Genomic DNA, 288,358 nt, shown 5'->3' with positions numbered 1-288,358 from the left:
CACCTCTAATTCCCAGTTTGCATTAACAGAAGTTGAAATACCGGCATTAACCAAACTCTCTGCTGTTAGAGGCTGGGTATTGGTAGGGGTAAGAATACACCTACCACTTTCAATACACCCCCAACACAGGGTTGTGCCCAGTCAAGGTCCCACAAAGTTGCCCCTTTCTCAGTCCCTGGTAGCTTGGCAATGAGCAGTCAAGCTTAACTCAGGAGACAGGTATGTAAAGCATTTTTATACACCAAAACAGTAAATAAGTAAGACACAACACACAATAAAAATCCCATACCAATTTGTAAAAATAATAAACATTTTTATCTTTAAAAGGACACCAAAATGACAAAACTCTAATATAGAGAACCAAGGATATGTAATTTTGAAGATGGAAAGTAACTACTGCCAATAGCACTTAGAGGAAAAGTTGCACTGGACTGGGACTCAGTAAAGAGTTCCAGCCGCCTGCTATGTAACACTTTACGCTTACTTCCAGAAGTGTTTCTTGATGCAGGAAAGTGGTCCACAATCCCAGTCCAAGGTTCCAGAATCTCTGAGTTTCTCCTTGGGACATTGGGGCTACAATTCCCACAATGCACCTGGCCAAATCCTTGAAAGTCCACTGGATGCACTCCAGGCTGGGGACTTTTGTGGAGTTGGTGCCGGGAAGCTCTTTTAACCTGTTTCTTCAGGGAGTCTACTCCTGAGTCCTTTTTGATGCAAGGCAAAGTCCTTTGGGCTGTGGTTCCAGTGTACAACAGGCAGTCCTTAATTGTGCAGGGCTCAGGGTTGCAAACCAGTGTTTCAGCAGGGCAGTCCTTCTTCTTCTTCTTGTGGTTTCACACAGAGGCTCTAAATTCCATTGCAGATCAGCCACCTTTATTCCATTGCCACATAATTACAGACTTAATTGACAAACCAAATTCACCTTGTAGAGCTCAAAGGACTTGAGTTCACCATCAGAGATCAAGTGTGTAAGATTCAGAATCCCAACTCTGCGCCAGGTGCCCCAGTGAAGCATGATCCCCCCTATGTGAATGCCTGCATTATTCCATTTAGGAGCTTTGTCATGGAGATGCGGAACCACCAAAAAGAGTTTGTTGGCTGGCATCCAGGCAGCATACATGGCTATCAGCATGGAATTGTGGGAGTAGGCAGCAGCGGGGCCAGGTAGATAGAGGACAAGACCTGGCTAAACCAACCCCCAGGTGTAGCTCAATGCCATCAACTCCTCCTCTGGACATCTGCCAATTCTTTTCTTAAGCCTACCATCTATCTGTGAAGTACAGGGGTGAGAAGACAGGCATTGTTACATTACATTCTGACATGTATTATATTGAAGCCTTAGCTTGCTTCACCCAGCCCCCTGCCTTCCCTGGTTCACCATCTGCCTACAACCCCCCCATCAGATAACCTCTGCTCAGAACAGGCTACTTATCACCTAATCACAGCAGCCTGGCTAATCCTGTTAGGGCTGACCAATCAACAGAGATCCCTAGCAGGCTGGAATTTGGCTTACAGAAAAGTAAGTCTTATAACCTCTTTTCTGTAAAAGTTATGATAAATTCAACAATGGCAAATTGTTGCATTTATTATTACCAGTCATTTGAGTCCACATATGAAATGTTTATGTTTTTCCTCATCATAATTAGGCTTATGAAACATATTTCCATTATAGCCTATGGAGCTGACTTTCTACAATGGGGGGAAATGAAAAGGTGCAGTTTGTTCCCTCACCAGGGCATATAAAACATATTGTATAATGCCTCTGCCTATAGTTACATGGCATCCCACCCCTGGGGCGCCTAGGGGAGACCTTGGGGGTGACAGATGTGAAAAATAAGACAGGTTAATACTTTGGAAGTACCTTTCATTTCAAAGTAGAAATACATACATTTTACTTTTTAAAGACAGTCTGCAAAGCAGGGATGCCTTTAAAAGGGACAGCAGGCACACAGCAGTGCACTCTCCAGTGCAGGGAATCTACTTGGCCATTTAAAATATACTAGGGATGTATAGGTAGTTAGAATCCCCCTTGCCCTTACATCTACTAAGGACTTACAGGGTCTGTCATTGCGAATTGGTATTAGAACATTATCATTTGACCATATACTTTTTATTCAGAGCACTGGCGTTGGGCCTGTTAAGCAGAGTCCAGGGCATATTTAGGGTCGGTTACGATCAGTAGCAGTCAGAAATATTGGGATGAACATGCTAAAAGGGTGATGTAGGAAGTTGGCTCTGTATGTGCTATTTCAAAGTAAGGAATAGCATGCACAGAGTCCAAGGGTTCCCCTTAGAGGTAAAATAGTGGTAAAAATAGATAATACTAATGCTCTATTTTGTGGTAGTGTGGTCGAGCAGTAGGCTTATCCAAGGAGTAGTGTTAAGCATTTGTTGTACATACACATAGACAATAAATGAGGTACACACACTCAGAGACAAATCCAGCCAATAGGTTTTGTTATAGAAAAATATATTTTCTTAGTTTATTTTAAGAACCACAGGTTCAAATTTAACATGTAATATCTTGTTTGAAAGGTATTGCAGGTAAGTACATTAGGAACTTTGAATAATTTCAATTGCATGTATACTTTTCAAGTTATTGACAAATAGCTATTTCAAAAGTGGACACAGTGCAATTTTCACAGTTCCTGGGGGAGGTAAGTTTTTGTTAGTTTTACCAGGTAAGTAAGACACTTACAGGGTTCAGTTCTTGGTCCAAGGTAGCCCACCGTTGGGGGTTCAGAGCAACCCCAAAGTCACCACACCAGCAGCTCAGGGCCGGTCAGGTGCAGAGTTCAAAGTGGTGCCCAAAACGCATAGGCTAGAATGGAGAGAAGGGGGTGCCCCGGTTCCGGTCTGCTTGCAGGTAAGTACCCGCGTCTTCGGAGGGCAGACCAGGGGGGTTTTGTAGGGCACCGGGGGGGACACAAGCCCACACAGAAATTTCACCCTCAGCAGCGCGGGGGCGGCCGGGTGCAGTGTAGAAACAAGCGTCGGGTTTGCAATGTTAGTCTATGAGAGATCAACGGATCTCTTCAGCGCTGCAGGCAGGCAAGGGGGGGCTTCCTCGGGGAAACCTCCACTTGGGCAAGGGAGAGGGACTCCTGGGGGTCACTTCTCCAGTGAAAGTCCGGTCCTTCAGGTCCTGGGGGCTGCGGGTGCAGGGTCTTTTCCAGGCGTCGGGACTTAGGTTTCAGAGAGTCGCGGTCAGGGGAAGCCTCGGGATTCCCTCTGCAGGCGGCGCTGTGGGGGATCAGGGGGGACAGGTTTTGGTACTCACAGTCGTAGAGTAGTCCGGGGGTCCTCCCTGAGGTGTTGGTTCTCCACCAGCCGAGTCGGGGTCGCCGGGTGCAGTGTTGCAAGTCTCACGCTTCTTGCGGGGAGTTGCAGGGTTCTTTAAAGCTGCTTCTTGAGACAAAGTTGCAGTCTTTTTGGAGCAGGTCCGCTGTCCTCGGGAGTTTCTTGTCGTCGTCGAAGCAGGGCAGTCCTCAGAGGATTCAGAGGTCGCTGGTCCCTTTTGGAAGGCGTCGCTGGAGCAGAGTTCCTTGGAAGGCAGGAGACAGGCCGGTGAGTTTCTGGAGCCAAGGCAGTTGTTGTCTTCTGGTCTTCCTCTGCAGGGGTTTTCAGCTGGGCAGTCCTTCTTCTTGTCGTTGCAGGAATCTATTTTTCTAGGGTTCAGGGTAGCCCTTAAATACTAAATTTAAGGGCGTGTTTAGGTCTGGGGGGTTAGTAGCCAATGGCTACTAGCCCTGAGGGTGGGTACACCCTCTTTGTGCCTCCTCCCAAGGGGAGGGGGTCACAATCCTAACCCTATTGGGGGAATCCTCCATCTGCAAGATGGAGGATTTCTAAAAGTTAGAGTCACCTCAGCTCAGGACACCTTAGGGGCTGTCCTGACTGGCCAGTGACTCCTCCTTGTTGCTTTCTTTGTTCCCTCCAGCCTTGCCGCCAAAAGTGGGGGCCGTGGCCGGAGGGGGCGGGCAACTCCACTAAGCTGGAGTGCCCTGCTGGGCTGTGACAAAGGGGTGAGCCTTTGAGGCTCACCGCCAGGTGTCACAGCTCCTGCCTGGGGGAGGTGTTAGCATCTCCACCCAGTGCAGGCTTTGTTACTGGCCTCAGAGTGACAAAGGCACTCTCCCCATGGGGCCAGCAACATGTCTCTAGTGTGGCAGGCTGCTGGAACTAGTCAGCCTACACAGACAGTCGGTTAAGTTTCAGGGGGCACCTCTAAGGTGCCCTCTGGGGTGTATTTTGCAATAAAATGTACACTGGCATCAGTGTGCATTTATTGTGCTGAGAAGTTTGATACCAAACTTCCCAATTTTCAGTGTAGCCATTATGGTGCTGTGGAGTTCGTGTTGGACAGACTCCCAGACCATATACTCCTATGGCTACCCTGCACTTACAATGTCTAAGGTTTTGTTTAGACACTGTAGGGGTACCATGCTCATGCACTGGTACCCTCACCTATGGTATAGTGCACCCTGCCTTAGGGCTGTAAGGCCTGCTAGAGGAGTGTCTTACCTATACTGCATAGGCAGTGAGAGGCTGGCATGGCACCCTGAGGGGAGTGCCATGTCGACTTACTCGTTTTGTCCTCACTAGCACACACAAGCTGGCAAGCAGTGTGTCTGTGCTGAGTGAGAGGTCTCCAGGGTGGCATAAGACATGCTGCAGCCCTTAGAGACCTTCCTTGGCATCAGGGCCCTTGGTACTAGGAGTACCAGTTACAAGGGACTTATCTGGATGCCAGGGTCTGCCAATTGTGGATACAAAAGTACAGGTTAGGGAAAGAACACTGGTGCTGGGGCCTGGTTAGCAGGCCTCAGCACACTTTCAATTGTAAACATAGCATCAGCAAAGGCAAAAAGTCAGGGGGCAACCATGCCAAGGAGGCATTTCCTTACACCCCCCCCCCCAAACGAAAGAGGATGAGACTAACCTTTCCCAAGAGAGTCTTCATTTTCTAAGTGGAAGAACCTGGAAAGGCCATCTGCATTGGCATGGGCAGTCCCAGGTCTGTGTTCCACTATAAAGTCCATTCCCTGTAGGGAGATGGACCACCTCAACAGTTTAGGATTTTCACCTTTCATTTGCATCAGCCATTTGAGAGGTCTGTGGTCAGTTTGAACTAGGAAGTGAGTCCCAAAGAGGTATGGTCTCAGCTTCTTCAGGGACCAAACCACAGCAAAGGCCTCCCTCTCAATGGCACTCCAACGCTGCTCCCTGGGGAGTAACCTCCTGCTAATGAAAGCAACAGGCTGGTCAAGGCCATCATCATTTGTTTGGGACAAAACTGCCCCTATCCCATGTTCAGAGGCATCTGTCTGCACAATGAACTGCTTAGAATAATCTGGAGCTTTTAGAACTGGTGCTGAGCACATTGCTTGTTTCAGGGAGTCAAAGGCCTGTTGGCATTCCACAGTCCAGTTCACTTTCTTGGGCATTTTCTTGGAGGTGAGTTCAGTGAGGGCTGTCACAATGGATCCATATCCCTTCACAAACCTCCTGTAATACCCAGTCAAGCCAAGGAATGCCCTGACTTGAGTCTGGGTTTTTGGAGCTACCCAGTCCAGAATAGTCTGGATCTTGGGTTGGAGTGGCTGAACTTGGCCTCCACCTACAAGGTGGCCCAAGTAAACCACAGTTCCCTGCCCTATCTGGCATTTGGATGCCTTGATAGAGAGGCCTGCAGATTGCAGAGCCTTCAAAACCTTCTTCAGGTGGACCAGGTGATCCTGCCAGGTGGAGCTAAAGACAGCAATATCATCAAGATAAGCTGTGCTAAAGGACTCCAAACCAGCAAGGACTTGATTCACCAACCTTTGGAAGGTGGCAGGGGCATTCTTTAAACCAAAGGGCATAACAGTAAACTGGTAATGCCCATCAGGTGTGGAGAATGCTGTTTTCTCTTTTGCTCCAGGTGCCATTTTTATTTGCCAGTACCCTGCTGTCAAGTCAAAGGTACTTAAGAATTTGGCAGCACCTAATTTATCTATGAGCTCATCAGCTCTAGGAATTGGATGAGCATCTGTCTTGGTGACAGAATTGAGCCCTCTGTAGTCCACACAAAACCTCATCTCTTTCTTTCCATCTTTGGTGTGAGGTTTGGGGACTAAGACCACTGGGCTAGCCCAGGGGCTGTCAGAGCGCTCAATTACTCCCAATTCCAGCATCTTGTGGACTTCCACCTTGATGCTTTCCTTAACATGGTCAGACTGTCTAAAGATTGTGTTCTTGACAGGCATGCTGTCTCCTGTGTCCACATCATGGGTACACAGGTGTGTCTGACCAGGGGTTAAGGAGAAGAGTTCAGGAAACTGTTGTAGGACTCTCCTACAATCAGCTTGCTGTTGGCCAGAGAGGGTGTCTGAGTAGATCACTCCATCTACTGAGCCATCTTTTGGGTCTGATGATAGAAGATCAGGGAGAGGTTCACTCTCTGCCTCCTGATCCTCATCTGTTACCATCAACAGATTCACATCAGCCCTGTCATGGAAGAGCTTAAGGCGGTTCACATGGATCACCCTCTTGGGGCTCCTGCTTGTGCCCAGGTCCACCAGGTAGGTGACCTGACTCTTCCTTTCTAGCACTGGGTAAGGGCCACTCCATTTGTCCTGGAGTGCCCTGGGAGCCACAGGCTCCAGAACCCAGACTTTCTGCCCTGGTTGGAACTCAACCAGTGCAGCCTTTTGGTCATACCAAAACTTCTGGAGCTGTTGGCTGGCCTCAAGGTTTTTGGTTGCCTTTTCCATGTACTTTGCCATTCTAGAGCGAAGGCCAAGTACATAGTCCACTATGTCTTGTTTAGGCTCATGAAGAGGTCTCTCCCAGCCTTCTTTAACAAGAGCAAGTGGTCCCCTTACAGGGTGACCAAACAGAAGTTCAAAGGGTGAGAATCCTACTCCCTTCTGTGGCACCTCTCTGTAAGCAAAAAGCAGACATGGCAAGAGGACATCCCATCTCCTTTTGAGTTTTTCTGGGAGCCCCATGATCATGCCTTTTAATGTCTTGTTGAATCTCTCAACTAAGCCATTAGTTTGTGGATGGTATGGTGTAGTGAATTTGTAAGTCACTCCACACTCATTCCACATGTGTTTTAGGTATGCTGACATGAAGTTGGTACCTCTGTCAGACACCACCTCCTTAGGGAAACCCACTCTGGTAAAGATACCAATGAGGGCCTTGGCTACTGCAGGGGCAGTAGTCGACCTAAGGGGAATAGCTTCAGGATACCTAGTAGCATGATCCACTACTACTAGGATGTACATATTTCCTGAGGCTGTGGGAGGTTCCAGTGGACCAACTATGTCCACACCCACTCTTTCAAAGGGGACCCCCACCACTGGAAGTGGAATGAGGGGGGCCTTTGGGTGCCCACCTGTCTTACCACTGGATTGACAGGTGGGGCAGGAGAGGCAAAACTCCTTAACCTTCTGGGACATATTGGGCCAGTAGAAGTGGTTGACTAACCTCTCCCACGTCTTGGTTTGTCCCAAATGCCCAGCAAGGGGAATATCATGGGCTAAGGTCAGAATAAACTCTCTGAACGACTGAGGCACTACCACTTTCCTAGTGGCACCAGGTTTGGGGTCTCTGGCCTCAGTGTACAGGAGTCCATCTTCCCAATAGACCCTATGTGTTCCATTTTTCTTGCCCTTGGACTCTTCAGCAGCTTGCTGCCTAAGGCCTTCAAGAGAGGGACAGGTTTCTTGTCCCTTACACAGCTCTTCCCTTGAGGGTCCCCCTGGGCCTAAGAGCTCAACCTGATAAGGTTCAAGCTCCAAAGGCTCAGTTCCCTCAGAGGGCAGAACTTCTTCCTGAGAAGAGAGGTTCTCTTTTTCTGACTGTGTTGCAGTTGGTTTCCCAACTGACTTTCCTTTTCTCTTGGTAGGCTGGGCCATTTTTCCAGACTCCAGCTCTACTTTTTCACCCTGTGCCTTGCATTGTGCTCTTGTTTTTACACACACCAGTTCAGGGATACCCAGCATGGCTGCATGGGTTTTTAGTTCTACCTCAGCCCATGCTGAGGACTCCAGGTAATTTCCAAGCAGACAGTCTACTGGGATGTTTGAGGAGACCACCACCTGTTTCAGGCCATTGACCCCTCCCCACTCTAAAGTTACCATTGCCATGGGATGTGCTTTAGTTTGATTGTCAGCATTGGTGACTGTATAAGTTTTTCCAGTCAGGTATTGGCCAGGGGAAACCAGTTTCTCTGTCACCATGGTGACACTGGCACCTGTATCCCTCAGGCCCTCTACACTTGTCCCATTAATAAAGAGCTGCTGCCTGTATTTTTGCATGTTAGGCGGCCAGGCAGCTAGTGTGGCTAAATCCACCCCACCCTCAGAGACTAGAGTAGCTTCAGTGTGGACCCTGATTTGCTCTGGGCACACTGTTGATCCCACTTGGAGACTAGCCATTCCAGTGTTACCTGGATTGGAGTTTGGAGTGGAACCTTTCTTGGGACAGGCCTTGTCTCCAGTTTGCTGTCCAGACTGACTACAGTTTCGACACCAGGCCTTTTTGGGATCAAAGTTCTTACCCTTGTACCCAGGATTGTTTTGTGAAGAGGCTCTGGGCCCACCCTCCTGTGCAGGTTTTTGGGGGCCTGTAGAAGACTCTTTACTATTTTTATTTTTGGCTGTCTCACCACCTTTCCCCTGGGGAGGTTTTGTGACCCCTTTCTTTTGGTCACCCCCTGTGGAAGTTTTGGACACCCTAGTCTTGACCCAATGGTCCGCCTTCTTTCCCAATTCTTGGGGAGAAATTGGTCCTAGGTCTACCAGATGCTGATGCAGTTTATCATTGAAACAATTACTTAACAGGTGTTCTTTCACAAATAAATTGTACAGCCCATCATAATTACTTACACCACTGCCTTGAATCCAACCATCTAGTGTTTTTACTGAGTAGTCTACAAAGTCAACCCAGGTCTGGCTCGAGGATTTTTGAGCCCCCCTGAATCTAATCCTATACTCCTCAATGGAGAATCCAGAGCCCTCAATCAGGGTACCCTTCATGAGGTCATAAGATTCTGCATCTTTTCCAGAGAGTGTGAGGAGTCTATCCCTACACTTTCCTGTGAACATTTCCCAAAGGAGAGCACCCCAGTGAGATCTGTTCACTTTTCTGGTTACACAAGCCCTCTCAAAAGCTGTGAACCATTTGGTGATGTCATCACCATCTTCATATTTAGTTACAATCCCTTTAGGGATTTTCAACATGTCAGGAGAATCTCTGACCCTATTTATGTTGCTGCCACCATTGATGGGTCCTAGGCCCATCTCTTGTCTTTCCCTCTCTATGGCTAGGATCTGTCTTTCCAAAGCCAATCTTTTGGCCATCCTGGCTAACTGGATGTCCTCTTCACTGGAGTTATCCTCAGTGATTTCAGAGGTGCTGGTCCCTCCTGTGAGGGAGCCAGCATCTCTGACTAGTATTTTTGGAGTCAGGGCTTGAGAGGCCCTGTCCTCCCTAGATAGGACTGGTAGGGGGGAATCTTCCTCCAATTCACTATCCTCTTCCTCTGAGTTGCCACCCTCAGAGGGGTTGGCCTTTTCAAACTCTGCCAAAAGCTCCAGGAGCTGTATTTTGGTAGGTTTGGGGCCTATGGTTATTTTCTTTAGTTTACAGAGTGACCTTAGCTCTCTCATCTGTAGATGGAGGTAAGGTGTGGTGTCGAGTTCCACCACAGTCACATCTGTGCTAGACATTTTGCTTCTAAAAGTTGGAATGCTTTTTAAGAATCTAAAACTGGTTCTAGAATCTAATTTCAAACTTTTACAAACTTTTAAACTCTAAAAGAAATGCTAAACAGGATCTAACACAAGGCCCTAGCAGGTCTTTTAAGAATTTAGAAAACTTTTCAAATTGCAAAAATCAATTTCTAATGACAATTTTGGAATTTGTCGTGTGATCAGGTATTGGCTGAGTAGTCCAGCAAATGCAAAGTCTTGTACCCCACAGCTGATCCACCAATGTAGGAAGTTGGCTCTGCATGTGCTATTTCAAAGTAAGGAATAGCATGCACAGAGTCCAAGGGTTCCCCTTAGAGGTAAAATAGTGGTAAAAATAGATAATACTAATGCTCTATTTTGTGGTAGTGTGGTCGAGCAGTAGGCTTATCCAAGGAGTAGTGTTAAGCATTTGTTGTACATACACATAGACAATAAATAAGGTACACACACTCAGAGACAAATCCAGCCAATAGGTTTTGTTATAGAAAAATATATTTTCTTAGTTTATTTTAAGAACCACAGGTTCAAATTTAACATGTAATATCTTGTTTGAAAGGTATTGCAGGTAAGTACATTAGGAACTTTGAATAATTTCAATTGCATGTATACTTTTCAAGTTATTGACAAATAGCTATTTCAAAAGTGGACACAGTGTAATTTTCACAGTTCCTGGGGGAGGTAAGTTTTTGTTAGTTTTACCAGGTAAGTAAGACACTTACAGGGTTCAGTTCTTGGTCCAAGGTAGCCCACCGTTGGGGGTTCAGAGCAACCCCAAAGTCACCACACCAGCAGCTCAGGGCCGGTCAGGTGCAGAGTTCAAAGTGGTGCCCAAAACGCATAGGCTAGAATGGAGAGAAGGGGGTGCCCCGGTTCCGGTCTGCTTGCAGGTAAGTACCCGCGTCTTCGGAGGGCAGACCAGGGGGGTTTTGTAGGGCACCGGGGGGGACACAAGCCCACACAGAAATTTCACCCTCAGCAGCGCGGGGGCGGCCGGGTGCAGTGTAGAAACAAGCGTCGGGTTTGCAATGTTAGTCTATGAGAGATCAACGGATCTCTTCAGCGCTGCAGGCAGGCAAGGGGGGGCTTCCTCGGGGAAACCTCCACTTGGGCAAGGGAGAGGGACTCCTGGGGGTCACTTCTCCAGTGAAAGTCCGGTCCTTCAGGTCCTGGGGGCTGCGGGTGCAGGGTCTTTTCCAGGCGTCGGGACTTAGGTTTCAGAGAGTCGCGGTCAGGGGAAGCCTCGGGATTCCCTCTGCAGGCGGCGCTGTGGGGGCTCAGGGGGGACAGGTTTTGGTACTCACAGTCGTAGAGTAGTCCGGGGGTCCTCCCTGAGATGTTGGTTCTCCACCAGCCGAGTCGGGGTCGCCGGGTGCAGTGTTGCAAGTCTCACGCTTCTTGCGGGGAGTTGCAGGGTTCTTTAAAGCTGCTTCTTGAGACAAAGTTGCAGTCTTTTTGGAGCAGGTCCGCTGTCCTCGGGAGTTTCTTGTCGTCGTCGAAGCAGGGCAGTCCTCAGAGGATTCAGAGGTCGCTGGTCCCTTTTGGAAGGCGTCGCTGGAGCAGAGTTCCTTGGAAGGCAGGAGACAGGCCGGTGAGTTTCTGGAGCCAAGGCAGTTGTTGTCTTCTGGTCTTCCTCTGCAGGGGTTTTCAGCTGGGCAGTCCTTCTTCTTGTCGTTGCAGGAATCTAATTTTCTAGGGTTCAGGGTAGCCCTTAAATACTAAATTTAAGGGCGTGTTTAGGTCTGGGGGGTTAGTAGCCAATGGCTATTAGCCCTGAGGGTGGGTACACCCTCTTTGTGCCTCCTCCCAAGGGGAGGGGGTCACAATCCTAACCTTATTGGGGGAATCCTCCATCTGCAAGATGGAGGATTTCTAAAAGTTAGAGTCACCTCAGCTCAGGACACCTTAGGGGCTGTCCTGACTGGCCAGTGACTCCTCCTTGTTGCTTTCTTTGTTCCCTCCAGCCTTGCCGCCAAAAGTGGGGGCCGTGGCCGGAGGGGGCGGGCAACTCCACTAAGCTGGAGTGCCCTGCTGGGCTGTGACAAAGGGGTGAGCCTTTGAGGCTCACCGCCAGGTGTCACAGCTCCTGCCTGGGGGAGGTGTTAGCATCTCCACCCAGTGCAGGCTTTGTTACTGGCCTCAGAGTGACAAAGGCACTCTCCCCATGGGGCCAGCAACATGTCTCTAGTGTGGCAGGCTGCTGGAACTAGTCAGCCTACACAGACAGTCGGTTAAGTTTCAGGGGGCACCTCTAAGGTGCCCTCTGGGGTGTATTTTGCAATAAAATGTACACTGGCATCAGTGTGCATTTATTGTGCTGAGAAGTTTGATACCAAACTTCCCAGTTTTCAGTGTAGCCATTATGGTGCTGTGGAGTTCGTGTTTGACAGACTCCCAGACCATATACTCTTATGGCTACCCTGCACTTACAATGTCTAAGGTTTTGTTTAGACACTGTAGGGGTACCATGCTCATGCACTGGTACCCTCACCTATGGTATAGTGCACCCTGCCTTAGGGCTGTAAGGCCTGCTAGAGGGGTGTCTTACCTATACTGCATAGGCAGTGAGAGGCTGGCATGGCACCCTGAGGGGAGTGCCATGTCGACTTACTCGTTTTGTCCTCACTAGCACACCCAAGCTGGCAAGCAGTGTGTCTGTGCTGAGTGAGAGGTCTCCAGGGTGGCATAAGACATGCTGCAGCCCTTAGAGACCTTCCTTGGCATCAGGGCCCTTGGTACTAGGAGTACCAGTTACAAGGGACTTATCTGGATGCCAGGGTCTGCCAATTGTGGATACAAAAGTACAGGTTAGGGAAAGAACACTGGTGCTGGGGCCTGGTTAGCAGGCCTCAGCACACTTTCAATTGTAAACATAGCATCAGCAAAGGCAAAAAGTCAGGGGGCAACCATGCCAAGGAGGCATTTCCTTACAGGTGACTTCCTTACATCCGCTTATTCTCCCCTCCTCATTACGTAAACATATCCAGGCGAAATTGTTGGCTTTTGTACGGGGAGGTAAGTCACCTAGAATAGCGGTTGCAACACTGAGCAAGACAGTTTCAGAGGGTGGTTTAGGATTCCCAGACGTTTCCACTTAGGTTCTGGAATTATGAGCCTGACAAGAATCCCTAGGTCCGGGTGGAGCATGCCTTTTCCCCTTCCCCTCTGACGGGGCTATTATGCCTACTGATGTCTTTCTCAGCACAGTCAACCCACTTGTTGTCTTTAATATTGCTGCTCTTGTCTTACTGGAGAGCGCTACGCTAACATAGGGCATTCCTGACCTATCCCTTCCGACTGATGCCTCTAATGCACAATCCTGACTTCATCCTGGGCATGACTCACCCCAGCTCCTTTAGCTGGAATCAGGGACACTCCCCTATCCTTGGGGATTTCTTTGATGATGGTGATTTGCAGTTGAGGGATGACTGAATTGCCAAATTTACCCCCACCAGACGACATGGCTTCAAGTTGACTCGCAGCTCTGATGATATCTTCTACAGTTGACCCTCCCCCAAGAACTACACTTATGTGTTACAGTGGGAAAGGGAATTGGCCACAAAAATATCTTATGATACTTGGTGGACTATTTGGCAGAGAGCGGCTCGATCTGTGTCCATTATAAAGATAATGCTTATAAAAAAAAACACTTGTTGGTACCTAACACCTGTTAGTTTGGCCCAGATCTTCGGGGGTTCTGATTTATGTTGGAAGGATACAGCGAGAGGGAGACCTTTTTACATACATGGTAGTCATGCCCAGTGATTCAGACTTTCTGGGTGGAAATACAGAGCATAATGCAAGCCATCACCAATATCCATCTCCCACTCAAACCCCAAATGATTCTGTTGGGCGATATATATTTTCTCCTCAGTGAGCCCTCAAGGCCACCTTATATCCCAACTAATCTTGGCAGGGCAACATTGTGTGGCGCAATTCTGGAAACAGACTCTCTCTCCTTCTATAAATATGTGGTAGGGAAAGGTTTTGATCGATTTATGCTATGAAAAAATTGACTGCTATCATCCGTGACAGGGTGGCCAAATTTGATGCTTCTCGAAGCCCCTTCACCAGCTGTGTCAAGCAATTGCACAGGGCAGGAGGTCACCATATATGAATGTCCAAAACACTGCATGCTTCAGAGATCCATATCACGTCTTCCTTCAAACCGAATAATGGTTCTGTCGAACTGTGAACAATGTGTGTGGGGCTTGGGTGGATTTTGTCTCAGCTAATGAGTCCTTTTGTATACGGATGTATGTGATTTGTTCCACCCGCTATGTACGAGTCTGATTTATTATCTCTGATGACTCTCTGTGATGTGTCATGTTCACCTGAAATGCAAAATAAAATTGTCAAAAAAAAGAAATACTCACATTACGAACAGGGAGAGAATGCAAGACGCCTTCTGGCGGTGCAGCTCAAGCAGAGGGAAGTGGAACTGGGCATTCCTGCTATCATCACCAATTCAGGGGCACTGGTCACCAAGCTGCAGGAAACTGCAGATGTGTTTGCATCCTATTATAAGACTCTCTACTTCACGGAAATTGTCAAGAAACAGATCAGATAAACATCTTCCTGGAAGATATTCACTTACCTTGCATCTCAGAGAGCAGCAGGCAGTTGCTCCTAGGTGAAATATCCAAAAAGGAAATATAGCAGGCCATTTCAGATCACCTTATCACAAAGCCCTGGGTGAGGAAGTCCTTCCTGCTCTTATTCATCATTCGCAAGTGGGGTTTGTACAAGGCCCTTCATTGTGTAATCATCTCTGCAATTTAGCTTATACGGTCTGGTTAACAGTCAACCTCCTGGATGAAGCCCGGGCACTGTTATTAGACACAGAAACGATAGAATGTGACCTTTTGTTTGCCCAGCTCTGGAAATTTGGCCTTGGAGAGGATTTAGGGGTCATTCTGACCCTGGCGGGCCAACGACCGCGGAAGCACCGCCAACAGGCTGGCGGTGCTTCCTGGCCAATTCTTCCGCGGTCAGAAAAGGGAAACCGGCGGATTCCCTCCGGTTTTCCCCTGGCCATAGGAATCCTCCATGGCGGCGTTGCAAGCAGCGCCGCCATGGGGATTCCGACCCCCTTCCCGCCATCCTGTTCCTGGCGGTTCTTACCGCCAGGAACAGGATGACGGGAACGGGTGTCATGGGGCCCCTGGGGGCCCCTGCACTGCCCATGCCACTGGCATGGGCAGTGCAGGGGCCCCCTAACAGGGCCCCATAAAGATTTTCAGTGTCTGCTTTGCAGACACTGAAAATCGCGACGGGTGCAACTGCACCCGTCGCACCCCTGCAAATCCGCCGGCTCCATTCGGAGCCGGCTTCCTCTTTGCAGGGACTTTCCCGCTGGGCCGGCAGGCGATCTTCTTGAGATCGCCCGCCGGCCCAGCAAGAAAGTTGGAACCACCGGCGCGGTCATTTGACCGCGGTGTGGTGTTTGGGCGGTGCCCGCCGCCCGCCGGGGTTGGAATGACCCCCTTAATCTCCAGTGTGAGATGTCTTTACGATTCTCCCTTGGTGCAGGTCAATTGTGGTGGCTTTCTGTCTGACCCCTTCCTAGTCAGAAGGGGAACCCGTCCAGGTTGGCCACTCTCCCCGATTTTATTTCTCCTTGCATTGGAACCTTTAGTGGTGTCTATGCACCAATTGGGTCGGATAATAGGTATTCCAACACCTGGAGGTCCTTTGACATTGTATCTGCAGATGATATTTTGCTTACCTTATCGGCCTTATCCTACTCCATCCCTGCGGTGTTGGAGACTATTGATGGGTTTGCAGCAGTATTTTGCAACAAAGCGAATTGGGGAAAGAGCGATGCTGAGTAACCATTTCAGTAGAAGAATTTGTATCTTAAATAGCTAATCATGCTCGTAAATAGGGGCCTGGAATGCATAGTTGCAGATAATATGGAGCTATTAATGAAACAAATGCAACTGGACTTCACAAAGTGGCCCCATATAAATCTCCCTCTCTGGGGATGCACTTGGTCAGTGAAAATGATTACCCTTCCCCAAATTACATACGTGTTAGGCATGTTTCCCCAATGAATACCCCTCTCGCCCCTCAGTTGGTTAGATAGGACCATTAAGGCCTTCATTTGTGGCTCATCAAGACCTGATCTGGCAACTCAGAAGCTTATTGCCCATAGATCAGCAGGGGGACTAGGCCATCCTTCTGTGGAACATTACTGTTTAGCCCTACATTTAGCACAAATAGCATACAGGCACCCTCAAATCCAGGACCCTCTGCTGTGGGTTATGATTGAGTGCAGACTCCAGGAGACATTGTTGAGTTTACAGGCCCTCTGTCTTCCTGACCCCGCTGTCACTAACTCCCCCAATTCCACGCTGATAGCCATGTATGCTGCCTGGATGCAGGCCAAAAAACTATTTTTACGCATCTCCATGACAAAGCTCCTATCTGGAACAATGAAGGCATTTACATAGGAGAGAACATGCTTGACTGGGGCACCTGGCACATAGTGGGGATTCTGAATCTCACACACTTGATCTCTGATGGTGAACTCAAGTCCTTTGAGATGCTACAAGGTGAATTTGGTTTGTTGCATACTCAACAGTGGGGACATGTATACAATTACATCATTGTCTGCTGAGTAAATTAGTTCCTGAACTTTGGACCATTCCCTGCTTTCCAGTGCTCTCTTATCTCAACACCTGTGGTCAGTTTAAGGGCGTGCTGTCCAGATTATATAATCTCTTGATTTGTCATCTAAATTGTCAGCCACAACTGGGTAGCCTCAGGATGACTTGACAGGCTTGTCTATAGGTGGAATATGATGAGCAAGAATGGGCAGATTTTTGGAGGCTCTAGAACGGGCAGTCCGTGAGGCACGGATGAAACTCAGGCTTTTCAGGATCCTTCAGGGCTGTCACTGGACCCAGCGAGGCTTCAAGCCGTAGGATTGCGCTCTCATTCTGCCTGTTGGTGATGTGATTATGCACCCTGTGATATTGCCCATATTTTGCTGGACTGTCCTACCATACAGTCCTTTTGGATGACAGTAGAGTCATCACCACTTCCAGGTCCCCTAATTCTCCTCCATGACTTATGGGACATTCCTGAATTGACCCGCCATGCTTGTCGGTTACTTCTCACTGCTCTCACAGCTGCCAAAATCTGTATTTTGTGACATTGGCGCTCTCCACAACTGCCATCACTTGAGGAATGTCTTGCGGAGATGTACAAGACCGCATCATATGAAAGGATGATTTAAAATTTAATGGACAAAGCAGATATTTTTCTTCTTACATGGTCCACTTTGTTCCAGAATGCCCCTGTCCCTCCCCCATACTAAGCTAAGATTTTTGCCTCTTTCTTATTTGTACTCACTACCCCTCTCCCTCCCCCTTGTTAAAAATGGGGTCACTAGTTGGAAGTGGTTTGCACCCCGTCCAATTAGGGACCCTTACTCTAGTCAGGGTAAGGGAGTCACACAGCTAAGATAAGCCCTGCTCACCTCCTTGGTAGCTTGGCACGAGCCATCAGGCGTATCTCAGAGGCAATGTGTAAAGTATTTGTACACACACACACAGAGTAACAGAGTGAAAACACTACAAAAGTACTCCACACCAGTTTAGAAAAATAGCCAATATTTCTCTGAGTAAAGCAAGATCAAACAACAAAAATCCAACATACACAAACAAAGATACAAATTTTTAAGGATTAAATCTCAGGAAAGTGCTTAGAAACACATTAGCTCCAACTGGGGATATCACAACGTCTTGATGTAGTCGTTCCCAACAGTCCGACACCACTCGCAGGGAGTTCGAGCTGGTCATGGGTCACTGACCTCAGGCACAGTACCTTTGAAAACGATGTGGAAACAAATACATTGCATGGAGTCAGAGAAGTGAGGTGTCGCTGGAGCTGGTGCGGCATCGCTTCATTACTGCTACCGGGGAGGTGAGGCATCAGCTTCTTACTGCAAGGCAAGGGAGATGAGGCACCAGTTCCTTACAGTTGCAGGGGAGGGGATGCGATGTCGGTGGCGAGGCGTCCGTTCCTTATGATCCAGCGGGCCGATGAATCCAGCAGGTCAAGACGCGAGGCGTCAACTTCAAGGTGTTGCGATCATACCACAGGGCCACAAGTACTGCGGCAGAGTCGGGTGTCACGTATGTCGGTGACATGGCACTCAGGACTCATGATGTGGCGGGACTTCGGAGGTGTTGCAGCGGCATCAGGCTTGCATTGTTGGTCACAGTCGCTGCACTCAGCAGGGACCACGCTCCAGTGCAGGCAGTGGCACGGAATCAGACAGCGGCGCCAGTTCCGAAGTCCCTCTGGAGTAGATGTATTTGGTTTCTTCTTGGTAACAGCAGAACTCTCTCTCAAGGGCCCAGAGACTGGATTTGGCACCACTTGGCAAGTCAGGACTCTTAGCAAGAGCGCCCAAGTTGTGGCAGGTGAAATCTTTGATGTCCTTGTGTCTTTTAACAGGAGGCAAGCTCAGTCCAAGCCCTTGGAGAATCTTTGGAAGCAGGGTGTAGAAAGCAAAGTCCAGTCTTTTTACTCCAAAGATAGAAGCAGCAGACCAGCACAGCAAGGAAGCAGGCAGAGTGGCAGTCCATTCTACAGCATCTAGCTCTTCTCCCTGGCAGAATGTCCTCAGTTCAAAAGGATTCTAAAGTTGTGGTCTCAAAGGTTCAATACTTATACTCATGTCTGCCTTTGAAGTAGGAAAGTCTTTGTAGTCCTGGTCCCCGATACAGTCCAGGGGTTGGAGGCTGCTTTGTTTAAGGACAGGCACAGCCCTATTCAGGTGCAAGTGTTAGCTCCTGCCACCATTCTAGACCAGGAAGACCCATCAGGATATGCAGAGCACACTTCAGCTTCCTTTGTGTGACTGTCTAGAGTGAATTCTCAAACAGCCCAACTGTCATCCTAACCCAGACGTATATTCCACAGACAGGTAGAGGCACAGAATGGTTAAGCAAGAAAATGCCCACTTTCTAAAAGTGGCATTTTCAAACTTACAACTTAAAAACCAGCTTCACCAAAATATGTATTTTTAAATTGTGAGTTCAGAGAACCCAAACTACATCTCTCTATCTGCTGCCAATAGGAAATTACACGTAAAAGATATTTCAAGGCAATCCCCATGTTACCCTGTGGGAGCGATAGGCCTTGCAATAGTGAAAACAGAATTTAGCAGTTTTTCACTATCAGGACATGTAAAACACACCAGTACATGTCCTACCATTTAAATACACTGTGCCCTGCCCATGAGGCTGCCTTGGGCCTATTTAAGGGGTGCCTTACATGTAGTAAAAAGGGAAGGTTTGGGCCTGGCAAGTGGATGTGCTTGCCAGGCCGAACTGTCAGTTAAAACTGCACACACAGACCCTGCAGTGGCAAGACTAATACATGTTTACAGGGCTACCCATGTGGGTGGCTCAATCAGTGCTGCAGGGCCACTAGTAGCATTTGATTTACAGGCCCTGGGCATACATAGTGCACATTACTAGGGACTCACTAGTAAATCAAGTTTATCAATAATGGCTAAATCAATGACCAATACCATTAAGACAGAGAGCACTTACACTTTAGCACTGGTCAGCAATGGTAAAGTGCCCAGAGTCCTAAAGCCAGCAAAAACGAAGTTCAGCACAGGATCAAAAACAGAAGGTCAGAAGCCAAAATGATTGGGGATAACCCTGCAAAAAGGGCCATTTCCAGCACCCCCTTTTTCCTCTCTGTCCCTCTTACCTTTCTTTCTTTACATTCTTCATTCTGTAGCTTACTCTCTCACCCCTTTCTTCCTCTCTTAAATATTAAACGTAAGTATTGTTTATTATCGGTACATACATCTGATAGAGACTTCTAGTTGCAGATTCTTTACCTTTGATTTTGCCCTAGGTGTCAGCTTGATCTGGAGAATTTTCTGAGCAGTATCCCTTCACGCCGTTAGGTGGCGTTGATCGACTCCACATCTGTCAGCAGCGGCGTCCGCACCTGAAATGATGTTGTGGGTCCTATATAGGTGCCACTCCAGCGCGGTGATGTCAGTTCTTTTCTTTTCTGATCAGCTAGTGCCCATCCACAGAAATTTATCCCTCAGCCACTTTTTGACTGGCCATTTTTCCATGCAAGTCGAGATCCGGGTCCAGAGGAAGGTCCCGGAGCGGTCACGGAGTCCTCCATTGTCGTCCCCACATTCCAAGTCCTCGGGATGGTCGGGTAAGGCGAGGCACAAGAAGAAGAGCGTACTGCGACTTCTCCTCATCCGTTGGCTGACGAGACAGAGGAGCGTCAGCGCTCTAGGCCTCGTCCCGAGGAACGTGGGATGAATCAGCGTCTCCTTGAGTTTCCGGGAGCTGGAGCAAACCCTGCCCAACTTCCAGAGTTCTGCACCAATGTCTTCAGCTCGGCATAGGGGGGCACTCATGGATCCGGTCCTGGATCCGAACCAGCATCAGTAGTACCACACTGACTTTCCTCAACGACACTCCAGGTGCTGCTGCTCCTGCCACTGCCTGGGCCCAGGGGCAGCGCCATCCCCATTTTCATTGCTGTCATGGACCCAGATGGATGTTGTACAATGCCAACTCCAACGCCGGCAGGAGCATTGCCTCCTATGTCAGATCCTGAAGTCCTTGCTTATGGGCTAGGTTATGGTGAGAAATGGGAGGGGTCGCTGGACCCTTTAGAATATCAGCTCCAAGACTTCTCCAGATACTGGCATGCTTTCTCCTCCTATCCTGGCTATGGAGGAGGGGGCTTCCTACTCAACGGTGGTGAGAGGAGCAACTGAGGTCTTGGACCTTGAGTTGCTTTCGGTGGCAGTCAGGACTAACCTTGTGACAGAGGTGCTTCAGCGTGGGGTTTCCTCTTCTGAACCCATGCTGTCCTTAATTGAAGCCCATACAGATGTCCTACTGGGTACCTGGTCCAACCCCAGAACAGGGGCTCATGCGATCAGTACAATTGCCCTTTGCCATCGCCCTGCTCCGGGGGGCCCAAGCTTTTTGACACAACACCCCACCCCTGAGAGCTTGTTCATCCAAGCCTCCACTTCCCAGTGAGCGTTCCCTTCCCCACGCCCCGGATAGGGCATCCAAAAAGTTGGATACACATGTGAAGAAGATTTTGTTATTCCTCCATCCGAGCATTGTGGTCTGTGAACACCACAAGTCTTTTGGGCCATTATTCCCACACGCTGTGGGATACGGTTGCACAAGTGCTGACACAGGACCCGGAGGAGGTCCGGGTTGTACTCTCTCAGGTAGTTGCCGATGGGAGAGACACAGCAAAGTTCACTGTCTGTTGTGGACTGGACACGACCAAGGCACTGGGCAGAGCAGTTTCATCAACAGAGGACCAGAGGCGCCACCCTGGTTGAGGAAGTCTGGCTTTTCAGGGGATTTCCAGGTGACTTTGAAGGACATACCCTTTGATGGCATCTGTATTTTCGGAGACAAGAGAGACTCGGTGCTCAAACTCTTCAAGTATTCTCATGCTGCAGTCAGGTCCTTGGGCCTCCCAGCAGCCTATCAACCCTCCTAGTCTGCCTTTTGCCCCTTTCATGGCAACAGTAGGGGCCTCCAACCGTGCCCATTCCCACCCAGCCACTGTGCCGAGCATGCTGCCATGCCTCTGGTGGCCAAGGGTGTGGGATCCACCAATCTGTGGTTCAGGGAGCCAGCAGTCTGGCCAGTCCCCTCCTCTGCAGCAGCCTCTAAGCCTTCCTAGTCTGACTCCCCACCAAGGGCCAGTTGGAGGCAGGATTCACCATCACTTGGTCCATTGGCAATCCGTCATGTCAGACGGGTAGGATTTGTAAATAGTCTGAAGGAGCTACTTACTCCCCTTTGAGACTACCCCTCCATCCATGCCACCATCATACGATCGCATGATGGAGGATCACTTATCCTTTCTCTGCAAGAAGTTACGACTCTTTTAGCCAAGGAAGCCATAAAGAGGGTTGCCATTCCCGCTACTATCTGGTGCCGAAAAAGGACAAGGGCCTCTGCCCTTTCCTAGACCATTGATTCCTCATTCTCTTCCTCATGAAGGAGAAGTTCAAAATGCTCATTCTGGCTCAGGATTTATCTGCTCTGGACCCAGGAGACTGGGTCCAGAGCAGATAAATGGTAGCGCTGGACTTGCAGGATGCTTATTTTCATATTACCATCCTGCCTGCCCACAGACATTACTTGAAGTTCACGGTAGGCCACAAGCACTTTCAATTCACCCTTGCCCCCCTTTGGCTTTTCCAGCATCTCTCGGGTGTTCACCAAGGTGTTGCCGGTGGTCACTGCTCATCTGCGCAGATCATTGGTTTCAGTTTTCCCCTATCTCGATGACTGGCTTTTGAAGGCGGGCTTGCCCTAGGCTGTCACTCCCATCTCCAGGTTACAGCTGACCTCCTGCATTTGCTGGTGTTCACTGTAAATGTGCTAAAGTCATACCTGACTCCCTCTCAGATGCCCCCTTTCATCAGAGCTGTACTCAACACAGCGCACTTTCGGGCTCATCCTCCCGAGCGGCGAGTTCTGGATATTCAGCCTCTATCCTGGATTTTGGTGAGAATGACTCTCAGTCTGCTGGGCCTCATGGCCTCCTGCATTCTGCTGGTGACACATGCCAGATGGCATATGCAGGCTCTGCATTGGGACGTGAAGTTTTACTGGGGGCAGCATCAGGGGAATCTCTCTGGCAAGGGCCAAATCTCAGAGGGAACTGCACAAGATCTGCAGTGGTGGTTAACAAACTGTGATTGAGTCAGAAGCAGATCCTTCTCCCTTTCCCAACCAGAACTGACAGTAGTGAAAGATACGGCACTCCAGGGATCGGCACAACCATCTGAGAGAGGTGGAGATGAGAGGCATTTTGTCTCCGGCAGATTCAACCATGCGATCCGGTTGGCATTGTCAGGTGGAAGATTGTTCAGGTTTTCACGAACAACACCACCATCCTGTGGTACTGCAACAAGCAGGGCAGGGTGGTGTCGTGGACCTTTTGTCAAGAGGCAGTGCACATCTAGATGTGGGTGGAACAGGAGGGCATATCCATGGTGATTCAACATCTGGCACTCTCTAAGCGCCATATCAGAAAAATGTCTACCGCATTACAATGGTATCTCCCACGGGAGGTGGCACAAGGTCTGTTTGCCTCCGCAAAGAACACACAATGTCAGCAGTTCTGCGCGATGGACTTTCCAATGCGGCAATCTCTCAGAGAAGCTTTTCGTCCTGAGTTGTCTCTGACCTCCTATACGCCTTACCACCTATTTCACTTCTGCTCAGAGTTCTCAAGTAGGTCAAGAATGACCGGGCCCAAGTAATCCTTATGGCTCTGGACTGGACATAGAGAGTCTAGTATCCCGAGCTGTTGAGCATGTCCATCAATCCTCCGATCAGACTGCCCCTTCGGGAGGATCTTCTGTCACAGCAGCAGGGAAGGGTTCTGCAGCCAAACCTGTCCACTCTCCACCTTCTTGCAAGGAGATTGAGCAGTGGCAGTTGATAGCTTGTGACATTCCACATGTTATCTTTGCAGCCAGTCATCCCCCCACCAAAACAGTATACGCCTGTCATTGGAAGAAATTTGTGGCATGGTGCACAGACAGGTCTGTTAATCCCTTTTCTGCCCCTATCTCTGAGGGTCTTTTGTTTATACTTTCTTTTGCCCAGCCTATGGGCCCTCTCAAAGTTTAATTGTCTACAGTGTCTGGTTTTTTTAGGTTGCCTGATCAACCTTCTTTGTTTAAGTTCCTTATTGTACATAGGTTCCTTAAATGTCTTACAGATATGTTTCCTCCATTGGTATTCGTTATGCCCTAGTGGGATTTGAATTTGGTTTTGACCTTTCTGATGTGCGCTCCATTCAAGCACTCCACAATTGTCCTCTCAGGCATCTCACTTTAAAAACAGCCTTCCTTGTGGCCATTACATCTGCCCGCAGGATGAGTGAGCTGCAGGCATTGTTATCTAAGACGCCCTACGTTTCCATCTACCCTGACAAAGTGGTGCTTCGCATTATCATCTAAGGATGAAGAGAGACTCCACACCTTGGACCCAAAGGCCTCGTTAGCATTCTACCTTAATTGTACAAAAGAGGTCCAGGTGGATGATCAACTCGTTTTCGGTTATGAGGGTGCGAAGAAAGGTAGGGCAATGCAGAAGCGGACCATCTCCAGATGGGCCGTACTCTGCATTCAAGATCTGCTATGCACTGGCCAAAAAGCAGCCACCTGAAGGTTTGCATGCTCATTCTACATGAGTTACAGCTGTAACCACTGCATTAGCATGTGGATTACAGTCCTTGACATCTGTCAGTTGGCAACATGGGCTTCTATGCACATGTTTACCAAACACTACTGCCTAGACAGTCAGGTCTGTAAGGACGGGTACTTTGCCTGTTCGGTCCTGCAGGACTTTTTAATATGATCTTGGCCCACAGACCCACTTGGGGGGTGGCATTGCTTGGTATCTATTTAAAGGTAAAGAATATAAAACTAGAAGTCTCTAAAGGGTGAACAAGTTCTAGTAAAGACATTGGGGGTCATTCTGACTTTGGCGGGCGGCGGAGGCTGCTCGCCAAAGTCCCGCCGTCAGAATACCGCTGCGCGGTCAAAAGACCGCCGCAGTAATTCTAAGTTTCCCGCTGGGCTGGCGGGCGACCGCCAGAAGGCCTCCCGCCAGCCCAGCGGGAAACCCCCTTCCATGAGGATGCCGACTCCGAATGGAGCCGGCAGAGTGGAAGGGGTGCGACGGGTGCAGTTGCACCCGTCGCGATTTTCAGTGTCTGCTTGGCAGACACTGAAAATCTTGGTGGGGCCCTGTTAGGGGGCCCCTGCAGTGCCCATGCCATTGGCCCCACGACACCCGTTACCGCCAGCCAGGTTCTGGCGGTCAAAACCGCCAGAACCAGGCTGGCGGTAAGGGGGCCGGAATCCCCATGGCGGCGTTGCCTGCAGCGCCGCCATGGAGGATTCCCTAGGGCAGCGGGAAACCGGCGGGACACCGCCGGTTTCCCGTTTCTAACCGCGGCTGTACCGCCGCGGTCAGAATGCCCATGGATGCACCGCCAGCCTGTTGGCGGTGCATCCGCGGTCCCCGGCCCTGGCGGTAGTCAACCGCCAGGGTCGGAATGACCCCCATATTCTAGTTGCAGACTCCTTACCCACCCACCTGTCCTCCCTGCTTTGCGAACAGATGTCTAGGGACAGGAACTTCCTTTTAAGGACCATAGTTTTGATGCACCAGTAGTCCGTGTTCTTCCTGGCTCTGCACTTCTGGTGTGGAAAGTCATGAAAAGAAACTGACGTCAGCTCCCAGGGGTGGTGCCTAAAAGGACATGTGATGTCATTTCCAGCGCAGGCGATGCCGACAACAGAAGCGGAGCCGATCAACGCCACCTAACGACTCCCAGGGGTACTGCTCAGAAAATTCACCGGATCAAGCTGACGCCTAGGGGCAAATTCAAAGGTAAGGGATCTGCAACTTTAATGTGTCTCTACCCCATAAGGTGTTACCGAAGGTAAGTAACTTGTTCATCACAGTCAATATTTGTATCCCTACATGGGTATAAGCTGATCTTGCATTTCACTACTTGCAGTTATTTCTCAATTCATAACTTATCCAATAAAATAATTGAAAGCCAAAAAAAGAGTTTGTCAGAAATGTAAGTTTGATTTGCTACATCCTGTTGCATCAAAGAAAATTCTCAGTCAGAGCATTGACCGAGAATTTATCTGGAATCGGCACGATGTAAAAATTAAAGGACGTGGAGTGCAGAATTGAAGACACATGCCATGCATTTTGTATACGATAGGCTATATACAATTGTATGCTCGGATGTATTTATTTATTTGATCTGCCTTTATCATCTGTAGCTTGTTCCACATCTTTTAGAAACATTCTGGAAAATTGCTGTTTTACTACTATTGCTCAGTTTTTCTTGAGAATAATAAACGTCCATAAAACGTAGGAAGGTCAGTCTTGCTTTGTACCATGAAAGTATTGTAATATTTTTCGTATCCCCTGTCCACCAAAGCAAAACTTTATAGCAAAATTTTGTCAGAAATCTGTTTTGAAAAGCACCATTTGACTCTATGATTTTTTCAAAATGCTCCTTTGGAAAACCCTCACTAGATCTTGAACAGGAGATCTGGCTTGCTCATTTTTCTCGCTTGTTTGTTGCAATTAGAGGCAGGCATTTTCACCCCATCGTAGTCAACATTCCACAGACTCCAGTGATGTAATTTTCAAAACAGATGATACTCTTGTGTCCTCGATTTTTGGAATCAACAAAATGTCGGCTACCCTGTCACCTACTGGTAAGGGGGTTTACTACTTACATAGATGTTCAAATATGGAACTTTGCCCGCTGGTACCATGTAAGGTAAGCATTTGTCTGTTTTTCACTGCACAAGCCCATTCCTGCTCGCTCGTTGCTGGTAGTCTTTTATGCACATCGGTGTGGATAAGAATCTGCTTTTTTCACCTCAGAAAATTCCCCTGTCATGGTCTAGCCACTATTCTAAGGTCCCGTTTAGGTCTATAGATTTGCTGTTTCTTTACCTCTATTTTATTTATGCAATCTACAGAACAATGACTTCAAGCCATGCATGTCATGTCATCACTTGCTTACAGCTGCTTACACTTATGATGTCGGCTGTTGAGAGGATGAGTGCTAGCCAGCTAGCAAGCTTTGAGCTTCAACGCAGGAAGGCAGCTGCCCCCTCCCTTGCAGCTTGGATACACCTAGGGTCTGATCGAAAGTGTAGTGTCTTGTGAGTCAGAGATAACCGGACCCTTTTGGTTCCTGATGGACTCTGGAGAACTGTAACGTAAGTGTTCTGGTGTGGTGAATGGATTTCATGTTTAGGATGTTGATTTCACAGTTACACACAGAGCAATAAAGACATGTAAAACCAAACTCTGTGTGTGGTCTAGTCATTTACTAGTACTCCAGTTGGGGAGAACGCTACAACTACTGATGAGATACGGGACATGTAACCAGAAGATCGTCAGTGCTCTCCCAGAAAGTTTGCTGTGGTCCAGTAAACTGCTTGTGTATGCCACACGTGCCTTGGTCAAAGTGAAGATCGACATCTGGTGTATTTGGAGTCAAAGCGCCAGTCCAGCCAGTGTGAAGCTTTTGAAGATAACAATGGTCTCATTGAGAAGTATATTCATCGTTGGCCTGAAACATGCTAGTAAACCTGTGAAAGAGGTACTGCACTACTATGCAACACTGAGCTATAAATCATACAGTACGGCTATGCTAAAGGAAGTAACAACGAGGTATGGAAAATACAACGAGCAACGACAGCCAGGTGCAAGAGAATGCTGTGAGTGAAAGCAGAAACCACTTCCTCCCTTCGATATCACCAGAAAGCAATAAATGGTGACAGGTGGAATGCCTGGATAGAAATGTTTGATGATTTCATTGATACACTGGAAGAAACAGACAACAAAAAAGACTGGCAAATACCTTAAACATCTTGCTGGTGAAGGAGTAAAAGAGGTAATAAGAAACGACTGTAAACTTAAGTCACATTGGCCCTCATTATGACATTGGCAGTAAATCCCGCTTACGGTGACAGCCACCACACCATCGTGGAGGCAAACATCCATTTGCCATATTATGACACACACACACACTAACCCAACAGAATACTGCCACAAACACATTTCTGCCAGACCAAAGGTATGTGTTAAACTGTCGGTACGAACACCCATCCAGTCACGCCAACAAAAGAACGTCCTCCACATCATGACCCATGAATCACCACGGTGGACATACAACAGCGGTAAACCATTGGCAATAGACACTGGTGCGGTCAGAATGGCCACCCAAATACAAAACAACACAACATTGGCCAAAACTAAAATCACACACCTGACACTGATACACACACTACACCCACCCACCCACAGCACTATAAAACACACACCCATATTACCCACAACCCTTTACGAACACGAAAAATAGCCAAGATAGTCACGTGAATCATAGACACAACTACACACACACCACAAACACCCATTCATCCGTCACGCACCCCACACCCCACCACTTTACTCAACACCAACTAAACAACACACACCGCACAACACCCATGTCCCCACAAAGGCACCCCCATTTCACTGATGAGGAGTTGCGGGTCATGGTGGAGGAAATAGTCAGGGTAGAGCCACAGTTGTTTGGAGCACAGGTACAGCAAATCTACATTGCAAGGAAGATGGAGCTATAGCAGATACTCGTGGACCGGGTGAACGCCATGGGACAGCATCCAAGAACAAGGGACGCCATCAGGAAGAGGTGGATTGACCTACGGGGGAAGGTACGTTCCATGGCAGCAAGGCACCAGCTTACCATCCAGAGGACTGGCAGTGGACCCCCACAGCTGACAGCATGGGAGGAGCAAGTCTTGGCAATACTGCATCCTGAGGGACTCACTTGAGTTTCCGGAGGACTGGACACTGGTGAGTCAATATTTACTATCTATCCCCCCACACACCTGCATGCCACCACCACCCCTCACCCTGACACCCATCACTCCACTCAATTCCCCCCCACAGTGCACCACCACAATATACTAACCTGAATGCCAAGCCCTGCATGCATACCCACTGCATGAACATCCCTCACAGCCCTGCATGTACACCTACCACCAATGCATGCACTGCATGGAGAACTAACAATCCCACAACACATTACCATACACAGACAAAGGTTGCAGGGCAACAGCAAAGATATAGTGGAAGCTAGGGATGTAGAATAAGTCACAGACATGTAGCATAATGCACCACTTACATCCCCACAGGTGCCCCAGCCAGTCCCAGTGGCGAGGCGGTGCCACGGCTACCCAGTCCCCCACCAGAAGATGCCCCCAGTGATGACAGTAACTCTGGACTTCTGGATCTGGATGAACTCCCTGGCCCATCAGGGACCACTGATCAGTCGGATACCCCAGCCCACACCCATACCACCCCAGAGCCTCCCCCATCAGTATCCAACACCACAGCAGCCACCCAATGTCCCCACACCTCTGTCCCCGGGACACGACAATCAGCAGTGTGCCCACCTGTACAGGGGCCCCAGTCCACACTTCACAGCCAAGACAATCAGGGTTATGGAGTGAGTGTCAGTGGGCACACTGTTCAGGGGACACAGGGGGCCAGGGACACTCAGAGGACAGCTGTGCGCCAGGGGGAGGACAGGCCCAGGGAACTGACTGTCCAGGAGGCACTCACTAATGTCCTGGGGGCTTACCAACAATCCCAGGACAAGAAGGGTCAGATGTTAAACATCTTGCAGGAGAACCAGTGGCTGTAGGAGAAACATCACCAGTAGATCAGGAAAGAATTGCATGCCCTCAACACCACCATGGTCTCCATAGCAGGGGTGCTAGGTTATATGGCCAACATCATGAGGGACTACACAGCACACCAGCAGGCCCCTTCCACTAGCCACTCAACTGAACAACCCTCCACATCTGCTGCAGCTAGTGGACAAGTGGCCCTGCCACAGGACCCACTGGCCACCAGCACCCCTCCCCTGCAGAAGGTGAAGCACCCCGCAGATGTTCCCTGTGACCCAGACAGACGCCAGAGACACTTGCCAAGACCAAGACCACTGCCAGGAAATGAATGTCCCGCTTGTGTTTCACTCTGTCACCTTGTCCACTTTGAACTGCCATTGCTCCTTTTCCTATGGCCCCTTGGACATTGGACCTGTGCTACAAACAAACTGGACCAATTCACTGGACTTTTCTCTACCATCACCCCATTCCACTGCACTATTCCTCCTATATTTTTCTCTTCAATAAACACCCTTGAACACAACTTGAGTGATAGTTCTTTATGTGACAAAAATGTGTAATAATTTTAACAGTTTCATCTTGTGGAATTGTCCAGAACTTTGTGATTCCATCCAAAAAATGGCCTGTAGCTGTCTGTAGTCATCGCATCAGTGCACAGTTGTAACCACACCAACATCTGCAAAATGGGAAGGCATAGGTGACAGTCAGTTGGGATGCTAAGGAAGTGAGGGCCATCATGCTACAGCCACACAGAAAAGATAAATAATCAGATGAATGGTCAGTTCCACTGTCTTACCTGTGTGTCATTGGAAGTACTGCCATATGACTAATGTCCTGTTGTCCACATCCTCATCCACTGCCTCGTCATCCTCACTGTCCTGAGGGTCCACTGCTGCCACAAGAGCATTTCCATCCTCCTCCTCCTGCAGGTAGGGCACATGTCGTCTGATGGCCAGGTTGTGCAACATGCAGCATACAACAACTATCTGGCAGACCTTCTCAGGGGAGTAGCAGAGGGATTCACCTGTCAGATGGAGGCATCTGAATCTGGCCTTCTGGAGGCCGAAGGTTCTCTCAGTTATTCTCCTGGTTCACCCATGGGCATCATTATACCTATTCTGAGCCCCTGTGCTGGCATTCCTTACAGGGGTCAAGAGACACGATTGGGTAGCCAGAGTCACCTGCAAGAAGTGACGGTCAAACATTAGCCTTGTGCAATGGTATGGAGGATGACTCCTGAAGCCATACTCTGACATGCATTGGGTGGGGGCTCAGGCTCACCTATTCGCCACACCCTGTGCCATCACATATGGGATGCTGCTATTCCTCAAAACGAAGGCGCCATGCACCGACCCAGGATACTTGCCAGCGACGTGGGAGATGCACTGGTCAGCCAGGTACACCATTTGCACATTGAGTGAGTGGAAACTCTTCTGATTCCTGAACACGTGTTCATTGTGCCGGCAAGGGGGGGGGGGAAATGCTATATGTCTTCCATCAATGGCCACAATTACATTTGGAATATGTCCCATTGCATACAAACCAGTGTTCACATTGGCCAAATCATCCACTTGGGGGAAAGCGATGTAGCTGCACATGTGTTTGAGCAGGGCAGACAAAAACCTTGCCAGCACTATTGAGAACATTGGCTGTGACTTTCCTGCAACCAAGCCCACTGTCACTTGGAAAGAGCAAGTTGCCTGGAAATGGAGCACTGATAGGACCTGCACAAGAGGGGGGATCCCAGTGGGATGACGGATATCAGATATCAGATTAGGCTGCAATTGAGCACACAACTCTGTGATTGTGGCCCTATCCAGTCTATAGGTTAGTATTATGTGCCTGTCCTCTAGTATAGTCAAGTCCACAAGGGGTCTGTACATGGGGGCTTGCCTCCTCCTCCTCCTATTCCTCCGCAGTGGTAGGTACCTAAGCGACACAAGAGTGAGAAGGGAGTGAAAAACTGAACAATGCAACCACCACTTCAGTGTACATTGACCATGTATGTTACTGGACTATGTAAATGGCAATGTATGTACAACTGACAGTAATGACGAAGTTTTCAATTTAATAATGCTGACCAGCAACATAAAATGACAAACGCCTGTCCTGTAAGTAGGGACAGGTGGAAGTGATGTAACTCTGCTGGCGCTGGGCATCATGGCAGAAGGCGGTCTTGCACCGCCATGCTATTCCTCATTGGCCTACATGGGGCTCTATGGAGTACGGTGTCCAATAAGGATCACCGGCGGCGGTGACGGTGTACGCCGCCGCGGACGTGATCACCATTTGCTGACTATAACCTCACTTGATTCCTGACTTTCCACAGGACTACACCTCCACTACGTGTGCTACTGTGACCTGAGTCTGGAACCTGCCATGGTCCGTGTGACAAGGGAAAGGGCCCCTTCCTTCACTTCAGAGGAGTTGGAGCGCCTGGTGTATGGGGTCCTACCCCTGTATGGACAGCTGGTTGGACCTCCAGACCAACAGGTGAGTACACCATGGGGACGATGCATGCAACAAGGTTGAATGGATATCAGTGTGTGCTGGCAGTGTGTCATTTGGGTGGGTGGTATGGCTGGTGGTAGTGTACATGCAGGGCTCAGGATGATGTGCTTACCCTTTGAGGGGAAATGCTATTTGAGGGCCATATTTGTGACAGGCTGGATTGTATGGTTAATGGTGTCCTCCTGTCTGTGTTTCCTCTGCAGGTCAGCGCCCATTAGAAGACGGGATTGTGGCGTGCCATTACCAAGGACATGCAGACCCTGTGGGTCTTTCGCAGGCGGAGCACCCACTGCAGGAAATGGTGGGAGGACCTGAGATGCTGTGCCTTGAAGACCTCAGAGGCTCAGCTGGGGATGACCTCCCAACGAGGCAGGGGTGCCCGTCGGAACCTGACCCCCCTGATGACCTGCATACTGGCGGTGGCCTACCCAGAGCTAGATGGGCGCTTGAGGGCAGCACAGCAGCCACAAGGGGGTGAGTACAGTGTGTGTAACACCCATCTTTGTTGCCTGGCATAGGCTGCTGGTAGTGGGTTTCTGTAAGTGGGTGCCCCTTCATGCCAGCTTGTACATTGCTGCGTGGTCCAGCTCATTGTAAATGGGTGAATGGCAAAATCTTGTTAGCTAGCTAGGTGGCATTCCATGTCAGTCAGGGCTTAGTAGGTCCCAGGAAGGATACAGATGGAGGTGGTTGGCTCTCATCTTGCTGTGGTACCTAGCCAATGGAATGCCAGTTCGGTGCCTAGTGCTCAATCTTGATCCCTGAGTGTGATGGTAATGTGTATGCCATCTGTGGCGTTGGTGCTGTAATTGGCCTAGTGCTCCCTTTCTCCCCCCGCCCTATTTTCTTCTGTCATCCTGTCCATGTGTACATTAGCATCATCTGGCGGAGGAGCAGGGGCACCGGCGACTGAGGGAGCTGCAGCCCACGGGACCCAGGAGGCAGAGTCCACTGACACCGAGGGGACCAGTGGGATGGAGGGCGAGGGGAGCACCACAGCGGGGACAGGAGTTGACAACACTGACTCTGATCCCTCCTCCGATGGGAGCTCCCTGGTGGTGGCGGACACCTCTAGTCCCACCCCAGCAACAGGTACAGCCTCCACCCCTGTACCAGCACCGCCCTCCCAGTAGCCCCCACCGAGTTACCTGTGCCCACTCACCCAGGAGGGTGGACATCTCCTTCGCCCCGGGCATCTCAGGCCCTGCCCCAGTGAGCCCTGCTGCCTTCAGTGAGGAGGCTATTGATCTCCTGAGATCCATCTCTGTAGGGCAGTCAACCATAGTGAATGCCATCCATGCCATCCAGGGGCTGGTCTCCAAAAAGCAGCTATGCAGTGCCTACCTGGAGGGCATCCACAGTGGGTTGGTGGCCCTACAGAGATCATTTTAAGCTCTGGCCTCCTCTCTGATGGCAGCCAGTGTCCCTGGTCCTACCATCCCCCCTCCAACTACCACTTCCCAGTCTCCTCAACCCCAACCCATCTCATGCACACATACAGACAAGCATGCACACAAAACATCACACAAGAGTGGCACAGACAAACACAGGCAGCAAACTTCAAGCCACAAGCACTCACGCAAACAGCAGACAGTTGCACACACAACAACATCCACTGCCTCCACTGTCTCCCCCACCTCCTTCTCCTCCTCCTCCCTCACAGTCACATCCGCACTCACGCCTGCATGCACTGCATCAACAGCGATCACCACATCATGCAGCACAACCATCTCACTTGCAGACACCTCCACAACCTACATCCACACGTCCTGTTTGTCCTCTCCCACCCTGTCTGCCCCCCTCCTAAGAGACACAAACGCTCGCACTCAGACACCCAACAACCATCCACCTCACACACGTACACTGTCCATGCACCTGCACCCAAGTCCAGCAGACGTACAACTCCTACCTCTCCCTCTACCTCCACTCCCATCCCTCCTCCCACATGCCGCCCCAACGTCCCTAAGAAGCTTTTCCTTGCCCAACTTGACCTCTTCCTTCCCCTTTGACCCCCGTCCTTCCCGTAAGAGCAGGGTCCCAACGACCGAGCCCAGCACCTCAGCCAAATAGTCTGCCACTGCTCCCACCAAAAAAATCAGCTGCTGGCACAAAGGGGCCCCTGAGTGTAATAGCAGCCACTCCTAGTAAGTCCACACCTCCGCCTCAGAAAGTTAGGGCTGGGGTGGTGAAACCTAAGGGACAGACGACTGGTCAGTGGACGCACCTCCTAGACCTAGAGGCAAGGACACAAGTTACATGACAAAGGCCATGGGGGCCCATCACAAGAGGGAACACAAGGATCCCCCTCCACCACCAAAGAAAGCCAAGGATAGCCCACCGCCACCAAAGAAAGCCAAGGAGCCCCCTCCACCAGCAGAGGGCAAGGAGCCCCCACAACCAGCAGTGGAACTCAAAGAACCCCGTCCACCAGCTGAGGGCAAGGAGCCCTCACAACCAGCAGAGGAACCCATAGAGTCCCCACAACCAGCAATGGGACCCAAAGAACCCCCTCCACCAGCTGAGGGCAAGGAGCCCTCACAACCAGCAATGAAACCCAAAGAACCCCCACAACCAGCAGTGGAACCCAATGAACCCCCGTTAACCAGCTGAGAGCAAGGAGCACCCACAACCAGCAGTGAAACCCAAAGAACCCCCTCCACCAGCTGAGGGCAAGGAGCCCCCACAACCAGCAGTGGAACCCAAAGAACCCCCTCAACCAGCTGAGGGCATGTAGTCCGCCCTCCAGAGACTGTTGGGCAAGGAGCCCCCTCCAGAACCGGTGGGCATGTTACCCACTCCAGAGACTGTGGCCTTTCACTCCCCTCCAGTGACAATTGGGCATGGAGCCCCCCCCAGAATCAATGGGTATGACTTCCTCTCCAGAGACTGTGGCCTTTAACTCCCCTCAAGAGACTGTTGGGCAAGGAGCCCCTTCCAGAACCAGTGGGCATGTTACCCACTCCAGAGACTGTGGCCTTTCACTCCACTTCAGTCACAATTGGGCAAGAAGCCTCCCTCCAGAACAAGTGGGCATGATACCCACTCCAGAGACTGTGGCCTTTCACTCCCCTCCAGTGACAATTGGGCAAGGAGCCCCCTCCAGAACCAGTGGGCATGTTACCCACTCAAGCTGAGGTGCCTCCACACCCCTCTTGCCCCTGAAGTGGCTGCCAATTTCCAACATGATGCCCCTGAACAGTGGAGTCAGGAAGTTGTCAGGAGTCAAGTTTGGCCTTGGACTATGCCCTGTGGCCATGTGGCCCTTTGGAACGTTGGACTGGCCATGGACCAATCTGGACATTGACGCCTGCATTTTCAGTTCCTTTTTCTTTATGGTGGCTGTTGGCAGTAAATGACAGTGTTCGTACTTCAGAATTGTAGTCCTTGCATTATTTGCTCGTGGGTCCTGTGACAGTCGTTTTATTCTGCAGCTGGTTCTGTATATGTGTGTGTTGTGCGTGTGTGTGTCACTCTCCTTTTCCTCCCTCCCTTGTGTGCTAGGTGGCTGTACTCATCGTCGTCGTCGTCATCTTCGTTGATGCTCCAGGACGACCATGGCGTGGTAGAGCATTAGGAAGACTTGGAGTTCCTGTTCCATGGCGGCTGTGGAATCCTCTGTGTCTCTGATGATTAATCTTTTGTTTTCTGTGAAGTGTTTCCGCCAGGCTTTTGATGGCGTTGGTACGGCCCCGGAAATCCTGGCGGTTTGCTATGTCATAATATGGTGGGCGGTACCTTGACTTCCACCTGGCTGTAGGTGGCTACCGCCGTGGTCAGTGGTGTTAACGCCCTGGCGGTTGGTGTGGTACATTGGCTGTCTATGGGAGGTATCACCACCATGGTCATAATTTGGTGGTAATTACTGCCACTTTAACAATCACCGCCAATGTCATAATGACCACCATATTGTAAAATCAAAGAAACTTTAAATCTCAAGTTCAATCCAATGACCATTGTCAGTTCCGAAAGATATATTTTCAGTCAGAAACAACAGAAAGTTGGTGAAACAATCAACAAATTTGTTGAGAGACTTGATACGATCGTCAAACACTGTAAGTTCAATTAATTCAATGAGAAAGAAGCCATACAGTGATGTCTCTAAAGAAAAAGAAACTGTGCTTTAGATGTGGATTTTCATTTCCATGTGAAGGCAAATATCCCACCATTGGACAAGTATGCAAAGACTGTGGGAAGGAGAACCATGGTGTAATGGTTTGCAAGGTGAAGTAAAAGCTAAGGCCCATATTTATGGAACCTTAGCGTCGCCTTAGCACCATTTATTTAGGAGCTAAGGCAGCGGTAACCTAACTCAATATTTATATTTTGATGCTAGACCCATCTAGCGTCAAAATATTGGAGTTGGCAACATGTTTAGGATGCGGAAACCCACCTTGTGCCTATGAGATGCAAGGTAAATGTTCCCGCCCTAAACATGACGCTAGCCCCCCAGCTACATATTTACCTCCCGGCGCAGAAGCGATGCGCAGGTGGGAGGCTGACCTAAATAATGGCGCTAAGCCCGCTTAGCACCATTATTTAACGCCTGGGTAAGACCAAGTGTTAGAGTGCTGGTAGGCCTATTTCTACGATAAATGGGTACACAAACGGCCACCCCAAGCCCCAGAAACACCATCACCCACTCCACAGGGACACTACAGGAGGAGGGAGCCTAATCCAGGTAGGTTGCAGGTAAGTGTTAGTGTGTGTGTGTGTGTGTGAGTGTGATGTGCCATTGGGGGCACCTTACATGGGACCCCCTGTCTGGCACTGGGTATGTAGGGCTTGCCAAGGGACACATGTCCCCTGTGGTGGGCATTGGGATGGTGGGCATGACTCCTGTCTAAACTTAGACAGGAGTAATTTTTGGGCTGCTTGTGCGTCAGAAAATGAAGCTAGGCTGACTAGTGGCAGAATTTGTGCCTCTAACCAGCCCCACTAGCACCATTCCCCCTAATGCCATCCCCCTGGCTAGCATGTTTTTTTTATGCTAGCCATTTCTTAGCGCCATCGTGCATCATTTTATAAATATGGCGCACGGATGGAGTTAGAGAATGGCATTAGCTCATGTTAAGAAAAATGGCGTTAGTGAAGTTGCACGGCATTTTTCATAAATATGGACCTAAGTGCGTCAAGACGAGAAAACAAAATGGATGCCCTTGCCTTTGGGCATGCGTAGAACGTTGCTTGTGGAACATCGGCGACATTCCAGAAGCAACATTCTACGCATGCCCACAAGGCCAAGCGGCAATACCAGCTGAGGCGAATCGACACTAAACAAAGTCGATCATCATCTAAATCTTTGTCCAATAGTTCCTCAGTTTCATTGTCAAGTGACAGAGAGGAAAACAAATGTGTTATGTCGATGTTTACCTCAGAAAAAGTGTGCAGCATGCAAGGAAGAATTCAAGTCAAAGAAGAGTCGACAAATAAAATCAGAAAAGTCATTTAAACATTGTCCAAAGATTACACTAAAAGTAAACAGTTGTTCTATACCTTTTATTACTGTCAGTGGTGCGTCAATAAATATTATGCCTGAGGAGAAATACAATGAACTTTCTCCATTGCCTCCTCTTACAACGTCAGAGACTTAGGTGTATACAATGAGCTGCATCAACACCATTAGAGAGTCAAGGTTTACTCGTAGCAACCATGAGACACAAAAGTACAAGCCTCCATTCACGTACTTCAAGGTACTGCGTCAAGTGTCTGTTTACTCAATTTCAAAACTGCTGCTGATATGGAACTGAGATCTGTGAACTACATCATAAATGCTCATCACGAAATAATAAGTCAGTTCTGTTGTTGTTTCATGAATTGGGAAAACTTAAAACCGTGAGGACGTTCGTCCTGTTGCCATAAAAAATTGTGTTTTATCTCTAAGAAGCTGTTGAGAAAGAGCTTGAGACATTACTAAAGCATAGTATCATTGAGCCATCTACCGGTCCAGCTCTGTGGGTTTTGGCCACAGTGGTAGTGCTCAAAAAGGACAGTGAAGGAGCTGTATGCATCAAGCTAACAAGGCAATTGAAAGAGAACAACATCCCGGTCTGCACATTGCCAACATGATCACACAGCTAAATGGTACTGAAGTCTTCTCTCACGTTGGTCTGAACAAAGGATATCATCAATAGGAACTCAAAGAAAATTGCAGGTACATTACCACCTTTTCGACCCATATTGGTTTCTTCAGATATAAATGCGTAGGTTTTGGTGTGTCATCAGCTATAGCACATTTTCAAGATGTAATTCGACGTATCATACAACCTGTCATGAATGCTTTCAATCATAGTGATGACATTGGTTTTCGAAGCTACCCAAAAGGAACATGATAAAGCACTTACACGAGTGTGTTGTTTATTTGCTGATGCAGGGTTAACTCTGAATGCTGAGAAATGTGAATATCACAAAATAAAATTCAAATTCTTTGGCCATATCTATTCTGATGGGGGTATGACACCAAATCTAGCTAAAGTAGAAGCTTTGTTAGCCACTGATCCCCCACAAGATGTTACCATGTTACATTCATTCCTTGTCATGGCCAGTTACTGTTCCAGATACATGCATGACTTTGTCACAGTACGTGGTCCCTTAATAGATGTAACCAAAAGAAATACTTCATTTAACTGGTCACATGCATATGAACAAAGTTTTAAGAAAATCAAGCATATCATAGAGAACACCACTGAAATGGTCTACTTTGTTCCAAGGTTTCATACAGAGGTTGTTGTTGACACAAACCGGACATGCCTATTCACAACCTGCGAAAGAAAGTTTAGCATTGCTTTGGGCTTGTGAAAATTCCCATGTTCCTATATAGAAAAATGTTTGCTTTTCTAACTGATCATCAAGCATTGCTTACCATCTTTGGCAATCCAAGATGCAGCCTAGAATTGAACGTTTGGATTTGTGGCTACAGGAATATGACTGCGTTATCATACACGGACCAGGGAAAGATCATAACCTTGCTGACTACTTTTCACGAGTGCCAGTAAGGTGTCATGGTACCCCTTCCAAACCTGCTGAAGCCTATATTAACTTATTTTTAAAGTCCACTACTCTGCCGCTATTTCTTTGGAACAAATTATCACCACAATGAGTAAAGTTAGTGACATGTTAATACTGAAAGACATTATTGCACATCAATCCTGGAAACAGCGCACTTGCCCTCATACACTTGACAGTGAATATCAGAAGTTCAAAAATATGAAAGACTAACTATCCGTTACTCAAGAAGGTATTGTCTTATGAGGTTGGAGAATTGTCATACTAGAGAGTCTGTGACAAGAAGTAATTGAAGTTGCCCATAAAGGACATCATGGAATTGTTGCCACTAAATAAGCTCTACAAGACTGAGTTTGGTTTCCTCATCTTGACGAGAGAGTTGAAAGAGTTAAAGGCCTGTCATTTGTTTTAATTGCTTATCTCCCAAAATTACTCAACATACTTTGAACATGTTGGATTTTTCAAAACATGTTTGGGAGAGAATCACTGTTGACTTCTTTGGTCCTCTTGACAGTGACCTGATGGTGATTATTGATCAATATTCCCATTTTCCACTAGTAGAAGACCTCTCATCCATTACTCCAGAAAGAGTCATTGAGAGGTTAGATGGCATTTTTGCAATATGGGATGTTCCTTCAGTTCTGAAGTCTGACAATGGCTCACCTTGCAATAGTTGAGAATTTAGGGACTTTCTTGATCATCTCAATGTGAAGCATCAGAAAAGCCCACCTCTTTGGCCACTAGCAAATGGCGCTGTTGAACACCTTATGAGCACATTAAAAAAAGACTGTTCAGCATGCTAATTTGGAGTAGCTGGACTGAAGTCAGTTCTCCATGTTACTCTTCGAGCTTATCGGTCGACACCTCATTTAACGACAGGTTAAAGTCCTACTACCCTGATGTTCAGGAGAGCCATGATGACCGAGTTACCACAGTGAACCAGCAGAAGGTCTACAACAGATAATGAACCTCGTCAAACAGACTTGTGTCATAAACAAAAGATTAAAGTATATGCTGACAAGTGTCGATGTGTCAAGAACATTACTTTCAATGAAGGAGATCAAGTATTGGTGCGACAACAGAGAAAATGCAAATCTGATGCTCCCTTTGATGCTGAACCTTTCGAAATTGTAACTAGCATAGGACACATGGTGACTGCTCACCATCCTGAAGAGTACTTTACGTGAGATTCTTCGCACTTAAGGCATGTGCCTTATCATTCGCCAATTCCTGATGTCAGATGAGACTGCAGAAAGCCACTTGACTGCATCTATCCCTACATCCCTGGCGCCAGGCATAGAGACTTCTCTTCTCTCTTCACAGCCTCACAGGACACGATCTGGTCAGAGCTCCACAACAACTTATAGAGGACTAGAGAAGTTATATATATATATATACATATATATATATATATATATATATATATATACATATACATATATATATATACACACCTATATATATATCTATATATATACACACACATATATATATATATATATATATATATATATATATATATATATATATATATATATATACACATATATATTTAAAAAAGGAGACCTGACACATCCAGGTGTTTGTCAATATGTAAAAACTTTTTGACTCATATCTTCAGAATTCATTTAAAATGAAACGTTCCACAATTCAATTTGGTGAAATCACTGTATTTTATTGATCCATTTAAAAGTTACAAGATCCATAGCCAACATGTTTCGTCCAAACGGACGTCTTCAGGGATATAAATATAAAATACAAAATATCAATATGAAAAATATGAAGAATATACCTAAATCCTAAAGTGCTATACAATTAAAATGCTGTGAGAATTCTGGGGATACAAAAAACATAATCGTCAAAATTAATGTGAACCAAATTCGATGTACATATTGCAATTATTTTGGAATGCCATGTCTTTATCTACATTCATATATTCATATATGGCTATTTTTATCTGGAGGATTCGTCACAAGATTCACTCCCGGCCATAGATCCATGGCTTCCATTTTATAATGGTATTTGTTGGCAAACAGTCTAACATATTGTCGTATAAATGTTTTATGTGAAGATGGGATGATTCGCCCTCATGCGGAGGCTGCCCTGCAAGGGTCTGTGGCCCCTTAACGGAGCATGTTGTACAGAAATTTCATTGAAGAGGCCCGACCCGCTTTCCTCAGTGAGAACCACAGCATTTATCCGAGACAGAAGGTTAAACGGAGGTGAGCAAGGGATGGGAGAGTGGTATTTACCTCTTTTCTAGCTATTTGGGACCTCCTTGCAATGAGAGGAATATGGGCAACAACTTTAAACAAGGACACTGTTCCAGTATAAATTGTAACTTTGGTGCCCATAATGCTATTTTACGCAGTACAATGATTCAGTACCAGAGTTTAAGAACATGGAATGGTGCACCTTGGGACATGGAGTTTGTGATTATCAGGTCACATGATCAGCAATTCAAAAAGCACTGGCTTTGTGATCACTTGCATTGCCTCACCTGTGATCAAGGCAGTTGGAGCCGAAACGCGTCAGGAAAAGGAGAGCTGTTGTTCACTCTTGAATAAAGCGCTTGGATGGATCCCAAACCGGTGCCTTCGCTTTTTTGTTTTATATATATATATATGCCTTGCGCCACACTTCCACTTATGGGACAATCTCATCGCGAAAAATGGTGAGCAAGTGCCCCTTTGTTTTTCACAATACCGATGCGGCCCTTGAATTGGATGAGGGCCTGGAGGCGATGTGGAATTTAAATCAATATATTTAATGGTTCTCTAGGAACGTGAGAAGAGAAAACGGAAAGGAAATAATCACTGTGACATTGAGATGATTTATAAATAGACACGACTTGTAAATACTGTTTAAAATAGCGGCATGAAAGTTAAATGTGCAGATGCACGGAGATAAAGGCAATGAGGCAATTAAACTACTTCATGGGAGCCGTTTTGAAAGTGAAAATGTATCAAGCCGTCCTGATTACCAAAATGGAAATAATGATGTCACAATTTACTAACAAGTCCCAGGTGGAACACATCAGAGAACTATAAATCCCAGAATGCACCAGCAATAATAAATATGTCCCAGAATGCTTCGCGCATATATAAGCTGTGATTGCGCTAATAATGTGAATGCAGACGAGATACCACTTGAGGAAGACGATAGTCGAAACGCGTTGTGGGGTCTGATTTCATGCTCTCTGGAAGAAATAAATGGTTACCACAAAGAGAAACCTCCGGGAGTGCAGCGCCTTTCTTGCGTTTGAATTTAACAAGGGTGGTGGTCTTCACCCTCACGTGTGCACCAGCAGCCAGAGTGCTCCACTTTGAAGACCGATTGTTGTGGATAGAATTTAGAGTGGTAGCACCCGGTACTGTGGATTCTTGAAACATCAATTGTGAAAGAGGAGGCGAGGGGACACTGTGCCTCTGCGTTTGTACTTTACAATGGAAGACTAAGGACGGGATGTCGAACTTCCAATGCGCCTTGCGCCACACTTCCACTTATGGGACAATCTCATCGCGAAAAATGGTGAGCAAGTGCCCCTTTGTTTTTCACAATACCGATGCGGCCCTTGAATTGGATGAGGGCCTGGAGGCGATGTGGAATTTAAATCAATATATTTAATGGTTCTCTAGGAACGTGAGAAGAGAAAACGGAAAGGAAATAATCACTGTGACATTGAGATGATTTATAAATAGACACGACTTGTAAATACTGTTTAAAATAGCGGCATGAAAGTTAAATGTGCAGATGCACGGAGATAAAGGCAATGAGGCAATTAAACTACTTCATGGGAGCCGTTTTGAAAGTGAAAATGTATCAAGCCGTCCTGATTACCAAAATGGAAATAATGATGTCACAATTTACTAACAAGTCCCAGGTGGAACACATCAGAGAACTATAAATCCCAGAATGCACCAGCAATAATAAATATGTCCCAGAATGCTTCGCGCATATATAAGCTGTGATTGCGCTAATAATGTGAATGCAGACGAGATACCACTTGAGGAAGACGATAGTCGAAACGCGTTGTGGGGTCTGATTTCATGCTCCCTGGAAGAAATAAATGGTTACCACAAAGAGAAACCTCCGGGAGTGCAGCGCCTTTCTTGCGTTTGAATTTAACAAGGGTGGTGGTCTTCACCCTCACATGTGCACCAGCAGCCAGAGTGCTCCACTTTGAAGACCGATTGTTGTGGATATATATATATATATAAGCACTCGAACTCGGCGTTTCCTTTCTGCACCAAACCGTCAAAGGTGCTAGTCTCGATACGCGCGCCACCGCGTATTACATCAACACATTTCTCCCACACTTGCGAAGAAATACAGCACTCCACGAGCACAGCAAGTTAATTATTTAATCGCACTTTAGTTGGTTGAATTGAGGAAAAGCATCAGTTTGCATATTTATTTTGTAGGGCACAACATGTCAACAGTCAAAAATGTAAAAAATTTAGTTTCAATATATTTAACCAAGAAAGATCTATAATTTGATAATGTTTTTTTTAAAATGCACGTTGGTTGTTGAAAACATCACTATGAGAGTATTTAAACTGAGCCAATATGGCGATCGACAGGTTGAAGAAGGCGGTAACGCCGAAACGCGTCCCTGTTGGCGATTAAATAATTAACTTGCTGTGCTCGTGGAGTGCTGTCTTTCTTCGCAAGTGTGGGAGAAATGTGTCGATATATATATATATATATAAGTATTTATTTATTTTTTATTATTTTACTAGGGGTGGAGATGTAGTGTCTTGTGACTTAGCAATGGTGGAACCTTTTTGGTTCCTGATGGACTTCGTAGAACTGTTGTAGAACTGTGATGTTAAGTGTTCGGTGTGGTAAATAGATTTCATGTTTAGAATGTTGAGTTTGCAGTTGCATGCAGAGCAATAAAGATGTGTAAGACCAAGGTCTGTGTATGGCATAGTCATGTACGAGTACCCCAGCGGGGGAAACCGCTACAAAAAGCAAAAGAGGCACAAAAAGAAGCAGAAATGTTGAGAAGCACCTGTTCCAATCCAGTCCTGTTGGGAGGTCAACCAGGTTCTGCTCATGAAATCCTCCTTTTCAGGAGAGGAGCTTTGTGCTAGTCTTTTTGCTCTGGCAGTTGGGCTATCAGGAGTTAAACCTAGTATTGGTGATCCATTGCTTTATGAAATGCTCTCTAGCAGATTCTTCCACTGCTATTGTCCCCTCCTCCCCTTCCCCCCAGGGAGGTAGAATCATCTAATATCTTAGACGCACTGGAGAGTCATTTGCTTCCATGCTGTTATTTAACCTTTTCTCAGACACCTTACAGGTTCACTAAGTGCAAATTTGAAGGCGAGAGAGATCCCTGTGAGCCTGTGTGCCTAGCCATGAGCAGCTGCAGCCTCCTCTGGTCCAGCTCTTGGCTCCTCTGTTGCAGCTCCTTCAGTCCCCAGTGCAGCTGCCAAGCCCCAGGCTTTCATGGCTCTAGTCTTACTGATCCATCTGGCACCATTGAGTCTGGTCCTGGTACAGGTCCTGACTTTTGACATGGTCATACCTGCTGGCTGTTTGGGCATGGACGTTTCCTTTTTTCGATCCACCTAGTAGGCAGCCCTCCACAGGAGAAGCCCTACCTTGAAGAGAAAGACACCAATTGAAACACAAATGCAGTAGGTAGAGCCTGATGACCATTAGGATTGTCATCCAACTATTTTCTATCATAGCATTGTTAAAGTTTTTTTAAATGCACAATTTTGGGTGACAAATTATTTTGAGTACTAATGGTTTTTACAATTAATTTTGGTTGTAAATGCTGAATTAATGGCATTGCACTTAAAGCAATTTTAATTAGAAATTTAGAAGTGTGTTTATTAATGTGATTTAGTTGTGCCACATTTTTGCGGTCTCCATTGGGATTAATATGGTTGCTGTTCTGATTTACTGTTCATTTCACTCCTGCTCATTCTTCCTCACAATCAATGTTCCCCTGCGTGTCTTCTTTCCCCACAATCTTTGCAGAGCATAGCACACTGTGACATAACTAGTTATTTTCCTGACCATGCATGTATTTTGAATGAAACTTTCTAGTTCTAATACTGTTGCAACAACTCAAGGTCTCTTCCACTGTAAAACCTTTGCTGGGTTAGCACTTTTATACTTGTTTATGGCCCCTTCTTTGAAATGTTGTATATTAGCTAAACATGCTATGAAGTTGTGACACAAAAGCTGTTTGATGCTTTCCTCAAAAATGGGCATTATTGTGATGCTGCTATTTCTGATTGTCCAGTATGTGTTAACACTTGTCATGGCATTCTGAACTTGCAGTTTCTGCTCATTATTAATGCTAGAAATGTGTAAAAAAAAAAAAGTGTTTTGGGGATGAGCCAGATGACTTTCCTCTTCTACTGGGGATGCTCTCCATTTTATTTAGGATCCTTTTTCTATTCTATTAGAGAGGCTATTGGGTTGGGTCTGACACCCGAACTCCCACCTGAGAATGGGGTAATCTGTGCATTGGCCTTAAAACTCTCTTTATAAGACCAGCTCATGTTACAGAACTACAGTTTCTCACAATCATAGCCATTCACCAATTTCCTAATTTCAACATCTTTGGACCCTAAGAACCAGGCCATCACAGACTGTCCAGTCATTTCACCAATACATCTGCAAGTTCATACTGTTGTGATGTGGCAGCTTCCCCACATCCTGTTTATCAACCCGTGCCTGTCATGTTAAGGACATTTCCACCATCTGTCTGATCAGACTGTAGTATAGCATGCTAGGGCCTGTTTAGAGCCTTCATTTTTAAATGCACATTTTCTGACGGTAACCTTTTACATGGCTTTTCGTTTATATGATAATGTACTGAGATATCATTCTACATGTTTCTTCTTCCTAGTAAGCATTGATGCCTTCTAGTCTGTACACTTGGTTGAAGGCTGAGAACACAGAACACAATGACTAAACCTTCTGATTGTCCATGGAGACAGCTTTGCATCTGTAGACATATCACAGCGTTGTGCTTGTATCTCTGACACAGTGTGACAAGGAAGGTGCTGGTATTATAAAAACTGCCTCTTCTCCATATGCGATAGAGGAGCACTTCTGCGAACTTATCCTGCAGTGCCAAATATGACACAGATGCAGCTTGGCTGACTCTGATGCAGATCCTGAATCCGATATATGATATGATTTGGATTTAGGTCTTGTCCTTCTCCTCCCTGAGGCTGCCACAATGATTTTCAAAGGCAAAGTGGTCCTAAGGGGATCCCTTCCCCTTGGAAATTAGTTACCTTCTCAACTGAGAGGTTGGTATCTTATCTATTGTTTGCAGCCATAAATGAAGTTGTAAACTGTCAACAAATTCCTTTCCAAATTGGAAATAGGAGGGAAACTCCATTCATGACACCTCCTATTTGCCGTTTACAAACTATTGCAAAAGTCCCTTTATGAGTGGAAAGAATTTTCTAACTCATAAATGGGCTTTTGTGCATAATAGTAAGCACTTTTGTTGTTACAAGTGATTTTGCAACATGAGACCCAAATGGTCGATTGTTTCTAAGTTACTTTGACAGACATGGCACCGATTGCCACTATATTACAGGGTGAGCCAAGACACAGCGACTTAGGAGGCCATTTATAGAGCTGTTATACTTCACAAATTCTCATGCTCCTTTAAGTTTACCTACAGTGCTGGCCAATGATAAAGATGATTATAACCTTTGCTAGACTGAGTGAAGCTCTTATTCAGGAAGACATGGCAATGTACCAGGGACAGACACAGGATTACCAAAACTGTCATGTTACTGGAATACCTCTTTTTCTGGAGCAAATCAGTGCACTCTGGGATTATTTATTCCAGATTCAATTCAGTTAAATAAATCAGACTAATCTAACTGAAAACAATGATTTACAAACACAAAGGGCACAACTGGAAATGTTGTATCCCTATGGCATGGTGCCATCTGATACTTGGAGTGATCCTGTCAAAATAGAAAATGTTTCACAAGAATCCTTAAGAAGTCACTCGCATAGTATAATTGAGAGGCTTCTATCCAATCTCAGAAGAAAAGAAAAGGGTGGCCCTTATTTAGATTCTGGTGGAGGGAGCTAAATCCATCTTAATGGCCAGCCAGCAAACTTTTCAAACCTTTTTTTGTTTTTTTCAAAAACAATCCGCTAAAGCAAGAGTTTATTTTTGAAAACCAAAAAGGCTACTGGCTCCCACACACTGGTTTTCTCCCAGGGATGAGGTGTAATTATTGTTTTCATCTGTAATTTGCAACCAGGTTTTACCGTCAGTAAGACAGATGGTGTAAGGTCCTCCCTTTCACGTCCCTAATTCGTCATCAAGCAAAGGATTGGGACTATAATCTATTATACTGAATGCCAATGTTCCCTGTATATCAGAGAAAGGAATATAGGCATTAAAGGCACAAAAAAATAATGATATCTTATATTAATTGACTTTACAAATGCCATTATCCAGCTGTCACTCAGACATAGCTTTTGTGCTAGGTGATGGCTCTCACAGCACTAGCAATAATGCTGGTTTCAATCCGGAGTAACATGACCAACAAAAGCCCATCGCAACGCAAGAGACCCTCCACAGGAGATTTAAGGAAAAACTATAGATTTCCTTAAATAAACTGTTACCCACCAGCGTTACCCCTTGGTGGCATGCTTCATCATTGAGTCCATTTAATTCCACTGTAGAATGAGGCATGCTGCAACCAACAAATTACATGGGAGCACTTTTTGTTTAGCCTAATTCGCTATGGTGGAAGGAAATAGGAGTGGGGACGGTTGAAAAGTTTAAAATACCTGTCTACCAGGAAAATCAATATTTTAATATTTGCTCTAGTGGTGGTATGTTTAAAAATGGGGTAAGTGGAAGCGCTGTATATTATGTACCTGCCTTCCTGGTCTACATGTTTCAAAGCCTTTTTGAGATGCTGTGCCCGTTGGACCTTTATCCACCTGGTCCTAGTCCTTTTAGTGTGAGTTCTCCTAGGCCTTGTTCTCCTTCACCTGTTCATCTGCCACCCTAGTCTTGGTTTCCTTGGTCCTGGCCATCATGGATATTCTTGTCTTATTCTCCTGATTATCATAAACCTTGTCTTTGGCTACCTTAGCCCTTATTGGTTCCCCCACTCTCGGCTCATCTGGCCCCTTTCCATTCTGGTCTTTTTGACCCTGGTCACATTGTTGTGGCTCTCCTCACCCTGAATCTGCTCTTCCTGATAACACAGCTCCTGGACCTGCTGGTCCCCTTTGTACATCTGGCTTCCCGAGACCTGGCCCTCTTTGTCTTTGTCCTCCTGATTTGGGTTATCCTGGCCCTATTGGAAACGTTCCTTGTTCTTAGTTCTAGTGGTACTGCAGCCACTGGTCCTGGCCCGCTTGATTCAGATTTACTTGTTTGGATCCTCCTGTGTCTTGTCATTTTGGCCCTGGTACTCCTGGCCACCATTGCCCTGTACCCTTGGTCTTCCAGACTTAGGTTGACCTCATTACATTCGATCCTCATCACCCTCATCCTGCAACCTGAGATGATTTCTCTGCCACACTTGGTAGTCTGAGCAATTACCCCCTAGGTCCTGATCTTCATGGCCCTCTTATCCCTGTTTCCACTTCTGACCCCTTTAGTTAACTTATCCCTTCATGTCCTGGTCTACTGGGTGCTCTTGTTACTTATCTCCTTCCTAGTGCTTCTCCCTCTTATCCTGGTCTCCTGATACTGGCCATTGTCCTCCTGATCATCATAGTCCTTGAAACTTTGGCCCTGGTTTTCCTGTCCCTGGGCTTTGTGCTTCTTGTGCTCATGGTTCTGCAATAACTTGTCCTGGCCTTTCCTAGTTCTGATGTGCCTTGACCTCTGGTTCATGCTAGCCTTAGATTGTCATGGCCCTGTACTCCCTGTTCCTGGTCTGCCTGGTCAACATTTCTATTTACTCCTGCACCCACTCCAGTGTGTGTGGTCTCCTGTTTCGCAAACTCCTGGTCTTGGACTGTTTTATCCTCCTCAACATAATTCTTAGCCATCAGTCCTCCTAGTCCTGCTCCCCTAGTTTATTTAGTCCTCTGCTTTGCTTGTTCCTAATCTCTCTTCTCCTTGTCCCCCTTGTCCATGTAGTCCTGGTCTTAGTACTGGTACTCCTTTGTAGGACCGTCCTGTATCAGATCATCTGGTGCTGGTCTCACTGCCATTGGTTTCCTTAGCCCTCCTAGTTACCTGGTTCTCCTGCACCATCCTAGTCTTACTAGCCCTTCTGTTTGCCTGTTTCACCTTGTTCTTGTCCATTTGACGCTGGTCGTCTCTGGCATGCTTCTCCGAGTCGTGATCCTTCTGGATCTGGTGCTCCTCATACCTGGAGCACTGGTCCTCCTAGCTCCTGTGTTGGGGTTCACCCTCGTTCATGTAGCTCTTGTCACTCTGGTTTAGGGTCCCACTGAGCCTTATCCTCATGGACCTTCTGATGTCGCCTAGGCTTCCTGGTCCTTTATATTCCTCCTGTTCCTGCTGAGCTATGGCCTCCTAGTTCTGCTATCCCTGGTCCTTTTTGGTCACAGTCCTCCCAGTCCTGGTCCCTTTGCTTCTAAACCCTTGTTCCTCCTTGATCTGAACTCTGTGGTCTGATCCTCTTGTCTCTAGTCCTTTTTCCATTGGTCTCCTGGTACTGATCCTCTTTTATAAGTTCAGATGGATTGGCTACTCCAGGCCTTGGCCGTCCTCATCCCACTCGTCCTTATTGGTGAGCTCAGGCACTCCTAGCCCTGCTCATCATTATGGTCTAGGGTTCCTCTTACACCTGGTCCTTCTGTTCTTTTGGCCATTAGACCACAGGGTCCTGATCCTCCTATTTCATTCTGATCCTTCTCACCCTGTTCCCGGTATCCCTAGTCCTGTTTTTTAAGTACTGTTCCTCCTTGTATATTTGTTTCTGGTCCCTTCTAGCGCTGTTACCTTGGTCCATATAGGTTAGGTCTCCCTGGGCCTGGTTCTTTCCGTCGTGGTCCATGTGTCTCTGGTCATCCTAGCCCTCTGGTGGTGCACCTCTTGACTCTTATCCTCCTGCTGGTCATCATCCTTCTCATACTGGTCCTGCTCCGTCCTTCTGCAGGCCTCCTCCACAGTGACTTTTGACAGGTGCAGCCTCCAAGCTTGTCACTCAGATTATATATTTTTTGGCTTCCAGATTTCTTTCACGGAGATAACACTGTCAAGGACAGAATTGAGCGCTCAGTAGAGACAGGACCTTGCCCAACTTAAACACAGCGTAACGTGTTAAAAACAAAACGACCATTCCTAAGTTACATTTTGCGGGTGTCTAGAATGTCAGTGTGGCTGAAGGGGCAACTGATGACATCAGATCAATATGCATCTACGCCTGAAACCCACTGTGCTGCGTGAATAGTATGAAAAAGTGTGTTTATTCAGCGTGCAGCTGAGTGAATAGACACTGCTTCTATGAAATACCCAGATTCATTGCTTACCTGTCTCTTGCTTTCACTTCCCCGTTCCACAGAAGCCCCATTTCTGTGTCTCACTCAGCGTATTTCCTGCAAGTCTCCTAAAGCACTGTGCATCTTATGTTTTGGTAAGCAACTGATTCATTGGCAAGAAATGTAAGTTTGCATTTCATAATTTACATTGAAATCTGAAGGCCCTTGATCTCCTGCAGATTGTCATGCAAACTGCACAGAATCTCAGAATGCAGTGCAGACCCAATTTAATTAATTGCCATCATTGCATAACTTTGACAGTTAGCCCGGCTCTTTCTTGAGTCCGCTGCTGAGGCCACCGGGTTTTCGGCACTTGCGATGAATTATGTTGTACCCTCACGGAAGCTGAGTCACCATGTTTCTATCTGCTCTGTAGAATGGCTGGGCCTCCCACTTGAAGCCACCCTCCTGCCCCGTCTGTGGGGATGAACCATGTCTGCAGTTTGGGGAGGGGTGGTCCCCTGCAGCAGTGGTCAGCGACTGGTGTTGTTCAGCTTATTTTAGACAGGTTGAGACTGTTATACACTGTGTATCCTAATCTCAAAACTTCAACTAAGTGCCCAGAGGTACACAGGACCCTTGTGTCTTGTTACAAAAGCTATAGTTTAGTGACCTTGCAGAAGGGTTTTATTTCTGGAGTGTTGCAGCTATTTTAAACCAGTGGCTAGGATATTACCCTCCATTACATGGCTATTTTCTTATAACTTATTACATCAACATAGCTGCTTAGTTCTACTCAATGCAAGCGTCACTCAAAGTTTCAAAGAAAGGAATTAAAAAATCACACATAAGTTTGCTGACAACATGGTGTTTCACACATAGGAATTAAAATATCACACATAGGTCTGCTGACAACATGGAAATGTCACACATAAACAAACCGAAAACTTGCCAGCTATGAAAAAGCTCTTTTCATTGTGGAGCAGTCAAGGTCTAGTAAGTCTCACCAGCCAAACCAAGGTCAAACACCATTCTTCTACACAGCCATATACTACTTTTGACAGTACAAAGCCTTTCAAGAGTTTCTGCTGAATGGCCCGTGGGCGCTTTAATTCACCGTTATTGGTGTAAAACCTGTAATTGCTGGATTTTGGTGCTGAGCTACAGGTGGCAGTCAAGGATTTTGGACCCCATTCCTAAATCCAGCCAACTCATAATGAGGAATTTAATGGACTAAAGAAAAGCAGCTGGAATGAATTATTCTTTTGATTGAGCTGTTTCTTAAATGGGACATTGAGATATTGGATAGTGCATTGTCTATTTTAGAACCACTGTTACTTGAAGCAACTGATGATTGAATGTAAGGCGATGCAGCAATCCTGGGGCTATAGATTATAAATACAAAGTGATAAAACCTTTTTTGCTGTAGGTAAAGATTAAAATTAATAAACCATAAGAAAGGATATCTAATCCGAAAGGTAGAATGTAAATACACTGATACAAGGAGCCAGATTTACAAGAAAGTGGCGTATCAGCTTTGATGTGCCATTAATCTTGCACCCCTCTGCGCACCATGGTGCTCGTTTCCACAATAGTGTCTTAATATATGACACTATTGTGGTGCTTTGCTGGATTAGCACCAAATATTATGGTGCTAGCGCACCAAAGCACTAGGGAGGCCCATAGGCTACTATTGGCCCATCACTTTAATGCCTCCTCCGGAGCAGGCGTTAAAAATTATGGAAAAAAGTGTCACAGTGAAATCTTGTAGATTTCACTGCGCCATTGTTTGTGGCCTCCCTGCATGGAAACGCCCCCTTGCATACATTATACCTGGCGCAGGTATAATGTGGCCCAAGGGTTTACAATTGCGCCACTTTGTAAATATGGCGAGGGAGAATGGCCTCCGTAATGCCACATTAGCATAAAAAAATGAGGCTAGTATGGTGCTAAGAGGCGCTAGGGCTTTGTAAATCTGGCCCTAGGTCCCTCATTCTTAAAAGGCTTCCCATATGGGAGTTGAATTGTAAATGATCTGTGATACTGCATCTCTGGGTTGGCAGGTACTGATAAGTATATGCTGACGCCCAGTGCTTAATTTGTAAATAAAAACGTGCAGGAGTCCAAACCCTCCTCTTAAAGACGTGGATGCTGCAATTAAATGTGGGAACACGGTAATCCTGAAGCCATCTCGGGCCTCTTCACTCCATTTACAGCCACTTCCTGCCATTTCAGTTCACTTTTGCAGCTTTCTGCTTTCTCCCATTGTGACGCTTTTTCGTTTTTCTCTTTCTCCGGGTTTTCCATATGTGTCTTTTGCTCGCAGTAAATGCTTGAGGAATAAAAATAAGCGCCGTCCCAAAAAAAAAGTGCTGGAGCTCCGCACCGGAAACAACAAGCACAAATGAAGCACTGCTGATGCCCAGCCTCTTGGCAAGAATGCAGAGTTGGCGAAGGAAGGGATGTAAAACCTGATTACACATGGTGAAAAATATATGCCAACCCCTCGCTCCTAATTGTCCCCTGATAATTTCCCCAACTCAGTTGCCTGACACTATAGCTGTACTCAACATCCTGAACTAACTCTACTTCTTAGAACTCTGAACCTATAACTTCCTGCAAGTGTAACCTCACTCCAATCCCCCCTTCAAACTGCTTCACCCACCCCCATCAGCAATGAAACCTCTTCAAACTAATAACATCTCAGCAAACTGCCACCCGGAAAAACCCTGTCTAAACGGTTTTTCTGACCCCTGTCCGACATCTACGTCGCCACCCACAACCAAATGCCTAGTGCCATCGATAATGCCTCACATGCCTGCATCACATATAAATCCAGCCCTGTAATAGACAGATGAACTCCATATCCATAGAAAAATTGTGTCACCTCAAAATGCAATTCTGGATGTACTATCCTGACCACATTTCCTTCTCTGCAACACATCTACGACTCTCTGTTCACTTTCCTCCTAGCTTTGGCAATGGCTGCCAGCCTGTCTATCCTCTGTCACTCTCTCCTGTGGATAAATTCTGACCTTAAAAACAGTCCCGGCCAGGACCTCTTTGCATGTCTCAAGTCAGATTTCATATCCTTTATCAACACCAATAATTCCTCCTTAACTAAATTGTTCCCTCCTAAAGGAACCACCAACACGTCTGAAAAGCTGCCCCTGTCTAGGAACCTGTTCAACAAAGGCAACAAATCCTGCCAAAACATTCCATCTTTTTCATGCTATCTTAGAGGTATATTCTTTTCGTTGAACCCGAATTGAATCCTATAATGTCTACTACTCCCTTGTTTCAGGCTCTGCTCTGCACTCCAATGTCCTTGCCAGTATAAAATATAGCCAGTGCCTCTAGCATCAGCCGAGAATATCTGAATACTCACTCTGCCTCCTCTCCTAGCCACTTCAGTAAAACACTGTTAACTAATGAGCGGAGCGCCTCGCCACATCCCCAGGTCCTCTTTGACACACGCTGCTATTCCTAGACTGTGGTGCAGGGAGGACATGCCTGCGAGGACCAACCTCAGCTTCCGGTAAAAACTCCTACCAGCTCAGGCCACCCTGCATGCAAAATTCAAATGCCCCAACATGCCTTGCACCTCTCACCTTATATCTTTTTCTTGGTCAGCATTATGTCAATCAATGCCATCATCACCAGTATTTTGTCCTCTGGGAACCTTCACCCATTACAACTGTATTTCATTACCCACAAATCTCAGTCTCTTGTGTTGCCTCCTGCCTTTTCAGCCACTAACAGCACTACTTTGTCCTACTTCAGCCCCTTAAAACTGGCCTGCACCCTCTGGCAGTCTGTGAAGCAGTGCTTTATAACACAAAATAAATAACCTAGGCAGTGTGTCACAGTCGTATGCCCTGTCGCAAACGTGAACAGTCATTTTAAAAATGAAGTAAATCTCTTGAGTAGGTAGCATGATATAGAACTCACTGGCAAGGCTTTGTCTACGTACCATTGCCCTTCAAACTGTATGCCTAGTAACTCAAAATCTTATGAGCTCACCAGCAACAGGCGAAATGCTGACTTAATGTTGCTCTTTGCCATGTATGCCCCTTGCTCAACTGTGTTGGCTAGGTCAATAGTTATGTCTACCAAAGAGTATGAAACTTCAGAAAACTCTCTGTAATTATAGTTATTCACCAACTGCCCTTCTGGCCATGATAAGTGCTGAATTAACTTGAACTTCCATTTTCCCTTCTTTTGAACCACCCCAATATGTGACATTATCAACCCGTTGAAAGACCACTCATCAAATGGACCCACTGTTCTGCCATCCTGCACCTCCTTCTCCAACTTCTCCCTGACAACCTGGGGATGCTTTTTGACTGATTTAAGGTTCTCTTCCCAACTCCTACTGCATGGCCCTGTATACCCCAGCTCAAATCCATCCTGAAACCCTTCCCACAACAACTTAGCGTCTTCTGCCTTCCCGTACCACTGTAGCCATAATGCCAAGCTCTTCAACTTAATTGACCTGCAAGCCTTTTTCTGCAGGTCCCTGTGATCTGCTACCCCGACTTCTCAGCTGATGTCGCAAGGCCCCACCCTCCACCCCTTGTGATCCTCCTTCAATAAATAAGGGGCACCTTGCTGCACAATTGGAACACTCGTTTGTAAACCTAGAGTATTACCTGCTCCAAAAACCTCTCTTAAATGCCTAGCACGCTCCCTCATACCTCACCTGTCCTCATCTTGCCGTTCCCACTCCTCCCTTGGTGGGATGCCCCTGAATTGGCTTGTGCACTATGGGTGCTGTGCTAGCCGAAAAAGAATGTAAGGGCTGGTTCTGCGAGTTCTATCATGTGGAGCCAAAGATGATTATCCAATCCCCCCATTTTATACCTGCTTCCTTGCCAGTCGTGCCCTGACCTCATACTCCTACGTTATCAAGGCATAACCCCCAGATGTAATGTGGGCCATTCTTATGACGTCCATGTATCCAAATAAGGTAACACATTGCCCTAGAAATTTCTCACAGTATAAACTGGCATATATTTAAAACGCTGCTGTCCTATTCTCAATTGTAACAGGGACTTTGGGCTGTTAGAGCAACTTATATTCTGTTTCTTTAGATCCTTCTTTTGCTTTAACATCTATGTATAAAAGCTTAAATATCTTAATGTACTTGCCCTTCCACATTTTTGTGGATCCCATAATTTTTTGTGGATCCCACAATTTAAAAATACATATTTGCTTGAAGTTGGTTTTTGAGTTGTAAGTTTGAAAATGCCACTTTTGGAAAGTGGGCATTTTCTTGCTTAACCATTCTGTGCCTCTGCCTGTCAGTTGAATATATATCTGGGTCAGGATGACAGTTGGGCTCTTTGTGTACTCACTCTAGACAGTCATGAAAAAGGGAGCTGAGGTGTGCCCTGATTGTCCTGATGGCCCATCACCAGGCTGATGGATCTTTCTGAGCTAGCGTGGTAGGAGGAGCTGACACTTGCACCGGAATTTAGCGATGCCTGTCTTTACACAAATCAGTTTCCAACCCCTGGAGTTTGTCTGGGGCCAGGGCAGGGTCTAGTGCATGACAAAGACTTGTCTTTAAAGTGTGCCTACTTCAGAGACAGAAGTGGCTGTAAGTACTGTACCTCGGGCACTCCATAGTTAGAATCTTCTAGCCTGAGGACATTCTGCAAGGGAAAAGGGCTGAATGCAGTAGTAGGGACTGCCACTCTGCCTGTTGCTTTGTTGGGCTGGCCTGCTGCTTGCTGCTTCTGTCCTGGGAGTGAAAAGACTGGACTTTGCTTTATACATTCTGCTTACCAAGGTTCTCCAAGGACTTGAATTGAGCTTGCCCCCTGTTAAGAAGTCTCAGGGCCATCAAAGATTTCACCTGCCAGCGCCTGGGCTCTCTTGCTGAGAATTCTGACTTGCCAAGTGGTGCCAAATCCAGTCCCTGGGCACTTGGAAGTGAGCTCTGGTGCAACTAAGAAGAAACTAAGCATATCGACTCCACTGTGACTTCGGATTCAGCGCCGCTCTCCAACTCTGCACTGCTGCCTGCACTGGAGCTGTGGTCCCTGCTGAGTGCAACAACTGCGACCTCCAACACAGGCCCAACGTTGCCATAGCACCTCTAAAGTCCCGTCACAGCATGAGTCCCGAGTGCTGTGTCACCAACGTCGGTGACACCCGATTTCAATTCAGGACCTGTGACCTCGTGGTGTGATTATAGCACCATAAATGTCTGCATGTAAGTGTGTATGTGTGTGAGTATGTGTGTTTGGATGGGTGTGAGTATGTGTGCTTGAATGCCTGTATAAATGTAGTTGCGAATGCGTGTATAGATGTAGTTGTGAATGCGTGTATGTAAGCGTGTGAGTGGATGCGTGTACGTAAGTGTCAGTGAATGGGTGTATGCGTGGTGCCTGTTGGTGTCTGCATGCATGTATGTGGGGAGGGGGTGATGTGGCTGAAGGGAAGGTGGAGGAGAGGGGCGATGTGGCTGATGTGAGGGTGGTAGAGGAGAGAGTCTAGTGCTTGCTGTGGGGGGCGGGGGAGCCATCTACCGGTGACAGGTAAGAATTACCTGTCACTGGTAGCCTATCCGCCATGGTTTTCGTGGAGGTGCTACCACCGTGGAAACTATGTCGGAAGGTCAGCTCCTAATACCGCCGGCGTTCTTCTGTGAACTGCCGGGCAGAAGTGATCCTCTCCGGACTGGCAGTTCTGACCACTGTGACGGTATGAGTGGAGATGTGGCAGGTTGGCAGAGGTCAACCAGCCACACTCATAATGTGGCAGTCTGCACTGCCAGCCTGTTGGTGTTGGGACCGCCACATTTACCCTGGTGGTCAAAAGTCTGCCAGGGTCAAAATGACCACCTTAATCTTTATGTGTATTGTGTATGTTGGATTTTTAGTGTTACTGTGAGTGTACAAATACTTTACACATTGCCTCTGAGATAAGCCTGACTGCTTGTGCCAAGCTACCAAGGGGGTGAGCAAGGGTTATCTTAGCTTTGTGGTTCCCTTACCCTGACTAGAGTGAGGGCCCCTATTTGAACAGGATGCAAGCCACTGCCAACTAGACAACACATTTTTAACACTCTTTCCCGGCTTAAACAGTGTCCCAGCACTCAGTCTCAACCCCTTTCGAGGCCATCTCAGGTGGTCCAATCGCTTGTAATGGCTTACCAAGGCTCAAGGCTGGCACCCACACCAAAGTTTGCGGCTTAGTCAGCAGTCTGTCATCCACTGTTTTGCTAACCACTTTTTCCACCGTCTTCCCACAAGTTCGTTCAGCAAGACACTAAGAGAAGTTTGTTTATTATCCCTTTCCTCCCCTATGCCATTGGCCCTTGACCACCGTTGTCATTCTGCCACTGTTCCATCCTTATCCTACTCAATCAACTTCCCTTCATCTACCCCACCCTCCTCATAATATAGCACCCACTCCTCAATAGTTTCAGCCCTCACTCTCAGTAGTCCACTCAGACCTGCAGCTTTACTGTCAAAGGTACCCTCATCCAACCATGCAAGTGATGTCTGCCCTCCACTCTTCTCAGGGAGGCCACACCAAACATTCCCCTCTCCACCTCTGAGGAGTCCTGGTCAGACCTTCCCTAATCTGCCCTGTTATTCGGTGGCATGGTGAGCAAAATAATTGATGGATTAAACCCAGGTATGTGATTGGGGGTGAATGTTTGATTGGTTCCACATTCGTCCATCATGTGTGTTTGTTTGCTTCTGTCGTCGTAAGTGCACTGGGAATGCCAGACGTCGATTCAAGCTAGCCTTGCTGATGAAAGGTGATACCCTGAAACCGGTCCCAGGATGCTTGTTTCCAGTCCAGGGAGGACCTGGCCTAGCAGTTCGGGCTGGACTGTTCCCATGGGGATCAGGGTCAAGGTTGATTTGCATATGGCTGGGTCCAAACTGGGGTGGCATGGTGAGAAAAATAATTGATTAATTAAACCTAGATTTGTGACTGGGGGGGTGAATGTTTGATTGTTTCCACATTTTGTCCATCATTTGTGTTTGTTTCCTTTTGTCGCCCTAAGTGCGCTTGGTATGCCCAGACTTGGGCCCCAGGCTCACTATGCCACTGGATTCAAGCTAGCCTGGCTGATGAAGGGTAATACTTTCCGGTCCAGGAAGGACCTTGCCTAGCAGTTTAGGCTGGACTGTTCCCATGGGAAACAGGGTCAAACCTGATTTGCATATGGCTGGGTCCAAACTGGGGTGGCACGGGGAGAAAAATAATTGATGGATTAAACCCAGATCTGTGACTGGGGGTGAATGTTGATTGGTACTGCATTCCTTCCATCATTTGTGTTTGTTTGCTTAATTTAAATGACGCCACACTTCAGTTGTGATCTATAGGTGGAAATCCTGTTCACAGGTTTTCAGACACCTTTATTATTTTGATGATGTCACACAGTACTGAACCAACCGGCCCTAATCTCCAGATGACCAACACTTCAAATGCCATGAATCATTTTACTACGTATGTGCTCTTGTACTCTCAACACTACAGGATTCCTGTGACTCACAGATATTTATTGGCTTCTGGCTGAATGAGGGACCTCTGAAGGTTGGGACCCCCGCCCCCGCGCACACAGTGGAGAATACCTTATAACACCAGCGAACAATATGGGGTAATTTGACCTTTTCTCAGTTTGCCATTTTCAAACCGTGCAATGAGTTGGTAGATTGTGAGGAATTACACTAGAGACACAATTTGTGTCTAGGCCTTATGAACTCCCTGATGGTAAAACATGGGTATTAGCTTTTTTTTTTTTTTTTTTTTAAACAGCTCTTTATTGAAAGAAAATGTCAATGATACAGCAATCAGGTCAGACATGTTACTCATAAGCAGTCATTACAGCCTCTATCCGGAAAAAGGAGCACAATTATGCAATACATCAAAATAATGAAGTACTTAATTGTGTCAGTTTTAGTTCAAAGCATCCAGTCTGCTCCATCAATGTCTCCCCACCAATCAGGAAAACCCAAAGAAGGAGAGAAAAAAGAATAAAAGCTTAGAATAAAAAAAAAAAACGGTCACTGTGATTACAGAAAGGCAAATCTGTTTGTGGTCCACTGAATGGAAACAAAGGATAGAAATGGGTCTTTATGGACAATTCTAGGATCAATTCTGGTGTGATGGTCATATTGTCAAAGGAAGCAACAGGTTCAAGGAGAAGAGGTGCACCCCAATGGGGCAGTATGTTCCTCACAGATAAGGAAGTGGAGAAGCAGCAACCAAGGATCTTACCACTAAGTTTCTTATTTTAGGGGCGCTCAAGTAAATGCTGTTGCCATAGCACAAGCATGAGGGAACAAAAGCATTTACCGAGTGATCCTGTGATGGAGAACAGAGTAAGAGAATAACAAGCCTGAGATTTTAAAAATAATTAATCTTGTGCTAATGACAGGGTGAATCCAGAGTTGAAAAGACTAATTTGGACGTAAAGGAAGGTTTGTCAGTATTACCATCACTGAGATAAACTGTACAGAAAGTCACACAGTGATACAGGTTAGTACCTCATTGTTACAGAGAACATACTTGGTTTTAACTGGTAGACACATAGTGTTATCAGAAACAGTTGTTTCAGGGATGCCACCTCTTGTTACATTCAAGTCATTCGAGGGGTTATCATTTAAAGGTACAGAGAAGACATTCAGTTTTCAGGCAATGGGCTCAGGGCTACAAAGAAGTCACTCAGGCCCATATTTATACTTGTCTAGCGTCAAAATATTGGAGTTTGCACCATTTTTTTGATGCCTGACCCTACCTTGCATCAATGAGATGCAAGGTAGGCGTTCCCATCCAAAAAATGGTGCTATCCCCTTAGCCCCATACTTATTCCCCCATGCGGGTGGGAAGAGGGGTTAAATAATTGCGCAAAGCTTGCTTTGCACCATTATCTAACACATGGGTCCGACCAGGCGTTAGGGGACCTGTGGACCCATTTCCATGGTTATACACCATGGAATGAGTCCACAGGTGTCCTCCCCAAGGAATACCCCATCCCACCAGAGGGACACTAGATGATGAGGGAACCCATCCCAGGTATGTAGGGTGAGTATTTTTAATTTTTTTTTTTGCCATCAGGGGTCCTAATTTCGGGCCCCCTGCATGGCACAGGGTGCAATGGCCATGCCCAGGGGACATGTCCCATGTGCTGGCCATTGGGGTAGTGGGAATGACTCCTGTCTTTCCTATGACAGAAATCATGTTTTTGTGGTTGTGCACCAGGAAATGGCACTAGTCTGGTTAGAGTCATTTTTTTTGCCTCTAACCAGGCCAGCGTCGTTTTCTGAAGCACAACCCCCTCCTTCCCTACCGCCACCTAAACCCGGCTAGCATCTTCTTCTGAGACCCTAGCCCAAGTTTAGCACCGGCTTGCACCATTCCCTTAATATGGCACCCTTCTGGCACTGTGAAATGGTGCAAGCCGGCGCTTTATTTTTTGCCGCAAAACTGCGTTTGCACAGGTTTGCGTCAAAAAGTATAAATCTGGGCCTCAGTGCTCCAGAGAAGCCATACAGCATTGCAGTGAAATTTGAAAGATTTACAGTTCACTTAATCTCTACTACAGAAAAAATAATTGATGTTTTAGGAAAAGTGGAGCAGAACATTAACAAGACTTATTTCAATAAAGCTATGTGGCTAAAAATGCTTTGCTTCAATCACAGTTAATAACATCTGGTTTGGATTGGGTTTAATGGGTGTAACTAAATGTTGTAAAAGGTCTAAGTAGGCCGGAACTTCATTTCACATGACTTATAGGAATATTTGTATCCATTTCCCGAGCTCCAATTGATGCCATCTGCATAGGTGGTGTGTGCGCCACCCAGGTACAGTCCATTCAGATTGGCATGGTGACAGTCATTATACCACCAGCCCCCCTTGTAGAGCCCAGCACAGCTCCCCGCATTAGAATCGTTGTCCTGGTCTTTGGTAGAGAACGGCTTGTTCAGATGAACATCAAGGGAATTTCCTGAAAAAACGAAGAGGACAGTTTATTTCTTAAATGGTGCTATCATTCTAATAGGCACTTGCGCACACACACCCACGGGCACACACAAAGCCCTCCCCAAGCTACTTGGTTTCAAGTGTGAGGAGCTTCTGCTCTCCTAAGAGTTAAAAATGAATGCCTCATAGAAGTAAGTGCACTAGAATGATTTGTAGAAAAAAAGCTGTTTTCTATACTTTGCCTGCATTTGCCATAAATTGCGTTAATTATTTCATTCATTTCCCAAAACATGTTTTGCTATTCATTCTGAAATTTTATGTCTCAGTTACAGATAACTTTAGCTGTCTGGCGAGGTCTCATGGCGTCACACACCACACACAGTTTACTACATACAGACATACAATTTACTGACATGCACAAGTACATAAAAATGGGCTCGCGGACAGTTCATTGTAGCTGTTGGCTGCTGTGGTTAATTAGGGGGTAGAGGAGTAGGTCAAGCTTCTTTAATTGCCCTTTATTTCACAGATGGGACATAGACTCAGCAAGAACCAGCGCCGGTGCTTCTAACGAGGACTTCTAGTTGCTCTTTACAGTTATGGAAATGCTGAATGAAACAAGCATTTGCACTGCAACGGGTCTCGCATTTCTCCGAGTTAGAGCTATTAGCAGTTGTAAACTCCCAACCGGATTTTTCTTGCCACATTAAATGGCAAAAAAGAGCGCGCTCACCCTGCTGCAGTTCACTCGTAGTGAAACCTATTGGCAAAAGTGCAATTATCCACGTAACCGGCAAAAGTGCAATTAACTATGTAACAGGGTCAATGCTATGCAAAGCGCTCGACCTCTGCCAAGCGAGATCGCACTGCGAAAAAAAGGTAAAAAGTAGTTCACAAACCTGAAGGGAAACAGCGAGCCTCGCATGTTTTCAGTACTTGGTCACTGCGCTCGAGGAGGGTTAACCACCAGAAAAGGCATGACGTATGCGTGCCTTCCACTAATGAAAGCAAGCAGATTTTAAAAGGCAAGCCCACGAACCAATGAAAGACACTGATGTGACATGGACGGGGCTCCGAGCCCTTTTCTAACTCCTAAAGCGCCTCGCAAGTGAAACGCATGCGCAAGCGCATGCAACTCAGGCTCGACCCTAAAAAGAAGGGATGTAGCCCAGGGATGCATGTAACGCAGGGATGTGCCTGATGAGCAGGAGGCAGCGTGGTATTCTGAGTCATTAGTAATAAAATGTGTGGCATTTTTTAAGGATCTGTATCTTCACAAAGGATCTCTCGGGGTTTGACGCTAATCTTGTGGGCAGAGTTCATTTTTCTGGATAACATTTTCTGATCATCTGCCAATTTTGCTGTAATGAAGTTTAATGTCTGCCTAAATAGAATGTTTTTTATATGTATAAATACGCTGATCTGTTATGCACTTTAGTAAACTGTACATTGTGCAATGAATGGGAACATTTCAAGGCCCATGAGCTAACCTTCCGTCTTGTCATGCATTCTGATTCTCATAAGGTACCAGGGGCGGCTCCTCCATTAAACTATGTTTATTATCCTTTTCTTTGAGAGGGGCGGGGCCACGTGGGTGAAGTGCACTGAGGGGGACTGCGCATGTATGTTTGGCTGGCCGTCTCGGCGCTCAGGGCTCTTTCCAGCCCACAACACAGTTGGAGATCTGGAGAGAGCCTGCATAGGGTACTAGTCTGCTCCCAGCCAATCCTGACACTGCTCAGAGCCGCAGGGCAGGTGGCTGGGACCGCTGCCTGCACCTGAAGTTGTGGTCCCCACTGAAGTGCGATGACTGCGACTAACACCGGAGGCCCAATGCCGCCACAGCACCTCTGAAACCCCACAACATGATGAGTCCCGAGTGCTGTGCCACCAACATCTGTGACACCTGACTCCGCTGCGGCGCTTGTGGCTCTGTGGTGTGACTGCAACACAGTGAAGTAACCCCATCGTGTCTTGACCCGCCAAACTCATCGACCCTGCCAGATTGTTAGGAACCGACACCTCACAGCCGACTCCACCTCACCTTCTAAAAAGAAAAAAAACACTGCTCACCCCCTTGTTGCTTGGGGCCTGTTCCCATCACAGCAAGGGTGACCTGGGGAATTATGCTAACAATGAAAAAGGGCTCCCACATGCTTTTTTTCTAGTAAAACAGTCAAAATCGGGGTGCAGTGGTCACTCATAGCATTGCTCCAGTGCCACTGCACCTGCTTCACTAATTGTAGTTATGGGCAATTAAAAAAACACAAGTTCATTTCTCTCTCCACCTTCCGCAGGGCATTGCCTGGGGAAGCTGTGCGTGTACATTTATAAATGAAAGAAATCACTCTCACATAACACCCTCTCCTCTGGGCCATAGTGGCTATCCATGGACAGAGAGCTGAAGAAGAAACAGGCGTTCTCACCAGCGTACCTGCTGCTTGCAAGAAACGTAAATGTGTGCAATTAGTTAATCACCAAATCTACAGGCTGCTTGAAAGCGAGTACAGGCTTTAATTGAAGGAGTCACTTGAAGCTTTATGTGACTAAGGTGTATTCTTTTCGGGAGGTTTTTTAAGGGTTTTGAGTTCTGGAAAGCGTCCTTTTAACAGACTTATAAAAATGTTTGCACTAGGTGCAGTGTGATTTCCTGCTACTAAAAGGTATTGTTTGAAAGCACTTGTTTTATATCAAACACTAAGGCCCTCATTTTAACCCTGATGATCTTTTGATAACAGGGTTAATGTGGCGGTATTACCGCCAACAGGCTGGCGGTACATACCGCCACATTATGAGTCAGGCGGGTTGGTAGTAGTCAACCCGCCACTTCACCACTCATACCGTCATGGCAGTATGAGCCGCCAGGCCCTAGATGTCAATCTCTGACCCAGCAGCCCACAGAGTACACCGGTGGCATTATGAGCTGGCCTATCGCGATAGTTTTCATGGCGTTAGCAATGCCACGAAGACCATGGTGGTAGGCCCTACCGGTGACAGGGAAGGAATTCCCTGTCACCGATAGGTGGCTTCCACACCCCCCAACACTCACCTGACACCCCTCACCCCCCTCCATCAAAACCCCCCAACCCTACCAATTCCGATACCCCTCCCATAAACACACACACACACATCACCCCCCACTACAGTCACAGCGCCCCTCACCTCCCACCATCCCTCCCCGCATACACGCACACATACACCCACACGCACCATGCATTCACCCATTCACGTACACTGGCATACACACATTCACTCATTCACTGGCATACATGCATTCACATACGCATTCGTCCAGACATTCTTACATACAGACACACTGACATGCAGACACACACTCACTTCACTGTTCTTACATGCATTCACTCACACGCATACAACACAACACAACACAGAGACGCATTCACCCACACACTCAGACACACACATACAACACCCCCCTCTCTTGTCGGACACCCGACTTACCTAGGGCGAGGAGGTAATCCGGCAGGGACCGAGAAGGGGCACTGCAACCGCCAGCAGTGCCCCGCCAGCAGAACATCGCCAGGCTGTATTGCAGCTCAAAATATGGCTGGCGGTATTCTACTGCCCGCTGGGAACACAGCCACAGACTCCAGCACTCTGACTTAAGCACTTTGATTGGTGAGCTTTAGAGTTTGTATGGCATACATTTATTAACCTGTGCCCAGAACGCATAGGATTAATTGTATAGTGATGGCTGTAAAATTTACACATCTGGGTAAAGATCAATGAGCATACCAGAAAAGTGAATAGTGTTGGCACATAGGCTTTATGCCTGTTTGTTTTGAAAATTGAACAGTTAAATTCGCAGGTTAGAACTGTCTTGCTCAAATGTATCTTTCTTCTTGTTAAAGTTAGATTTTCTTTTGTATGTAAGCATATGCACTGATGCACTTTGGCGCTTTGTTGGTAGATTATTTTTATTTTCTATTATGATACTCACAAAACCCAAGCATACATTTTTCATAACCTTGTCTGAAGCAGTTCAGGAAGGATCTCAAGACCTGGCTCTTCGATGGAGCAGCATGCCCAAAAACACCACCTTGAGACCCTACGGGTGATTAGCCACGCTTTAAAAATCACTGATTGATTGATGTACATAAAGCTCAAGTGGTGCCAACAAGCAGAGTATTTTGATATAATCTATTTGTTTGTAATAAATGTATTCTTGTAGCATCACCTTCTTATTTTCATGTCTCGCATCTGTTTCAGTATGTCATCATTTGTTATTAACTAAGGGACTAACCATATGGATTTGTGGTTCGCTTCCCGAAACATAGGAAATAATTCACAGTAGGAAAGTTGCCTTCCCTCCCTTTTACACTTCTATGATGCCAAAAGCCGATCACTCATCTACACCTGTAACCTCCCTATGATCCATAAGACCTGAGTGGACAACCTCCTGAAACAGCCAGCAGAGGAAATGGGATTGAGAACATAGACAACAAGCATTGGCAAAGCCAATAGGTTTCGCCTGTGGGAACTCTCCGTTTTACCTATGCTGTACAGCTTCAGCAAACATAAATGTTTTCCTATGTGGTGCAGCATCGACTAAAAGAAAAAACAAGTGATGTGATGATGCGACCAACAGTAGTAGAAGAAGCATCATTGTGTGAGTGCACACATGCTCATGACATATGTGCGCTCATGAGTCATCAATCTTTTGCATGTGTCACCACACAAGCTCACGCATGAATAACCACATGAATATGCCTATAAACAGACACAGGTGTCATTTAAAAAACATCCTGACACAAAATGGATTGGTAATCTTTTTAAAAAAAAAGAGAATTGGAGCAGTGTTATAGTGCTTGTTTTAAGGTGAAGGAAATGGTAGTATTTTGCTGCCAGGTCCTCCCCCCAAAATATGTATAAAACACGATTTTGGGACTGTGGAAGGCAAAGGAGTGAGTGGGCGAGCAATAAAATAAAAACAGAGTTGGGTAGGGGAGTAGGTGATAAGCAGGACATGAGGGAGAGAGCAACACAGGAGGAATGGGAGAAGGGCATGAAGGAGACAGCAACACGGAGTGAGAGGGAGATTGGCAGGGTAGAAGCACAAGAAAGAAAGAGAGCAGCACACGAGGGAGAGAGCAATAGCAAACGAAGAGGAATATCACAGCAAGAAGAGACTTGTATACACATGCACTCTAATGGAGTGCTAATCAAGAAGAAAAAAGTAGTCACCTAAGTGCAAGCAATTGAAGAATTCAAGTCAGCCAATAAAAAGGATGGTAAGAAGGCTTTGTGACAGGGTACCGACAAAGGTAGGAAAGCCTGCATGGGTCCTGCATGTAAAAAATAATTCTGCACAAACACAGTCACAGGATCTTTACAGCATCCAAAGGGCCTGCACATAAATGCATAGAGTATAACTTTGGCACAAATCTGCACAGAGTGCAAGTGCCTGAAGCACTGACATACAGCATATTAATCTGCACAGATTACACGAACTTCCATTTAAGGCTGGGATTTCCTCTCAGTAAATTAAGAGATCACTGAGGTTTGCACATAAGACAAGTCTACAATATGATCCAAAGCACAGCCAGTGATTCTGCACCAAAGAGCTACTCACCACAGGATTGATTCACAGAGGTAACTTACTGTTTTCAGTAATTTACCCTTTTGAATAAGTTTCCAGCTTTTTGTCTTTTCACAAAATCCTAAGGTAAATTTACTCCAAAATTGTACCTTACAAGTCTCTATCTTTTGGCATGGTTACTCCACTTTTTTGCCTGCTATCAGTATGCCAAGACAGTTTTCTCTTGGATCCTGCTACCCAGGACCCAAGTGATTGTGCTCTCTCACTCTAAATTTGGTTGCCTAGAACTTGTACACCCCACAATTGGCAAACTGGTGCCCCCTTATAAGTCCCTAGTATACTTAGGTACCCAGGGCACTGGGGCACAAGGGGTTCCCCATGGACTGCAGTATGTGTTGTGCCACCCATTGGAGCCCATGCAAAATGTGTCTGCAGGTCTGCTATTGCAGCCTGCATGAAAAGGTGCTTTGCATCCTTTCACGCAACTTTAGCAACACAAAAGGATGATGGACGGAGTGCTGAAACTTTTCAACCACTCACCACCAGTCACAGGTCTGAGTTCAATCCATTGTTATTTTGCTCACCATGCCACCCCAGTTTGGACCCAGCCATATGCAAATCAGTCTTGACCCGGTTCCCCATGGGAAGAGTCCAGCCTGAACTGCCAGGACAGGTCCTCCCTGTACTGGACACGAGCATCCTGGGACCGGTTTCAGGGTATTACCCTTCATCAGCCAGGCTAGCTTGAATCCAGTGGCACAGTGAGCAAGGGACCCACATCTCGGCATACCGTTCCCACTTAAGGCAACTTTAGCAACACAAAAGGATGATGGATGGAGTGCTAACATTTTTCAACCACTCACCCCCAGTCACAGATCTGAGTTTAATCCATTGTTCTTTTTCTCGCCATCCCAGTTTGGACCCAATCCATATGCAAATCAATCTTAACCCTGTTCCCCATGGGAACAGTTCAGCCTGAACTGCCAGGCCAGGTCGTCCCTGGACCGGAAACAATCATCCTGGGACCGGTTTCAGGGTATCACCCTTCATCATCCAGGCTACCTTTAATCCAGTGGCACAGTGAGCAAGGGACCCACGTCTGGGCATATCCTTCCCACTTAGGGGAACTTTAGCAACACAAAAGGATGATGGACGGAGTGCTGAAACTTTTCAACCACTCACTCCCGTCACAGACTGGGGGTGAATGTTTGAGTTGTTCTACATTCCGGCCATCATCTGTTCTTTTTGCATTTGCACCCTTTCACAACAGGCCACTGCACCAGGTCGCTGTAAGTCAAACTGGACAAAGGAAAGGGGTGTGGCCACTCCCCTGTCCATCACCACTCCAGGGATAGTGCCCAGAGCTCCTTCAGATGGCCACTCAATTCACCAGTCTTGAATCCAAGATGGGCAGCTGGGAGCATCTGAGTGCCCGAGTAAGGCAGGTGACATCACAGTCCCCTCCTGATAGGTGGTCACCCTGCAAGTGACCAAACCCCCTTTTAGTACTATTTAGGGTCTCCCTATTGGGTGGGTTCTCAGATTCAATGTGCAAGATTCCACCAGGACCCTCTGCATCGTTTACTTCATCTTCTAGCCACTGGAACCGCAACTGGACCCTTCAGGAACCATCAATCTGCAACTTCAGTGACGACTAAGCTTTGCAACGTTGTTTCTCCGGCTCCTTCTAGCAACTGCAACATTTCCCCAGCTGTGCATTCTTTGAGATCGAGAAGATGTCAGCCTGCACCAAGAAGTAAGAAGGAATCTCCCTTGGAATGAAGGAGTCACTCCCCTGCATCTGCGGGCACCAACTGCAACAACGACTGGCTGCGTGGATCTGCTCTCCTACGGTACTGCATGGATCCTGCATCACACGTAGTAGTCTGGTGTGGTACCCTTGGTCCTCTCTGCCAGCTGTGCAACTTGGGAGATGATAAGCCCTTGCAGGACAGTACCCCTGTGCACCATGACTCTTGCAGCTACCGAGGCTTGTTTGCTCCTGTTCCAAGGTATCTTCTGGCTCCATGTAGCCCTGGCCCCCAGCACTTCTTCCTGCAAAGCACAGTATCCTCTCCGCTGCTCCAGTGACGTGGAACTCCTCTTAAGGTGAGCTGACTGGGCCTCACTGCGACTTACTATTCCTCCTAGTGGGTTGCCTGTAGGGCTGTGACTGCTTCTGTTGGCTCTCCTGACTGCTGATGGTCACCTCAGACTCCCTCCTTGGGTCAAGTCCCCTGGGCCTTGCTGGTCCTCTACAGTCTTGCAACTATTTGCTTTCTTCTTTTGCATTTACAAGGCTTGATGGTGGTTCTCTGGCACCACTGACCCACTGCAACCCAACAGTCTATGTGGGATACCATCTGCATCACTTCAGGGACCCCTCTTCATCTGCTGCACCGCTAGTCTTCTTCTTCTTCCGTCGACCTGGTCCTAGTCCTGCATCCACAGAAGGGTTGGTAGTGGCTCCTGCCATGACCGGACACTCGATCTCGACCTGGACATGGTCCCCTTCCTTTGCAGGTCCTTTTCCGCCAGAATCCTCCTTTGGGTTCTTTCAGTCTGGTCTAGGTCTACCACAATCTTTTTCCTAAGTCCTTCTGTTAGTTTTGGGGTAAAACCAGGCTCTCCTGGTTGCTGGGGGTCCCTCTGGTACCCATCTCTTGGGGTTTCTAGTTCCTCCAGCTCCCCTCTAACGATTCCACATCTATGGGTGAGGCACTGTATTTCGCATTCCACTTTCTTAGTATATGGTTTGGCCCTCCCCTAGTTCCCTCACTATTTTCTAATACTTTTGCCAATATGTGTTGTTTTTATGCTTCTTACTGATCGCTATTGTGTATATAAATAGTGTGGTTACTTACCTCCATTTGGGGGGACTGCCTATTAGTATTCTAGTATTTGTGTTACCGTAATAAAGTACCTTTATTTTTGTAACACTGTGTGGTTCTTTTATGTGTGATAGTGCTGTGTGACTATAGTGGTATTGCATAAGCTGTGCATGTCTCCTAGATAAGTCTTTGCTGCTCATCCACAGCTACCTTTAGAGAGCCCTGGCTTTCTAGACACTGCCTACACTTCACTAGTAAGGGGATGCCTGGACCTGGTATAGGGTGACAACAACATAGGTGTCCACCACACACCAGGCCAGATTCCTACAGTCTCTATCCAATTAAAGGGCCTCAGAGCTATTCACTAACTGCCAGGGCTATTCACAAAGGTATTTACACTTGTGAGTAATTCTACCCAGGTAATTTACTTTTATACTTTTGGGTAACATTGCTGCATGTGTCTCTTCACAAAAGCTGAGTCTAAATTAGTCAAATGTGTAAGTTACCTTTGTGAATAAGGTCCAATGTTTGTATGTAGCCCACCGGCCCTTCAAAATGGCTGACAGTGCTTAAATCATAGAAGAATAAGTGTGAGGGCCCAGAGTTGTGCTGAGGCCCAGAGCTCGTGAAAACTACCAAGGCGGCTTAGCTTTGATTCCCCCTCATGCTTCTTAAAGGCACCACAAGACTCCCTGTCTCTTTAACTCTTGCAGGTTTTTTTCTTCCCTGCTTTCTCCCACTGTCACTGTTTTTCTGTCTTTCTCTCCCTCCTTCTTTCCTCCTTTTGTGTGTTCTCTCTTTTGTTGTGCATCAAAGTCTGTTGAGGAAAAATAAGTGCGGGCCCTAAAAAAATGAGTGCCCGTGGGCCCCACATTCAACCACCTTCTTAAATTAAGCACTATGCACACAACACAGAGTTTATTCTGGAAATACAATCAATTGATCTTCACATAGAGGTTCAGCTCCAGAAATCAGTACAGAGTAGGAGCAATTTAGAAGTTCCTAGGGCCAAAACAGGACAATGTGAAAGGTGTAGCCAGTCTTTAGAAACAATGGTGGTTCTACATTTTATCACAGAAACAGCACAAACACCATAGGAAAGAGTTATCATCAATTATGTGCAGCAGTGACCAGCCTGGAATCCAATAACGTGGTTATGTTCTGTACGGTCATACACTATTCACTAACTTTTATGCAGAACATATTGTTTGCTGCAGTGACTGTGATGTGACGCTGGTATTGCGATCTAGTGACTTGACATTGGTGCCAGAAGCTTGTGATCAGAAACTTGTGCCGTGTGACATTTACTCTGAGAGCTTGTGATCTGACACTTGCACCAAGGGCTTTGTATATGTGATGTGACACTTGCTCCTGGAGTTTGTAATGACATCTGCAGCAGGGGCTTGTGATTCGACTTTTGCACCAGTGGAGTGAAGTCTGATACATGGAATAGGAACTTGCATTCTGGTACAAGTAGAAAGAGTGGCATATAAGACATTAACTCCTATGAAAGTTACAGGTCACCCCAAGCAAAAGATACCTTCCTACATCTCTGTGACCAAGGGTTTTTGTACCTGGCGATGCAGACGGAGAGGCAATAGAAGTAATCATGCCCAGTCTGTATTTATCAAAGAGTTTACTCCAAATGCACAGAGGACAAATATTTCAGCTTGAAGGAAATTACCACACTGGGGTAATTTGAAAATCCCTTTCCTTAACCAGAAAGATGAGGCCTTCACTTGTGCCTAACCTAGAGAATATTGTAATAGACACATTACCCCAAACGATTAAAGTCTATTTGTAATTAACAGGAGCCCTGAATAGATACCGCCCTGCTTAAAACATGTGTTGCACTCTTGTCTGAAGAAACCGTGGTCCTAAGGAATGTACAAGTTATCTCATTCCTAGAACTGAAATGCACTTCGACCATACTTATTAAATTGTCATATAAAAATCAACAGCAAAGCTTTCATCATACTCATATTTTTTCCACATCACCCACAGAAGGAACTTATTCACAAAAATTACATCTGTCCATGCTAAATTGTTTTGTATTTTCCGATTATCAATAAATTTACTAATATACATGTGTATTTGAAAATACATTCTGTGATGTGTGACTGCCTGAGATTAATGGAATGGTTATAGTTTTTAAGTTAAAGCAATTGATGATACTATTTCTCTCTCTCATGACAAACAAATTGTTAAGAGATTAAATAATAAAATAAATTAATCAAGTGATTATCTTAGTGTCTACTGACACTGTGATTTATTTGATTGACCGAGTGCTTTTTATTTTTATATAAGACACTGCTCCATGGAAATTATTTCTGCTCTATTATCAGCTGCTCATGAACTGACATTCGTACCACGAGTGTGTTTTCTGACACTGACATCAAGCGATTTTGTCTTGAAAGTGGTACCAGGAGGTTGCGAATTGACTCTCCTTCCACGGACTTGATTCACGAACCCGCACGCGACACCTGCTGCAATCACTGGTGATTTCAGTCGTTTAGCATGGACTTGTGTGTCTGACACTGGTAGAAGGAGATGGTTATGCTCCTTGAAGGCAAGGTGCTTTATGCATTTCTGAAGCTGCCTCAAAGTGCTAGAACAGGAGATTGGAGACCAAAAAACTTTCCGACCTCAGGAGCTGACAGAACAGTAGTGCATTATCAACGGCCATCTGTAGGTGTTTCGTTAGTTGGACCAGGGGAAGAGACCCACGGATGCTTTTATTTTAGCGCTTAAACGGGTTAAAGCCGTAAAATTAAAATCATTTGCAAAGCCAGTATGTCGGCACGTGCTTTGCCTTTGTCAATGCTTGTTTCAACATTACTGTCCTCCATGCCCTCCCTTGTTTGTAAGTTTCCTTCCCAAATCCCTCATCATTTGGCTCCTTACATTCTTCCTCATATCTGTTCAGTTATGTGAGTCTCTCTCCCTTGCCTCCCCTTCTCAGACTGGTTGTCGTCATCCCTCCTCTGTTCGAGGAACTTTCCATCTCACTTTGGTGCCTCATTTTTGTAACTGGCCTAGTCTCTTTCTATCTAGCTGACATACTTTATTAATGAGCTTGGAGATCAATTGGGGGTGGTCAGAAGTTGTACCTGCTGCCCTGGCTTGCCCTACTCCAGGCACCTTCACAAGCTGACATGTTTCAGACATCTCTTTGGCGTTTCTTGAATTTAATATCTCCTTTAACTGTTTATTTTACGCACCTCAGTTGGATCAGAACAATGGAGCTGGGACTGGGGTACAGAAGGTGCTACAACACTCCCACTCTTACAATACATTGTCATGTTATTGCTGGTTTGCTAGTTTGCTGTTAAAATCGCAAGATCCCCACTTTTAAAATGTTTCCAGCACCGCGGCTCAATACACCGGATACGGAAATATGACTATAACCTGGAGATTAGACATTTGAGTCATTCGATTCCACCATTCATCCTTTTGAGGCCGATAGCAAGTGGCCTATTTTAGATTATATTAGCATATGTTAAAGGAGCTGTACAGAGCTAGATAATTGCGACTCCAAGCGCTACATCAAAAAAAATACAATATTATGATGCGATTGCAAGATCCAAAGCAGGCTCGGTATTTAAAACAAAGATACAATTTATTTAAAAACAAGCCTAATGGATAATTATTACATACAAACATTAACGCCAAATTGTGTTTTTTTTATCTCCATAAAAAGCCATCCATTGGCAACCACAGGTCTACAATCTCGGATTGTTAAAGATTTAAGAGTTTGAATAATTCATCAGTTACAGGTTTCCAGGAATACTCCTGAACAAAGTGTGTGAATTCGGGATTTTCACGAGGAACATATATGCGTGTATTACCGTTCATTGAAAATCTGATGACCAGGTGCAATTTGAATATCATACCATCCAACACTACAAAACCCATTCCATCATACACCACATCTCATATCACATCATACAACATTAGACCACTCAACTCACCACACCAATAACACCCTCCCTCCTACTATTTTAGCCATATAACCAAGGTTAGTTTTAGAGCAGTGGGACCGGTGCGGCTGCACTGGGCGCTGACGTGAGGAGGGGGCGCTGACGTGAGGAGGGGGCGCGGACCTCAGGAAGGAGCCGTTTAGTAACTTCTGATTATAAACTCCTGCTGCAGAGCTTGTGTCCAGCTTTCAGGCAGCAATACAAATGTCAATATAACTCTTGTGATTAATGTTCCTGCTAGAGAGAGACTGAGTTTTTTCTAGTGGCAGTTTTGACTCGTCAAAAATTAGCACAGAGGGTTCATATGCCTGCTTCAAAGAATGGGTACCATGCAGATCACAGATCTGTATTTTATGTGGATAGCTGAGTGGATTACTCCTTTTGTCACAGAGATTCTTTCGTTACTGCAGTCCATAAGATACATCCTTAATATAGAACAGTAACTGTTACAAACTCTCATGAAAGAGCTGCATGCAAACTGCATTAAACAGGTTAGGACGTTATGTTTTTTACCCCAGTCTTTCATTATATATTCGTAATGTTCCTAAAAAGGGTAGGTTTGGGTAGATGTGCATTCTTATTAGAACAAGCCAGCCTTTGAACAAAATCAATGCATGTGTTAGTGGGGGTTTGGAGTGATGAGGGGCACTTTTACCCGGTGGTAGTGAGGGAATCTGAGAAAAAAGACGTGAGAGAGCGCCAAAAATGATAGTCGCACTCAGCGCCACCAGCGCTAAAGCCAGCACTGCATATAACACTGTGAGGCAACAACAACAAAGCAGACTGCACCTCCATGCACACAGCACATTGAAGTGTCTCACCACCACATAACACCCCTCCATACACCTCATGTTACTACTACACAGGCCAACTACTTGATCTGTTGCCAAACACTCCCTGCACATTACATATGTGCTCCCACACTGCCTGAGCCACAAACTTTAAAAAGATAACTTGCATTCTGGAACTCGCAACAGCACTTCCATCCCCGAAAAGATGGGGGTGATCATCCAGCAGCTGCTTGTCCACATCAGGTTAACAATAAGTCTCGACTTGCTTCTTCCACAGACCGAAATAAAGGATCAGAGGCATTTAATACCTGTGCCAGTTTTTATCTATGTGAGATGCTTCATCTAATGTTATATTGAACTGGGCTGTGCGGAGGTGAAATGCGAACAGCACAAACTATGCAACATTTACAATCATAGAAAGTAGATGATAATGCAATCATTCTGTTATGATAAATCATTGAATAGATAGGATTTTATTTACCTGTCCTATCACTGTAGACTGGGCAGATACAGATAGGCTTTAGCGGTACTGTCCCTTAATATTCCTTATGTCTATGACAATCACCTGCATGACCATCATCATAAACCAAAACCATCAATACTATGATCCTGACCTTATCTGGACCTTTAGAATGCACTGATCTGGACCTTTGGAATGCACTGATCTGGAACTTTAGAAGTGCAGGACCTTTAGAATGCACTGATGTAGACCTTTAGAAGTGTATTCTAGAGGTCTGACTTGTGAAATGAATACTTTGGGTGTGAGCAGCCCTCACCGCATTAGAGCGATACAAGCCCAGGTGCAGACCTGGCTGTCGAAAACCCGGGAGGCAGCAACCGGAGGGTAGCGGTCACCGGATCAGTAAGCAGCACAGAGGTAAGAGGCCTCAGGAGAGCATTTTCAATGGTGGTTTCAAAAGTAGGATCATTTGTCCTTTCCAGAACTGGAGCTTCAGCTGAGGCACCCGCTACGTTTATATCTGTAAGTGATTCCTACTGAGGTTTAATTTCTGTGATATGAGCATCATGGCCAGAACAGAAGCTACCTGCTTGTTTATCCAACAAGAGTCCACAGTTTTGCACAAAATGTCTATTAACTCGAATACTTTTTACTGGTAAGTTAGCAAGTGCTACCTTGTTAGTTGAATGGCCAGTGTGGGGAGGGGAACCGCATGGCCCTCCCTAGGCCTGTTCCAGTCACGGGGACCCCATTCCCCGGGGCCTACTACAATTCATTGGAGGGGTTGGACCTGGCCTTCATTAAATGGAGGAGGGGGGCTGCGCAGCCTCCATCCCCCGCTGACTTTGGTCCCCGGGGACCACATCCCCAGGACCCAGCCTTATAAAATATTTTATTTTGAGGGGGGGGGGCATTTGCTCCCCCCACCCCGTGCTGATCTCGGCCCTGGGGACCCCATCCCCGGGTTCCAGCCATGTTGCCAGGGTGCCCCCCATGGCTCCCAGTCACAACTGCCCCAGGGAAGTGGCGGTCTCCGGGACTGTGGGGGAGGCTGCAGGACACCCCTACTATAATTAACCAATGTTGCCCCAGGGAAGTGGTATGTCCCCAGCATACTACTGAAAATAAGCCTCAGGGAGGTGGTGGTCCCCGGGGCATCAGTGAGCGCAGGATGGGGACTTATGCACCCCACTTCTTTACTTTTTAAATGCCCTCTGGATATGGCCCACTCGGGGCCTTCAGTAAAATAACCATGGGAGATGCTGCCTTTTTTTTATAAATTGTTTGCCCCAAATTAGCGATGTTGCAAATTTCCAGCAATTTTTTTTTTAAGTGTTTTTTTCCCTAACGGGGTCCCTCTCGGACCCCAGCACCAGGGCTAAGGGGTCAGTGTATCTCTACACTGGCCCTTTTTTCACTTTTTTCAGGGACTCGACTTGGCTGCCAACACTTTCTGGTTGGCAGCCAATCAGAGCTCTGCAGATCTCTCTACTAGTTTGTTATTATTTGTGTCAGGGAGGAACCACAACCCTAGAGATACAAACTTGGTTTTGATTTAATTTCTTTTAAACTACTGATTGGCTTTACACCAAATAAAGAAAAGTGTAATCTGCAGACCAAAACCTATCCTTCTGTATAATTTGGTATAATTCCATCCAGCGGTTCGGCAGTAGTCGTGTTCAGAACTCCTAAGGGAATTAACATGGGAAGCGCACCTTTTTTGACCACCCTTTTGATGCACAACAAGGACCACTGGCACACTTTTTGGGGAAAATTTTGTTAAGATTCATCAAACAGTGTTAAAGATATAGGCAAGTCAAAAAACACTTTTTCTTTTTCTATAGAAACATGGTCCTAACTACAACTACCTACTAGTGACCGCCAGTAGGTGATATATATTTAACATATATCTTACTTCGTGGCAGTCGCCACTAAATAGGGCGCGAGTTACAGTTACCTTAGGGCATGAGTTATAGTTACTTGAGATAACTCTCACTATAACAGGTGAATTTCTATGGTTTTGTACATTTAAAATGTGAACCTAACAATAACGTCCATGTAACCGTTGTTTTTTAAAGTGATATAAGTATATATATATATATATATAAATATATATATATATATATATGGGGCAAAGGAACTGCAGGTTGGCATAGCAGTCACTGTTTTGGGGGGATGACCTACATTCACCAAACTAACTCTAAATGACCCCATAAGTGCTTTGCCCAGACAAGTGTGAAACCGAGATTAGAAGCCAGGCACCTAGGTTGAAAGTTTGCCAGCTCAGCAACTAGACTGCATCTCTTCCCTTAATGTAAATTTGATTGTAGGAAATATTTGTTTTTTTTAATTGACCAACTATTGATTACAGAACTGCTCACCTGCGTTGCCAGCTGTAAAAGCCCCATATGTTAGTTGATACTTTTCAGATTCTCTTCCGATTTTGAAGGAGCTGTATGTAGCAAAATGGTGGTTTTTTTCAAAATCGTGAAGATCAACGCGAAGCTCATAATTCCCTGTTAAAACATGAGAAGGATATTCAATAAATAATAGTCAACAAAGTCGCACCTCAACCTTGTTCATCTTTCAGCATAAAATAATTTTCTACTGTAAGATAAAAAACAATACATTCAGTGTCTGATAAGATGCTACTTACAAATAAGTGTGGCATACATCTGCAGTTTATCAAGTCAGCCAAAGCATACCGACATTTACTTTCTTTTACTTGGGTTTGAGCCATCTCTGAAGACCTTGTTTTTGTTGCCTTGGAGTTTTACTTTACCCTATTATTTTATGAAAATGAATTTCAGTAGTGAGGTTTCGGAATATCTGGAACTGGAGTCCCTTAATTTAATCACAACTGCGAAGAACTTTAATTCCATGCAGTTTTACTATGATCTTTCTTATACATATATATGTAACACTAACAATGTGCATCACGTCTTGCTGGGTAAAGACTTACAAGCTGAGGACTTTGTCAGGGGAATTGTATTGTAATAAATAATAGTTTAATTATGGCAAACACAAGTATTCCTTAATGGCATATGTCAACACACTTGCATAGTGATATACAGCACACTGTGGTTCTGACTCCCAATGGTAACTTACCCTTTTGAGTAACTTACACTCTTAATCAACGTTACTACTTTTTACTATTGACAAGATAAAGAGTGTAAATTTACTCCAAGAGTGTTACTTACATCTCTTCACCAAACTGAATGGCATGGGTTCTATTCACAAACTGCAGTGCTATTCACAGAGATAACATACACTTTAGATTAATTTACACATGTAATTTACTTTTACACTTCTGAGTACCTCAAAACTTATATTTTGTGAATTGCCAAAAGCAGTATAGTTATACAAAAGTGTACAAGTAAATTACACATGTAAATTACTAAAAAGTGTATATTACCTTTGTAGCTAGCCCTGAAAAGTGTACTAAAGAAATGCAGTTTGTGAATAGCCCACGGGCCTTTCAGTTTGGCGGAGACAAATAAATTACAGTTTTGAAGTAAATTTACACTTGGATTTTATGAATAGCCACAATTTAGTAAACTTACTCAAAAAGGTAAGTTACTCAAAAGTGTATTTTACCTTTGTGAATGAGACCCTAAATGTACCCTACGACTTGGGATAAGTTAATCAATGGAAATAATTGCAATTGTGAAAAGTTAGTAATGTGGTTGACTTTCTGGAAAGCCACGTAAAATGACAACACTGTCAGAGTTGGGAACTAACATTAGTGGAAAAAACAATTAACAGTCTGTTTCTTTCACACAGGTCTCACATTGCGTAGTCACCCCTACTTGTTTTCCAATTCAATTTTTGAGACAGCCTTGTGCATGTAACCCTACTCTATTCAAGTTTTAATAATCCTTTAATAAATTTGCACAGCACTCAGCATACAGCATATAGATGGACATTACCATATCATACAATAGCAAACCATGTTTTTATCCCAACAATGTCTGATATCCACCCCTTCCCAGCCTCACTTCACCTTCAGCTTTCTGAGTACCTAAAGCATATTAACCTTCACATATATCAACTGCCTTTACTGCATCTGCCATCTCTTAACTCATCTAAAACGAGTTTGTTAGCTATCCTTTAATACTGTAGTTAAAGAGGCAGGATTTCTCCGAGATGCTTAAGATGAGCTGCCTTGAGGCACTGCAGTTCCTTAGACTTCTTACCTACCTACGATTTTAGGATTTTTAATTGTTTCCTAATGTCTCACTCCTTTGTCGTTTTACTACTTTTTTCCAGTACACATGACAATCTCTGAAACAAAAACTCCCATGTCGGCACCACTGGGGATCTCAAGTGGATCAGGATTGCATGGTTTGCCACCAGTAGCATGTGTGAGATGATCTCTCCTTTCTTGGAGGAAGTGGTTAGATGATTTTGGATGGACAGTCCAGCAGTGTGACCTTTGGGCAATCTGCAAACCAAGTGCCTGTACACTCCTCGATCACTCCCAGAACCCTCCTCAAAACAGGGGTGGTGGGGGCAAAACAAAGTACATGTCAGCAACCTATTTCCCAATAACGCTAGAGCACATGACAGCTCCATGATAAATTCATGTAATGAAGCTTCGCAGGCATATAATGACACTGTTACAAAATCCTAGAGAATGTTTCTCTCCCCAAGTATATTCTGCAAAGATATTTGATCTGATCAACATATCTTCCCACTAATCAGAGTCCAGACCTATCTTCTTTTCCCAAGAGTACTTCTTCCCTATTATAAAAGAATTAAGGATCCAGTAGATGCGCTATGTATCTGACGCAGATGTGGCACTAAAAAAGTATAAATATGGGCCTTAATGTCTCACCTGCAAAAATTATTCCGGATAATCAAAAAGCTGCCCTCTCTCCAAGCTGCAATGCCCTCACTTCCCAGCCACAGGGTAAAATCTGTATTACCCACCATGAGGTGAAAAGGGATGAAAATGGTGTCATTCTGCAAAGCTGTACAGTGTGAGCCACAAATCACTGTCATCCTCCTGATTAGTGAGGTGTGGAGCTTAGGGTCTTTATGAGGCCACAGAAGCCACAGCATTTTCCATAGCAGTTCCCATTTAATGCGTGATCAATCATGCATCATACCTTCCACTGTTTAGCACTGAAATGCAGATTGGTAGTAGGTGGTGAAGTTAGAGTCACCCAGTCCTCTGCCTCTAGGTTGCACGGTACATTACATCCTTCCTACTCCTGTTTCACTTAAAGGCAGTACTTAATTGTACTGGTGTTTGCCTCATGATGTCACTATCTATTTGTGAGCAGAAGACATCAGTTTAACAATTAAATACACATTTAAAATCCATTCCTAGCAAGTCTGGGCCACTCTTAACAGTTTTGGGTAGCCTAGAAGTGGCCAAACTGCCAGGTTTATAGGAGTGTGATGCTTAGTAGTGAAGATTTATACTGGCACGTGGCAGCAGTTGCAGGTTCATTTGGTAATGCAAGCTGCAGTGTCCTCATGAGCAATACCTTGGGCCCTGGCACTTATTTACAAATTAAGCACGCCTAGAGAGGTAAGGTCGGCATAAAGTAACGGATCTTGGGCGTTTACAGTGCTGCATTTGCCCCACCTTGAAGAAAGGGGTAAGCTTACAATTATCCAAGTCAGCTGGAACCACCTTTTGTAAAGCCAAGAAGCTTACGCCTTTAGTTTTAAAGGGGAAACAGTAAGATTCATACCCAAGTATGAAATAGAATTGACAGGGCACTTAGAAACTGAAGTGAGCCAGGGACTACCATGCTCTTTGGTCTAGCGAGAGACAGGGGTCCCCAAACTCACTAAGCTTGATCTCAGGCTCTCTATTAATCTCAAGGCTCACTGGTAAAACTACAACTCCTCTCGCAATATAGGGAGCAAGGCAGATGATCAGTGATAGATAGCAAAACACCGTCTGTGAACAGACAAGTTTAAACATATCAATCCATCTTTACTGCCCTTATCGTTGCTTTTGGTCTAATCCACCGCCACCCTTTTCAACAGTGAGAGCATCTTCCGATTAATTAAACCCATGCTGAGCCACTGCCTTGTTATTATATAAGGATACATAAATTCCAAGAAACAATAGGCTGCCTATCTCACATCCAGACCTGCTGCAGGGTGCACAATTCCAAAGGCATGGCAGCTGTGGCCTGCAGGGTCCCCGAGAAGCTGCTTCATCCTTTAACTTTGACCTTTGAAAGGCGGTTGCCCCTTTTTCTCGTGAAACAGACTGGATGACGCTATGCTCATTATGCGAGATAAGTCGGAGAGACTTTCATTATCTTGTGATTGGCCTCGAATCCATTACTTGCTGCCCGGTCATCAAAAGAAAAGAAAATGAGAATGTTGGAAGTCAAAATGTAAAGAAAGGAGTAAAGTAGAGAAGGAACAAATGTGAGGAAGGAAGAAATAATAAAGGAAGGGGCAGAAAGGAAAAAAGGAGAGAAGAAAGGAAGGCATGACGAAGGAGAGCAGGGAATTAGGGGCAGGAAGGAAGAAAGGAGACAAAAATGCACAGAGAAAGGGAGGAATAGAAATAAAAAAGAAAGTAGAAAAGAAAGACTAAGGGCGAGAGGAAAAGGAAACAAAAATGAAAGGGAAGGAGAAACCAAGCAGAGGAATAGTTAAAAAGGACTGAAAATAAGGAATTAATGTGAGATGGAGATAATAAAAGAGAAGGGGGGAGGAGAAAAGGGAAAGACTGAGCACAGGAGAGAAGGAAAAGAAAGTGAGAAAGTAACACAAGAAACAATCTTGGAAATCAGAGGCAACAAAGAATGAGGCAGAGAAGCAAGCAAGACAAAAGCAAGTGGAGACGAGAGAAAAGACAGAAAAGAAGAAAGAGGAGAAACAGAGAGAATTTAAGCTGAAGAGATTTAAAAAATATAATGATAAATAAAAAGTCAAAGTAAGAGAAGAAAGAAAAAAATATAAAGACAGATGAAGAAGGAAGCAAGAGGAAGAAAAAGAAAGAACAAGCAAGGGAAAGATGAGAAAGAAGTTAGGGGGAAAAAGACGAGGAGAAAGAAAGCATAATTGTAGTGCAATTCAGAAAAATAAGTGTTTTGGATGTAGTGCAATAACCCATCACATTTTTGACCAAGAGTTCAATGAAATAAATGTTAATGAAAGCAATATTTTCCAGGGTTCCAGTTTTCAAACAGTGTGCTGCGACCTGAGGCACTTATTTATGGCGAGGCTTCTTTCCCAGGCAGCAGCATTGTTTATTTAATGAGAGGGTGTGGTGCCTGCTGCTCCTGTTACCTTTCTCTACGTCACAGGACAAGTGTACATCGTTTAAAACGCAGTTTCTACAGGGAGGCAGCTGGATACTCCCAGCCTCGGGGAAGAGGCAGCAAGCAACTCCAAGACACGCTACGAACTACTGGTAGCCCGTGATCGACCTGTTGAAGACTCAATGTAAAGGAGACATCCTTCCCCGAATCCCCTCTGTTTGCTGATCCAGTTCATTAAGTGACAATTCAGGTACAAGCAAACCTTAGCTTGTTCACTAGTCAGACAGTGATCAGCCCAAGAATGACCTCTAAAATCCCATTGTAATTAGCAAGAGTCCCTTATGAAGTCCAACTCAACACTATTGAATGCTTTCTCACTGTCAAATGATAGCAGTACCAATTTCCAGGTACTCCAGTACTCTCTAACAATGAAGTGTAATGCTTTTTCATGCTGTCACATTTTCCCCCAGTAATCAGACTCTTCTGGGTTGGAGTGCACCTGTAAGGGCTTCACTGCCCGCAGTTGGGGAACAAGGATCTGTATCCATATTTTTGTATAAACATTGAGGTCGTCATTATGAGTTTGATGGACGGGAAAGTCTGGACTAGCGGGAAACAGGATACAGCATTGTCTCTGGCTCGTAATCGAGCTGGCGGCAATGCTGTAACCCGCAGGGTGCATCAGCACCGTCGCAATGCTGTCTGCTGCGCTGCCCTGGCGGATTACGATCTCTGCCACCGCCAGGCCGTCGGGATCATGGATCCCGGCGGTGCTGGAGGAACCCTGGCGATCTGACCACCAGTGTCTTCATGGGGTGGCCGGACCACCACAGCTGCAGCAGTCCTGACTGCCACTGCAGGGCTAGCGGTCTGAATACTGCCAGCCTCATAATGAGGCCTTGAGTGAGGAAAGGCCTGTGGGAGGCACACTCTAGAGGCAGCATATCCGGCTTCAGAAAATGCAAAATCATGATCCTATTTATTGTCAAGAAGGCTATGCATCTCAGGAATGCTTCTGGAAGACCCTTAAAAAGACTGACATGAGCTGAGTACTGAAAGTTTGATAGAAGGCTCCTGATAATCCATTCAGTCTTAGCACCCTGGAGGTTATACAGTTCCCAGTAACGCCCAGGTTCTCTTCCTTCGTTATCGGAGTTTTCCAGTTATCTTTTTCCTTCATCCTTTGTCATCTGCAGAACTGCCACTTTGGATAAATAATCTCCCTGTCCATGTCTGTAAATAATAGTATGCTGAAATTCCTATAGTATGTATGTCCTGAAACACTTTGCTTTCTCTGGTTTCCCACTGTTGAAACAGGAAAGCCGAGGGCATGGCATGCAGTCTTTTACCCTGCCCTGTACACCCAACTGCAAGTATCTGGTATCCCGTTTTTTTCCCATCCCCACACTGTTCTAGTGTGTGTATGATGACCTAGGCCTGTCTTTGATAAGATAACTGGTCCTGGACTTTTCCAGGACCTGAAGGGGTGCACCAAGTGTCCCTCCCTTATGGCAGAGGACTACAGTCTCAAATGCACATTTCTTCATGTTGCGCTCTGTTGGTAGCATCCCATGGTTTTCAGCAATCAGTTTGGCAGACCTTTTTAACTGCGTCAAGTGACTGAAGGCCTACTGCCCAGTCATGTGAAGTACTTGTTACCAATATAATAAAAAGTGTGTGGATATAGGTAAGTTGTGGGTGGTAAGATTGGCACAGACTGATTAAGAGTCTGAGTAAGCCAGAGTGGTACCGGCCTGGTGATTCAGCTTTTGAAAGCCCTGTCCTTCTCATGTACACAAGGTAGAAGTGTACTGCTGATATTCCTCAGACTATAGAGAGGGAACTGAAGTGGTGAAGGAGGAGACAGGTTTCCCCTTAGAAACTTGATTAGGTCCTTTGAGGCAGAGTGCAGAGGGCTGCTGATTAGTCTTCCTGTAGACTGCCATGTGGTGTTTGGTAGGAGTCCATGGCGTTACTGCAGTTTCTGTTGTCAAGAGTGTGAAGTGTCCTTTAGAAGGGAGGGAGCACTTTATTTCTTTTCCTGATCTCTGTCAAGTGTGACTGTTGATAGGTACAGACTGCTCACAATTCTTTGTGTCTCTTTTGTGGGTGCTGCAGTCTGGAGATGACCTTGCTGTGAAGAGCATCACTCGGGACAAAGGCTGAGTCTAGAAGATAGCATGACCTGAACACATAAAAGGACATGCAACTCAAAACAGTTCTGTATTGACAGAGAATGCACATCCCCTATCTTCCATTCATGCATAAAAGTGCAAGCTGTTGACTCACTTGTTATTTGAGTTCTAAGTTTTCTTAGTCCAAGGAGGGAGAGCTCTACAGAGGACCCAGAGGACTACTGCTCAATTAGACCTTGTGTTTGCCTGACAGACAACTGTGCAGCCCATGTGTGCCTGTGGGGGCAGAGTAGCCACTATGCCTGACTATGGCCAGTGCACCTCCTGCCTAGTGCGGGAAAAACACAGAATGAAGAGCGCAAGGCTGACTCAGGTCTACCACAGCCCCAGAACAAGGGTATGAAACTGCATGTTATTACTGTCAAAGACTGGTAACCAGGGAGAAACACAATGCACTGATAAGAACACTAAAGCAACCCTATAGTAAATGGTGGAAGGAGGCAGAGTGAAAAGGAGGGACAGTTTTACGTGGTAATATTAGACACACACACCTAACCCGAGTATTTGACAATTTATGCTTTAGTATGTGGTATTGTTTTATTATGTAATTAAGTGCCTTTCTTTTTATGGGGTATGGGACAATCATTGGGCTGGACAATCAAGTTATTGTGCTGCTGGGATTCTGTTGACCATTGAGCCTGTTTCACCCTAATAGTAACCTCCCTAAGAAGCCTTTGACTGCAGATTGGAGCCACTGAGAGTCATGTGATGAAGGGATTGTACTCAGTACAGCCTGCAGAACCATATCAGGACAGACCTTGCAACATCAGAGAAAAATGACCCCAGCCACCAGGACTATGGCCCAGTAGCCTTTTTGTTTTGAAGACCCCATGAAGCAATCTAAGCTCTACCATACATTGCATTGTCAGGAAATTTAAACTCTGGTATAAAACTATGGTCTTGCTTCGCTCAAAATAGTTTAGCTAGTAATTGGCCTGATTTTTCCTCCCACCAATACACTTTTGTATAATCTTGCTAAAAGGTAATTTGTCCTGCCTACTTCAAATATTTTAATTTGACTCCATAATACTATCACTTTCCTAAACTTTCTCAGTAATGTCTCTCATCAATTTCAGGCGCAAAACCTCAATAATGATGTGACCCCACAGCACCATCTGAAGGGGCTAGCTGTGCTCACTTCTTTATCATCTATAGTAGAAGGTTATTTGGATATCCTTTTTGTAGAACTACAGAATTTTTTGATAAGGCACCATTCAGATGCCTAGCACCTTTACTGCTATGCTTCTCCTCAGCGCCCAAGGCAAGTAAATCTGCATATGATTGAGGGATGATCAGAAAGAGTCATACAGCTCTGATCCTTTTTGTTAATCTGTCCTAGCATCCATTTATCCACCATAATATCATCTAAGCACACACAGCTAACTGTCAAAGAGCCCTGCGTCTTCCCATTAGGACTTCACAAAGGATGAAAGGGCTGTGGGTTCTCCATATCGATTTTGTATGGTTAGAGACAAGCATAAAGTCAACAAGAGAGGAAGCTGGGTTGTGAATGGGTAATGCATTAATATTCTTTAAAGATGTGACTCTTCAACACTCTCCTAAATTGGAGCAGCATTGTTCCTGATCCTGGGTGCATACATGGAAAACCTTGTTGTCTTGTTTGTTCTTTTTCGCACTTCTGAGACTTTTAGACAGCAGTCTGATGTTGTCATGCCTCCAGCTGTGCCAATATCGACTTGAGATGGTGAGCCTTTCTACAAGATAAACATAGGTGCTGGTGGTGATAGCTTTGCAAATTATGCACTGAGGCCCATATATAAACGTTTTGGTGCAAAACTGACTAACTTTTATTATGCCTCTAGTAGGCTAGACCTTTTTCAATTTACTATGAAGCTAAAAGTGATGAAGTGGCATGCTCTGAAAGTTAATATTGCTCATGAAAAGATTGAGAAAAGAACTGACAGTAACCTAACAATAGGGGATATTGATACTCTGTTCTGTTTAACGGAGTTAGATACCGAAGAAGAATATACAGGTGATCCCTTTATAAACCTGTACAATTTAGGTATAGATCTTGACCAGAGTTGCCCTAGTAGTTATAAGGTAAAATCTACATTTAATCCCAAAATGAAATATGATGCGATTGACACATTTGAAACTCTAGTATTGCAAAAATGCCACTTTGGCTAAATAATCTCCCTGTCCATGTCTGTAAATAATAGTCTGCTTAAATTCCTATAGTATTATGTCCTGAAACACTTTGCTTTCTCTGGTTTCCCACTGTTGAAACAGGAAAGCCGAGGGCATGGCATGCAGTCTTTTAAAGCATATCTGAATAATAAGGTATATCTGAATAAATTAGAACATGAGGCTATTAATGAGTTACAGAAGGATACTAGGATTGTCATAAGAATTTCTGATAAAGGAGGTAACATGGGATTCTCTCTAGAGAAATGTATTTAGAGGAAGGTTACCACCAGTTCAATTATAAAGATTGTTTTGAACCAGCAGAATACAGTGACATACGGAGGTCAAATGCTAGGTATTATGAGATGCTGAGAGAATGGAGAGATATGGGCCTAATAGAATGGGGCGAATACAAATTTTTGTATTGTGAACACCCTAGGATTCCCATATTCTATCTTTACCTAAGATTCCTAAGGACCCCAGTAAGCCTCCGGGGAGACCAATAGTTCTATCTATCAAATCCTTGTTGAAAAATACATCACATTATGTGGATTATTTTTTAAGATCTTTTGTACAATCCCTTCCTTCATATGTGCAGGACAGTAGAGACCTTTTGAATAGGATTGAGGGTATTGCGTGGGAAGATGGTTATCTATTGGTGACAGTAGATGTGACAAGTTTGTATACAAGTAGAAGACATGAGGAAGGCATTAGGGCTGTTGAACATTTCTTCAGAGCTCGCCCACTTTCATTATACTTCCATATAAAAATGATTGTTCAGATGATTGAATATTGTCTGACAAATAACTTTTTCTTGTTTGATGATAAGCTTTTCCATCAAAAGCAGGGTACATCAATGGGAAAATGCTTTGCTCCAAGTTTTGCATGCCTTTTTATGGGATGGTGGGAGGAGCAGATATCAGAGAGATTACAGGAATTTGATGCTAATGCAATGCTTTGGCTGAGATATATCGATGACATCTTTGTGATTTGGAAATGCACAATACAGGATGCTACAAATTTTGTGCAGAAATTGAATTATAATGAATACAATATCCGATTGCCAGATCATATAGATCCTTGTCAGGCTAAATTTTGGGATATTTGTGTTAAAGTACAATACAACGAGTTAATCACAAGTTTATACAGGAAACCAACATCTGGCAACACATTATTACATGCCACTAGTGGTTATCCTAGGAAATTGACTGAGAGTATCCCATATGGGGAGTTTTTACGAGCTACGAGTAATTGCAGTACAGATCTACCTTTCAAGGTCAAAAGGGAAGTCATGGAATAAAGATTCACTGAGAGAGGTTATGAAGTAGGAGTCATAAAAACAGCCAGACAGAAGGCAGGGATGAGGAAGAGGGAAGAACTTTCAAATCCTACATGTGTAAAGAAAGAAGATAAGAAATGTAGATTCATTACTACTTTACCTAATAGAGCCCAGGAGATTAGAGGGAACTTAGAGGCATACTGGCCGATTCTGAAAAGTGAATCTATTTTGAATGAGGTCCTTGGGGATTTCCCTACCATCACCTTTATGAGAGGCACAACTCTGAAAGACAAATTGAGCAAGAGTGATATAAATCAAGATAAGAGGAATTAGTTCAAACAGGGCTTCTTCCCTTGTGGAAGTTGTAAAGCGTGTAGATACTGTAGTGCTAGGACACAATATCAATCGCCTCTCACAGGTAAGATGATAGACATTACAACTCATTTTACTTGTTCCAGTGACATCACAGTATACATTTTGGAATGCCCTTGTAAACTGTGGTATGTAGGTAGTACTAAACATGCCACCAGAAAAAGCATATTAGAACATATGAGAGCGATAACTTGGGAGGGTACACATTACCCCATTGCCATACATTTTGATCCAGATCATTAGAGGGATGTGTCCAAATTGAGCTTTTTCATAATTGAAAGATACCTCCCCTGAGGCAAGGAGGTAATAGGGACTTATTATTGAGGATGCAAGAGTCTCATTATTATATAATATCCTTGAATACAAAAACACTGAATGGATTGAACAAGTATGAGGAACTAGAAGTACACCTTGGAGAGTAAAAATTGGTGTCCTTTGCTGAATTTGTCGCATTAATGTTATAGAATATGCTCCCCCTTGTTCTTATTGCATATATCTCTTTGTAAAATTGTCAAGTTGTGTTATCTTTTATATATGTTCATGCAGATTTAATGGAAGAGTATACAGGCTGCTGTTTGACTAATCCTGAAATTTGGATTTCATCGCAACAAATAGAGGATAATATCTTCAAGAATGAGGTATTCTTGTATAACAGCATATTATTATGTCTATGCTTTTTGTGTCAAAGGAATTGAGAATTCACATCAGTACTGTGTCAGAAGAATGCCCACTGGGGCTGAATACTCAGAAGTAAATATAATGATGTGGTATACAGTCTGTGAAATCATGACATCAATATTGAATAATAAAAGACAAATGGGATACTTGATGATATGTGACTCAGATGTGAGGGCATGTTGATTTGGCCCACTGAGGCTGAATGTTTGATTTGATATAATGTATACTTGTTGATATGCCCACTGGGGCGATATGAAGTAGGCAATTTAGTGAAATATAAAATCTTGATAAGTAATATTGAAAAGTTAAATATAAACAGGAATAATAGGGAAATAATTGGTGAAACTATGAAAAGAGAAACAAATAGACAAAAACAGAGTAAACATATTGAAAAGGTCATGGTTCAAGGTTGGCTCCCACATTTTCATGTTTATTTATGTTTTTTGGTGGTGGTCCTTTGTTTAGTTTAGTAATTGACTGTAGCTTTGAAATTGTCAAGCAATCATGTGAAAGAGTTATCTGTGAGCAAGGCGTAGGACGCCAAAACGCATTGGGTCATTTCAGGGTGCTAATCGATTATGAAGATTAAATAAACAACACAGTGCTATACGTTGCTGAGTTTGTGTACTTCTTCAAAGACTGTTAAGAGCATTTGTGGACATTTATATTATGGGAGCCTGACCCAAACACGAACCGAAACGGAGTGAATTCAGACTATATATATATATATATATATATATATATATATATATATATATGTATATATATCTATATATCCAACAAAAACAAAAAACGTATATATTGCACGCTCAGGATTCAGGGAAACTGAAAAACAGGTTTAATCAAAGCACAACGCGTTTCGGCTGACACAGCAGCCTTGGTCACGTGGTATTCACCACCCAATCACCATTGTTAAATACTAACCCATCATAAACAAAAAAATAGGACAAACAGCAGATACCAGATAGAAGAAAGAAAAACAACCTTAGAATCACAGTCTCAAAGAGAATTGCATCTGAATTTCAATGATTAGTCACATCTATACCAATACACAATTGTCATATAAATAAATAAATAGATACATATAAATATATAAACATATAAAATATATCAATATAAATATAAAATACCTAGTTATACAACCGTGTAACCATACAAAAGGGAGTATAATGGGGAGATTAAACGAGCAGAGACGGAAGGTAAAAATAGGCCAAGTAATGGAAGTCCACCAGACTGATATATCATAATAAAATATTGTTACTTATAGACCAAACGGTGAACTAAAGCCATACGATGTAAAAATTTATTAGCCACCTTAACCATACTACCTGCAATAGTAATACCCCTATACCACTTTTTATACACTTTTTATACACATAGTTAGTTGTACTGGGACAGATCAGCAAAATAAACAAATTAATTAGGCATTTTCTTATCTCATAATCTGTACTGACAACACCCAATATCGTGTAATGTAGGAAGAAGCGGTGGCAGGTGGAAAGCAGCATTAAATTCCATCCGACCCCTTAAATCTGAAAAGACATATAAATACACTTGATAAATAACCCTATATACCCAAATCTAAGAAAACATCATTTTAAAACTGTACCAATTATAGAAAAATAAATTAAATGTGCATCTCCTACTAACACTCTCTATTAGCACTCAAGACAGTTATTAAATTCTCTAAAATACTATTAAATCTTTGGAGTTCACTACATACAGACTTATCTACAGCAAAATGCCCAATTATGAATTATCGTATAAGTGAGTATTTAATTCTTCCCCAATATTCAATCCTTTGGGTATCTTAGTCTCCAAATCTAAAATGTATTTTGACTCTTTTTTCCTCAGTATTAGTTCCCTATTACCCCCTCTATGGAATGGAGGGACATGTTCAATGCCAAAGTAAGCCAACTTAGTCCAATCGGAGTTATGTTTTTCTTTGAAATGTCTTTCTACAGGATAATGATCATCAACTGTAGTAATGGCTCGCATGTGTTCCATAATCCGTTTCTTAACATTATGTTTGGTACTACCAACGTACCATCTTTGGCAAGGGCACTCCAATATATAGATAACAAACGGAGTACTACATGTTATAAATTGGTTAATTAACCTGTTTTTACCGGGTTTACATAGTGCATACTGTTTCCGCATAACACTGTTCCGGCATTCTTTACAATGCCCACAGGGAAAGAAACCTTGTAAGCCATGTTGTTTAAGTTGAGACCTAGTAGTAATATCATTAGATCTTAACATGTCCTGTAAGCTACGTCCTCTTCTATATGTGATCTGAGGTTTATTTAATATAGAATCACCAATAACAGAGTCACTTTTTAATATCTTCCAATTTTTAGCAATGATATTCCTAACTTGTTTCGTATCATCATTAAATGTCATAATAAGTCTGATGTCATCATAACTGTCCATCTTTTGCTTGGGAGTATTGTCAAATAAGATGTCAGTTCTTTGTATAACCTTGATTTTATCAATTGCTTTTTTGATAACCCAATCAGGGTATCCCCGTTGTTTAAATCTCAAGGTCATCTCTTTTTGCTCAATTTCAAAGGCTTCATTGGTACTGCTAACTCTTTTAGCCCTTAGCAACTCTCCGTAGGGGATACTCCACTTAAGACTTTCAGGATGTCCACTAGAAGCATGTAATAGGCTGTTGCCTGCTGTGCACTTGCAGAAGAGTTCAGTATTGACCTTGTGTTCATCAATCTTTATAAGTATATCCAAGAACTCAATTGAAGACCTACTCATTTTACATGTCAGACCTATATTGCAATCATTGTTGTTTAATTTACCAACAAAGTTGGAAGCCTCTTCCTCAGAACCTTTCCAAATAATGAAAAGGTCATCAATATATCTTAACCATAGAATTGCCTGACTGGTTTCTGGATATTTTTCTTCATCTTTAAAGATATTCTCTTCCCACCAGCCTAAAAAAAGGCAGGCAAAACTCGGAGCAAAGCAAGTGCCCATCGCAGTCCCAAGGGTCTGCTGATAAAGAACCCCATTAAACAGAAAGAAATTCTTCATCAAACAATATCTTATCATATCTATTATCATGCCAGTATGTGCCAGATATTTAAGTGATCTGGCGTCTAGAAAATGTCTAAAGTCTTAAGTGGAGTATCCCCTATGGAGAGTTGCTAAGGGCTAAAAGAGTTAGCAGTACCAATGAAGCCTTTGAAATTGAGCAAAAAGAGATGACCTTGAGATTTAAACAACGGGGATACCCTGATTGGGTTATCAAAAAAGCAATTGATAAAATCAAGGTTATACAAAGAACTGACATCTTATTTGACAATACTCCCAAGCAAAAGATGGACAGTAATGATGACATCAGACTTATTATGACATATAATGATGATACAAAACAAGTTAGGAATATCATTGCTAAAAATTGGAAGATATTAAAAAGTGACTCTGTTATTGGTGATTCTATATTAAATAAACCTCAGATCACATATAGAAGAGGACGTAGCTTACAGGACATGTTAAGATCTAATGATATTACTACTAGGTCTCAACTTAAACAACATGGCTTACAAGGTTTCTTTCCCTGTGGGCATTGTAAAGCATGCCGGAACAGTGTTATGCGGAAACAGTATGCACTATGTAAACCCGGTAAAAACAGGTTAATTAACCAATTTATAACATGTAGTACTCCGTTTGTTATCTATATATTGGAGTGCCCTTGCCAAAGATGGTACGTTGGTAGTACCAAACATAATGTTAAGAAACGGATTATGGAACACATGCGAGCCATTACTACAGTTGATGATCATTATCCTGTAGCAAGACATTTCAAAGAAAAACATAACTCCAATTGGACTAAGTTGGCTTACTTTGGCATTGAACATGTCCCTCCATTCCATAGAGGGGGTAATAGGGAACTAATACTGAGGAAAAAAGAGTCAAAATACATTTTAGATTTGGAGACTAAGATACCCAAAGGATTGAATATTGGGGAAGAATTAAATACTCACTTATACGATAATTCATAATTGGGCATTTTGTGTAGATAAGTCTGTATGTAGTGAACTCCAAAGATTTAATAGTATTTTAGAGAATTTAATAACTGTCTTGAGTGCTAATAGAGAGTGTTAGTAGGAGATGCACTTTTAATTTATTTTTCTATAATTGGTACAGTTTTAAAATGATGTTTTCTTAGATTTGGGTATATAGGGTTATTTATCAAGTGTATTTATATGTCTTTTCAGATTTAATGGGTCGGATGGAATTTAATGCTGCTTTCCACCTGCCACCGCTTCTTCCTACATTACACGATATTTGGTGTTGTCAGTACAGATTATGAGATAAGAAAATGCCTAATTAATTTGTTTATTTTGCTGATCTGTCCCAGTACAACTAACTATGTGTATAAAAAGTGTATAAAAAGTGGTATAGGGGTATTACTATTGCAGGTAGTATGGTTAAGGTGGCTAATAAATTTTTACATCGTATGGCTTTAGTTCACCGTTTGGTCTATAAGTAACAATATTTTATTATGATATATCAGTCTGGTGGACTTCCATTACTTGGCCTATTTTTACCTTCCGTCTCTGCTCGTTTAATCTCCCCATTATACTTCCTTTTGTATGGTTACACGGTTGCATAACTAGGTATTTTATATTTATATTTATATATTTTATATGTTTATATATTTATATGTATCTATTTATTTATTTATTTATATGACAATTGTGTATTGGTATAGATGTGACTAATCATTGAAATTCAGATGTAATTCTCTTTGAGACTGTGATTCTAAGGTTGTTTTTCTTTCTTCTATCTGGTATCTGCTGTTTGTCCTATTTTTTTGTTTATGATGGGTTAGTATTTAACAATGGTGATTGGGTGGTGAATACCACGTGACCAAGGCTGCTGTGTCAGCCGAAACGCGTTGTGCTTTGATTAAACCTGTTTTTCACTTTCCCTGAACCCTGAGCGTGCAATATATACGTTTTTTGTTTTTGTTGGATTTATTAATACCGGCTTGCTCGTGCCGGTCTTTGCACCACCCCTCTTGGGCCATTTGAGTTCCTTTTGAGCATTCGAAGGTTGTGATATATATATATATATATATATATATATATATATATATATATATATATATATATATATATATGTATATATATATATACACACACAATAGAGCGGACATTTATTATTTCAATTCATCCGCTTTGGATCCTTCGTGGCAAGAAAAAGGTGGGGGATCCTAAAATTGCCATTTCCCATTTTCATTCCCATAGGAAGACTTATGATACAGAAAGAAAAGACTGAACTGTACTACACCAACTAGGCATGCAGTTAGACACTAACTCAAAGACTGTGCTTTTGTTGGTTTGGTGTAAATCCATTCAGTAGATTTCATGACATTATTCAAGGACTGTGCTTTTGTTGGTTTGGTGTAAATCCATTCAGTAGATTTCATGACATTAGCATTTAAAGAGCATCGTGGGTTTGGTCGGATGGGGTTAAATTTCAAAACATTTAGTGACATCTGGACCATTCAGAAGCCATTGGACGCTGCACTGCCCAGATGGAACTTGAAATCCCTCTGGTGTGGGAATCAAAGGGATTTTCTTTGGATATTTTCAGGAGAGCTTCCGCACCAACCGAGGCTAAAATATTCCCACCCTGAAATGCACACCAAAAAAAAACACCATTTAACTCCTTGCGTGCATCAGATAGCCGGGCCATGCACACCAAAAACACCCACCATTTAACTCCTTGCATGTGTCGGATGGCCGGGAGCCATTGGACGCTGCAGTGCTCATATGCGTTGGATGGCTCCCGGCTGTCCGCACACATGGCACTTGAAATCCTTCTGGTGTGGGAACTAAAGGGATTTACTTTGGATATTTTCCGTCTTGGTTGCTGAGGGAGAGCTTCCCCAACAACCAAGACTGAAAATATCATCACCCTGAAATGACAATAGACGCACCATGCATGCTGACGTCATTACAGGGGAAAATTAAAGTAGAATGAGCCAATCAGCTCATTTGCTTTCATTTTCTTCAGTGCTCAGGGGCATATCTCAGCCTAATGAGCACAAGTTTTAATGGGAGGGGTACCATTGGAAAGAGGAAAATCTCCCCTTTCTGAAGGTACCTTTTTCTAGTGGATCCCTGCTTGGGGATCGCCACAGACGGGCGATCCCCAAGCAGGGATCCTCTCCACTAGGCCACCCGTGCGGGGATAGCGGCCCCTTGGGCAAGGTTTTTTGCTCCCCCTTAATTTTGTAGCACAATCCAGTCTTTCTGCCCCCACCGGGTGGCAGTATAGGGTCAATAGCCCCTAATATGTCCCCCCGAGAGGCAGAAAACCCACTAGACTTTTTTTAATATTTAGGAAAGGGTGGGAGTGCCCAGAATGGGCAAGGCAAAGCCCCCAACCATCCCCACAAACAGGCACAGACTTTCTGCCCACCCTGGGGAGCAGATGGGGTTTATTACCCTCTTCCTGCTCCCCGGGGGTCGGGGCAGAAAGACCACTAGACACCAGGGATTTCTTTTGTTTTGTAAAAGAGGGGCGGGTGCCCAGAATTGGCAAGGCTTTACTATTTTGACTTGGATACGCTGTGATCTGGAAAAACCTACCAGACTCAGACACTTCTGACAACTAAACAACTGGGGAAGTCCAGGGTGGTGTGCTTCACATGCACCCCACCCCATTTTCTTACCCACAATGCCCTTCAAACCTCCAGCTTTGCCTGAATCCATGCACTTTCCTTAGAATTGTGCCCTGGAACTTCCAGAATCTGCAGGAATACACAAAATTTCTACCACCCAGTATTGCCCCATCTGTACTGATAAAAACAATGCCCCACTTGTGTGGTTGCCCAAAGCAGGGTCAGCCAAAAAATGTATGGGGAAAAAAATTACCTTTTGGACCCACTTTAGTTCCCCCTCAATTTCTACACATTTTTTACCCTTCCCTGTTACAGGCACTTGGCCCACATACACAGGTGAGGTATAATTTTTATTGGGTGACCAAGGGGAACCCTGGGTAGTAGGAAATGTGTGGCTCCCGTCAGATTCAAGAACTTTCCACCACAGAAATGTGAGAAAAAATTGTTCTTTCAAACAAAGTTTGAGGTTTGCAAGGGATTCTGCATATCAGAACCTGGTGAGAGCCACACAAGTCACCCTATCCTGGATTCCTTTGGCTGTCTAGTTTGTAAAAATGTACAGGCTTGGAAGATTTCCCTGGGTGCCGGCTGAGCTACGGCCCAAAATCCACATCTAGGCACATAGCAAAAAAACTGGTCAGTTTTGGGGGTTTAAATGTGATGTGTTCACATTGCGTTTTGGGCGGTTTCCTGTTGCAGGCACTAGGCCTACACACACACACAAGTGAGGTACCATTTTTATCAGGAGACTTGGGGGGATGCTGGGTGAAGGAAGTTTGTGGCTACCCTCAGATTCCAGTACTTTCCATCACAGAAGTGTGAGATAAATTTGTTTTTTCGACAAATGTTGAGGTTTGCAAGGGATTCTGGATAATAGAACCTGGTGGGAGCCACAAAAGTATCTCCATCCTGGGTTCCCTTGGGTGTCTATTTTTCACAAATATACAAGTTTGATAGGTTTCCCTAGTGCTGGTTGAGCTAGGACCCAAAATCCACAGCTAGGCACATTGCAAAAAAAGGTCATTTTTTCTTGGGGATAATATGCTGTGACCATGTTGTGTTTTGGGCCGTTTCTTGTTGCGGGCACTAGACCTACGCACACAAGTGAGGTACCATTTTTATCAGGTTATCACTAGTCTTAGAGGAACACAGAATGGTAGAACAAGTGTTAATACCAATTGTCTTTCTCTGCATTTGCGCCTTCCAAGTGTACGACAGTGAGTAAGAAAGAAGTAATTTTAATTCACATGCTAGTATGGGTGTGCCCAAATTCAGACATGTGCAAATAACCACTGCTTCTAAACTTCATATCTTGTGCCCATTTCGAAAATACATACGTTTCCTTGATACCTGTTTTTCATTCTTTAAATTTTACCAAATGAATTACTGTATACCCCGTGCATAATGAAAAACCACTGCAAGGTGCAGCTCAGTTATTGACTCTAGGTACATAGGGTTCTTGGTGAACCTAGAAGCCCTCTATATCCCTGCAACCAGAAGGGTCCAGCGGACGTAACGGTATATTGCTTTAAAAAATCAGCCATACTTAAAAGAAGTTACAGATGAAAACATAAACACAAATGGCTGTTTTTTTCCAACTCAATTACAATATTGTTTTTATTTAAACTGTTACTTTCCATAAAAGAAAGTTGAAGGATATACACAAATGACCCCTTGGTGAATTTGAAATTTGTATCTACTTTTCAGAAATGTATAACTTTCCAGGATCCACCACTGGTATTCCTACCACTAACTGGAAAGAGGTTATAACCACAAAAAATATGACAAATATGCCATGTCCCAGTGAAATGCCAAAAGTGGGTTGAAAAATTTGGTTTTCTGATTCAAATCTGCTTGTTCCTGAAAGCTGGGAAGATGTTGATTTTAGCACCACAAACCCTTTGTTGAGCCATTTTCTAGGGAAAAAAACAGATGCTTTCTTTTGCAGCACTTTTTCACATTTGTTCCAAAAAACCCAAAATGTAGCTGTATTTAGGCTAATTTCTTGGTCCCCTCGAGGGGAATCCACCCAGGGTACCGTTAGAATCCCCAGGATGTTGGAAATAAAGGACGCAAATTTGGCATGGATATCTTATGTGGTCAAAAAGTTATGGAGGCCTAAGTGCGAACTACCCCAAATAACCAAAGGAGGGAAGGCCTAGCAGCGAAAGGGTTAACTTCATAAAACAAACGTCAGGTGTGTTATTCAAGAAACAAGCTTCAAATAGAAACAAAAGCAGCATATGTTTGCTTCAAGCAAACATAATTTAAAATGAAAACATAAAACTTTAAAAGAAACTGTATTGGATAGGCAAACACAGAAATTTAGATAAAAATGCTTCTAGATGAAGAGATGCAGCATGCCAATACATAAACTCATTACATTTAATCAACTGCACAAATAAAAACAAATGTTGTAAAGTTAGAGACTTCAGCTTGTTACTGGAAACCTAAACGTTAGAATAATTCACGCAAAGCCACAGGTAAAAGTGTCTTTCGGTGGTTGGAAAAATAACACAATTTAATGTAATAAAATATCCAGTTTAGGTTTTCATGCATAACCAGCATACTGAGATATCCTGTTTAGTCTTTGCAGAAACGTTCAGTGCTACAGAAGCACAAGGAATGTAATTTTAATGAAAAAACACCAACCCTAAACTTTAGTTTAGCTCCTAATGTTTGGATGAGCTTCACAAATTATCCCAAGGCACAGCTCAAGTGGTACATGTAGGAAGACCAATTCCGAGCTTGGTGGTTGCAGAGAAATCACGCTGAGCACATTGTGAATGATTTATAATTGTCAATCAGCGCTTAGGGCCTGATTTAGATACTGGTGGATGGGTTACTCTGATACAATGGTGACAGATATCCTCTCCGCCAAAATCCCCCATTATATTTTATGGGTTTCCGATTTCGGCGGACAGGATATCCATCACTGTAGTGAGGGAGTAACCCGTCCACCAATATAGCAATCAGGCCCTTGGAATCTGATTTAGATCCTGGCAGAAGGGAATACTCCATCACTAACGTGATGGATATCCCATCTGCCTTATTACGATCCAATAATATCCTATGGAAATTGTAATAAGGTGGATGGGATATCTGTCACATTTGTGACGGGGTATTCCCTCCACCAAGGTCTAAATCAGGCCCTTAGTCAGCGGCGGCTGCCACAAATGTCAAAGTGGGTACAGAGGGGACGATGGGGGTAACAAATAATTTAAAAAAACCACTAACTGTTCCCCCCCCCGCCGCCTCCTGCCGCCTCGTTCCTCTACTCTTCTGGTGTCCCAGCATTGACTGGGACACCAGCACAGTCGCCCCCCTCAATCCCGGTACTACTCTTATACTATATCTAGCATGAGAGTAGCATCAGGATTGTTCTCAGTGGCTTGGTCTGCCGCTCAGACAGTGTACTGGGGTCTGTGCAGTTAGCCGGGTTGGAGAAACCTAAGTGCACATCTTTGTTTGGCCAGCCTAAGACGGCCGGCCAAACACAAATGCACACTTAGTGTACTGCACTCCTCCCCCTCTTACCCCCCTGGCTCAGCCCCGCCCCTCACTGCACATGCTGGCTGAGCCAGCAGCAGAAAAATAAAACAATAAAGAAATATCATTTTATTTTTCTGCTGGTGGCTCTTAGCCAGTGGGGCAACGCTCTTCCATAGGAGCCACCCCTGCAGCTCACAGGTCACATGGCTCACTGCAGACCCGTGAGATGAAAGAGCTGATGATGACTTGCGCGTTTTGCCAGAAAGCCTGGCTATCCTCAGGTAAGACCAGAGGTAGGCTCACACCGACTTTAAACAAAGCTGCTCTTCAACTGCCAAACTGTGTAACTTCAAAACCAGCAACAGCTCCTTACACATTGAAGCGTGATAAAAAACAGAAAATGAACTCACTGAAAGCAGTGCCATATAACTAATCTGTCCTGCAAAAACGTGGATTTCTTTTTTTTTAGAACAAGGCACAATGTTTAAGGTCAGTTTGTAGATATTATTTCCACGCAAATGCAAATCCGCTCTCTCTCTCTAGTGTTTTCGGTTTTTAAGTTCACCAATATGGAACATCCCAAAGAGCTTTTATTTTTAACACAACATTTGAAAGTACAAAATATGTTTTTTTTGGGCAAACATCCATCTGCAACGAGCTTCTTCTTACGCACTTGCGATCTTGGGCACACTAGGCCTTATCGGCAACTGTTCCATCACCAACATGACAATTTGGCAGTTACAAAACCTCCAGGATTTTGAGGAAATAGTCCAAGATGCCAGGTGCAACTTCAAAACCACAGGTTCTTGTTTATCCATTTTCCTTAAATAGGGCTGCTTCTTTTCTACAGGGCTGCCAGGCTGAACGGTGGGGGTCAAAAGTACATATAAAACTAGCACCTCTCTTAAAGGTAGGAAGGGATAGGATTTATACTCTTACCAACAAAATCCAATTACAACAGTTCCACTTTACACCGCAAGGTCCTTTGAAGCTTGTCACCATTGTTGTGATGCAGGCTGGCGTGCAGAAATACAAAGACACGCCAGTAGAATAGGAGAGGATTTATTGTAAGCAATGTCATAACGAAACTTGAGGGGGGCCCTCTCCAAAGTACATGGAGGGCCCGGCCTAAGTTCCCTCCAACCTCCTCTTGCCCCCCCCCCCTAAACCAGTCAGGTGCTCTCAGGTCAGGGACATACGTGCCACCAGACCAGATTCAGGAGAGAGACTACAGATTTTCAGTGGCAGTGGCCGCAAATTTCAAGGGGAGGGGTGGGGGAAGGGACGAGGGTGGCAGGTGGGCTGGAAAATAATAAAAAATAATTACAAAAATAATGTACCTCTTTCCGTTGCCGCCACCTGCCGCCTCAGTCCGCTTCTGGTGTCCCAGGATTCACTGCTGGGACACCAGCACAGGCTCCCCAGAAATGCTGGCACTGCTTTAATGCAAAACCTTGCATGAATGCAGCGCCAGGATTGGTCTGAGGGGCAGTGAGGGTCTGTGCAGTTTCTCCAGCCCGAGAAACCTATGCATGTGTGTTAGGCCGGCCTGAGGCGGCCGGCCAAACATATGCGCATTAAGGTGCACTCTCCTCACCTCTACCGTCCCACCACTCATGGGCCAACCCCCCACCCCCCAACTGCACTACTGGCTGTGCAAGAAGCAGAAGGGAAAAAACGATAGTAAACTATGGTTTTGTTTTTCTGCTTCTGGCACAGCCAGTGGGACGCTGCTCCTTCGTCATAGTGAGGGAGCTGCCCCTGCCGATTTTTAAAGCCAAAAATGGCTTCATTTTGGCTGTCTCCTGCTTGAAATTGTGTTCCCTTCAGTAGAAGTCAATTCTTTTTTTAATCCTTCATTTCCCTCTTCCAAAATGTTGGCATGTATTCAGGGGCCAGTGGCCCCTCACAGTGCCAGCTGTGCTGAGGGGCCCCCTAGAGCTTGGTAGCCCCCTGCACCGTGGGGGCTGCAGAGGCTAATGGTTCACCACTAATTGTAAGATATGTAGATACATACATGACCCCTCCAGGAGCAAATGTAGTTAGATAGTCAGGCCTGGTTTATCTGGCTCAACTACCCTCCAGGGAAACCTCACAATTCTGACATTCCATGACATCCTTGGGAAACTTGACAAGCAGAATACCACACCCTGGCCAACAGGCCAAGCCATGTGTCTGACCTCCTGCCAGTGCCAACCCCCAATTCACAAAGGTAAACTTACACTTTTGTGTAAGTTTACTTTTTTGTATACACAAACTATGAGTTAATAGTAAGTGTATGACTGTAGAGACTCCACAGTCGAGGCAAAGAACTCAGCACTTTTCTCCCAACCCTTGCAGATCATCTGATGGCTCTGAATGACTGAATCAGCAGTGTTCGGTCCTGAAGCTGGTACGATCAATGTTAACTTTTTCTTTCTGTATACACCTTTTCTTTCTTGATGTATAAAGCCCTAGGCTACTTTATGTCTCTTGTGATCACTAAGTATTAGTTTCCTATGTGTCCCAGCTTTCAATCCTCTTGCCATGCCATGTTTACAGCCACTCCCCACCTCCCGTAAAACTATATACTCTAATAGGGTGTGAATAACAGGATTAAGCAAAGTTTAATTAAAGCACAAAACAAGTGATTAATACATTAATACATTACCCTTTGCGGTTAGATAGTGAAGATTGTCGTTCCCCAACCAGAACTCTGTCATCTGGCTGCCAAAGCCTCTCTTGTATGTTTGCCAGTCCCGAAAGAAATCTACTGAGCCATCCCAGCGTCTCTGGAACACCTGGAAAACATAGAGAAGAACACAGGCACAGTCAATAACTAAATATTCCTTGGCCATGATCCTCCCTTCTGCACGTCCACTAAGTTTACTTATATAAGCTTATTTAAAATGATTTAATTAACTTATGGTTTGTGATCCAAATTTTTTATGTTCCTGCATGCCTGGAAGATGTCTTGATTAGCCAAAATTTTACATGTCTGCTTGTTTTTGCTGTTTCCTAAAATTTTTCCTCCTTCTCGTTCTGTTGCGTAGGCTCTCATTATCCTAATGAGACTACTGGATTTGGACGGCAGAATCACTGCACTGTGGGGGACTGAGTCTGAACCCACTACAGGTGACACCTGTCGGCCTAATCCGGGTTTTGTTCTTGCTAGCTAGCAGTGCCTCATGTCTACCCTAGAGCAGGGATGATTGGGCACCCGAACGCATGACACAGTTGACTCCTCAGGGAAATTGTGGTCACTCAGATCTCATCCATTTCTCTCAGTTACATTAGTCTCATGTATGCAAGGACAATCAGAGGCAGAATATAGTTCAATAAGGTTTTATTGAAGTAACTGCATCTTAGATAATAAAGCATGGATTGCAATAACTAGGACGATGACGCATGACAGGATTAAAATTCTGACAAGGAGAGTAAAGCATAAAAATAATGCTACCATATTGTCACTATGATCATTAAGAATAGTCCCTACCTAGGCTATGTTACAGCACAGTATGTTAAGCTCTAATTCTGCCCTTCAGGTTCCCCTGGGAAGACATCATCCCTCATACATGAGAAAGAGGCCTGTAGTATAGAGGCAGCTGCAGTGAAGCACTCAGCAATCAGCATACAGTTGTGGTCATCTGTCTGGACTCTCCCTCTAATGTACATGGGCCAAAGTAGAGTTTTTATAATAAAACAGCTGATGTTCCAAGAAAGTATCCCCACATAAGAGTGTGTATGTTTCTGTGAACATTAGAGACAAAGCATAGCACTTTTGCCGGCAACCTATCTTTACTGCAGCCTTGAGAAAAGCACAGAGTGAGAGAAATGTCTTGTTTAAGAACGCAGTGCTGGCCTAGGCAAAGAGCACCTAGACAGAAAAAATAAAACAAGACCGCAAATGTGGCTATTGTTAAAATAATAAAAACGAAGCTGAATAAAATATGTCTAGGTTAAAGTGCACAGTGGCAGGCCTAGTTTGCTAAAGTAATGTGTATGAAGCTATAACTAAAATGGCTACACAACAGTTATTTTTGTTATATTACAGAGCTTCCAATTTTGATTTAGCTTATATTGTTTAATATTTTATTCATCAGCTTTTGGGTATTTCTCTTCTACGATTAAAGGCAGCTCCCTGCTTGCTTGTCTGGTGTTCCTTATTGCTCCTCCCCTTTACCTACCTGTCCATTTAATGATGACGTGTGTGAGTCTGCCTGGCTGCCACTGGATCACAATGCCAGGGAGTCTAATCTATCTACTTACAGTCTATGTCAGAGAAACTGTCATAAGTCACCATGTGCCAAATCCTAGGGGCTTATAAGTAAGCTAAATATCCTATTGATTAGCAGGGGTAAAGTGCACAGAGTTCTACTGACAAACAATATAGAGTTCAGCAAGAAAGGTGGATTTCCTACAGGACTACTTCCTGAAATGTAATGCCTCTGCTCCAGCAGTGAACGTTTCAGTATTCCGTCATGATAGGAGGGAGAGGGGGGATTGGGGAGGAGCTGCTATCCTGTAAAATTGCCAATACCTCTAATGGGACAACTGTTAGCAACAGGAATCATACTGCAAGCAAGTTCAAAGAATGATAACATATGCATTGGGATGGCAAAGTGAAATGCTAGCAATCACTTACATTTTGGAACACAGAACTTGTGCATATTTAAACTATTCCAAGCCTTGATGAAAAGGGCTTCATCAAAACACATATCGCCTCTAGGAGCAGAGACATTACATTTCAGAAAGGTGTACCAAATCAAGAATTGTTAATAAAGATGATTTATACTAACGTGCTTGGATCACATTGGATTTGTGACCATGGATTGAAGTTACCTAATTACTGTCCACTAACCTTGACTGTGTAAATGAACAGAAAACCCACACAAGCTTCCTGGCATTGTACAGATGCTATTAATATACTAGTGGGGGCTGGTATTGGAGGATCAAGTGCTATGTTACATGTTCTTATACTGGGAATATTTTGTTGCATAGGTTCTTATTATCATAATGAGGCTACTGGATTTGGGCGGCACCTGAATTGTAAGGTACTAAGTACAATCCCACACCAGGTGACACCTGTTGGCCTAATCTGGGTTTTCCGGCTAACTAACAGTGCCTCATCTCTGCCCAAGAGCAGGGATGATTGTGGCAAATGGGTGCATGACAAGAAAGACCCCTCAGGAGAATCGTGGTCAATCAGAGCTCACTCCTTTCTCTTGGTTACATTAGTCTCACACAGTCAAAGACAATTAGAGGCAGAATATAGTTCAATAAGGTTTTATTGAAGTGACTGCATCTTAGATAAAATGGCATGTATTGCAATAACTAGGATGATAAAACACAATAGAAGCAAAATAGTGACAAGGAGAGCGAAACACAAAAACAGTCCCACCATACTGTCATTAGGAGTGATATCTATATTTCCTACCTAAGCCTTAATCTGCCCTTCAGGTTTCTCCCCTGGAAAGACATCACAGCCCATACCTGAGCAAGAAAGCCTGTTGTCTAAAAAGACACCGTCCCCATGTAGGCTAGGGATTCTGTAGTCTAAGCAATCAGCATGCAGTTGTGGTCATCTGGCTAGAATCTCCCTCTAACATGCATGGGACAGAGAAGAGTTTTTAAGATAAAGCAATTGGATGTGCTAGGAAAACATGTCCCCACTTAAGGGTATGTATGTTTCTGTGAATGTTGGAGACACAGTGTACCACTTTTGCCGGCAACCCTATCTGACTGCAGACTTAAGGAAAGCACAAAATGCAATGCTAAGAACGTAATGCTTTCCTAGGTGAAGGAACAGATAGATAAAGAAAATAAAACAACACCGCAAATGTTGCTAATGCAAAAAAATAAGCAATGCTGAATAAAATGGGACTGGGCTAGAGTGCACAACTGCAGACCGAGTTTGCTAATATAACGTGTATAAAACACAGCTAGGATAGCTATACCACACCCTCCACTTGTCGGTTCAAAGCTAGTTCAAAGTCTAAGATGAACAAAGGTGTAATAAAATCTTTCTATAAAAGCATATAAACATGAATGTCAATGGTGAAAAGTTAAAAGACACTTGAGCATGGAGGAAAAAAGGACAATTAAAAACTTCAGCAGTGGCGCCAGTAGAACTAAATTGAGAAGTAAGTGTAATTTCTAAAATCACCAAATATGTCCGGGATAATTGAAGCCAGGAAATGTGCCCACTTCAGTAGGTGGTAAAATATCCAAATCGTTGTCACGAAAAACCATAGAGCACTCGTGTTCCAAAGCCCGAGATCCAGCTGAGGCAGCAGCATTCCGTGTTGTGCCCAATCTTGAGTTAAGAATTGCATTATCCACAGAGGGCAACTCATAGCTTCTTGTAGCAAATGCAATCTCAATGCGCATGTCTGGTAATGTCACTCAGCGGGAACATCAACAGATCAGCGTCCAATGAAAGTAAGCGCTGGGTAGAAAGACAAACTTTTAGTGCACATTCAAAAAGGCATTGCAACACGGGCTGCACACAATCCAGAACTGATCTGAATGACAGAGACCAGTCGCACTCCAGTTCTTTCAGGAGTGGTGCTCCGAAATACTGCATCATGCGTTCACGACATAGTTGCGCTGGTGGAAGCGCTTTCAGTCCTCCTTGTTGTGAAGGGACAGCCATTGTGAAGAAAAAGTCCCACAAACTCACCAAAGTGTCTTGGAAAGTTAGTACTTGAAAGTGCTTATGATCTTGCAACCTGAAGCACATAGGTCTCACGTGCAGATGTAAGCATCACGTGTTTTTGAAACAATAAAGCCTTGAGTCTACTCAACTTGTCAAAATTCACATTTGAAGTAGCAATATAGGGCCAAATCTCAGCTACTTTCCTCTGTTGTATAGCAGGAAAAAGTACATTCCTGCAGCATTTAACAATCTTAGAGACCGAAACGACATAAACTATTCCAGCCATCATCCAACAACAGTTTTTCACTGTTGAGGAGGACATAGCTACCATTTGAGACCACCTGGAATGCAGGTCTAATCAAGGGGACTGGAACTCCCTTCAGACAACAGGCCAAGTTTGCTGCTGAGACATTATGGGGGTCATTCCAAGTTTGGCGGTCGCCGCCCGCCAAACTTACGCCGCCAAATGGCCGCTCCGCGGTGAAAAGACCGCGGGGGCTATTCAGACTTTCCCGCTGGGCCGGCGGGAAAGGCCCTGCAACACAGAAGCCGGCTCCGAATGGAGCCGGCGGTGTTGCAGGGGTGCGACGGGTGCAGTTGCACCCGTCGCGATTTTCACTGTCTGCTATGCAGACAGTGAAAATCATGCTGGGGCCCTGTTAGGGGGCCCCTGCACTGCCCATGCCAGTGGCATGGGCAGTGCAGGGGCCCCCAGGGGCCCCACGACACCCGTTCCCGCCATCCTGTTCCTGGCGGTAAAAACTGCCAGAAACAGGCTGGCGGGAAGGGGGTCGGAATCCCCATGGCGGCGCTGCTTGCAGCGCCGCCATGGAGGTTCAGCCCAGCCAGGGGAAATCCGGCGGGAAACCACCGGATCCCCTTTTCTGACAGCGGCTTTACCGCCGCGGTCAGAATGGGCAATGAAGCACCGCCATGAGGCCCTATATGCCCCGTGCAAGGACAGCTGTTTGCAAACCATCTAATGGATCACCGCAGTCTCGCATTCACTAACACTAAGAAAGACCTCTTTCAGGCCATTGAAACAGTTGTACAAAAAGGGAAGCTCCAACACCTTGTGTATGTAACTATCTCCCACCCTTTCATATCTGCCTACTGTTTCAAACAGGATGTAAATTGAAGTGTTGAAATAGGCAGATTATTAACCCAATGTATCAACCATTCAGCAGATGTTATTTTAGCCACAGTAAAAGGCCACTTTTCTAATTTGACAATGTTTAGCATGACATAAGTCGCTTCCTTCTTAGCCATTATTTGTTATTGTCGCGTTAAATTAAATGTTGCAAATATGTGCCTTGGGCTAACGTGTTGCCAGGGAATGTGGCCTGCCTTCAATGTTTGTAGTGTCCATCCTAACTGCATAATGGATCTTAGTTGACTCTGCCCCTGGTGTAAAGAGGACACATCACTTTGTATTATGTCTATTGCAGAAGAAACAATGTTATTTAAGGTGTATATTCGGACGGACAGGGTATTAATCCCATTATCTACAACAGCTAATGCCTTCTGTAAATTTTCCTGATCTATTTGCTTAACCGTGCAGCACCTTCTTGTTGAGAAAGCTTCCAAATTGCATTATAGACTGCATATGAGAAGCGCTTTCTGCATTGTTTTCTGGGGCCTAACAAGAAATCCTGTAAGTCAGTGTTATTATACAGGAGACTGAGGTGTTCTCTAACAGCATCTAGTGAAGAACTCTTCAACCATTGCTGGCATAGTTTTCCTACACTGTAGGTTGTTACTATACCCACATGTTCAGATGACACATAGCGAGGGTCTGGCCTACTTGTTCTAAAACCCCCATGTAGTTTATAAAACATTTATGACACCCATTGGTATCTATTGGCCACAATACCCACCCACCAAGACACGAAAGTGAAGCATTAAATGTGCCATTCTGGACCCATTCATCAAGCTGATCTTCAGTTGCATTTATATACTTTTGCCATTTGTAGGGGCAGGAATACTGGGTGCATTCAAATCCTTAATTTTTGCTAAGCCTAAACAGCTTGTCTGTTGTACAGTTTCATTTAAAAATATAATTCGAACAGGTATCAGGCATGCTCTAAATAAAGCTTCTTTATTTGCCAATGTTTTGTTCCCCACACACTTTTTAAGTCAATTGACCTCAGCCAGTATTCATAGCCTTCTATAGCCAACCGGGAAACAAAAGAATCTGAATAAATTAATTGTGTATCTGTCAGTAATATATGTACATTTTCTTTTTTTTTTTTTATTTTATTCGGAAAGGAATCATACAACAAGTAAACCAATATACCCTAATATCATTTTACATTGACAAAAACCCATACATAAATTTTGACCGACAAAAAATTTATTACAATGGGGGGGGGAAATAATCTAATTAATTTAAACATTAATCCTTGTGCGTAAGAATCCAGTCCTGGAGTAACCCCCAGATTGCTTTCCCTTTCCTCCTGGCGTGCTTCCCCTTGCGTTCGTATAATGCCTTCTCCAGATAATATACAGCCAGCAATCTAGCCAACCATTGCTGCCAGGTTGGGGGTTGAACGTTCAGCCACGCAGAAGATATACATATTCAGTACACAGCCATAGCTACAAAAATAAATGCTCTGTCTGGGCCACCCTCTTCTCCCGCTACCCCTAGAATCAAAATCTCGGGGGTAAGAGCCAGATCATATTCCAGAACCTCTCTCAGAACATTTTGAATACCCTCCCTCAGAGCCCTTAGTTCCCCACATGTAGCCATCATGTGTACAATATCTGCTCCGTACATCCTGCATCTTGGGCAATTTGTTCCTGATAGACTACCCCATTTAACAAGATGAGCTGGGGTATGATACAAATCGAATATAGTCTTATAGTGTTGCGCTTGCAGGGAAGATGAAAGTAGGATAGTGCGTCCCAGCTCTAATGACCTCAAAAAGTTATTGTCCCCATCTACCAGCTTATCCCTCCACCTTTCCTTGTTCTTCTCTAGATCATCAGGCTGTACTGCCAGCAATAATGGATAGATTGACCTGATGGATATATTGGGATTGGCCAAGATCTCGTTCAGCAATTGGTCGCTTCTAAAACCATGCGCACCCCCTGTTTTCCTCATATGGAAATCTCATATCTGTAAGTATTTAAAGAAATCCCTGCGCTCTAACCTGTACTGTTCCTGAAATCACAAAACGCCTTGAGCCCCGACTTGTCATAAAGATTCCCTAGCCTCGTTATACCCAGAGCGATCCAGCTTTCCATATATCTATCCTTAAATATTTCGGGGAGTGATGGATTATTCTCAATCTTGGTGTACCAGTTATAACTACCAAATCCTTTCTTTTTATACCATGTCTGCCAACATTTATAAGCTGCTTCCAATACCTTGTATCGAGTTTTCTTATAATATCGGGCTCATGAAATGTTACCAGACACCCATTAGCTTCTGCTCCAATCTGGAGTTCGTAAATATTAGGGCAGTCCGCTTCGCCTATCCCTTCTTCATTAATACACCAAAGTGGACGCATATACTGGAAAGCTGCTGACATTTGGTATAATTTTATATTTGGTAATGACCATCCCCCCCTTTTTCGGGAGAGAGACATGAATTTACTTGTTCTTCTACACTTCCCATATGTCCAAATAAATCTCATGACCACTCTTTCTATCTCTTTAAATTTAGCATTAGTAAAGTTCAGTGGTATAGCACGGAACACATATAACAGCTTAGGGAGGAAGATCATTTTTACCATATTACACCTTCCCATAATAGTCAAATGTAAGTTATTCCATCTGCACATATCTTTCCTAGCTTTGACTAGTATGGGATCCAAATTCAGATTAACAATTTCTTCTATTTTTGATGTAATATTTATACCCAGATATACTGCCTGAGCCACCCTTCGCGTGTCCTGAGTGCTTGTATATGAGTTAGTCAATAACTGTGTTTTAGCTCTATTTAGAAGATATCCGGAAAATATTCCAAATTTCCTTGACACCTCTTCAACCTCTCTCAATGCCATGTCAGGGGCAGGGGTTAATATAGCTATGTCGTCTGCATATGCTAATACCTTTGTATCAAATCCCTGCCTATGTATCGATGGGATCTTACTATTTGCTTCTAGATGTCTAAGCAAGGGGTCTATGTATAGAGCAAACAGAAGGGGAGAGCATGGACATCCCTGTCTAGTACCCCTCCTAACTTGTACACTCTCAGATTGCCCCCCATTAGTTGTATTTTCACTGTCGGAAATTTATATAGAGCCTTTACTGCTAGAATAAATTTTTTCCCTAACCCATAATACTCCATTACACACCACAAATACTTCCAATTTACCCAGTCAAGCCATAGGTTCCTCTGCTGCTGCCGTAGCATCAAAGAGTGCAATAACTCTCCGAATATGATCCGTAGTATCTCTTCCTGGTATGAACCCATGTTGTCTAGGGGAGACTAGTCTCCTGATCACCGTAGACAATCGAGCGGCCAGTATCTTTGAATATATTTTAACGTCGCTATTTATTAATGTGATCGGCCGGTATGACGCCGGATTTAATGGAGGTTTCCGTTTCTTCAAAAACATTACTATGTTGGCCCTATCCCATTTTGGTGGGGTTGACCCTCCACTTTGAACCTGGATAAATAGTTCTATCATTACCGGGAGCAATACTGCCTTAAAAGTTTTATAAAACTCCAGGGGGATCAAGTCAGGGCCTGCAGCTTTTCCAATGGGAAGATCGCTCAATGCCTTATCGATTTCTGAGATGTCTATCTGTTCTCCCATATTTAAGATATCCGTTTCAGATAGTTTGTTAACCTTAATGGGACTTAGAAACTCCAACGTATCTTCCTCTGAGCATACGGATGTCTACTCATATAGTTCGGCATAGTATCTATGAAACACCTTTCTGATTCCATCCGCTGTTGATATAATCTGTCCTTGCCAATCTTCAATCTCTCTGATGACCCCGGATGCTACTTTCTGACTAGCTCGTACTGCTAACAAACGTCCGGATTTTTCTCCAAACTCATACCCTTGCTCACGTTGCGCCAGATATTTTTCAGCTATTCTTTGAGCCATATTCTCGTTGATTGCTGCCTTAGCTACAACAACTTCCTCTTGAGCCTTTTCTATATCACCCCCGGATTCTATTGCAATCACCAATTGTCTTTCTAATACCCTTAGCTTCGTTTGAAGATCCCGTATTCTACTTTGGGCAATTTTCTGCTTTTTGATACTAAAACTCAGAGTTTCACCTCGTATTCCTGCCTTTAAGGTATCCCAGACTATCTCGACTGGGGCTGACCCTTGATTGAAACCCAGAAATTCAACTAACCAGTTTCTCATATGCTTGCAATACTCCGGGTCATTAAAGAGCCCCCTTTCAAATGTCCAGCCCCTAACCCTTGATTCTAACCAGTCCAGTTCCACATCCAATACTAGGGGATTATGATCTGAGACAACCCGAGGATATAATTCCATACTCCCCTGATTTAACAATTCGGGAGAAGTCAAAAAATAATCAAGTCGTGCTAATTTCATATGAGGAGCCGAATAGTACGTATACCCAGTCCCCTCCTTCCCCCTTCCAACCACCCATCCTCCCCCCCTGGGACTGGCCCCCCATCCTGTTGAGCAATCAGACCAATCATGGCCTGGATATTGGTGTCGTGTATAAGTGGGCCTACCCACCCACCAGTCTCCCAAGCCCCTTTGTTTTCCAGATATCTCTGTACTCTATCACTGAATCCCCATCACATATTCCTTTGCTTTGATTTCTGACGTAAATACTTTTACTTTCCCATTCATAACTGTTTTGAGTCGAGCAGGGGCCAACAGGTATGCCTCCCCTCCTTTCTCTAAAAACGGTTTAATAAGCTTTCTGAGCCGCCATCTCCGCTCCACAGTGGCGTGGCAGAAGTCAGGGCGGGTAAAGAAGGTAACCCCATCCACCGTGCATGGCGTGTTTGGTCGAGCCTTGAGAGATATTTCCTGTCGAAGTAGATAATTTCCAAAATAGACTAGGATAGCCCTAGGATATTTCGAGTCTGCCCGTTGGCCCCCTCCCGCCGAGTTAGCGGGAACCTGTGAACCCGCTGCAGCTCACTCTCCCAGTCCCATTTCCCCAGTTCCGGAAAGGCCCCACGTAAAAGGTTGACCATATAAGTCCGTATATCACTTCCTTCAAGCCCTTCCGGTATGCCCAAAAATCGAAGGTTGTTCCTTCTCTGTCTATTCTCAAAATCCTCCATTTTCCACATAACATCCGTCAGTTGTTCATTCCGCGCAGTACTCTGTTCTTTAAGTGTGTCAACCTCCTCCTCAACTGTGACGATTCTTTCTTCCATCAAGCCTAACTTTGCTTCTATTTCTATGCATGATTTTACAACCTTACGAACCGAGCCCTGCAGGCTTTTTGTAGCTATCCTTGCACGTCGACTTTCCATCCTGGTCTCTGTTTGTAGTTCTTTGATTGAACTGTATATTGACTGCAACAGCCCAGCCTCAGTACCCACCGTGGACGAAGTGTTAGGGCAAATTCCTGTCTCTAATTCCATTTTCCCGTCAGTTGAGCCCTGTTGGCTTGAGATGGGAGTGTCTGAGAGCCCGATACCAGAGTAGTCCCATTTCAAAGTCTTGCCGCACAGAGACCTCGAATTCTCGGAACCCTCCTGAGAACAGGGCCGTATTTTCACAGATTTCCGCTGTTGGCGCGGTTGCCGTACTGTAGGCTCATTAGTTGAAGACATATTTCCAGTTACCAATATTTCACTGTCTTCTGACTCACTCAGGCTGTAGTCAGTACTGCTATGATCAGACTCTTCTGTCAAAGAGTAAAATTTATCACTGCTATCTTTCCCCCAGTCCGTGGGTTGAGAATCTTTCCCTGTAGTTTTTCCCCCTCTTTTAGGGCTTCCATAAGTTTCCTGTTGATCCACCCTTCCCATAATAGGTCCCGTTAGTGTTACAATTTCTTCCCTACTCCGAGGCTCCGGGTAATCACTCTCATCGGCTTGTTGCGTTTGGGGGTGGTTATTCCCCTTCAGGAGACTGAGCTCCTTTGCTCTATCCTCCCCCGCCTTTATCTCCAGCATAATATCAGTGTCTTGTATAGGTTTCATGTAAGATTCGCAGTTCTCAGTACATACCTCCCCACTAGTCATATTCGGGAGAGTAATTTCTTCATCTAATTTGTACTCATTTAGCAGAGGAGGGAATTACAGAGTCATTGTCTTGTGGACCGCCTGCAAAAAAAGTCATGATAGTAGATTGGCTTTTGTCTTTGCTTTTAGTTTCCAGTGAAGGGGTAATACTGTCGCTTGTCTTAATGTTTTTCCCCACTCCTGGCATATTTTTCCCCCCGCCTGTTTTGCCTGCTACTGACGTCAGACGTTTATTTACTCGTGCTGGCTCTCCTTTGTCTCTCCCAGTACGAGTCCTCTTAGTTCCTTCATTCATGTCTCCATGGTTCCGGATAGTCTTAGGTGCCATATTTACTTTAAACATGAGAAATAATGACCCAAAACGTGTAATTGCACCACTAATTGTTGTTAATGCGTCAGCTATTTTTTGTTGCGTACCATTTAATAGTGACCATAGCGAGGTATTTAAGTGGCAGAATAAATCTGCTTGTGTACCCGATAGCATTGGGGTCCGTGAGCCTTTTAAATCTCTTCCCCCCTTCTTTGGTGCCCTGGACTTTGCTAGCCATAGGAGAAAAACATTGGGTATTCTTTTCGGCAATTCCCCGGTCGCACAGGCTACATCAGCCTGTAAAGGTTACTTAACAGCTTGGTTAAATGGCCCGTATAGTCCGTGTTGAAAAAATATGGGGGGGAAAAGATTGTTTAGCAATCTACAGCTCAATGCCTGTATTGGAAGTAACACTTAGGCAAACACAAAAAAGTTCAGTCTGATCCTTCTCTCTTCTAAATGAGAGAAACAATTACATGCACCCTTGAAAGGTCCTACCACCTCTGTGCTTCCACCTATCCCCCGGCAAATGTTGAGACTCTTGGAAAGTTTGGGTCATGCTCTGCCAGTTTCTCTATTCACACCGCAGTCCATCGGGTGCTCGGCGTCCTCCTCCCGAGCGCCGCTGCTACCGCCTCGTGTCCCCTTTGGACCGCGATATCCTCAGCGGCCCTAAGCGGTCCTAGGCGGCCGAGGAGAGCTCGGAGCCCCGAGCCCTCCACAGGCGGCGTGTAATCAAAGAGCCGCGCTTTTGGTTGCTGCCGTAACGGCCGCGGATTCAGCGTCTGACTGCTTGGATCCTGGTGGGCGGGGCCAGTGAGCCACGCTGACTACGCCGGCACCATGTTTGCTCTCCAATATATGTACATTTTCATGGCAATCTGAAATAATATGACTCAACATGTTTAACATTGTGCCCAGAAAAATATACAACTTTTTCAGAATATGTTTTAGAACTCCCTTGTTGGCGGAGCTGGACAATGTTCCCATTGTGTGTAGTTAAAAATAGTCTTTGGGGTACTTGCTCTATGTATGAAATGGTGTCCATAATAATTATAGCAAAACATCTCACCATAATTCTCTTTGGATTGATAACCATCCTCACTTTCAAATACAGTAAAATACTACAATTCAGTCATCATAGAATCAACTGTTTTCACATCCCAGTCATCAGAAACAACTCCGGCTATTATTACATCATTCATAGAAAGTTTAAACACATATGCTATTTGAATGACCTCTGTGTGGCTGTATATATCAAATGTGAATTTATCCCAAACAATCCCATCAGGAATTGGTTTAGCAAAAATGTTCATGAAAGATAAGCCTCTTCGGGCCTCGTGAGAAGAAAAATGGGGTTTTAGGACCTCGTCCACCAGTTCAACTGTTGATCTTTTAGGAAAGTAATGACCATATATTAATAGAAAGAATTTAATGACAAAGCCAATCCAAAGGAGGAAAGCTAATATAGTCAAGAAAAGCCACATATAGTTCATGGGAAAATAAAGTAATTTGTTTTAAGCCAGTTGATCAGCTTTCATGTTTTTGGCAGTTCAGATGTAGAAGAGGCAAATGAGCCCGAAAAGGTGTCATTGATGTCTGCAAAGTATCTAGATGCAGTTTGTGCAAATACTGGAGCTGTATTTGAAGGAGGAGAACTGTTGGGGATCTCCCACGGTGGTTCACTGTAAATGATGCCTCCCGTCTGTGTAGAATTCGAGTCAAATCGATCAGTAATTTCTGTGTTGTTTGATGTTAGTCGAACTAATGCAAGAACGTTTTCCACCCTCCCCAAGCTCGGAGAGGTGTCAGCGTTGCTGCTTAAAACTTGTAGAAGGGACATCGTGACCAGTAGCGAGAGGGATTCAGGAACTACTGGTTGTTCCTCTTGGTCTGCTGTGTAGGATCGGCCACATGGTGTAACTTGACATTGTTGATAGATACAAAGCGATTTTCTTTAGCACCAGGCAACGGTTGTAGAATGACAGTTCTGGTACAGTGTATTCCCAGGACTGGGACCGGTGCACGATAAGGACCAAACTCCTTTTTCACAGCAACTTTTTCACATACTAGATCCCCAACCTTTGGAATCCAGCCAGTAGATGTTATTGATACATCCTTAGTTCGTGCGGAGGCAGCCCTGGCAGAAGCATTGTCGTCACAGAGCTGTTGTAATTCCTGCAAGACAGTGACACTTTCATTTATGTCAAAAGGTGTTTCAGCAGCCTGCACACTAGGACCATCAAGATCTGGAACATACATTTGAGTTCCAAACAGGCACTTGTATGAAGTACGACCCCCCCAAGGACCTTCTAGGCAGATTATTAAGTGCTTTCTGGACTCCATAAAGGTGATTAAGCCAACTATGACCCGTACCTACTACTGTGGCTGTCAAGGATTGCTTTAAATCTCTGTTTCATCGCTCCACTGCACTGTTTCCCTCAGGATGAAATGGAGACGAGTAATGGAGTTGGACTTCTAACGAAGCCATGGCGTCCCTGAATGCCCTTGAGGTGAAAGCAGAGCCCTGGTCCAAGTGGAATGCCGCAACTGCATATGTGCCAATAAAGACTTGCAAATCTTTCATAACAGTCCGATGGTCAGCGAGCATTGTGGCCACACCTGTAGGAATCTGGAGCAGGAGTCAATAGCGACTAAGATGTATTTGTACATACTTTCTGGTGTTAGGGGACCGCAATGGTCCAAGTACACACATTGTAAAGGTTTGTTGGAAATTAGGAGGGGTGTCTGCGGTGGGCGTTTGACGGTGGACCCTTTAATTTGTTGGCAGATGTCATAACAAAGGACATACTGCTTAGTCTGTATAGACCTGGCCACCAATAATGTGCTTGCAACAATGATATTGTAGCCGCCACACCAGCATGAGCAGATGCAACCCCCTCATGTGCTGCTTTAATCAACTCTGGTCTTAGGTCTTTATTGGGAATTTCTCAAACTCCCACCCTTGGTATAACTGCTAGGGCTGTATTGAGGCATGATATACAGTAGCAATATTTTGCAGGATATACTTTTGGTAAGGGTGTGCCGTCAGCCGAAGCTTTCACAGCTGGTAGTGTTTCATCATCCAATTTCGTTCTAGAATGAGTTACTGCAGCCACAGAAGCCGTGGCTACTGCTAATTTGGCTGCTTCATCAGCCAAGGTGTTGCCTGCGATGGTGTATTCCAACATGCTGATATCCTAGTGTATGTACAGCATGGACACTGGGTAGCGTTTCCTTCAGATCCACTACTTTCCCCCACAATAGTCTGTGTTTAATGGTGTTTCCTTTTGAATCTCAGAACCCATTCTGGCGCCAGTAAGGCAGATATTCATTGAAGAACTGGACACAATAGTACAAATCACATACAATCAGCGTCACCTGCTCAAGATCCGCGTGTTCTAGTGCCATCACCAGAGACGTGAGCTCTGCTAATTGTGCAGTGCAGTCCCCTAAGGTCTGCATGTGTGTTGTGGATGGAACTCACCAGCCTTCATGTAGCCACTCACGACTGCGCAAGCGGCAGAGTATTGATGTTTTGTGTCTATTGCTGGTTGGGCTGAACCATCAATATTCATAATTGTTTGATATTGTTCAATAGGCAATGTGTTTGCTGGAACTGGGTATTCATGTTCGTATTGCAAAAATTCTTTCGTTTGTAATTTTGAGTCAAAACTATAGTCAACATCAGTGGCCTTCAGAGACGTTGCCCATTTGATCCAACGTGGATGTAATGCTTTAGCTTTAGGAATGCTAGCTTTGGTAACAGCCTCAAGGGTCCGGATGGAGGATACAACAGTGATACGTTTCCCCTGGGCTGGGGGTCTCTCTTTGATGTCAGCCATCTGAACAGCAGTGAGATTTTTTTCAGTGGGAGAAAAACGCTGTTCTGCTGTAGAGTGCAAGTGTGATTTGTATGCTATCAGGACGGTCTCACCCTCATTGAACCTTACGTAGGTGAAACCAACGGCACCAGCAATTACTTTGATGACCAGGTATTTTTTGTTGTCCCTTGTATATAGTTGTTTTGCTGCAAGCATGTCTTGTTGTAATGCTCTGAGAATGCGTGTGTGTTCGACTGTCAAGTATTTGCTGACCAAGTCAGGACGTATCGAGTCATATAAAGGTTTAATGCGTTGAGCATATTCTGGAATATAAATTCTCCCAAATTTAAAAGGCCCAATACAGACTGGAGCTTTTTGATTGTGTTTGGAGGTTGTAATTGTGTGCATTCTTCTAGAAATTGGGGTGCAAGGTTCTTGCCTTCATCTGATAATTCGTATCCCAAGAACAGGACACTAAGGAAGGCTATTTTTATTTTATTTTGTATTTAATTTGTAGCCGAATTCAGCAAATCCCACAACAATGTGGGCAACCTGTCTTATGTGTTGCATGAGCTCGTCGTCTGTAAGGTAGATATCATCCAAGTATGACAGGTCAAAGTCATGTAAAGTAGATGTAACACAAGCTGATAACAGTCCTGGTCAGTTCTTGTACCCCTGTGGGAGTCGACAGAATTTCTTTGGGGAGCCTAAAGCGTGGGAACTTGTTAAGTCCCTACATTCAGGTGCTATATTTTGGCAGAAAAACCAGCTGGAAATATCCAGGGTCGTTTTGTATTTTTTGCGCTCTATATTGTTCATGAGTGCTGTGCTGTGTGCATTTTGTATAGCAAATGTGTGTGTGTGGCCGTTTAAATGTCTGTAGTCTAAAACTATTCTATATGAATAGTCGGGTTTAACTGCAGGGAACAATGAATTGTTCATTGGTGAGACACAGGGTTCAATTGCGCCCTGGTATTATAACTGTGTGAGGATTTCCCTCCCCAGTGCTTTTGCTTCATGCTTTATTGGATATTGGGGTCAAGGTTGAGGTTGGGATTTAATTGCTATTACATGATAGGGGGAATCTTTATCCCACTCTACATGGTTATGGTATAACACAGGTTCTTGCTCCACTGCCCAATCAATTGTGCGTATTTCTACGAGCTTTCTGGGAACAAGGGGCGAGAAAGATTTTTCAATAATCTCTTCTCCATATGGGAGACCATGGACAAATTCTGGTGGCCAATCTTTTTCGGCCAGTAAAATATCATAAATAGTGACTGTAACGGTTTCCAAACGTCCTCAGGATCAGCACAATGAGATCATGGGCCCATATCCAGGCAGCTCCAAGTCAGATTACTCTTAAAGTACAGAACATTAGAGAGGCCAGGTGAGGGGAAGGGAATTTGGGAAAGGGACGCCAGGGAAGGAGACCTAAAAGGAAAAATGGTTAAACACACAAATTATTTTCTACACTTTTGTGAATCATATTGTTATAATTCCGTTATGCTCTCTCTCATATAGAATGACATGAAGAATATTTTAGGAATAATTATTGTGCAATATTCCTTGAAAGCGCTTTATGACTCAATATTAACTTCCATTATAATCTCTCTTATAACGGGTTATGACATAGAGAATACCTTTAAAATGACGATTGTACGATATTCAGGGAAAGCTTGCTTGCCTATTATACCAACAAACCTCGTTTAAAAAATAAAAGATCAGGCTCCCCCATTATAATGTTCCAAAACTCAGAATTAAACTGAAATGCACTATGGCGAAATATTGGGAGAAATATTGAATAACTAATGTCTTAGGAGTTTGTATATTCGTTAAAGTTTTGCCAATAATTACCCGCTCTGAGATCTGGTTCAAAGATAACCAAATTACTTGTGCCATAAAACAGAGGAATCAATACTTGTGAAATTCTGAAGTCGCACTGTAGAATTCACGCGTAGCAGCAGCCGGCAGCTGGGACTCAAGGACCGGAATGAACAGGATCCGAGGTCGAGCCCGACCTCCAAACCCTCTCACCAACCAGCTGAAAAGAAATCCCCAGGAACAGCCTGGTAACACTCTGGAGCTGCAGAGAAGAGATACTTCTCTTCCAATGGCCAAAGCAATAGTGAGCAGATCCCCATGTTTGGGGCTGCTTAAATAGCCAGTGGTCACACTTAAGATGCTGTCAATCATCACAGCTGTGAACACCTCCCACAAGTTTAAACAAACAAGCACTGGCATCAGATATGGCACAGAGAGAAAACAAACATTGGTATAGTACAATGGAAAATGTTTGTGAAAAAGCATTGGGCTCTGATATTATACAAATGAATTGAAGATTGGTATAATATAGGGTACTCTGGGATATAAGTGAAAAACCAGTGATGTGAACTGCATATAACAGGAACATCTTTTAGGGCATTGCAACCACCAACACGCGTCATAGTAACCATGTCTTTTCCCACAGCAGGGATTGCCGGTTTGGCGAGTGTACAAGACCACTCGCGAATTGCGATATGACTGAAAGCATGCAGGTCCTAGAACACGTGTCTTTGCAGTCCTGACAGTGATGACGCAGTCCCAAAAAATAGTGTTGATTGTGCGTTCAATGTCTCCCTCTGACTGTATAGTTACTTTATAAACCCTGTTGGGCGTGGAGACACGCATGTCTGCAGTCTCAACTTGTAAGAAGTCATGAGTTGCTTTCACCTCCAGAAGCTCTTGAAGATCTTGGTGAACTATTGTGATCTCTGCTGTACTGTCTAGCAGTCCTAGTGCCCACTTCCTGTTCTTCAGTAAAGCCCTCTTCCTGAGTGGCACGTCGTATTGCAACTGCTGACACTTTCTTCTTTTAAACTGGGGTTTTGTTGGGGAAGTTTCTCAACAGAAACCTCAGATGAGCGTTGTGAGTCCTTTCTCAGCTTCATGTACTCTGTTCGCTGCTCTGACTGCCAAGCAACAGCTGGCAGAATGGGGACTCGTAACCCCCAGGGCAGCACTTGCCTGGTAGATTGAGACCGCCGGCACCACCAGACTGGCGGCAACCTGGCAGTGTCGGCGGTACGACCATGGCAGCTCCACCACGGTCCTAATGTAGAGGCCGGACTGCTGCTTTGGCTGTGTACCGACCTCCAGTCCGGCCCTGGTGGTCTCATGACCGCCAGGGTCGTAATGACCACCTATATCTTTTTTGAGTGGTCTCTGAATGCGGATATTCTCCCCTTTCCTTTTTCAGGTGTTTGTTGTTTTTTATCCAAGCATTGTTTAGATCCTTCAGGTGCTTGCTTAGTAGAATCTTTATAAGACCTACCTTGTAATTGTGGTTTAATGGGTCTGGCCCCCCGACTTTCTCAGCGAGTAGGTCTTAACGATAATCTTTGGCAGCTCACGTTCTTGATCCTGTACAGAAGCATCCTGGAGCCGCAAACGCATCGCTAGTGCAACTGCCTCCCCTTTTAAATTACTTAGTATTATTGAGGACAATATGGCAAAATTTCCCATTAATTGTATCCCCAAATCCATATTCGTCTTGAATTTGTTTTAACACTTCCCGAAGGTTGGCAAGTGTTGGTGTACCATGTGCGGTAGTATAGAGCGTGGCAAATATCGTGCCTCAAGTGTTGCAGTTATCTACTGTAGAAACCATCCCAAATGGCAAGCACATAGTGAGAATTCTATGTTTATCCTGAGGACCCATGTGAGAAAAGACTGCTTCAAGCACATTTATTTTTTGAGCAAACCAAAACAGAATTTTCTCCCGCTTGGCAGGTACTTTACCCATGATCGAATGTATAGTTGCAGGGTTAATGCCTGGGGTAACTGCATGTAGTTGCACTGGGGCAGCACGTGCTAGGTTAGTATTTAATGTTTGAATTACAAACTGTACTAATAGTCTGTATATTGCTGTGAGCTCTGTATATAGGTGGCGCACCTCAGCTACTGCCAAAGTTGCTGCATCAGGGTGCGGTGTATATGTGGCCATAAAGGCCTGGTCCGGCCATCATTGCTCAGAGGACCTAACATGTAATATTGCATGTGGTAGGGCGCTATCAAGCTAATTATTATGGTCTTGATATGATAAAGATATTTCTAAATATGCGTATGCTCTGTATTGTGCAGGTATGTTAGCCGGTGTGTAGTGAAGAAATGTATTTGTATTCCCATCAACTGTTGGAAAAGTGACCACCAAATAAAACGTTTCTGTTCTGTAGGCTGGATGAGCCTCAACAACAAATGGAACTTGACCCCCCTGGCCTATTAGGCCATTTGCCAATAAATGTGCTGTGAGGGGTGGTCTCATATTTGCTGCAAATACTACCCGTTGTGGGTTTGCATTGGTTATGGTAAAGGTATTAGTTCAGAGATAAGGCCACCAAGTGGGATTAATCCTTTTAAGGTTCAAGCTTGAACAACCTACAGTGTTAGTTAGGTGCTACCTACTTAGCTGAGGAGGAAATCGTCTCCGTATATAGTATTGAGGTGCCTTTAGCCTTTAGTGAGACAGAGATACTTAGGAGGATCCGAAAATTAGTACCTGACCAAATGTTGGTGGTGCCATGTCGCGTAGGTTCTCATTATTCTAATGAGGCTACTGGATTTGGGTGGCAGAATCTCCTGAATTGTAGGGTACAGAGTACAATCCCACACCAGGTGACACCTGTCGGCCTAATCCGGGTTTTCCAGCTAACTAGCAGCTCCTCATCTCTGTCCAAGAGCAGGGATGATTGTGGCAACCTGGCGCATGACAAGAAAGACTCCTCAGGGGAATCTTGGTCGATCAGACCTCACCCCTTTCTCTCGGTTACATTAGTCTCACACAGGCAGAATATAGAACAAAAAGGGTTTATTGAAGTGACTGCATCTTAGATTAAATGGCATGTATTGCAATAACTAGGATGATAAAACACAACAGAAGCAAAAAGACACCATTCCCCACGTAGGCCAGGGATACGGTATTCTAAGCAAGCAGCTGTAGCAAAGACGATCAGCAATCAGCATGCAGTTGTGGTCATCTGGCTGGAATCTCCCTCAAACGTGCATGGGACAGGGAAGTGTTTTTATAATAAAACAAATGGATGTGCTAGGAACAATGTCCCCACATAAGGGTATGTATGTTTCTCTGAACAATGGAGACACAGTGTACCACTTTTGCTGGCAACCCTATCTGACTGCAGCCTTGAGGAAAGCACTAAGTGCAATGCTAAGAACGTGATGCTTTCCTAGGCGAAGGAACAGACAGATAAAGAAAACTTAAACAACACTGTAATTGTGGCTAATGCTAGAAAAATAAAGCGACACTGAATAAAATGTGACTGGGCTAAAGTGCACAAAGCCAGGCCTAGTCTGCTAAAATAACGTGTCTAAAACATGGCTAAAATAGCTATGCAACAATTTAAATGCATTTTGTTATTTGCTTTTGTTTTTTTTCTTTTTTAAAATAAAATATTCAGAGATGGCCACCCTGGTGGTGCACATCCTTGGTTGTCTTGTTTGAAAAGGATGTGTTTAAATAAAACAAATCCATTTGAAGATGCCTAATATGCAGACGCGCACCAGTGCAAATGCAAGCACCCATCTTGGACAGGTCACAAAACCATCTTAAGTGGGCCACTTGCCATTGGTGGGGAATGCAGCAAAGAGTGGCTTGAGTAGGAAGGAACAGAGAGTGGATGGGAGGAGGGGAGCAGGGAGACAGATGGTCAGAAAATAGACACCCCCATGCACTGCAACGCAAGGTCTGACATCAGCAGCAGAAGGAAAGTTCATCAAATCAGAACACTATGAGTTCTAAATGTCGCAGAGAATGGCAAACATAAGAACAGCAAGGAAGGACATTAAATAAGGAGCCAGGAATTGAGAGAGACAGGAAAGCTATTCATTCATGAACATGGTGCTGACCAAAAGTCCATTCAAAGTATTCAAATAGTTAAGTCTAGACAGTTAAAGCGGTGTGGTGCTAAGACCGTTAAAGCATATTCTTATGCTTGACCTCCTCTTGTCCTTAAGTTCACTAGGCCTCATTCACAAAGGTAAACTTGCACCTTTATGTAGATTTGTTGGAATTCACAAAACCACATTTTAATAGTAACTTCATGAGTGCAGAGAACTTCACAGATTAAAAGTTAGACATGCCATATCTTTATATGTGTGGATTTCTCAGGCCAGACTGCAACTGTGATTGACAATAAAAGCCCCCTTAAAATCACTCATTTGAAACCCACAGTGGTTTTCTCCATTGTGTGCAGATTTGCACTCTAAACTACAAATGTTGATACAAAATAGGTTGCGATTTACAATCAGGCCATGAAAGAGTGGCAGCCAGTTCATGATTCCTATTTTGAACTAACGTGCCATAAAATATATTGGAATACTTTGGATATTGTTAGAAATGGGGTCTCTAGTTGGCGGCAGAGGTATACATCTCTGTCCAAGTAGGGACCACAATCCTAGTCAGGGTAGGTCAAACACAATTCAAATTATCCTGTGCCCACCCTCTGGTAGCTTAGCACTGAGCAGTGAGACGTAACTTAGGAGGCCGTGTGTAAAGTATTTGTGCAATAAATCATGCAATAACATAGTGACAACACCACAAAAACACACCACACAGGTTTAGAAAAATATAAAATATTTATCTGAGTGAATTAAGGTCAAAACGATCAAGATTTGATAAGTACAAGTTGAAATATCACTTTTGTAATGATAATAAGAGTCTTAAGTCTTTAAAAAGCAACAAGTGTCTCTTGCAAGAACAAAGTACCTGGTATGTGTCAAAATTACACACACAGAGACCGCAGAAGAGGGTATGCGAAGAAAACAAAGGGTGTGTGTCGGATTTCTGGGCGCACAAGGATAATGTGTTGATTATTTTCCATGCAGGAAGGACTTTACATCGTATTCTGGCATGCAGGCTTGAATCCTCCTTGCAATGCGGGGTCTTTTAACGCCCCACAGATGATGCATGGAAATCCTGGGCCTGCAGGACGAAGTCACAGGTGCTGCGTCGACCTGGTGGGTGATGTGTCGGAGTTTCTATCGCACAGCAGGCGCTGCGTTGATTCTTCCTGCAGGAAGTCAGTCTGTGTTGTTCCGGCTCGGCGATGCATCGAGCCATCGACTTTCGCTGCACAAGGAGTTCCTTCGCAGAGATGAAGTCTTTTTAGCCCTGAGACTTCAGGAAACAGGAGGCGAGCTCAATCCAAGCCCTTGGAGAGAACTTCTCAGCAGAGACAGATGCCAGCAAGGCAGCAGGGCAACAGCAAGGCAGCAGTCTTTCACAGCAAAGCAGTCCAGGTCAGTCCTTTGGGCAGCCAGGCAGCTCCTATTGGCAGATTGCAGGGTCTGGTTCAGAGTATCTGTCCCAGGAAGTGTCTACATTGGTAGAGTCAGGGACCCAGTTCATATACCCAAAAGTACATTTGAAGTGGGGGAGACTTCAAAGAGTGGTTTTGAAGTTCAAAAGGTCTCCTCTCAGCACAACTCTGTCTGCCAGGGTCCCAGTAGGAGGGTTGGCAGTCCATTGTGTGAGGGCAGGCTACTGTCCTTTGAAATGTAAGCGTCAGGCCCTCCACCCTTCCAGCCCAAGAAGACACATTCAGTATGCAGATGTGTGCAGGTGTGACTGAGCATCCTGTGTTAGTGGTTGTCTGGGTGAAATGCACAAGGGAGCTGTCAACCAGCCCAGCCTAGACATGGATTGGAGACAGGCTGTAAGGCACAGAGGGATTTTAAGTGCAGAGAAAGGCTCACTTTCTAAAAGTGGCATTTCTAAAATAGTAATAACAAATCCAACCTCACCAGTCAGCAGGATTTTGTATTACCATTCTGGCCATGCTAACTGTGACCTATCTACCCCTTTCTGATAAGAACCTATCACTCCAACAGTATATGAGGATAGCCCTAATGTTAGTCTATGAATGGAGCAGGCCTCACAACAGTGAAAAACAAATTTAGGAGTTTTCCACTACCAGGACATATAAAACACACAGGTATATGTCCTGCCTTTTACCTACATAGCACTCTGCCCTGTGGGTTATCCAGGGCCTACCTTACGGGTGCCTTAGACAAAGGGGAATTTCAGGCTTGGCAAGAACCTTTAAATGCCAAGTCAAAGTGGCAGTGAAACTGCACACACAGGAATTGCAATGGCAGGCCCGAGACATGGTTAAGAGGCTACTTATGTGGGTGGCACAATCAGTGCTGCAGACCCACTTGTAGCATTTAATTTACAGGCCCTGGGCACACGCAGTGCACTTTACTAGAGACTTACAAGTAAATTAAATATGCCAATTAGGTATGAACCAATGTCACCATGTTTTAAGGGAGAGAGGACATGCACTTTAGCACTGGGTAGCAGTGGTAAAGGGCACGGAGTCCTAAAACCAGGAAAAGCAGTGCCAAAAAGTGGAGGGAGGCAGGCAAAAAGTTGGGGGTGACCACCCTAAGGCTTTCAGGTCTAACCGAAAGAAACAATGGACACAGCAATTGAGGATGTATGCAAATTTTACTCGAGGCTAGACAACATGAGGTGAAATTTTGTTTTCAAAAAGTAAGGGAAATAGTATTGGGCACAAGTTTTGCTTATATTACCTTTTAAACACAGCATCTTGTGGAGACTGTGAGTTCAAATGTGCATGTGCAGATTATGAATGCATTAATTCTACAATTAGTAAAATTAAAGCATAAGATTCAATAACTGTTGGACTTTTTTGCCTATGGAGGGTCATCCCCAGTATTTTTGCCTCCTGTCTCCTATTTTGTCTGACCTGTTGCTGCTGGTTATTGAACTCTGAGCACTTTACCACTGCCAACCAGTGCTAAAGTGCATATGCTCTCTGTGTAAATTGTATTGTTGATTGGTTTATCCATGATTTGTATATTTGATTTACTAGCAGGTCCCCAGTAAAGTGCACTAGAGGTGCCAGGGCCTGTAAATCAAATACTACTAGTGGGCCTGCAGCACTGGTTGTGCCACCCACATAAGTAGTTCTGTAATCATGTCTCAGACCTGCCATTGCAGTGTCTGTGTGTGCAGTTTTAACTGTAAATTCGACTTGGCACGTGTACCCACTTGCCAGACCTTAACCTTCCCTTTTCTTACATGGAAGACACCCCTAAGGTAGGCCCTAGGTAGCCCCAAGGGCAGGGTGCAGTGTATGGTTAAGGTAGGACATATAGGGGGTCATTCTGACCCCGGCGGTCCGAGACCGCCGGGGCCAGGGTCGGCGGGAGCACCACCGACAGATCGGCAGTGCCCCGCAGGGCATTCTGACCGCGGCGGTTCTGCCGCGGTCAGATGCGGGAAACCGGCGGTCTCCCGCCGGTTTCCCGCCGGTTTCCCGCTGCCCTGCAGAATCCTCCATGGCGGCGGAGCGCGCTCCACCGCCATGGGGATTCTGACACCCCCTACCGCCATCCTGTTCCTGGCGGGTCTCCCGCCAGGAACAGGATGGCGGTAGGGGGTGCCGCGGGGCCCCTGGGGGCCCCTGCAGTGCCCATGCCCAGGGCATGGGCACTGCAGGGGCCCCCGTAAGAGGGCCCCACAAAGTATTTCAGTGTCTGCTATGCAGACACTGAAATACGCGACGGGTGCCACTGCACCCGTCGCACCTTCCCACTACGCCGGCTCACTTCTGAGCCGGCGTCCTCGTGGGAAGGTTGATTTGCCCTGGGCTGGCGGGCGGCCTTTTGGCGGCCGTCCGCCAGCCCAGGGCAAATCCCAAAATACCCTCAGCGGTCTTTCGACCGCGGAGCGGTATTTTGGTGGGGGAACTTCGGCGGGCGGCGAAGTTAGAATCACCCCCATAGTAATGTGTTTTATATGTCCTAACAGCAAAATATTGCTAAATTCGTTTTTCACTGTTGCAAGGCCTGTCCCTCTCTCTCATAGGTTAACATGGGAGCTACCTTTAAATCTGATTAAAGTGTAGGTTCCCTTTGGGAGCGGATGGACTTGTGGAGTTTGGGGTCTCTGAGCTCACAATTTAAAAATACACCTTTTAGTAAAGTTGATTTTAAGATTGTGTGTTTGAAAATGCCACTTTTAGAAAGTGAGCATTTTCTTGCTTATACCATTTCTGTGACTCTGCCTGTTTGTGGATTCCCTGTCTGGGTCAGTTTGACAGTTGGGCTGGTTGCACCTCACGCTAGACAGTGACAGAAAGGGAACTGGGGTGTAGCCTGCATATCCTAATGAGCCATCTGTGCTAGGAGGGAGGGGAGAAGTGGTCACTCACACCTGAAAGGGCTGTGCCTGCCCTCACACAATGCAGTCTCCAACCCCCTGGTGACTGTCTGGGGCCTGGCAGGATTTCACATTCAAAAGAGACTTTGCTTTGAAGTAGGCCTACTTCAAAGGAGAAATTGGGTAATAGAAAGGCATCCAAAACAACAGACTTTAGAACACTTCTGGAAACCAAGAGGAACCTCTGCCTGGAGAAGAGCTGAGGAAGAAGAGCTGCCCTGCCTTGACTGTGCTTTGTGGAGCTATCCTACAGTTACTGCTTCTGCCAGAGAAAGAGGGCAAAGACTGGACTTTGTGTGCCTTCCATCTTGAGAAGAACTCTCCAAGGGCTTGATTTAGAGCTTGCCTCCTGTTGTTTGAAGTCTCAAGGACAGCAAAGACTTCTCTCTGTCAGCACCTGGAGTCTCTGGAGAAACTCCTACTCTGCCCTGTGGTGCCCATCCAGTTCCTGGGACCCTGAAAGGAGAAGCTGGTAGCCTAAGAGGAAGAAATCCATGCACAGACCCTGGTGCAGGGAAAAGATCGACGAGACTCCGATCTGCGGCTGAAGAAACGAAAATCTACGCTTGCCGGAAACACGACCGAAGAATCGATGCACGGAGCAGGAGAAACGACGCCCGGCATCGTTGACGGAGGCTGGGAGATCGCAACCCGCGCTGCGTGCTTTTCGGATCATCGTGCGGCTGGATTTCTGACGTAAGTACCGCTGGGCGTGTAAAAACAATGCAAGGCCTGCCCGGACCTGAGAGTGCTGACCGGATTGATGCATCACTCTCCTTCGGAGAGAAGGAACGACGCACCCGACCCGACGAAAGGAGAAACAACGGAGGGTCCTGCTCGTGAGTGGAATCGACGCATCGCAAGCCCTTTTTGACGCACACTCGCCCGTGCTGGGTTATTTTTGACGCACACAAGGTACATTTTCACGCTAACAGTGTTAGTGTGTGTTTTAAACTACATAAAGACTCTTTTTGCTTTTTAATTGGTAACTGGACTTGTGTATTGTGGATTTTTCTCGTTTTGGTCTTGCTTTGTTTAGATAAATATTTCCTATTTTTCCAAACCTGTGTTGTGTCATTTTGTAGTGTTTTCATTAAATTTCTGTGTGTGTTGGTACAAATATTTTACACCTAACACTCTGAAGTTAAGCCTACTGCTCTGCCAAGCTATCAAGGGGGTAAGCAGGGATTAGCTGAGGGTGATTCACTTTTACCCTGACTAGAGTGAGGGTCCTTGCTTGAGCAGGGGGTAACCTGACTGTCAACCAAAGACCCCCATTTCTAATAATAACCGGTTAACTTGAACCTCTTGAACGTCTACATGTTTCCTCTCACCAAGATTCTTTTTTCCTATAACATCAGGTATCACATACATGCAACTCAACCTCAAGCTTGATGACAGTTCTGACAACCAATCTAAGGCATCACTTTACCTCTCTACTGTTCATCACTGGATGCGGGAAACTCACTTTGAATGGTGATAACACTGAGATTGTTAGAGTTTAGACATATTGGACGCCTTCCGAATCATAACGGAAACAAGACTTATCCTATATGCCTCTTGAGTGTGGTTCTGTAGACAACCAGCTGATGCACCCCAGACCTCAAGAAACACCAAGCGTAACTGCCTTCTATTAGAGAAGCAATGGCGCATCTCCAAGGACCCCTCTGACAGAGCCGCACACAAAGCAGCTCTCAATAACTTTAACTGGTCCATCAAGGATGCCAAAAGACCTCCATCACTGACCGCATGGATACCACAACCCACCACACCCATGAAATCTTCAAGATCATCAAGGAATTCTCCAACCTGACTGCCACAGAAAACACAGTACACCCCTCCCAACTCTGCGACTCTCTATCTGACTACTTCCACAGCAAGATTGGCAATATCTACAACTTTAACCCTCAAACCACATTGTTCAGACCCGACAACCTCATTCAACCAGCGCAACCCAGCCCAGCCATAACCACCTGGTCTTCACTCGATGTCCAGACCACCGCCACCATCATGTCCTCCATCCATTCCGAGGGACTCACCGACCCCTGCCCCTCCATCTCTTCAACCTTGGATCCAACATAGTTAGCTTTGAACTAACCAACCTCCTCAATATTTCCATCTCCACGCCAACCTTCCCAGACATTTGGAAGCATGCAGACATCAGACCCATCCTAAAGAAGCCCTCAGCCGACCCCAGCAACCTCAAGCACTACTGGCCGATCTCCCTGCTTGCATACCCAGCCAAAGTACTTGAGAAGGCCATCAACCAACATCTCACCGACTACCTAGAAAAGAACCACCTCCTGAATGCATCACAATCAGTTTTCAAGGCCTACCATAGCACAGAGACCACGTTCATCGCCACAACAGACAACATCAGAACCCTCCTCGAGCAAGGAGAAACAGTGGCTCTGATTCTCCTCAACCTGTCTGCAGCTTTCGAAACCAACACCCACCACATCCTCATCAACAGACTCCACAACATCGGAATTCAACAACACACCCTCAATTGGATCACTTAATTTCTCTCAGGACGCACCCAGAGCATACAACTACCTCTGTTCTCTTCTGCCCCCAAAAACATTATATGTGGCATGCCCCAAGGATCATTGCTTATCCCCACGCTGTTCAACAACAGGACTCCCCTTGTGGACAATGTTTGAGCCCACTGACTCAAAATCATCTCCTATGCCAATGACACCAAGCTCATCCTCCTGCTCACCAAAGACCCATCTAACACCTAAACCAACTTCCGCAACGCCATGACCAACGTAGCCAACTGGATGAGAGACAGCTGTCTCAAATTGCACTCCTACTAAACTCAACTACTGATCTTTGGAAAGAACTCCTCTGCTTGGGACCACAGCTGGTGGCATGAAGAACTGAGACCTACTCCCACACCGACTGACCACGCTCGCAACCTTGGCATAATCTTGGACAGCCAACTGATTATAAAACAACAAGTCATTGCAGTCTCCTCCTCCTGTTTCCACATCCTCTGCATGCTCTGCAAGATCTTCAGATGGATCCCATAAACACCAGAAAGACAGTCGCACAAGCCCTCATCACCAGCCACCTCGACTATGGCAACATGCTCTAAACCGGTATCCCCTCCCAGCTCCTCCTAAGACTCCAGACAATACAGAACACAGCAGCCAGACTCATCCTGGACCTCCCCAAGCACACCTACATTACTCCTCACCTCAGGAAACTCCACTGGCTCCCTGTCCAGAAAATATGGCAGTTCAAGACATTCACATATGCCTACAAAGCCCTCCACAAACTGGGACCATCCTACACCAATCACCTTCCATCTTCCCTTGAGACACCTGCGCTCCTCTTCACTGGCCCTCGAACAAGTCCCCTGCATCCATCGCAGCGGGCCCCATATTCTCCTACATTGCCGCCAAAGCCTGGAACGACCTTCTCCTCCACCTCCGAACGGCACACTTTCTTGCAGACTTCAGAAGGCAACTCAAGACCTGGTTTTTCAACGCAGAACCCTGGTGCCCCGACATCCCTAGGAGTGATAGAGTTGCACTTTACAAATGTATGATTGGTTGAATGATTCTGAATGTGTTATGTGAGGATATGCAATAAACGTGTCTTTTTGGGTACTATTACATTCATTAAAGTAAATGAACTACATTTCCCATGGCTCCGCAGGGGCAACGCTTCCCAGCTGATATCAGAATTCTGGGATAAAAGGGCCTTTTCTGATGACCGCTGCTGGGCGTAATTAATGATTTGAAGTGAGCGGTCGTGGCCTACTGCTCGCATTCAGAAAACTCACTTGCGCTCGCCAAATTAGCGGTTTCCATCGAACTCGCGTGCCAACTTAATTGTTGGCAAGTGAGAGAAAAAACTCCATTCTGCATCACTTCGCAGAGTTTTTCTGAACTCTGCGAACCCCACCGGCGGACCACAATTCTTCTCCCACCCCTATTTAGGACTGCCATTCGGGGCGACTCCATTTGTGTGTTGTGCTGCTGTACGAACAACGTTCAAGTAGGGTCGGAAATCAGCAGTGTCTTGGGATTCCATTGTTTGCTTTACATTTTGTCTTCCTTTCTACGAAGCGCACCCATTGCTGTCCTCACAAGCTTCCCTCACTTTTGCAGTTCCCGCAACTTCGGGAGCTGTATTCTGGATGTGAGGGTCGAATGACTATCAAGTGCACTCTCTCCGCATTAATATCCTTTTCCTGTTTCTATCGGAATGGCTGAGGAGTCTGTGGAGGTTCCGATATTGCATCCTAAAGATCATTTGCCTGCATTCTCTGAGAGCGTTATTAGCAAACTGCTGTTTGGAGAGACATTTCTTTGAGCTCTTTCTTTTTCCTAAAGTCTGACTATTTTTTGGTGTTATTTTTGAGTTACAAAAAAAGCAATGATGGGAAATTCCATGAAACACAGTATATGATTTGATCAAGTATATGGGATGCCATACTATAAGAAAAGAAAAGTTGGTGTCTACAAAAATACAGTGCCTTGCTACAGGTGTTCATTTTCTTCTTGAAATCGTCAAGGTTCTTTCTCCACTGTAGGGATGCGTATTAACATCGACTTTCATTAAGTTCTGAGAGCATAAAGCATAAAGCATATCTTTAGTGCTTGGAGAAAATATAAAATAAGACGTATTCATCTTTATTTTTGTTTGTGGCATGTATGCCAGTTCCTGTGAGTGTGGTGACAAATGCTCATATGTGTCTGAAAGGAAGTGTGGATGTAATCTCCTTTTGTGATGTTTTCCTTAAAAGTTCACACAGTGAAGGAGAATTATTCACCTCGACCTTGCGCAGTGGGGGTAGTGTTTACTCCTCTACCTAGTACCGCGAAACAATAGTTACTTCTAAAAATCTTCATTTACCAGTATATAGAAATTCGGAAGAGTTGGAATTTTCACTGGTTATAATGTTCTTCTGTTTTCTTACAGGTCTCTTTCCTTGCTGATCCCTTCCCATTTCCCTCTTCCTTGCTTGATCGCCCTGAAACTCCATACCTTACTGGTAAGCGGAATTGGGGATGTCAAGAGGTGGACCATACTGTACATTGCACTAACCCTGTGGAGTTCTCTCGTAAACATGAGCTTGACAGAAATCTTCATAATGGGGATGGCCAATGCTCACCATCAGACCTTCATTTGGCCGGAACCCTTCAGCTCTACTTCACAACCTGCAACCAAACCCTGTAAGCTTTGAGTTTAGTTTGACAGTGAGAACTCTTTCATGCCACTGACTAGACCCTATGATTTACTTAATTTGCTTCCACCTACCTCAAAAAATTGCCAATTTTCCTAGCCAGTTGTGAAGGAGAGTCCTGATTTCATTAAAGACAATGGGGTTAACGATTATGCAATCTCCTTTCATACTGTTTACTAAACACAGCGCATAAATGCACTACAATACCCACAAGTGTGCAGACCTAACAGGAAATGACACAAAGCATAACCAATCCAACATAGAATTAATAGTACCAGTCCCCACAAGGCCTCCTCCTCTTTTCTTGCTTCCCGATTTGTAGGCTGATTAAGTGCTGCATATTGAGGGTCTCTATTGGAGGCTTTCTCCTCATGGAGGATTCATTTGGGAAAGAAAACTTTAGAGGTCTCCAACCTTTTTTGTAGTTACAGCTACTTATGTTAATGAAAATCAACCAGAGCTACGAATATTATTAGAATTTTAATACTGACCACATCAGACAAGTTTACATGTTTGTTTTAATATATCATTTGTTCAGTTTTGTAGGCTGATGTGGATAAGGTCTTAGAAAATGTTTCCTTGCATAATATGTGGGCACAATGAGTGGTTCATTGTTTATTAATAATGTTTCCACAAGCCGTTACTTTATATGTGCTTATTAGAAAAACTACAGGCTGTATATAAGAACATTTATATGTTGCCTCATTTGAATTTGATAGTGGTAATTTCTGTTGAAATATTAAAAAAACAGTGCTTAATTTGTAAATAAAAAACATGCAGGTGCGCAAAGATCTCCTCTGAAACACGCGGCTGCTGCAATTAAATGTGCGAGCACGGAATACTGAGGCGGCGTAATCCTGAAGCCTTCTCAGGCCTCTTCAATCCATTTATAGGCACTCCCTCCAGGAATATATGTTTAAGGGATAATGGCTCCAGTAATGACAACCCTTTCTTTACATACACAAAGTGGACAAAGGAGTCTGATTATACTGCTGTACCAATTGATGATTAAAACTGGTTAACCATCGGAAATATAAACAAGAATTGAAGCACATCGGTAAGGTGGTAAACCCCTATATGGGGAGTGGTATGTACTACTGATGTAGTATTCCCGACAAAAACAAGATCATACTCAATCAATGGACTTGTTTTACTGTAGAGGATGTAACTTAAAAGAAAATAATGACCTTGATATGTGGCATATAAGATAAATGCTGAAACTAAAGCTATTATTAAATGCTAGGTGCAGTGATGCTTTTATCTACCAGTGAGATCATTCCCAGAAGAAATATAGGGGGTCATTCCGACCCTGGCGGTAAAATCCACCAGGGCCGGGGACCGCGGATGCACCGCCAACAGGCTGGCGGTGCATCCCTGGGCATTCTGACTGCGGCGGTACAGCCGCGGTCAGAAACGGGAAACCGGCGGTGTACCGCCGGTTCCCCGCTGCCCTGGGGAATCCTACACGGCGGCGCAGCTTGCTGCGCCGCCATGGGGATTCCGACCCCCTTACCGCCATCCTGTTCCTGGCGGTTTTGGCCGCCAGGACAGGATGGCGGTAAGGGGTGTCATGGGGCCCCTGGGGGCCCCTGCAGTGCCCATGCCAATGGAATGGGCACTGCAGGGGCCCCCGTAACAGGGCCCCACCAAGATTTTCAGTGTCTGCAATGCAGACACTGAAAATCGCGACGGGTGCAACTTCACCCGTCGCACCCTTTCCACTGCGCCGGCTCCATTCGGAGCCGGCATCCTCGTGGAAGGGGGTTTCCCGCTGGGCTGGCGGGCGGCCTTCTGGCGGTCGCCCGCCAGCCCAGCGGGAAAATCAGAATTACTGCGGCGGTCTTTTGACCGCGCAGCGGTATTCTGACGGCGGTACTTTGGCGGGCGGCCTCCGCCGCCCGCCAAAGTCAGAATGACCCCCATAGTGTCCCATTGAATTCCATCATTACAGAAGTGGATTCCCAGCTGTACGTTCCAAATATACGTCTGGAATTGTCTTAGAAGTTGTGATAAAAATGTGTTTTCTTTCGTTGAAAGATATATGTATCTAGATGCAATATAGTCATGAAGAAGGTGAAACGTATAATTAAATTCCACTGAATTATTGTCACATAACCTACCAATAATCAACATTCTTTTATGATCAAAACGAAATTCATGGATGCTCAGTAATATGTATGGTAGAGGTGTATATGTTCAAAGACAGATTGATTTGTCTTAAAGAAAATCTCCCTTTTTGTAGTTGTGTGTAGTATCTGTTCTTTTATCTTATGTATGTGCTATTTTAATACCTTATAAACACATTTTTATCTGATTACAGCTCTATATATTTTCTTGACATTTGGTATTCACATTGGCTTTCTTCGGACTTGGGGCAGTGTATCTGTGGATTGTAAAACAGAGTGCTTGTCTAGCATAGGCGATTACACTTCTGTAATCCACACCAAGGGAAGCATTGATAGATTTGATCTCAGTGATGACAACAACATAAGAGTTCAGGTTCAGTAATGATCAGGGGTGTAGGACAGAGGAGTGGTTGTGAAAAGAATGATGCAATGTGTCAATTAATTTCAATGCAGACAGTGTATTTTCCATTATAGGTTTTAATTACACATTATAGAATAATTCACCCATACAAATGTTTTTAAATATGGAACATGCTGCCATATCTAATTGTAATATAAACACAAATATACAAGGGTGCAGTCAGAGTAACTTGGGCATTCTCAGTTCAGCAGTTGACTGAAAGGTTGTGGTATTCTGAGAGAATACTTTTTTTCATGTAACTTAAATCATAAATATCTCCAATTAGTGAATATAATAATATGCAAAGAACAATTGCACAGCATACACTCCCAAATATCATGTCCATTCTACTTCTCCATCACAAAATCTGGGGTTCTATATTCTGGTGTCATCAAAACCCCAAACATGATACTGATCTGCAGACAATCTTACGCTAGAGAAGCTCCTGTCACAATAAAATGTTTTTTGCAAATCCATCTGCTGCTTCTTTGAGCTATGTATGTGTTACATCACATATTGAAAATCAATATTTTTGTTACTATCTTGCTATAAAAATATTACTGGCAATGGAAAATATTGTCCTCAATCTCTTACTCAAGAGTAGATCTTTAAGGTTCCAGAATGTTGCTAGCCAACCTATCTACTAAACGTTTGTTCACTGACCAGCAGTTCCACCCCATGAGGTCTCTGTGCACAGAGGTGGTAGCTTTGCTATCACTGGATTGATTATGGGACCTTTATTTTTTTGGCCTGTGGTGATTGAAATGGGTGGGAGTTGCTGGTATGCACAGTTCATTCAACTTCAGCTTCAGGGAGCTTTTTCTGCTACCCCCATACTGAAGTAGAAGAGTGGGTGGGACCGGGAACAACAGCAGCCCACAGTTTCTCGGATATCTCTGGGTCTTGTGCTTCGGGGTCCAGAATTATCAGGTCCGGAGTTTGAGAATTCAATAACTCCAGGTCAGGAGACTCTGACAACTTGTAGCTAAGAATGAGGATCTAAGTGTCCCTGTATCACTTGTGTTATCTTCCAACAGTTCTGACTTTTAGTCAATAGTACTTTGTATGCTAAGACTGGGTATTTCTTTTTTAACTGAAAAATTAACCCACAAAACACATAATATAAATTCACATTGTCTAAACCTTTATCACAGTCCCGCTTTCACACCATCCCTTATCATGTTGTAATAAGGAGCAAATATTGTTTATCTTGTAGACAACTTGTTCATTCTCACACCACTAGGTGGCTCAAGTCCCAAAGAGAAGGTGTTAGTGTCCCAGGGCCACTCCCCAGACCATTGCTGAATGAACGTGGCAATAGGCAACCTTTAAACATTTGAAATGTTTCTTCATACCAACACTTACTCCTGCATACCATGCAGAGAATATGAATGTAGAGATAAACATGCACTGATACCTGATAACTCCGCAAGAGTTGATGCAGAAAAATGTCCACATTAAAAACCATGTTTTTCAGCCTTTCTTACCTAAGAGGTGTTCAACCGTTTTTGTTACTTTGATCATTACAATAAAGTTAGAGAGAAGAGGCAACTAGGACCACCATCCAATCCCCCACTGCCTTGTCCTATCACAGAGATGCCACTTACGTTGACAGTAACACACAAAGTCGCTAGGATATTTCAATAAAAGTATTCAAAGAATGTTGACATTACAACCGGTCTACTGAATACTTGTGTTGAACCTGGTTCTGTGCAGGTTTCAACTTGGATTGCTTTTGTCAGAATTGTTTTCTATGTTTCCTTCTTTGTTTTAAGGTTTCTCTTCTTTGTACAAGCACTTCTAACCTCCTACCTGATTTGTTTGGCAGGGACCAAATGACCATCTCCGACTACCAATACTATCTCTGTTCTCATTCTATCCATCCCAGTCATGCAGATGAAGAGCTGGAAGGTAATGGCATCTTCCTCCAGCATCTTCCATGTTTGGTCCTTTCATGGCACGATGGCATATTAGGGCTCCCACCCTAAATCCCCCTGTCTCCTCCACCTTTTCTAACCTACTAACCATATTCCTTGCACTGCACTGCCATATTACCAACATCCTCACCGTACGTGCACTCTTCAGGTACATTGTCATAATGCTTGTACCTTGTATATGTCTGGGGATGCTCTCTGTTGCTTATGGCTAGACCTGCATAAGCACTTACCATGACTGCCTGCAAAATTCTGCATTATTTAGTTTCCTCCTTTGTCCTTCCCGAGTGGACAATTCAGGCCATTTCCTATGATTGCCTGTATCCAGTGCATTCCATTAAGGTTGCCTTTTGTTGCTTTTGGTTAGACTGGAAAAGGGATTTACTATGGCTGCACTGTAATCTAGTGCATTCCTTTGGGTTTCTCCTCTGCTGCTGAATCCCAACAAAGAACTGTAACCCTTGCTGTGACTAGGATCGTAGGAAAGTCCAGATGTGCATCTTATGTCTGACACCACATCATCCCACTTCACTCATAAGTGCAGCAACAAGAGGAAGGCTTTCAGTATTCATCACGCACAACACCAACACTTTCGACCAAGGCCATCCTCCACCCAAACACTTTCAAACAGCTAGAGCTATACATTAATAGAAAGCACGTTTAGCATCCCTCAGTTGTCGCCCCTCTTGTACGCAATTAGTGACTGTGACGTAAATCAAATTACGAGCACTGATTTGGTCAATCACACACATGTTCAAAGCACTTTCCAGAGAGACGACACTGCAATTCAACAAGCTTCCAACCAGGCACTTTAAAATGATGCAGTGCATGGCCTGTCTGTCTGCTAATGTGCTTCGGTGCCTCATCGATGTGGTAAACCACGATGTTAAAGCAATTACCATACAGTATCAAAATATATTCGCCATGGTGGGGTTTGAAATGCTCCTACTAATATAAAAAGGCTCTCTGGAGGCAGCTGAGTCTGGCGGGGTGCTGAGTTGCTGCTTTAGGAGCTCCTTACGTCATTCCCATTTTTTGGCTTTGTGAACTCTTAAGGTTACCACATTGAGTGGTTGGGTCTAGGTTTCAAAAACCTAAATGATTGGAAGAGCTCTCTTTTGAAGATGGCGAAGATGGGCAGGTGAAATCTAGAAGTGGACCATGCCAGTGGCACCTGTAGCACTTGTGAGAAATAAGGGCTGGTGCAGCCTTAGATGTGGACGCACTGCCAGCAACTAATTGGGTTGTGGGCAATTCCTTATTGACTGGTGGATACAGCTTTAACTGGGATCAGTTCACACCTCTACAGCTTAAAGGGGCTGAAGGTGGAAGAGAGCAAGGAGGATTTTGATGCAATTTTGACAGCAGTAGACTTCAGCTACAATGGCATAATGGTGATAAAATCCGAAGGAGTAAAGACCCCTTTTTCCCAGCTTTCCCTTGAAAAAAAGGGATGGGAAATGCTGATGACATCAAGCCAGCTGTCACACTCTGTCTTAAAAAATGCTGGACAATATTGCATTCATCTGTGGCTGGTTAGAGGAAAAATAGATTCTACAATGTTTGTTCCTTCTTGCATCTTAAATAATGGAAGTCGGACTCTTCAAGAAAACCCCTCAAATGTAAGAGCCCAACCTCACACAGATAACTGGCATACAGTATAGAGTCATGTCCAGCTAATTAATTTTTGCCTTTCTACCCCCTCCCACTGTTGCATTGTAGCTAAACTCTACCTATATAAGTAGCATTTTATATGCACATGCAACTCATACCCACATACAATGATAAAAGATTTCCTATCATACCGTTAAAGGGTAATAAAGTTAAGGGGTCTCTGCTGATAGAGAAAATTTAAATACTTAAAGTGGGATCTCAAGTGATTTAGCCTCTGTCAGCTTTGCTGGGCCATGGATCATAGGGGGTGGAGATACTAAGCTGTAGCATGTGGAAGGATGCAGTGCATCATTTAAGGACCTGGCCACACTATTGCTCTAACCTGGATTCTGATCTTGGACTATGGTTTCCATCTCCCTTGGCAGGTTTTCATGGTCCTTTGCATTGCCAGGCGCGTATAAATTCTCCTCCACCCAGGCATATAAATCTTTCTTCACCCACAGAAGTAGCCATCAACTGGCTCGATGGATGAGAAGGGTACTGTGAGCATTCAGGCTGAAATCATGAAATCCGACTCACTCTATCATGTTTAGAATCTTGCTACAGAACACGCACACACTTTAGAATTTAACAAACAGAAATTATAAATTGTATTTTGAAGAGCTCAGATTCTGGTGGTTTGGGGCAGTAGGGGAGTGTATCAATGGGGCCCTGTCTCAGCCTTGCCAGCTGCATGTCAAGGTTGGATCCATTGCTTAAATTGAGCCAGTGGTTGCCGGTGGGGGCCACCAGTGCTCATTTTAGGGGACTGGCATTTATATTTCCTCATCAGACCTTTGCCAAGCTCAAGAGAGTGACAAATACACAAACAGGAAAAAAGGAGGAAGGGAAAGAAGGCAAAACTAGCAGCAAGGGGAAAGCAGGCACCTCTAAGATGGCAAGCAGTGTCTGTCAGTGGACTAAAGAGACCTGAGGTAAATTCAGGACTACGCAGCCTGGGTATTCGGTGCCCTGACATTTAATAGCACCAGTGGGGCTCCTGAGTAGCGCTTTTGGTATCGGCACTCAATATTTTACAAATTAAGCACTGGTTATATATAATGGGAAGAATGTATTGCTTCGCTAATGTTATTTGTTGTACCAAGAGGAGCAGCTACTTTAATGAATGTACACTGTGTTTCTCGCTTGAGAACTAAACTGCCAGGTAACTTTCCTTTGCAGAAGAAGGATATAAATACCTGTACCTGGAGATGCTATGTCAGACATGCTGTGACCTACTGGGATTGAGATATTGTTCAGTTGAATAGACCTTCACTGTCAAAGAATTAACCTGGTACTGAGTTTTATTTACGAATTGTGCTTTGACAGTATATACACCCAGAGGCAGCTCCTCCTCTATGGCAGAGGAGAGTCACCCCCCCCCCCCACCTCCCACCAGCAGCAGCAGCTGCAAAACTTGAAAAATAAAATGATAATAAATCATGTTTATTATTGTTTTATTTTTCAAGGGGGTGGGGCCATGGGGGATGACATGCAGGGAGTGGGAGTGGTGTGCACACCCCTCGGTGTGCAAGTGGGTTCGTTCAGCCGACTCAGGACGGCCAAACCCACATGCGCACTGCGCTCTCTCCAACCAGAGCTGTGTTGCCGGGTTGGAGACAGCAGGCACAGGCTCCCAGTCTGCCTGGGAGCGCAAATCAAGGACACTCAGTCCAATTCTGACACTGCTGTCATGCTGCCAGCAGCATGAGAGCAGCAAGAGGATTGGCCGCTGGGCAGACTGGGAGCCTGTGCCTAACGAGCGGTTATGCGGGGATGCAGCGATTCGGCGATGTGACTATGGGCAGGTAAATTTTTTTTCAGTTTCTGTGTTGTGCCCCGCCACTTTGCCCATACACCAGCCATGACTGTACACACACACACAAACATTCTCTATTTTAGTGTCCCTTTTAGAAGTAATCAATGGTTAAGTAGTACCTAATGTAATCACTGGTAACAGTCAATGACCTGCTGGGGTTTCAGCACAGTAGACGATATTTTGGGAGCCCACATGTGTGGTTTACTAATGAATGGGATTACAACCTGGCATATCCTGTATTGGGTGAACCACCACAATAATGGAGAACAGGGGTTACAGACTTACTGGGCAGCAATGGGCAGACCCACCCACTCTCCCAAACTAAGCAAGCAAGAGTCAATCTTTTTAGGAAGCTGCATGTGTTTGGAAACCCACTTTGTCTGAATGCCTGTAGATCGTTGTGTTTTTGTTCTGTTTTTTTAACATTTACTTTTGCTTGCACCTTTTAAACTCTAGTAATTTTTATCTAAATTCAACTTGAGTGTGGACCAGGGTCAGACTAGCCTATACTGCAATCAGTCAGTGCCAGATGGGCTAGTCTTACAGGTCAATGTGTGGGCTGTTTTTTTAGCAGTTTGTTGACCTGTTTTATGGCCAGATGGCCAGTTTTTACTGCTGATGTCCCTGATATTACCACAAGCACTGCCTGTTGATTTCCCTGATATTACCACAAGCAGTGCCTGCAGCGACTCCAAAAGACTGCAATCTCCCATACATTGCAAATTACCCATACAGAGTGTCTTTACGGGTTCAAAACTAGGCTGATTTATAAATGTGGGCCACTTTTTTAGCTATCTGCTTAGCTACTGGGGGCTGCTTTTATTTCGATGCTGAGCATATTTTTTGGTCCAGTATGACCCTGATGTACACCCCATTATTGTTTTGCCGTAATTACACACCACTTCCTCAAAGTCTAGCTGTGGGCGAAGCAAATGTGTCTGCTTGTATTTTGGGGTATTTGACCACCAACTTGTCACACTTCATCAGACTGTGTTTAATAAAACCTGTGGGGAAAGGGAATAGAAATCAAACAAAAGATGTTGGAGTGAGTGCTTGCAAATCATCAAACATCTGGAATTCAGGATAAAATTCCAACCCTTAGTTTTTCACCAACTGTGCAATTATTGACAGAGACCCAACCTATGCATCAGTACTGAGCCAGCTCCTCATATGAATAGTCCATTCCAAACCACCAGTTGAGGCCTCCTCCAAAAGGAAGCACAAGCAACTCCACACTGGTTTCGGCCATATTAGGCCTTGTCAGTGAGGTATAGCTTAGACTCAGCTGCATTGAAAGCAAGTGACGCATGTTTGGGAATATCCTTGGCCAATTAGGGCCCTACATAAAACACACATAAGGAGATGGAAGATATGCTTGCAAATAGTCTAACTAGTGACAATCCTTCTCTGTAGCAAACCTTCATTTTTCACCCACTGTAATACTAGACAGATGCTCCCCTATTCAACCTGAGACTAGCCACATAACAATATCCTCTCTCAGTGAGTTTGTATATTGACTATCACAACCCTGTTTCACCATAACTAGTTAAACCTTTTGTTGTAAGGCTCTCAGTTTTTGTAAGAGTTCTACATAGTTCAGTTGAATATGTTTATTTACGTTCTCTTATAGTTTCTGATGAAAAACTGATGGATAATTTTTTGATATATCAGTGCGGGGACAATTTTGGATGGTTTCATAACAAGCAAAAGACAATTTTTTACAAAAATGTTGAGAGTTTTATTAAATGAACAAGTGCTATTGAAAGCATACCTCAAGGATGGCCATATTATCCCACCAATCTGATGATAACTTACAATCCATCCTCCTCCATCAGTGTCCATGTCGCAGAGCACAGTCGTGGACTTCCCATCCTCGGGGTAGATGGTGTACCAGCCACTGAGAATGGTCCCACTCTGCAGCAGCTCTTTGCAGTTCCTTCCCCCTGCATCATTGGTTGGTGAATGGAAGATAAGATAAAAATATCATGTAGGTAAGACAGGTACAGCATCCAATCGAAAATCATAGAAAATAACAATAGTCTTTTTAACAAGAATGTTAGAGAAAGTAAAATACATTTTATATAGAGAAGCAGCTAATTATCATTCAACTCAAATCAAACCAGTATCTGTAGTCACTGAAACTGTTTTCAGTCCACTGAAGGCAGTGCTGCAAAAGACCTATTATATTGATAAAGGCCTGAGCCTATGGCCTAACATATAGCTTTTGATCTAATTGTATTGTAATTGTATTGTAATAGTATTTATACCAGGCTTACTACCTCTGATGAGGCGTCAAAGCGCTTTTCGGCGAGCAGCACGCTACTCTGGAACCCAAAAGGAATTAGTGGTGGATTAGTATAGGGAAATATGAGTACAGTTTTAGTATTATTATGAGTTAATTTGAGCTGCGGATATGTGAGTTTGTTAGTTGGATTGACTGGAGTAATGGAGGGGTAGAGGAGGGAAGAACCCAGAAGTGTTAATTGGGAGTTTATAGTAACAGGATGAGACTTGGGATGAGTAAAGGGGGGATGGAGGAGGGAAGAGTCTGTGGAAAGGGTTAGGGAGATCATAGTAGCAGGAGGGGTTTTGGATGAGTCAAAGGTGAGCTAAATGAGGGAGAATTTAGTGGGGTTGTTTGGGAGATCATGGTAGTAAACTGAGGTTTGGGTGAGTTACATGTGGAAGAGGAGGGAAGAGCTTAGGCAGGGTTATTTAAGAGATGAAAGTAGTAGAATGGGTTTGGGATGAGTCAGAGTGCGGATGGAGGATAGATTGATAGAGACATGACATATGGTGATGGGTAGACAAAGTAAAGCATACAAGACAATAAAAAGTATAAAATGTTATTTATTTATAATTTTATTTATACATATATCCACATTTTTAGCATTATTTTTAATTACTTATATATTATTATTAATGTATTTTTAGTAATCTAGGGCCAGATGTAGGAAGGAAGCAATTTGCGAGTTGCAAATTGCGAGTCCTTCCGACTCGCAATTTGCAACTCGCAAATTGCTATGCAGTACGGTGTCTCAGACACCGACTGCAACTCGCTGTGGGGGTCGCAATGACCCACCTCATGAATATTCATGAGGTGGGTCACAAATTGCGGCCCCATAGCGAGTATAGGCACTCGCTAACATGGAGGCCTGCTGTAGTCAGCAGGCCTCCATGTTAGCGACCTGCTTTTCAATAAAGCAGTTTTTTTTTTTTTTTTAAATGTAGCCTGTTTTCCCTAAGGGAAAACGAGCTGCATTTCAAAAAATCCGAAACCTTTTGTTTCGGTTTTTTCAGGGCAGGGAGTGGTCCCTTGGAAAAAATATTTTGGGGTCAGAGATGATTTTATTACCTAAGGCCTGGAATAATGAAACTGCTTAAAGAATTCACTGTGAGTTGCTGGCTTTGCTTTTTCATCCCGTTTATATAACCTGTTGGGAGTGCGCTTTCACATGAGGACAACTTTGTTTTTGATATATATATATATATATATATATATATATATATATACATACATACATACATATACATATTTAAACTGTGAGTAAATATACATTAGTTAAACAGGTCTAAAGAGTATGTGTGTGATTTATTGTTAGGACATAGTAGCGATACATATTTCCTAAAGAACTATACATATCTAGAATATACACATAATCCGATTAAAAATATTTATCAACAAAGGCATATGCAGTCCATAGCTGTTTGAATATGGTGGTTATGAAGGAAAGAGGCAACTCTTGAGTAGTCTTGTGAGTTAGAATAGTTGTTAGCCACGCACAACGGTCTATTTCATACACTTATCAGTGTCAGCCACAAACGTGGGGCATGATTCTTCTCCTTCTTTTCAACGAAAGAAGCGGTGTTCATTTGCCCATGATCTGTAATTGGTAGCGTTACGTAGCCAAAGAACTGGACAGCAAGATCTTTAGGGACCCAGTATATAATGCGTCTATTTTTATATTCCCTCCTCTGAGACGTATTACCAAGACGCTTCACTAGTGAAAAACAGTGTAACTTCATTGCACAATTTATCCCATTTTGGTAATCGGGTGATGCAAATGATATTTGCACCATGTGGAGTGTGTCACAAACTGATTTTCACATTATGTGTTGCATTTCCAAATAAAGATGTTTAGAAAATCAGGCGCTTCTGGCTTTTCAAATGTGAAAGAAAATGTATTATCTCTGAGGCAAAACTAACAAGCCCTTGAGGAGAGTTTAGAAGATGACTGCACTACCTTGAGTTGGGTAAACGTATGAACAGAAATAGGAAAATAAGGCTGGAAAAGTATTTTCTTTTTCTGTTAACAGAATGAAAAGTCTTGCATGGTTCTTGCCTTGCATTTCAGCAAAGCTCTAACGAAGTTAACAATAGCAGAGCAGCCTGAGAAGTTTTATGGCCCCAATAAAGGAGATAAGCAATGCCTTGTGTGAGGTAGGCTCTGCAAGTTTCACATCATTGCTTCTAGGTTTAGCTACATTCTACAAGAAAGGGCATATTGTGGCTTTCCTGAACAGTGAGCTAAACGTTTAGGCACCGGGTGTTTCTTTTGTACAAGAAACTTATTTTAATGTTACATGAACAAGCGCAAAAATAAGATTACTTCAAGATTAAATCAATGCACGCTGGGATGTACTGAAAGAACATTAATCAAGCTGGGCAGTGGTAAAATAACATAAAATAAAAAAAAGGAAGCATAGGAGCTCCCTTTTATTAAAGATTTAATGGTGCAGCAGATGTTCAAGGTGCCAGAGGTAAACGAGAACAGCACTGGAATAAAGCCAAAACAAATGTGATGGACATGGGAGGAGGTGGGAAGAATGGAATGCTGCAATAAAACGAGGGCAGCTACCAGCCTAAAACACCCACAGTGAAAAGGCAGCAACAAAGAAATAACAAAAGTAGTCCGTCACAGCAACAGATAAAGAAATCAAAGTGGAATAATACAGTAGCTGGTCACTGCTCTGAAACAGAAAAAGCAGGGAAAAAAGGCAGAACTGACCACTAGCGAGCAAGAATTTTTTACAGGACACTGCAACCAACAAATGAAATAACTTTAAGCCATAAGAAGTATCCTAAAAGTATACACAAGGTCAAACGCTTACGCTCGACCTAAAAATTAAATATACAGTACAGCTGCATCAGATGCTTAAATTTTGCTTACATATCATAAACAATTAGACAAAATTCACAAAATCAAAAAGAGATACAGAATGACAGTAACATGGCTACACCAATAAAATAATATAATTTTTCATTCAGCAGTTTGCAAGTTTTGTGCGACAAACGTTTGCTATGGAAAAGCCTATATTAAAAGTGAAACGTTTTGGAACTATCTCTCCCCTTATAACTTTTTCATGATTTGACCAATCACCACCAAATTAGGTGCCCTTCTAATTTGAATTATCCACGCTGTTCCCAGCAAGTTTGGTATAAATTGATCAAGAGGGAGCAAAGGTATTAATGATGAAAATGGGATTTCCTAGGGTGTGAGGTCTCATCATCAACTACAGAGCTGTGATTGTGCCTCTGTGATCCTTATTTATGTAACCTACTAGACAGAATGCTAGGCCAACTTAGCTTATGAAAAACTTTTGGTGGGGCACTAGACATCCAATGGGGAGGAATGAAAAGGGTAAATAGGGGTATTGAGGGCTACTACTAGCGATTTTTTAAATGTGCAATTTTGGGTAACAAATTATTTTGAATGCTAATATTTTTCATGATGCATTCTCGTGGTAACCTAGAAATTAATAATATTGCAGTGGAAACGAGATTGCTGAAGCATTTAGAAGTGTGTTTATTAAGGTGTTTCAGTTGTGCCACATTTTTTATTGATACACCATTTTATTAAAATGGATGTTGTCTCTGATGAACTATTCAAACTGCTCCTGTTCATCCCTCCTTCCAATCAGTGTCCCCCTCCATGTCTTTTCTCCCCATGTTTTCAGCCAACTCTGAAGAGCACAGAATGATATGAGGTAACTAGGGGCCAGATGTAGCAAAATTCCAAATTGCGAGTTGCGAGTTGCAATTTGCGAGTCCCAGCGACTCGCAAATTGCAACTTGAAATTTGGAATGCAGAAAGGTGTCTCAGACACCTTCTGCGAGTCGCTATGGGGTCGCAAAGACCCACCTCATTAATATTAATGAGGTGGGTCGCAATTTGCGACCCCCATAGCGATTCAGGGCACTCACGGGGATGGTGGCCTGCTGGAGACAGCAGACCACCATGTCCGTGACTGCTTTTAAATAAAGCAGTTTTTTTTTTTCAAAGTGCAACCCGTTGTCCTTAAAGGAAAACGAGCTGCACTTTGAAAAAAAAACCGAAACCTTTAGTTTCGGTATTTTTCAGGGCAGGTAGTGGTCCATTGGACCACTGCCTGCCCTGAAAAATGATTTTTTATTCCAGACACAAAGGGGAAGGGGTCCCTCCCATCAAGTGGATGGTAACCGCAATCGCGGTCGCAAATGAAAATGCATAGCATTGCGAGTCGCAAATAGGAAAGGAACACCCCTTCCTATTTGCGAGTCGGAAATGCATTTTGCGAGTCAGATCCGACTCGCAAAATGCATTTCTACATAGCAATGAGGCTTTAGCGACTCGCAAACACCGATTTTCACCGTTTGCGACTCGCTAAACCCTTGCTACATCTGGTCCTAGGTATTCCCTTAGGGTGCCATGTACTGTGAATTAAATTTTGTGTGCTGGATGTAACACTTTGAAGGCCTTATGCTGTAACTTCCTGATGTCCGGAGATGCACAATGTGTTGTGCATCTCTGGACGGCAACAGTGCAGATGATGCTGGAGACCTCTGTAGAGGTGGGCTAGTTTTAATGTGGATTACGATGATGTGTAATTTTGTCATTTGTTTACACTGTGTTACCACTAGTCACACCACAGTGAGTTTGCTGTTTTGCTCATTATTAATTCTAGAAATGTGCATAAAACTCCTTGGTTTTGAGCTTGAACCAGAGGACTTTCATGTTCCTCCCGAGACTCTTTCCATTTGTTCAGAGTCTTCCCCTTTCCACTAGAAAAGCTTTCAGGCTGCTGTATGACTTTGTTATAACATGAGACGTTTCCTTTTTCTCCAGAGACTCTGTCCATATTGATTTTGCCTTGTGTTTGGGCCTTAAAATTGTTTTTATTCCTTATGATGTACACTCATTTATTTATTAATAGAATGTAACCATTACTCAGTACCGACTGATTAATGAGATTTTGTAATAAAATACTTGAACTTTTCCATGATCTAAAACTCAGTTGTTAAGTGGTCCCAGTTACAATTTACGCTGCTAATTCTGTTGAGTCTGATGTTGAAGAGGGTAGTGATTCTTACCGCAAGATCAAGGGTGCAGCAGCCGAGACTCTAGAGCTGTAAAATCTTTTGGGTGATCTGAAATTTGGGGTGCATAGCACTGGGGTTCACTCCCACAAATTTTGGTAGTAGAGGATGCTTACGTAAGAGCACCTCCTCCTATGTAGGGGGTCCTCAAATGATTCCAGAGTTTCTGGAACCTTGGCAAGAGTTTTGATGCCGGAGACCCCTGAGAAGTGACAAGCTAAGCGTTCCCGAATGACTTTGAGTGGATTGAAATATGTGTTTGTAAGATGGATTTCTATTGTCTGTGTAAATTGTTTGGATATTCAATGATGACTCCGGGTTGAATTGGTAGACTAATTACCACTGTGATGAATGTATTGTTCATATTTGTTAACATGTTTGAAGTTCTATTGGTTGTTCTAGTTTTGATTATCAGATTTGTTGAAATCCAAGATCTCGAGATACACTGATTGCTTGTCTGTAATTGTGGTGTGTTATGCGAGTCACTGATAGGGGTTTGGAACTAATGAGTTTTCCTTTTTAAGTTGTGTGCCTCATTTGGGTTGGTGTATCTTTCTCCTGCTCGGGAGTAAGAGCACTGCCTGAGGTAGATTGCGTCTGGACGGTAGTCTATTTAGTGTGAATTGTGGTTTAATGGGTCTTTCTGATCCTTGTTCTCAACTATGAATCTTGTATGTCTTGTTTCTGAAGTTTTATGGTTTGCGATTGAATTATTTTAATTGATTTACTGACATATGTCCAGAGTAAACATAGAAGGATTTACTGAGTTTATTGCTTATAAAAAGGATTTGACATTGTTTTCCTCTGCACAGAGAAGTTGTGCTGTGGTTAGTCAGCCAGTGTGCTGCACTGGGATTGTGGTGAGGCATTGGTTGGTTGCAAGACCTGTAATACAAACATCTAACCCACGCTTACAGGTGTGTAAGAAATGTGCTTCTTAAATAATGAAAATATGTAATAAGATGTTCTCCATAAAACACAACATAGGAATGGTGAAATAACTGGAGTTAATATCATAAAAATTAATGGTGTTCACTTTACAGAGCTCAAAAAGATGAAAGGCTGAGCTGGCTTTGCTATGTTTCAAGCTTCTGAATTGCTAGTCAGAAGTGCTTAACTAGATGAGGAACCTTGCCAGCTGGTAAAGTGTAGCAGTCCTTGCCAGAGCTTCCCTTTAATGAGGTGTGAAAACTGCTCTCTGAGGAAGATTAAAGGATTTGGATAATTTCACAGGAAGATGTGGTTGTGAGGTATGTGAAATATATCACTCATGGAAGACAGCTTGTGAGAGTCCACGAACTTCATTACCTTGAAAGAGACTATGGTGAGGCCAGCCCATTGGGGGTCATGTTTTTTTATTTTTCAAAAACAATGTCCCAATTTGGGAATTTGTTTTTTTAAAAACAAAATATGTCTGAAAAGTTTGACGGCTGGACATCATGGCCGATGGTATTGTCCATCAACCCTTTCATAAATTGACAGCAACAACCTCAACAGTGGTTCCTTCAATTGTACAGAGTTGTCCGAAGGAAAAATGGACAACTTTAAATCTCCATAGTGCCAAATTCTAAATCAGTTCTCAAATCTGAAGGTAAAATGTTGACCTGGTAAAAGTGTAAAAGTATCTGCCTGAAGCAACAACTTTGTCGGCTGCAAAATTTGAATTTCTCGTGCTCAGAGCTTTTCAAAACAAAACCGCCAGCTTCTGAAGGATCTCATCCAGTGGCTATCTGGATTCATGAGAACTTTGAAGATATACCCTGTAACATTGACCTGCTGGAGAATTTCAAGTTTCATGTCAGAGACTAAGGGTCAATTTAGATTTTGGCTGAGGCCTGCTTCTCTGCCAGGTAGATTGAGTAAATTACTCCATTACCCTGGTGGAGATACTGAATTTATAAATGAATGCCACGCTGGCGGTCATTTATAAAGGATTGTCAGGAACCACCGTCACAGCAGTTCTTGTCAATGATTTTTGTAGTTTTAGTGCAGGACTGTCAACAGGATAGAGCCCTGCACCAAACAGTTTTCAAAAAGAAAATCCTGATATGGTATATTAATTTTGAAAAGAAAAAAAGAAAATGCCTCCTAGTCTTAAGAGTGCTCTCCCATGGCGAAGGGAGCTTTTATCAGTTTTCTCTGCCCCTTACCACCAGGGTTTTTCTGGTGGTGGAGGGCAGTGAAAATTGACCTCTAATTCTGCTCATCTTAATCAGCAGAACTACAGGTAAGCCTACATCAGCCCTTACTTCAGAGGGCTGTCAGTGGTGTTTAATCACGGCACAGATGGAGTAGTCTCCACCATGTTTAAACCTATGGTCTGCCAGCATGTAGATCCACTGGGTTGACCAACCTCTTTGTGGTATAAACTCCCCGTCAACTGAGTATCAATACTGACAAGATATAAATCTGCATTTATGTCAGAAGGTAAAATCAAAACCAGATTGGTGTAGCTGACTTCTATTTCATTGATGTGAGCCTGAAATGGTGCCTCGTTCTTGGTCAACCGTGAACAGTGACTACTGATTGGTGCTCTCCTTTTTCTGGTGCTCTTTGCATTAAAATAAAAAAAAAATCATATCTTCTGTTCCTCTGAAGGAAGTTTTGACATTTTGGTGTCATTTTGCTCATTATATTTTCTCTGTCTTTCTAAATTGTTTGTAGGGTTTTTAGTGATGTGTTTTGACTTTAACTGGTTTGTTACTGTAAATATCCACAAATGTTTGGAAAAGTGATAAGAAATGTCTTTATTTCAGCATGGTGACAAATCCAGCTGCTGGAATTTCTAAACATGACAATGCATAAGTGCGCACACAATGACATACTTACATTCTAATATTCAGTGGTAAACAAAAGGGCACAAAGGAAAATGGAATCATAAAGATTACAACACATTTCCACCTTAACAAATCTAAGAGAAGCAGAAAAAGAAAATGAAATACAAAATGAAAATGAAGAAGAGATATTAAAGCATGGCCAAAGAAAACAACAGAAAGATGGAAAGTAAAATATAACAGATATGAATGAACCTGGAAATGTGACAAATGGAGAATTTCATTACATAACAGTCAAAATGGCTGTGGGTAAGAACAGCTGGGCAGCAGGGTACATCAGAGGAAGATGTGAAATAACTTGACAACTTTGCAAATGGAGACATTTCAATGCATAACAGACCAACAGCACACAAAACGTGAACATTAAACACCTACAATTCCTTTGTTTTAGCTGAAGGCAATCTATTTCTCCCCATCAACTTGACCTGGCTGGCACAGGTGTCCTCTGGTAACTTCGAATTCACATTTATATCTTTGTTTGGTCCATGAGGGACAAGAGAAACTATTATCACCACTCTGAGAAACAAATACTCCTCAAAATGGCCTGCACTCCTTTTGCCTCCACCTTATATTTCACAAGTTTTCATATATTCAAGACTTCCATCTTGCGTTACAGCACTCTGATGATTTACCTTTATAACCTTATAAGATATACCATACTTGGGACTTCCCTTTACAACAAACCTGGCCTGTTTCAATTCAATTCTTTTATCCAAGATATGGATCTCAAACTAGGTCCACATGAAATTAGCAGCATTTTATAGTACATTTTAATAAAACTTTTTTTTTAAACATCTTATAGAACTCTTAGGGCCAGATGTAGCAACAAAGGAAATTGCGACTTGCAATTTGCGAGTCCGTGTGACTCTCAAATTGCAAGTCGCAATTTGCTATGCAGAAAGGTGTCTCAGACACCTTCTGCAACTCGCAATGGGGTTGCAAAGACCCACCTCATTAATATTAATGAGGTGGGTCGCATTTTGCGACCCCGTTGCGAGTATGGGCACTCACGGGGATGGTGGCCTGCTGGAGTCAGCAGACCACCATGTCCGTGACTGCTTTTTAATAAAGCACTTTTTTTTTTCCCATCTGCAGCCCGTTTTCCTTCAAGGAAAACGAGCTGCACTTGGAAAAAAAAAACGAAACCTTTAGTTTCGTTTTTTTCAGGGCGGGCAGTGGTCCATTGGATCACTGCCTGCTCTGAAAAAATATATTTATTTCCATTCACAAAGGGGAAGGGGTCCCATGGGGACCCCTTCCCGTTTGCGACTGGGTTACCATCCACTTCAAGTGGATGGTAACTGCGATTTCATTTGCGACCGCTTTCGCGGTCGCAAATGAAATTCAATAGCATTGTGAGTCGCAAATAGGAAGGGAATACCCCTTCCTATTTGCGAGTCGGAAATGCATTTTGCGAGTCGGATCCGACTCGCAAAATGCATTTCTGCATAGCAGAGGGGCTTTTGCACCTCGCAAACGGCGTTTTTCGCCGTTTGCGACTCGCAAACTCTTTGCTACATCTGGCCCCATGGGCCTAATTACCAGATGGGCGGTCTTGAGTCCTGCTGATCATGACTTCCCTTTCTGCCAGCATTTCCATGGCGGGGTCTCTGCCATGAAAAGGCTGGTGGAAAGGCAGTGCTGTGGTCCCCCAGGCCCAGGGCCCTCGAAATGCTCACTGTCTCCTGGGCCAAACAGTGTGCATTCTGAGAGTGCTGGGGGCCTCTGTGCAACGGCATTGGCCTCGGATGCCTAAGGTAGTCAAGGCCAATGCTGTTGCACTGTTTCACTGGACTGACTGGCGGAAACGCTGTAATACGATGTTTCCACCGGTCAGCCCGGTGTAAACATTGTAATGTGATGGGGCAGTCTCCTCCCCACAGCTTTGGCGGACCGATTTTAGGACCACTCAAGTCGTAATCAGGTCCTTAGGAAAAAAATATCATTAGGCGGAAGAAATACCAAATGGCGGTCTTCAGCCACCATTCCAACATTATTATATTTTAAAAATTAAGTCCTCGGAAATTGGCAATGCTGAAGATGTAATGCTGGACAGAAAAAAATAACACACGATTATTGCCCTGTAAGCCAAGATTACAAAGGTTAGACACTTTGGTGGTCATTACGAATATGGCGGGAAACACCACCGACCGCCGTGGCGACGGTGAACAGAAGACCGCCATTGGCGGTGAACAGCATACCGCCATGTAATGATGCCAAAAACAGAAACCTCCAAAAATTCTGCCACCTCCAGCCAGCCACCGCCAGGGCCATTGATGGCACAAAGGCTGTACACCCGACCCCGCCACCGCCAAGCAGACAAATCCTCCGTCCTCCAAATAATGATGCACAAATCACCGTGGTGGACAGTGGATGTCGAACAACCATTGGGGGTACGGACCGTCACGGCCAGCAATGAGACCCAACAGCAAGAAATGCACACATTGGCAAGTTTGAAACCCACACACCTGACACACATCCACAACACTATAAAGCACTCACATACACAACCCAACAATCCTTTGCAACGCCAATAGCACGACAGATATTGACAACACAACACAACACACATACACTGAACTCAACATCACACAAGTCACACACCCAACCACACAACAGCACCCTCACCAATAATCCTACAACACACCACCAACAACACACACCAAGGCACCCCCTAAGCACCTCTGCTTCACAGATAGGGAGCTAGGGACAATGATGGACGAAATACTGAAGGTCAAGCACAAATCTTCGGGGCACAGGTCCAGCACACACCCATCGCTAGGAAGATGGAGTTATGGCACACGATTGTTAACAAGGTCAACGCAGTGGGAAACCATCCATGCACAAGGGACGACTTCCGCAAGAGGTGGAACGACCTGCACGGGAAGGTACGGTCAATGGCATTCAGGCACAACATCGCTGTACAAAAGACCCCCCACCTACACCCCGACTATACCGACTGGGAGGAGAAGGTACTGGCTATCCTGCACCCTGAGGGCCTCACTGGACTCACTGGAGGACTGGACTTGGGTAAGTCATCTCCAATTTCTTCATATCCACCACACCTGTAATGCATGTACCACCCCACCCCTCCAACAACCACCAGGACCACTACCCCACCCAGGCCACAATCACTACATCCAGCCACCCTGCATGCCCACAAACCCACTAACAGGCCCACATCCCGCCCCCAATGTTTGATAATGTTCAGCATTCCGTCCATCACGTGTTGTTTTTGCTTTGTCGCCCTAAGTGGGAAGGGTATGCCCAGACGTGGGTCCAGTGCTTCCCATGCCACTGGATTCAAGCTAGCCTGGCTGATGAGGGGTGAAACCCCGAAACCGGTCCCAGGATGCTTGTTTCCAGTCCAGGGAAGACCTGGCCTAGCAGTTCGGGCTGGACTGTTCCCATGGGGAACAGGGTCAAGACTGATTTGCAAATGGCTGGGTCCAAACTGGAATGGCATGGGCAGCAAAAAAACGATGGATTTAGGCCCAGATCACTGTACTGGGGGTGAATGTTTGATAATGTTCAGCATTCCGTCCATCACGTGTTGTTTTTGCAATATGTAGGTTACACACACAAGCGATGTATCATGTACAACTTTAGGGACATGTATGCAGTGATACCTCTGGACTGATGTGAGGAACAGACACTCATGTGGGCACGCAAATAATGACTGGGATTTGAAGGCCCTGAATGGGGCTCATGACCAGGAAATATATACGTGGTGCTAGCAAAATGGCAGCCTCCTGCCATCCAGATCTGAAGGAGTGGAAGTGACATAATTCCGCTGGCGGTAGTTGTCATGGCGGAAGGCGTTGTTCACCGCCGTGCATCCATTCATTGGTTTACATGGTTGTCAATGGGGAAACTGGGCCTAACATGATCGCCGCCAGCGGTGACGGTGCACACCGCCGCGGAGCGTACGCCATGTCATCACCCCAATTTCACTTGACTCCCGAATCCCGTGCATGCAAGTACTCCACTGAGTGTGCTGCTTATCCTGCCTCTGGTTACTCCAATGGCACATGTCACAGGGAAATGGGCCCCGGCCTTCACCACGGAGGAGCTAGAGAAGCTGGTGGACGGGCTCCTGCCCCTGTATGCCAAGTTATATGGGCGACCAGAGGAGCAGGTGAGTTGGTTGTTGTCTTGCATGGATGTGTGTGATGGTGGCAGATGCCTGTATGCATGTGTGGTCAATTTGTAACTGCACAGACGTAGATTGTGTGACACGTACTGTTAGTGAAGTGGTAAAATGATCCTGTGAAGTATATGTCCCATTGGGGTCGACATGTCAGTTATATCAGAAGGGCATGTCCGGATGTCTGTTTTTCTTCTCTGTGTGTCCCATACAGGTCAGTGCCCATCAGAAGAGGGGACTCTGGCAGGCCATCGCCAGGAGGTGCAGAACCTGGGGGTCTACAATGGGTGGAGCACCCACTGCAGGAAGTGGTGGGAGGACCTGAGGCTCTGGGCCAGGAAGACCTGCAAGGCCCAGCTGGGGAAGGCCTCCCAACGAGGAAGGGGTGCCCGTCTTACCCTGAACCCCCCAATGGCCCGCATTCTGGCAGTGGCATATCCGGATTTGGATTGGTGCTTGAAGGCAGCACAGCAGACACAAGGAGGTGAGTACCAGCACTGTTTCATACCACTTTGAGGGATGTGTTTGGGTGCTAGGGTATGTATGCTGTCTAGTGCCAGGCATTCTGACAGGTGTCTTCCAGCAGTCCTGTCCCCCATGGGCACGTAAATGGTTAGGGGCAGGTCTAAACAGTCACAATAGGCCCTTGGGGATTGATCTTCCTGTACTGTAGGGTTCTTTGTGTGCACATGGACTAGTGGGTGCATTGGATGGCCATGGTCCCCCACGTGTGTAGTTCATACAGTTCATCAGGTACGTGTGTCATGTGGGAAATTAGTTTTATGCTGGGGCAGTGGCCACTAGTCAGGGTGATAGTCAAGACTATAGTTGTAGGTGCTGCTTGTAGGTGTATAAGCTGGATGGGAGTGTGTGTGCACCACGTATGTCATTCCATTCTGGTATTTACAGTGTCTCTCATGTTTTGTTTCCCCACCCCTGTGCTCTTGTGTTCTTTGTGTACATCAGCATCATCTGGCGAGGGAGCAGTGGCACCGGCGAGTGGGGATGCAGCGGCCCACGGTTCCAAGGAGGCAGAGTCGACCGACACCAAGGGGACCAGTGGGCTGGAGGGCAAGGGGAGTACCACAGGGGAGGCAACTACCACTGGAGGTAGTGACTCTGATACCTACCTCCGATGGGAGCTCCCTGGTGGTGGCGGACCCTAGTGGGCCCACCCATTCTATGTCATCTTCCGCCACCCCTCATACCATCACCGCCATCCCAGTTGCTCCTCACCCAATTGCCTGTGCCCGCTCACCCAGGAGGGTGGGCGTTTCCTCCGCCCTAGGCACCTCATCCCCTGCCCCAGTCAGCCCTGCTGCCCTCACGGAGGAGGCTATTGACCTCCTGAGGACCATCTCTGTAGGAAAGACAACCATTGTGAATGCCATCCAGGGGCTAGCATCCCAGATGCAGCAATGCAAAGCATACCTGGAAGGCATTCATGTTGCCATGTCTGACCTACAGAGATCTTTTCAGGCTCTGGCCTCCTCTTTGACGGCAGCCAGTGTCCCTGATCTTGCCGTCCCCCCTCCAACCACCTCTACCCCTTCCAGCACACCACTCTCATCACCCATCCCAAGCACACGTTCAGACAGCCATGCACACACCTCAACACACAAAGAAGCACACAGAGAAACACAAGCACCACACTTCCCACCACAGGCATACACACAGCCAACATACAAAGGTACACACAACAACATTCATTTCCCCCAGTGTGTCCACCTCTCTCGCCTCCCTGTCTGTCACCTCGACATGCACACCCACAAGAACTGCACCCTCAGTCACTGCTGCTGCACCCATTCTTGCAGACACCACGACATCTGACATCCAGTCATCCACCCCAGACACCACACCTGCACCCACCACAACAACATTGACTGACACATGCACACTCACCAGACCTGCAGACACCCAGACAACATCCATTTACACTGGCAGCCTGTCTTGTCCCACTGTGTCCACCCCCCTCCTCCCAAAACACTCAAACGTTCACAGACACCCGCTTAACACACATCCACCACACATCAGCATACTGTTCAGGCACCTGTATCCACGTCCAGCACATCTACACCTGTTACAAGCATTCCCTCTACCTCCACTCCCACACCTTCCTCCATATCCACCCCAACTGCCCCTAAAAAGGTTTTCCTGTCCCGTGTTGACCTTTTCGAACTCACTGGCCCACCCTGTCTCATCCCTAAATGTGCCCATCTCCTTGCCCTGTCCACTCCTTCCTCATCTAAGTCTGCCCCAGTCCGCCCTTCCCATTCCTGTGCCCCTTCCCCAGAAAGGAAAAAGCCCTGTGCTGGCTCAGGTCCATCTCCCACCCCCCAGTCGAAGCCCGCTCCCCCACCTTCCAAGGGAAACCCAAACCCCCTCCACCTCCCAAACATAAGCCCAAGCCTCCCCCTCCCAAATGTAAGTCCCCACCCCGCCACCCACTGCCCCTGTACCCTGAGGTGCCTGGCTGCCCCACTGATGTCCCTTTATGGTGGAGTACACTGTGCACATGTGGGAGTCAAGTTCAGCCCATTTGGGCCCTTTCCGGCTATTTCTCAGGGACTGGCCAATGGCCTTATTTGGACATTATAGATTTGTTGTTATATTAAAGTTTGTGTGCCCAGTGGTGCTGTTGGCATGATATTAAGACGTGGTTCATCGTTTCATTGTGGGGATGTGGTGTGCACATGTGTGTACTTTGGGCAGGTTTTATTTGCATTTTGTTGGGTAAGTACCTCTTATTCTGGTGTGTATGGCTTGTGATGGTGTGAGGGGTTGGGGGTGCGTTGCGGGGTGGGTGGCTTGGGTGGTTGTGTAAATTTCCCCTTTCTTCTCTTGTTTACTAGGTTGTGGTACTTACCATTGTTGTATTCATCTGCGGTCACTGTCGTGGAGTTATATTGCGAGGAGTAGGACTGGCAATATTTCCAACTCTCTCCATGTCTGCTTCAGCGTGTTGTGTGTGCCTACGGTGAGTGTTTCTTTTTATGTGGTTCGTTTCCGCCAAGATTTGCGTAGCGGTGGTTCCCGCCCCGGAACTGATAGCGGCCTTGTGCTTCATTATTTGTTGGGCGGGTGGGGCCTTTCCGTCGGCCTGTGGGCGGCCTCTTCCGTCGTTGTCGGCACTCCAATGCTGGTGGTGTGTGGATGAGCCACTGGCTGTTTCTCATGTGCTTCATTATCTGGCGGTCTGGACCGCCAGACCGTTGGCAGTAGTTACCGCCACCGCCGGCATAGCGGGGATTGCTGCCATGTTCATAATGAGGGCCTTTATCCTTATTCTGTACCTTTCACCAATTAACGGTTAATGTTTTTAAAGGGAGAAAATTCAAACGCAATAATGATAAAAAATGTTTAGTACTATGATCACGGTTCCAGGTCAAGTATTGCTGTAGTTTCCTCACATTGCAAGAGGCAGTTATTACATCGAATTTCCCCTTTTAGCTACAAAAGTCTGATTCTAGGCATGAATTTAAATTACAGGAAGCATGCTATAAAAAAGTTTTTAACTGTACATCTGACCAAGTAAACAGGGATTCCTGCCTTAAACAGTAGGTGAGATTCTTATAAAATATAGACTTTTTTAATTTGAAAGATTTCATTACACATAAAACTCCCTAGTGAATTTGCATCAATCCTCAACAGACAATAGCCCCATTGTCCACTGCTGCCAGAACTTGCATGCACAAAAGCAGCCATTAACCTCAAATGTAATCTCATTGTTTGTATAGAAGCAAGTGAATTGAAATGAAAAATTTTCCTCCATATTTTGGCCTTCCATTTTGGTTAAAGCAAATCCCATTTTTCAATATCGTTTATATCCATAGCATACAATAAGTGTGGAGGGATTTTTGTCCAAAAAACAGAAAGTAAATGAACAAAGTACCTACTCCCTTCCATGTTGTAAAATGCCCATGGCTCATTGGCTTGTGAAGAGGCCTTACTGGAGCTATGGGATACATGTTTGTTATCATTCAGGTTACTGGACATCAAATTTTCCAAACAGGAGTACAGGTTTACTACCTTCAATTTCTCCATGGCAAGATGCCAACAGCAGTTTCAATGTTTCTGCAGTTTTATTTCCTTAACAATTCAAACTTTACTTGTAGAAACATTCATTTTTCAGGAAATGAAAATGAACAAAATGCTGTAAAGATGACAGACGATTTTTCAGGTCCCTCAGTTTAAATCAGGTGATGATCTCGGAGGTCTCCATTAATACTACCTAGATGAAAATGTTAAGTCTGACATATATAGGGTAACTTAAATGGGAACTAACATACAACCCTGTTTCAAACTATTTTTTGGTGGGAATTACAGAAGACAGCCCCGGATCACCTCCTAGGAGACCCTGACACCGATTAAATGTAGCAAATTGTCTGGCATACCACGCCTCTGAAGTTTCTTCCACACGGATGGATGGTTGACTCTATTGAACACTGTGGAAATGTCTATGAAATCTGCATAGACCGGGAGACCTCTGTTCTAATGTATTTTTCTGTGATTAGTTGGAGCATGCAATATTATCCAGTGTAACCTTTTTTCCTAAACACAGCTTGTTCTGCCTGGATAATTCTTTCCTCATCCACCCAAGATTGCAAGTTGGGAGATCCCTTTCTATATAAAAGAACTATGAGGTTCATAAACCAGGACGGGGATATTGCATGGTGAGGATAGCAGTATTCAAATATAGGGGCTAAAAACTTCAACCATAGCATTGCTTCCAATTTTATTACTGAAATGGGATTTTTCTCTGGGAAGTTGGTTCCATTACACCGAAGGGAGAACCATATAGCAACTGAGAATTTGAGGGGAAAAAGTGTTCCCTTTATTCAGTTCCTCTCTATGATTAGCAGCATGTAACTCAGTAATGCAATTCATTCATTACTCTACCCTGATTGGAATTGGGAATGTGCAACGCTAAGAGATAAATTCTCAAAATGTCCTTGTGTTATTACATGAAGTTGCCTCTCTTAGGTCAATCCATTTGAGATCACATTTGTTTTTTAGGCTAATTTTTAGTCTCCATTGTCTACATTTCATGGGGCCAATTAAGTTACTTCTTTTAACGATGAAGGAGATGAATTGTCCTCTGATAAGCCTACTTAGCTCCTTGTTTAGGTGGGAGAATTTCTGAAGAGTTGGCCTACGTGGAAGGGCCTTGAGTGGAGATTTAACTTTATTTCGAATTGCTTCATGTACCATCCATATTTATACACAGTATCTACGTACATAAGTTCCCTATCCATGGTTACTGGTTTCAATGACTCTTTTAGTTTATTAATCATGATAGGCCTCTGATGAGTTCTAACTGTAGACTTGTCAAATATCACTGTGTCCCCTTTGTCCATGGCCCTACACCTGTCAGATGAATCTCTAACCGAAATGAAAAAATACATTGTGACCACTAATAACATTATCTATAACATTCACTTTGGAGATCAAATTAGGAGCTGGATAGGAGACAATCAAATAGTCAGTGATGGAGCAACCTGAAATAGCCTTTTAGGTATATTGAATTGGGGAATCATTATCAATGCTACCATTTACAATCGAACATTCCTTTTTTCCCTTGTAAGTCCAGAAGGGTAAGACCTCTTATGTCTGTTTTCACTTTGACAAGAAATATAGCCAGTGAGATTTTTAAGGCCTCATCCCTTTCTGGATCGGTGAAAACTTTCTGTGTATGATTTGACACTTTACAGTTGAGGTATCCAGCTAGTACTGCCTGCCTACAGCCCTCCACCTTCAGGATATCAGCTATGAAAGAGAACATTGCCTTGATCAGATAGACATAAGAAGTGTCAGGGGGAATCTAAGCATTCACTAGAAGGATTGAATCGGCCTGACCCAGACCCTCCATCTTGATAACCTTTACGCATGAATACAGTTGGAGGCATGTGTGAAGCTGCTATAAGTCCAGCTATATTTATTACTTAGAAGTATTGCTATGCCCCCCCAAACCCCCCAAGTGAGACCTTTCCTAGAGGGGGTTGCACTGCACCTGAGGACGAAGAACCTGTCCAGCTCAAAATCTTTGGTTTGTCAGGTTTCTGGAAACATATGACATGTCCTTCCAAGCTCTTTAGGGAAGCAATTTTAATAGGATCGCTCAACAGGCCTACCACATTTCAGGATCCCACTTTTAAGCTATTATAAACATTACCTGTTATTCATGATTCCTGAAGTACATTTGCAAGTGAGAGTGGTCGCCAACCAACTCCACCTTCCCACCTCATCCTCTGTATCAGTGGGGGGGTCTTCTCATCTTCTGTTTCTAAAGGTGATACCAGTCTGCCCCCTTCACCCAGAGATACTATGAACTTTTTTGTGTTCTCTAGAGGCGCTTCTTACTCTGATGCTGAAAAGATTACATTTACAGAACAGACATCCTTATGTTGACTTTTCTGGCTGAATACCTCTACTGTCCTTTTCAGGTAGGACCAGGATGACATCAATCCCCCCGGGTGAGGAAATAATTACTGTTTTGAGAATGAGATTTGACACAACACTGGTGTTGAACAGAACTCTAGACTTATTTGCAGAATTTATACTGCTCACTAAGTGAATTTCACTGCTTTGTACATTCTTCAATACCGCAATATCAGTGAAATAGGATGGAAAAAAAGGATTTATTCTGTACTATGTCTTGATAGAAGATAGCAACATTCAAAGCAAGGGTTGATACCTCAGTTCTTCACTTTTCCAGTCTGTGCACAATATTATCCACTGGGTATAAGGAAAACACCTTGGAATGCGGTTTGAGGCAGGCGGTAACTATACATGGAGTTGAACCCCTGATGGAACTGCCATTCTCAGAGGCAACTGGACAGATAGTAGCTCTTAGGCACCCCCCTGTTTATTAGAGACTTCGTGCAACACCAATGAAAGGGTTTCCACTTTTCCTCTTAAAGCTCTGGCACTTCATTTGGCGTAAAACATAGTTTCTTGGCCATTGTTTATGAATTCTGAATTGCTTTCTTTTTCTGGAGCCCCCCCCCCTCCATTCTTCTGTGTCACTTTTGAGTCCCCAGATTTCTGCCTAGTGGAAGCCTCTTTATTCTTGAAAATTGGAAAAAAGTGCCCCTTAGGTAAGTTTCTGAAGTGGGTTGCGCCGATTCAGGAGTCTCCAAACGTGGAGGATCAAATAGGTTTTTAATGAATAGATCTGGATAGTCTTGCTCTTATTATTACAATTCTTCTTACATTTTCTGCTCTTGGATTATGCAGCCTACATACCAAAATCCCTCCAACAGGGTTTGGGCTCAGAACACCTGTTCTGAAAGGACTGCTGACCACCAGAAGAGGGGGGCAAGATCAACTTGTTTGCCCCTCCTTCTTGTGACATGTTGAGAGATCATATTTTTAAGCATTGTCCTCCTCATCATGGTCTATTAGCCACTTAAGAATGGCCAGTATGGAGTGCTGAATGTGGTTCAGTTACTTACTGATTTTTCAAGTAAAGAGAAGATGGAGGACAAAATTATTTCCAGACATTTTAGTGATTTTGAATACTGGACATAAGACCCTGGTAAATTATAGGAAGAGTGTAGATGTAACTCTAAGTCTGGTGTAGCTGATGTTTTTTATGCTACAGAGATTTTCTCGCTAGGAGAGCTGCTGAAACATTTCACCATAGTTTTTTGAGAATTACACCAGTGATTAGTTAGAGCTTCTAAGCTTGGATGTACTACCACTCTATTTATAAAATCAATGTCAACATCCAGTAATGCAAAATCATCATTGAGTGGTACCAGAATCTCACCATTATCCAGTGATAGTGAGCAATTCTCTGGGGTCAGCCCTGAAAGATCATCATCAAAAATACCTGTACAGTGAGGAGCACTGTACAGGTATTTTGGTAGTGAATTTCCCTGCTAATGCCTGTGCTCTGCTGCCTCCGATTTCAACTTCAACTTTTTGGAATAAGGCTGGAATTGAATTGAAGCCCTTTATGCCTTTTAAGTGGAGAGATTTATTTCAAGGGATTAGATTTTCTCCTCCTACATGCACTTACAGAAATCATTCTATCGAATTGAAGTTTTCTGATTGTCATATCTGTTACATGTCCAAAAACAATGAATGTTATGAGTTCACTAAAGGCCTCAAGATGCAACCCTCCCAAATTGCCAAAGGAGGAAATTAGGTGGAATTTGTCTCAGTGGGCCCTAAATCTTACGGATCTTTATACTTTCTATATCTCACTGTCTCTCACTCTTCGTCAGCCTACTGCTCTTTGCACTCCACTGATGGCTTCACAACCTCCCAGGTCAAAGGATGTATTAATATAGGTAGGCTTGATCTGCAGGAGTACCCAAAAACAAATCCAGTGTAATCCTAAAATGACTTGTATTAATCTGCTACCAGATGTATTGAGATCGTCCAGTAAGCCTGAGAAGACCAATAGCCTTTAAGCAACTGCCCACACTTGCCCCTTGACCACCTTCCTAACCCCCTACAGTCTTCTCCCTACTGATCAACTCCTCAATCAATTGTGTGGTGCCCAAGGGGTGGGCTTGCGGCGGCACACTGGGGCAGGGAGACAGCGATGGGGCAGAGGCAGCATAGACAACATAGGCAACGCAGACCAGGCACACGTCACCTCAACTGCTTCCGTGCAGTAGAATAGTATAGCAAACAAGATTAATTCAGCTTAGTAGGCTTGATATGGTTGCTGAGTTGCGCAGATACCTCCATTTGGTGAAACAGTGAAGAAATGAGGAATGAAGCAGATGCACATTTGGCGTACCTGATGACTACTACAGCTGCTGCTCTCTCGTAAGCAGGTGCCTAGCTCCTATAATGGAGACGCCTAGCTGCTGTTACCATAGCTGCTGCAAGAGAGCAGGTGAAGGAGAAAATGTTCTCACTCCCTTGAGGATGCCACTCTTGGGTGCAAGCAGGGGAGCTTCATGGGGAGCCAACGTTTCCAGACCCTAATCTGGCCACTTCTGCACTACCCTCGTAGTGCTACCCTTTGTCTCAGTTGCCTGTGGCAGTCTCCTTCTTACTCTAGAGAGACTGGTCCATCCTTAGAAACTCTTCGGAGTGCCGGTTCGATGGGCTCGAAGGGTTCCGGACACCGTGCAGTTCAAATTCAGTAGATGCTGCTTGCTTGCCCTTCCTTTTCCTCATCACTCTGCCCCTCACGTCTCATGCCTCTGCAGTTCTATTGTTAGGCAGTGGGAGCACCTGTCACTGCCGACTAATACCATCTGCATAGTCTTATCCATTCTCCAGGAGAAAAATTGCACCATCCTCGATCCATGATAACTTACTTTCATATTTAACTGTTTCTCAGTTGCATACTTGCAACTACCTTTCTCAACTCACTGTCATCTCCTCTGAAAATTTCCCCCACAGTCCACCACAGAAACAATTTAGATAATAGATCCAACCCTTTAAATAGTTTGAGCTCAGCACAATTCAGAGCTCAGGTGGCAAATGCCACATTCCCCTCCTCTTTGCCTACTCTTTGGGACTACACTTCCCCCACTTTGTACACACTGACATCTACAGTTATGATACATTCTTTACCAACACAGTGTCGCGTAGGCTCTCATTATCCTAATGAGAATACTGGATTTTGAGCAACAAGATCGTCCACAATGTGGGGGACCGAGTCTAACCCACAGTAGATGACGCTTGTCACTCCAAATCTAGATTTTGCTCCGGCTAACTAGCAGTGCCTCATCTCTCCCAAATGGTAGAGACAACTGGGCAGCCGAGCGCATGACATCTTAATACTTCTCAGGGAAGTCGTGGTCACTCAGGGCACAACCGGTTCTCTCATACACAGTGCGGTCTCATATATACATGACAATAAAAGCAGTATAAGTTTTAAAGATTGGTTTAATAAAACAACTGCATTTTAGATAGCAAAGCGTGAGCTGCAATAACCAGGACTACACAACATAGTAATATTAAAATAGTTACAATGAGAGTGAAGCACAAGAACAAAGCTATCATAGTGCCGCTAATTTATTCTCTCTCTAAGTTATATTTTCGAGCACAGCATCTTAAGCTCTAAGCCTGCCTTTCAGGTTCCACCGGGAGGACATTGACCATCATACCTGAGCAAAGGCCTGTAATCTGCATCAGCATCTGCAACGGGGCATTCAGCATTCAGTTGTGGGTCCCTGGCTGGAATCTCCCTCTTGACGTGTACTAGGACTAGAAAGTGTTTTTATAACTAACACGCAGATGTTCTAAGAAAATGTCCCTACGTAAGGATGTTTATTTTCTACGAATGCTGGAGACTAAACTTCTACCACGTTTACCGGCAATGTACCAGACTGTAGCCTTGACTGAAGCACAGGGCGATCAAGAATGCATTATTTGAGAACACAGTGCTGAACTAAGCTAAACAGTGTGATAGAAGAAATTAAAACAAGACCGTAAAAACTGGTTATTGTAAAATAACAGTGCGAAGCTGAATAAAATATATCTAGGGCAAAGTGCACAGCGGCCTAGTATATTAAACTAACGTGCATGAAGCTATATTAAAAATGGCTACACTACACCCTCCCCTTGTCGGTAGAAAGTGGTTTAAGCCAAAGCTAAAATGCCCTAAGCTAAAATATATCTAAAACCCTATTTAATTCTGACAAGTTAAGAGGACACACAAGCATACTACTCGGCAATTTAAAAGATGAGCATGCGGCCAAGAGCCGAATTCAAAGGAAAATGTCAATTTAGGACTGTTCCAAATCAAGCATCAGTCATGGAAAGCAGGAGATCCTCCACCTCAGCAGGTGACAAAACCGGTAAATCCGCGCCAAAGACCACTAAGGAGCAGGTGTGTTCCATAGCCCCAGTGTCAACCAAGGCGGCATCCCATGCAGTGCCTATTAACGAGTTAATGGTAACTTCCTCCAGGAAGGGTAGCTCATAATCAGCTTCTCTGAGCAAACGCAGCCGCAGCGCGCATGTCTGGTAATGAACCCTCAACGAGAACATCAACAGATCAGCATCAATCACTAAGGGGTGTTGCTGAGAAAGACAAACTTTCAGTGCATGTTCAAAAGAGCACCAACGGCACCGAAACACAGGCTGCACACAATCCAAAACCGGTCTGAATGACAGAGACCAGTCACACCCCAAATGTTCCAGGAGTGTTGCTCCAAACTGCTGCATCATGCGTTCACGACACAGCTGCGCTGATGGGAGCGCCTTCATTTGTCCTTGTTGTGGCGAGACAGCCATTGCGGAAAAACAACAGCAACAGCAAAATGACGTCTAATAAAGCCAAAGTTATTGGAAATCTCCCAAAAATGCTTCCAAAAATCGAGTGAATAGCCGAAGGTATCAAATTGAATATAGAGGAAAAGGTGTGAACAAAACCAATACCAACAGCTTTGAAAAAATGTGCTAATCCAGCTGTGTTGGACGCATTAAATATAGGTCCCATGAGTTCACCAAAGTGTCTCGGAAAGTTCGTACTTAACAGGGACTGTATTTCTGCTGATGACCTTGCCACTTGAAGTGCGTAGGTCTCGCGTGCAGATGTAAGGGCCACATGCTTCTGAAACAATAAAGCCTTCAGTCTACTTAACTTGTCAAAATTCACCTTGGAAGTAGCAATGTGAGGCCAGATATCAGCTACCTCCCTAAATTTAGTGGGGGGAAACAACACGTTCCCGCAGCATGTAACGACCTTAGAGACTGAAACAACGTAAACTATTCCGGCCCGCATGCCACAACAGTCTTCACTATTGAGGAGGACGTAGCTGCCGTTTGAAAGCACCTGGAACGTGCGTTTAATCAAGGGGACTGGAACTCCCTTCAGATAGCAAGCCAAGTTTGCAACCAAGGCATTACACGCTCCATGCAAGGACAGCTGCTTACAAATCATCGAATGGCTGACTGAAGACTCGCATTCACTAACGCTAAGAAAGACCTCTTTCATGCCATTGAGGCATTTGTACGAGAAGGGAAGCTCCCACACCTCATGGATGTAACTATCTCCCAACTTTTCATATCTGCCTGCCGGAACATGTTTCAAACAAGAAGTGACTTGTAATGTAGAAATAGGCAGAATAATAACCCTGTGTATTAACCACTCTGCCGAAGGAATCTCGGCCACGGTGAAAGGCAGTCTTTCTATCTTTTCAATGCTAAGCATGACATAAGTCGCTTCCTTCTTAGCCATTAGTTGTTGTTGCCGCGTCAAATTAAAGGAAAAAAATATTTCCCTGGCACTGATGTGCTGCCACGGAACGCGACCCGCCTTCAATGTCTGAAGTGTCCACTCCAACAGCATAATTGACCTGGTCTGACTCTGTCCATGATATAAAGAAGACATATCAGATCGTCTAATGTCTATAGCAGAAGAAACAATGTTGTTAATTGTATATATCTGGTCGGACAAGGTGTGAATCCCATTATCCACAACAGCTAATGCCTTTTTCAAATTTTCCTGGTCCATTTGCCTTAACCGTGCTGCAGCCTCTGCTTGGGAAAGCTTCCATATTTCATTGTATACTTCATGAAAGAAACGCTTCCTACGTGGTATCTTCGGGCCTGACAAGAAATCTTGTAAGTCAGTGTTGTTAGACAGGAGACTAAGATGCGTCTTAACCGTGTCTAGTGAGGATGATTTTAGCCACTGTTGGCACAATTTTCCTACACGATATGTTATAATTATGTCAGCATGTTCTGGTGATATATAGCGAGAGTCTGACCTACTCGTTCGGAAACCCCCCGAGGAGGTGACAAAACATTGATGACACCCATTGGTATCTATTGGCCACAATAACCACCCTCCTGGACGTGTCAGTGAAGAATTAAACGTACCATTCTGGACCCACTCATTAGGCTCATTTATAGTTGTATTCGTGTATTTTTGCCAATTATAAAATTTTGCACGGGCAGGTATACTGGGCATGTTTAATTCTCTAATTGTGGCTAAGCCTAAACAACTCGTTTGTTGTAGTGTTTCATGTAAAAAGATCATTTGAACAGGGACGAGACGTGCTCTAAACAATGTTTCTCTACCCTTGGTCTGCCAATTTTTTGTTCCCCAAACACTTTTCAAATCAACATATTTTGAACAATATTCATAAGCTTCAATTGATAACCGGGAAACAAAGGAGTCCGAATATATAAATTTAGTGTTGGTCAATAACATATGTATATCCTTAGTGGGAGTTACCTTAAAATAATATGACTCAGCATTTTTTTTGATGATGCCCAGAAAAATACGCAAACTTTTCAGAGTAAGTTTTTGAACTCCCTTGCGGGGGAGTTGGGCAATGTTCTCATTGTGTATAGTTAAATATCGTTTTTGGACTGCTCGCTTTATGTATGAAGTGGAGCCCATAATAATTATAGAAAAACATGTCACCATAATTTTCTTTAAACTGGTAAACATCTTAGTTTTCATAGACAGTATAATGTTGGAATTCTGTCATCAGAGAATCAACTATTTTCACATCCCAATCATCAGATACAATGCCTGGTATGACTATATCGTTCATGGATAATTTTAACACATACAGCACTTGAATAATCTCAGTGGGACCATATATATCAAATATTACTTTGTCCCACACAATCCCATCAGGAATTGGTACTGCAGAGATGTTCACAAAAGACAAGTCTCTTCGAATCGTATGTGATGAAAAATGTGGTTTCAAAACCTCCTCCACCTGTTCAAACGCTGATCTCTCGGGAAGAAAATGACCATGTATTAACAAAAAAAAGGTAATGACAAAACCAATCCAAAGTAGGAAGGTTCGGACAGTCAAGGAAAGCCATACATAGTTCCATGGAAAAACTAAATATGTTTCTTTAAGCCAATGTATCAGCTTACGTGCACCTGACAGGTCAGGAGTCGAAGAGGCAAACGAGTCCGTTAGACCGTTGTTGTAGTCGGCAAAGTAACCAGAGGCAGTTCGTGCAAATGGCGTTGCGTGGTCAGTGGTGGAGTTGGTGTTTCCTGTGGTGGTACACTGTAGACAGCACCATCCGTCTGGCTTGTAGTCATAGTAACTTGATCAAATGTTTCTAAATTGCTTGTTGTTAGTGGCTAATACAAGATCATCATCCACCCTCCCCAAGCTCGGAGAGGTATCAGTGTTAGTATAAACAACTTGAAGCGGAACTTCTTCTCCAGTAGTGAGAGGGATTCCGGAACTACTGGACGTTCCTCTTGATCGGCTGTGTAGAATCAGCCACATGTTGTAACTTGACATTGTCAATAGAAACAAAGCGATTTTCTTTGGCACCTGGCAACGGGGGTAGAATAACAGTTCTGGTTCCGTGTATCCCCAACACAGGGACTGGTGCTCGATAAGAAGGGCCAAATTATTTTTTCACTGCGACCTTTTCACGCACAAGATCCCCAACCTTGGGAATCCAGCCGGTAGGTCTTACTGGCACATTCTTAATTCCTGTGGAGGCAGCACTGTTAGTAGAGTAATCTTCACGGAACTGCTGTAATTCCTGTAAAACAGTGACACGATCATTTATGTCAAAAGGTGTTTCATCCGCCTCCACACCAGGACCATGAAGATCTGGAACAAACATTTGTGTTACGAACAGGCACTCATATGAAGTACGACCCCCAAGGGACCTTCTAGGCAGGTTATTTAGTGCTCTCTGAACTCCATACAGGTGAGTTAGCCAACTACGACCCGTACCTAAGACTCTGGCTGTTAAGGATTGCTTTAAATCGTGGTTTAATCGCTCCACAACAGAATTTCCCTCGGATGAAATGGAGACGAATACTGGAGCTGGACCCCCAACGAAGCCATGGTGTCCCTGAATGCCCTTGAGGCAAAAGCAGGGCCGTGGTCCGAATGGAATGCCGCAACTGCATATGTACTGATAAAGACTCGCAAATCTTTAATAACAGTCCGAGCGTCAGCCGAGCGTTGTGGCCACACCCACACAAATCTGGAGCAGGAATCAACAGCGACTAATATATATTTGTATGCACTATCAGGTGTTAATGGACTGCAATGATCCAAGTACACACATTATAATGGTCTATTTGAGATTAAGAGGGGTGTCTGCGGCGGGCGCTTAGCAGCGGAAACTTTAATTTGTTGACAGACGTCACAACAAAGGACATACTGCTTAGTCTCTTTATAGAGACCGGGCCACCAATAACGGGCCTGCAAGAGTGCAATTGTAGCCACCACACCAGCATGTGCAGATGCCACCCCTTCATGCGCTGCTTTGATCAATTGAGGTCTTACCTCTTTATTGGGGATGTCGCATATGCCTACGCCTGGAATCTTAAACTCAGCGTTCAGCATACTTCCCATCAAGTATTGATATTTATTAGGAAATCCTTTAGGATATGGCATGCCATCAACCGTAGCTTTTATGGCAGCCATAATATCTGTGTCTGGTTTAGAACTTGAACGAGTCACTGCAGCTACAGTGACGACTGCCACTGCTGACTTTGCGGCTTCATCAGCCAAAGTATTTCCAGCAACGTGTATTCCAACGCACTGGTGTCCAAGTGTATGCAAAACATGGACTTTGGGTAGCGTCTCTTTTAGGACTGCTACCATCCCCCACAGGAGCCTGTGTTTTATGGTGTTGTCTTTTGAATCTCTGAACCCAATCAAACGCCAGTAATGCAGGTCATTAAAAGACTGGACGCAATAATATGAATCACAAACAATCAGTGTGAACTGTGTCGGATCCATATGTTCTAGTGCCATCAGTAGAGCTTTTTGCTCAGCCAATTGTGCTGTATAGTCCCCTAAGGTCTGTGTATAGGTATGTTGGGGACAGAATTTCTCCCCCTCCATATAGCCGCTCACAACTGCGCATGCAGCAGAATATTGATTTTAGTTCCAATCGCTGGTTGCACAGAGCCATCGGTGTACATGACTACATGATATTGATCAATAGGCAAGGTGTCAGCGGGAACTGGATATTCTACTTCATATTGTAGAAATTCTTGAGTTTGTAACTTTGGGTCGAAAATATAGTCTACGTCAGTGGCTGTTAAAGACGTAGCCCATTGTATCCATCTTGGATGAAGCGCTTTTGCGTTCGGGACGCTAGCTTTTGTAACAGCCTCTAGGGCTGGAATAGGAGAAACGACAATAATGCGTTTTCCTTGGGCAAGAGGTCTTTCGTTAATAACAGCCATCTGCACAGCAGTGAGAATTTTCTCCGTGGGTGCAAATCGTTGTTCAGCAGCTGAATACAAATGTGATTTGTATGCAATCAGGACTGTCTCACCTTCAATAAATGTGACATAAGTAAAACCGATGGCCCCAGCTATTACCCTGATGATCAAATGTGTCTTATTGTCCCGTGTGTGTAAATGTTTTGCTGCTAGCATATCTGCCTGTAACTTGCGAAGAGTAGGTGTATGTTCAATTGTCCAGAATTTGCTTGAAAAATCAGGACGTATTAACTCATATAACGGTTTTATGCGTGTAGCATAATCAGGAATTAATGTTCTGCCAAAATTTAGAAAGCCCAACAATGATTGAAGTTTTTTAATCGTATTTGGTGGTTGCAATTGTGCACATTTTTCTAAAACTTGTGGCGCTAGGCTCTTCCCTTCACTCGAAAGCTCATATCCCAGGAACAGGACGCTGAGGAAGGAAATTTTTTACTTTTTGAAGTTAAATTTGTAGCCGAGTTCGGCAAACCCTACAACAATGCGGGCTACCCGTCTTAAATGTTGTAGTAACTCGTCATCCGTGAGATATATATCGTCCACATATGACAATGCTTCAGGCTGCAAACAGTCCTGGGCTGTTCTTATACCCCTGAGGCAAATGACAGAATTTTTTCTGGGAGCCTAATGCGCTAAAGCTTGTTAATTCCCTGCTTTCAGGTGCTATATTCTGGCAGAAGAACCCATTCGAGATATCTAAAGTTGTTTTGTATTTTTTCCGCACTATTTTGCTCATTAGTGAAGGGCTATGTGAGTTTTGTATAGCATATGTACGTGTATGTCCGTTTAAATGTCTGTAGTTTAAGACTATTCTATATGAATGGTCCGGCTTAGCTACAGGGAATAAGGGGTTATTCATCGGTGTTCAATCACACCCTGGTATTCTAATTGTGTAAGTATCTCTCTCGCCGGTGCCCTTGCTTCATGTTTTATTGGATACTGCGGTTGTGGCTGAGGTTCACTTTTAATGGGAATGACATGGTATGGAGAGTCCCTATCCCACCCTACGTGATTTCTATATAACGCAGGTGCTTGTGCTAGGTCCCATTCTATAGAATAGGACTCAGTGAGTTCCTCTGGAACAAGGGGCGAGAAGGAAGGTTTAATAACCTCTTCTCCATATGGGCAGGTGCGGACAAAATCAGGCGGCCAATCTTGTTCGGCCAATAAAATGTCATATATTTTAACTACACGGTCCCAAAAGATTGAGTGTATAGTGCGTTCAATGTCTCCTTCCAGTTGTAGAGTTACTTTATACACCCTATTGGGTTCGGAGACACGCATGTCCACTGTTTCTACTTGTATAAAGTCATCAGTTGCTTTCACCTCCAGATGCTCTAGAAGATTCCGGCGATCTATTGTGACCTCTGCCGCGCTGCCTAGCAGAGCTAGAGCCCAGTTCTTGTTCTTCAAGAGAACCCTCTTCCTGAGTGGCATGTCTAACTGAGACAGCTGCCACTTTTTTCTTTTTAAATTGTTGTTTTTGTTGTACAGGTTTCTCTTCCTTCTTAACAGAAACCTCCGAAGAGCGTTCTGATTCCTGTCTCGGTTTCACGTACTCTGTTCTCTGCTCTGATCGCCCACCTCTCTCATTTCTCTTTTCCGATGAGTCCTGAAAGGAACGTGATTGGCGTGTATCAGTATATTGATATCTATCAGGCGTTTTTATATGCTCTCTATTCCTGAGATTATATCTATTCTGTGGGGTCTCCACTCATGGAGAGTCTCCCCTTTCTTTTTTAGGTGTTTGTTGTTTTTACTCCCAGCGTTTCTTATTTCCCTCAGGTTGATGTTTAGTATTATCTTTAATAATTTTACCCTGAAATTGGGGTTTTTGTGGTCTAGCCCCAAGGCTATCTCGACCAATACTTGAATATGTTTCCGCTATTATTTTAGGCAGCTCTCGCTCCTGATCCTGTTGCGGAACGTCACGGAGCCGCATGCGTACTGCGAGTGCAACTGCTTCCCCTTTAAGGTTACTGAGGATGATGACAACTCGCCGTCGTCCCCCGCATCCGAAGAAAGACCTCCGGCGGCAGATCCTTCTCATACCTCGCCACCAAAACCTGGAACACCCTCCCCACCAACCTGCGACAGACTCAAGACCTACTCACCTTCAGAAGACTCCTCAAGACCTGGCTCTTCGACCAGTAACAACAGCTCCCCCCCCCCAGCGCCTTGAAACCCTCACGGGTACGTAGTGCGCTTTATAAATCCAATGATTGATTGATGATTGAAGAAACTGTGGCAAAATTGCCCATAAGTTGCATCCCTAAATCTAGGGCCCGATCAGCCCCGTATTCATCTTGAATTTGCTTAAGCACATCCGGTAGGTTAGCTAGTGTTGGTGTACCGTGTGCCGTTGTATAGAGCGCGGCAAATACAGTGCCCCATGTGTTACAGTTTTCAACTGTAGGGACCATCCCAAAGGGCAAGCACATAGCTAATATTCTATGTTTATCCTGAGGTCCCGTATGGGGAAATACTGCCTCCAGAGTATTAATTTTTTGTGCTAGCCAAAACGGAGTCTCCTCTCGTTTGACCAGGACTTTACCCATAATAGAATGTACAGTCACTGGATTTATACCTGGTGTTACTGCATGTGGTTGTGCTGGAGCAGCACGCGCTGGGTTTGTATTTAAAGTCTGCATCACAAATTGTACTAATCGTCTGTATATTGCTGTTAACTCAATGTATAAACGTCGAACCTCAGCTACTGCCATATTTGCAACTGCAGGATGTGGTGTATATGTGGCAATAAAGGCCAGTTAGGACCGTCATTACTTAGTGGACCCAACCTTACTGGTAATATTGTATGGGGTAGGGCGCCATCAAGCCAATTATTATGTTCTTGATAAGATAGAGGTATCTCTAAATATGCGCACGCCCTGTATTGCCCAGGCGCGTTCGCAACTGTATATGTATGAAATGTATTTGTGTTCCCATCAACTGCTGGAAATGTGACCCAAGAATAAAAAAGTTCTGTTTTATAAGCTGCGTGGGCGTCCACCACAAACGTGACTGGACCACCCTCGGCCGTAAGGCCATGTGCTAGGAAATGTGCTGTGAGAGGTTGTATCATGTTAAGAGCTATTTGTACAACCTGGGGATTCGCCATCATAGAAACACTAAGAGTTCAGAGAAGGCACACCAAGATGTTTTTTTTTACTTTTAAGGTTCAAGCTTGAACAACCACCAACTGAAAATAGGATTACCTATACGGCGGTGGTGGAAATCCTCAGTACCACGGACGTCTCAGTATACGGAACAGAGGGGTCATTATATAAAAATGAGACCGAAATATGCCGGTGGACCTGAAAAATAGAGCCTGACCAAACGTTGGCGGCGCCATGTCGCGTAGGCTCTCATTATCCTAATGAGACTACTGGATTTTTAGCAACAAGATCGTCCACAATGTGGGGGACTGAGTCTAACCCACAGTAGATGACGCTTGTCACTCCAAATCCGGGTTTTGCTCCGGCTAACTAGCAGTGCCTCATCTCTCCCAAATGGTAGAGACAATTGGGCAGCCGAGCGCATGACATCTTAATACTTCTCAGGGAATTCGTGGTCACTCAGGTCACAACCGGTTCTCTCATACACAGTGCGGTCTCATATATAAATGACAATAAAAGCAGTATAAGCTTTAAAGATTGGTTTAATAAAACGTCTGCATTTTAGATAGCAAAGCGTGAGCTGCAATAACCAGAACTACACAACACAGTAATATTAAAATAGTGATAATGAGAGTGAAGCACAAGAACAAAGCTATCATAGTGCCGCTAGTTTATTCTCTCTCTAAGTTATATTATACGAGCACAGCATCTTAAGCTCTAAGCCTGCCTTTCAGGTTCCCCCGGGAGGACATCGACCCTCATACCTGAGCAAAGGCCTGTAATCTGCAGCAGCATCTGCAACGGGGCATTCAGCATTCAGTTGTGGGTCCCTGGCTGGAATCTCCCTCTTGACGTGTACTAGGACTAGAAGGTGTTTTTATAACTAACACGCAGATGTTCTAAGAAAATGTCCCTACGTAAGGATGTGTATTTTCTACGAATGCTGAAGACTAAACTTCTACCACGTTTACCGGCAATGTACCAGACTGTAGCCTTGACTGAAGCACAGGGCGATCAAGAATGCATTATTTGAGAACACAGTGCTGAACTGAGCTAAACAGTGTGATAGAAGAAATTAAAATAAGACCACGAAAACTGGTTATTGTCAAATAACAGTGCGAAGCTGAATACAATATATCTAGGGCAAAGTGCACAGCGGCCTAGTATATTAAACTAACGTGCATGAAGCTATATTAAAAATGGCTACACTACAACAGAATGGCTTTAATGTGAGAGCACTGAGATTATCAGATTTTGAATGTCAAAGGCCTTCTACTGTTGTTCTGCCTACAAGAACTCTGCCTCTTTTCTAATTAAATCTTGTGATGACTCCATTTTTCCACACAAAATTATTGACACATTGCAATACTATTCCAGATTGAATATGGTGCGAGCCTTGTTTGCCGTTAGCCTCAAGGAGGTCCCAGTACCAACTCGCCATGCTAGTGCTCTCCAACCTGCTTTCCCAGGTTCCTTCCTCCTCCTCCATCCCCACATGTGATCCCCACCATGAGTGCAACTAATAACATTTAAATATCAAAATCATACACCCAGTAAGTGTTGTCATTTTGGCCCAGGCGCGCGGCAGGGGGTAGGTTTTCCCGATGAACCGAGGACAAAACCAATTTGTTCTCCTTGGTTGATGCTAGCGCAGACCTAGGGAGCCCAATCTCTAACATGGGATGGGCGACTGTACTGACCAATTGACTTAGACATATTCTGTCTTCTACACTGTAAGTGACTTGATGTGCACTTGATTTATTATTGACACATAGGAGAAGTAGTTTAATAATCAATAGTTTTTTTGTGTGGGTCCTGAAGAAGCGTCACTGGATCACTTTGTGACCAACCACAGACGCGAAACATGTTGACCATGCAGGATTAGGCGAACTACCTTCCCTGAAGCATAGAGTGTGACGGTACATTATTTCCAGTAACACTCTTATATTTATTGTTTTTAATCTTGGCCTGAACCCAATTTCTATCACATTAAAATAATGGCTCAGGTTCAGAGCTAATTTTAAGAATTTTCTGTCGTATTCTACACTCTCCTTTCCTTATTCAGTTTTGTTCCCAGACCCTCGTTGCTAGCGAATTTACAATGGTTGAGTGCCACCCAGAATGCTGGGGGGCCCGCCAGGCATTGCAGCACCAGTCTGGCGAGGAGTGAGCTCGATGATGATACCTGTCACCCTAGTGGGTGCTTGAGGGCCCTCCTAAGAATACTCAGTATAGATTCGCCAATTTCTTATTTGATCAGTTTTCTTGTTTCCCTCTCTCTTATGGAACAGTGCACCCCTTTTTCGATATTACAGGTCATTTTGGCCCATCCAGTTAATCTTATCACATCTCGCAGATCTCTTCAATAACTCAAACATGTATGATTCATTCAAAGGCTGACTCAATGCAGTGTTCAAACATTCTAGTGTCCCAGGGGAATTCCAAACTGTGCAAAAGTCAAATAATATGGAATATGGAGAACTCTCCTAACACTCATCCAGGTCTTTAGGGCTGCAACACGCACTTTCAGTCTGACTCGCTTAAAATATTTAGAATCCCTAACTTTATACAAGAAGTGATGGCATCCTATACCTTCTAGCATGGTTGTATATAGTATGCCCTTCAGTGAATTATCTGGGTCATTTGCTAACAAGAGGATATTTTTGAGCTGAAAAGCATGGTAATGAATCTGAACATTGGGCAAGGCAACCCTCCCGCCAACAACTTTCTGCTAAGTTTTTTCCAGGAAAGTCTGATACCCTTGGATGCCCAAATAAAACTGCTGACTCTGTCCTGGATCTTATTTCTATACTTTTTTGAAGAGGTGAGGGCTATAGTATCAAATATAAGTGAAAATTTAGGTAAGATAATAATTTACACCTGGTTCACTCCCTCATAAATTGGAAGGTGGGTGCATTTTTGCAGCACCTTGTTAATATTAAGGTATGAACGATTTGGATCCCAAGAGATCTCATTCAATTCTTGGCATGATGGATAACGCTCTTCTTCACCCATGCCATTATCTCAGTTTTACCTTCATTTAAATTATACCCTGAGATCTCACCAAACCCTGCTGCAGACTTTATAACCTTGGATATTGAAGAAATAAGGTTGCTGGTATATTGCAGCATGTTGTCTGCATACAAGGCCAATTTAAATTCAAACCCAGTCACACAAAATGGAATAATAAAGGGATCTGACCTAATCTGTTGCACAGAGGTCTCTATATGAAGGTGCATAAAAGTGGAAAGAGAGGGCATCCTCACCTAGTACCTCTTGCTATACTAAAGCTCTCTGACAATACCTAATTTACTAGAACCCTTGCGGTGGGTGATTGATATAAACTCTGGATAGTTCTGACCATCTTATGGGTAAATCGGAATTTTGCAAGGATTTCACAAAGGTAGCCCAAATTGACCCTATCACATGCCTTTGTGGCATTTAGGGCAGCCACCATCAGTGGAACCTGTTGGGAGACAACTATATCTATAGTGCCAATCAAAAGATGAGTCAACGCATTTAAATGATTTAAAAGCCGTCCAGGAGTAAACCCCTGCTGGTCTGGATGTATGTTTGCTCTAATTACTCCTGCTATTCTGCTGTCCAGTATACCTTCAAAATTCTTATAATCCAAATTTTCTAGAGATACTGGCCTGTAGGATTCAGCACTGGTGGAATCTTTTGCTAGTTTCAGGATCAACACAATTGTGGCCCTTGGCCCAAAGGGTGGGGCCTTTTCCCCGAATGGTATATTTTATTAAACAATGCCTTCAATGGTTGCACCAGGACTGCTCTCAAGGTTTTATATAATTTGGCTTGAATCCCACTGGGTCCGGTTAACTCAGCGCCTTTTTAGTTCATATTATGATTTTGCACTTCTTCAGAGATCTCCTTGTTTAAGGCATTAACCTGTGCTTAGTGAGTACTGGGAGATCCTTGTCTATTAGCCAGTTTTTTTATTCTCTCACTGTCTGAATGTACATCTTCTCTGAATAATCTACTAATAAATCTTAAGATTTCACCTTTTATCCCTTTATTGGTACCAAGAACCTTACCGTGTCTACTTCAACTAGTGTGCTGATAGGATTTCTAGTTCTATCCGTTTTAATCCATTTGAATTTTTCATGATAGAAAAGAGCTGTAAGTTCTCCACTTATCTTTTATTTTCTTTACTAGGCTGCCTTGATATGCTGCTTGAGCCCTCTCTAGTTCATGTCAGAGATCTCCCAGTTTAGACGGATCATTTATTGTGGCATTTTGCAATTCTGCCTTCCTCCTCATAATTTTATCTTGAAGACCTTTTTCCTTCCCCCAATTCTCCTGATTCCGCCTAGCTGATAATTTCATTATTACTCCCCTTATGAATGCATCCTATTTCCTGGACTGACTTGCTGTTCCCTTACTTAATATAAAGAAACTTTCCATTTGATTCGCCAGCTCTATTCACAGGGCATCATCTATGAGTAACGTCCTATTCATGTCTATCTTTTCATGTGCAGTGTTAGAAATGGGGTCTTTGGTTGACAGTCAGGTTACCCCCTGTTTAAGCAAGGACCCTCACTCTAGTCAGGGTAAAAGAGAATCACCCTCAGCTAACCCCTGCTTACCCCCTTGGTAGCTTGGCAGAGCAGTAGGCTTAACTTCAGAGTGCTAGGTGTAAAGTACTTGTAACAACACACACAGTAACTTAATGAAAACACTACAAAATGACACAACACCAGTTTAGAAAAATAGGAAATATTTATCTAAACAAAACAAGACCAAAACGACAAAAATCCGACATACACAAATCAAGTCATGATTTTTTAAAGATTAAACTCAAAAATAGCACTTAGAAACACAAAATGCTTCGATGAGGTGTTAACACGGCGTCGTGACGGAGTCGTTCCCAACAAGCTGACACCAGCGGCACCGGACACGGAGTCGCGTAGACCCCCAAGTACAGTACCTTTGGTGAAGAGTGAAAACAAGCCGATGCGTGAAGTCGGGGATGGCAGCGTCTGTGCGAAACGTTGAATCCGCGTACTTCGAGCGGCGTCGGTCACGATGTGGTGCGGCGACTTCCACGGAGTCGCGGACTTCAGTGGGGTTGCAGCGGCGTTGGGCCTGCGAAGGTCGTCGCGTTCCAGCGAAGGTCACGGTGTCGGTTGCAGGCGGCGTCACCGGATTCAGTCGTCCGAAGTCGATTTCCTTGGATTTCCACCAGCTTTCCTTTCAAGGACTGGATAGGGCACCATTTGTCAGAGCAGGAATCTCTCCAGAGACTCCAGGTGCTGGCAGAAAGAAGTCTTTGCTGTCCCTGAGACTTCAAACAACAGGAGGCAAGCTCTAAATCAAGCCCTTGGAGATTTCTTCACAAGATGGAAGGCACACAAAGTCCAGTCTTTGCCCTCTTACTCTGGTAGAAGCAGCAACTGCAGGATAGCTCCACAAAGCACAGTCACAGGCAGGGCAGCACTTCTCCTCAGCTCTTCTCCAGGCAGAGGTTCCTCTTGATGTCCAGAAGTGATGTAAAGTCTGTGGTTTTGACAGGCACAGCCCTTTCAGGTGTAAGTGACCACTCCTCCCCTCCCTCCAAGCACAGATGGCTCATCAGGAAATGCAGACTACACCCCAGCTCCTTTTGTGTCACTGTCTAGTGTGAGGTGCAACCAGCCCAACTGTCAAACTGACCAAGACAGGGAATCCACAAACAGGCAGAGTCACAGAAATGGTATAAGCAAGAAAATGCTCACTTTCTAAAAGTTGCATTTTCAAACACACAATCTTAAAATCAACTTTACTAAAAGATGTATTTTTAAATTGTGAGCTCAGAGACCTCAAACTCCACATGTCCATCCGCTCCCAAAGGGAATCTACACTTTAAGCAGATTTAAAAGTAGCCCTCATGTTAACCTATGAGAGAGACAGGCCTTGCAACAGTGAAAAACGAATTTAGCAATATTTAACTGTCAGGACACATAAAACACATTAATATATGTCCCACCTTAACCATACACTGCACCCTGCCCTTCGGGCTACCTAGGGCCTACCTTAGGGATGCCTTACATGTAAGAAAAGGGAAGGTTTGGGCCTGGCAAGTGGGTACACTTGCCAAGTCGAATTTATAGTTAAAACTGCACACACAGACACTGCAGTGGCAGGTCTGAGACATGATTACAGAGCTACTTATGTGGGTGGCACAATCAGTGCTGCAGGCCCACTAGCAGCATTTGAATTATAGGCCCTGGGCACCTCTAGTGCACTGTACTAGGGACTTAATAATAAATCAACTATGCCAATCATGGATAAGCCAATTACATACACATTTTGTAAAGGAGCACTTGCACTTTAGCACGGGTTAGCTGTGGTAAAGTGCCCAGACGAACAAAAACAGTAAAATCAGAGTCCAGCACACCTGGGGAACAGAGGCAAAAAGTAAAGGGAAACCACGCCAAGGATGAAAAGTCTAACACGCAGCTTCACAGGTAGACACAACTTTAAATAAACCAAAGAGTGATCAGAAAATAGGGCAGGACAGTGTGTCACCAGCTCAACAAAATGATTTAACCACTTGTGTGCTGAGGATGTAACAGTTCTGTCCTCAGCCACGGTGGGCATGCACATGCAAAGGAAATCCCTCTGGTGTCGGCATTTTCCTTTTGATATTTTCAGCCTTGGTTGCTGGAGAAGAGGTTGCCCAGCAACCAAGGCTAAAAAGATCCTTACCCTGTAAGCACCAACGTCATTACAGGGAAAATGAAAGTAAAATGCTCCAGAGTGGAGCGGGGTTGAAGCCCACTAGACTCCAGGGACTATACTATTTTTTAAAATAAGAGGGCTGGGGGCTGCCCACCATGGGCATGACCATGCCCTCACCCCAAATAAATAGGGACACAGTCCTTTTGCCTCCTGGGGGTAGATGGAGGTAATTACCCCTGAATAACCCTATGGGGGCCAGCCAGCCAAATAGATGCCAGGGGGGGGAAACAGAGTAGTGGAGGCTGCCCACCACCATGGGCATGGTTATACCCCCACCCCAATTGAAGGGGGCAACAATCTTTCTGCTTCCCCTGCAGACTAAAGCACCTCATCCCAATGGCAAGTAAGAGGACTTTTAGGTGTTGATTTTACATATGGGCCAGGTGAGCTTGGCTAACTCCCAAGATCGTCACACTTGCAATGGTGAAAAGCTGAATTTTTTGGGCTTGAGTAGGCTGCCACCTGGAAAAGCCTACCAGACCAAGACACTTCTGAAAACTATACATCTGGGGGAGTCCAGAATGGTGTGCCTCACGTGCCCTGCAAACCTCCAATTTTGCCTGAGGTCATGCATTTATCCTACAATTCTGTGATATAAACTTCTGGCATCCACAGAAATCCACAACATTCCTACCACTCAGCATTGCCCCATCTGTACTGATAAAAACTCTGCCCCTCAGGGCCTAGTGCCAGTGACAGGAACGGATCCAACCGTGGTCAAAAGGAGCCTCCATGCAAAGGCTCCCATTGTCCTCGGTTTGATCCATTCCTGTTGCAGCACTAGGCCCAGCTACACAAGTGGGAAAGCGTTTTTTTATTGGCACAAGAGGGGCAATGCTGGGTGGTAGGAATTTTGTGGATTCCTGCAGCTTCCAGAACTTTCCATTACAGAAATGTGAGGACAATGTGCTTTTTAGTCAAAGTTGGAGGTTTGCAAGGGATTCTGGGTAAAGAAAATGTGGTGAGAGTCACGCAAGTCATCCCACTCTGGACAACCCCTAGGTGTCTGTTTTTTAAAAACATACAGGTTGGCTAGGTTTCCCTAGGTGCCAGCTGAGCTAGGGTCCAAAATCTAGAGCTCCCCACATTGGAAAAAGGTCAGTTTTCGGCGCTGCATCCGTGTAGCATTTTGGGCTGTTTCCTGTTGCAGGTACTAGGTCTACCCACAAAAGTGAGGTAACATTTTTATCGGGACACTTGTAGGAGCATAAAATAGTAGAACATTTGTTATTACCAATTGTATTTTGCTTTATTTGTGCCTTTCAAATGTAAGCCAGTGTATAAGAAAGATTACATTTTGAGAAATATCCTCCAAATCATGCGCTGGAATGAGTACCCACAAATTCAGAGATGTAGAATTCACCACTGCTCCTAAACTCTATATCTTGTGCCCATTTTACAAATACATAAGTTTCCTTGATATCCATTTTTCACTCTGCCTATTTTTCTATAAGAGTTGGTCTAAACTATGTAGTCAACAAAAACCCATTGTATGGTGCTGCTCAGTTATTTCCTCTGTGTGCCTTGGGTTCTTCGAGAACCTAGAGGCCCTATATCTCCCAACAACCAGAAGGGTCTAGAAGACATAATGGTATATTGCTTTTGTCAATTGACCTTGTGACAAAATGTTACAGATGAAAATGTTGTCACAAACGCCCTTTTTTCCTACGCATTTTTGATATTTTTGTAGTTCAACAGTTATTTTCCTTGGGAAAACCTTGAAGGACCTATACCTGTGACACCTTGTTGAAATTGGACTTTTGTCTACTTTACAGAAATCTATTGCTTTTCTGGATCACCCATGGGTTTCACACTGGTTTCCATCACAAACTGGAAGTAGTTTGAGAGCACACAAAATAGGGAAAATGGGGAAATTCGTGCGTTTGAGGCCCTCTTCCACCCACAGGCTCCCACCTGCACCTCATCCCTGGTGGCCCAGTGTTGAGCTTCTGTCTTTTCTGTCTGTGTTTTTCCTGCTTTTTTGCTTGCCTTTTAGTACTTTTTCTTTTTTTCACTTTTTGCCTTATTTTGCATTATTGCCTCTTCTCCTCTCTGCAACATCACGCCCCTGCCACTGCTTCGTCCCTGTGGCCACGCCCCCTCTCAGCGCCACTTTCCTGCCTCCCAGCTGACCAGCCCCTCCCACCTTCCTGCCCTACTCAATGCTGGCCGCTGCGCGGTGACAGAGTGACTACACTGTCCCTTGGTCAGCGTCTTTAGCTCCCCACCTCGCAGCTTCACCTATCTGCTGCCGCCCCTCGCGCTCCTCTGCATCCAAGCTTGGCACGTTCGAGGCCCTCCTCCACCTGCAAGCTCCCGCCTGCTCTTCATCCCTGGTAGCAAAGTGATGAGCTTCTGCCTTTTGTTTCTCTGTTTTTCCTGCCTTTTTGCTTTCCTTTGTGTACTTTTCCTTTTTTCACTTTTTGCCTTATTGCCTCTTTCCCCTCTCTGACACTTTCCTTGCTCCTCTCCACTCCCTGCTTTGCTCCTGCTGCCCCACCCCCATCTCAGTGCCTATTTTCTGCTTTCCAGATGACCAGCCCCTCCAACCTCCCTGTCCTTCTTATTGGTGGCCGCTGTGCAGTGGGCGTGCCAAAGGCAAGCCCATCTGCACCCATCCACGCATGGACCGCACCCAGCGCCACAGATCCTGGTCTTCATCGCTACAACGCCAGCACTGTCAACGCCCTCAACACCGGACGATCCACCGAAAGCCACATTGCGCTGCCCAAAAACCTCAAGGCCCGTTCACCTGCCGCAACTGCTCCTTCTCCTACCTCCGCACACTGGACCCTCCCACCACATGCCCACACAGTACTGGATCCGACCACCTCAGCTGCATCTTTCTCAACACCTGCTCCCGCATGAAATACGCAAAAGAGATCTGGGACCTGCCCGACTCCATCACTCTAGACCCAGACGTCGCCTTCTTCACAGAAATCTGGGTGACCCCCGCCTCAGCCCCGGACATCGCCACCGCCATTCCCGACGGCTTCAAAATCTACACAACGACTGCATCAACCGTCCAGGAGGAGGCATCACCATTGTCCAAAGAAACAACCTCCATCTCACTACCAGTTACGACGACCACTCCCCCAGCATGGAGCACCTCCACTTCCAGATCCAGACCAACCCAAACACCACCCTCTGCGGCACCCTCATCTACAGACCCCTCAGATCTCGCCCCCCTTTGGCATATCCATAGTCAACTTAATTGCACACCACACTCTCACCTCAACGGACTACACCCTCCTCGGCGATCTCAATTTCCACCTGGAAAAACGCAATGACCACAACACATCTTCCCTACTGGAGAACCTCACCGCCCTGGGACTCCAACAACTGGTCACTTCACCAATCAACTCAGCAGGACACACACTCGACCCCATCTTCTCCACCAGCAACGACATCCACGTCAGCCATACCTCAGAACTGCACTGGAATGATCACCACTGTGTTCACATCTCCTTCACCAAACACACCGAACACCTCCACGCCCACTGCCACCCACGAAGGAGCTGGAACAAGGTCTCCGAAGACCAACTCGTCACCACCCTCCACCAAATACCACTGCTGGCATCCACAGATGCCAACACATTAGCACGCAACCTCCACCAATAGATCTTTGACTGCACCAACATTCTGGCCCCTCAAGAAACCCTCTGACAAGCAACCAGGCAAGAAAGCCAGCTGGTTTTCCCCCAACCTCCAAGAGTCTGAGCGCACCTGTAGACGGCTCCAGAAAAGATGGAGGAGCAGCAAAGACCCCGGCGACCAACGCAGCCTTCAAAACCGCCATCACCACACACCACCACCTCATCAGAATCACAAAGAGAATGGCCATTCAGGAATGCATCAACGTCAATGCACACAACAGCAAAGAACTCTTCGCCCTGATCAAAGAATTCACCAAACCCAGCACGGACTCCACAGACATTCCCCTTCCTAGGGCCTCTGGGACAACCTCGCCAGCTTCTTCCACCGCCATATATTAGACATCTATGCCAGCTTTTCCACCCAGGACCCTCCCACCCCGCCCCCAACCACCACACCCAAAGGACCCAGTTCCCAGCCAACCCTGCATGACTGGACCACTCTCTCCACTGAAGACATCCAGAGACCATGAAAAACATCCACTCCTTGCGCCCATGCCCCCACCACATCTTCAACCGAGCCAGCACCACCATTGCCCCCAAACTATGCTGCACCATCAAGTGCTTCTTCAAGTCTGCCACATTCCCAGATGACAGGAAGCACATAGAAATCAACCCACTGCTGAAGAAACCCTCTGCTGACCCGACGGACCTCAAGAACTTCAGACCCATCTCGCTGCTTCAGAAGCAACCACAGCATTGAGACCGCAGTCCTTGCACCAACAGGCGACATCCGCACTCTCCTTCACCGAGGCGAAACCACAGCCCTCATCCTTCTGGACCTCTCTGCCATCTTTGACACCGTCTCCCCCCACACCCTCTGCACTAGACTGCACGATGCCTGCATCTGCAGCAAAGCCTTAGAGTGGGTCTGCTAATTCCTCACTGGCCAAACCCAGAGAGTCAGGCTCCCACTGTTCTTCTCACAACCAACAGAGATCAACTGTGGAGTTCCTCAGGGCTCCTCTCTGAACCCCACCCTGTTTAACATCTACTTGGCCCGCCCACTAACATCATCAGAAACCATAGACTCAACATCGTCCCAACTAATCTTCTCCCTCACCGACAAACCTACAACCACAAAAAGCAACTTCCACAATGGAATGAAGGCAAAAAATGTTACTGCCATTAGAAACCCCACAAGGATACTTCTTTACTCCATTCCTTCATTCTTTTCATTGAATCCTGTATGACTGTTTTCAGGAGAGATAGTATCCTCCTTTACCTTTTTAGTCTCCTTTCCTTCATTCATCTCCCTCCAAACTAGTTTGTTTCAGAAGCCACAGAGAGAATATGGAAGACATCTATGGTCATCTCTACTAGGCTGTCATCTTCCCATTACACTTCCAGGTTGTTCCTTTCTAGGCCCCTCACTTCTCAGTGCTGTAGGGTCTGAGGAATGATACACGGTAGGCTATATGTTAGAGACCTGACAGGTCTCACGTAGAGCCCTGTCAGTTCTCTTCTACTGTGACTTCTGCTGCTTCCAATGGTGTTAGAAAAAGTCCTATAGGTCACAGTTGCTGCCTATCGTGACTACTGAATGGACAGTACTAGTACTACTCAGTACGTTGTTATACTTTAACCGAACAGTAGCAGCATGTGTCAGAAGCAAGAAAATGTAAGGAGGCAGACAGCAACTGCACCTCTTAGTTTCAAACAGTTATAAACAGAGCCTGTTATAGTAAAGGTATCTGTTCATTTTCATTGTGTAATAACAGTCAAGGTTCTTACCAGTGGTAACTGACCCTCCTTCATCCCCTTTAGCACCTAAAAAGAATAACAGCACAGAATCAGTTCCGGAAAATAAAATGTGAAAAGCCAAGTCAGCTATTCAAAGGAGGACATATTATCTTTCATTCCACTCAGACTCATTAGCATGGTAAAACATCCACTCATATTTCTGAGAATTGGACAGTACTATTCTAGATTCTTTAGCAAACTCCAATATGATCACAAGCTCATTAGTACTGAAAAAACACCCATTAAATGATGAGCATCATCAATTATCACAACACTAAGATGGACTACGGAGGTCAGAACTATCAAACAATAACAACTAAGGGCCTCATTATGAGTCTGTCAGTCTTCAGAACACCAGATTCGCAGTGGCAGTCGAACTGCCGTGGCTTTGACAGTCCGACCGCCAAATTACGACTTTGGCAGTTGGACCACCAAAGGAACACTGTCCCCGCCAGGAACATGGTTCCCGGCGGTTGTCGGGCTTGTAATCAGCCATGGCGGCACTGAACTCAGCACTGTCGTGCTGATTACAACCCCTCTTTCCATTAGCCTTTTCATAGCGGGGACCCCGCCATGAAAAGGCTGATGGAAAGGTAGTGCAAGTGGTCACAGGAGGGCCCTTGCACTACCCACAACCTAGTCATGGGCAGTGCAGGCCCCCCTGCTCAGCACCACCAGAATGCGCACTGTATGCCATGCAGACAGTACGCATTCCCATGGTGCTGGTCGGCCCCCTCTGTGCTATGAGATAGCACCCGGCTCCTTTAAGGGAGCTGAGTGCTATCTCGTAGCACTGTTCCCCCTGGACTGTCCAGCGGGAACGCTCTAGTACAATGTTCCCTTCAGTCAGACCAGAAGGAAAATCGTAATAAGGTGGAGGGGTGGACTCCACTGCCATGGTGGTGGCGTCCTCCCTGCAAGTTTGGCGGTCCCACGTTGGGTCCGCCAAACTCGTAATGACCCCTTAAATAGAATTAGCAAAAACTAGTCATCAATCACACAAGACGACAAATTCAACTGAGGAACACAGGTAGAAAATATTTAATTAGCTAAAAGACATCCACTCTAGAGTATGACACAAAGGTCATGGTAATCAACAGCAGGATGGAACCCCCCCTTCCAGTCACATAGAGCAAGACATAGGCACATCTCTTACCAGAGGTAACAAGGTAAAACAAACCTGGGTCTAAGGTTTGACCCAGCCTTCTACATCTAACAGTAAACCACGGCTATAACAAAAATCTCTAACATTCAGCTAATGATGGTGAGCAGGTTTAAAATCAATCAAATCAAATCAGGGTTTATAAAGTGCAACTACTCACCCGTAAGGGTCTCAAGGCGCTAAGGGAGTTTGCCCTCTGAGCTTCAGTTGAAGACCCATGTTTTAAGGTCCTTCCTGAATTGAGGTAGTGATAGTGACTACCTGAGGTGCAGGGGCAGGGTATTCCAGCTCTTTGCCGCAAGGTAGGAGAAGGATCTTCCACCAGCCGAGGTCTTCCATATGCTGGGTACAGTGGCTAGTGCTTGTTGAGCGGAGTGGAGAGGTCTGGTGAAGGAATAGAAGGTGATGTGGTGGTTGAGATAGGTGGGTCCTAGGTCGTGGAGGGCCTTGTAAGCACGGATGAGGAGCTTGAAGTTCATTCTTATCTCAGCAGGAAGCCAGTGGAGGTCTCTTAGATGAATGAAGATATGTTTGCGGCGGGGAATGTCCAGGATGAGTCTGGCAGAGACATTTTGGATGTGCTGTGGTTTCTTCAGGTTCTTCTGGGTGGTACCAGCATAGCGGGTGTTTCCATAGTCAAGTCTGCTGGTAACCAGGGCATGGGGTACGGTTTTGCAGCAGTCCTTTGGGATCCATTTGCAGATCTTCCGGAGAAGTCTCAGAGTGTGTGAAAGCAGGAGGATGCAACTGAGTTGACTTGGTGGGACATGGTGTGCAATGTGACCAGGATGAAGCTGAGGTTGCATGCGTTGGGGTGGGGATGGGGGGTGCCGAGGGTCGATGGCCACCAGAAGTCATGTGGATGGTCCGAGGATGAGGATCTCAGTCTTGTCAGACTTCAGCTTCAGGCAGCTGTCCTTCATCCAGGCGGCAACAGCTTCCAATCCCGTTGTGGAAATTCTTCTTGATAGTAGTGGGGTTTTCGGTCAGTGAGATGATCAGCTGGGTATCGTCGGCACAGGAGACGATGTTCAGCCCGTGGTTCCTGATGATGGATGTGAGCGGGGCAATGTAGATGTTGAAGAGTGTGGGGCTCAGGGAGGAGCCCTGAGGAACTCCAGAGAAACAAATGAATCCAAGCCTCAAGAGCTCTACTGGTGTTGCTGAAATAAACTTTACAGAAGGGCATCACATAAAGAGCTACTTCAAAGGGTCAGAGACCAAGCAACCAGTTTATGCCTGGAATGGAAGAAGATGGATCGCATCAATCCCGTCTTAAAAAAACAGCAATGCCTTCTGGTAGGATAAACGATGAAGTTCAGACTCATATGTATAACCTACAGAACCTTTGAGGAAGGGGTTCTCCCAATGCGTGGAAACTAGTGGTAAATATTAGTGATAAGGAAATGCTATACTAATGGCCCAAGCTCACTTGAAGCATAAAAATAAATCAATAAAAGTGTTGGAACTTCCATGAGAATTACTCCAAACCATAAAGTCCTAAAATCACACATGTAAGGACGTACGTCATATTGCTGTGTGTCCTCATTTTTTTTGTGCTGGACCTCTGTCATAGTCATGGGAGTCAATTCACTAAGATGCCAGCGGTAGTGGAATTGACATCACACGCTTTTAACCTTTACTGTGACCCATACACGTGCATGCTTACACATACACACACTCTCACACACACTCTCTCACATAAACACACTCTCACCCACAAGCATGCATGCAACATACATTTAAAATTTACCTTCGCTGCCAGCTAGTGTCATATTTAAAGTAACTGTACTCAATGTTTTACACTAATAGTGAATAATATTACTGACGATTTGTGAACTAAAGAAATGGACAAATAAATCTGAAAAGTGCAGCCTCAACCGTCGTCCATTAGGACGAGTTGCCCCTGTGCTCTAGGCACTGTTGTTTCACCATCTTTGAGGCCAGGAGTCGCAAAGGCAGTGACAGGGGTCACAAGGGGCATGCCAGGGGTTGCAATTGCAATCCCTGGTGCCCCCTAAATGATTCCATGGTCGTAGCTGCAGCTTGCCACACTGACATAGATGTGTGCGCTGTTAAAAGGATAAACATTTTTATTTTCAAATGCCCACACTGCCAGGCAACAGTCCTAGCCTCTGTGCCTTTCTAAAGTTATTTAAGCATAGTAATCAATGGAGGTGGGAATTTAAATTTTCCAAGAATAAAATAAAGCGCCTGCCAATTTATGAGATCAAACACTTTTTCAGCGTCTATCATTAAAATTGCTACCTTTTCACGATTAACTGTGAAATAATCAATAGCTTGAATCAAAAAATTAATATAGGCGCCCATCAACCTGTTGGACGAAAAAACTAAGGGATTTTGATCTTTCTTTCCGGAAGCCTACTACTACCTACTCTTTAAAGTTCTTTGAAATAGATACAGCTTTTTTCATATCGTTCAAAACTTTTATTACAAATGGAAGTAGTTCTACCACAAAGGCCTTATGTACTTCAGTGGGAATGCCGTTGCTAACGCTAGTATTAGCATACACCATATTTTTAAGAGCGGAAGTGATCTCCTTGGCCACTATTTGCTTTGAGAGGGTGTTCTTCTGACTACCAGATATTTGAGGTAACTGCAATGAAGAAAAATAGTCGGACAATTGCTCTTGCGATACTGTCTGATCTTTTGCGTAAATCTGTCTATAATGATTAAGAAATATCTCCATTATTCTTGTGCTACTATCTAGATCACCCCCATTGCTGGGTCTTCTTATTTGATTAATTAGTTGCCTACTCTGTTGACTTTTTGTTGACCATGCCAAATACTTTCCCAAATGCTAGCTCTCTTCGTAGAGATTCTGTTGAAAGGGTTTACCCCCGGTAATTACCTCTAAAATATATAAAGAAATCTCTGAGCTCTCACTTTGCTCTGATGAGCTGTTCTTGTTCTACCTGCCTGGCCGATGGGCTCATTGGATTTGAGGCTTCACTCATCACAGTCTCTACGGCTGCCCGAAGATTTGGGATCTTATAAATCTGGGCCCTGGCTAAATTTGCCTTGTTTGATATCATCCGTGCTCTAAAGGCTGCCTTAAGTGCCTCCCAGACCATAAAGATGGAAGCAATATTAGCATTAGTCTAAAAAAAAAACCTCTTGAATAAACTGGCGCATTTGCTTTAGCCAAGTTTGATCGGATAATAATGACTTAGCAAATTGCCATTGTGGCCTCTTTACCTCCCCAACTTACCAGATAACCAGCTGGACCATTGAATGGTCTGAAAAGGAGCATGTGAAAGTCTCGACCTTCCTGCTTTTTAACAACCTTGATATTAAGAAAAAGTCTATGCGGGAGGCAGAGTGAAACCTAGCAGAGTAGCATGTATATTGTGTGAATTCAGGATGAATAGGGTGCCATGGGTCTACCAACGCCACATTCTGCTTGATTATATTCAGAATCTTAGCAGTCTTCAGCATGAGCTGTCTTTAATCTTTCTTGGATGTGTTCAAGGACAGATCTTGTATAATGTTAAGATCGACGCCCAGGACTAACAATCCCTCTGTCTAAACAATGAGATTGTACATTTGGTCCAGGCTTTCAGTATCATCTATTATTGGGCCATAATAATTGCAGAAATTCAAAACCTTCTCAGCTAGTCTAGCTTCTATCCATATCCACCTGCCTTTACTATTCCTAAAAACCTATTTTATCTCTCAATTTAAGGTGTTTGTAAATAATACCGCCACCCTTCACATTGTAATTCCTCCTGAAGCAGAAAGTGCCTGTGTGTATTTCAGAGGGATGGAAACTCTTGGAGAGTTATTTTTAAAATAGGTTTCCTGTAAAAAGATGACCTCCGGGTTAAATGTGGCAATCTATTTTAACAAAGCACCACATTTCTGTTTGTTCAAGAGACCATTTCCGCTACAGGAACTATTTTTTTTATCTGCAGTATCATTTTAATCTACATACTCAAGCTTCGCCCCTAGACAATAATCCTCCTTGAGCCAGCTAAATTCCCATTCAGATATCATGGAACATGCAACGTAACCGCCTGCACTTGCCAGGGTCTTCGAATGCTTACACCAGACCTTCCTTGAGCCGCATTTGCCACTCTGCCCATGCTCATTTTGAATTAGCACACTGCCCCTACACCCTCTTCTATCTCAAATACACACACCATCCCCAGACCACCACCACTCACCCCACATGACAGGAAGGAGTGTCCACCTTTCTCCTTGCCCCCTCCCAACACAAGATGGGTGCAATGTCCCCACTGTGCTCTGGGGCCTGCCTCCTCCCCCCACCCCCCACCTACCTCCTGCAAGAACACCCACCACCCGGACCCTGGAAGCTCCCTAGCCATCAATACAGCATACTATCACATTAGAGACAGTTTGATAAATCTGGTGGAAAACCAGGAGAGGTGCCTTTGCCCTCCCTGTCATCATGAACCCTAGTCTTCCATATAGCTTCATGGCCTAGAAACACATCTTAGAAACTTGAAACTGAAAGCAGAAAGAAATAATACAATGCATCCTGGACCATATTAACCACTAAACCCTGGAATTGTGCACAGCCTCCTGGACTCTCCTGCCCCACCCGCAACCTTCACATATAGCATTCTACAAAAGAAGTGCAGTATACAATTATGCCATCTATATGTCTTTTAACCAGCCGCCTCATGCAGCAAGGATTGTGCTTCTTCTAAAGTGGAGCAGACATAGAATTTGCCTTTAAAGAACACTTTTAACTTTGATTGCTGAACGAGTGAGGCCTGGGCGCCAATGGATTTAAACTGTGCAATTAATCCCAAAATGTCCCTCCTCCTGTGGGCTGCTGAGGCTGACAGAACCAGGTATAAGACAGTGGCCCTCATTCTGACCCTGGCGGTCTTTTCGCAAGACCGCCGAGTTACCGCCGCGGTGAAGACCGCCGACCGCGGCGGTATGCCGCTGTGCGCATTCTGACCGCTGGGAGCGTTCCGCCGGAAAACCGCCAGCAGCCACACTGGCGGTCGGCGGGAAAGTGGAGACTGGTCAACCTCCACCGCCACGCCAGCAGAACACCGCCCATAGAATTACGACCCACATTTCTGTGTGGCGGTCTTCTGTTGGCGGTCTTCTGTTGGCGGTCACCTCCCCATGGCTCCCGTCGCCTCCCGGAGGACCAACGCACAAGGTAAGTTGATCGTCCGTGAGGGGAGGGGGTGGGGGGGTGTTGTGTGATGTGGGCGTGCATGGGGGTGTGCGTGTGAGTGTGTAGAGGGGGTGTGTGAGTGCGTGTATGCGGGCGGGGGGTGCTGCTGTGTCTATGGGTAATGTGTGCTGTTCGGCAGGTGCGCATGTCTGCATGTATGTGTGCGGGTATGTGTCCCCGTTGTGTATGTGTGTGTAGGGGGTGTGTATATGTGCATGTTGGGGGTGTGTGCATGTCGGGGTGCATGTATGTGCATGTCGGGCTGGGGGTGGGGAGGGGGTTCGTACCACCTCTGGGGGGTGGCAGGGGGGTGGAGGGTGTGGGGGGAGGACTCGGGTGGGTAGTGGGGGGTGGGGGAGACCCCTATCAGTGCCAGGGAAGGAATTCCCTGGCCCCGATAGTGCTTACCGCCATGGTTCGCACGGCGGTTCCCGCCCGCAAGAAACCGCGGCGGTAGGCAGGGTCATAATACCCTTGGCGGTCTTGGGACGACCGCCGGGCCGGAGTGCGCAAACTCCAGCCCGGCGGTCATGACCGCCGTGGCGGTCGGAGTGGAGAAGTGGCGGTCGGTCGCGGCGGGGACCGCCGCGGTCAGAATGCCATTTTTAATACCGCCGGTCTGTTCGCGGTCCGACCGCCGTCTCTCCGCCGACCGCCAGGGTCAGAATGAGGGCCAGTATCAGTTCTGTCATCCCAGATATCGGCTTTTTTCAGATAGTGGGGCATTCCGTATTGTCATGCTTTTTTGTAATTACAAGACTGCGAGTTTTGGGGTCTGTTGCTATCTAAATGTGTGTTAAAAGTGTGGGAACTACTTGGATTTAGAATACTTGTTGACTTTTATAACGGGGCGAAACTGATAACGTTGGAAAGTGTGGTACAGCAATTTGGCAGTCAGAGCACCTTAATTCGTTTCAATTTTAATCAAATACGCAGCTTCCTAAAGAACAATTATATAGTAATGAATGAAGGTGCAAGGTTGATAACATATCATATGAATTTAACCAAATTGACAGGCGTGGGGAATTGGTACCCTCTGTTACATCACCAGGAAAATCAGAAAATACTTCCGGAACTATTGCAGAAAATCTTTCTGGAAACTAGTGTACATTTAATAGTCAGGAATGGGAGTTTCTTAGCGAGATTGGGTAGAGCTCTTTAAGAGCGCCCAATTTTAAGTGTATGACTTTTCTATTAAGATGGTTAGCATAGTATACACCCCATTGGCTCCATGAGATGTAGTCTTCGGTGCTCGATCAGTGTGCTCCGCAAAGGGGTGTGGTGGATGGATCCATGGTTTTTTTGGTTGTCCTAGTCTCCCGCAATTTTGGTGCGAAGTCTTCAATGCAATTAGGTTCAGTGCCCAGACTGAGATTTCCCCACCCCGTTGCTGGTGCTGTTGGGGTTTTCGAATGAGCTGCTGTGCTCTGCACAAATATCAGCAGTATTTTACATCACCTGCTGTTGCAGTAGCTCATTCTCTGATTTTGCATGTACCAGCAAATACATTTATCAGAGGGGTGTTTAAGACCCCACACACCCCTCCTGAAGCTACGCACCTACATACATGTGGGAATTAGTGGTGTAGGATATTTTTATTCCACCCGCTTCTAAACATATCATGTTTCCTAGCACCTTTTGTTGCAGGAACTATGACCTATATCCTGATATATAATATGTAATATCCCTTTTAATTAATAGCCCATGATATGAAAATGTTATGCAGAACAAATTTGCATTATATAGGCAACATAGGCCAAACAGATCAGTGGTTATTGCTTAATACCATTATGAAAAATATGATACTTTCTGCTTAAACTCCGATGACGTGCATGCTATTAACATCATCTGCTCTGAGTGGATTGCGTCACTTCACAGATCTCCATGAGCATGCTCTCCAGCTGATCACAGAATGCCTATATGGGATATCCTGTGGCTATTTCACCATTGAGAAAGGAAATTAAGAACATTCAGAAAAGTAATGCCCTTCAGGATGATTTTGCTTGAACCCCAGGGGCTCAATGAAGCCTCATAACAAGAACTCATCATTGAGTAACAATAGATCGTGTTTCCATGGGTTTCTCACCTTTTTCTCCTGGAAGTCCTGGCAAGCCAGAAATACCTTTTGGTCCTGTTAAATCCACAAAACAAGAACTGTTTATTAGAGACGTTACATACTGAAGAGTTTATGAAAGACAATAAGAATAATCATAGAATAGTTATATTATTTCACTTCACTTGAAATGCAGATGTCATTATAATCATCTGTTCCCAGCTCTCTGCTAGGATAGATCAGTGAGGACATGAAACAACTGCAGCTATCTACTTGCAGCCTCACAAAGCACAACAGCTCACCTTCCCCAGGTTTTTGAAAACACGAATCATTCAGCTGGATATCATTGGAGAACATGTGCCTGCAGATCTGCTTTAGAACAAAACAATATTTAAAAACCAGTGGCGAAGACAACAGATGTCAAAATGGTTTGTTATCCGGCATAAACAGATAGATAATGTGAAAGATGAACATCAAGAGCATATGTATGTATATGTATGTATATATATATATATACAGACTGAGGTGAGCAAATTTATATATATATAAACAGACTGAGGTGAGCAAATTTAGATTGTCGCTTGTGTTGCAGGGTACTCTACACTGGAGCTGCTCTCCACCTAAACTTAGGATCTACGCCATTCTATGCCTGAGAGGGTTTTGTTTACTTTCAATGCATACATACACACACACACACACACACAGACACTTGCGGTGAAGTCAACCTCAGTATCTGGTCTCCTTAATTCAGTTAACCAAATCAGTATTTAACTTCATTACATACTTTAGATGTAATGCTTTGAGATAAACTAAGATAAACTAGAGAGGGCCCCTGACTTCCTGAACAGGTGCTGCGTTTAACGATGACAACGCCTACGAAAAGCATGTATAATGAAATGTAATTAGTCATTTTTAACGTTGTAATCTACACGTTTACATTCACTTCACAATTAGATGTGTGCATCCCAGACGGTGAAGTTCCACAGCACTCATAGAATAGAATAACCAAATTAATTTATTAAACATATATATAAGTATCTATGTATCCTGTGGGAGTATCTCCTGTCTAAATAGTTTTCCCACAAGAATATACACAAGGGGACTAGGGATTCAATATTGAGATGCTTACAAAGCCAGAGCTGATCTTGCGGAAAGAACCAGTAGAACTTTAACAGAGAGCAGCCCGTATTTTGATATGGGCAGAGATTGCTTGGCAGCAGGCTGTAGGTAAATTAAGCTCCTGCTCTCAGTCTGCAACCATGTCAAGGATCACTTTAGGTGAGCAGCAGTATCTAGCAATGACTTCTTCCCCTGACACTCCATGTATATTGAGCCTTAACCTCTTAACCCTCTCTCCTCTTCAAACAATTACTCAAAATGGGGTGCAATGATGGCAAAACAAATTGCTTGATTGTGTGAGTTCCTTTCTTATATGGTCAGCCCGGATGTGGTTGGTTGGTGTTGTAATAAGTTTCACATGTACATGATGGTCTAGTTCAAAACAATAATTCCTTGCACCAACAGGTGTGTTGTAACCCTGTGTGTTGTAAGTAGAGTAAGACATATTTTATACATTTCAACAGGATTTGCTTAAAAGACAAAACAATTGAAACTGTAAAAGTCTTGTTATAACATTCAACTAGATTTCCTTCAAGAAAAAAAAAATGATAGAATTTTACAATAAAATAATGTTCCTGTATTTTCAAATATATTGCTATCCTTATTTGGTAGTTCCATTGTTAGTATGTTGCAGTACCCAAGGTTGCCAATGTGTGGTACTGGACTTATTCCAAGTCTGAGCTGGAGTACATTTACTACTATCTTGGTTCCTTCCTTAGTAACTTTAAAAGTACAGTTTGTGAATAGTAATGGCTTACTATTTTGTTGGTGGGTGTTTGGCACTCCCTAACCCCATCCTTACGCCCCCCTTAGCTCCTCCTCACTCCTCCCTAATCTCATCCAATTAATAGTTACTAGTGCCCATTTCCCAGCCCTCCCAAATTTTCTACACACTACTTACGAAATACATACTTATTGTTAGAAATTGTGGTATTGGTTGAGGAGGGGGTGTTAGCCCTTCTCAAGCAACAACCACAATCCTTGTCACGTTGAACCACAAAAGTCACTAAAATAACCTGTGCTAGATCGTCTGGTAGCGTAGCACAAAAGCAGTTAGGCTTTACTCAAAGGAACCATGTTAAGTATTTGTGCAGCACAAGCAGTAATAAAGTGAAAACAAAACACAAGAAAAATCTCACCCCAAATATAAAAAAAATGAGAAAATGTTAATAAATAAAAAGGCATAAAATTAGTTAAATCCAGTCAGTAGTACCAGAGTTATGAATGTTTAAAATGTTTAGTGAAATCTAGCGCCTAAAAGATCAAAGCACTAATAGCACATATCTGGTTGTGCAAGACTGAGGGAAAGTCAAAAGTTAAGGCCATCCACGATGGAGCGTGGTTCAAACACAGTAGGTGGATTAGGCCCCGTCTCACCTCACTTTGGACTTAGAAGAAAATTTGTCTGCGAAGGTAAAATGAAGCCAGGCATGGCAGCCAGAGGTGTCTGAGGAGGATGCGCTGATGTTGGGTAGCCCCTGGAAGAAGTCACAGTACAGATATCTACGTTCAGACTTTTCTCACTTTTTTTGATACGAAAATCTCCAGCGGGATGAAGCTGCAGATTGTGACAAATAAAGGCTAAGCAAAGCAGATATCCTACCAGAGAGGATCCACCAAACAGGATTTTCAGTTCTGAGGAAGAATGTAGCAGGAGCTACCACAAAGTCAGGTCGACCGGCGATGCACGTCTGAGGTATTGGTGAGCAGGGAAGTCCCGGTCTCCAGTCAGTTTTCAGGCCACTTTTTAGTGGAAAATGTCCAAACTTCCATGTTTTGATTTTGGCTGTAGGGGCACCTTTAGCATCACTTCCATGAGTCCAGGAATGAGTCGGCACCACTTGGAGGGCAGGACTCACTTCAGGTAGGGTACAGGTGCAGTTTCAAGGTTGTTGGAACTTTTGGTGTCCCTGGAGCTCAGAATAGGAAACCAGCCAAATAGGTTCTGAAATGACTCTGGTAGCCCTGGATTAAAAGAAGACAGGCCTAAACCGGCAGGGCAGTCCTTTGGGTTACAAGGCAGGCTTCAAACAGCAGGGCAGCCGTCTCGTGGCAGCAAGACAATCATTTGAGTTGCAAAGCATGCTGCAAGCAGCAGGGCAATCTTCTGAAATACAAAAGCAGTCTTTCTGAGTGTCCTTTGTAGGTCCGGTGAACTGAAGAGTGGATCTGAGCGTCCTATTTTTATACCTGTTGTTAGAAATTGGGTTTGATTGAGAGGATGAAACCCCTTCTCAAGCAACAACCACAATCCTTGTCAGGGTGAGCTACAAAAGTCACTAAATTAACGTGTGCTTAACCCTCTGGTAGCTTGGCACAAAAGCATTCAAACTTGACTCAGAGAAAATGTGTAAAGTATGTATGGAGCACTTAAGCAGTATAAGCAGTAATAAAGTGAAAACACAACACAAGAAACATCCCATACCAATCTAGAAAAACAGAGTAGAATTTAATAAATAATTTAAGATCAAAATGACAAAAATCCAATTAGTAGAACAGAATAGGAGTTACACATGTTTTAAGTTTTCAGTGAAAAATAGCACGTAAAAGATCTGGCCACCAATTGCGGACATCTAGTTGCGAGAGACCAGGACAAGGTCGAAAGTAATGGCCGACCGCAATGAAGCATGGTTCAGATACACGAGGTGGATTCACCCTGGCCTTGGCTTACCTTCTCACTTAGAAGAAATTGTGAAGACAAATGTCTGAGAAAGTACATTTCAAAGGGGGCAAGTCATCCGGCGTGTCAAAGGCAGAGACGTCAGGACGAAATCACAGTGAAGATTTCTATTCTGGACTTTGTCACTTTTGTGGAAGTTGGAAATCTCCAGTGGTACAAAGCTGCAGGCTGTAGTGGACGAAGGCTCCATAAGGCTTGATACCTCTTCTGCGAGGAGACACTGAACAGGCTTGCTGCTCTGGAGAAGAATGTAGCAGGAGCTACCACGTAGTCATGCTGATGGGCGAGCAGGTAGGCCCGGTCTCCTCTTGGTTCTCAGGGCACTTTTTGGCTGAAAATTTTCCAAGTCCCATGTTTTGGATTTTTGTTGTTTGGGCACCTTTAACACCACTTCCAAGGGTCCAGGACTGTGTGGACACCACTTGGAGGATAAGACTCACTTCAGGTAGGATTCAGAAGCTGGGTTCAAGTTGTTGGAACTTTTGGTGTCTCTGTAGCTCAGAACAGGAGGCCAGCCAACTAGCCCCTGGAATCACTCTGGTAGTCCTGAGTCCCAGCAGCAAGGCAGGCTTCAAACAGTACTGCAATCCTTTGGGAGCAGCAGGCAGTACTCTGAAGTGCAAAACAGTCCTCAAATAGCCCGAGGGTCCTATTTTGATATCGTTTGTCAGCTTTGAAGAGGAAAAATCTTCTACAGCCCCCACCCACAGTTAGTTCTGGAATTTCCTTCCTCCCACACCCAGGCTCCAATGGGTCTGGGGAAACAAAAAGCTATTGTGAAGTTCTTTGTGAATGCGCTGAAGCAGCATCTTTGAAATGTAAGTGGGGCAGGGAACAGCTCTGCCTCACTCATCTTGGCAGGATGGCCCACCCTGCCCACCTCTAGTCCCCCTTGTTCTGGGAGAAATACACAAAAGGCAACTCTAATCACAGTGATGTAGCCCAGGAAACATGCTGCAGACATCAAATGGTTAGAACAAGAAAATGTCAACATTCTAGAGGATTTTAAATTACAACTCTCTTGAGACTGAACATTATGTTGTTATCTTTTCCCAAACAAATGTTATCACTTATTAAATGTAATATGGTAACCTATGGGAGAGATAGGCCTTGCAGTAGTGAAAAACAAATTTAAGAGTTTTTCACTATCAGGACATGTAAAACTTAAAAGGTCATGTCCGACTTTTTAAATACACTGCACTCTGCCCTTATGGCTGTTTAGGGCCTATCTCAGAAGTGACATGCAAATTAATAAAAGAGTCTTAGGCCTGGCAAAAGGTTTATTTGGTCAGGCTGAAATGGCAGTTTAAAACTGCAAACAGGCTGCAATAGAAGGCCTAAGACACGTTTAAAGGGCTACTTAAGTGGGTGACATAATACGTGCTGCAAGCCTACTGGCAGCATTTAAAGTGCAGACCCGGGTACATGCTGTACCACTTTACTGGGACCCAAAAGTAAATTAAATGTGTAATCAGGTGCTGGCAAGTTTATAATGTTTTCAGGAGTGAGCACAAGTACTTTAGCACTGGTTAGCAGTGGTAAACTGCACAGAGTGGTAAACCCAAAAAAACACATTTCATCAAACAGTAGAGGTGAAGGGAAAAAATCTGGGAGAACATTACACCAAAGGCTGACAGGTTTTACACTCATGTACTTGTGCAGAGATTTCACCGGGGTGAAGATTTCTGCATAGGAAAGATAGCAGAGGTGATCTAATGATGTTGGTTTATGAATAGATTGTTGTGGTATATGAGTAGTACTTTTGCACCATTTGTGAATAGGACCACAGTTTGCAAACCATACCTTTCATTGCTCTGACTTCAAGTAACTGATGTATAAACCAAACTTCCCAGTGGCAAACAGGTAATGTACGAGTTTTCAAAGTACTGAAATGTTTTGCATGTAGTGAAGTATTCTCCCTCTGATCTATTCATTCTGTTCATACAACGTTCAGCAATTATCATCAAGTTGACTTTATTGCAAACCAGTAGTGTAGGAAGATGTTCCACCTTCTTTACACACACAAACATACACACACACAAGGTTTGAGTCACCTGAGCAGGAAAACACAGGGTAGGCCAGAACACAACTGAGGCATTATGTCACAGCTGACTATCTATGGCGGACTGTTGTCCCAGTGGAAACAGCATTTTCAAATCAGATGGTGCTATAGGTTAATAATGAGGTACTTTCCCCTGGGTTGTGGTGCAGGACAGCAGTGAGATATTTTGCCATTACTCTGTATGTGTTGCAGTCCTGGCATAGCAGGGTTTGTTGCAGGTCAGGATTGAGGTGAAATGATAGGCCTGTGTTCTCTAGAATGGAAAAGCTGAGATGTGGCCAGTGAAAATCGAGCTATTTTGAACTATTTAAAAGTAACTAATACCAAGGTCCTATCCTTGACCCGATAGAGCAGGGGCCTTCAAACTGGGGGGCTGGAGGGTGGGCCCCTAGGGGTGCCCTGTGTGATTCTGGGGGCGCCAGGCTCTGGCCAAAAGAAGGATTATGCAGATAATAATGTTTGTTTTAAGTAAAATCATGTTTTTTGTATTTTTAAAAACGTTATAGAACTTAACTGCAATGTTTAAATAAGTCTAAAGAAACAGTGAAAAAGTGCTGTCTTGAGCACCGTATGGAAGCAAGGCTGGTGAGGGTACAGGATTTACAAACAGTTGTGAGTTATTCATTAGTGTCAACTACTAGAACCCTCGACCATATTTATTGTGGTTTGCTGACACAAACCATCGGTTTTATCTGTCATTTTAGGATGTGCACTGTGCACTTTAAGGCAGCTTTTCCAACACAAAACATTTGGCAGCATGACCTACCCCCATGCTGATGTAATAATCGATCAAAACAGAGCACAAGCCACTTTATATTGTTCTGCTCATTATAAAATGAGCCGTCCAGGTTCTTTTTTCTGATTCCCATAATGCGCAGGTCAAATATCAGACAGCAAAAATTAGGAGGAGAATTTTTATTGAGACTATCTACATTAGAGATTTGTCATGCAGTATTAAGGGCCAGATGTAGCAAAGAAGCAATTTGCGACTTGCAAATTGCGAGTCCCTGCGACTCGCAATTTGCAAGTCGCAAATTGCTATGCAGTACGGTGTCTCAGACACCGACTGCAACTCGCAATGGGGTCGCAATGACCCACCTCATGAATATTCATGAGGTGGGTCGCAAATTGCGGCCCCATTGCGAGTATAGGCACTCGCTAACATGGAGGCCTGCTGACGTCAGCAGACCTCCATGTTAGCGACCTGCTTTTAAATAAAGCAGTTTTTTTTTTTTGAATTGTAGCCCGTTTTCCTTAAGGGAAAACGAGCTGCACTTTAAAAAAAAACGAAACCTTTAGTTTCGGGTTTTTTTCAGGGCAGGGAGTGGTCCCTTGGACCACTCCCTGCCCTGAAAAAATATTTTGGGGTCCAGTCACAAACTGGAAGGGGTCCCATGGGGACCCCTTCCAATTTGCGATTGGGTTACCATCCACTTGAAGTGGATGGTAACTGCGATGCCATTTGCGACCGCATATGCGGTCGCAAATGGTATTGCATCCCAATGCGACTCGCAAATAGGAAGGGAACACCCCTTCCTATTTGCAAGTCGGAAATGCATATTGCGAGTCGGTAACGACTCGCAATATGCATTTCTGAATTGCTAACCCACGTTTGCGAGTCGCAAACGGCGATTTTCGCCATTTGCGACTCGCAAACGGGTTGCTACATCTGGCCCTAAATTATATTAAGTCCACCTAGGAACTTAGGAAATGGTTTGAAGAGATCTGAACATTGAACATCTCAAAGTGGTCTTTTCATTGCAAAAAGCCTGGTAGCACGACTTAACTGTTCTGTTAGAATGAAATTCTAAAAACAAAACACAAGTCACTTTAGGCCAGATGTATGATTCTGGCCTATTGCGATTCGGTAATTGCGATTTTTAAGAAATCGCTATTACCGAATCGCAAAGGGCCATGTATCACATTTGCGATTCTGTAATAGCGATTTCTTAAAAATCGCTAATGCAATTACCGAATCGCAAATTGCGATACTGGCCCCATTTGCAGCTATGGGCCTGTTGGCCCATAGCTGCAAATTTTTTGCATTTCCTAAATTGCGATTTCTGAACCAGAAATCGCAATTTGGGAAATGCAAAAGACCAGGGTGCTGGGGGCCTAAGGCCCCCTCTCCTGCACCCCAATTTTTTTTTTTTTACCATGTAAAGTACACACATTCCAAAAGGGCATGTGTGCTTTACATATTACATTTAAAAATGCAGTTTTACTGCATTTTTAAATTTTGCACCAGGTTACCACCTGATTGCAGACAATGGTATTTTGCATGTGCAAAATACCATTCTGCGAAAAATCGCAATTTGCGATTTTTTGCAGAATTGCCTTGCAACCTGGATTTTGCGAATAGCAAAATACGATTCGCAAAATCCTGGTCGCAACGCAAAAAATCGCAATTTTTGCGATTTCTATTTTGTGGTCTGCGAATGCCTTTGATGCATTGCAGACCACGATTTTGCACTCGCAAACGGCCGATTTCGATTTCGATCGCGAGTGCAAAATATTTTGATACATCTGGCCCTTTGTGCTGTTCCGATAAATTTGTGTTTTATGCTTTTCCCCCTGGTTTTTGAAGTGTGTAGGTTAAATATCAGTCCACATCAGTTACAATTGGAATCCTTGCAGAGACTTGTCATATGACAGATTTTATATGGCGTTTTAACACCAAGATAATTTTTAGCAATTAGGTAAATCTTTGGAGAGATAAAGATTTAACTGCAAATGATTTTGATGATTTTATCTGTTATTGATTCCCATAGAGAAGTTATATTTTTATTATTGTACATGTTTGAGTTGATTTTATGACTTTTATGGCTTTTGCCGAATAAGGTTTATTGAACTGAAATGATTAGCAGCCAACAGTAAATGTGCAAGTGCTCTCAGATGTTCAACAAACAGATTTTCTCCATTACAATACCATGCAGTTGAACACCAATGTATAACCTATGAAGGGGCTCGGAAGACAATACCTAAAATTTAACTGAATGATGGGTTTGGGTAACTTACCTAAAAACTGATCTATAAATAGAGAAAGGAAAGTTGACCCATTTCATTTCCCGAACATAATAAATGTGAATGATATATTTCAACTGTTTCACACCTCTTTTTCTTCATTTGAAAATGTTTTGATGTAATACGTTATTTTTTTTATCTTTCAATATTTCTGAGTTGGATTTATGTTTTCTAGCAAAAGACATTTAGTTGAAAGCCACTAAGTCTGATCTAATCTTCTCATGATAAAGAGCAGTAAAGAGGTCAACCACAGTTACCTATAGCCTTTTCCAATGGTATCACTTTACCAGCTAGAACGGGACTTCACAAATAATATAATCATAAGTATAATTCTGTGTGCATGCTTGGCAGGAAAGCCCCTCTACATTGACATCTCACAGCAATGAAACACTTTTCCACAGCTTTCATCTCAAGCTGACTTCTGAAAATTCTAGATAGAGATGAAGACCCAAATGTTTCCCCACAGATAGTTAATACTATCACAATGTTTTGTATTCCAAATGCTTAGTAAAAACTTCTTCCACCACCTTAGATGGTAACTTGTATTTTGATTTTCAGAGAAGAGTTAGATGTGAGCATCAGGTGGCTAAGAGTTAGTTAGGCAAAAGAAACAAAATACAATTCAAAATTAAATAATATTGTTTCCATCTTTACCCGTTTCTCCTGCTGGGCCCATTTTTCCAGGAATGCCTGGGTCCCCTTTTACTCCTAAATAGAAAAAAACATAAAGCAGAGATGGTACTGTTACCCTGTAGATGTTAGTATATTATTTATCACTGATGCATGATATTTCCTTCTTGACACAGACATCCTTCACAACCTAGTTCAGGGTTCTATTAATAGGTGTCCAAAGTAGTTTATTTATTATTATTGTGATATACATAAAGCGATCATTTTCTACTCAAAATGTGATGAGAGCTGGAGGTGAGAGACGCCTGGACCCACATATGGCAACTTTAGACATACGGAGGAGCTTGACCTGACTAAAAATAAGTTGACACTTTGTACATTAGCGATAATGGCGGCCCTAGAAGAAATAGTTTGAAAGTGGAGAAACACCAAGAAGGCAGACAAAAACAGACTGTGATGAGGAATGATCTGGTATATGCCCTCTCAATGACTGATTTACAAAGAATGAGTAATAATACTTTCATTAGTTAGTGTGCAATTCTTTCCTTGTGGGGTATTTTGAATATTTGCTGTCTATATCTTATGGGCACTTTCTAAGTGTCTATCTCAGTAGATTTAATCAGTTGTTTACTCCTGTTGTTTCTTCCTTATTGTTATAATCTAAAATAATTTCAGAGCTTTTATGCTTAAAGATTTACATCAGTTATTAGTTTGTTGTACCTGTTTTGATATTGTTCACTTATATGATAACTGATGTATACTTAAAGTACTCAATATAAATGTATAAAAGACCATTGTAGTGTAGGCAATATTTGTTATGAAGGATGGTGTGTTAGAATGATAAGACTGCAGAATGGATTTAAATGTAGGTACCTCAACATGGAGTGAGGTGGTGTATTGTTTGAGATGATGAAGACAGTTCAAGGGGGGAAGAAAGGCTAGCACAGCTTCAAGGCAAGTACAAGACTTACAGGTCCAGTCTCTGGGGGTTAGGATGTACATAGGTTGGGCTTCAAGTTAACCCCAAACACCCACCACCAGCAACACGAGCCCGGCCGGGTGCACAGGTCAAACTTGAGGTTGATTTAACATGGGCTCCTATGGAGACTGGGGGCACTAGGAATCAGGCCTGCTTGCAGGTAAGTACCCGTGTCTTCAGAGGGCAGACTTGGGGGGTTTAGAGGAGCAACAGGGGGCCACAGGTCAACACCAAACACACACCCTTAGTGGTGCGGGGGCGGCCAGGTGCAGGGTGTAAACACAGTGTTGGGCTTCCAATGCTTTCCTGTAGGGGAACCCCGGGGATTACAAAAATGTTGCAGGTGAAGTCCAAGGGGTCATTCGGGGAAACCAAAAGCTGGACAAGGAGGAGGGTTGCCTACTGAACTTTGGTGCACTGAAGTTCAGATTCCCCAAGGCCAGGAGGCTGCGGGTGCATGGGCATCTTTTGGCATTGGGAATCTTTGTCCGGTTCTGTCACGGTCAGAGGGGGTTGTTGTGTTGGACAGGGGGGGTCAACCTAGGATGGGCACTTGCTCAGAATCGCCTGGGGACCAACTCTAGTCAGTTGGTCCACCTGGACACGGGCCAAAGGTGTCTGGTGCGGAGTGTACAGGACTGTCGGATCAAGGGAGGCTCTGGAGTCCTTGGATGGAGTTTCTTCTTGGACAGGGTCACTGTCCACGGGAGTTCATGGTCCTCTGGGATGTAGGCAGACCTCTTGAGGCTTTTCAGAGGTTGCTGGTCCTTAAGGATGCGTCACCTTCTTTTAGCAGGGCTTTAGAAGCTGGAGACAACTCTGGTTAGTTTGGATCTTCAGTCTTGTCTGCTGGGGGTCAGCTTAGCAGTCCTTCTTCTTTCTTCTTTCTTCTTGTGAGGTTGCCAGGAATCTGATGAGCTAGATTCAGGGGAGCCCTTAAATCCTGGATTTAGAGGCATTACAGGTGTCAGAGGGCAGTTGCCAATAGCTACTGTCCCTGAGGGTGACTACACCCTTCCGGTGTACTCTCTCTTTGGGGAGGGGGACACAGACCTAACCCTATTGGTCTCTGTCCACCAAACCAAGATAGAGGATTTAGCAAATAGGGGGTCATGCCCGCTCTGGACACCTTAGAGGTGGGCCCAGCTGAAATGGTCACTCCTCCTTGTTTTCCCTAATTTTCCCACTGGACTTGCTGCCAAAAGTGGGGCTTTGTCCGGGGGACGGGCATCTCCACTAGCTGGAGGTCCCTGGGGCACTGTGACAAGAGGCTTGAGCCTTTAAGGCTCACCACCAGGTGTTACAGTTCCTGCAGGGGGGGTTGTGTGAAACACCTCCAGTCAGTGCAGGCTTTGTTTCTGGCCACAGAGAGCACGTACAAAGGCTCTCACCCCATGAGGTCACAAACTCTTCTGGAAGTGGCAGGCTGGCACAGATTGGTCAGTCCTGCACTAGATGTTTGGCTAAAGTACAGGAGGCATCTCTCAGATGCCCTCTGAGTGAATTTTTCAATAAATCCAACACAGGCATCAGTTTGGGTTTACTGTGCTGGGAAGTTTGATACCAAATATTTATATTTAACCCAGTGCTTCTTTTTGTTCAAATATTTTACTAAATAAAAGACCAGATGTATCAAGCTTTTTTGCATCCGCAAACGGTGCGAATTGCAAAATTCGGCCGTTTGCGAATTCAAAAATGCCTTTACAATGTATGAAAGGCATTTGCAGTGCAAGTTTAAGGAAACGCTAAAATAGCGATTCTCTAAATTGGAAATCTCAAATAGAGAATTCCTATTTGCGATTTCCAATGCACATGTGTCAAGCATTTCATAAATGCGAATTGGGCATTTAGGAAATGCAATTACCACAAACTAAAGTTTGGTGGTAACCATGTGCAAATTTTAAAAATGCATTTTTAAAATTGACATGTAGTGCACACATGCCCCTAAGGCATGTGTGTGCTTCACATGTCTGTAAAAATATTTTTGGGGTGCAGCAGAGGGAGCCTTAGGCCCCCCAGCACCCTAGGATTTGCATTTCCTAATTTGCGAACTCCTAACTGGAATTCGCAATTTGAGAAATGCAAAATCATTCACAACAGGCCCATAGGTGCGAATGGGGTCAGATTCTCTATTTGCGATTCAGTAATAGCATTTGAGAATTTTATGAAATTGCTATTACCGAATTGCAAAAATCATACATACTATTTTGCATTTCTTAAAAAGCGATTTCTTAAAATTCACTATTTAAGAAAGGCAGATCGGTTTTTTGATACGTCTTGCCCATGGCACTTTAATCTCAAAAGGGTACCAAAATGACACACTACTAATAATGTAAACAAGTCAGTGTCTCTGGGTGCTACTTTATCAAATGTTACAATCACACCACTCCCTTGCTTTCCCCAAAGTCCAGTTCTGGGTGCTCTCCTTCTATCTCTACAGTTGGAAAGAAGTAGCACAAATTGAGCACAAGCACAGTTCAATCATTCTAAAAAAGGGTGAATAAATCCTTTCCGGACTATATTCAAGAAGTCTGGAACTCTGGAGCACTCTTGCACACTCTTGAGGACAGTCTCCACTTCACTCCTTCCTGGACAGTCTCTCAGTTGAAGGGTATGTCAGCTTCTTCCATCAGGGAGCCTCTTAGGTGGACAGGACAGGTACACATCTTTTCCAGCAAGGGATCCAGGCTTCGGTTGATGTTTCCTTTGCTCTGGAGGGCCGGATTATAGGCAGAAGACAAACCAAGGTTGCACAGAAGCCCACTGGGTGCTCTGGGAGAACTCCCTTCCTTTGCTGGAGAAGACTTTGAACTGGAACAACACAGTTGCGTAATAAGTCTGGAATAATATAACTGGTTTGAAGTGGTTGTTTCAACTGTACTTTCCAGGCTGTTCTCAATGCACAGCATTTGTTTTTTGTTGAAAGTGATGCTCCTCACAGCAGAGTCATCTCCATCCTGGAGCATGCACAACAAAGGCACAAAGAGGTGTGAGGTTTCAGGAGCTGGCTATCATCAGTCCAACTGAAGAAGTAATCAGAGAAAGACAAAAATATAGGTCTTGTCAAATGGCGCCCTCACCTTTCACAACAGAGTATGCAGTCCCATCACTCACCCCTACCGTCCACCAAATAGCAGTGCTCTGGAAGGCTAATCAGCAACTTCTTGTTAACCAAATTAACTCAAAGACTATCTAAAGGGCCCTGTCTCATCTCCCCTCATTTCAATGTGTAAGTCTCCTTCAAGTTACATAGACTATCTAAAGGAGCCACGTCTCCTCTCTGCTCACGTTGGAATGTAGGTCTTCTCTCTCCATCTACATCAATGTGAGCAATGCACTTCCACTGCCTGAAAGCAAAATAGTCACCCTCTATCTTATGCAAGGCCAAGTCAGGGGTATCCAAAATGGATCCTACAGCCTGTCATTACTGTGGCTCACTCACATGGACTGTGTGTGTAGTATGCAGGCTAGACACAACAACACACTAAGGGCCTGATTATGACCTTGACGGATGGAATACTCCGTCACAAATGTGACAGATATCCCGTCCGCTGCATTTCAAGTTCCATTATATCCTATGGAACTTATAAACCGGAGGGTGGGATATCCCTCACATTTGTGACGGAATATCCCATCCGCCAAGGTCAAAATCAAACCCTAAATATGGGCTTAGTGTGTTATGGCAAAGGACTGGGTAAACACAGGAAATAAAAACCGTATATGAGTGGGAAAGTAGTCCTCATTTTAGTTACTCAGATAAAAAGACCTGGTAAGGCTACTGATGCTTAAACAATGGTATACTGCCACCATCACTCTATTTGCTAAACCAAAAGACAGAGACAGTAGTCTTCTGTCTGAAAGAGGGTACACTTGGTGCACCCCTTCAGGACACCGGACAAGTTGAGGGACTGCTCATTGTTACAGACAGGCCTAGGCCTCTGCAGATACTCTACATCAGTGTGACGCCAAGGCCAACAAGGAAACATCAGGATACCAGATATACAGAGTAAGGTACACAGTGCAGCGGACATGGTCGTTTGCCATGCAGGGAACATTACCACCCCAACAACAGCCTACTGGCCCTTTTCAAGACACATTCTGCTGGTATGTGGGTACCCAGAACATTTTGCTGACATTTTCTGTACACGTTGAATGTGTGTGCATGTGTAGTGTGCATGTATTATATGTGCTGTGGTAGGATCTGGACCCAGGTTTTCCATGTCACAAAATGAATGTTGAGGCCAGCTTCCCCAGACATTGAAAGTGCATTCCCTCTAATGCTGTGGCACAGAGTGGAGATCCAGACACTGAAAAGAGGAGGATAAAGATAGGGGTAGCTTTAGAAATTCCTTAAACACTATGTTAGTAAGATGCTGCTGATTAGTTCTTCTTAAGCACTGGTCTTAGGTAATTCCTTTTTCTAAAAGACAAGCACTGGTCTTGGCATCAAAGTTATTGTGTCTGCTTGCTGATTTATGAGTTCTGAGCTCATGTTCCCCAGACAACCTCCCTGAGAAGCTGTTCACTGCTTGCACTCTCTAGCTTGAGAGCTAACTGCAGTTTGCAGAGACACGGTAGGAATGACATCAGTAAACTAGTGGCACACAGTCTCAATCTCCGTGGTTGGGGCCCAGTAACCAGTGTCAGCCCTGTGGATCCCTGAACAGAGTCAGGCATAGATTAATTCTGAAAACAGTCTGCAGTTCATTCTAAAGGGAGATTTTCTGATGTGAATTGACATAGAACAAAAGTATGTAGCACTGTACTACTCACAGAAGAATGGTCAATAGAAAAGACTGGATAGATGAGTCAAAGTGTGCTTTTAATTTGTGTTTAATGCTTGGCTTCAGACGCAAGCGTTATAAAATACATTGTTATCTTATCATAACAGCACCTTTTTCACAATGGGCAGGGCCCATTCCACGTATTTCTTGGAAGGAAGCCCAAGATCAAGATCATACCCTTTCTGAGTCTGGAGGTTTTGAATGCCAGGTCATGTGAGTTAGGGATATTTCAACTGTAAAATCCAAGTTTCAGTTGTACGTGAAGGATGGTGTAAGTTTGAGTGTCACAAGAGCCATAACCTATGCAGAAATTTGGAGCTTAGAATTTATGTGTAGTGGAAGGTTGGTGAGTGTGGTGGCTCAAGTGTAGTAAACAGACAAACAGGAGCTGTCCACCTTACAGGTTAAATAAATGTAATTAAGTATGCTAGAGTGGATCTTGGTGAGAGGCAAGTGCATATGGTTATGATCAACAGGTAGGGAGGATTGTAAGTGGTGCTTCATAAAGCACACGGTCAAAAAATTATTGATCATGTTAAGGGTTTCTTTGAAGAAGTCGGAAGGGCAGTGCAAGGTTCCTATTGCCCTTTAACTGATCCTCTAGACATTTGTAATTGTTCTTTTTTATTTCAATGTTGTAATTGTTTAATTGTGTCAATTTCACTTGTACAGAATTGCCATTTCTAGGTGCTGTAGGTAGCAAATGTAACAATTACCAAAGTCAATAGTACTCAAACAGATGTGTTGTATTGGATATGTGTTTTCTACTAGATGGTGCACTGAAGTGTAATGGAAATGGAAGTTACTAAGGATACAGTGGAATGTAAGTGGTGTAATTGAGGAGTCAGTTGGTGGATCTTGTAGACAGAATATGCATCTGCTGTTGTTCTATGGAATTACTGCTTGCTGGATGGTCCCCACTTTAAAGCTCCTCTGTTCACTATGTGCTGTTGGAACACGCATGCATTGAGAAATTGTTGCCTCACTGCAAGTCTCTCAGTCTCACCTGTTTGAGAGTCTGTGAGAGACAGAAATTGACCCATACTAGTTTATATCGCTCAGCATTTGCGTGTATTACAGTCACTTGGAGCACTCCTTAATTCTGACATCTGGTTTTGCAACAGCAAAACAGTACTCCCTCTCATTTTACACAGTTGTATACCTTTCATTCCGGGGATTCCTGCTTCTCCTTTGGTTCCAGGGGATCCAGGGAATCCAGGACATCCTTGTAGAATGGTCAGCTTGTCCTGTGTTCCCAGACCAATAATCTTTACCTCTAAAGAATGGAGAAATAATAAGTGTAAGATTGATTGCATGTCTCTTTTGATCATTAGTGATAATGGTCAATAATCTCTGGCCCATTTCATCTGCTCGTGGTTCTCTTCAGCTGAGTTTAACATAGAGATGATTCTGGCTACCTTTCCTTTAAAACATTGGAAGATAGAGTATGACACTGAATTTCAGCTTCAAAAGTATCGAAAAAAGAGGATGGGAAATGGTAGCATAGCTAATTGTATAGCATGCTATGTCTTCTTTTTTTTTTTTTTTTTTTTTTTTAAACAGCTGAAAAGGCACTATAGCGTTATCTTTAAGAACACATACAACTAAAATAGCCAGTTCTGGGAAGTGGGCAACAGTGAAGTTTTACATAAAGAGCTACAGGTGACTAGTTTGGAACCATTATAATATTAATTTCAGCATATGATCATTTGAATGCACCCAATGAGACATTAATCCTAGATAGGATTTGTATGGGAATGAGAAGTAGGTGGAGGCATGTGTTAAGGTTCTTCACCTGTCAGGAATTGGCAGGCCTACTATCCATTATTACAGAGATAGCTTTGTGAACATGCCACTCAGAGGCCAAATAGAACCTATTGGTGTACTAAATTGCTTAGTGAGCAAGCTATTAAAATTACCACCAATTATCAACCAGTGATCTAAGGTAACCAACTTAAGCATGATTTCTTGAAAAATCACAAGAAACTTTTGGTTTGGTCTTTAGATGTAATGTAGTATTAGTATAAAATGGTGAAATACCAACACAGCAAAAACCTATCTACCCTAGTAATCAACATGCTTGGAAACATCCCAAGAGGAGGACTGAGACGTAGGATACCAGTTTCATGAACAGGGGATCGCTATGATCTGACCAGAACTCAGCTGGTTATCATCCTAAAGAGGATTATACAATCCCTACAGAAGATTCTGGACTTCGGTAAGCAAGTTTTATCAGATATTTCCTTTTTCATTTTGCAGGTGACTGCTGTTTGTAATCAGTGTTTAGTACTATCACACAAAATAGAACAATTTGATGATTATCTGACATGGTGAACATAACAACAATGTCACACGTGACCTAACGGGCTACACAACTTTCTTCTTTTACCCTCCCTGTACTCTGTCAACCAAGTTGACCCACCAGCATTCTAGGAGGACCCACCACACCCACAGACCCACACCATCACTTCCACACCGGACTGCTGTCACACAGCTCACCACTCTGTAAGAGTGCCTCTTTCACAACACCCTACCTCAGTGGCAAGCACAAAATAAACAAAAAGATATAGAAAGACATAGTCCAATGCCTTCTCAATGACACTCTGTCAAATAATGACAAATCTAAAATAAAGATACTGAGGGTCGACGCAGAAGACTATAGTAGCTCGTTCAGATGAAAGCTTTGATTCACTGTCACCAGACCTTCCCTAACCAAACTTTCTGATTGGACCCCAGCAAGGGTGACGGACTTGAGGCTTTTCTTTTGGTCAAGGTCAGAAGAGAGATCAGCTGAAGTAGTTTTGTTCCTGTAGTTCTCACATTCAAGCTAGCATTTGGACAGGGCTCAAATATTAGCAATATTTTCAAAGAACTGCGACCTTAAAATACCTAGGTGTGAAAAATTCAGGTTCAAAATCTTTATTCGGCCATACATGGCCACAAAAGACACAGTTCAATCAAATACAAGCATGGACTAAAATAATCTAAAAAAATTACAGATTAAAAACAGCCATGCTCATCTGTGGCATAAGTACTTCAAGGATAAATTAGCACGTTAACCACTTAAACAATCATACTGCCTGACAGTGTGTTGGAGGACATATTTGATTACAGTTGACAGCGCACATATAAGGTGCATACCGCAAGAAAATAATACAATATAAAAAGAGCATCATTAAAACGACAATTATTAAGATACAAAAACGTGCCATAAACAAAGAATCACATTGAGGCCCTCATTACGTGGCTGGTGGTCTTCAGAGAGCCAGCCTTGCGGTTGCGGTCGTACCGCCGCCAAAGTGGCAGTCCAACCATGACATTACGACTGTGGCGAATGCGCCACGGTCCGACTGCTGGAACCACCATGTCACCGAAGGCGTGGCAGTACCGGCGGTTGTAATCCACCAGGGCAGCGCTGCTCGCTGTGCTGCCCTGGGGATTACAAATCCCCTCATTGCCAGCAGCTACACTGCTGGCAGTGACGGGGCGTCGGGCCCCTATGGCAAGGGCAGTGCAGGATTCCCCCTGGGCAGCCCCTTAGCGCTTTTCACTGTCCGCATACTGGACAGTGAAAAGCACTTTGGGGGCTGCTGTACCCAACGCACCGCGACATTCCTGATGGCTCGATTACAAGCTGGCATCAAAGTTGTGGGTAGTTTCCTGCAAGGCCAGAAGGAAACTCAGAATAGGGCCATACGGGCAGAAGACCGAACTGGCAGTCTTCCATCCTCCGCCCGCCAAACTCGAAATGAGTCCCTGAGTCACTATTACATGATTATACGAAGACAACTACCCCTCCACACTGTTCCTGGCTCGGACTGCTGCTTTGACAAATGAGCACACCCTAAAACAAATATCTGGAGTGTTTAATAATTGCAAATAAAACAAGGCCTCTCCACATCTATGGAGACAGTGATTTTAAAAGGGGTTTGAGAAATAGACTATGGGGATAGATAAAATGAGTGCGAAAAAACATATAGTGCAAGAGTGACTGCGCAGATACCCAGTTGCAAGAACAGGGCGGAGCCGGTCCCCCCAAAAGCTCCAAGTTGACTCCTATAGCTCAGGAGCTGCCAAACCATTCCGGCTCTAAAACAACAAAGATGAAACCTTTCCCATTGTGTTAGTTGTAAAGAGAGATAAAAGCAGGTTCAGCAGTGGCGAAAGACCTATGATAAACTTGCACAGTGCTTTTCACCAACTTGAATGTTTGTCTTTTTTCTTTATACTCAGAGGGGACATGTACAAAGAAGACAGCCACAACGCCTTGAATGTTTTAGAGCTGTGACTCAGCCAAGGAATGGTGATAGAGCGTTCCGTACTAATAAATTACCTGTATTTGGACGCTCTTGGGTCGATGAATCTTTTGACCAAGTGGGGCTCTCTTCACCCGAGATTAGTCAATTTAATCAAATCAATAATCAATAACGAACATAAGCAATGCCCTGATCAACATAACACTTCACAATTAATCCAGAAAACATTTCGGCGAACCATGACCTTTCGGCCATGAATAACCACACCAGTTCATTCAAAGTTAATGAATTTATTTCCCTATATTAACAAAGCTAGCACGATATAAATGTGTCTCAACACCAAATGATATATGTAAATGAACATTAATAGCTGTCCATAACGGCGAAAAAGATGCAATCTATGCAGCATTTGAATAACAATGCATTCGATAATAGCAACGCAAACCACTAAAACTATAATCTGTAATGAGCTAATTGCATACATTAGTCAGCATAACAAGGTCTCAAATTGCATCGTGCAACAAATGAATCCTCATCTAACCTCAAATTAGCATCTGCATGTGGGACTTCATGCAAAAACAATTTAGCAACATAGATTTGGAAAACTACTAACTAGGGCTCTTATCAAAAATCAGCAGTTGGTTACCTAAAAAGAAACACAATGCAATTGTACATTTTCCTTTCATATTTACCAAATTCAATCAGCATTCAAGGAAGTCTTCGTCTCACAGGTACCGGTTTCCATCAGCATGGGACGGGGCAAAGGGGGCAGGGTGGACGGGGCAATTGCCTCACAGCGGCAAGATAAAAGGACAAAACTACTACTTTATGCAAAGGGGCAGATCAAAGTTAAAGTCTCTAGGGCGAGAATTACTTAAAGTCTCTTTTTCTCTCGATTAGAGAAAGCATCAAAGTCTCATTCAAAATGGCGTCGAACATCAATTGGCATCGTAGAAGATGGCAAAATGACGAAGTCGGCAAGATGGGCCATAATGGCTGCAATGTCCTGCAAATGGCGGGTAATGGCCAAAGGCTGATGGCTAAAATGGCTAATGTCTGATGACTAATGGGTAATGGCAATAATGTCCTCCATGGGTGCAGTGGGTAATGGCCAATGGCTGATGCCCAATAGGTAATGGCTGCTTTCTTCTTGTGCACCAGGTTTAAATAAACAACAGTTCAAATCCAGTAGGGTCTTCCATTGGAGGGTTCATAGGTTGGCTTCAAATTGTCCAATCAAAAACAACAATTCACAAGCTTCTACCTAGGCATACATTATCCTTGGAGTCGGGAACGTAAGTTGCAACATATTTTACCAATTAACTCACTTTCAGAGCTTCCATTGTCTGCACCTGCAGATTGACCTTGGAGCAAAGAAGAAGATGCCAGGCTGGCACGAAACCTTAAAGATAAGCATGTGAACCGATCTCACTGGAAAAGTACAGCTTCAAGCAGGAATACACGTTTTATTAGCACATTAGAAAAACACGAGCATCTAAACCGTCAGACAAGGCAACTAGGCCGAAGCCTCCACTAAAGTTATGCTAAGCTAAAACATTTCAAACAAGCAAATCATGGCACACGTTTATGGTTATGTCAGATTAGTACAATTCTAATACATCACGTTATATAAAGCACGCTTATAAATGTTGGCGAACTACTCTGAGGGCACATTTGTCCCCGTACAATCTTTATTAGTTCAGTTAAAGTCACACTTGATTATTGCGGCACTACGTTTATGCGCTAATAAATGTAAAACCTTCGTTTCTGCGTCATCAATCTCTCCTCTGATGACTACTTGTCATCACACAAAACTATTCCCACAAATTTTATTCCATTTAAAATTCTGTCAGTTCTCTTTGCCTTTTAGTTCCCCTTGTTCTTGCCTTGTATTCTTCTGCCATCCTTTTCATCATTTTCTCTTCCTTCCTTCTCTTAATTCTTGCCATTATCATTAGTATTCCCCTCTTTATTCCCCAAATCCCAAAGATGCAAATTAGTACTATTAGTATTCCCTGTATTATTCTTAGTAATATTCCATTCCAAATGCCACCCAGCCAATTTCCCACTGAAGCAATTCCCTTTCCAACCTTCTCCCAAACTCCTGGTTCTTTCAATTCCTTCAAGTCTGCACTCTCTTTTGTTAGATTTGCAAGCATTGTTTTAATCTTCACACTGTTGTCTGGTATATACGTGCAACAGTGACGCGCACCAAGCATTTTGCAAACGCCGCCATCCTTTGCTAAAAGAATGTCTAGGGCAAGCCTGTTTTGAAGAGTCATAGCTCTTTCTGCTGCAAGTTCAGCATCCATCAGGATTATAGCACCTGAAAACTTTGTCAACATGTTATCCACTATAGTAGACAACTTTCTTATTTCGATGGAATTCAACACATCTCCCAATGAAGGAATCATGGCTCCAAATATATCTCCTACCACAGCAGCTGCGGTCTCTCTTTTCTGGATACGATGAGATCCAGACGTCTTTGGAATCACCGATAGGTCATCCAGTTGATAAACCTTTGGGAACACTATACCCAAATAACATCTCCCCCACCATCCCTTTGGAAGACGATAATAGGCATTATGCCCGCAAATGTAATATACACCAGGTATGACAGGGTCAAGTCCGTTCAGCATGAATGTCCATTTGGCCTTAAAGATAAACGTATGTTTACATTCACTCGCTCCCACGAAAATGTTATCATAATAAGATTCACCACGATATATACAAAATTTCCCTACATGCCAAGCGTCTAAAGCTATTCTCCCTTGTGTTTTTATTGCGGCAAAAGCATAATTATCTACTGAAGTCCTCTTACTTAGCTCTTTTTCTAATTTCGTATTCATTTGTGCCCTTCTATCATCTGTGCGATATAAAAAGCTTATTTCTACTGCAGAGAGCGAGCAGGTAAGGTTTTCCCTATGAGCGTGAGCTGTTTCAAAAGGTTGCATTGGCTCGAAAAATTCCCTCATTATTTTAGCATCCCAATCTTTAGCAATCTGGCTTAGTTGCGTTATTATAGGAACATATGCAAAGGTAACATCATAATTTGAATAAAAATACTGTATGTTAGTTTGACCATAAAATCTAGAAGTTACTATACTACATGTAATCCCATATGTAAGAGGCATGTGGTGATAAGTCACCCCTTCCGTTACCGATGTCGGTATCTGTGTACACACATAACAATCTTTCGCATCCATAGTCTCAACATATTCTGTTAGTAGGCAATAGAAAACATTATACGAAAGTTCCTTCTTATCATGCAAGTGTCTCTCATCTAATTCTAGTCTTTTCAATGCGGTTAGTTCAGTGACAGTAACAGGAGCAGAAGTAGAAGCATCAATTTTCTCATTCTCACCCTTACCACGCGTTGCAAGCACTATTGCCATTATTATTAGTACACATGCAGTTATCAAGCCTATACACGCATATTTACAATAAGTCACTCTACTGTTTTGTGTAGCCATGATCTGTATAGAATCAGAGAGCTAGAAGCACCTATAAAGAAACTATTTAGCTATTAGTTACAAAGCTGAACGAGCGCAATGTTCACACAGTTTTCTTCAGGAGCCCAGTCACTTATCGGTTAGCAGCATTTGTCTCAATTCGGCAATAACTCAGTCTTTTTTTTTTTTTTTTTTCAGTTAGCAACGTTGTCTCAAATCGGGTTTAAGAGTCAATCAGGTTATCAAAGTCTTATCAAGTTAGCAAATGTCTCATCCGGTTTAGCAATGTCTCAGCTGGTTGTATCACGTTAGATTATAGCAAGCAATGTCATTTATCACCCTTTCAATCAATAGTGTCCATAAAACTTTTCTTTTCTATTGGTATCTCTTCTTCTTCGTTCTCGAGGCTAAGAGATACAAATTCGTCGGTCCAATCGTCATTGACTACATATGCCCATTCTGGACCGGAATATCTCCTGTTTGGTATCCTTTTCCTTTTCAATTTTGCATCTCTCTTTGATTCTGCCTCACTGGTACTTTCCTCTTTGGCCAAGTCTTTTTCTTCACTTGATGCTGGTACCACGACAGACACTTCCTTTCTTTTCTCTTTCACTCTTGGCCTTTCACTGTCGTTCAACTTTTCTCTAGTTCTTAATTTTACTGGTGATACACTTGGTCTCCTCTTTGCACTGTGTCCACTTGATGGACCTGCGATCTCTTCTGAGGAAGTTTGAACAGTTTCGTTCTGTTCTGTCTTGTCCCCTCCTTCTGGGGAGTCAATCAGGTTTTTCTTTTCTTTTTCTGTACCGTCTGCTTCTGGGAAAGCCCTCCTCTGATCAGGCTCTCCTGCTTCTTCACCTCTTTCGAGCCCTTTGTCACCGTTACTTTCTTCAGGCTCTTTGTTACCTTCAGCTGCTTCAGGCTCTTTGCTACCTTCAGCTGCTTCAGGCTCTTTGCTACCCTCAGCTGCTTCAGGCTCTTTGCTACCCTCAGCTGCTTCAGGCTCTTTGTCATCAGGTACTGGCAGTTTCAGCGCTTCAACTTCCTCATCTGTGGGACACAACACCTTCTTTGTATGACTGGCGTGAATCCAGTTGGGAACTCCCGCACACTTCACAGCGGTAGTGGTCGTCAGGATCACTTGGAAAGGGCCTTTCCAACGGGGTTCCAGACACGACTTCCTCACGTGCTTCTTTATCACGACCCAGTCACCTGCTTTCAGTGTGTGTCCTGGACCTTGGATCGGTGACAAGGTGGTTGCTTCCACCTGGTGAGAGAAAGAGCGAACCACGTCAGCCAGACCTTTGCAGTAGTCTAACACCATATCATCTGTAATATTCAAAAGCGCATTTGCGGGAACTGCAGGAAGTCTCATGGCCCTGCCCATGAGAATTTCGTGCGGGGACAATCCAGTCTTTCTGTCAGGGGTGTTTCTCATTGACATTAACACCAAAGGCAATGCGTCAGGCCATTTCAAATTTGTCGATGCACATTTTTCGCCATTCTTGATTTCAGTGTACCATTCATTTGTTCCACCAGTCCTGAGGCCTCTGGGCGATAGCTACAATGCAGTTTTTGCTCAATGTTCAGCGCTGCGCAAAGTAACTTTATCACCTCGTTATTGAAGTGACTTCCTCTATCTGATTCTAAAGAGATCGGGAATCCGAAACGTGGTATCAACTCCCTCTACAATAATTTTGCAACTGTAAGGCTGTCATTTCTACGTGTGGGGTATGCTTCAATCCAGTGACTAAAAATGCACACAATCACCAACACATACTTCAGACCTCCATGCACAGGCATCTCAATAAAGTCCATCTGCATTCTGCTGAACGGGCCACCCGCCCTGCCAATGTGGCTCACGTTCACAACCGTTCCTTTTCCTGGGTTCATCTGCTGACAAATGACACAACGATGGCAAACTGCTTCTGCAACTTGACGGAATCTGGGGTTAAACCAATCAGTTTTGAACAATCTTATCATGGCATCTCTCCCTAGGTGAGCCTGCCCATGATAGAACCGCGCTAGCTGCGATAAGAGACCATTTGGTAAAACAAATTTTCCTTCATTTGAAACCCATAACTCATCTGGTCTCTTTGTACATTGTGACTTAATCCAGGAAGCTCTTTCATCCTCCCTGACGCTATTCTGTAATGCTTTTAGTTCATCCATTGTATCCACGACCTTCAAGGCAAATGCTTCAGCTGGTTCGAGTTCTGGTTCACTTATCAAATTCCATTCATCCCTGAGCAATATACAGTTCAAGGCACAAAATCTTGCGACTTGATCCGCATATGCATTTCCCAGGGAAACATAGTCCTGTCCTTTTGTATGAGCACTGCAATTTCGGCTGGCATCTGAATGGCGTGTAACAATTCCCTTATTCTCTCCCCGTTTTTCACTGGGGACCCTGAAGAGGTCAGGAAACCTCTCTGTGACCATAGTTGCCCAAAGTCGTGCACAATTCCAAACCCGTACTGACTATCAGTGTAAATGGTAACCTTCATCAATGTAGACAGTTGGCATGCTCCGGTAAGGGCTACAAGCTCTGCTACTTGTGCGGAATAGACTCCTTGAAGCCAGGATGCTTCCAAGACACCTGTTACAGTACATACAGCATATCCTGCTTTCAATATTCCCAATGCATCTCTTAAACATGACCCATCAACAAAAAACAATTTGGTCATTTTCATCAAGCTTAGTATCCTTAATGTCAGGTCGGGGTTTTGTGCAAAATTCAGTCACCTGAAGGCAGTCGTGCTCGACGTCTTCAGCGTTCTCAATTTCAGCATTTTCACCGGGAAGCAAGGTTGCTGAATTCAACGTAGTGCACCTTTTCAGCTGCACATTCGGTGAGCCCAGAATTATTGTTTCATACCTTGTGAGTCTTGCTCCAGTCATGTGTTGCGTTCGGGAGCGGGTCAAAAGTATCTCAACTGAGTGAGGGACCATGACTGTTAATGGATGTCCCATCACTATTCCTTCACTCTGAGTGAGGCTGATACCAACTGCTGCTACGGCGCGCAAACACCCTGGCAGTGCTGCTGCGACCGGATCCAAAGTAGCGGAGAAATACGCTACTGGTCTGTTTATGCCACCATGGGCTTGGGTCAAGACAGACAAAGAACATGCATCACGTTCATGACAAAACAATGTGAAAGGCTTTGTGTAGTCAGGCATACCTAAAGCTGGAGCCCTGCACATGCATTCTTTCAATTCAATAAAAGCATCCATCTCATCTCCTTTCAGCTCAATTTCATCCAAGGCATCCTTCTGGGTCAGTTTCAGTAAAGGCTTTGCTAGAGTTGAAAAGTTGGGAATCGACTGGCGACAGTAGCTCACCATCCCCAAAAACTTCCTCACCTCCCTCCTCGTCTTTGGTGGACTCATTTGAAGTACACTTGTTATTCTTTCCTTCATTATTCTCCGTGACCCTTTCTCTATTTGATGACCCAAGTATTTTACTTTCTTCTGACAGAACTGCAACTTTGAAGGAGACACCTTGTGTCCATTCCTTCCCAAATGGTTCAGTAGAGCAATGGTGTCGGCTGTGCAGCCACTTTCTGTCTTAGATGCAATCAGTAAGTCATCGATGTACTGTACTAGGGTTGACTCGAATGGCAATTCTAACGCTTCCAAGTCTTTCTTTAGAATCTGATTGAAAATTGACGGTGACTCCGAAAACCCTTGAGGAATTCGACACCAACTGTAAACTCTGTCTAAGAATTTGAAACAAAAGAGAAATTGGCTGTCCTCATGAAGAGGCACCAAAAAGAATGCTTGTGACAAATCAATGACTGAGAACCACTCGGCATCGCAAGGGACTTGAAACATTATCACAGCTGGATTCGGTACTACAGGGCAGCATTTAATTATGATGTCATTTATTTTCCTCAAGTCCTGCACTATTCGGACCTTTCCACTCGGCTTTATTAGTCCCATGATTGGTGAATTACATGGACTGCTTAACACTTCTTTCAGTACTTCCTGTTTTACAAACTCGTCAATGAGTTGGGCGACTTTCATGAGGGTGTCTTGTGCCATGTGGTATTGTGGGGTCTGAGGAAAGGTTACATTGGGTTTTACGGTCACTTTCACTGGTTCCACTCCTTTCATCAATCCCACCTCTTTTCCTGTCATATCCCACACTTCCTTTCCGACTTTTTCCCGTAATTCAGCTGGAATATCTTCTTCAGTTATCATCGGGAAAAGGTTAATCAGAGGATATTCTTCATCGACAGTTTCCATCTCCTCCCCTTCTACACTGTCCTCTTCTTCCCCATCACTGCTCGTCTGTATTCTAATTCCATCGTTCGAACACATAATCGAACATCCCAATTTGCACAACAGGTCTCTCCCTAACAGTGCTATCGGGCTTGAGTCACATACCACAAATTTATGTGACCCTTGATAGTTACCAATTCTGACTGGTACTGGATCTGTGATTGGGTTCGTCAGGTGCCTGTTTGCTACTCCCACTACTTGAACTGTTCTCCCTGAGAGTGGCAAATTTGGTACTTCAATGCTCCTAACAGTTGAACGTGTGGCTCCTGTGTCAACCAGGAATGAAACACTATGACCCATAACTCTTCCCTCCACATATGGACCCTTTTGATCAACTTCCAAGGATGCTGCAAGCACACAATTTCCCTCCTCATCTGAACTTTCACTCTCCCATACATTGTTTATTCCATTCTCACTGTGTAATGGGAACTGTTGTACGGTGCCATTTGTATTCCTCACCTGACCCGAGACCTGTGGAGGAACCATCACTTGCTGCTGACTCACTGGTGCCAAAGGTATTTGCATTTGCTGATTAGGTACCATGGGAAACTGCTGTTGCATTGGCTGCATTTGCGTCATCTGCATACGGGGCATCTGCATCTGCTGCGGCTGCATGGGCTGTAATCCCTGCAGCTGATTTATGGTCTGAAAATTTGGGTTTGGACCACTCATTTTCGGTCCCCTCATTGTCTGGAATGCATTGACATCATTGTTTTGCTGACCAACGCCTGCACCTTCCTGCACCACCATCGGGCACTCGCGTTTCCAATGACCGACGATTCCACACACGTGACACGGCATCACCCTTTTCATTGCCTGCACACCATTCGGAATTACAACAGTGTTCAAATCCGGACCACTACTCCCAAAGCCTCCTCTGCCTCTGCCTCTGTCTCTCGCCTGTGGCTGAAACACCATATTTCCCTGCGGCTGCGGCTGCGGCTGCGGTATCTGCTGTTGGAACCCTTGCAACCCTTGCAGACCTGTCTGAGCTGCTTTAAGTTGCATCATCATCACTTTCTCTTTCAACCTTTTCTGTTTCACCTCAATTTCGTCGCTACAGTATTTCGCATAATTCAACACCTCATCAATAGGTTTCGACTGCCAACAAATCAAATGGGTCTTTATCATCTGACTTATCTCTGGTCTCAGCCCTTCCACAAATCTAAACACAAAATGAAGAATGTCCTTCGCCTCTATTGTTTCCGTGCCACTGTAGTTCTTGAACGCCTTCAACAACCTCTCATAGTAACCATGAATCGACTCTTTAGCCTCTTGGGCAGTTCGATCAATCTTCTGCCAATCCACATTTTTCGCGGCAACCTTCGTCTTCAAATGCTCAATCACCTTATAGTACAAGCTCATTACCATAGGTGATGGTGCACCCGTATCCCTGTCTCTCTCTGGTTCACTTGTCGGCCAACCTACAGCCCTTTTGCAGTCTTCCCACAAATCTGCCGAAACCACAATCTCAAAGAGGGTGTTCAGGTCTTCCCAAAGACATTTTGCAAGCTTCACAAACCTATCAGTCTGTTGATACCATTCAATCGGTTTCTCTCTCAGTTTGGGAAAATCATCCGTAAAAGACTGAATGTCGCTTCTGTGCCACGGTACATGTATTAATTTTCCCCCTGCTGTCTCCCTCATTGGTAACATGGTTATTGCATCACTACTTTGCGGTCTTTTCTCGTTGTGCTCTGGGACACTGTCTTTCCTCTTTTCCTTTTTCTTTGCCCATCTGCTTTCCCATTTGTCTAAGCACCTCCACACTTGTGCACTCTGCAGCAATTCTCTAAGGTGCGTTTTCATGCCTGCTGACCTCATGTGTTCAAAGTCTGTGGTCCCGAAATCCAATCTATAGCTCCTGCTCAAGTGTTTTGTCTTGTCTATCTCAACCCCGTTTTTGTCAGCTATTTCTTGCAGCCTTCTGTGTACCTTGTTCACTTCTCTCGTAATCCTAGGACATAGATACCTCAGCTCTTTTTCCGAGTAGGACTCTAACCTATTCAAACCCATAGTCCCTTCCACCAATTCTTCTGCTTCCATGTTCAACCTGACCTTATTCAGATAGTCTTCTCCCTTCCCACTGGCTGAGCTTTGTGTGGAATTCAGACTGTTGAACCACTGTGTCAGCTGTTGCGCATTCAACCCCATCAGTGTAGCATTCACATCGACTGCCATTGATGGTTGCGGCAACTTTTCAGTGCTCGATGATAGCGGTATCATCAGTGGGGGACTCGACCTCACCACTGTTGACTGAGCACATATGGGACTTAACTCCATCAAGGACCCAGATCCAGTTGGCAGAGCCGCTATCGGAGTTGTCTCTGGAGTGTTTTGTATGCACCTCCTTTCCGTCCCACTCTGCACCATTGATCCTTGACCGCTCATACCTGAGTTAGGCTGAATGTACAAAGGTACCGGTGGACCTACAGTAATGGGTAGGGATATCGCATCTGCGTTCTGTCCATTCCCCATGTTCTGAGGCATGTTCATTCCCACACTATGGGTCATCATTGCCGGCATGCCCGTCTGACTCCCCGTCATCTGAGCATGTGCGGTTCCCCCCTGCATCTGCTTTTGAGGCATCAAAAACTGGGTTGATTCAGCTTGTGCCAATGTTGGGTTGCGACCATTCTGTACTCCCATTACGGTTGGATCTAGAATCATTCCCGTACTGTTGTCACTGCTGTAGTACCTTGGGACCTGCGGCTGATAATTTTCTGCTGTTTTCAATATAGGCACATCTGGATATATTCTCCTAACCTGCGGTATCTGCGGGGTGAACAGTAAACTCGGGTCCTTAGATCCCGATGGCGTTTCTGAACTCGGAGTTTCATTATTCTGTACCGGTGCCGGAGGGGCAGAACTGGTACTTGGACCTTGTCCACTCTCTGCATAAGGTGGTGGACGGTCGTTCAGCAATTGCATGATTAACTCCTCATCCTCTAACTCCTCTTCTCTCCTTAACTTTTCCTCGTCCTCTCTATCTTTGGAACACCTCCTGTTTGTCTTACAGGTAGCTTTCTTGCCTGTCGCCTCTTCTTCCTTAGCAATTGCGGGAAACAATTTTATCCCCTGCAATATATCTGACCTCCACACCTTCTGTGCATTATCCCACCTAGCGTCCGCTAGTGTCTTTTCTACCTTTCTTATCCTGGTCTCGAACTTCTTTTGCTGTTGCTGTCCAGCCATTAGTTCCCAAATCGCTAGAGCCTCAAACTGTGCTGGCCTTGGAGGTACCTTCATGTGGTACATCGCGAATCTCAAATTCTCTAGGATCCTTATATTGAATGTCCCATGGGTCGGGAGCGCTACGCTCCCATGTTTCTCTGTCAGCTTGTGCCATTGCTTTAGCCAAAGGCACGGAGCTACCCCCTTTTCCTCCATTACAATGTAAGCTGGTGTACCTTCGGGTGGCGTCTCCTCTCCTACGCTCGCTTTAATGTAAGACTCCCCCTTCATCGCACTCTTTAATGCTTTAAAAAACTTCATTTTCTCGTCTTTTATTTCACAAAGTTTGTAATCAATAAGTGACTTTAATTCCCGGAATACTTTTCGCTTGCCTTTCCCCTTCCAATCGAGCCCCACGGACTGCGTCCAATCCGTGCGCGACCCTTCTTTGCAACCAACCTATCCCAGCGCGGCTCCTAGTGACGTCACACTCACACACACTGCGGCTGACAAAGCCTCGCGGCTTGTCCTCCTTCACTCCGCTCCTCTCGTAACAACTTCTGGCATGTATCGCGAGCAACCAAATAATAATAAAACAGATCTGTCGGTTTACTACAGGAAGGGTAACACAATCGCTTCAGGACCTTAGGGATTTTTCACTAGCCTCGGCAGTTATTCCATCTTTCTCGGTCCCCACTTTCGCAAGCAAATCCTGACCCGCAGACTCTGCTCTCAACTTGTCAATGATCTATTCTAGTGCACTTAGAATTTGTCAAAGCCCGAAGTCGAAGTTTTCTTTCACTCCCTTAACACACGTACCGACTCGTTGACCACGCCCGGTCAACCTACTAAACCGACCAGACCACAACATAAAACAAGTGTCTCATACACTTTTCAACATACTCCGGAGTCTCTTGACCTCGCAGGGCCCGTCTCAACAACAACAACCACGTGGACCTTTTTCTGCACAAAGCGCCACATGCACATGAAGTTCGACGACTTCCCTACTCTCACACTCGGAGTCGCACCTCCGCTATTCTCTAAAATCCTCGCAACCTTTTCAAACAATCTGCGGCAATAAGCTGTGCAAGCGCAAAACCCTGACTTCACTCATACCGTCACTAGTACCGCCAACGCCGATTTCACACCTCCATTCTCTCCATTCGCAAGCTCCGAGATCCCGGGAAAGTCGCGGGGGACTTAGGGCATCATCATTCTCTCAATCTGTTTTACCCAAGAAAAATCTAATTCAACACCATATACCTCTCGAGTGGGGTCCCAAAAGTCGGAACCGTCCTCTGCTACCATCTACTGATAGAGCGTTCCGTACTAATAAATTACCTGTATTTGGACGCTCTTGGGTCGATTAATCTTTTGACCAAGTGGGGCTCTCTTCACCCAAGATTAGTCAATTTAATCAAATCAATAATCAATAACGAACATAAGCAATGCCCTGATCAACATAACACTTCACAATTAATCCAGAAAACATTTCGGCGAACCATGACCTTTCGGCCATGAATAACCACACCAGTTCATTCAAAGTTAATGAATTTATTTCCCTATATTAACAAAGCTAGCACGATATAAATGTGTCTCAACACCAAATGATATATGTAAATGAACATTAATAGCTGTCCATAACGGCGAAAAAGATGCAATCTATGCAGCATTTGAATAACAATGCATTCGATAATAGCAACGCAAACCACTAAAACTATAATCTGTAATGAGCTAATTGCATACATTAGTCAGCATAACAAGGTCTCAAATTGCATTGTGCAACAAATGAATCCTCATCTAACCTCAAATTAGCATCTGCATGTGGGACTTCATGCAAAAACAATTTAGCAACATAGATTTGGAAAACTCCTAACTAGGGCTCTTATCAAAAATCAGCAGTTGGTTACCTAAAAAGAAACACAATGCAATTGTACATTTTCCTTTCATATTTACCAAATTCAATCAGCATTCAAGGAAGTCTTCGTCTCACAGGTACCGGTTTCCATCAGCATGGGACGGGGCAAAGGGGGCAGGGTGGACGGGGCAATTGCCTCACAGCGGCAAGATAAAAGGACAAAACTACTACTTTATGCAAAGGGGCAGATCAAAGTTAAAGTCTCTAGGGCGAGAATTACTTAAAGTCTCTTTTTCTCTCGATTAGAGAAAGCATCAAAGTCTCATTCAAAATGGCGTCGAACATCAATTGGCATCGTAGAAGATGGCAAAATGACGAAGTCGGCAAGATGGGCCATAATGGCTGCAATGTCCTGCAAATGGCGGGTAATGGCCAAAGGCTGATGGCTAAAATGGCTAATGTCTGATGACTAATGGGTAATGGCAATAATGTCCTCCATGGGTGCAGTGGGTAATGGCCAATGGCTGATGCCCAATAGGTAATGGCTGCTTTCTTCTTGTGCACCAGGTTTAAATAAACAACAGTTCAAATCCAGTAGGGTCTTCCATTGGAGGGTTCATAGGTTGGCTTCAAATTGTCCAATCAAAAACAACAATTCACAAGCTTCTACCTAGGCATACATTATCCTTGGAGGAATACACGTTTTATTTGCACATTAGAAAAACACGAGCATCTAAACCGTGAGACAAGGCAACTAGGCCGAAGCCTCCACTAAAGTTATGCTAAGCTAAAACATTTCAAACAAGCAAATCATGGCACACGTTTACGGTTATGTCAGATTAGTACAATTCTAATACATCACGTTATATAAAGCACGCTTATAAATGTTGGCGAACTACTCTGAGGGCACATTTGTCCCCGTACAATCTTTATTAGTTCGGTTAAAGTCACACTTGATTATTGCGGCACTACGTTTATGCGCTAATAAATGTAAAACCTTCGTTTCTGCGTCATCAATGGCAAGCCCTCTATCCAGGCTAAGACAGTCCAGGATAATATCTCTACAAATTTGTGCTCTCTGATTAACCTATACACTGGCCCACAATAATAATGGGGCCAATACACTTATACCACGGATGCAGTGGTCCTTTTCCCCTTTGCTCTGGGAAGATTAAGGCCCATATTTAAGGAAAAATGACGGAGCGCTCTGTGCACCAAAATTGGCAGCGCCGCTCTCCTTCATTTTCACAACGCAGGGATGCGTCATATTTAATTGAATAAGGGGCACCCCTGTGTTGTCCCTTGCACAGGCACTACATTTGCAGCCGAGCGCCAATGCAGCCACCCTTGCGCCATGGTGCAAGGATGGTTGAGTTAAGGGGGAGATTGTTTTTGTGCAGGAAGGGACACCTTCCTACACAAAAACAATCTTCAAAGGCGATTTGCTCTTTCTATGTGTGCTGCAGGATGCAGCACACATGCTTAAGCCGGATGAGCGACTGCCTAGAGTCTTGCACATTGCCCCCAAATGTGTGTTCCTTTGCAACATTCCTTACTTTCAAAGACTGAAGACCGCTTGACAAACATAAACGAATCAATTAGATTCCAGTCAGTCTTTTTAATAATCTATTCCCCAATGGAAGGAACACCCAGGCCGTCATTCACTTGGTACGTATAAATTAAAATCCCTCCAATGGATCTAACTGTTATTTTGTTCTTTCAATTGGCCTGTGTCTCCTTCAGATGCTACTATTCAAGTAAGGTCGGGGGGTTTCTGTTGTAACTTCCATTGCAAGCCTGGATTGCAAGTTGTGATTGTAAGCTTCCAATTCAGGCCTCCATTTTTTAAAGCATGGTGTTAGCAAGATAGTTGTGTCTACTACAAGTCTTGGCTTCAGTATCGCTTCTTTTTTCACTTGCATAATGAACTGTATTAGGGCACGTTCGGTCCATGCCCAATTCTGACCCGGGGAGCTTACAACTATTGCACACTTCCCTCGGACATCTGTTTGAGCGCTGCACATATCAAGGGCCATATTTATACTTTTAGACGCACAACTGCGCCAATGCAGTTGTGCGTCGAAAAAGTTAACGCCGGCTAACGCCATTCTGAAGCACCATGCGGGCGCCGTATTTATTCAATGATGTTAGCCGGCGTTAGCCGGCGGCGCTGCCTGGTGTGCGTCAAAAAAAATGACGTACACCAGGCAGCGCCGGCGTAGGGGAATATGGAGCTTGGGCGCCAAAAAATGGGGCAAGTCAGGCTGAGGCAAAATTATCGCCTCAACCCGATTTGCCCCATTTTTTTCGACTCCCAACCCCCATTGAAATGACTCCTGTCTTAGCAAAGACAGGAGTCATGCCCCCTTGCCCAATGGCCATGCCCAGGGGACTTCTGTCCCCTGGGCATGGTCATTGGGCATAGTGGCATGTAGGGGGGCACAAATCAGGCCCCCCTATGCCACAAAAAAAAAAAAAAAATACTTACCTGAACTTACCTTATGTTCCCTGGGATGGGTCCCTCCATCCTTGGGCGTCCTCCTGGGGTGGGCAAGGGTGACAGGGGGGGTCCCTGGGGGCATGGGAGGGCACCTCTGGGCTCCTTCCGAGCCCACAGGTCCCTTAACGCCTGCCCTGACCAGGCGCTAAAAAACAGCGCAAAAGCGGCTGGACGTCATTTTTTTTGACCGCCCACTCCTGTGCGTGATTTTTGCCCGGGAATGTAAATACGGCGCACATGCCTCGGAGTCAATTTTTTAGATGGGAACGCCTACCTTGCATATCATTAACGCAAAGTAGGTGTCCACGCTAAAAAGTGCTGCAAACTCCATGGACTTTGGCGCTAGACGCGTCTAACGCCAGAGTATAAATATGGAGTTAGTTTTGCGTCAAATTTGCGTTAAAAAGACGACGCAAATCCGGCGCAAACGGAGTATAAATATGCCCCCAAGTGTAGGAGGCCGATCTTCACCCATGTTTATTACCTCGGCCCACTGAAAGTCAAGCACAGAGACAAGGGTTCGCTATGTGGGGCTTATGTTAAAGAATTACTGGCTGTATCACGAAGACACAATGTAAAATCTAATACATGGTGTTCAACGTTCTATCCTCAGCATCGAACCACGTCTGTACAATTCAGCAAATGCATAACTGTGTTCATCTTCATAACCGACAACCTTTCCTAAGGTTTACTGTAAATAAGTTATTTTTTTCTAGTTAATCACCAGATAAATTGCTAAAATTGGTCTTTGGGTTAGTAACAACCTGGTACTGTCCGCATACTGCTTACAATTATATATGTACAGTCCCATTTCTATACTTTGTGTGTTATGTTTGGGAGCAGTGTACGGGTAAAGAGATTACAGCACAGCAGGTGTAGGGAGCTTGCAGCTGTCTCCTCCCCCGCTATGGCTAGGGAGCATGTGCAGAGAAAGGGCTCTGGTACAGCTGTAGTGGCCAGTACCACACATGATGCATTCACCCTAAGTAGGGCGCACACTGTTACCTGTATCGGCCTCGTTCTGATGAGAGAAGCAAGCAGAACTCAGGAGCTACCTACAGCATGAGTAAGGTGGCCACGACTGCTTCCTTTTTCCACAGGGCGGGGGCAGCTGAGACCAGGTAAGTGCACGGCTGCAGCCACTTCATACTTGTGAACTTTGACAAAACTTCTCAGGTGAAGACCTGCCCCCATTTCTATCAAATCAAATATCGTCTTTGGCAAACACGCTTGGAAGCTGCGAAACTTCTGAAAGGCGTACGAGTGCGGACTGATCACAATCAAATGCAAGTGCTTTGAGAACACCCGGCCCCAGTGGTGTAGGACCTTCACAAAGGCCCTCAAGGTGTACGGCACACATACCGCCCAATTCTCACAAGCCCCTTTAGGGCTGAACAATTCTGGGTCCTTGACCCAGGGACTTGTGAGTTCCTGATATGTTGCTTGTGCTGTGCAAATGATTCTGTTTGCTCAGGGTCACACAGGATGTGTATGTCACAGTCAGCTCAGGAAGAATGCTGAGAATGTTAGTAGCCTGGCCTAAAGTTCACAAGGGACATGAACCCCGCGTGGTGAATGACGCAGCAGGAAGTGCCGGAAGTGATAGGACGTGAAGGATATGGCACAAACAGGAAGCATGCCGGGTGCCTTGAAAGGTGAGGTAGCAGCCACGGCACTTCAGGTTTCTAGGTTCAGTGGAAGGAAGCGACAAACATTCGATCCGCAAACCTTTAGGTCGCCATCTAGGATTTGTTTTATTCTGACCGCATACCATTTTCTTATTATAGTTATCTGGTTTCTGTACTTTTACGACTTTCATTTTCAGATATCTTTGATATCTGAAAAACGGCAATTTGTATATTTCGCCATACGTTTCCATCACTTTCGCTGAAAAATTAAGTAAGGAGTCACGAGGAACTAGCTCGATACTCGAAACCAGACTTACTGGTTTCCTTGTAATTCCTCATTCCTCAGGTTATTATCAGGGTTCATCTGGAATCCCCGTTAATTTCGTAATGCCACAGTTAACAGGACCCCCGGTATAGTTAAACCTCGGGGTATGGGATTAACGCCTCCACATCTAGGCCATGCAAGTCTGTGGGGCCACTCAAGGAGGAGCAACTCATTGGAACAATAGAGTCTAAATGGAAGTTGAAGGAGCTTTACATATCTGTGGGCAACGGGACTGTTGGTGGGTTCGAGTCCGTGTGGCACTGCCAGCTGGTGTAACAATTCAAGCATAGCAGGCAGGACAGGGCATGGGGCAACTCTTAATGCAAGTCTAGGAGCGATGCAAGTCTGTGAGAGCATGGGTGCGTGCATGATTACTATGCAGAGCAACTTTGTAGGGCAAAGAAAATATGAATGTCAGTCCATGAACTTACGCTAGTTTGTGGTTTGATGTAGTTTTAGGAAGCAATGCGACGCTATAGAAAACACTTAAAACCAATCACCAGTTTGTTACAAAGGTTTGTGATATAATAGTTTAGCTGTGACTTAATTACCGGCTTGCAAAAGACAGAAACCCAATTACTTCAGCCAATAACGCAATTACATCACTAGGCTTTCCATAACGTAGCGCACTCCATATTGACTGATGCAGTGTCAGGCTCATCAGATATTGACTGTCCTGTAGGAAGATGGTCTGATTCACACCGATGGTCAATGCCCTAAGGACAAGTAGGGCTGGCTAGAGGCAGTCACATGCCAGTCTCTGCCTGATCCAATGGACTTCAGAGGCAAATACTGGAGATAGGTTTCCAGACTCCCAAAAGGACCAATCCATCCCAAAGGGCTGTTTCCTGTCCGCAAGACAGCAACATCTCTCTGTGCCACTGGGCAGGGAGATACACAAGACAAGACCTCGAGAAATTAGAGTGACTGACAACCTTCAAGAGGGTCCGTGCTGGAAAAACAGGAGCTGCTTCTGGGAAAACAATCCCTTGTCCTACCTCTGCACAAAGTTCAAATTATTATTAGTTATGTTAATATTTATACTATAAATATTGATATTGACAACACTATTAATATTGATAACAGTATTAAAAAGCTGTACACGTAAACATAGCAGTCATTGCCAGACAATCTTGATTGTTTTGGTAAAATCATTGCATAGTGTTAAGAAAACAAAACCTGATTTTTTTTTATATGCAGAGATTTATTGTTGTGTTTTTTGAAACACATCGAGATTTATTGAATGACTGTTTTTTTTTTTGCAGGGCGGCAAATTACCACGATGCCTTGGTTCCTAGACAGTCTGAGCTGGAACCACCGCCCTGGGTATCTTATTAGGAGGAAGGAGAGAGGAGGGAGCCGCACTGTGCCAACAGCTGAAGCTTTTACTGTGCGGTTTGCACACAAAGGCCTAGAAATTAACAAGTTGTGCAGTCGCACGTGCAACGCGTGAGTTTTTAGTGGTTAGTAAATTGATGCAATACTTTGCGTCGCTTGCCGTGGTGCAAGGTCCTGCGCAAAATGTTTGTACATAATATACTGGGCTCCAAAATAGTCAAGTCAAGGTTGTGTGCATTTTAAAAGACTACTTATGTGTTTTTAATGAACTCTTTCAGGATAGAATTATAAAGTAAGAAAAGTTAATTGGTGCATACAATGATTTCCACTGGATTACAGAATTTGGGTAAATTGGGAATACACGTTATGCTGTTCTCCAACCTGGAACCTGTGCACTAGACTACAGATCCTCTCGTATTTCGATGAGTATTATTACTGCCACTGTAATAATAATAACAGCAATGTAATAACAATCATATACATTAGTATTCTGCTTCCTTCTGTAATTCTTCTTTTGCTGCTGCTTCATATTATTATTAGCATTGTTACTAATGTTATTATTATTATCATATCTTTCAGGTACTCACCTGGGCAGGTGTTCTCCGCACTGCACAGCATCACCCAGAAGAAAAAGACTACTGGGAGGCCGAGTTTCTCCATTACCAGCAGAGTCCGGGGAGGTCCCGTCAGAAGTGCTCTCCAGTCTCTATCTAAAGCTTTACCAACAGTATGTGCTTGCAGAGACTTTAACAAGGAATGCCTTCAGTCTCACTCCGCCCCTCTGAGCTCTGTGCCCAGATCTCCTCCCCTGCTAGTTCCCTCTGCTCTTTGATATGACATGCTTTGGTGGAGATTTATAGCTGCAGTGGTACCTCACAGGAAGCTCTAGTTCGAAACACCACCAAACCAGCACGGCCAACTCTTATAGTTTTGTCTATTTAATATTAAAACAAGTTTTCTACATTTCTTGGAGGGTGGATATGTAGATTAGATAAAGGAGTGGGAACTGGCACTGCTTTACATTGAACTCATAACACTGGGGTTACACTGTTATTTAGATCTCCCACTTGAATGATAAGATAACTAAGGCACAGGAGGTGAAGTTGATCGCTCAAAATTTATGTCAGTAAATTTGATTCTTAAAGTTTACGCCAATTTTTATCTACACACCTTCAATGTATAGAGATGGGATCCTGCCGTGGTATGCATGTTAGTTGTGCACATCTAAGGCCTTTCCTCATTACATACTTACAAACATCAGACCACACCCTCTCTAAATCTGTTTAAAAAGAGATGTAAATATGGCAAACATCTTCATGTGCCCATCACTTTGGTAAAACAAGTGAAAAGTTATTTTGGGCCATAATTATGGCCTGGTTTGCGTGGCTCATGCACTATTCAACGTGGTGCAAGAGTGACACAAACCTTAAGTGAGATTTATGATGCTATGCAAGGCCACCTTGTGTGGCTGTTGGAGGTAGCACTTTTTGGTAGGCTAAGGTGAGGCCCCAGCCCGGCAGAACCTACCACTCCTGTCAGGGGTGGGTGATTGCGCTCACTGTATAACCTGCTCTCACTCTTGTGTAGCTTGGCAGTGACCAGGAAGGCATCTCAGTGCCAAGCTACCCAAGGCAATGTGTAACACATTGGCACACACTCTTACACAACAAATACACTGAGCGTCACAAATGATACTTCACATATTGTGTATGTAAAAAAGATTTGTATTCAACACACACATTGCTTGACCTAACATGTACATCATATACTTCTGGGCATAAATCACACTTAGAAATAACACTAGCAGTATAATGCCCAACCGTGTTAAAACAACATCACCAATGTATACACTTGGTCAGAGAATCCTACTTTCACTTTCAAAATCCTCATGCGGTGTGAAACGTTGTCAGCACAAGACCCACCCTAGCAATTATTACAATTCAACATCACACAGGTATAGGGTGCACCCAGATTAACAACTATAGCAGCAACGTGTACACACAGCTATTTGCAATACTTTTAACGTGCCTTGTGGGCCTAGGCGGCATGGGCAGAAACTAATGTCAACTGTGATAATCTTCTGGCAAGGAAACAACGTGTATTCAACAACTGTGCAGTTGGTCACAGGCAGTCACTCCCACACACTCACTCCACACCGCTATACAGTGCCACAGATATCAGACAGGCTTGTATAGCATGCACTCGCACACAATCGCTCCAAGATCCCTAATGCAGTGCACTGACATCCAGCAGTGGTCAATGTGCTTGCAGACCCAGTCGGCCCAAACCCTCCTCCACCCTTCAACCAACACCTTCTACCCTACCCCAAGGGCTGTGAGGAAAGAAACCTTTCCCTGGTGCTAGGCCGATTGTAGCCGGAATCACATATTTATTCAGGGTCCCCGGGAAACGGTGGGGGGGGGTTGAGGTAACAGGCTGATCAGCAGCAATAGACAAAAATGAGGGTTGGCTCCCACTCGGGAAGTTCACTCAAAGGTCTCCACACTGTGTCTTCCAGCACAGGTCCTGTTCTCCAAAGCACTGGGTGGGGGTCACTGTAGGACACATGCCGCTCACAATAGACCCCAGCCAAGCTAGGCACTCCAGTACACAAATCCACTCCTCTGCTCCCCCTGGAAATGGGGCACAAATTCTGGTGTGCGATAACTTGAGTCACACCAGACGATTTTGATTGCACATGAAGAGTTATCAAATGTGTACCTTCCTAGAATGAGGCACAACATCTGGCATGTAATGACTTGAGTTGCTCCACAAAATCCTAGTAACACACAGAGATTTACTAAACGCGTACCTCCCTGGAATGAGGCACAACATCTGGTGCGCGATGACTTAAGTTGCACAGGACAATCCTGGTCACACACGAAGACTTACCAAATCCGTACCTTCCTAGAATGAGGCACAACATCTGGCATGTAATGACTTGAGTTGCTCCACAAAATCCTAGTAACACACAGAGATTTACTAAACGCGTACCTCCCTGGAATGAGGCACAACATCTGTTGCCCGATGACTTGAGTAGCACCAGACAATCCCGGTCACACACGAAGATTTACCAAATCCGTACCTCCCTGGAATGAGGCACAATGTCTGGTGTGCAATGACTTGAGTCGCACCAGACAATCCCAATCACACACAAAGAGCGCAAGTTCAGCAGTGCCTCACGAGGTAGAATGCGGCACTGCTGCGGGTATGCCCCCATCTTCAAGGGTCGCAAGCCGTGAATCGGATAACATGTGCAATGAGCATGCAGTCAGCTTGTCGCACAAGAGAAATGCGGCACAGTTGACGAAGTGGGCCACGCGGCGTACCGCAACCAGTGAATCCACTCACTATCAACAAGATGCTTATGTGTGTCAAGTCCCCATGATGCACGGCCACCCACCTTGAATACGGGCCATTCCTTTGGGGCCGTGCACCCGGCAATTCGGTCTCCAGACACAATACTTGGTTCCATGTTGCCACGGCTGCTACCAGATGGGATCCAGCAGACAATATGGGCACTTGAGAGGGCACCGCTTCCCAGATGTCACCAGTAGATGGTGCAGATCTCTTGCGGGAGGTCATTGATGTCCCTGAGACTTCCACAAAAGAACAGGGGGCAAGTCAACAAGCCCTTGGAGAGCACACTTCACAATGTCACACAGCAGCAGGCAATCAGCACAGGCTAGCCACGATCCAGAAAGGGTGCATGGTCCCTTCCAAGGGCAGTAATGCCTCTTTGTGCAAAACAGATTCTTCTGGCAGTGTGCACCATACAGTCCAGTTTCTCCGGTCCTGCATCCCCTCAAGCGTATCTCTAGTTTGCTGCAGTGTGGCACCAGTAGTTATACTGTAATGTGCCTTTGAAGTTGGGGGTGGTTCCGAGGGTTCCCTTTGAACCACAGATATCACCCCTAAATTTTAGCACTGTCTGCCATGGGGCCAATGCAGATCTTTATCTTTAGTGGGGCCATGATCTGGCTCCAAGAGGTCAAGTGTCAAAACCTTTCGTTTCAATCCATCCAGCCAGGCCCTCAAGTGGCAGAGGTCTGTTCCAATTGTGTGCCCATGGTTTATAGCTGTCACTGGGAAATGCACAGATGTGCCCCCCAGCCTCCAGTGTGAACTTGAGGTGAATTTAAAATGCACACAAAGTGTTTTAGAGAAGAGAAATGCCTACTTTCTAGAAGCGACATTTCTGAGTTTTTATTGAAAAAACACCTTTACCATGGGAAGGGGTTTGTCAGGACAATTCCAATGAGAGCAAACAGTAGAAGGCTGCTCCACTGCAGTCCACTATTGCAGCTAGGATTAATTGTAAACTTTCCCCATGTTAACTTATGGGCAGAGAAGCTCTCAGGCAGAGTGAAAATACACATGGGTCCTCACTCTCTGGGCATGTGTGCCCTCACACCCACAAGCCTGTGATGGCAGGTTGGACAAATGTTTAAAAATACCATTGGCACAAGTGCGTCCACATAGGACTGCTATGACAGTCTGAATACATGTTCTAAAACACCATAGGTGCAAGTGCACACACACAGGTAAGCACCCCTTCCTAACATATGTTGGAACGGTGCATGCACTTCCACACTTTACTTACAGTGGGAGAGCGCCCAGAGGCCTAAGGCCACTAGTAGAGAATCAGAAAAAACCTATGAGAAAAAGCAAAAAAGTTTGGGGAAACACTACCTCAACATGTTGAGTCTACAAGTGGCCCTGCGTGACTTCATAAAGCTTGAGTAATGTAACAGTGCAAATCATTGGGTTGCATTACTCTGCATCAGGGAAGCGTTTCCGTGGATGTTGATGCATTCCCAGATTTCCAAGAATTTGTAACCCTGGGAATGCACCAAAAAGATATGTCTCCCTAGGAGAGGTGCAAAGAGGAGAAATATGTTTATTCCTCCTCATTTTTTGCTCTTTCTAATTCTAAATGTGCTGCATTCTGCAGCACACATTGAAAGAGGAAAAAGCCTCTCAGGATTGTTTTTGTGCAGGAAGGTGCCCCTTCCTACACATAACAGTCCTGCCTGCAAAGATGGCACCCTATCACTATGGTGCAAGGATGTCAGTGTTGGCGCTAGACAGTCAAAAGGATGCCAGCGCAGGGGGAAAGGGCAGGAGTGTGATGTATTTGATAAATATGGCACATTCTTGCCCTTTCCCTGTGACACAGGGCAGCAAGATGACTTGCTGTGCTGCCCTGTGCTCCAAAGCACATAAATCTAAGCCTTAATGTCTGAAACAACTGTGGCTATTTATTATCTAAAACAATGCAATAAATCACCAAAGAACATAAATGAACACCATGGATAATCGTATGCGAAATCATAAAGGCTTACCAAAGTCTCTATATAAATAACTAAAAACTCTACATGTATTGAAAACAGTTCTCAACACTTTTTGTGGTAAACTCTTATTTGGCTTCATCAATCACCCTTTGGACAAAAAAGTCAATATTACCTTAAGGTGCAAAAGTCAAACAACTCAATGTTCTCTGTGTTGTGTTTCATTCAGACTTTCTCTTGCCTTCTTCAGGGCAAAAATAATTTGGATGCTTTAATACTAACCACAATTTCTTTATTTTTTTCAAATGAGCAATCTCTAACCTGAAATTAAGAAAAACCCAAACAATCCACTGTACTCTGTATACTCAAACACACTGCTTTTAAAGACGTTCCTACATTTTCAGTAGTGTTAGACCAATTTTTATATTGCTCCAGTGTTTTATTAAAGCACTGGTCTAGTAATAATAGGCTACTGCCTACCTCTGAAATTCCTAGATTAAAAATTACTGTGGAGCTGTACAAAAACCTGCTATGGAGCCATGCAAAGTATACCACATAAATATTGCACACATGAAACTCCAGGCACAGAAACACCCAAACTTGGTCCGAGACACAAGGAAAATGTCAGCTAAATTTTCACAATTTAAATCTGAGTGCGATTCATGCACATTCAGGCCCATATTTATACTTTTTGACGCTAAACTGCGCTAACGCAGTTTAGCGTCAAAAAATTTTGCGCCGTCTAACGCCATTCTGAAGCGCCATGCGGGCGCCGTATTTATGGAATGGCGTTAGCCGGCGCAAGCAGACCGGCGCTGCCTGGTTTGCGTGGAAAAAAACCACGTACACCAGACAGCGCCGGCGTAGGGGGAAAATGGCGTATGGGCGTCTTAAAATGGGGCAAGTCAGGTTACGTCGAAAAAATCGTCGTAACCCGACTTGCGCCATTTTTTTTCGACGCCCATCCCCCATCAACATGACTCCTATCATTGTAAAGATAGGAGTCATGCCCCCTTGCCCAATGGCCATGCCCAGGGGACTTCTGTCCCCTGGGCATGGTCATTGGGCATAGTGGCATGTAGGGGGGCACAAATCAGGCCCCCCTATGCCACAAAAAAAAAAAAAAAAAATACTTACCTGAACTTACCTTAATGTCCATGGGATGGGTCCCTCCATCCTTGGGTGTCCTCCTGGGGTGGGCAAGGGTGGCAGGGGGGGTCCCTGGGGGCAGGGGAGGGCACTCTGGGCTCATTTTGAGCCCACTTGTCCCTTAACGCCATCCCTGACCCAGGCGTTAAAAAGCGGCGCAAATGCGCCGTTTTTGGCCACGCCCACTCCCGGGCGTCTCTTTTGCCTGGGAGTATAAATACCACGTAAAGGCCTGGGAGTCATTTTTTAAGACGGGAACGCCTCCCTTGCATATCATTAACGCAAGGAAGGGGTTCACGCTAAAAAATGACGCTCACTCCGGGCACTTTGGCGCCCGAAGCGTCTAACGCCATAGTATAAATATGGCGTTAGTTGGCGTTAGTTTAGCGTCGAATTTGCGTCGAAAAAAATGACGCAAATTCGGCGCAACCAGAGTATAAATACGGCCCTCATTGCTTACAAATTGGCTTAGCTCCTGGATTACATATTAAATCTCCCTTATTTCTTAGATGCAAAGCTGTACAAAGTGAAATAGGAACTATTTCCCATTATTCCTACAGGTAAAAATCAGCGGCAGCGCTTCCGCTATGGAGGAGGAGCATCGCCCCCCCACCAGCAGCAGCTGCAAACCGAAAAATAAAAACAATAATAAACCATGTTTTTTTATCATTTTTATTTTTCAGTGGACGGGCCATGGGCGATGACAGGGACATAAGGGGAGTGCACAGCACTCCCCTGAGTGCGCATGTATGTTTGGTCAGGTGTCTCGGGCCAGCCAAACACACATGCACACTGGGCTTTTTCTTTTGGAGACAGCAGGCAGATCTGAGTGCAATACATACACATTAATTGCTTACAAATTGGCTTAGGTCCTGGATTACATATTAAATCTTCCTTATTTCTTAGATGCAAAGTTGTATAAAGTGAAATAGGGACTATCTCCCATAATTAATACAGGTAAAATTCAGCGGCAGCTCTTCCGCTATGGTGGAGGAGCGTCACCCCCTACCACCAGCAGCAGCTGCAAACCCAAAAATGAAAACTCTGTTAATTATCATCACAGCACTCCCCTCAGTGCGCATGTGTGTTTGGTCGGCCGTCTCGGAGGCACTGCCACCAAATGTTGGGACTGTAGCCCTCTCTGTTCTCCCTTACTCCTGGGATTACCCACATGGAACCATGATGTGGACACAGGAGACAACCTCCCTGTCAAGAATATAGAAGTTATCAGATAAGGTGAGGGACAGCAGTAGGATTAAAGTCTCTAAAATGCTGGATGTGGGGGTGATAGAACACTCCAGTGGCCCCTGATCCAGTCCACTGGTTCTGGTACTAAAAGCTGCCCCATCAGACACCACACACGAATTGAGGTTCTGTGTGGGTTATAGAAAGCTAAATTCAGCGACTAAGACAGATGCTCATCCCATCCCTTGGGCTGATGAGCTAATGACCAGCTAGAGGCTGCCCAGTACGTAAGTACCTTTGATCTTACATCACGGTTCTGGCAGATCGTCCTAACTGAGGGTGCCAAGGAGAGGTCAGCCTTCTCCAGTCCAGGGGGCCATTACCAATTTCACGTGATTCCCTTTTGACTCAAAGATGCCCATGCCACCTTCCAGAAGTTGGTGAACCAGGTCCTTTCTGGTATGAGGCAATCTCAGCAGCCTATTGGGATGGCATAGCTGTCTTTAGTAGCAGCTGGAAGGACCACCTCTTTCACCTCCAGGAAGTGCTTCAGGCTCTACAACAGGCAGGTCGGACTATCAAGGCCAGTAAGTGCCAGATAGGGCAGAGGTCTGTGGTACACTTGGGATACCTGGTGGGCAGGGGTAAGGTTAAGGTACACCCCCCCAGGACAAGACAGAGTCTATCATGGCCTGGGAGCCCTCCAAAACCCAGACTGAGGTCTAAGGTTTCTTGGGCTTCAGTGCATACTACCGGAGGTTTGTCAAGGGATATGACACCATTGATGCCCCCTTGACAGAGTTGACTTCTAAGAAGCAACCTATAAATGTGACTTAGACAGAGGCATGCCAAAAAGCATTTGACTCTCTGAAGCAAGCCATGTGCACAGCCGCTATGCCCAAGGCCCCTGTCTTCTCCAAAGAGTTTATCGTTCAGACAGATGCCACAGAAAATGGCAGAGGGGGAGTTTTATCACAGTTAAATGAAGAGGGCCTGGGCCAAACTGTAGCCTTTATCTCCAGGAAGTTACTACCCAGGGAACACAGGTGGAGTGCTATAGAAAGATAAGATTTTGCTGTGGTTAGGGCAATAAAGAAGTTGAAGCTGTACCGGTTTGGCAATCATGTCCTGATTCAGTCTGACCACAGGCCCCTCAGGTGAGGGGTGAAAATCCAAAATTGTTGAGGTGGTCCATCTCCCTACATGGTATGAACTTCAGTGTGGGACACAGACCAGGGGTAGACCACGCCAGTGCTGATGGTCTATCCAGATTTTTCTGTCTTAGTGATGAGAAATCTGTGGAGGTTATGTACCTCTTCCCAATTTCAGCTGGGGGCATGTGTTAGACCTGGCAGCCTTAGGTTGGTCTTCCTCTAATCATTTTGCCTGTTTGCCTCACATTTTTGCTGTATCGTTTTGCTGGCCTTAGGACTCTGAGCACTGTACCACTGCTGGCCAGTGCTAAAGTGCATGTGCTTCTCCCTTAAACTTGGTAACATTGGTGTTTCACAACTGGCACACTTAATTTACTTCACTCTATTAACACAAGGTTCCATAAGGAGGCATTTGACGACTACAAAGGTTGGAAAATGCAAAAATGTGTCTGGCGGTGGGAAATTTTGACCGATGGGCTTTTTATATATATATATATATATATATACTGGAAGATGCAGGATCACAAGAAAACAACTGCCAGCCAGGGCAAAAATCTGGATCCCAAAGGATACAAAGAGCCACAAGAAAATGTAATATCTAAGAAAGAAGTGACTCAAACAGATGATCTCACTAAAGAACAAAAATATATTTCTACTACAACGTTTCAGCTTCCGCCTTCCTCAGGTAGTACAAGATGTGCAGCCACTGAGAAAACCATCTTGTACTACCTGAGGAAGGCGGAAGCTGAAACGTTGTAGTAGAAATATATTTTTGTTCTTTAGTGAGATCATCTGTTTGAGTCACTTCTTTCTTATATATACATATATATATATACATATATATATATATATATATATATATATAATGTATTTTATCATTGGTATGCTCTCTGTACTTCCCTGTATTCATGAACCTTGAGATGTTGTTATGTTTATGAAATGTTTTTTATCATTCTGTACTTTTATGGCAAAACCATCTTGTACTACCTGAGGAAGGCGGAAGCTGAAACGTTGTAGTAGAAATATATTTTTGTTCTTTAGTGAGATCATCTGTTTGAGTCACTTCTTACTTATATATACATATATATATATATATATATATATATATATATAATGTATTTTATCATTGGTATGCTCTCTGTACTTCCCTGTATTCATGAACCTTGAGATGTTGTTATGTTTATGAAATGTTTTTTATCATTCTGTACTTTTATGGCCTTCTTCGGTCAAAGAAAGTTTTTGTGACTGACTACTGATAAGTCCCTCGTAAAGTGGTATATCATATACCCATGGCATGTAAATAAATGCTACTTGTAGGCCTGCAGCACTGATTGTGCCACTCACTTCAGTAGCCCTTAAACATGCCTCAGGCCTGCCATTGCAGAGCTTGTGCATACTGTTTTACTGCCACCTTGACAGGGAATTTTAAACCCCTTGCCAAGCCTTAAACTCCCCTTTGTAGATATATATGTCACCCTCAAGTTAGGCCCTTGGTTGCCCACAGGGTAGGATGCTATGTAAGTAAAAGGTAGGACATGCACTTTTCAGTTTTACATGTCCTAGTAGTGAAAAACTCCCAAAGTCACTTTTTACTACTGTGAGGCCCAAGCCTCTCATAGGCCAGGATTGGAAATTCCTTAATACACTTTACAGCTGTAATTCCTGATCAGAAAGGAGTAGCTTTGTCATGTTTCATATCTTTTTAATGTTAATGATAAATCCTCTTTACTGGTAAAGTTGGATTTAACATTAGTATTTAAAAAATGCCACTTTGAGAAAGTAGGCATTTCCCTGATCTTATTGTTCTCCAATGCACGTCTGGAGTAGGTGACAGCTACACTTTGTGCATTGCCTCTAGACAGCCGCAAACACGGGAAGGGTGGTTGTGACAGAAAACGCCTCTGCATTCATCTGCTTACTGATAGCTCTTCCTGGGCAGGAAGAGGGAGGGGGAACTGATACTTACACTTCAATAGGCAGTATCCTCTGTCCCGCACAGAGGGCTGATTACACCCTACTGATAGTCTAGAGCCAGGGCTGGGATGAAAGGGGATCTGTGAACTTCAAGGAGCTGCTTTGAAATCACCCCTACTTTATAGGGACAGATCACTACTGGACCTGTTTAAGAACTCTTCCAGGAGTAAGGACTGCTGTACTACAAGGATTGCCACCCTGCTTGACTGACTGATCTAAAGGAACGGTTCCACTGCTTTGCTGAGCTGCTCCTGCTGCCTGCTGATCTCTGTCCTGTTGAGGACAAGGACTGGACCCATCTCACTTGAACTCAAAGTGGCTCCAAGGGCTGCAGGCTTGCTTCCTGTTTCTGAAGTCTTGGGGCCATCAAAGACTTCCTACAACTTTGTTTCTGTTGCTGGACTCTGCCGTTTCTGAATCTTACCCCTACCTGAGGTGCCAATCCAGTCTTGGGCCTCAGAAGTGGGTTTTCAGCTATTACTCTGCAAGAATTGACGCATCCAGGCCGTTGCGCCATCCAGAACCAATGAAGTGCCCTTCAAGACCGATGTGGTGCCAACTCAACAATGACACAGGACCCGACTGCGAGGTTTGATGATGATGCAGCGCTGATCCAAGGACATTTCTGCAAGGCTCGACACAACTATCCGACTGCGTGGATTGGAACCAATATATAGAGTCTTCGGCGCTGACACTTGCTCCAGTCAAGGTACTCTTTCAGCAGGCTTCACATGACTCCTGTAGCTGGCCTGTCCTCCAACGCCAGCGGTCTGAACTTTGGATTTACCCCAGTCTAACATGACCTCAAGTTTATTCATATCTCGACTATTCCTGATTGGATTTTTGTTGTTTTGGTCTTGTGTTATTCAGATAAATAGTCTCTATTTTTCTAAAACTTCGTGGAGTCTTTTTTGGTGCTTTGATTGCGTTACTGTTTGTGTTGCACAAATACTTTACACATTTCCTTTTAAGTTAAGCCTGCCTGCTCTGTGCCAAACTACCAGAGACTGAGCATAGGTCGTTTTAATTTTTTATCTGACTTACCCTGACTAGAATTGTGGTCCCTACATGGACAGGGTGCATACCTCTGCCAACTAGAGAACCACGTATATGTCGCCTTTGTGGGCATCAGAGCTACGTTTGACCTTGTCCCTATGGAATGCTTGTGGTCCACTCTAGAGTCAATGGGATTCAATCCCTCCTTGCTAGGACTTCTCTTTAGAGTTCATCAGGACAATTTTTCCCAAGTCAGATGTGGGGAGGGGGAAGCTCACAGATTACATACCTGTAGAGCATGGGGTGCATCAAGACTCTGTACTGGCCCCTACCCTGTTCTCTCTTTCTTTTCAATTATGCTATACAACATCTTAGAGCCTGTACTCATGACTCCCCCAAACTGAGGAGGATTTCTATTCCAGACTTTGATGGTGACACTCTCTCGGTCTCCCACACTCCAGCGGGTCTACAGAATTTACTCACCAAGTTTGCTGATTTTTGTGATCTTCAAGGTCTGAAAGTGAATAAGTTAAAAACTAAGGTTATGGTGCTTAATCTCAATAGATCATTCAGAGGAGGGTTCTTGATGAAGGGGTTGACCTTGCAAGTAGTTGATAGCTTTGATTACTTGGTAGTTAGAATAGATAAGTCCCATAATTGGGAGTCAAAAAGTGAATTGACTTTATTACACAGAGCCTCTGCTGTTATTATTAAGAAATATAAAGATACAACTCCCAGATCTGTCTCCCCGTCTATTGAGGTCTATCGTGCAAAGGCACAAAATGTGGCTCTTTATAATTTACCTCAAAGCACTCCTTCGATTCCTTTATTCTAGGACACAGGACTCAAAAAGGTTAGTGATTTAGCCACCTTGGAACCTCTACTTCTCTGGGTCAGGCTAAGGTCAACCCTCGAGTTACTACATTATAAGTCAGTACTAACAGAAATAATACATATGGAGAAGGCATACTCATTACCATAGCTTTCACATATAAAATTGTACCTCAATGAAATAGAATTGGGAAATTGTTGGAGTGATCCTACGTCAATAAATAAAAGTACTAAAGGCACTGTAAAAGAGGCTGCTATACCTGACAGCCTTATTGTGGTCTTCTCTCAGCGTCTTGCCTGCCTCCCTGCATTTTTCTGATCTCATTTTTTCTGGTTCTAGAACTCTGTGCACTTTACCACTACGGACCAGTGCTAAAGTGCTCTCTCCCCTAAACGTGATGACATTGGCTCATACCCAATTGCCATATTTAATTTGCCTATAGGTCCCTAGTAAAGTGCACTAGAGGTGCCACCCACATAAGTAGCCCCTTAACCATGTCTCAGGTCTGCCATTTCAAGGCCTGTGTGTACAGTTTCACTGCCACTTCGACCTGGCATTTAAAACTACTTGCCAAGCCTTAAATTCTCCTTTTATTACATATACGTCTCCTCTGAGGTAGGCCCTACGTTACCCATAGGGCAGGGTGCTATGTAAGTAAAAGGCAGGACATGTGCATATACGTTTTACATGTCCTGGTATTGAAAAACTCCCAGAGTTGTTTTTTCACTATTGTGAAGCCTGCTTCTCTCGTATCCAAACATTGGAAATTCCCTTATATACTTTTAAGTGGTAATTTCTGATCTGAGATGAGTGGCCTTGTCATGTTTGGTATGTTTGGAATGGTGGTGAGAACTGCTACTTACTAGTGAAGTTGGATTTTACATTACTATTTTAGAAATGCCACATTTTAGAAAGTAGGCATTTCTCTGCACTTACTGCTCTCTGTGCCTTAGACCCTGTCTCCAAGCCACAACTAGTCTGTATTGGTTAACAGCTCCCCTTGTACATTCCACCCATACAGCCATTAACACAGGACACTAAGCTGCATCTGCATTCATCTGCATACTGATGGATCTTCCTGAGCAGGAAGGGTGGAAGGGCTCTCACTTACACTTCAAAGGCCAGTGGCCTGCCCCCACACAAAAGACTGATAACCCCCCACAGGGCTCCTGGCAAGCAGGGCTGGGTTGAAAGGGGAATCTGTGCACTTCAAAACCACTCTTTGAGGTTTCCCCTACTTCAAAGGATGTTTTGGGTATATATATACTAGGTATGTGACCCCTCCAAATCAGACATCTCTAAACCTACAACTGGACTCTTGTCAGCAGGGGCCAATTGCTGCCCAAAGGACTCATTTTGACTGTTTTGCTGGAAGGACTGCTGTCCTGCTTGTTGCCCTGCTGTCTGCTAGCCCCTGACTCTGCCAGAAGGACTCTGTCTTACCCAAAAGTGCTCTCCAAGGGCTTGGACTGAGCTGGCCTCGTGTTCTGAAGTCACAGGGATATCAAAGCCTTCACCAAAGAGATGTATTAAATTTACCAGCAATTGGAAGCCTAACCCAGATAAATCTCCTCATTGTATGTTATGTAGAGCTATGATTGAGGATGTAAATCATTTTTTTTTTTACCCAATGTATAAAAGGGCAAGGAAGGACTGGATCAGGCTGCTATGTATAAACTTAGAACATTACAAAGTTGTCAATAGAATCCTCTTGACGGACACCAGTCCTCTCACAGTTTTTGTGCTAACTCACCATCCCTAGGATCTGGAAGAACATGGGTGGAGGAAGATCCTTCCCCTACCTCGCCACGCAGACCTGGAACACACTGCCACTTCACCTCAGGCAGTCACCCTCGCTGGCTCAGTTCAGGAAGGACCTCAAGACCTGGCTCTTCGACTGACCCGCGTCCCCCTTCAGCACCTTGATACCCCCCAGGTGATAAGCTGCGCTATATAAATATTTGATTGGTTGATTATTTATATACTGTTTGGTTCGAAAGGAAGAGGCGGGGTCTATCATTTTGATTTTTGAATCAACTGACTTTCATATTTTAAACTGACTTAGCATACTAGGCTTGTGGTTTTCTTTTATATGATGATCATATGAATTTTATAATCTGAACTATTATAAGCACAAGATGTTAGATGGTCTTTAGTTAAGGAATGCATTTACCACTGTTTTAAGTTGTTTGTATCACTGCTGTTTTTATATGAACTTTGTTATAAAATTGTCTATAATTATAAGGGGCTTGATCCCAAAATAAAGGTATTTTGAATCTAACTTTATCTGTATCCACTATGCTATGTTTTTCTTTCAAATGTGTAACAAGATGGTATTTGTGTTCATTATTATTTAGACCTTAAAATGCTCCCGCCACCTCTCTTTTAGCTTTTGTTTAGTGGATCCCACATATTTTAAACCACAAACACAAATATTTTTTTATATGCAACCCTTAGAATTGTGGTTAATTAACAATTCTTTTAAAAATGTTCTACTTCCATCCTAGTACTCTACATCTTTGGTCCCATCCTTGACAAATGTGCAGCAAGTACAGCTTCCTCATTATGTAACACCCTATGGGAGCATTTGGAAGCTAAGATGTTCATAATGAAGTTGTTTCTCAAACAAGCATCCATTTTATGGTTTCAGTAATACTGAAGAACGTCTTAAGTGTAGGTGCTTTTGTGAACATCATCAAAGGTCTATTAGTAATATGTTACTTTATATCTTCATCCAACTTTAAAAGTCCTAGTGCCTTAACACTGTGTTGAAGATGTACAGCTTATGCATAATAAATATTGTTATAAATCAGATGTTCATCTTTCATCTGTTTAGGTTTTTGCTGAAGTAAATACAACCATAAATCTTTTCTTGCGCGTTACATGGAGAACCAAATCATCCCCCCAGGTGAGTGGACTTCATGTGTGAATTCCCAAAGAAAGGTATTTTTGCAAGTGTACACTGGATTGGTGGTTGGAGTGACAGTAAGGGAACCTCCTGTTATTTGCATCCATGTTACTCCCTGTATTTCACACACTATACTTATGGTTTCCTCCCAGATGAGTACATTTCAATGATGATTTGGTCCACAGGGGTATTTTTCGGGAGAACACTGTTTTGTTGCTTGGTGTTGGGGCAACAGTGCCTGCTGTGAGTTACAGTCCTGTCAATCTCATTGCTCCCCAAAACCTGACAGATACCTACTCCCCCAGTGAATACACATCATATGAGATTTAAAAGTATTATAGACTTCAGAGAAGAGGACACTGTTCTGGTGTTTGTAGTGACAGTTCCAGTGCCTCTTAGCCTTAGCAGTCCTGTCAGTGCCTGTGCTACACACGCTATACAAATGTCTTGCTTCCAGGTGAGTACACTTCATTGGTGGGTTCAGAAACAAGGTTCATTTGAGCAAAGAACACTGGGATGGCTGAGTGGAGTAACAGTGACAGAGCCTCCTGGTCTTAGCAGTCCTGTCAGTCCCTATACTACATCCACTGTATAAATGTTATCCTCCCAGGTGAGTAGACTTCAACAGAGAATTGTGACACAGGGGTCTTTGTTGTAGGGACGCTGGAAAGGCTGAGTGGAGTAACAGTGACAGAGTCTCCTGGCCTTAGCAGTCCTGTCAGTCTTTGTACTCCACCCACTGTATAAATGTTATCCTCCCGGGTGAGTAGACTTCAACAGAGAATTGTGACACAGGGGTCTTTGTTGCAGGAGACACTGGGCTGGCTGAGTGAAATAATAGTGACAGAGCCTCCTGGCCTTAGCAGTCCTGTCAGTCCCTGTACTACACACAGTATCGAACTGTTATCCTCACAGGTTAGGACTCTTCAATTCGGACATTGGGCTGGCTGAGTTGAGTGACAATAACAGTGTCTGCTGGGAGTTGTAGTCATGTCAGTCCCTGTACTACACACATTCACACTATACAAAGGTCATCCTCTCAGGTGAGTACACTTCAATGGGAAGTTAACAAACAAATTAATTTAGAGAAGGATACACTCTTCTGGTTTTTGTAATTGTAGAACAGTGTCTGCTGGGAATTGTAGTGCTGTGCAATCCCTGTACTACACACACTATACACAGATGTTGTTCCCCCAGGTGAGTCTACTTCACATGTGAGATACCAGACCGGAGTCTATGAACAGGTGGACACTGGGCTGGTGAGTGGGGTGACAGTGAAGGTGGCAAGATGTTGTTGCCCCAGGTTACTCTACTTCACATGTGAGATGCCAGACCGAAGTCTATGGGCAGGTGGATACTGGGCTGGAGAGTGAGGTCTCAGTGAAGGTGGCAAAAGGTGAGCAGTGAGCATGCATGACAATACATTTTAATGAGATATTTTGTGTTGTGTTTTACCAGAGTCCACGCCCCCAGGTATTCCTGTCATGCTCTCAGGATGCAGGATGGCCAAGGCCTTCTCCTCCCAGAATGTGAGTTGTAGGGGGGGTGAAGGGGGCACCGCCAATCTTCTGGACCTGCAGCTGGTGCCTGGATGCCATGGAATGGTCCTTGCCCCTGAGTTCGTTCCACCTCTCCCTGATGTTGTCCTTTGTGTGCAGGATGTGCAGTACAGAATTCACTCTGTTGACTATCCTTTGCCACATTTCCATTTTCCTGGCCATAGTAGTGTTTTGGACTTGAGCTCCAAATAAACATGTCTCCACTCTTACGAGTTTATCCACCATGACTCCTAACTCATCTTCAGTGAAACATTAATTTTTCTGGAGTGAGATGCTGGTGATGAAAAATAAGGAGCAAGTTAATAGGTGACGATGGTGAGTTTATGGATTTGGGAAGTGCAAATGGTTATAACTGGAAATAGAAGTGTGTTGAAGGTGTGGGATTTGTGCTTAGGGAAAGTTGGAGGGGTGCCTATTCTGGAGTTTTGTCTTTTTTTTGGATGCGCTCTGGCTTCTGTGTTTGACGTTGGAGATGGAAATGACTGTGGTGTATGAAGGGGTGTGTTTTATAGTGTACTTTGCAGGTGTACTGAGTGTGGCAATATGTGTCAGCAGTGTGGTTTTCAAATCCATCCAATGTGGAGTTGTGTATTACTTTGGTGGCTGCACACCACCTTGGACCACCATTGGCGGGCTGCCATGGCTGACTGCCACTGCGACTTTTGACTAGTGATATGGTTGGTGGCTGGTCGACGGGCTGTCGGGGCTGGTGGTTGGACCGCATATTTCCCGCCCTCAACGATACTGGCAGACTGGCATTTTTGGCTGGCTTTTGGCAGTCCTGCCTGTGTAACTCATAATATCGCAGTCGGTAAGACCGCCAATATGGTGGTCTTTTGGCGACCGCCACTTTGGCGGTCCAAACGCCAAACTCATAATGAGGCTCTATATGTAGTATATATATTTTAATAAAATTTAAAAATAAATACCAAAATTTAAAACAAAACCCTACCATACTTACTAATATTTACCCTATTATGTGTGGAAAAGGTATGTGTGGTAAAGGCATGTGTGGTAAAGGCATATGCGTTTTAAAGACTGCATGGTAAGTGCAATGCATGGTAAAGACTGCATGGTAAAGGTTGTTTCCGATTCCTAACCATTTTGCAGACTAATCTCTTCATTTGTACATTCCCTCTGGATAACCTGGCAATGCAGAAGGGTCCTATTAGTAAGATGGCAAGAAACATAGGAACAAGACAAAAGAAACCCTTAAAAATGCAAAGTAAACTGCTAACGATGCCAACATGGGATACTAAATCTCAAGCAAACAAAGATGGATATGTGCATACACATTTGGAGCTAAATTATCACTTTTCTGGGGCTTACAAACGATCCCTGGAAAACTCCTATACACCTTCACCTATCCTACACCTATCTTAGAATTGCGGCACTACAACTTTCTCCCTCTTTCTCAACCCAGCCCTTATGTAGTCTTCTAAGGACAGGTCACCTAAAGGACCTAACTTAGCTTTTTTTTTTTTAAACTAAAAAACTTCACCCGTAGGTGGCATTATAAAAGGGCTACTGCCCCCTCCCTCAATGTGTCCCCTTTCTAGGGTTGAGCGCGCGAGTGCGCAAGCGCTCTAGCCTGCTGTAATCTCTCTGTGGGCTTTTAACCATGCCCACCTCATGGCCATCATTTTCGTTGGTTTGGGTGCTTGCCTTTTAAAATTCACTTGATTTCATTAGTGAAAAGCATGCATACGTCATGCCTTTTCCGGTGTTTAGCCCTCCTCGAGTGTACCGACCAACTTCTGAAAACATACGAGGCTCCATGTTTTTCACATGGCTTCCGGGCTACTTTTTCTTTTCATTTCCTTTGTAGAGTGATCTCACTGGGCAGTAGTCGACCGCTTTGAGTGACAAGGACCCTGTTACATAGATAATTCTATAAATGCCAATAGGTTTGACTGCAAACAAACTTCTGTTTCCTTTTCTGTCTCTCCTTCGTGCTTCATGCTCATGTCCTGGCGCTTTAAATCAGCTCGCTTATGTGAAACTGTTTTACTTTTCATTTTCAATTTATGTGGCAAGAGCTGGGTTTTACACAGTGCGATCGCGCTAGTTTTTTTTAAAATATTTTTTTTTGTAAATTTCCCCCATCCTCAAGCCTGCCCGCCCTCTGCTTGAGATTTGCAGTGGCCGCCGCTGCACATATGCATTGGCACGCGTCCTCTAGTTTACAATGCTAATATCTCTAACTCGAGTGATGACGCAGAAAAAGAGAGGCCAACAAATATTCATATATCATATAATCAAAATTGTTTAAGGTAGTGTGATTTTAGCAAAGAAAATTAATGTACGTGGGAAATTGTGCCCACGGGGTAGTTCGCCATTATTATAAACGAGCTTAATTAATCATGAAGAATTGACAAATATAGTAATCCGTCATAATTGCAAATGTATCCTATGATTTTCTTGCTGAGACTGTTTTATGCTTAGCTTAAGTTTAGCAGAGGCTTTGGCCTAGTTGCCTGGTCTCAAATTTAGCTGTGTGTTTTTCACTTGTATTAACAAAGACATATTATTTTACTTCAAGGTTGTATTTTTTCAGTAGAGATGACTAATACACTTATCTCAAGTTTTCGTGCTAGGCTAGTTTCATCCCCTTTGAAGCAAGGTCAGTTTCTGCTGGTGCGGACAATAAAAGCACTGATACCGAAATAATTGGCAAACTTTGTTGCAACTTGTGTTCCAAGACCCCAAGGACACCTTATGTAAAATTGAGTACTAAGAGAAAGACATTATTCATTGGTCAAAAGGAAGCCACCCTATGAAACCTCCAATGGAAGACCCTGAAGAATTTGGAATGTTTCTTACTTAAACCCACCGGACAAAGAGAAGTCAGCCATTTTTCCTTGATGCCATTTTGAAGCAAGCTTCAAGAAGCCATTTTGGAACGAACCCTCTGATACCTTTTTTCTGTCGCAGAGAAAGAGACTTTAAGAATTCTCACCCTAGAGACTTTAACTTTAATTTTGCCCCGTCTTGCCCATGCAGTACCTTTAGCCCCACTCTACTTGCTGCCGCAAGGAAACTTGCCTTAACTCTGCCCCCTTTGAAATCTGCCCCATGCTGATTGAACCGGTACCTGAAGGACGAAGACTTTTCTTGAATGCTGATTGTATTTGGTAAATATGAAAGGATAATTGTATTATGCATTGTGTTTTCCTTCCTAGGTACCAACTGCTTATTTTGATAGGGCCCAAGCTAGAAGTTTTCTAAATTTGTGTTGACTAAATTAGTTTTGCATGAAGCCCCACATGCCAATGCTAATTAGAGGCTATTCGAGGTATTCATCTGATGCACCATGCAAAATTGAAATCTTGTTATGCTGACCGATGTATGAAATTAGTCAAATTCAATTGCTTATATTAGTGATTTGCATTGCTATAACCGAGTGCATTATAATCCAGATATTGCGTAGATAGCGTTTCTTCCGCCGCTATGGACAGCTAGTAATGTTCGTATACATATGTCATTTGATTTTGAGACTTACTTATATTGTGCTAGCTTTGTTAATATAGGGCAATAAACTAATTAACTTTTAATAAACTGGTGTGGTTATTCATGACTGAAAGGTCATGTTGCGTCAAAATACGGATTGTTATTGATTTCTAATGTGTTGATTGATTATTAATTGACTATTGGTTATTGATTAAAATAGTTATTGATGATTAATTTGAGTGATCCGACTATTGTTCGATGAGGAGAGCCCAACTAGGTTAAAAGGTTCACCGACCTCCAGCGTGACCAAATACAAGTAATTTATAGAGGCTGGACGCGCTATCAGTAGAAGGTAGCAGAGATTGATGGTTACGCCCTTTGGGACCCCATCCGAACCAAAGACGGAGTCAAGTTGGAATTTTCTTTGATAAAACAAGTTGGAGAGATGATGATGCCCTAAATCCCCAATGACTTTCCCGGAATCTCAGAGCTTGCGAATGGAGGAAATGGAGGTGTGAGAATGTTTTCGGCGTTCCTAGTGACAGTATGAGTGAAGTTAGGGTTTCGCGCTTGCAAAGCTTATGCCGCAGATGAATTGTGAAGTTTGTGAGGATTTTTAGGGGGTTGTGAACTCCAATTAAAATTTAAGAGGAGTGACACTCCAAAGTGTGAGTGTAGGGAAGCCGTCGAACTTCACATGTGTGTAGCGCTTTGTGCAGGGAAAATTGTCCACGTGGTTGTTGATGTTGAGACGTGCCCTGCGAGGTCAAGAGACTCTGGAGTATGTTGAAAAGTGTATGAGACACTTGATTGATGTTGTAGTCTGTTCAGTTTAATAGGTTGATCGGGCGTGGTCAACGAGTCAGTATGAATATTGAGGAATGAAAGAAAAGTTTCAACTTTGAGATTTGACGAATTCTAAGGCGCGCTAGGATAGTTAATTGATCCGTTGAGAGTAAAGTTTGCGGGTCAAATTTTGCTTGCGAAAGTGGGAAACCGAGAAAGATGGAATAACTGCTGAGGCTAGTGAAAAATCCCTAAGGTTTCTGAAGCAATTGTATTACCCTTCCTGTAGTAAACCGACAGATTTGTTTTCTTCTTTTCGTTAGTGCTCGCGATATACTGCGGAAATTAGTCTTGCGTGAAGTTGAATGAAAGAGGACAAGCCGTGGGACTTTGTCAGCCGCAGTGTGTGAGTGTGACGTAACTAGGAGCCGCGCTGGGATAGGTTGGTTGGTGAGAAGGGTCGCGCACGGATTGGACACAGTCTGTGAAGCGCATTTGGTAGGGAAAGGCAAGCAAAGAGTATTCCGGGAATTAAAGTCACTTATTGATTACACTTTTTTGAGAAAATAAAAGACGGAAAGATGAAATTTTTCAAAGCACTTAAGAGTGCCTTAAGGGGGGATGTATATATTAAAGCAAATGTAGGAGAAGAAACACCGCCGGAGGGTACACAAGCTTATATCGTGATTGAAGAAAAGGGTGTTGCACCATGTCTTTGGCTAAAGCAATGGGGTAAGTTAACAGAAAAGCATGGAAGTGTAGCGTTCCCTATCCATGGGTCGTTTAATCTAAGAGTTTTGGAGAATTTAAGATTTGCGCTATACGACATGAAAGTACCTCCAAGACCAGCACAGTTTGAAGCATTAGCAATTTGGGAGCTAGTGGCTAGAAGGCAACAACAAAAGAAATTTGAAACAAGAGTGAGAAAAGTAGAAAAGACACTAGCGGATGCTAGATGGGATAGTACTCAAAAGGTTTGGAGATCAGACGTATTGCAGGGAATTAAATTGTTTCCAGCAATTACTGACGAAGCAGAGACGGAAGGAAGGAACGCTACCTATAAAACAAACAGGAGTCAGTCCAGAGATAGAGAAAACAACAGAAACTCGAAAAGGTCAGACGATGAGGAGTTCATTATGCAATTGCTAAATGACCGCCCGCCACCATATGTGAAAAGCGAAAATGGCCCAAGCACCAGTACTGCCCTTCCAAAACCAATACAGGGTAATGTAACACCGAATTTGAGAATATCACAGAGGCAAAGCAGTTCCGATATGTCTTTTACCTCACAAATACCACAAGTTCAGAGGATTAATCCTGACGTGCCTAAATTGAAACCTGTCAATGATTATCAGCCGCAGGTTCAAAGGCGCTATTGTGATGAGCATAGTTTGTAAATGACTTCTAATTTAATGGTGCAGGGAGGACAGAATTACCAAAAACCGACCTTGATTCAAACTGAATCAACACAAATTTTGATGCCTCAAAAGCAAATACAAGAAGTGCCAAGGTACATTCAAACAGCAGAAAAAAAGCTAGATATGCCAGCAATGATGAACCCTAATGTGGGAATTAACATACCACAGAATTTGGGGAACAGACAGAATCCGGACGCAATATCTCTGCCTATCACTGTAGGTCCGCCAGTGCCATTGTATATACAGGCAAAGCCGAGTGTATGCGATCAAGGGGTAATGACACAAAATGAGACAGGAAGGAGATGCATAGAAAATACTCAAGAAACGACTCCGGTAGGTACACTGCTAAATAGATCTGGGTCTTTGTTGGAATTTAGTCCAATTCCAGCTTGTGTTCCGTCAACTGTGGTAAGGTCAGGTCCACCACTAATAGTACCGCTAACTTCAAAAACAGAAGTGCTACAGAAGCCATCAGTAGCAGTAGATGTAAGTGCCACATTAATGGGACTAGATGCACAACAGTTAACACAATGGTTGAATAGTCTGAACTCCCCACAGAGTACACCCAGCGGGAAGGGAGAAGAATATTTGAATAAAATAAGACTGGGCATGGAAGCAGACGAACTAGTAGAAGGAACGATGGGTCTGAACAGGTTAGAATCATACACCGAAGAAGAGCTGAGATATTATGTGCCCTAGAATTACAAGAGAAGTAAGCAGAATACATAAGGAGTTACAAGAAATTGCAGACAGAAACAAAGTCGACATAGGTAAAACCAAACACTTGAGCAGAAGTTACAGGTTAGATTTTGAAACAAAAGATTTTGAACACATGAGATCTGCAGGAATGAAAACACACCTTAAAGAGATACTGCAAAGCGCGCAGGTTTGGAGATGTCTAGACAAATGGGAGAGCAGGTGGGTTAAGAAAAAGGACAAGAAGAAAGAGAGTACTCCAGACCGGAATGAGAAAGTACAACAGAATGATGATCTGATAACCATGCTACCAATGAGAGAAACGGCAGGGGGAAAGCTTGTTCATGTACCGTGGCATAGGTATGATATTCAATCCTTTACAGATGATTTCCCCAAATTGAGAGAGAAACCGATCGAATGGTATCAACAGACAGATAGATTTGTGAAACTCGCAAAATGTCTTTGGGAAGACCTGAATACTTTATTCGAAATTGTGGTTCCGGCAGATTTGTGGGAAGATTGTAAAAGGGCTGTAGGTTGGTCAACAAGTGAACCAGAAAGAGACAGAGACACAGGTGTACCATTGCCTACGGTAAAGAGTTTGTACCATAAGGTGATTGAGCATTTGATAACAAAGGTTGCGTCGAAAAATGTGGATTGGCAGAGAATTGATAGAACAGCAAAAGAAGTTAAAGAGTCGATACATGCATACTATGAGAGATTGTTGAAAGCGTTTAAAAATTACAGTGGTACGGAAACGATTGAGGCAAAGGACATGCTTCACTTTGTGTTCAGATTTGTGGAAGATTGAGACCCGAAATCAGCCAGATGATTAAAATGCATTTGATTTGTTGGCAGTCAAAATCGATCGATGAGGTGTTGAATTATGCAAAATACTGCAGTGATGAGATTGAGACAAAGCAGAAAAGGTTGAAGGAAAAGTGATGGTGATGCAGCTTAGAGCAGCTCAGACAGGTTTGCAAGGTTTGCAAGGTTTCCAACATCAGTTGCCGCAGTTGCAACAGCAAGGAAATGCTAGGTTTCAGCCACAGATGAGAGGCAGAGGCCGAGGAGGTTTTGTGAATAATGGTCCTGATTTGAATACTGTCGTGGTTCCAAATGGTATACAGGCAATGAAAAAGGTGATGCCATGTCACACATGCGGAATCGTCGGGCATTGGAAACGGGAGTGCCCAATGTTGGTGCAGGAAGGTGTAGGTCAGCAAAACAATGATGTCAATTCATTTCAGAATATGAGAGGACCGAAAATGAGAGGTCCAAATCCGAATTTTCAAAATAATATGAACCAGATGCAGGGTTTACAACCCGTACAACCACAGCAGGTGCAAATGCCCCATGTACAAATGGCGCAGTTGCAGCCAATGCAACAGCAGTTTCCCATGGTACCTAATCAGCAAATGTAAATACCCTTAGCACCAATGAATCAGCAACAAGTAATGCTCCCTCAACAGGTCACGGGTCAAGGAGTGAATCAAAATGACACAGTACACCAATTCCCGTTACACAGTGAGAATGGAATAAACGATGTATGGGAGAGTGAAAGTTCAGATGAGGAGGGAAATTGTATGCTTGCAGCATCTTTGGAGCTGAAAGGGACCGTATGTGGAAGGAAGAGTTATGGGTCACAGCATTTCATTTCTGGTTGACACCGGAGCTACACGTTCTACAGTCAGGAGTATCGAAGTACCAAATTTGCCACTTTCTGGGAGAACAGTTCAAGTAGTGGGAGTAGCAAATAGGTATCTGACAAACTCAATTACAGATCCAGTGCAAGTCAGAATTGGTAACTATCAAGGTTCACATAAATTTGTGGTATGTGACTCAAGCCCGATATCACTATTAGGGAGAGATTGTTGTGCAAATTGGGGTGCTCGATTATGTGCTCAATATGTGCTCAAATGATGGAATTTAAATTCAGACGAACAGTGATGGGGAAGAAGAGGACACTTTAGGAGTGGACGAAGCGGAGACTGTCGATGAAGTGTATCCCCTGATTACTCTTTATCCAATGCTCACTGAAGCAGATATTCCTGCTGAGTTACAGGAAACAGTTGGAAAGGAAGTGTGGGATGTGACAGGGAAAGAAGTAGGATTGGTTAAAGGAGCAGAACCAGTTAAAGTGACTGTAAAACCCAATGCAAATTTTCCTCAGACTCCACAATACCATATGTCACAAGACACTCTCATAAAAGTCGCCCAACTCATTGATGAGTTTGTGAAAAAGGGAGTACTGAAAGAAGTACTAAGTAGTCCATGTAATTCACCAATTATGGGATTAATAAAACCGAGTGGAAAGGTCCGAATTGTTCAAGATTTGAGAAAAATAAATGACATAATAGTCAAATGTTGCCCCGTGGTACCAAATCCAGCTGTGATAATGTTTCAAATTCCCTGTGATGCAGAGTGGTTCTCAGTTATCGACTTGTCACAAGCATTCTTTTCTGTGCCTCTTCATGAGGACAGCGAATTTCTCTTTTGCTTCAAATTCCTGGACAGAGTCTACAGTTGGTGTCGAATTCCTCAAGGGTTTTCGGAGTCACCATCAATTTTCAATCAGATCCTAAAGAAAAATTTGGAATCATTGGAATTACCTTTTGAATCAACCTTGGTACAGTATATTGACGATTTGCTGATCGCATCGAAGACAGAAAATGACTGTATGGTTGACACTATTGCCCTATTGAACCATTTGGGAAGGAATGGCCACAAAGTGTCCCCTTCAAAATTACAATTTTGCCAGAAGAAAGTGAAATATCTGGGCCACCAAATAGAGAAAGGGTTGAGAAGAATAATGAAAGAAAGAATAACAAGTGTACTTCAAATGAGTCCACCCAAAACGAGGAGGGATGTGAGAACATTTTTGGGAATGGTGAGCTATTGTCGCCAATGGATTCCCAATTTCTCGGCTCTAGCCAAACCTTTGCTGAAACTGACTCAGAAAGATGCGTTGGATGAAATAGTGTTGAAAAGAGATGAAATGGATGCTTTTATTGAATTAAAGGAATGCACGTGCAGAGCTCCAGCTTTAGGTATGCCTAATTACACAAAGCCCTTTACATTGTTTTGTCATGAGCGTGATGCATGTTCCTTGTCTGTCTTGACTCAAGCCCATGGTGGCGTAAACAGACCAGTAGCATATTTTTCAGCTACTTTGGATCCAGTCACAGCAACCTTACCGGGATGCTTGCGTGCTGTAGCAGCAGTTGGTATAAGCCTAAATCAGAGTGAAGGAATAGTGATGGGACATCCTTTAACAGTCATGGTCCCTCACTCAGTCGAAATACTTTTGACATGTTCCCTAACGCAGCATATGACCGGTGCTAGGCTTACAAGGTACTAGACAATAATTTTGGGATCACCCAATGTGTAGCTGAAAAGGTGCACTAAGTTAAATCCAGCAACTTTGTTTCCCAGTGAAAATGTTGAAATTGAGAACGCTGAAGACATCGAGCATGACTGTCTTCAGGTGACTGAATTTTGTACAAAGCCAAGACCTGATATCAAAGACACCCCATTGGAAGAAAATGATCAAATTATTTTTTTTGATGGTTCCTGTTTAAGAGATGCACTAGGAATATTGAAAGAAGGATATGCCGTCTGTACAATAACAGGTGTTCTGGAAGCATCTTGGCTTCAAGGAGTTTATTCTGCACAGGTAGCGGAACTAATAGCCCTTACTAGAGCTTTCCAACTTTCCGCACTAATGAAAGTCACCATTTACACTGACAGTCAGTACGGATTTGAATAGTGCATGATTTTGGACAACTTCGGTCACAAAGAGGCTTCATGACCTCTTCGGGATCACCAGTGAAAAATGGTGAAAGAATAAGAGAATTGTTGCACGCTATCCAGTTGCCAGTAGAAGTGGCAGTGGTAAAATGCAGTGCACACTCGAAATCGCAAGACTTCGTTTCTTTGGGAAATGGATATGCAGATCAAGTCTCAAGGTTTTGCGCATTGAACTGTATATTGCTCAGAGACGAATGGAACTTAATAAATGAGCCAGAACTTGAACCAAGTGAAGCTTTTGCTCTAAAAGTTGTAGATACAATTGAAGAATTTAAATTCCTACAAAATAATGTCAGTAAGGATGAGAAACTCTCCTGGAGCAAACTACAATGCATAAAGAAACTAGATGATTTGTGGGATTCAAGTGAAGGGAGATTGGTTCTACTAGACAGTCTTTTAACGCAATTGGCCAGGTTGTATCATGGACAAGCCCACCTTGGAAGGGATGCCATGATTAGACTATTCAAAATTGATTGGTTCAATCCCAAATTCCGTCAAGTTGCTAAAGCAGTTTGCCACTGCTGCGGTTCTTTGGTCACCAAATGAACGCAGGGAATGGAACAGTAGTAAATTTGAGCCACATTGAAAGAGCAGGTGGGCCATTCAGCAGGATGCAAATGGATTTTATTGAGATGCCTGTGCATGGAGGCCTGAAATATGTGTTGGTGATTGTGTGCATTTTTAGTCACTGGATCGAAGCATACCCTACACGTAGAAATGACAGCCTTACAGTTGCAAAATTACTCTTGAGAGAACTAATACCACGTTTCGGATTCCCGATCTCTTTAGAATCAGATAGGGGAAGTCACTTCAATAACGAAGTTATCAAATTACTGTGTGCAGCACTGAACATTGAACAAAAGTTGCATTGTAGCTACCGCCCTGAAGCATCAGGATTAGTGGAGCAAATGAATAGCACCTTGAAATCGAGGATGGCGAAAATATGTGCATCCACAAACTTGAAATGGCCTGACGCATTGCCCTTGGTGTTAATGTCAATGAGAAACACCCCTGATAGAAAGACTGGACTATCACTGCATGAGATTCTCATGGGCAGAGCCATGAGACTTCCAGCAGTCCCTGCCAATGCTCTTGTAAATATTACAGATGATATGGTATTGGACTACTGCAAAGGTCTAGCTGATGTGGTATGCTCTTTTTCTCACCAGGTGGAGGAAACCACCTTGCCACCGATCCAAGGTCCAGGACACGCCCTGAAAGCAGGTGACTGGGTCGTGATAAAAAAAAACGTGAGGAAGTCGTGTCTGGAACCCCGTTGGAAAGGACCTTTCCAAGTGATTCTGACAACTACCACCGCTGTAAAGTGTGCGGGAGTTCCCAACTGGATTCACGCCAGTCACACGAAAAGGGTGACGTGCCCCACAGAAGAGGAAGTTGAAGCGCTGAAATCACCAGTGACTGACAAGAGAGTACCAGGCACCGAGACAGGACAAAGAGAACCTGGAGGCGAACAAGCAGAAATAGAGGAAGGGGAAATATTTTCTGAGGAAGAAGCAACTAATCCATTTGAGGAGAACCGAGGAGGAGCCTCAGGAAGTGACGAAGATCCTGAAGGTGACAAAGAACTTGCGATAGGTGAAAAAGCAGGAGAGCCTGAGCAGAGGAGGGCTTTCCCAGAAACAGACGATACAGGAAAAGAAAAGGAAAACCTGATTGACCTCCTAGGGGGAGAAAACGAGGCGGGACAGAGTGAAATCGTTCAACCTCTTCCAGAACCGGTTGCAGGTCCATCAGGCGAAAGCAGTGCGAAAAGGAGACAAAGCATATCGCCAGTGAGATCAAAGACTAAAGAAATATTAAAAGAAAGTGAAGGGCCAAAGTTGAAGGAGAAAAGAAAAGAAGTGTCTGTCGCAATAGCAGTACCAAGTGAAGAAAAAGGCACAGCAAAAGAACAAGACATCAGCAAGAGAGAATCAAAAGGTTATGCAAAATTGAAGAGGAAAAGAATGCCGAGCAGAAGATATTCTGGTCCTGAGTGGGCATACACAGCCACTAACGATTGGTCTGACGAATTTCTATCTCTCAGTCTCGAAAACGAAGAAGCAGAATGACACTTTGGTACTTGAGAAATGAAAATTCCATGAACATTACCGGATAAGACATTGAAACCTGATTGACTTTGAAACCGATTTTGAGACAAAGCTGCTAACCGATAAGAGACTAAGCTGCTAAAGAAAACTGTGTGAACATTGAACTCGTTCAGCTATATATATATTCTATATAAGCTATACTCCTCTGAAGAGCTCTAATGAGAGCGAAACACGTGTCAGGGGTTGCTTTACTCGTTCCAGGTTGGCTTGGATGGTATTTGACCAGTCCAAAGCTGTAATACTGTGCCTGGAGTGGTAAATGGCTTTTGTCATTTTACAGCTCGGCAAGGATGACACTATGTCAATCCTATGCTTAAAGATTTTGCTGTACAAATGGCAAAAGACTTTGTCACTATCTAGCTCGGCAAGGATAGCACTGTGCTAATCCTACGCTTAAAGACTTTGCTAGATAAGCAGACATTTGAGGTGAGCAAATCTAGAGTGTCGCTGGTGTTGCAGGGTGCTCCTTACTAGAGCAGCTCTCCACCTAAAATTGGGAACTTCCCAGAGTTCTCCTTTGTTTTTTGCATAATTTATGCGTCGCTCTATCCCTGAAAAGGGTTTTGGTTTGACTTATACTGGGTGCTCCCTTGTGTCTGGACAAAGCTATACTCCTCTGAAGAGCTCTAATGAGAGCGAAACACGTGTCAGGGGTTGCTTTACTCATTCCAGGTTGGCTTGGATGGTATTTGACCAGTCCAAAGCTGTAATACTGTGCCTGGAGTGGTAAATGGCTTTTGTCATTTTACAGCTCGGCAAGGATGACACTATGTCAATCCTATGCTTAAAGATTTTGCTGTACAAATGGCAAAAGACTTTGTCACTATCTAGCTCGGCAAGGATAGCACTGTGCTAATCCTATGCTTAAAGACTTTGCTAGATAAGCAGACATTTGAGGTGAGCAAATCTAGAGTGTCGCTGGTGTTGCAGGGTGCTCCTTACTAGAGCAGCTCTCCACCTAAAATTGGGAACTTCCCAGAGTTCTCCTTTGTTTTTTGCATATATATAGATATATATATATATATATATATATATATATATATATATATATATATATCTGCAAATCTGATTTGATAAAGTGTCTTCAACTTTCTGATTCTATATAGATCATGCCAGGCAATAATACAAAGGGACATAAAATGAAGTGTTGTAAATACACATGTATAGGCTTAATAACTGCATGTATACTAATAATTATAGCAATAGTTTTTGGAATGCATGGAAAGAATGAAAGAGACGCGAATGATGCTTCTACTTCTAAACCTACTACTGAATTAACTCCTTTGCAGCAACTTGTACAAGACGAGAAATATTTACACGACAAGAAAGAATTATCTTCGAATGTCTTCTATCGCTTGCTGAACGAGTATGTTGAGACAATGGATGCAAAAGATTGTTATGTGTGCACACAAATACCTACCTCAGTAAAAGAAGGAGTGACATATCATAGCATGCCTCTTACGTATGGAATTTCATGTAGTTTATTAATGACCAGATTTTATGGCCAGGAGTATATTCACTACTTTTATTCCAATCATGATGTTGTATTTGCATATGTCCCCATAATTGAGTACCTGAGTAAAATAGCAAGAGATTATTATATAAAGTTAGTTAGGGGTTTCTTTGAGCCATTGTCACCTTTTCACACAGTTTACGCTCACATATAAAACCTTACATGCTTGCTTTCACCGATGGAGAAACGTTTTTTAGATCACACTGACGATAGGAGGAAAGTGGGGAATGAGAAATTAGAAAGGGAATTACACAAAAAGACATCTGTAGATAACTATGCTTTTGCCGCCATACGGACACAAGGGAAACTAGCTTTAGATGCAATATACGTAGGGAGGCTTTGTGTATATAGACCTAAATCATATTATGACACAATCTTTGTGGGAACGAGTGAATGTAAACATACGTTTTTGTTTCAAGCTAAATGGACGTTCATGTTAAATGGCCTAGATCCAGTTATTCCAGGAGTATATTATATCTGTGGACCCAATGCCTATTATCGTCTTCCAAAAGGATGGTATGGGAGATGTTATTTGGGAATAGTATTTCCAAAGATTTATCAATTGGACAACTTAAAGAATTTTCCAAAGCTGTCTGAATCACATCGCATTCAGAAAAGGGAGACAGCTTCTGGTGTGGTAGGAGATATATTTGGGGCAATGATTCCTTCAGTAGGAGTCATATTGAACTCAATTAAAATACGAAAGTTGTCTACTATTGTGGATAACATGTTGACAAAATTCTCAGGAGCTATAATCCTTATGGATGCTGAACTTGCTGCAGAAAGAGCTATGACTCTTCAAAATCGGCTTGCTTTAGACATTCTTTTAGCAAAGGATGGTGGCGTTTGCAAAATGCTTAGTGTACGTCACTGTTGTTCTTATATTCTGGACAACAGCGGGCAAATTAGGAAAATGCTTACAAATTTAACTAATGAAAGTACAGATTTGAAGGAATTGAAAGAACCAGGAGTATGGGAAAAGGTTGGAAAAGGGTTTGCTTCTGTGGGAAATTGGCTCAGCAACATTTGGAACGGACTATTATTGAAAATAGGAATAAGTATAGTAATAATATTAATTTGCTTATTAGGTATTTGGGGAATATGGAGAGCTATTAAGTTATTGAAAACAAGAAACAAAAGGAGAAGAAAAGAGAAAGAACAAAACAAAATGGTAGAAATATACAGAGAAAAATCTAAAGGAACCAAAAGGAAGAGGGAAATGACTGAAGTGTCAAATTACTAAAACAGAATTTTAATGGAATAAAATTAGTGGTGGAAGATTTGATGTGATGACATAATTAGTCATCAGAGGAGGGATTGATGACGCAGAAAAAGAGAGGCCAACAAATATTCATATATCATATAATCAAAATCATATAAGATAGTGTGATTTTAGCAAAGAAAATTAATGTACGTGGGAAATTGTGCCCACGGGGTAGTTCGCCATTATTATAAACGAGCTTAATTAATCATGAAGAATTGACAAATATAGTAATCCGTCATAATTGCAAATGTATCCTATGATTTTCTTACTGAGACTGTTTTATGCTTAGCTTAAATTTAGCAGAGGCTTTGGCCTAGTTGCCTGGTCTCAAATTTAGCTGTGTGGTTTTCACTTGTATTAACAAAGACATATTATTTTACTTTAAGGTTGTATTTTTTCATTAGAGATGACTAATACACTTATCTCAAGGTTTCGTGCTAGGCTAGTTTCATCCCCTTTGAAGCAAGGTCAGTTTCTACACGTGCGGACAATAAAAGCACTGATACCGAAATAATTGGCAAACTTTGTTGCAACTTGTGTTCCAAGGCCCCAAGGACACCTTATGCAAAATTGAGTACTAAGAGAAAGACACTATTCATTGGTCAAAAGGAAGCCACCCTATGAAATCTCCAATGGAAGACCCTGAAGAATTTGGAAAGTTTCTTACTTAAACCCACCGGACAAAGAGAAGCCAGCCATTTTTCCTTGATGCCATTTTGAAGCAAGATTCAAGAAGCCATTTTGGAACAAACCCTCTGATGCCTTTTCTCTGTCGCAGAGAAAGAGACTTTAAGAATTCTCACCCTAGAGACTTTAACTTTAATTTTGCCCCGTCTTGCCCATGCAGTAACTTTTGCCCCACTCTCCTTGCTGCCGCAAGGAAACTTGCCTTAACTCTGTCCCCTTTGAAATCTGCCCCATGCTGATTGAACCGGTACCTGAAGAACGAAGACTTTTCTTGAATGCTGATTGTATTTGGTAAATATGAAAGGATAATTGTATTATGCACTGTGTTTTCCTTCCTAGGTACCAACTGCTTATTTTGATAGGGCCCAAGCTAGAAGTTTTCTAAATTTGTGTTGACTAAATTAGTTTTGCATGAAGCCCCACATGCCAATGCAAATTAGAGGCTAGTCGAGGTATTCATCTGATGCACCATGCTAAATTGAAATCTTGTTATGCTGACCGATGTATGAAATTAGTCAAATTCAATTGCTTATATTAGTGATTTGCATTGCTATAACCTAGTGCATTATAATCCAGATATTGCGTAGATTGCGTTTCTTCCGCCGCTATGGACAGCTAGTAATGTTCGTATACATATATCATTTGATTTTGAGACTTACTTATATTGTGCTAGCTTTGTTAATATAGGGAAATAAACTCATTAACTTTTAATAAACTGGTGTGGTTATTCATGACTGAAAGGTCATGTTGCGTCAAAATACGGATTGTTATTGATTTCTAATGTGTTGATTGATTATTAATTGACTATTGGTTAGTGATTAAAATAGTTATTGATGATTAATTTGAGTGATCCGACTATTCTTCGATGAGGAGAGTCCAACTAGGTTAAAAGGTTCACCGACCTCCAGCGTGTCCAAATACAAGTAATTTATAAAGGCTAGACGCGCTATCACGAGCAAACGCGACACCAATTGCATTGCAAATGCTTGTTTGCTTTTTGCAGGTGCTGCACTGCATTTGCAAAGGCAATGCGTCACTAAGGAGCAATCTATTGGATTTGCCAATACTAGTTGCCTAGGAGTAATTTGTATTCCTGTTTTTTGCTCCCCACCTGTAAATCGTAACCGAACAGTCATCACTGTGTGCATTTATTATGCTTTAGTTTCAGTAATTGTTGGTGTTTACATGTGTTGCTAAAGGGAGCACAGCTTGCCCCAAACCAGCAAATTGTGACAATCACTTAAAAAATGGGGAATTTTTGCCTGCTGTGCTCTTGGAACAGATGAACAGGATGGTCAATTGTAGAATGGAAACTTCCATCGGGTCTGTTTTTTCCGTGCTTTGGGCCATATGTACGAACACATTTTCCCATTGACACAGAATGGGAAAAAACCTTTGCTACATCTGGCCCTTTGTTAGGTGAGTAAAGATGGTGCTTCCTGGAAAACAGCGCAGGCCTTCGAGAGACTAATAGGAGCAGCAGCTCAGTTTCTGTCAAAATAGGTACTTACTTCTTTTGTGCTGAAATGTATTTAATGAATATGAGAAATAATCGGCAACCTGTGATAAGGGCTTGAAAAATATGAAAGAGATAGGATTGTGTTCGTGTTACACACTTAATTTTGGGCAAGGAAAGGAAAAATAATAGACCGCAGTGGATGGAAGGATGGCTCAGTGAGCTGAAACTTTGAACTATCAAATGTTGTGTTTTGCATGTCATGAGTACGAATTCCACCCTTTCATCCTTAAGACTAAATTGATTGAGTACCCTACATTGAATTTTAGTAAGGTGGTATTTAGAGCGCTTGAAAATGACAGAAGCGATATATATGAGTACGACAAGGAAAGATAGGTCTTTTTGAGCTTAAAAGAAGTGGTCGGGTTAACTTTTGTGCAACAAGAGGGGCATAACAGATGGTATCACAGAACAGTTTCATACTTGTGAAATTTAAAGTAACACGTGTTTATCGGTATTCAATGTGAAAGGTTCACGAGTTGGAGAGAACCTGTTTTTATTTTTTAAGTTTTATCTGGCAGTGCATCTGGAATTGTTAGTGACTTTGCCTCAATGTTGGTGTTCCGCTGGTGATATATCTGTTTATGCATTCTGCAATGCACATGGCTGTTAGAGTACAGAAGATAATTCCTGTTGTTCCCTAAATATATTTCATTTGTTTATTCAATGTTAGTTTCAATATTTGCTGATGCTATAAGCCAGTGGCCAAGACTGAAAGGCACACTCTTTACCATGCAGTGTGATGTGTAGGTTTCAGCAGGATTTTAAATATCAACAGGACTTGAAATAAATAGCAGGCCTGTAGCATCGGGCTCCCCCTTCATTATAAACAGGTCTCCCTGCTGAGTTTCTTCCAGAAGCCTAGAAAGTTGTTTGTTTTTTTCCATTCAATATCTTTGACAGGAGCCAAAAGTTCTTCATCAGAGTTAGTTTCCTGCCACAGTTTTTAGGGTGGAGGGGCTCTGGTCTGTTGTAATCTGTGCACTCTTGCTATTCATTCTTTGGAGTGCTTGTTTTAAATGCTTCATTTTTATTGGTGCATTTTGTGAAATGTCCCTCCTTTGTGCGCGGAGTTCTCTCCTAGGTGATTTCACTAAGTGAACCTTTTTGTTTTACCATCACTCTACGTCACACTTCTTCCTGTTACAGAGTGTGATGGCTTCTCCGCTGGTTTGGGTTTGCCTTTCATCCCAGACGCGATCCTTTCTAGATATTCACACAGGGAGCCAATAAATCTTGCGCTCATGCTCATGGCAGCTGTGGCCCTTTAAATTGACTTCCTTATGTCAACTGTTTTACTTTTAGATTTCGATTTATGTGGCAAGAACAGTCCAGTTAGGAAATTACAACGCAAATAGTTCTAAGTCGAGCAAATGCGAGACCCTTTGCATTGCAAATGCTTGTTATTTCCCGTAAACATATTGGACAGGTGCCACAACACCTGCCCTTAATTTGTAAGTATTTCTGTCTTACTATGTCTTCTGTTATCTTAACATGGAATCCTACCTTGCAGGATCTGGCTTCTCAGTTTCTAGGGCATTAATGAACTGGCTGTGCTTATCCATCCACTTTAGATTTATGGGTGTAAGTAGGTTTTCTAATAGATAAAAGCTATCTCGATTCCCTAGTGGCCTTTCTTTTGAATCTAATGATAACCACACTGTGCCCAAAGTTCTAATTGGTGGGTTACACCAGAACGCCATCATGCCTAACTTCTAATTAGAGAGAAAGGCAGTCATCGTGATCATGGAAGCTCCGGAGGGACACCCAATGGCATACACTACCAAGGTCTAAAAGGCCTTCTTCATTTTACAAAGCAGCAGGTCGATTTTACAAAAACCTTCGTTTGAAAAAGCTAACTTTGCTACTAATTGTGCAAGACTGAAGGGCTATGTGTTACAGAGTGCAAGATGGTTTGAAGTGTGAGATAACACTCCTCGAAAAGTGACATCTACAGATAGAAGTCCCTCACTGCCAGTCATAAGTAGAAAAGGCACATGTTGTCTTGTTTGCCTGTGCCCACTGATGTCCTTCCTCTTGAACACTAACCTAGCCCTCTTGATTCAACTGCCTTGAAAACATTGATTAAAGAAACTTTGGAGACAGCTTTTATTAAAAGATTTACAGAGCCTTCCTCCCTTTCAACGTCAGTGACTGGTAATCCAAATATTTTTTACTTTATTTTCCAGCACTTTTGCCTGACCTTCCTCTCCAACAATGCATTTGAAAGATTCTCCCACAAGAATGTTAAGAACATTCTTTGGTTCTATGCCTTAGACAAACTCGTAACCCCTAAAATACTTCAACAAATACTTTCTTAAGGTATGAAATGTGGATAATAGTGTCTGGTGAGATGCTCTATTGCAGCCTCAGAAGACATATCACTTTCAGATCCCAGACACAAACTGGTTGAACGTGTCTGTAAGAGTGAGCATCTGGCTTTTGTATTTGCTCTTCAAGCCAACGTGTACGCATCTTACTGTACTCAGCCTGCCATGAAAGGTTTTCAAGATATCCTTTCAGCTCTTGATGATAATTCAGATTGTACATCTCTAACTGATATTATGAATGACTACAATTCATCTAAGTTATTGCTCTAGACACTTTAAAGGCTTAATCTTTATAAGATGTCTTAGCAGTGGGAAATAGGCAAACCGTTTGGCTTTTTACTCAGAAGGGAGATCATGCCAAAATATCTCTTTTTTTAAACACCTTATCTAGGACAACCTCTTTTTGGTCAATAGATGGCAGAATGGATCAAACAGGCACCAAAGGACCACAAGCTAGCAATTTCGGTCAATCCTCATTCAGTGTGGTGAAGACCATCATCTATTTGCCCCTATACCCTTCGACCTGTGGTGTTTGAGGATGCTAATTCAGGAGGAAACCTTGGAACTGAGGCTCTGAATCATATTGGGGTCATATGTCCTCATCGTCAGACACTCAGTGCTCTTGACTATCCCAGAATAATGACCTTGCAAGAGATCAACCATATAGGAGGTTGTCTTCATTTCAGCCTTGACATCTGGCACTATGGTTTTTCCAACCACTGGGTTCTGGACATTGTTCACCGAGCTCATGAAAAGTATTTGCTTCATCCAACTCCTCCTCCTGCTACATTTAAGATTACCCAATGGCTGAGAAATCCTGCCTTGAAATAAGTACTCTAGACAGATGTCCAGGAATTACTCAAGAAGGGTTCTGTGGTCTCTGTTCCTCCAGCTGAAACCATCAGAGAAATGTCATTCCATAACAATTTTCATGATGGACATGAGCAAACTCATCACCCCCATCTGTGTCCCCAGGAGATTTTATAACCTCCAAAGACATGAGATATTTCAATATTGCTGTTTACCCTTCTTGTCAGCAGTGACTAACGTTTGCTCTTCCAAAAGGACATCTACAATTTCAGGTCATCCCTTTTGGGCACAATTCTGCTCCTTGCTTATTCACCAAGGTCAATTAGGTGCAATTCTTTACCAAGAAGGCATTCGTGTCTCATGCTACCTACATGATGTAATGGCCCATGCTTCATCCCTGCACCTAGCACATTTCACAGAAAAAAGTTTGTCATCTGTTTTCCCACAGATGTATTTTGGTTGCAATTAGAATAGCATCCGCTATCAATCACGGGTACATGAAAAGTAACAATTCAGTTACACAACATCAAAACCCTTGATTATCAAGCCTTGAGAATGTTAAATTTAATCCTAAGAAAAGGGAGAGATATTAGAAAAAGGGGAAAGAAACATATGAATGTGGATAAAATCAATATCACTATGAGGAAAGAGCATCAACATAACAGGATCCAAGATGGTCATGTGTAAGGTTTTGACATGTTCTAACTTCCATGAGGTCCTCTCTATAGAAGGAGCAAAAATACTTTGTCCATAACATATATTGCACTACTTGATAGACCTACGCGTGGTTGAGAAGATTTAGGCCCTCATTATGACCTAGGTGGTAAATGCCGCCTACCGCCACGGCGACGGACGCCAAAAGACCATTGCCGTGGCTACCTATCGTCCACCATATTATGACCGTAGCCGGAACTCTGCCAGAAGGCTGGCGGAATTCCGGCTAAGGTTATGGCGGCGGACGGCGGTAAGGTGGCGCTGCTGCCAGCAGCAGCGCCACGCCAGTAGACCACCGCCGACCGTATCATGATCCATGATGCAGCCGTTCTGTCTCCTGCCTGAGAACCCCCTGCAAGCAGGTAAGTCGGGTGCTCCGACCGGGGAGGGGAGTGAGGGTGTTGTGTGGGTGTGTGGGGATGTGGGTGTGTGTCTTTGTGTGCGTGCAAGCAAGGGTGGGGCATTTGGAATGCGTGTGTGCATGAATGGGTGTGAGTGTGCGTGTTTGTTGTGTGGTGTGAATTTGTGTGTGCTCGCATGTATGTCAGAGTGTGTTGCTCTGGGTGTAAATGAATGTATGCATGCGTGGGTGAATGTGGGTATGGGTGTGTGAATGCTTGTGTATGTCTGTGAGTGTCGGTGTGTGTATGTCGGGGTGGAAGGGGGAGGGGAGGGTGGGGAAGGACTCTGGGGAGGGGGCCAGGGGAGACCCCTATCAGTGTCAGGGAAGGAATTCCCTGGCACTGATAGTGCCTACCGCCATGGTTTTCGTGGCGGTAAGATTGCCACGAAAACCATGGGGGTAGGTGGGGTCATAATCCCGAGGGTGGGACTGTGATGGCCGTCTGGCTGGAGACCGAAGTCTCCAGCCCAGCGGCTATTACCGCCCTGGCGGATGGAGTGGTACATTGGCGGTTTGGCTTGGGCCAAACCACCAATGTCATATTTTGCGGCAAGGTATCGCCAGCCTGTTGACAGTACCTTTCTCCAAAATACCGCCATCCGCCAGGGACGTAATGAGGGCCTGAGTTTGATTTCCTCAGCCAACATGAGGAATATGTCACCAAACATGGAAAACTGAGGAGGCAGAATGTGGTGGTAAGAATATCACTTAGTTCAAAGTGTGGTTTCACAGTTTTTCCGTTACGGTTTCCCATATTCTTTTATAGATGTCCATCATGTTTTGCGTTCTATAAATAAAGGAGACTAAGGCGGTCATTATGAACATGGCGGTAATTACCGCCACCGGCATGGCAGTCCGGACCGCCATATGTTCATAGCAAGACCGCCACAGGCGGAACTCCGCCACCGCTAGGCTACCATCGTCAAGCAGCCTGGAGATGGCGGAATTACTTATCCAACAGGGCAGCGTTGCAAGCAACGCTGCCTGCCGGATAATGCACCTGTTTTCCCCCAGCCTTTCCCTGGCGGTTTAGCCTGCCAGGGAAAGGCTGGGGGAATGGGTGCCCCGGGGCACTTGGCATGGGCAGTGCAGGGGCCCCTTTGCACAGTCCCATTGCGCATGTCACTGCCCAATTAAGCGCTGTTATATGCGTGATGGGTGCTGCTGCACCCGCCGCACTGCTACATTGACGCCTGCTCCATGTGGAGCCGGCATCAATGTACAGGCCCTGCATTCCGCTGGGCCGGCTGGGGAAACACTGTTTCCACCTGCCGGCCCAGCTGAATGTTGTTCATGTGGCCGGCGGGGTCTGCAGTGCGCTGGCGGGATTTCCCACTGAGTTCGTAATGACCCCCTAAATGATCAAGTTCTGTCAGAGTGTATTTAAGGAAGGCATTGAGACATCTAATGATGCAGGATACACGCCTTGCCGATAGGCAGCAAGGTTGGCATTCAATATCTCCAGTGTGAGGATGTGTCAGGGACCAGGAATGTCTCATGCAATTGTGCTTGTTTCACCTATGACTGAAAAAAGATAAGGTTACAGAAATGTAAGGTATTCAACACACCATATCAGTAAGAGCCCAAAGCATGAGGAAATGATTACTGACTGCCATTTGACATCTCCAGCATAAGGAAACTCAGCTCAATCAAGGACATTTAATTTAAATGGGTTTTAATACCAATTATGTAGGACATTATGGTGGTGCGTTTAAGTTCTGATTAACATTAGCCCCAGTCGTAATTTTCCAACAAAGAGGCCCACTCAGCATCTGTGTAGTCTATCAAAGATAGATTTAAATATAAGGCATGTCATGAACATTGTAGGATGAGAGAAGAGGTCTTTTATAATAGCATTGTAAAGCCTTAAAACAACACTGTGGCCCTCATTCTGACCTTGGCGGTCTTTTCGCAAGACCGCCGAGTTACCGCCGCGGTAAAGACCGCCGATCGCGGCGGTATGCCGCTGCGCGTATTCCGACCGCTGGGAGCGTTCCGCCAGAATACCGCCAGCAGCCACACTGGCGGTCGGCGGGAAAGTGGAGACTGGTCAACCTCCACCGCCACGCCAGCAGAACACCGCCCCCAGAATTACGACCCACATTTCTGTGTGGCGGTCTTCTGTTGGCGGTCTTCTGTTGGCGGTCACGTCCCTATGGCTCCCGTCGCCTCCCGGAGGACCAACGCACAAGGTAAGTTGATCGTCCGTGAGGGGAGGGGGTGGGGGGGTGTTGTGTGATGTGTGCGTGTATGGGGGTGTGCGTGTGAGTGTGTAGAGGGGGTTTGTGAGTGCGTGCATGCGGGCGGGGAGTGCTGCTGTGCCTATGGGCGATGTGTGTAGTTCGGCGGGTGCGCATGTCGGCATGTATGTGTGCGGGTATGTGTCCCCGTTGTGTATGTGTGTGTGTAGGGGGTGTGTATATGTGCATGTTGGGGGTGTGTGCATGTCGGGGTGCGTGTATGTGCATGTCGGGGTGGGGGTGGGGAGGGGGTTCGTACCACCTCTGGGGGTGGCAGGGGGGTGGAGGGTGTGGGGGGAGGACTCGGGGGGGCAGTGGGGGGTGGGGGAGACCCCTATCAGTGCCAGGGAAGGAATTCCCTGGCCCCGATAGTGCCTACCGCCATGGTTCGCATGGCGGTTCCAAACGCCAGAAACCGCGGCGGTAAGCAGGGTCATGATACCGTTGGCGGTCTTGGGTCGACCGCCGGACCGGAGTGCGCAGACTCCAGCCCGTCGGTCATGACCGCCGTGGCTGTCGGAGTGGGGAAGTGGCGGTCGGTCGCGGCAGTGACCGCCGCGGTCAGAATGCCATTTTTAATACCGCCGGTCTGTTCGCGGTCCGACCGCCGCCTCTCCGCCGACCGCCAAGGTCAGAATGAGGGCCCGTGTGTGTTACTCAGATATTGTTAAAAGTATGTATGAGTGAATCATGGAGTGGTCGCAGTGACTTTCCTGTGCTACATTTGCAAACAGTATCTAAGTTGTCGAAAGTACCAATGTTAGTTTTCCCCAAGTCAAATTTGAGGTTTAGGTCATCTAAAGATTGAAGCTCTCCATCATACAGTTGATGTATGACAAAAGAAGTGTCTCAACTTACCCGGCAATATCCAATGTTTATTTATTTATTTATGTTCATTTATATAGCGTATAATCACCAAAGATAAAGCAGGATAACTATAAATGTGGTGCAAGGTCGTATATCAAAATACAATAATCTGAGGAGACAGGTGGGGGCGGCTTGGAGAAGAGAGCAAATGGTGGAAATTAAAGTTGGGAGGAGGCAACAGGTGGGAAGGGGATAGGGGCAATGGGAGGACAGGAAGAGTGAAGTGGGCTAGAGACATTGGTAAGAGGGTTGGCAGGGATGGGATAAGTGGTAATGGAAGATGAAGAATGGGTGTTGAGAGGCAGGGTAGAGAGGGAGCAAGCTGCTATGGAGTGAGTGGTAGAGCAGAAGCTGAGGCGGAGGAAGGCAGAGAAAAGAAAGGGAATGGAGCAGAAGTAGATACAAAGAGACAATGCAGAGAGAAAGTTCAGGGGAGATTGATTAGTGAAGCATGAAGACAATATGATGTAATGAGAATTGGATAACATGGGCTACTTTGATTACTGAGTTGAGTAAAGTTTAAACAGATGAGTCTTTAAAAGATGGCAGAAAGATTGAAGAGTTCAGTTCTGATTTCCAGAGGCAGGTTGTTCTAGAATAAAGAGGCATCCACTGATAATGATTGATAACCGCTATGTGAAGTTTAAAAAATGGAGGTTTATAGGAAAGAGATTGTTCATGTTTCAGGGTGCCTAGGACCCTCCAGAGACCGTTAGGAGACTGGCCAAGTAAGGCAGGCCTCTGGAATGAATTGATTTGAAAGCTAAGCATCCCAAGTTGAAATTGATTTTAACCTTGATGGGAAGCCAGTGTAGCTCACTTATAATTGAGGAGAGGTAGTACAATTTTGTGACTGATGTTAGCCATGTGGCTGTGGAATGCAGGACTGCTTTTAAGATCAGGACGGCAGACTGGGATGTCCCTACCAATACCATATTGCGAAAGACCAGGCGAAAACGTTTAATGCATGCATAGCAGTTCTCATGAGATACTTTTCCTGAATTGGTTTTACATTTTTAACATATGATAATAGAAGTTTGTGCTTTTGACAGTTATATTTTCATGCAGAATCTTTGTTAATGAAGGGTACGGAGTTATTCCAAGGGAGGAAACCATTATTACAAAGTTGAGGTGTGTGGTGAAGTCAGGTAAGCTTAAACGGTGTAGCAGTTTAGGGCGAATAATTTTATGAGTATTGGAGAAAAAAGTATAAATTCTGTCTTTTTTGGGTTAAGGTTAATAAAGTTATTTTTCATTTGTTCTTACACTGACATTGTCAAATGTTATCTCAGGTAAATTTGCATGTCATCTGCTTATTGGTGAGTGGAGATTATATAAAGTTTATATCCGGAGAATGAAGGAAAAATCAGTCAATAGATAATGTGCCTGCATTCTTCACTTTCTTGAAGGCTGCTTAGTAGCATCTGGCTGGCAAAGGTTCACCTACTTTTTATAATCTCCTGGAAAGACATCTTATCCTGGGCATTTATTATAGGGCAATGGCAACCGCTTCCTCCAGTTCCTAAGTTGTAATCTCTTATAAAAGTTTCCATCCATCATCTTGCAGACTGTTGATCGATAATTGGTCTACAAAAGTTCTTGCAGCCTCTGTGGAAAAGAATTGTGCAAACTATATCAATTGGCTGTGCATTTGTTTTTAGTCACTCCTATTCTTTGAGGATTGCAGTTGTGATTCTCTCTATTTGAATTGGGTGGCAAGCACTCAGCCTGCCTTTTCTCCACTTTCATAATACCACGTATCATTCAAGCTGGAGCATATTCCTCTTTGTCTGTAAACAAGAAGTTCAAATAAAATTTCATAGATTCCAGGTCTCTTAACAAATCTTCTTATGGTGTTGGTTCCAACAAATATAGCAGGACTGTGTATTAGACCAACCCAAACTTCACAATATAGAGACTTAGGGCCTCATTACAAGTTTAGTTTTCCTAGGACCGACAAACTTGCAGTGGCCGTCAGACCACCGCAGTTGTGGTGGTCTGACTGCCAGATTATGATCCTCACAATTGGACCACCAGGAGACCAAAGCTTCTGCCGAGATCAGGGATCCAGATGAGTTGGTGGCAGTGAAAGTTGTGATCACCTACGGTGGTGCCATGTTCGACAACATCTTGCTGATCACGAGTTTTCTTTCCACCAGTCTTTCCATGCAGGGTCCCTCCCATGAAAAGACTGGCAGAAAGGCAGAGTTGGGAGCCACAGGGGGGCCCCTGCACTGCCCACGACCAATTCTTGGGCAGTGCAGGGCTCCCCCTGTCAGCACCCTTGTAATGCGCACTGTCTGATATAGCAGACAGTGCGCATTACAAGGGTGCTGTGTATCTCTCAGGAAGCCAAGGCCAATGCCTCAGCACCGTTTCTGCTGGGCTGACGGGTGGGGATGTCGTAATACGACTTTCTGCCAGTCAGACCATTGAAAACATTAGTGGTGCGGCTGCCGGCTTGATGGCTGCCTCGCCACCAGCATCTTGGTGTTCGGGCAGTTCAATGGCTGAGCAGTAATCGGCAATATTAGAATGGTAAACAATGTGAACACTTCTACCAAGTTAATTGTTGCTAGTGTTTATTTACTCCTATCTGTATCTAATACTATACTAAAGAGAGCATAGAATGAGTATCTTTGTGCCAGATCAGTTGGGAGAATCTAACCCCCATACCTCAGTGTTAGGTGTCAGGAAGCCAGTACAGGTTATCCTCCTTGGTATAATGGGGGTCGGAGTCAGCAGGACTACATCTCAGTCATGGCTCGTAGAGGTTCCATGATAATCCCAGAAGCGAAGTGCTCCTCTCATCGAGCTTTAGCACAGAAGCTGTTTATATAACAAAGTATTGTTCTTATCATTCTGTGGCCGAAGCGCAGAGTAGCTCATTTGTTTCGTCTAATTAAAATTAAGGGTCAGATTTACAAGGCCATAGTGCCTTTTGTGATGCTCCACTGGCGCTGTGCAGTGCACCCTATTTACAAGAGGCATTAAGCCACTTTTTGTGGCTTAACACCACCTTGTAAATATGTCCCCTTTACATGCAGCACTTTGTGTGGAAGGTGCATGAAATGGGTGTTGCTGTGGAATGCCCATTGCATTTTGATGCTGCCAGTGATTTATGAGATTTTGTAAGTCTGAGGCAGCGCCAAAATCCAACACCACCCCAGGGGTGGCATTAGCACGGTGCAACAAGGAGAAATGCTTTCATTTCTCCTTGTTTTGTGCTCTTTTTATGTGTTCTGTGTTAGACTTTTCATCCTTGGTGTGGTCTCCCTTAACTTTTTGCCTCTGTTCCCTAGGTTGTTGATGTGTGCTCGACTATGATTTTACTGTTTTTGTTACTCTGGGCACTTTACCACTGCTAACCAGTGCTAAAGTGCAAGTGCTCCTTTACAAAATGTGTATGTAATTGGCTTATCCATTATTGGCATATTTGATTTTTTAGTAAGTCCCTAGTACAGTGCACTAGAGGTGCCCAGGGCCTGTAAATTAAATGCTACTAGTGGGCCTCCAGCACTGGTTGTGCCACCCACACAAGTAGCTCTGTAATCATGCCATCGCAGTGTTTGTGTGTGCAGTTTTAACTGTAAAGTCGACTTGGCAAGTGTACCCACTTGCCAAGCCTAAACCTTCCCTTTTCTTACATGTCAGACACCCCTAAGGTAGGCCCTAGGTAGCCCCAAGGGCAGGGTGCAGTGCATGGTTAAGGTAGGACATATAGTCGATGTGTTTTATATGTCCTGAAAGATAAATATTGCTAAATTCGTTTTTCACTGTTGCAAGGCCTGTCCCTCTCATAGGTTAACATGGGGGCTACCTTTAAATCCGATTAAAGTGTAGATTCCCTTTGGGAGTGGATGGACATGTGGAGTTTGGGGTCTCTGAGCTCACAATTTAAAAATACATATTTTAGTAAAGTTGATTTTAAGATTGTGTGTTTGAAAATGCTACTTTTAGAAAGTGAGCATTTTCTTGCTTATACCATTTCTGTAACTCTGCCTGTTTGTGGATTCCCTGTCTGGGTCAGTTTGACAGTTGGACTGGTTGCACCTCACACTAGATTTTGACACAAAGGGAGCTGGAGTGTAGTCTGCATTTCCTGATGAGCCATCTGTGCTAGGGGGAGGGGAGGAGTGGTCACTCACACCTGAAAGGGCTGTGCCTGCCCTCACACAATGCAGTCTCCAACTCCCTGGTGAGTGTCTACGGCCTGGCCTGGGCAAGGCAGGATTTCACATTCAAAAGAGACATTACTTTGCAGTAGGCCTACTTCAAAGGAGAAATTGGATATAAGAAGGGTACCGAAAACCACAGACTTAAGAACACTTCTGGAAACAAGAGGAACCTCTGCCTGGAGAAGAGCTGAAGAGCTGAGGAAGAAGAGCTACCCTGCCTGTGACTGTGCTTTGTGGAGCTATCCTGCAGTTGCTGCTTCTGCCAGAGTAAGAGGGCAAAGACTGGACTTTGTGTGCCTTTCATCTTGAGAAGAAATATCCAAGGGCTTGATATAGAGCTTGCCTCCTGTTGTTTGAAATGTCAGGGACAGCAAAGACTTCTCTCTGCCAGCACCTGGAATCTTTGGAGAGACTCCTACTCTGCCCTGTGGTGCCCATCCAGCACCTGGGACCCTGAAAGGAGAAGCTGGCAGCCTAAGAGGAGGAAATCCACGCACAGAGCGCCATGTGGGGAAAAGATCGGCGCAGCTCCGATCTGCGGCTGAAGAAACGTCGCGCCGCCGGCTCCCTGGCTGAAAATCGGCGCTCGCCGGAAGCACGGGCGAAGAATCGAAGCACGGAGCTGGAGAAATGGCGCGCAGCTTCACTGATGGAGGCTGGGAGATCGCAACCCACACTGCGTGGTTTTCGGATCATCGTGCGGCTGGATTTCCGACGCGAGTACCGCTGGGTGTGTAAAAACAACACAAGGCCTGCCCGGACCTGAGAGTGCTGACTGGATCGACGCATCGCTCTCCTGCGGAGAGAAGAAATGACGCACCCTGACCCGACGAAAGGAGAAAAGATGCAAGGTCCCGCTCGTGAGTGGAATCGTTGCATCGCAAGCCCTTTTTGACGCACACTCGCCCGTCCATGGTTATTTTTGACGCACCCAAGGTACATTTTCACGCTATCAGTGTTAGTGTGTGTTTAAAACTACTTAAAGACTCCTTTTGATTTTTAATTGATAACTTGACTTGTGTATTGTGGATTTTTGTTGTTCTGGTCTTGTTTTGTTTAGATAAATATTTCCTATTTTTCTTAACCTGGGTTGTGTCATTTTGTAGTGTTTTCATTAAGTTACTGTGTGTGTTGGTACACATACTTTACACCTAGCACTCTGATGTTAAGCCTACTGCTCTGCCAAACTACCAAGGGGGTAAGCAGGGGTTAGCTGAGGATGATTCTCTTTTACCCTGATTAGAGTGAGGGTCCTTGCTTGAACAGGGGGTAACCTGACTGTCAACCAAAGACCCCATTTCTAACATTCTGCATTCTGCTGAACACAGGGAAAGAGCAAATCGCCATAGAAGATTGTTTTTGTGTCCCTTCCTGCACAAAAACAATCCCCCCCTCAATGCAGCCATCCTTGCACTATGGCGCAAAGGTGGCTGTGTTGGGGCTCGGCAGCAACTTTAGCGTCGTCGCAGGGGGAAACACAGGGGTGCACCGTATTATTATTGTAAATAGGGTGCATCCCTGCGTTTTAGAAGTGATGCAGCGCTGCCAATTTTGATGCAGCAGCTGTGGTGTGCCACTTCTTGTAAATCTGGCCATAAGTGTCTGCTATCAAGCACAGTAGGGAAGCAAAACAATGGCATAGTGTTCTGAAATGTACGCTCCTGGAACTAACTGTACGGAATACTGGGCATCAGTGTGTATCAGAAATACACATACAGCACATTTGCGCATTAACAGTAAAGTGTGGAGAAAGTCACCAAGAGAAAGAGATTTCAGATCAAAGAGTTGAATCTAAAATGGGAGCTAAAACACAGACCATGCAACAGTGGGTGGTTGTTGTAAAGCAGATCTCTGATTCTGCTTTCCATTTTGTTTCTCTTTGTTTTGTCTGCAGGAAAGGGCACTTTCTTTATTTATCATATCCCTCTGGTAACTTTGCCTGCCGCTCACAGATTTTGTGGAGAATCAACAGAGTCCTCGTTTTCTTCTAACAATAATCAAAGGCTGGACCCAAGTTTATCCTTTTCCTCTATGACCTTGAAGTTAGAGTTATTCATATTCCAAATCTTCATTATTGCGCAGGCTAGGCCTGTGTCCAGATCAATAGAATGCATGGCCTGATATTCTTTTTTGCTAGAATATCAGAGATGACTGTGGGGTGTAACGAAATATGAGCTTAATATGTAAGAAAAAAAGTGTACTTTCTTTTGGACCCAATAATGCCTAAAACTCAACATGGGCATGGTCCTGTAGAAGATCAAAGAGTATTGCTCTGTTTAAAAAAATCGGCCTTCTCTGGGGGGCATTACCTGTCAAGATCGCATCCATTGGCAAATTAAATTAACCTCTTATGAAATTGGGTGTATGCCCAAATTCCACCACCAGTCAATTCAGTTTAGTGAGGAATAGTGTACATGATTATTTAACCTGGCCCTCTCTGCAGGCTAACTCCCCCTATAATTTTGCCTTTTATCCTCCACTTTTTGGTGAACTTGTTTTGGTTGACCTTAGGACTCTGTGCACTTTATCATTGCTAACCAATGCTAAAGTGCGTGTACTCCCTCCCTTAAAAATAGTTTGATTGGCTCACATCTGTTTGGCATATTTAATTTACTCATGAGTTCCTTGTAGATTGGTATACTATATACCCAGGGCCTGTAAATAAATGCTACCAGTGGACCTGCAGCAGTTATTGTGCCAACCACTCAAGTAGCACTTTAAAACGTGTCCCAGGCCTGCCATTGCAGCCTGAATGCAGTTTTAAACTGCCAATTCGATTTGCCAATATAATCCCCTTACGAAGCCATAAGCCCTCCTTTTATTACACGTCTTTCATAAGGTAGGCCCTAGTTAGCCGACAGGGCAGGGTGTGGTGTAATTAAAAGGTTGAACAAGTACTTTTAAGTTTGACTTGTTCTGGTAGTGAAAAACTCCCTAATTCGTTTTTCACTACAATGAGGCGTAGGCCTACCCCTGCCACAGGACGACATTGGAGATTCTGTATTACATTCAGTTAGATGTAATTTTCAATTGGAAGCAGGTAGGTTTGCCATGTTTGGTATCTATGAAATTGTAATGAGAAATCCTATTTAATGGAAAAATTTGATTTTTCATTACAACTTTAAAATTGCCACTTTTAGAAAGTTGGCATTTTCTTACCGGTTATGTCAACAGCCTTGGGTCACATGACTGGGTGTAGCTGATGTATAGACATTGTGGATTCTTCCCATAGTGTCACACAATAGAGGGATTAGGTGTGACTTAATGGGACATCTGCTGGTAGGATGGGGAAGCAGAACTAAGCACAGTCCTACTTGCAACTGAATAGGGTGTGCTCTGCCTTCACACAAAGCACCTAACATTGTCAATGCAGCGACCTTGGAGCCATGCACTTCAAAGAACCTTTCTAGAAGCATCTCCCACCTTCCAGAAGAAGGCACCAGGTTATAAAAATATGACCTTCAGACCCACTCTTCAGTTCACTACTGAACCGTCAAAAGGACTCTCAGAAGACCGCCTGCTGCTGGGACCTGCAGAGCACTCTGCAAGACTGCCGCTGCACCTGGAAGGACTGCTTTGCTGTCTGGAGCCTGGCTTGAACCCTTAGAGGCCAGTCCTTCTGTTGGGCCCTACATCTTCACCTGTATCCAGGACTAGCAGAGTGACTCCAACAGCTAGTTTGCTGGCCTCCTCTTCAGAGCCACAGGGACACAAGGCTCCCACCATCTTGAAACAGTACTAGACCCAGCCAGAGTGAGGCCTGAACCCCCAAGAGGCGTTCCATCAGTCCTGGGCCATTGGTTGTGGTGCTAAAGGTACGCAGATGGCCAAATACCAAAACTGAGGACTTAGAAATATTTTGGCCAAAACCTGCTCTGAGAACCAGGAGGAGGCCAGGACCAACCTGCTCCCCTAACCACCCAGTGGTCCTTCACTAAAGGGGTATCCGGCCCTTTGGAACTGTCTTTAGCTATAACCCCACCCCAGTCAACCAACACACCAGTTTCTCACAATGATTGATTGGGAACACATACCCTGCCCAGAATCATAATTGCCTCAAAATTGCTCAGTTTAAAGAAAATATAACTGCCTCCTGGATACTGCTCTGTTTTCAAAAATCCTACAAACCATGGACTTTCTGAGCAGGATGGCCTCCCAACATTTCTCCAAGAGGCTGGAGTAGCAGCTGGCATAATCCTGAGCAGGATGCAGGTGACTTTGACTGAGGAGTCCACCAACCTAGTCTTGTTTCAGTTTATCAGTATTTCCTGATGAGAAATGCATCTCATGGAGTAGTTAGTAGTTGCTGCAATGTTAACGCATTTCATATGTAGATAGTGTTGTATGTTTTATCTCTTAACATAGCTCACAAGATCTTTAAGCTTCAAGGATACAAGTTTCAATGGACAGGATGTGGTTGAAAGTTGCATTTCACAACTAATGCTGCAAACCGTCCCAATGAGTAGACTTTATGGTGGCAGGGCAGTCCAACAGTCAGCAATGACAAGATAAATGTTTGAAAAGGGACTAAAATATGACACATGACCTGGGGTCCCTGTGTAGAATCTGGAATGAGGGAGAGATAGATAGAATGCATTAGGTATCTTGTCTTATCTATATGCTGGATATAGCTGGTAGGTCACACTGAAGGAGGGTTCACCCTATCAGAACTGGTGGAGTGGAGAAGGTAAAATGTGAAATTAAGTCAGGAAGGGGCCATCAAAGCTTTTTTTTTTTTTTTATCTGTTTATTCATTTTGTCAAGTACTTTACAATGCGTTAATCACGAAATCGAATTATTGTGTCGATCCATCTTATATCTAGGATATCTCTACTGTCTACTTGATATCTTAGCAGATCTCTCGATTAACATTAAAAAATAATAGAAAAGAAGAGAAAGAAAAGAGGTTAACAGTTAAGCGCCATTTAGAAGAATTATTGTGTGTCAGTGACCCAACACGTATCCCATAGTGTGTGGGGGAGGTGCTATGGGGACAGGAGCCTGGAAGGGGAGGGGGGGGAGGAGGCAACACAGAGGGGGAGGGAAGGAGGCGAGCTGCCTATCGCTAGGGGACCCCAAACAGAACAAGGAGGTGAATTGTGTATATATATGCTAATGAAATAGTGTTAGTTCAGGAGGCCGGGTTTCATCTTCTTGTTCCAGCTGTTCTATGAGGGAGTCCCATAAGTCCGGCCCCTTGATTTCCATCCCGCTATCGCGCATTTTGTGTATTGTTTGCGCTTCTGCCCTGGCCCAGTGCAACATCTCTGATGTCCATCAGTGTATATCTGGTGCGCTGGGCAATTTCCATTGTATCGCTATTAACCGTTTGAGTAAAACAAACGCAAGGTCGGCGCACCAATGTTTCTGTCTGTCCTTTCCTCGATGTGGGCGCATCCCTAATAGGCAGGATTCCGGAGTTGGGAGTAAGGGCAATCTCGACCAGTTAGCCGTCTGCACCGTTACATCCTGCTATATGTGGTGTACCAGTGGGCAACTCCATGTCATATGTAAAAAGTCAGCTTCCAGGGACCCGCATCTCGGACAGTCTTGGGTTGATTGTGGGAACATGCGCTTTATCCTAGCTGGGGTGAGGTATGTCTGGTGAAGGTAATTGAACTGAGTGTATCGAAAATGGGCATTTCGCGATACTTCTCGTGTAGTTGCAAGCGCTGTGTTCCACGTTTGTGTGGATAATGGTGATAGCAGGGCCGTCTCCCACCTGATTTTAGCCTGTGGCTGTATCTCCCCTGGATAATCCTGCAGTATCTTGTATATCCAAGATATGTCCAATTGCACGCCCGTGCCCAGCAATAATTCATGGAGCACCGTTGATGTGTGTGGCTCGCTATTGCCGTTCCCCCATGTATTGCGCACTACCTGTTGCAGTGCCCTGTGTGTGAGAAATTCGCCCCTGCCTAGATCGTATGTGTTTGCCAATGTCTCATATGATTGGAAGTGTCCCTCCCCAAATATTTCTCCAATGATTTGTACACCCTTGTCAACCCAGGCAGATAATTTAAACTGCCTTTTTATTTTATTTGTGCCAGGGGTGGCGATTCTGGGAGGTGACCCTTTTCATATGCCTCTTGCAGCATTTTTAAGTATAGTGTTGCCGTCTGTGTTGAGAAAATTTGATAGTACTCTGCCGGGAGACCGTCTCCACCTTTGGCTTTATTATGGGCCATTTGCTTCAGGGCTTGCTGGATCTCGTCCATTACTATTGGTTTTTCCAAATCTAATAACTGTGCTTCCGTCAGGCGAGTTACTTGGGATGTCTGGAGGAATTCTCTTAACGTTTCCTCTGACGGGGGACCCACTTTGTACAGAGTGGCATAGTATTGTCTAAAGGCCTCTTTGATCTCCCGCTGTGTATTGACTATGCCACCCGCATCTTACCGAATCGCTTTTATGGTGGAGTGTTGTTGTTCACCTTTCACCAGCCAGGATAATAATCTGCTGGATCGGTCCCCCTCGGCATGCATTCTTGCCGTATAATGTCGGTAGTCAAATTTCCTCAAGCGCTCATCAGTCTCGGTCCATTGTGCTTTTAATTCACTCACTTCTTTCATGTCTCCCCCGCTTCCCTCCACCCTCCTCTCCGCCTCCTGCAGCCTCCCCACAACACCATGTAGCTCAGTGATCAGTGTGCGCTGAACTCCGCCAGACGCCAACATACATAAACCTCGTATTACCACCTTGTGTCCTTCCCACTCAACTGCTCTCGATGATGCCGATTTTGTGTTTATTTTGATGTATGATTCTATACCCTCTGCTAACTCGGCTCGAAAGGGGGGGTCCCATAATAAGGAAGGCTACAGGCGCCAGGTAGGGACGCGTGCCACCATCCTGCCCCAGTGCTTTGTAGTAACTAGTGGGCTGTGGTCTGATATAGTTTTAGCTAGGTATGATGCTTTGTCCATGAGTTGGGTAAGTTCGCTGGAGCATAATAGCAAATCTATCCGGGTGTGGAGTTGGTGTACCGGGGAGAAGAAGGAGTATTCCCTGTCTGTGGGGTGTAGGCTCCTCCAAACATCGTGGAGTCTCCTCTCTGTCAGCCAAGTTCGCACCACTTGGGAGAGTCTTCTACTTTGAGCGCCCTCAAGCGGAGGGTGGGATCTATCTATGATTACGTCTGGAACGCAGTTGAAATTTCCCCCCGAAATTCTGGGTATTGACGGATCCCATGATAAGGCTGCATAGGTGGATATTAAGAAATCTCCCTGTTTTGTATTGGGTGCATATATTCCTGTTATGGTCAGTTGTTTCCCATTGAATTCTCCCCACAAGTGAACATATCTGCCATCTTTGTCTATTTGTGTGCGTTTGATTGTATAGGGGACCCCAGGGGCTACCCATACCAACACCCCTCTTGCGTATGCCGATGCTTTAGTGACATATATTGTTCCCAACCACTTCCTATCAACCCTGCCTAGTTCGTCATTTGTGAGGTGTGTCTCCTGGAGTATTGCTATGTGTATTGCATGACGCTTAAGGTAATTGCATATTCTGCTGCATTTGGAGGTATTAGCCATCCCTCTCAAATTCCAGGTTAGAATATTAACTATAGCCATGGTTTCAAATTTACTTTGCTTTGTGACATCCCTCCGTCAATCATGACCCCCCCCAGCCCGAGGCCTTCCCCCCAAACTCCCCCCTCCGAGTATGGAACACATGGTGCATGTAAAGAAAGGTGTAAGGGTGTAACAAAACTTACAATAACCAAAACAGCAACAAACTGTATAGCACAACCGGTGCCAACAAATACGTTACTCCAATCAAGGTCCATTCGGTAGCCCATGTGGGCGCGTAGGCGTGGTCAATGAGAATCTGGGTTGGCGTTTGCTCGTGGCCCACACAAATAATCATGTCTTCCTGAGAGTCTCAACCGCCCGGACACTCGTCCATACTCGTCCACGCTCGGCCCCCCAGTGTGATAGTTGATCCGGTTTCCTTTTCCGGGTTCTGGACTGGCACTCTCACAGCAAGACGGAGCGTAGCACATCCGGATCATTGTTCTTAAGTTTCCCTCTCAGCGCCAGTTTGTCAGGGCCGTTTATGTCTCATAGAGTTCATTTATGTCTCTGAGGGCTAAAAGTTCCAGTGTTTCCAAATCCACATGTTTTGTTTCATATGTAATCAGCCGTGCGTGGTATCAGGTCGGGCCGGTTATAAGTGGCGACGAAGGAGGGCTTAGGTGGCCTAAAGAGGAATTCGAGTCTGTGTCCCCATTCTAATTTCTGGACAATGCTGGCGTGGTCATGAACCTATTTGCTTCTTTTAGGGCTTGTGCCTGTGCGTCCGCTGCCTGTAGCTTCGATGGGTGTGTTTTGAACCTGGTGTTTATTTTTATCTTTCGTCCGGGACGTTGTTCCAGCCATTCTGTCTCCGTCTTAATCGGTCCGGGAACAAGAGGGAGTAGGTGATGTTCTTGTCTCAGAGCACCTGTTTTACTCTAGTGAAGGTGGCACGCCTGCGCTGAACTTCCACTGTGTAGTCTGGATATGCTGTTATCTCCGAGTTCTCCAAGCGAATAGGGCACTGAGTCCGGAAGCCTTTTAGTACTTGATCTCTGTCTCTGTAGTCTAGGAATGTCGCAATCAGCGGTCGGGGCGGTGCGTCTGGTCGGGGCGGACCGCCCGGGACCTGGTGGGCCCGCTCCATCACCAGCATTGGTGATACATTCTGGGTTAACACTATGGGGGTCATTACAACCCTGGCGGACGGTATTAAAGTGGCGGTAAGACCTCCAACAGGCCGGCGGTAAAATTCTTGCAATTACGACCGTGGCAGAAACCGCCAACAAAGACAGCCTTTAACACTTAGACTGCCACGCCGGTACAGACAAACAGCTTGGCGGTCACCGCCAACATGCAGGCGGGAGACAATGTACCGCCCACACTATTATGGCAGGCCAATCCGCCACCTTTTCCGGGGTGGATTCAGCGCGGATAAAAACACGGCGGAAACAGGCATTTCGAATGAAAAACGCTCACCTCTACACACTCCACGAGGAAGGAGGACAGCATGGAGCCGGAACTTCATATTCTCCCAGCGCCAGTCTTCCTGCTTTTCTACGAGGATCACCAACGCCGGCGGCGAAGACCACAGTGAGTACTGCACCTACGACATAGGGAAGTGGGGAGGAAAAAAACAGGGGGACACACACTCAACACCCCAACCCCCACCCGACCCTCAACCACTACAACACACACACTAATGCATATCTATACATTACAGTAACACCCGCCAACCCCCCCGGAAGAATGCAAAGACAAAAGGAAATTAGTGTAACTATTGTAATATATCAAAAATCAGTAAGCAAAAATATACATATATATTCACTATAAACAAAATATATACCACGATTAGTAGTCCGGATTTTGCATCATTCATAGTCCGTGGACCACTGAGCCCAAAATGCATGGGCGAGGCCCACACAAGATACCCGAACATGACGGAGAGAACACTGCAGGGGCATTAGATAGAAATACAACAGGCACCTCAGGGGGAAGGGGGGGGCACCTCAGCCGGATGAGTGCACGACGCCAGATCCACGAGGGGCCTCCATGCCCATCGATCAATCCTGGGGAGTGCAAAGCCACAGTCTCTCAAGTCTCTACAGTGGGTGGTTTGCCCACTGTACCATCCTGGGGAGTGCAAAGCCACAGTCTCTCAAGTCTCTACAGTGGGTGGGTTGCCCACTGTACCATCCTGGGGAGTGCAAAGCCACAGTCTCTCAAGTCTCTAAAGTGGGTGGTTTTCCCACTGTACCATCCTGGGGATTGCAAAGCCACAGTCTCTCAAGTGGATAACAGTCTCCACTGGTTCTGAAGGGGGACTGGTGCCCAGAGTGCTTCATCCTGTGAAGGAAAGAGGTAGTGGGTGGATGTCTCCACTGGTTCTGGAGGGGGACTGGTGCCCAAAGTGCTTCATCCTGTGCAGGACAGACGGAGTGGATGCATGTCTCCACTGGTTCTGGAGGGGGATGGTGCCCAGAGTGCTTCATCCTGTGCAGGACAGACGGGGTGGATGCATGTCTCCACTGGTTCTGGAGGGGGACTGGTGCCGAGAGTGCTTCATCCTGTGCAGGACAGACGGAGTGGATGCATGTCTCCACTGGTTCTGGAGGGGGACGGATGCCCAGAGTGCAGCACTCAACCCGTGACGGTCCCAGTTGCGTCACTGCCCCTGCCGCTAATGGGCTAGCGGTGTTTGCCATGGCGGTCTTTGCCCTGTTCAGCGGTGCTTGAGTTGGCTGTCTCTGCCCTGTTCAGCGATCCTTGCCCTGGCGGTCCATCATTGCCCAGCTGGGCTGTGGCTGGCGGTCCTTCATGGGTCAGCTGGGCTGTGGCTTGCAGGGCCCTCCTGG

General features: G+C 44.4%; 1 protein-coding gene across 1 annotated transcript; it reads right to left on the bottom strand.

Annotated features, from left to right (window-relative positions):
• Positions 1-60,043: 60,043 nt before the first annotated feature.
• Positions 60,044-232,860, bottom strand: LOC138301223 (ficolin-1-B-like). Its single transcript, XM_069241468.1, has 9 exons — positions 232,733-232,860; positions 210,493-210,606; positions 203,592-203,645; positions 194,086-194,130; positions 185,647-185,682; positions 141,721-141,848; positions 101,263-101,392; positions 76,937-77,071; positions 60,044-60,958 (listed from the first exon to the last, which is right to left on the bottom strand). Exons 1-9 carry the CDS (start codon positions 232,803-232,805, stop codon positions 60,711-60,713), a joined length of 963 nt encoding a protein of 320 aa, XP_069097569.1. The 5' UTR covers positions 232,806-232,860; the 3' UTR covers positions 60,044-60,710.
• Between the last annotated feature and the right edge of the window lie 55,498 nt (positions 232,861-288,358).

The sequence above is a fragment of the Pleurodeles waltl genome, chromosome 6 (assembly GCF_031143425.1).
Source record: "Pleurodeles waltl isolate 20211129_DDA chromosome 6, aPleWal1.hap1.20221129, whole genome shotgun sequence".
NCBI classification, from domain to species: domain Eukaryota; kingdom Metazoa; phylum Chordata; class Amphibia; order Caudata; family Salamandridae; genus Pleurodeles; species Pleurodeles waltl.
The sequence above is the reverse complement of the archived record's forward strand: the minus strand, read 5'-3'. Positions and strand labels throughout refer to the sequence as shown.

Excerpts from the sequence above, each read along its gene's own strand:
- LOC138301223 (XM_069241468.1), bottom strand. The coding sequence starts at position 232,805 with ATGGAGAAACTCGGCCTCCCAGTAGTCTTTTTCTTCTGGGTGATGCTG. Across the intron at positions 101,393-141,720 it reads CTGATGGAGGAGGATGGATT|GTGTTCCAGAGACGCTGGGA; the intron begins GTAAGTTATCAT and ends TATGTTTTCCAG. Across the intron at positions 60,959-76,936 it reads TTTTACAGCTGGCAACGCAG|GAAATTCCCTTGATGTTCAT; the intron begins GTGAGCAGTTCT and ends TCGTTTTTTCAG.